This window comes from Schistocerca serialis, chromosome 3 (genome assembly GCF_023864345.2).
Source record: "Schistocerca serialis cubense isolate TAMUIC-IGC-003099 chromosome 3, iqSchSeri2.2, whole genome shotgun sequence".
NCBI classification, from domain to species: Eukaryota; Metazoa; Arthropoda; class Insecta; order Orthoptera; family Acrididae; genus Schistocerca; species Schistocerca serialis.
The window spans coordinates 1,067,793,000-1,068,081,357 of NC_064640.1; positions in this window are offsets into that span (position 1 = coordinate 1,067,793,000).

Below are 288,358 nucleotides of genomic sequence, written 5' to 3' on the forward strand. Positions count from 1 at the left end.
CGCGTAAGTACAAGAATAGAGAGTCTACTTACAGTCGGTGCTTTCAGCATTCCCTGTGAGACCAGTATTAGTTTCCGACACTCCTCACCAGGTTCAATGTATTCCTAGGACCTTCATATTGACGATGAAACACAGAAATCGCATCGGAATTAAATACAAAAGGCACAATGTCGCCTTAAGTACAAGAATAGACACTCATCTTACAGTCGGTGCTTTGAGCATTCCCTGTGAGACCAGAATTAGTTTCCGATACACCACTCCAGGTTCAATGTATTCCTTGGACCTTCACATTGACGATGATACACAGAAATCGCATCGGAATGAAATACAAAAGGCCAACTGCCGCGTAAGTACAAGAATAGAGACTCTTCTTACAGTCGGTGATTTCAGCATTCCCTGTGAGACCAGTATTAGTTTCTGATACACCACTGCAGGTTCAATGTATTCCTTGGACCATCACATTGACGATGAAACACAGAAATCGCATCGGAATTAATGACAAAAGGCACAATGATGTCATAAGTACAAGAAAAGAGACTCTTCTTACAGTCGGTGCTTTCGGCATTCCCTGTGAGACCAGTATTAGTTTCCGATACACCTCAGCAGGTTCAATGTATTCCTAGGACCTTCACATTGACGATGAAACACAGAAATCGCATCGGAATTAAATACAAATGGCGCAATGCCGCCTTAAGTACAAGAATAGAGACTCTTCTTACAGTCGGTGCTTTGGGCATTCCCTGTGAGACCAGATTGAGTTTCTGATATACCACTCCAGGTTCAATGTATTCCTAGGACCTTCACATTGACGATGAAACACAGCTATCGCATAGGAATTAAATACGAAATGGACAATGTCGCCTTAAGTACAAGAATAGAGACTCTTCTCGCAGTCGGTGCTTTGAGCATTCCCTGTGAGACCAGAATTAGTTTCCGATACACCACTCCAGGTTCAATGTATTCCTTGGACCTTCACATTGACGATGAAACACAGATATCACATCGGAATGAAATACAAAAGGCAAACTGCCGCGTAAGTACAAGAACAGAGACTCATCTTACAGTGGGTGCTTTGAGCATTCCCTGTGAGACCTGTATTAGTTTCCGATCCACCTCAGCAGGTTCAATGTATTCCTAGGACGTTCACATTGAAGATGAAACACAGAAATCAAATCGGAATTAAATACAAAAGGCGCAATGCCGTCTTAAGTACAAGAAAAGAGACTCATCTTACAGTCGGTGCTTTCAGCATTCCCTGTGAGACCAGTATTAGTTTCCGATACACCTCAGCAGGTTCAATGTATTCCTAGGACCTTCACATTGACGATGAAACACAGAAATCGCATCGGAATTAAATACAAAGGGCCCAATGTCGTCGTAAGTACAAGAATAGAGACTCTTTTTACAGTCGGTGATTTGAGCATTCCCTGTCAGACCGGTATTAGTTCCCCATACACCACTGCAGGTTCAATGTATTCCTTGGACCTTCACATTGACGATGAAACACAGAAATCGCATCGGAATTAAATACAAAAGGCACAATGCCGCATTAAGTACAAGAATAGTGACTCTTCTTACAGTCGGTGCTTTGAGCATTCCCTGTGAAACCAGAATTAGTTTCCGATACACCACTCCAGGTTCAATGTATTCCTTGGACCTTCACATTGACGATGAAACACAGAAATCGCATTGGAATGAAATACAAAAGGCAAACTGCCGCGCAAGTACAAGAATAGAGACTCTTCTTACAGTCGGTGCTTTCAGCATTCCCTCTGAGACCAGTATTAGTTTCCGATACACCTCAGCAGGTTCAATGTATTCCTAGGACCTTCACATTGACGATGAAACACAGAAATCGCATCGGAATTAAATACAAAAGGCACAATGTCGCCTTAAGTACAAGAATAGAGACTCCTCTTACACTCGGTGCTTTGGGCATTCCCTGTGAGACCAGTATTAGTTTCCGATACACCACTGCAGGTTCAATGTATTCCTTGGACATTCACATTGACGATGAAACACAGAAATCGCATCGGAATGAAATACAAAAGGCAAACTGCCGCGTAAGTACAAGAATAGAGAGTCTTCTTACAGTCGGTGCTTTCAGCATTCCCTGTGAGACCAGTATTAGTTTCCGACACTCCTCACCAGGTTCAATGTATTCCTAGGACCTTCATATTGACGATGAAACACAGAAATCGCATCGGAATTAAATACAAAAGGCACAATGTCGCCTTAAGTACAAGAATAGACACTCATCTTACAGTCGGTGCTTTGAGCATTCCCTGTGAGACCAGAATTAGTTTCCGATACACCACTCCAGGTTCAATGTATTCCTTGGACCTTCACATTGACGATGAAACACAGAAATCGCATCGGAATGAAATACAAAAGGCCAACTGCCGCGTAAGTACAAGAATAGAGACTCTTCTTACAGTCGGTGCTTTCAGCATTCCCTGTGAGACCAGTATTAGTTTCTGATACACCACTGCAGGTTCAGTGTATTCCATGGACCTTCACATTGACGAGGAAACACAGAAATCGCATCGGAATTAAATACAAAAGGTACAATGTCGCCTTAAGTACAAGAATAGACACTCATCTTACAGTCGGTGCTTTGAGCATTCCCTGTGAGACCAGAATTAGTTTCCGATACACCACTGCAGGTTCAATGTATTCCATGGACCTTCACATTGACGATGAAACACAGAAATCGCATCGGAATTAAAGACAAAAGGTGCAATGCCGCCTTAAGTACAAGAATAGAGACATTTCTTACAGTCGGTGCTTTGAGCATTCCCTGTGAGACCAGTATTAGTTTCCGATACACCACTGCAGGTTCAATGTATTCCTTGCACCTTCACATTGACGATGAAACACAGAAATCGCATCGGAATTAAATACAAAAGGCGCAATGCCGCCTTAAGAACAAGAATACAGACTCGTCATACAGTCGGTGCTTTGAGCATTCCCTTTGAGACCAGTATTAGTTTCTGATACAACACTGCAGGTTCAATGTATTCCTTGGACCTTCACATGGACGATGAAACACAGAAATCGCATCGGAATAATTACAAAAGGCACAATGCCGTCATCAGTACAAGAATAAAGACTCTTCTTACAGTCGGAGCTTTGAGCATTCCCTGTGAGACCAGTATTAGTTTCCGATACACCACTGCAGGTTCAATTTATTCCTTGGACCTTCACATTGACGATGAAACACAGAACTCGCATCGGAATTAAATACAAAAGGCACATGTCGCCTTAAGTACAAGAATAGAGACTCTTATTACAGTCGGTCCTTTGAGCATTCCCTGTGAGACCAGTATTAGTTTCCGATACACCACTGATGGTTTAACGTATTCCTTGGACCTTCACATTCACGATGAAACACGGAAATCGCATCGGAATGAAATACAAAAGGCAAACTGCCGCGTAAGTACACGAATAGGGACTCTTCTTACAGTCGGTGGTTTCAGCATTCCCTGTGAGACCAGTATTAGTTTCCGAAACACCTCAACAGGTTAAATGTATTCCTAGGACCTTCATATTGACGATGAAACACAGAAATCGCATCGGAATTAAATACAAAAGGCACAATGTTGCCTTAAGTACAAGAATAGAGACTCTTCTTACAGTCGGTGCTTTGGGCATTCCCTGTGAGACCAGTATTAGTTTCTGATACACCACTGCAGGTTCAATGTATTCCTTGGACCATCACATTGACGATAAAACACAGAAATCGCATCGGAATAAATTACAAAAGGCACAATGCCGTCATAAGTACAAGAATAGAGACTCTTCTTACAGTCGGTGCTTTGAGCATTCCCTGTGAGAGCAGTATTAGTTTCCGATACAACACTGCAGGTTCAATGTATTCCATGGACCTTCACATTGACGATGAAACACAGAAATCGCATCGGAATTAAAGACAAAAGGTGCAATGCCGCCTTAAGTACAAGAATAGAGACATTTCTTACAGTCGGTGCTTTGAGCATTCCCTGTGAGACCAGTATTAGTGTCCGATACACCACTGCAGGTTCAATGTATTCCTTGCACCTTCACATTGACGATGAAACACAGAAATCGCATCGGAATTAAATACAAAAGGCGCAATGCCGCCTTAAGAACAAGAATACAGACTCGTCATACAGTCGGTGCTTTGAGCATTCCCTTTGAGACCAGTATTAGTTTCTGATACAACACTGCAGGTTCAATGTATTCCTTGGACCTTCACATGGACGATGAAACACAGAAATCGCATCGGAATTAATTACAAAAGGCACAATGCCGTCATCAGTACAAGAATAAAGACTCTTCTTACAGTCGGAGCTTTGAGCATTCCCTGTGAGACCAGTATTAGTTTCCGATACACCACTGCTGGTTCAATTTATTCCTTGGACCTTCACATTGACGATGAAACACAGAACTCGCATCGGAATTAAATACAAAAGGCACATGTCGCCTTAAGTACAAGAATAGAGACTCTTATTACAGTCGGGGCTTTGAGCATTCCCTGTGAGACCAGTATTAGTTTCCTATACACCACTGCAGGTTTAACGTATTCCTTGGACCTTCACATTGACGATGAAACACGGAAATCGCATCGGAATGAAATACAAAAGGCAAACTGCCGCGTAAGTACACGAATAGGGACTCTTCTTACAGTCGGTGGTTTCAGCATTCCCTGTCAGACCAGTATTAGTTTCCGAAACACCTCAACAGGTTAAATGTATTCCTAGGACCTTCATATTGACGATGAAACACAGAAATCGCATCGGAATTAAATACAAAAGGCACAATGTTGCCTTAAGTACAAGAATAGAGACTCTTCTTACAGTCGGTGCTTTGGGCATTCCCTGTGAGACCAGTATTAGTTTCTGATACACCACTGCAGGTTCAATGTATTCCTTGGACCATCACATTGACGATAAAACACAGAAATCGCATCGGAATAAATTACAAAAGGCACAATGCGTCATAAGTACAAGAATAGAGACTCTTCTTACAGTCGGTGCTTTGAGCATTCCCTGTGAGACCAGTATTAGTTTCCGATACACCACTGAAGGTTCAATGCATTCCTTGGACCTTCACATTGACGATGAAACACAGAAATCGCATCGGAATTAAATACAAAACGTGCAATGCCGTATTAAGTACAAGAATAGAGTCTCGTCATACAGTCGGTGCTTTGAGCATTCCCTGTGAGACCAATATTAGTTTCCGATACACCACTGCTGGTTCAATGTATTCCTTGCACCTTCATATTGAAGATGAAACACAGAAATCGCATCGGAATTAAATACAAAAGTCGCAATGCCGCATTAAGTACAAGAAAAGAGACTCTTCTTACAGTCGGTGCTTTGAGCATTCCCTTTGAGACCAGTGTTAGTTTCTGATACACCACTGCAGGTTCAATGTATTTCTTGGACCTTCACATTGACGATGAAACACAGAAATCGCATCGGAATTAATTACAAAAGGCACAATGCCGTCATAAGTACAAGAATAAAGACTCTTCTTACAGTCGGTGCTTTGAGCATTCCCTGTGAGACCAGTATTAGTTTCCGATACACCACTGCAGGTTCAATGTATTCCTTGGACCTTCACATTGACGATGAAACACAGAATTCACATCGGAATTAAATACAAAACGCACAATGTCGCCTTAAGTACAAGAATAGAGACTCTTCTTACAGACGGTGCTTTGAGCATTCCGTGTAAGACCAGTATTAGTTTCCGATACACCACTGCAGGTTCAATGAATTCCTTGGACCTTCACATTGACGATGAAACACAGAAATCGCATTGGAATTAAATACAAAAGGCAAACTGCCGCGTAAGTACAAGAATAGAGACTCTTCTTACAGTCGGTGTTTTCAGCATTCCCTGTGAGACCAGTATTAGTTTCCGATACTCCTCAGCAGGTTCAATGTATTCCTATTACCTTCATATTGACGATGAAACACAGAAATCGCATCGGAATTTAAACCAAAAGGCACAATGTTGCCTTAAGTACAAGAATAATGACTCTTCTTACTGTCGGTGCTTTGAGCATTCCCTGTGAGACCAGTATTTGATTCCGATACGCCACTGCAGGTTCAATGTTTTCCTAGGACCTCACATTGACGATGAAACACAGAAATCGCATCGGAATTAAATACAAAGGGCACAATGTCGCCTTAAGTACAAGAATAGAGACTCTTCTTATAGTCGGTGTTTTGAGCATTCCCTGTGAGACCAGAATTAGATTCCGATACACCACTCCAGGTTCAATGTATTCCTTGGACCTTCACATTGACGATGAAACACAGAAATCGCATCAGAATGAAATACAAAAGGCAAACTGCCGCGTAAGTACAAGAATAGAGCCTCTTCTTACAGTCGGTGCTTTCAGCATTCCCTCTGAGACCAGTATTAGTTTCCGATACACCTCAGCAGGTTCAATGTATTCCTAGGACCTTCACATTGACGATGAGACACAGAAATCGCATCGGAATTAAATACAAAAGGCACAATGTCGCCTTAAGTACAAGAATAGAGACTCCTCTTACACTCGGTGCTTTGAGCTTTCCCTGTGAGACCAGTATTAGTTTCCGATACACCACTGCAGGTTCAATGATTTCCTTGGACATTCACATTGACGATGAAACACAGAAATCGCATCCGAATGAAATACAAAAGGCCAACTGCCGCGTAAGTACAAGAATAGAGACTCTTCTTACAGTCGGTGCTTTCAGCATTCCCTGTGAGACCAGTATTAGTTTCTGATACACCACTGCAGGTTCAGTGTATTCCATGGACCTTCACATTGACGAGGAAACACAGAAATCGCATCGGAATTAATTACAAAAGGCACAATGCCGTCATAAGTACAAGAATAGAGACTCTTCTTACAGTCGGTGCTTTGAGCATTCCCTGTGAGAGCAGTATTAGTTTCCGATACACCACTGCAGGTTCAATGTATTCCATGGACCTTCACATTGACGATGAAACACAGAAATCGCATCGGAATTAAAGACAAAAGGCACATGTCGCCTTAAGTACAAGAATAGAGACTCTTATTACAGTCGGTGCTTTGAGCATTCCCTGTGAGACCAGTATTAATTTCCGATACACCACTGCAGGTTTAACGTATTCCTTGGACCTTCACATTGACGATGAAACACGGAAATCGCATCGGAATAAAATACAAAAGGCACAATGATGTCATAAGTACAAGAATAGAGACTCTTCTTACAGTCGTGCTTTGAGCATTCCCTTTGAGACCAGTATTAGTTTCAGATACAACACTGCAGGTTCAATGTATTCCTTGGACCTTCACATGGACGATGAAACACAGAAATCGCATCGGAATTAATTACAAAAGGCACAATGCCGTCATCAGTACAAGAATAAAGACTCTTCTTACAGTCGGAGCTTTGAGCATTCCCTGTGAGTCCAGTATTAGTTTCCGATACTCCACTGCAGGTTCAATTTATTCCTTGGACCTTCACATTGACGATGAAACACAGAAATCGCATCGGAATTAAATACAAAAGGCACATGTCGCCTTAAGTACAAGAATAGAGACTCTTATTACAGTCGGTGCTTTGAGCATTCCCTGTGAGACCAGTATTAGTTTCCGATACACCACTGCAGGTTTAACGTATTCCTTGGACCTTCACATTGACGATGAAACACGGAAATCGCATCGGAATGAAATACAAAAGGCAAACTGCCGCGTAAGTACAAGAATAGGGACTCTTCTTACAGTCGGTGGTTTCAGCATTCCCTGTGAGACCAGTATTAGTTTCCGAAACACCTCAATAGGTTCAATGTATTCCTAGGACCTTCATATTGACGATGAAACACAGAAATCGCATCGGAATTAAATACAAAAGGCACAATGTTGCCTTAAGTACAAGAATAGAGACTCTTCTTACAGTCGGTGCTTTGGGCATTCCCTGTGAGACCAGTATTAGTTTCTGATACACCACTGCAGGTTCAATGTATTCCTTGGACCATCACATTGACGATAAAACACAGAAATCGCATCGGAATTAATTACAAAAGGCACAATGCCGTCATAAGTACAAGAATAGAGACTCTTCTTACAGTCGGTGATTTGAGCATTCCATGTGAGACCAGTATTAGTTTCCGATACACCACTGAAGGTTCAATGCATTCCTTGGACCTTCACATTGACGATGAAACACAGAAATCGCATCGGAATTAAATACAAAACGTGCAATGCCGCCTTAAGTACAAGAATAGAGTCTCGTCATACAGTCGGTGCTTTGAGCATTCCCTGTGAGACCAGTATTAGTTTCCGATACACCACTGGTGGTTCAATGTATTCCTTGCACCTTCATATTGAAGATGAAACACAGAAATCGCATCGGAATTAAATACAAAAGGCGCAATGCCGCCTTAAGTACAAGAAAAGAGACTCTTCTTACAGTCGGTGCTTTGAGCATTCCCTTTGAGACCAGTATTAGTTTCTGATACACCACTGCAGGTTCAATGTATTTCTTGGACCTTCACATTGACGATGAAACACAGAAATCGCATCGGAATTAATTACAAAAGGCACAATGCCGTCATAAGTACAAGAATAGAGACTCTTCTTACAGTCGGTGCTTTGAGCATTCCCTGTGAGACCAGTATTAGTTTCCGATACACCACTGCAGGTTCAATGTATTCCTTGGACCTTCACATTGACGATGAAACACAGAAATCACATCGGAATTAAATACAAAACGCACAATGTCGCCTTAAGTACAAGAATAGAGACTCTTCTTACAGACGGTGCTTTGAGCAGTCCGTGTAAGACCAGTATTAGTTTCCGATACACCACTGCAGGTTCAATGAATTCCTTGGACCTTCACATTGACGATGAAACACAGAAATCGCATTGGAATTAAATACAAAAGGCAAACTGCCGCGTAAGTACAAGAATAGAGACTCTTCTTACAGTCGGTGTTTTCAGCATTCCCTGTGAGACCAGTATTAGTTTCCGATACTCCTCAGCAGGTTCAATGTATTCCTATTACCTTCATATTGACGATGAAACACAGAAATCGCATCGGAATTAAAAACAAAAGGCACAATGTTGCCTTAAGTACAAGAATAATGACTCTTCTTACTGTCGGTGCTTTGAGCATTCCCTGTGAGACCAGTATTTGTTTCCGATACGCCACTGCAGGTTCAATGTTTTCCTAGGACCTCACATTGACGATGAAACACAGAAATCGCATCGGAATTAAATACAAAGGGCACAATGTCGCCTTAAGTACAAGAATAGAGACTCTTCTTATAGTCGGTGTTTTGAGCATTCCCTGTGAGACCAGAATTAGTTTCCGATACACCACTCCAGGTTCAATGTATTCCTTGGACCTTCACATTGACGATGAAACGCAGAAATCGCATCAGAATGAAATACAAAAGGCAAACTGCCGCGTAAGTACAAGAATAGAGCCTCTTCTTACAGTCGGTGCTTTCAGCATTCCCTCTGAGACCAGTATTAGTTTCCGATACACCTCAGCAGGTTCAATGTATTCCTAGGACCTTCACATTGACGATGAGACACAGAAATCGCATCGGAATTAAATACAAAAGGCACAATGTCGCCTTAAGTACAAGAATAGAGACTCCTCTTACACTCGGTGCTTTGAGCTTTCCCTGTGAGACCAGTATTAGTTTCCGATACACCACTGCAGGTTCAATGATTTCCTTGGACATTCACATTGACGATGAAACACAGAAATCGCATCCGAATGAAATACAAAAGGCCAACTGCCGCGTAAGTACAAGAATAGAGACTCTTCTTACAGTCGGTGCTTTCAGCATTCCCTGTGAGACCAGTATTAGTTTCTGATACACCACTGCAGGTTCAGTGTATTCCATGGATCTTCACATTGACGAGGAAACACAGAAATCGCATCGGAATTAATTACAAAAGGCACAATGCCGTCATAAGTACAAGAATAGAGACTCTTCTTACAGTCGGTGCTTTGAGCATTCCCTGTGAGAGCAGTATTAGTTTCCGATACACCACTGCAGGTTCAATGTATTCCATGGACCTTCACATTCATGATGAAACACAGAAATCGCATCGGAATTAAAGACAAAAGGCACATGTCGCCTTAAGTACAAGAATAGAGACTCTTATTACAGTCGGTGCTTTGAGCATTCCCTGTGAGACCAGTATTAATTTCCGATACACCACTGCAGGTTTAACGTATTCCTAGGACCTTCACATTGACGATGAAACACGGAAATCGCATCGGAATGAAATACAAAAGGCACAATGATGTCATAAGTACAAGAATAGAGACTCTTCTTACAGTCGTGCTTTGAGCATTCCCTTTGAGACCAGTATTAGTTTCTGATACAACACTGCAGGTTCAATGTATTCCTTGGACCTTCACATGGACGATGAAACACAGAAATCGCATCGGAATTAATTACAAAAGGCACAATGCCGTCATCAGTACAAGAATAAAGACTCTTCTTACAGTCGGAGCTTTGAGCATTCCCTGTGAGACCAGTATTAGTTTCCGATACTCCACTGCAGGTTCAATTTATTCCTTGGACCTTCACATTGACGATGAAACACAGAAATCGCATCGGAATTAAATACAAAAGGCACATGTCGCCTTAAGTACAAGAATAGAGACTCTTATTACAGTCGGTGCTTTGAGCATTCCCTGTGAGACCAGTATTAGTTTCCGATACACCACTGCAGGTTTAACGTATTCCTTGGACCTCACATTGACGATGAAACACGGAAATCGCATCGGAATGAAATACAAAAGGCAAACTGCCGCGTAAGTACAAGAATAGGGACTCTTCTTACAGTCGGTGGTTTCAGCATTCCCTGTGAGACCAGTATTAGTTTCCGAAACACCTCAACAGGTTCAATGTATTCCTAGGACCTTCATATTGACGATGAAACACAGAAATCGCATCCGAATTAAATACAAAAGGCACAATGTTGCCTTAAGTACAAGAATAGAGACTCTTCTTACAGTCGGTGCTTTGGGCATTCCCTGTGAGACCAGTATTAGTTTCTGATACACCACTGCAGGTTCAATGTATTCCTTGGACCATCACATTGACGATAAAACACAGAAATCGCATCGGAATTAATTACAAAAGGCACAATGCCGTCATAAGTACAAGAATAGAGACTCTTCTTACAGTCGGTGATTTGAGCATTCCCTGTGAGACCAGTATTAGTTTCCGATACACCACTGAAGGTTCAATGCATTCCTTGGACCTTCACATTGACGATGAAACACAGAAATCGCATCGGAATTAAATACAAAACGTGCAATGCCGCCTTAAGTACAAGAATAGAGTCTCGTCATACAGTCGGTGCTTTGAGCATTCCCTGTGAGACCAGTATTAGTTTCCGATACACCACTGGTGGTTCAATGTATTCCTTGCACCTTCATATTGAAGATGAAACACAGAAATCGCATCGGAATTAAATACAAAAGGCGCAATGCCGCCTTAAGTACAAGAAAAGAGACTCTTCTTACAGTCGGTGCTTTGAGCATTCCCTTTGAGACCAGTATTAGTTTCTGATACACCACTGCAGGTTCAGTGTATTTCTTGGACCTTCACATTGACGATGAAACACAGAAATCGCATCGGAATTAATTACAAAAGGCACAATGCCGTCATAAGTACAAGAATAGAGACTCTTCTTACAGTCGGTGCTTTGAGCATTCCCTGTGTGACCAGTATTAGTTTCCGATACACCACTGCAGGTTCAATGTATTTCTTGGACCTTCACATTGACGATGAAACACAGAAATCACATCGGAATTAAGTACAAAACGCACAATGTCGCCTTAAGTACAAGAATAGAGACTCTTCTTACAGTCGGTGCTTTGAGCATTTCGTGTAAGACCAGTATTAGTTTCCGATACACCACTGCAGGTTCAATGAATTCCTTGGACCTTCACATTGACGATGAAACACAGAAATCGCATTGGAATTAAATACAAAAGGCAAACTGCAGCATAAGAACAAGAATAGAGACTCTTCTTACAGTCGGTGTTTTCAGCATTCCCTGTGAGACCAGTATTAGTTTCCGATACTCCTCAGCAGGTTCAATGTATTCCTATTACCTTCATATTGACGATGAAACACAGAAATCGCATCGGAATTAAAAACAAAAGGCACAATGTTGCCTTAAGTACAAGAATAATGACTCTTCTTACTGTCGGTGCTTTGAGCATTCCCTGTGAGACCAGTATTAGTTTCCGATACACCACTGCAGGTTCAATGTTTTCCTAGGACCTCACATTGACGATGAAACACAGAAATCGCATCGGAATTAAATACAAAGGGCACAATGTCGCCTTAAGTACAAGAATAGAGACTCTTCCTATAGTCGGTGTTTTGAGCATTCCCTGTGAGACCAGTATTAGTTTCTGATACACCACTGCAGGTTCAATGTATTCCTTGGACCTTCACATTGACGATGAAACACAGAAATCGCATCGGAATTAATTACAAAAGGCACAATGCCGTCATAAGTACAAGAATAGAGACTCTTCTTACAGTCGGTGCTTTGAGCATTCCCTGTGAGACCAGTATTAGTTTCCGATACACCACTGCAGGTTCAATGTATTGCTTGGACCTTCACATTGACGATGAAACACAGAAATCGCATCGGAATTAAGTACAAAAGGCACAATGTCGCCATAAGTACAAGAATAGGGACTCTTCTTACAGTCGGTGCTTTGAGCATTCCCTGTGAGACCAGTATTAGTTTCCGATACTCCTCAGCAGGTTCAATGAATTCCTAGGACCTTCATATTGACGATGAAACACAGAAATCGCATCGGAATTAAATACGAAAGGCACAATGTTGCCTTAAGTACAAGAATAGAGACTCTTCTTACAGTCGGTGCTTTGGGCATTCCCCGTGAGACCAGTATTAGTTTCTGATACACCACTGCAGGTTCAATGTATTCCTTGGACCTTCACATTGACGATAAAACACAGAAATCGCATCGGATTTAATTACAAAAGGCACAATGCCGTCATAAGTACAAGAATAGAGACCCTTCTTACAGTCGGTGCTTTGAGCATTCCCTGTGAGACCAGTATTAGTTTCCGATACATCACTGCAGGTTCAATGTATTCCTTGGACCTTCACATTGACAATGAAACACAGAAATCGAATCGGAATTAATTACAAAAGGCACAATGCCGTCATAAGTCGAAGCCTAGAGACTCATCTTACAGTTGGTGCTTTGAGCATTCCCTGTGAGACCAGTATTAGTTTCCGATACACCACTGCAGGTCCAATGTATTCCTTGGACATTCACATTGACGATGAAACACAGAAATCGCATCGGAATTAAATACAAAAGGCACAATGTCGCCTTAAGTACAAGAATAGAGACTCTTCTTACAGTCGGTGCTTTGAGCATTCCCTGTGAGACCAGTATTAGTTTCCGATACACCACTGCAGGTTCAATGTATTCCTTGGACCTTCACATTGACGATGACACACAGAAATCGCATCGGAATGAAATACAAAAGGCAAACTGCCGCGTAAGTACAAGAATAGAGACTCTTCTTACAGTCGGTGTTTTCAGCATTCCCTGTGAGACCAGTATTAGTTTCCGATACTCCTCAGCAGGTTCAATGTATTCCTAGGACCTTCATATTGACGATGAATCACAGAAATCGCATCGGAATGAAATACAAAAGGCACAATGCTGCGTTACGTACAAGAATAGAGACTCTTCTTACAGTCGGTGCTTTGGGCATTCCCTGTGAGACCAGTATTAGCTTCTGATACACCACTGCAGGTTCAATGTATTCCTTGGACCTTCACATTGACGATAAAACACAGAAATCGCATCGGAATTAATTACAAAAGGCACAATGCCGTCATAATTACAAGAATAGAGACTCTTCTTACAGTCGGTGCTTTGAGCATTCCCTGTGAGACCAGTATTAGTTTCCGATACACCACTGCAGGTTCAATGTATTCCTTGGACCTTCACATTGACGATGAAACATGGAAATCGCATCGGAATTAAATACAAAAAGTGCAATGCCGCCTTAAGTACAAGAATAGAGACTCTTCTTATGCATTGAGCATTCCCTGTGAGCCCAGTATTAGTTTCCGATACACCACTGCAGGTTCAATGTATTCCTTGCACCTTCACATTGACGATGAAACACAGAAATCGCATCGGAATTAAATACAAAAGGCGCAATGCCGCCTTAAGTACAAGAATAGAGACTCTTCTTACAGTCGGTGCTTTGAGCATTCCCTTTGAGACCAGTATTAGTTTCTGACACACCACTGCAAGTTCAATGTATTCCTTGGACCTTCACATTGACGATGAAACACAGAAATCGCATCGGAATTAATTACAAAATGCACAATGCCGTCATAAGTACAAGAATAGAGACTCTTCTTACAGTCGGTGCTTTGAGCATTCCCTTTGAGACCTGCATTAGTTTCTGATACACCACTGCAGGTTCAATGTATTCCTTGGACCTTCACATTGACGATGAAACACAGAAATCGCATCGGAATTAATTACAAAAGGCACAATGCCGTCATAAGTACAAGAATAGAGACTCTTCATACAGTCGGTGCTTTGAGCATTCCCTGTGAGACCAGTATTAGTTTCCGATACACCACTGCAGGTTTAATGTATTCCTTGCACCTTCACATTGACGATGAAACACAGAATTCGCATCGGAATTAAATACAAAAGGCGCAATGCCGCCTTAAGTACAAGAATAGAGACTCTTCTTACAGTAGGTGCTTTGACCATTCCCTTTGAGACCAGTATTAGTTTCTGATACACCACTGCAGGTTCAATGTATTCCATGGACCTTCACATTGACGATGAAACACAGAAATCGCTTCGGAATTAAATACAAAAGGTGCAATGCCGCCTTAAGTAGAAGAATAGAGACTCTTCTTACAGTCGGTGCTCTGAGCATTCCCTGTGAGACCAGTATTAGTTTCCGATACACCACTGCAAGTTCAATGAATTTCTTGCACCTTCACATTGTCGATGAAACACAGAAATCGCATCGGAATTAAATACAAAATGCGCAATGCCGCCTTAAGTACAAGAATAGAGACTCTTCATACAGTCGGTGCTTTAAGCATTCCCTTTGAGACCAGTATTAGTTTCTGATAAACCACTGCAGGTTCAATGTATTCCTTTGACCTTCACATGGTGATGAAACACAGAAATCGCATCGGAATTAATTACAAAAGGCACAATGCCGTCATCAGTACAAGAATAGAGACTCTTCTTACAGTCAGAGCTTTGAGCATTCCCTGTGAGACCAGTATTAGTTTCCGATACACCACTGCAGGTCAATTTATCCCTTGGACATTCACATTGACGATGAAACACAGAAATCGCATCGGAATTAAATACAAAAGGCACATGTTGCCTTAAGTACAAGAGTAGACACTCTTCTTACAGTCGGTGCTTTGAGCATTCACTGTGAGACCAGTATTAGTTTCCGATACACCACTGCAGGTTCAATGTATTCCTTGGACCTTCACATTGACGATGAAACAAATCGCATCGGAATGAAATACAAAACGCAAACTGCCGCGTAAGTACAAGAATAGGGACTCTTCTTACAGTCGGTGCTTTCAGTATTCCCTGTGAGACCAGTATTAGTTTCCGATACACCTCAGCAGGTTCAATGTATTGCTAGGACCTTCATATTGACGATGAAGCACAGAAATCGCATCGGAATTAAATACAAAAGGCACAATGTTGCCTTAAGTACCAGAATAGAGACTCTTCTTACAGTCGGTGATTTGGGCATTCCCTGTGAGACCAGTATTAGTTTCTGATACACCACTGCAGGTTCAATGTATTCCTTGGACCTTCACATTGACGATGAAACACAGAAATCGCATCGGAATGAAATACAAAACGCAAACTGCCGCGTAAGTACAAGAATAGGGACTCTTCTTACAGTCGGTGCTTTCAGTATTCCCTGTGAGACCAGTATTAGTTTCCGATACACCTCAGCAGGTTCAATGTATTCCTAGGACCTTCATATTGACGATGAAACACAGAAATCGCATCGGAATTAAATACGAAAGGCACAATGTTGCCTTAAGTACAAGAATAGAGACTCTTCTTACAGTCGGTGCTTTGGGCATTCCCTGTGAGACCAGTATTAGTTTCTGATACACCACTGCAAGTTCAATGTATTCCTTGGACCTTCACATTGAAGATAAAACACAGAAATCGCATCGGAATTAATTACAAAAGGCACAATGCCGTCATAAGTACAAGAATAGAGACTCTTCTTACAGTCGGTGCTTTGAGCATTCCCTGTGAAACCAGTATTAGTTTCCGATACACCACTGCAGGTTCAATGTATTCCTTGGACCTTCACATTGACGATGAAACACAGAAATCAAATCGGAATTAATTACAAAAGGCACAATGCCGTCATAAGTCGAAGAATAGAGACTCTTCTTACAGTCGGTGCTTTGAGCATTCCCTGTGAGACCAGTATTAGTTTCCGATACACCACTGCAGGTTCAATGTATTCCTTGGACCTTCACATTGACGATGAAACACAGAAATCGCATCGGAATTAAATACAAAAGGCACAATGTCGCCTTAAGTACAAGAATAGAGACTCTTCTTACAGTCGGTGCTTTGAGCATTCCCTGTGAGACCAGTATTAGTTTGCGATACACCACTGCAGTTTCAATGTATTCCTTGGACCTTCACATTGACGATGAAACACAGAAACTGCATCGGAATGAAATACAAAAGGCAAACTGCCGCGTAAGTACAAGAATAGAGACTCTTCTTACAGTCGGTGTTTTCAGCATTCCCTGTGAGACCAGTATTTGTTTCCGATACTCCTCAGCAGGTTCAATGTATTCCTAGGACCTTCATATTGACGATGAAACACAGAAATCGCGTCGGAATGAAATACAAAAGGCACAATGTTGCGTTAAGTACAAGAATAGAGACTCTTCTTACAGTCGGTGCATTGGGCATTCCCTGTGAGACCAGTAATAGTTTCTGATACACCACTGCAGGTTCAATGTATTCCTTGGACCTTCACATTGACGATGAAACACAGAAATCGCATCGGAATTAAATACAAAAAGTGCAATGCCGCCTTAAGTACAAGAATAGAGACTCTTCTTATGCTTTGAGCATTCCCTGTAAGACCAGTATTAGTTTCCGATACACCACTGCAGGTTCAATGTATTCCTTGCACCTTCACATTGACGATGAAACACAGAAATCGCATCGGAATTAATTACAAAAAGCACTATGCCGTCATAAGTACAGGAATATAGACTCTTCTTACAGTCGGTGCTTTGGGCATTCCCTGTGAGACCAGTATTAGTTTCTGATACACCACTGCAGGTCAATTTATTCCTTGGACATTCACATTGACGATGAAACACAGAAATCGCATCGGAAATAAATACAAAAGGCACATGTTGCCTTAAGTACAAGAATTGACACTCTTCTTACAGTCGGTGCTTTGAGCATTCACTGTGAGACCAGTATTAGTTTCCGATACACCACTGCAGGTTCAATGTATTCCTTGGACCTTCACATTGACGATGAAACACAGAAATCGCATCGGAATGAAATACAAAACGCAAACTGCCGCGTAAGTACAAGAATAGGGACTCTTCTTACAGTCGGTGCTTTCAGTATTCCCTGTGAGACCAGTATTAGTTTCCGATACACCTCTGCAGGTTCAATGTATTGCTAGGACCTTCATATTGACGATGAAACACAGAAATCGCATCGGAATTAAATACAAAAGGCACAATGTTGCCTTAAGTTTCAGAATAGAGACTCTTCTTACAGTCGGTGATTTGGGCATTCCCTGTGAGACCAGTTCTGGTTTCTGATACACCACTGGAGGTTCAATGTATTCCTTGGACCTTCACATTGACGATGAAACACAGAAATCGCATCGGAATGAAATACAAAACGCAAACTGCCGCGTAAGTACAAGAATAGGGACTCTTCTTACAGTCGGTGCTTTCAGTATTCCCTGTGAGACCAGTATTAGTTTCCGATACACCTCAGCAGGTTCAATGTATTCCTAGGACCTTCATATTGACGATGAAACACAGAAATCGCATCGGAATTAAATACGAAAGGCACAATGTTGCCTTAAGTACAAGAATAGAGACTCTTCTTACAGTCGGTGCTTTGGGCATTCCCTGTGAGACCAGTATTAGTTTCTGATACACTACTGCAAGTTCAATGTATTCCTTGGACCTTCACATTGAAGATAAAACACAGAAATCGCATCGGAATTAATTACAAAAGGCACAATGCCGTCATAAGTACAAGAATAGAGACTCTTCTTACAGTCGGTGCTTTGAGCATTCCCTGTGAAACCAGTATTAGTTTCCGATACACCACTGCAGGTTCAATGTATTCCTTGGACCTTCACATTGACGATGAAACACAGAAATCAAATCGGAATTAATTACAAAAGGCACAATGCCATCATAAGTCGAAGAATAGAGACTCTTCTTACAGTCGGTGCATTGAGCATTCCCTGTGAGACCAGTATTAGTTTCCGATACACCACTGCAGGTTCAATGTATTCCTTGGACCTTCACATTGACGATGAAACACAGAAATCGCATCGGAATTAAATACAAAAGGCACAATGTCGCCTTAAGTACAAGAATAGAGACTCTTCTTACAGTCGGTGCTTTGAGCATTCCCTGTGAGACCAGTATTAGTTTCCGATACACCACTGCAGTTTCAATGTATTCCTTGGACCTTCACATTGACGATGAAACACAGAAACTGCATCGGAATGAAATACAAAAGGCAAACTGCCGCGTAAGTACAAGAATAGAGACTCTTCTTACAGTCGGTGTTTTCAGCATTCCCTGTGAGACCAGTATTAGTTTCCGATACTCCTCAGCAGGTTCAATGTATTCCTAGGACCTTCATATTGACGATGAAACACAGAAATCGCGTCGGAATGAAATACAAAAGGCACAATGTTGCGTTAAGTACAAGAATAGAGACTCTTCTTACAGTCGGTGCTTTGGGCATTCCCTGTGAGACCAGTAATAGTTTCTGATACACCACTGCAGGTTCAATGTATTCCTTGGACCTTCACATTGACGATGAAACACAGAAATCGCATCGGAATTAAATACAAAAAGTGCAATGCCGCCTTAAGTACAAGAATAGAGACTCTTCTTATGCTTTGAGCATTCCCTGTAAGACCAGTATTAGTTTCCGATACACCACTGCAGGTTCAATGTATTCCTTGCACCTTCACATTGACGATGAAACACAGAAATCGCATCGGAATTAATTACAAAAAGCACTATGCCGTCATAAGTACAGGAATATAGACTCTTCTTACAGTCGGTGCTTTGGGCATTCCCTGTGAGACCAGTATTAGTTTCTGATACACCACTGCAGGTTCAATGTATTCCTTGCACCTTCACATTGTCGATGAAACACAGAAATCGCATCGGAATTAAATACAAAAGGCGCAATGCCGCCTTAAGTACAAGAATAGAGACTCTTCATACAGTCGGTGCTTTAAGCATTCCCTTTGAGACCAGTATTTGTTTCTGATACACCACTGCAGGTTCAATGTATTCCTTTGACCTTCACATGGTCGATGAAACACAGAAATCGCATCGGAATTAATTACAAAAAGCACAATGCCGTCATCAGTACAAGAATAGAGACTCTTCTTACAGTCAGAGCTTTGAGCATTCCCTGTGAGACCAGTATTAGTTTCCGATACACCACTGCAGGTTCAATTTATTCCTTGGACATTCACATTGACGATGAAACACAGAAATCGCATCGGAATTAGATACAAAAGGCACATGTTGCCTTAAGTACAAGAATAGACACTCTTCTTACAGTCGGTGCTTTGAGCATTCACTGTGAGACCAGTATTAGTTTCCGATACACCACTGCAGGTTCAATGTATTCCTTGGACCTTCACATTGACGATGAAACACAGAAATCGCATCGGAATGAAATACAAAACGCAAACTGCCGCGTAAGTACAAGAATAGGGACTCTTCTTACAGTCGGTGCTTTCAGTATTCCCTGTGAGACCAGTATTAGTTTCCGATACACCTCAGCAGGTTCAATGCATTCCTTTGACCTTCACATGGTCGATGAAACACAGAAATCGCATCGGAATTAATTACAAAAGGCACAATGCCGTCATCAGTACAAGAATAGAGACTCTTCTTACAGTCAGAGCTTTGAGCATTCCCTGTGAGACCAGTATTAGTTTCTGATACACCACTGCAGGTTCAATGTATTCCTTGGACCTTCACATTGACGATAAAACACAGAAATCGCACCGGAATTAATTACAAAAGGCACAATGCCGTCATAAGTACAAGAATAGAGACTCTTCCTACAGTCGGTGCTTTGGGCATTCCCTGTGAGACCAGTATTAGTTTCTGATACACCACTGCAGGTTCAATGTATTCCTTGGACCTTCTCATTGAAGATAAAACACAGAAATCGCATCGGAATTAATTACAAAAGGCACAATGCCGTCATAAGTACAAGAATAGAGACTCTTCTTACAGTCGGTGCTTTGAGCATTCCCTGTGAAACCAGTATTAGTTTCCGATACACCACTGCAGGTTCAATGTATTCCTTGGACCTTCACATTGACGATGAAACACAGAAATCGCATCGGAATTAATTACAAAAGGCACAATGCCGTCATAAGTCGAAGAATAGAGACTCTTCTTACAGTCGGTGCTTTGAGCATTCCCTGTGAGACCAGTATTAGTTTCCGATACACCACTGCAGGTTCAATTTATTCCTTGGACCTTCACATTGACGATGAAACACAGAAATCGCATGGGAATTAAATACAAAAGGCACAATGTCGCCTTAAGTACAAGAATAGAGACTCTTCTTACAGTCGGTGCTTTGAGCATTCCCTGTGAGACCAGTATTAGTTTCCGATACACCACTGCAGTTTCAATGTATTCCTTGGACCTTCACATTGACGATGAAACACAGAAACTGCATCGGAATGAAATACAAAAGGCAAACTGCCGCATAAGTACAAGAATAGAGACTCTTCTTAGAGTCGGTGTTTTCAGCATTCCCTGTGAGACCAGTATTAGTTTTTCGATACTCCTCAGCAGGTTCAATGTATTCCTAGGACCTTCATATTGACGATGAAACACAGAAATCGCGTCGGAATGAAATACAAAAGGCACAATGTTGCGTTAAGTACAAGAATAGAGACTCTTCTTACAGTCGGTGCTTTGGGCATTCCCTGTGAGACCAGTAATAGTTTCTGATACACCACTGCAGGTTCAATGTATTCCTTGGACCTTCACATTGACGATAAAACACAGAAATCGCATCGGAATTAATTACAAAAGGCACAATGCCATCATAAGTACAATAATAGAGACTCTTCTTACAGTCGGTGCTTTGAGCATTCCCTGTGAGACCAGTATTAGTTTCCGATACACCACTGCAGGTTCAATGTATTCCTTGGACCTTCACATTGACGATGAAATACAGAAATCGCATCGGAATTAAATACAAAAAGTGCAATGCCGCCTTAAGTAGAAGAATAGAGACTCTTCTTATGCTTTGAGCATTCCCTGTGAGACCAGTATTAGTTTCTGATACACCACTGCAGGTTCAATGTATTCCTTGGACTTTCACATTGACGATAAAACACAGAAATCGCATCGGAATTAATTACAAAAGGCACAATGCCGTCATAAGTACAAGAATAGAGACTCTTCTTACAGTCGGTGCTTTGAGCATTCCCTGTGAGACCAGTATTAGTTTCCGATACACCACTGCAGGTTCAATGAATTCCTTGGACCTTCACATTGACGATGAAACACAGAAATCGCATTGGAATGAAATACAAAAGGCAAACTGCCGCGTAAGTACAAGAATAGAGACTCTTCTTACAATCGGTGATTTCAGCATTCCCTGTGAGACCAGTATTAGTTTCCGATACTCCTCAGCAGGTTCAATGTATTCCTAGGACCTTCATATTGACGATGAAACACAGAAATCGCATCGGAATTAAATACAAAAGGCACAATGATGAATTAAGTAGAAGAATAGAGACTCTTCATACAGTCGGTGCTTTGAGCATTCCCTGTGAGACCAGTATTAGTTTCCGATACACCACTGCAGGTTCAATGTATTCCTTGCACCTTCACATTGACGATGAAACACAGAAATCGCATCGGAATTAAATACAAAAGGCGCAATGCCGCCTTAAGTACAACATTAGAGACTCTTCTTACAGTAGGTGCTTTGAGCATTCCCTTTGAGACCAGTATTAGTTTCTGATACACCACTGCAGCTTCAATGTATCCCTTGGACCTTCACATTGACGATGAAACACAGAAATCGCATGGGAATTAAATACAAAAAGCACAATGTCGCCTTAAGTACAAGGATAGAGACTCTTCTTACTGTCGGTGCTTTGAGCATTCCCTGTGAGACCAGAATTAGTTTCCGATACACCACTCCAGGTTCAATGTATTCCTTGGACCTTCACATTGACGCTGAAACACAGAAATCGCATCGTAATGAAATACAAAAGGTAAACTGCCGCGTAAGTACAAGAATAGAGACTCTTCTTGCAGTCGGTGCTTTCAGCATACCCTGTGAGACCAGTATTAGATTCCGATACACCTCAGCAGGTTCAATGTATTCCTAGGACCTTCGTATTGACGATGAAACACAGAAATCACATCGGAATTAATTACAAAATGCACAATGCCGTCATAAGTCGAAAAATAGAGACTCCTCTTACAGTCTGTGCTTTGAGCATTCCCTGTGAGACCAGTATTAGTTTCCGATACACCACAGCAGGTTCAATGTATTCCTTGGACCTTCTCATTGACGATGAAACACAGAAATCGCATCGGAATTAAATACAAAAGGCACAATGTCGCCTTAAGTACAAGAATAGAGACTCTTCTTACAGTCGGTGCTTTGAGCATTCCCTGTTAGACCAGTATTAGTTTCCGATACACCACTGCAGGTTCAATGTATTCCTTGGACCTTCACATTGACGATGAAACACAGAAATCGCATCTGAATGAAATACAAAAGGCAAACTGCCGCATAAGTACAAGAATAGAGACTCTTCTTACAGTCGGTGTTTTCAGCATTCCCTGTGAGACCAGTATTAGTTTGCGATACTCCTCAGCAGGTTCAATGTATTCCTAGGACCTTCATATTGACGATGAAACACAGAAATCGCATCGGAATGAAATACAAAAGGCACAATGTTGCGATAAGTACAAGAATAGAGACTCTTCTTCCAGTCGGTGCTTTGGGCATTCCCTGTGAGACCAGTATTAGTTTCTGATACACCACTGCAGGTTCAATGTATTCCTTGGACCTTCACATTGACGATAAAACACAGAAATCGAATCGGAATTAATTACAAAAGGCACAATGCCGTCATAATTACAAGAATAGAGACTCTCCTTACAGTCGGTGCTTTGAGCATTCCCTGTGAGACCAGTATTAGTTTCCGATACACCACTGCAGGTTCAATGTATTCCTTGGACCTTCACATTGACGATGAAACACAGAAATCGCATTGTAATGAAATACAAAAGGCAAACTGACGCGTAAATACAAGAATAGAGACTCTTCTTACAGTCGGTGTTTTCAGCATTCCCTGTGAGACCAGTATTAGTTTCCGATACTCCTCAGCAGGTTCAATGTATTCCTAGGACCTTCATATTGACGATGAAACACAGAAATCGCATCGGAATGAAATACAAAAGGCACAATGTTGCGTTAAGTACAAGAATAGAGACTCTTCTTACAGTCGGTGCTTTGGGCATTCCCTGTGAGACCAGTATTAGTTTCTGATACACCACTGCAGGTTCAAGGTATTCCTTGGACCTTCACATTGACGATAAAACACAGAAATTGCATCGGAATTAATAACAAAAGGCACAATGCCGTCATAAGTACAAGAATAGAGACTCTTCTTACAGTCGGTGCTTTGAGCATTCCCTGTGAGACCAGTATTAGTTTCCGATACACCACTGCAGGTTCAATGTATTCTTTGGACCTTCACATTGACGATGAAACACACAAAAGGCAAACTGCCGCGTAAGTACAAGAATAGAGACTCTTCTTACAGTCGGTGTTTTCAGCATTCCCTGTGAGACCAGTATTAGTTTCCGATACTCCTCAGCAGGTTCAATGTATTCCTAGGACCTTCATATTGACGATGAAACACAGAAATCGCATCGGAATTAAATACAAAAGGCACAATGTCGCCTTAAGTACAAGAATAGAGACTCTTCTTACAGTCGGTGCTTTGAGCATTCCCTGTGAGACCAGTATTAGTTTCCGATACACCACTGCAGGTTCAATGTATTACTTGGACCTTCACATTGACGATGAAACACAGAAATCGCATCGGAATGAAATACAAAAGGCAAACAGACGCGTAAATACAAGAATAGAGACTCTTCTTACAGTCGGTGTTTTCAGCATTCCCTGTGAGACCAGTGTTAGTTTCCGATACTTCTCAGCAGGTTCAATGTATTCGTAGGACCTTCAAATTGACGATGAAACACAGAAATCGCATCGGAATGAAATACAAAAGGCACAATGTTGCGTTAAGTACAAGAATAGAGACTCTTCTTACAGTCGGTGCTTTCAGCATTCCCTGTGAGACCAGTATTAGTTTCTGATACACCACTGCAGGTTCAAGATATTCCTCGGACCTTCACATTGACGATAAAACACAGAAATCGCATCGGAATTAATTACAAAAGGCACAATGCCGTCATAAGTACAAGAATAGAGACTCTTCTTACAGTCGGTGATTTGAGCATTCCCTGTGAGACCAGTATTAGTTTCCGAAACACCACTGCAGGTTTCATGTATTCCTTGGACCTTCACATTGACGATGAAACACAGAAATCGCATCGGAATTAAATACAAAAAGTGCAATGCCGCCTTAAGTACAAGAATAGAGACTCTTCTTATGCTTTGAGCATTCCCTGTGAGACCAGTATTAGTTTCCGATACACCACTGCAGGTTCAATGTATTCCTTGGACCATATCATTGACGATGAAACACAGAAATCGCATCGGAATTCATTACAAAAGGCACAATGCCGTCATAAGTACAAGAATAGAGACTCTTCTTACAGTCGGTGCTTTGAGCATTCCCTTTGAGACCAGTATTAGTTTCTGATACACCACTGCAGGTTCAATGTATTCCTTGGACCTTCACATTGACGATGAAACACAGAAATCGCATCGGAAATAATTACAAAAGGCACAATGCCGTCATAAGTACAAGAATAGAGACTCTTCTTACAGTCGGTGCTTTCAGCATTCCCTGTGAGACCAGTATTAGTTTCCGATACACCACTGCAGGTTCAATGTATTCCTTGCACCTTCACATTGACGATGAAACACAGAAATCGCATCGGAATTAAATACAAAAGGCGCAATGCCGCCTTAAGTACAAGATTAGAGACTCTTCTTACTGTAGGTGCTTTGAGCATTCCCTTTGAGACCAGTATTAGTTTCTGATACACCACTGCAGGTTCAATGTACTCCTTGGACCTTCCCATTGACGATGAAACACAGAAATCGCATGGGAATTAAATACAAAAAGCACAATGTCGCCTTAAGTACAAGAATAGAGACTCTTCTTACTGTCGGTGCTTTGAGCATTCCCTGTGAGACCAGAATTAATTTCCGATACACCACTGCAGGTTCAATGTATTCCTTGGACCATAACATTGACGATGAAACACAGAAATCGCATCGGAATTCATTACAAAAGGCACAATGCCGTCATAAGTACAAGAATAGAGACTCTTCTTACAGTCGGTGCTTTGAGCATTCCCTTTGAGACCAGTATTAGTTTCTGATACACCACTGCAGGTTCAATGTATTCCTTGGACCTTCACATTGACGATGAAACACAGAAATCGCATCGGAAATAATTACAAAAGGCACAATGCCGTCATAAGTACAAGAATAGAGACTCTTCTTACAGTCGGTGCTTTCAGCATTCCCTGTGTGACCAGTATTAGTTTCCGATACACCACTGCAGGTTCAATGTATTCCTTGCACCTTCACATTGACGATGAAACACAGAAATCGCATCGGAATTAAATACAAAAGGCGCAATGCCGCCTTAAGTACAAGATTAGAGACTCTTCTTACAGTAGGTGCTTTGAGCATTCCCTTTGAGACCAGTATTAGTTTCTGATACACCACTGCAGGTTCAATGTATTCCTTGGACCTTCACATTGACGATGAAAGACAGAAATCGCATGGGAATTAAATACAAAAAGCACAATGTCGCCTTAAGTACAAGAATAGAGACTCTTCTTACTGTCGGTGCTTTGAGCATTCCCTGTGAGACCAGAATTAGTTACCGATACACCACTCCAGGTTCAATGTATTCCTTGGACCTTCACATTGACGCTGAAACACAGAAATCGCATCGTAATGAAATACAAAAGGTAAACTGCCGCGTAAGTACAAGAATAGAGACTCTTCTTGCAGTCGGTGCTTTCAGCATACCCTGTGAGACCAGTATTAGATTCCGATACACCTCAGCAGGTTCAATGTATTCCTAGGACCTTCATATTGACGATGAAACACAGAAATCACATCGGAATTAATTACAAAATGCACAATGCCGTCATAAGTCGAAGAATAGAGACTCTTCTTACAGTCGGTGTTTTGAGCATTCCCTTTGAGACCAGTATTAGTTTCCGATACACCACAGCAGGTTCAATGTATTCCTTGGACCTTCTCATTGACGATGAAACACAGAAATCGCATCGGAATTAAATACAAAAGGCACAATGTCGCCTTAAGTACAAGAATAGAGACTCTTCTTACAGTCGGTGCTTTGAGCATTCCCTGTTAGACCAGTATTAGTTTCAGATACACCATTGCAGGTTCAATGTATTCCTTGGACCTTCACATTGACGATGAAACACAGAAATCGCATCGGAATGAAATACAAAAGGCAAACTGCCGCGTAAGTACAAGAATAGAGACTCTTCTTACAGTCGGTGTCTTCAGCATTCCCTGTGAGACCAGTATTAGTTTCCGATACTCCTCAGCAGGTTCAATGTATTCCTAGGACCTTCATATTGACGATGAAACACAGATATCGCATCGGAATGAAATACAAAAGGCACAATGTTGCGATAAGTACAAGAATAGAGACTCTTCTTCCAGTCGGTGTTTTGGGCATTCCCTGTGAGACCAGTATTAGTTTCTGATACACCACTGCAGGTTCAATGTATTCCTTGGACCTTCACATTGACGATAAAACACAGAAATCGAATCGGAATTAATTACAAAAGGCACAATGCCGTCATAATTACAAGAATAGAGACTCTCCTTACAGTCGGTGCTTTGAGCATTCCCTGTGAGACCAGTATTAGTTTCCGATACACCACTGCAGGTTCAATGTATTCCTTGGACCTTCACATTGACGATGAAACACAGAAATCGCATCGTAATGAAATACAAAAGGCAAACTGACGCGTAAATACAAGAATAGAGACTCTCCTTACAGTCGGTGTTTTCAGCATTCCCTGTGGGACCAGTATTAGTTTCCGATACTCCTCAGCAGGTTCAATGTATTCCTAGGACCTTCATATTGACGATGAAACACAGAAATCGCATCGGAATGAAATACAAAAGGCACAATGTTGCGTTAAGTACAAGAATAGAGACTCTTCTTAGAGTCGGTGCTTCGGGCATTCCCTGTGAGCCCAGTATTAGTTTCTGATACACCACTGCAGGTTCAAGGTATTCCTTGGACCTTCACATTGACGATAAAACACAGAAATTGCATCGGAATTAATTACAAAAGGCACTATGCCGTCATAAGTACAAGAATATAGACTCTTCTTACAGTCGGTGCTTTGGGCATTCCCTGTGAGACCAGTATTAGTTTCTGATACACCACTGCAGGTTCAATGTATTCCTTGGACCTTCACATTGACGATGAAACACAGAAATCGCATCGGAATTAATTACAAAAGGCACAATGCCGTCATAAGTACAAGAATAGAGACTCTTCTTACAGTCGGTGTTTTCAGCATTCCCTGTGAGACCAGTATTAGTTTCCGATACTCCTCAGCAGGTTCAATGTATTCCTAGGACCATCATATTGACGATGAAACACAGAAATCGCATCGGAATTAAATACAAAAGGCACAATGTCGCCTTAAGTACAAGAATAGAGACTCTTCTTACAGTCGGTGCTTTGAGCATTCCCTGTGAGACCAGTATTAGTTTCCATACACCACTGCAGGTACAATGTATTCCTTGGACCTTCACATTGACGATGAAACACAGAAATCGCATCGGAATGAAATACAAAAGGCAAACTGACGCGTAAATACGAGAATAGAGACTCTTCTTACAGTCGCTGTTTTCAGCATTCCCTGTGAGACCTGTGTTAGTTTCCGATACTTCTCAGCAGGTTCAATGTATTCCTAGGACCTTCAAATTGACGATGAAACACAGAAATCGCATCGGAATGAAATACAAAAGGCACAATGTTGCGTTAAGTACAAGAATAGAGACTCTTCTTACAGTCGGTGCTTTGGGCATTCCCTGTGAGACCAGTATTAGTTTCTGATACACCACTGCAGGTTCAAGATATTCCTTGGACCTTCACATTGACGATAAAACACAGAAATCGCATCGGAATTAATTACAAAAGGCACAATGCTGTCATAAGTACAAGAATAGAGCCTCTTCTTACAGTCGGTGCTTTGAGCATTCCCTGTGAGACCAGTATTAGTTTCCGAAACACCACTGCAGGTTTCATGTATTCCTTGGACCTTCACATTGACGATGAAACACAGAAATCGCATCGGAATTAAATACAAACAGTGCAATGCCACCTTAAGTACAAGAATAGAGACTCTTCTTATGCTTTGAGCATTCCCTGTGAGACCAGTATTAGGTTCCGATACACCACTGCAGGTTCAATGTATTGCTTGGACCATCACATTGACGATGAAACACAGAAATCGCATCGGAATTCATTACAAAAGGCACAATGCCGTCATAAGTACAAGAATAGAGACTCTTCTTACAGTCGGTGCTTTGGGCATTCCCTTTGAGACCAGTATTAGTTTCTGATACACCACTGCAGGTTCAATGTATTCCTTGGACCTTCACATTGACGATGAAACACAGAAATCGCATCGGAAATAATTACAAAAGGCACAATGCCGTCATAAGTACAAGAATAGAGACTCTTCTTACAGTCGGTGCTTTCAGCATTCCCTGTGAGACCAGTATTAGTTTCCGATACACCACTGCAGGTTCAATGTATTCCTTGCACCTTCACATTGACGATGAAACACAGAGATCGCATCGGAATTAAATACAAAAGGCGCAATGCCGCCTTAAGTACAAGAATAGAGACTCTTCTTACAGTCGATGCTTTGAGCATTCCCTGTGAGACCAGTATTAGTTTCCGATACACCACTGCAGGTTCAATGTATTCCTTGGACCTTCACATTGACGTTGAAAAACAGAAATCGCATCGGAATTAAATACAAAAGGCGCAATGCCGCCTTAAGTACAAGAATAGAGACTCTTCTTACAGTCGGTGCTTTGAGCATTCCCTGTGAGACCAGTATTAGTTTCTGATACACCACTGCAGGTTCAATGTATTCCTTGGACCTTCACATTGACGATGAAACACAGAAATCGCATCGGAATTAATTACAAAATGCACAATGATGTCATAAGTACAAGAATAGAGACTCTTCTTACAGTCGGTGTTTTGAGCATTCCCTGTGAGAACAGTATTAGTTTCTGAAACACCACTGCAGGTTCAATATATTCCTTGGACCATCACATTGACGATGAAACACAGAAATCGCATCACAATTAAATACAAAAGGTGCAATGCCGCCTTAAGTACAAGAATAGAGACTCTTCTTACAGTCGGTCCTTTGAGCATTCCCTGTGAGACCAGAAATAGTTTCCGATACACCACTGCATGTTCAATGTATTCCTTGGACCTTCACATTGACGATGAAACACAGAAATCGCATCGGAATTAAATACAAAAGGCGCAATGCCGCCTTAAGTACAAGAATAGAGACTCTTCTTACAGTCGGTGCTTTGAGCATTCCCTGTGAGACCAGTAATAGTTTCCGATACACCACTGCATGTTCAATGTATTCCTTGGACCTTCACATTGACGATGAAACACAGAAATCGCATCGGAATTAATTACAAAAGGCACAATGCCGTCATAAGTCGAAGAATTGAGACTCTTCTTACAGTCGGTGCTTTGAGCATACCCTCTGAGACCAGTATTAGTTTCCGATACACCACTGCAGCTTCAATGTATTCCTTGGACCTTCTCATTGACGATGAAACACAGATATCGCATCGGTATTAAATACAAAAGGCACAATGTCGCCTTAAGTACAAAAATAGAGACTCTTCTTACAGTCGGTGCTTTGAGCATTCTCTGTGAGACCAGTATTAGTTTCCGATACACCACTGCAGGTTCAATGTATTCCTTGGACCTTCACATTGACGATGAAACACAGAAATCGCATGGGAATTAAATACAAAAGGCAAACTGACGCGTAAGTACAAGAATAGAGACTCTTCTTACAGTCGGTGTTTTCAGCATTCCCTGTGAGACCAGTATTAGTTTCCGATACTCCTCAGCAGGTTCAATGTATTCCTAGGACCTTCATATTGACGATGAAACACAGTAATCGCATCGGAATGAAATACAAAATGCACAATGTTGCGTTAAGTACAAGAATAGAGACTCTTCTTACAGTCGGTGCTTTGGGCATTCCCTGTGAGACCAGTATTAGTTTCTGATTCACTACTGCAGGTTCAATGTATTCCTTGGACCTTCACATTGACGATAAAACACAGAAATCGCATCGGAATTAATTACAAAAGGCACAATGCCGTCATAAGTACAAGAATAGAGACTCTTCTTACAGTCGGAGCTTTGAGCATTCCCTGTGAGACCAGTATTAGTTTCCGATACACCACTGCAGGTTCACGGTATTCCTTGGACCTTCACATTGACGATGAAACACAGACATCGCATCGGAATTAAATACAAAAGGCACAATGTCGCCTTAAGTACAAGAATAGAGACTCTTCTTACAGTCGGTGCTTTGAGCATTCCTTGTGAGACCAGTATTAGTTTCCGATACACCACTGCAGGTTCAATGTATTCCTTGGACCTTCACATTGACGATGAAACACAGAAATCGCATCGGAATGAAATACAAAAGGCAAACTGACGCATAAATACAAGAATAGAGACTCTTCTTACAGTCGGTGTTTTCAGCAATCCCTGTGAGACCAGTATTAGTGTCCGATACTCCTCAGCAGGTTCAATGTATTCCTAGGACCTTCATATTGACGATGAAACACAGAAATCGCATCGGAATGAAGTACAAAAGGCACAATGTTGCGTTAAGTACAAGAATAGAGACTCTTCTTACAGTCGGTGCTTTGGGCATTCCCTGTGAGAACAGTATTAGTTTCTGATACACCACTGCAGGTTCAAGATATTCCTTGGACCTTCACATTGACGATAAAACACAGAAATCGCATCGGAATTAGTTACAAAAGGCACAATGCCGTCATAAGTACAAGAATAGAGACTCTTCTTACAGTCGGTGCTTTGAGCATTCCCTGTGAGACCAGTATTAGTTTCCGATACACCACTGCAGGTTCAATGTACTCCTTGGACCTTCACATTGACGATGAAACACAGAAATCGCATCGGAATTAAATACAAAAAGTGCAATGCCGCCTTATGTACAAGAATAGAGACTCTTCTTATGCTTTGAGCATTCCCTGTGAGACCAGTATTGGTTTCAGATACACCACTGCATGTTCAATGTATTCCTTGCACCTTCACATTGACGATGAAACACAGAAATCACTCGGAATTAAATACAAAAGGCGCAATGCCGACTTAAGTACAAGAATAGAGACTCTTCTTACAGTCGGTGCATTGAGCATTCCCTTTGAGACCAGTATTAGTTTCTGATACAGCACTGCAGGTTCAATGTATTCCTTGGACCTTCACATTGACGATGAAACACAGAAATCGCATCGGAATTCATTACAAAAGGCACAATGCCGTCATAAGTACAAGAATAGAGACTCTTCTCACAGTCGATGCTTTGAGCATTCCCTGTGAGACCAGTATTAGTTTCCGATACACCACTGCAGGTTCAATGTATTCCTTGGACCTTCACATTGACGTTGAAAAACATAAATCGCATCGGAATTAAATACAAAAGGCGCAATGCCGCCTTAAGTATAAGAATAGAGACTCTTCTTACAGTCGGTGCTTTGAGCATTCCCTGTGAGACCAGTATTAGTTTCTGATACACCACTGCAGGTTCAATGTATTCCTTGGACCTTCACATTGACGATGAAACACAGAAATCGCATCGGAATTAATTACAAAAAGCTCAATGATGTCATAAGTACAAGAATAGAGACTCTTCTTACGGTCGGTGCTTTGAGCATTCCCTGTGAGAACAGTATTAGTTTCTGAAACACCACTGCAGGTTCAATGTATTCCTTGGACCATCACATTGACGATGAAACACAGAAATCGCATCGGAATTAAATACAAAAGGTGCAATGCCGCCTTAAGTACAAGAATAGAGACTCTTCTTACAGTCGGTCTTTTGAGCATTCCCTGTGAGACCAGTAATAGTTTCCGATACACCACTGCATGTTCAATGTATTCCTTGGACCTTCACATTGACGATGAAACACAGAAATCGCATCGGAATTAAATACAAAAGGCGCAATGCCGCCTTAAGTACAAGAATAGAGACTCTTCTTACAGTCGGTGCTTTGAGCATTCCCTGTGAGATCAGTATTAGATTCCGATACACCTCAGCAGGTTCAATGTATTCCTAGGACCTTCACATTGACGATGAAACACAGAAATCGCATCGGAATGAAATACAAAAGGCAAACTGCCGCGTAAGTACAAGAATAGAGATTCTTCTTACAGTCGGTGCTTCCAGCTTTCCCTGTGAGATCTGTATTAGTTTCCGATACACCACTCCAGGATCAATGTATTCCTTGGACATTCACATTGACGATGAAACACAGAAATCGCATCGGAATGAAATACAAAAGGCAAACTGCCGCGTAAGTACAAGAATAGAGATTCTTCTTACAGTCGGTGCATCCAGCTTTCCCTGTGAGACCTGTATTAGTTTCCGATACACCTCAGCAGGTTCAAAGTATTCCTAGGACCTTCACATTGACGATGAAACACAGAAATCGCATGGGAATTAAATACAAAAAGCACAATGTCGCCTGAAGTACAAGAATAGAGACTCTCCTTACTGTCGGTGCTTTGAGCATTCCCTGTGAGACCAGAATTACTTTCCGATACACCACTCCAGGTTCAATGTATTCCTTGGACCTTCACATTGACGATGAAACACAGAAATCGCATCGTAATGAAATACAAAAGGTAAACTGCCGTGTAAGTACAAGAATAGAGACTCTTCTTACAGTCGGTGCTTTCAGCATTCCCTGTGAGACCAGTATTAGATTCCGATACACCTCAGCAGGTTCAATGTATTCCTAGGACCTTCATATTGACGATGAAACACAGAAATCACATCGGAATTAATTACAAAAGGCACAATGCCGTCATAAATCGAAGAATAGAGACTCTTCTTACAGTCGGTGCTTTGAGCATTCCCTGTGAGACCAGTATTAGTATCATATACACCACAGCAGGTTCAATGTATTCCTTGGACCTTCTCATTTACGATGAAACACAGAAATCGCATCGGAATTAAATACAAAAGGCACAATGTCGCCTTAAGTACAAGAATAGAGACACTTCTTACAGTCGGTGCTTTGAGCATTCCCTGTGAGACCAGTATTAGTTTCCGATACACCACTGCCGGTTCAATGTATTCATTGGACCTTCACATTGACGATGTAACACAGAAATCGCATCGAAATGAAATACAAAAGGCAAACTGACGCATAAATACAAGAATAGAGACTCTTCTTACAATCGGTGCTTTGAGCATTCCCTGTGAGACCAGTATTAGTTTCCGATACACCACTGCAGGTTCAATGTATTCCTTGGACCTTCACATTGACGATGAAACACAGAAATCGCATCGGAATGAAATACAAAAGGCAAACTGACGCGTAAATACAAGAATAGAGACTCTTCTTACAGTCGGTGTTTTCAGCATTCCCTGTGAGACCAGTATTAGTTTCCGATACTCCTCAGCAGGTTCAATGTATTCCTAGGACCTTCATATTGACGATGAAACACAGAAATCGCATCGGAATGAAATACAAAAGGCACAATGTTGCGTTAAGTACTAGAATAGAGACTCTTCTTACAGTCGGTGCTTTTGGGCATTCCCTGTGAGACCAGTATTAGTTTCTGATACACCACTGCAGGTTCAAGATATTCCTTGGACCTTCACATTGACGATAAAACACAGAAATCGCATCGAAATTAATTCTAAAAGGCACAATGCCGTCATAAGTACAAGAATAGAGACTCTTCTTACAGTCGGTGCTTTGAGCATTCCCTGTGAGACCAGTATTAGTTTCCGATACACCACTGCAGATTCAATGTATTCCTTGGACCTTCACATTGACGATGAAACACAGAAATCGCTCGGAATTAAATACAAAAGGCGCAATGCCGCCTTAAGTACAAGAATAGAGACTCTTCTTACAGTCGGTGCTTTGAGCATTCCCTTTGAGACCAGTATTAGTTTCTGATACAGCACTGCAGGTTCAATGTATTCATTGGACCTTCACATTGACGATGAAACACAGAAATCGCATCGGAATTCATTACAAAAGGCACAATGCCGCCTTAAGTACAAGAATAGAGACTCTTCTTATGCTTTGAGCATTCCCTGTGAGACCAGTATTAGTTTCCGATACACCACTGCAGGTTCAATGTATTCCTTGCACCTTCACATTGACGATGAAACACAGAAATCGCTCGGAATTAAATACAAAAGGCGCAATGCCGCCTTAAGTACAAGAATAGAGACTCTTCTTACAGTCGGTGCTTTGAGCATTCCCTTTGAGACCAGTATTAGTTTCTGATACAGCACTGCAGGTTCAATGTATTCATTGGACCTTCACATTGACGATGAAACACAGAAATCGCATCGGAATTCATTACAAAAGGCACAATGCCGTCATAAGTACAAGAATAGAGACTCTTCTTACAGTCGGTGCTTTGAGCATTCCCTTTGAGACCAGTATTAGTTTCTGATACACCACTGCAGGTTCAATGTATTCCTTGGACCTTCACATTGACGATGAAACACAGAAATCGCATCGGAATTAATTACAAAAGGCACAATGCCGTCATATGTACAAGAATAGAGACTCTTCTTACAGTCGGTGCTTTCAGCATTCCCTGTGAGACCAGTATTAGTTTCGGATACACCACTGCAGGTTCAATGTATTCCTTGCACCTTCACATTGACGATGAAACACAGAAATCGCATCGGAATTAAATACAAAAGGCGCAATGCCGCCTTAAGTACAAGAATGGAGACTCTTCTTACAGTCGATGATTTGAGCATTCCCTGTGAGACCAGTATTAGTTTCCGATACACCACTGCAGGTTCAATGTATTCCTTGGACCTTCACATTGACGTTGAAAAACAGAAATCGCATCGGAATTAAATACAAAAGGCGCAATGCCGCCTTAAGTACAAGAATAGAGACTCTTCTTACAGTCGGTGCTTTGAGCATTCCCTGTGAGACCAGTATTAGATTCCGATACACCTCAGCAGGTTCAATGTATTCCTAGGACCTTCACATTGACGATGAAACACAGAAATCGCATCGGAATGAAATACAAAAGGCAAACTGCCGCGTAAGTACAAGAATAGAGATTCTTCTTACAGTCGGTGCTTCCAGCTTTCCCTGTGAGACCTGTATTAGTTTCCGATACACCACTCCTGGATCAATGTATTCCATGGACGTTCACATTGACGATGAAACATAGAAATCGCATCGGAATGAAATACAGAAGGCAAACTGCCGCGTAAGTACAAGAATAGAGATTCATCTTACAGTCGGTGCTTCCAGCTTTCCCTTAGAGACCTGTATTAGTTTCCGATACACCTCAGCAGGTTCAATGTATTCCTAGGACCTTCACATTGACGATGAAACACAGAAATCGCATGGGAATTAAATACAAAAAGCACAATGTCGCCTTAAGTACAAGAATAGAGACTCTTCTTACTGTCGGTGCTTTGAGCATTCCCTGTGAGACCAGAATTAGTTTCCGATACACCACTCCAGGTTCAATGTATTCCTTGGACCTTCACATTGACGATGAAACACAGAAATCGCATCGTAATGAAATACAAAAGGTAAACTGCCGCGTAAGTACAAGAATAGAGACTCATCTTACAGTCGGTGCTTTCAGCATTCCCTGTGAGACCAGTATTAGATTCCGATACACCTCAGCAGGGTCAATGTATTCCTAGGACCTTCATATTGACTATGAAACACAGAAATCACATCGGAATTAATTACAAAAGGCACAATGCCGTCATAAGTCGAAGAATAGAGACTCTTCTTACAGTCGGTGCTTTGAGCATTCCCTGTGAGACCAGTATTAGTTTCCGATACACCACTGCAGGTTCAATGTATTCCTTGGACCTTCTCATTGACGATGAAACACAGAAATCGCATCGGAATTAAATACAAAAGGCACAATGTCGCCTTAAGTACAAGAATAGAGACTCTTCTTACAGTCGGTGCTTTGAGCATTCCCTGTGAGACCAGTATTAGTTTCCGATACACCACTGCAGGTTCAATGTATTCCTTGGACCCTCACATTGACGATGAAACACAGAAATCGCATCGGAATGAAATACAAAAGGCAAACTGCCGCGTAAGTACAAGAATAGGGACTCTCCTTACAGACGGTGTTTTCAGCATTCCCTGTGAGACCAGTATTAGTTTCCGATACTCCTCAGCAGGTTCAATGTATTCCTAGGACATTCATATTGACGATGAAACACAGAAATCGCATCGGAATGAAATACAAAAGGCACAATGTTGCGTTAAGTACAAGAATAGAGACTCTTCTTACAGTCGGTGCTTTGGGCATTCCCTGTGAGACCAGTATTAGTTTCTGATACACCACTGCAGGTTCAATGTGTTCCTTGGACCTTCACATTGACGATAAAACACAGAAATCGCATCGGAATTAATTACAAAAGGCACAATGCCGTCATAAGTACAAGAATAGAGATTCCTCTTACAGTCGGTGCTTTGAGCATTCCCTGTGAGACCAGTATTAGTTTCCGATACACCACTGCAGGTTCAATGTATTCCTTGGACCTTCACATTGACGATGAAACACAGAAATCGCATCGGAATTAAATACAAAAGGCACAATGTCGCCTTAAGTACAAGAATAGAGACACTTCTTACAGACGGTCCTTTGAGCAATCCCTGTGAGACCAGTATTAGTTTCCGATACACCACTGCAGGTTCAATGTATTCCATGGACCTCCACATTGACGATGAAACACAGAAATCGCATCGGAATGAAATACAAAAGGCAAACTGACGCGTAAATACAAGAATAGAGACTCTTCTTACAGTCGGAGTTTTCAGCATTCCCTGTGAGACCAGTATTAGTTTCCGATACACCTCAGCAGGTTCAATGTAATCCTAGGACCTTCATATTGACGATGAAACACAGAAATCGCATCGGTATGAAATACAAAAGGCACAATGTTGCGTTAAGTACAAGAATAGAGACTCTTCTTACAGTCGGTGCTTTGGGCATTCCCTGTGTGACCAGTATTAGTTTCTGATACACCACTGCAGGTTCAAGGTATTCCTTGGACCTTCACATTGACGATAAAACACAGAAATCGCATCGTAATTAATTACAAAAGGCACTATGCCGTCATAAGTACAAGAATATAGACTCTTCTTACAGTCGGTGCTTTGGGCATTCCCTGTGAGACCAGTATTAGTTTCTGATACACCACTGCAGGTTCAATGTATTCCTTGGGCCTTCACATTGACGATGAAACGCAGAAATCGCATCGGAATTAAATACAAAAGGCGCAATGCCGCCTTAAGTGCAAGAATAGAGACTCTTCTTACAGTAGGTGCTTTGAGCATTCCCTTTGAGACCAGTATTAGTGTCTGATACACCACTGCAGGTTCAATGTATTCCTTGGACCTTCACATTGACGATGAATCACAGAAATCGCATCGGAATTAATTACGAAAGGCACTATGCCGTCATAAGTACAAGAATATAGACTCTTCTTACAGTTGGTGCTTTGGGCATTCCCTGTGAGACCAGTATTAGTTTCTGATACACCACTGCAGGTTCAATGAATTCCTTGGACCTTCACATTGACGATAAAACACATAAATCACATCGGAAATAATTACAAAAGGCACAATGCCGTCATAAGTACAAGAATAGAGACTCTTCTTACTGTCGGTGCTTTGAGCATTCCCTGTGAGACCAGTATTAGTTTCCGATACACCACTGCAGGTTCAATGTATTCCTAGGACCTTCACATTGACGATGAAACACAGAAATCGCATCGGAATTAAATACAAAAGGCACAATGTCGCCTTAAGTACAAGAATAGAGACTCTTCATACAGTCGGTGCTTTGAGCATTCCTTGTGAGACCAGTATTAGTTTCCGATACACCACTCCAGGTTCAATGTTTTCCTTGGACATTCACATTGACGATGAAACACAGAAATCGCATCGGAATGAAATACAAAAGGCAAACTGTCGCGTAAGTACAAGAATAGAGATTCTTCTTACAGTCGGTGCTTCCAGCTTTCCCTGTGAGACCTGTATTAGTTTCCGATACACCTCAGCAGGTTCAATGTATTCCTTGGACATTCACATTGACGATGAAACACAGAAATCGCGTCGGAATTAAATAAAAAAGGCACAATGTCGACTTAAGTACAAGAATAGAGACTCTTCTTACAGTCGGTGCTTTGAGCATTCCCTGTGAGACCAGTATTAGTTCCCGATACACCACTGCAGGTTCAATGTATTCCTTGGACCTTCACATTGACGATGAAACACAGAAATCGCATCGGAATGAAATACAAAAAGCAAACTGCCGCATAAGTACAAGAATAGAGACTCTTCTTACAGTCGGTGTTTTCAGCATTTCCTGTGAGACCAGTATTAGTTTCCGATACTCCTCAGCAGGTTCAATGTATTCCTAATACCTTCATATTGACGATGAAACACAGAAATCGCATCGGAATGAAATACAAAAGGCACAATGTTGCGTTAAGTTCAAGAATAGAGACTCTTCTTACAGTCGGTGCTTTGGGCATTCCCTGTGAGACCAGTAATAGTTTCTGATACACCACTGCAGGTTCAATGTATTCCTTGGACCTTCACATTGACGATAAAACACAGAAATCGCATCGGAATTAATTACAAAAGGCACAATGCCGTCATAAGTACAAGAATAGAGACTCTTCTTACAGTCGGTGCTTTGAGCATTCCCTGTGAGACCAGTATTAGTTTCCGATACACCACTGCAGGTTCAATGTATTCCTTGGACCTTCACATTGACGATGAAACACAGAAATCGCATCGGAATTAAATACAAAAGGCACAATGTCGCCTTAAGTACAAGAATAGAGACTCTTCTTACAGTCGGTGCTTTAAGCATTCCCTGTGAGACCAGTATTAGTTTCCGATACACCACTGCAGGTTCAATGTATTCCTAGGACCTTCATATTGACGATGAAACACAGAAATCGCATCGGAATGAAATACAAAAGGCACAATGTTGCGTTAATTACAAGAATAGAGACTCTTCTTACAGTCGGTGCTTTTAACATTCCCTGTGAGACCAGTATTAGTTTCTGATACACCACTGCAGGTTCAAGGTATTCCTTGGACCTTCACATTGACGATGAAACACAGAAATCGCATCGGAATTAGTTACAAAAGGCACTATGCCGTCATAAGTACAAGAATATAGACTCTTCTTACAGTCGGTGCTTTGGGCATTCCCTGTGAGACCAGTATTAGTTTCTGATACACCACTGCAGGTTCAATGTATTTCTTGGACCTTCACATTGACGATGAAACACTGAAATCGCATCGGAAATAATTACAAAAGGCACAATGCCGTCATAAGTACAAGAATAGAGACTCTTCTTACAGTCGGTGATTTGAGCATTCCCTTTCAGACCAGTATTAGTTTCTGATACACCACTGCAGGTTCAATGTATTCCTTGGACCTTCACATTGACGATGAAACACAGAAATCGCATCGGAATTTATTACAAAAGGCGCAATGCCGCCTTAAGTACAAGAATAGAGACTCTTCTTACAGTAGGTGCTTTGAGCACTCCCTTTGAGACCAGTATTAGTTTCTGATACACCACTGCAGGTTCAATGTACTCCTTCTACCTTCACATTGACGATGAATCACAGAAATCGCATCGGAATTAATTACAAAGGGCACTATGCCGTCATAAGTACAAGAATATAGACTCTTCTTACAGTCGGTGATTTGGGCATTCCCTGTGAGACCAGTATTAGTTTCTTATACACCACTGCAGGGTCAATGAATTCCTTGGACCTTCACATTGACGATAAAACACAGAAATCGCATCGGAATTAAATACAAAAGGCACAATGCCGTCATAAGTACAAGAATAGAGACTCTTCTTACAGTCGGTGCTTTGAGCATTCCCTGTGAGACCAGTATTAGTTTCCGATACACCACTGCAGGTTCAATGTATACCTAGGACCTTCACATTGACGATGAAACACAGATATCGCATCGGTATGAAATACAAAAGGCACAATGTCGCCTTAAGTACAAGAATAGAGACTCTTCATACAGTCGGTGCTTTTAACATTCCCTGTGAGACCAGTATTAGTTCTGATACACCACTGCAGGTTCAATGTATTCCTTTGACCTTCATATTGACGATGAAACACAGAAATCGCATTGGAATGAAATACAAAAGGCACAATGTTGCGTTAAGTACAAGAATAGAGACTCTTCTTATGCTTTGAGCATTCCCTGTGAGACCAGTACTAGTTTCCGATACACCACTGCAGGTTCAATGTATTCCTTGCACCTTCACATTGACGATGAAACACAGAAATCGTTCGGAATTAAATACAAAAGGCGCAATGCCGCCTTAAGTACAAGAATAGAGACTCTTCTTACAGTCGGTGCTTTGAGCATTCCCTTTGAGACCAGTATTAGTTTCTGATACACCACTGCAGGTTCAATGTATTCCTTGGACCTTCACATTGACGATGAAACACAGAAATCGCATCGGAATTCATTACAAAAGGCACAGTGCCGTCATAAGTACAAGAATAGAGACTCTTCTTACAGTCGGTGCTTTGAGCATTCCCTTTGAGACCAGTATTAGTTTCTGATACACCACTGCAGGTTCAATGTATTCCTTGGACCTCCACATTGACGATGAAACACAGAATTCGCATCGGAATTAATTGCAAAAGGCACAATGCCGTCATAAGTACAAGAATAGAGACTCTTCTTACAGTCGGTGTTTTCAGCATTCCCTGTGAGACCAGTATTAGTTTCCGATACACCACTGCAGGTTCAATGTATTCCTTGCACCTTCACATTGACGATGAAACACAGAAATCGCATCGGATTTAAATACAAAAGGCGCAATGCCGCCTTAAGTACAAGAATAGAGACTCTTCTTACAGTCGATGCTTTGAGCATTCCCTTTGAGACCAGTATTAGTTTCCGATACACCACTGCAGGTTCAATGTATTCCTTGGACCTTCACATTGACGTTGAAAAACAGAAATCGCATCGGAATTAAATACAAAAGGCGCAATGCCGCCTTAAGTACAAGAATAGAGACTCTTCTTACAGTCGGTGCTTTGAGCATTCCCTGTGAGACCAGTATTAGTTTCTGATACACCACTGCAGGTTCAATGTATTCCTTGGACCTTCACATTGACGATGAAACACAGAAATCGCATCGGAATTAATTACAAAAGGCACAATGATGTCATAAGTACAATAACAGAGACTCCTCTTACAGTCGGTGCTTTGAGCATTCCTTGTGAGACCAGTATTAGTTTCCGATACACCACTGCTGGTTCAATGTATTCCTTGGACCTTCATATTGAAGATGAAACACAGAAATCACATCGGAATTAAATACAAAAGGCGCAATGCAGCCTTAAGTACAAGAATAGAGACTCTTCTTACAGTCGGTGCTTTGGGCATTCCCTGTGAGACCAGTATTAGTTTCTCATACACCACTGCAGGTTCAAGATATTTCTTGGACCTTCACATTGACGATAAAACACAGAAATCGCCTCGAAATTAATTACAAAAGGCACAATGCCGTCATAAGTACAAGAATAGAGACTCTTCTTACAGTCGGTGCTTTGAGCATTCCCTGTGAGACCAGTATTAGTTTCCGATACACCACTGCAGATTCAATGTATTCCTTGGACCTTCACATTGACGATGAAACACAGAAATCGCTCGGAATTAAATACAAAAGGCGCAATGCCGCCTTAAGTACAAGAATAGAGACTCTTCTTACAGTCGGTGCTTTGAGCATTCCCTTTGAGACCAGTATTAGTTTCTGATACAGCACTGCAGGTTCAATGTATTCATTGGACCTTCACATTGACGATGAAACACAGAAATCGCATCGGAATTCATTACAAAAGGCACAATGCCGCCTTAAGTACAAGAATAGAGACTCTTCTTATGCTTTGAGCATTCCCTGTGAGACCAGTATTAGTTTCCGATACACCACTGCAGGTTCAATGTATTCCTTGCACCTTCACATTGACGATGAAACACTGAAATCGCTCGGAATTAAATACAAAAGGCGCAATGCCGCCTTAAGTAGAAGAATAGAGACTCTTCTTACAGTCGGTGCTTTGAGCATTCCCTTTGAGACCAGTATTAGTTTCTGATACAGCACTGCAGGTTCAATGTATTCATTGGACCTTCACATTGACGATGAAACACAGAAATCGCATCGGAATTCATTACAAAAGGCACAATGCCGTCATAAGTACAAGAATAGAGACTCTTCTTACAGTCGGTGCCTTGAGCATTCCCTTTGAGACCAGTATTAGTTTCTGATACACCACTGCAGGTTCAATGTATTCCTTGGACCTTCACATTGACGATGAAACACAGAAATCGCATCGGAATTAATTACAAAAGGCACAATGCCGTCATAAGTACAAGAATAGAGACTCTTCTTACAGTCGGTGCTTTCAGCATTCCCTGTGAGACCAGTATTAGTTTCGGATACACCACTGCAGGTTCAATGTATTCCTTGCACCTTCACATTGACGATGAAACACAGAAATCGCATCGGAATTAAATACAAAAGGCGCAATGCCGCCTTAAGTACAAGAATGGAGACTCTTCTTACAGTCGATGATTTGAGCATTCCCTGTGAGACCAGTATTAGTTTCCGATACACCACTGCAGGTTCAATGTATTCCTTGGACCTTCACATTGACGTTGAAAAACAGAAATCGCATCGGAATTAAATACAAAAGGCGCAATGCCGCCTTAAGTACAAGAATAGAGACTCTTCTTACAGTCGGTGCTTTGAGCATTCCCTGTGAGACCAGTATTAGATTCCGATACACCTCAGCAGGTTCAATGTATTCCTAGGACCTTCACATTGACGATGAAACACAGAAATCGCATCGGAATGAAATACAAAAGGCAAACTGCCGCGTAAGTACAAGAATAGAGATTCTTCTTACAGTCGGTGCTTCCAGCTTTCCCTGTGAGACCTGTATTAGTTTCCGATACACCACTCCTGGATCAATGTATTCCATGGACGTTCACATTGACGATGAAACATAGAAATCGCATCGGAATGAAATACAGAAGGCAAACTGCCGCGTAAGTACAAGAATAGAGATTCTTCTTACAGTCGGTGCTTCCAGCTTTCCCTTAGAGACCTGTATTAGTTTCCGATACACCTCAGCAGGTTCAATGTATTCCTAGGACCTTCACATTGACGATGAAACACAGAAATCGCATGGGAATTAAATACAAAAAGCACAATGTCGCCTTAAGTACAAGAATAGAGACTCTTCGTACAGTCGGTGCTTTGAGCATTCCCTTTGAGACCAGTATTAGTTTCTGATACACCACTGCAGGTTCAATGTATTCCTTGGACCTTCACATTGACGATGAAACACCGAAATCGCATCGGAATTAATTTCAAAAGGCACAATGATGTCATAAGTACAAGAATAAAGACTCTTCTTACAGTCGGTGCTTTGAGCATTCCCTGTGAGAACAGTATTAGTTTCTGAAACACCATTGCAGGTTCAATGTATTCCTTGGACCATCTCATTGACGATGAAACACAGAAATCGCATCGGAATTAAATACAAAAGGTGCAATGCCGCCTTAAGTACAAGAATAGAGACTCTTCTTACAGTCGGTGCTTTGAGCATTCCCTGTGAGACCAGTATTAGATTCCGATACACCTCAGCAGGTTCAATGTATTCCTAGGACCTTCACATTGACGATGAAACACAGAAATCGCATCGGAATGAAATACAAAAGGCAAACTGCCGCGTAAGTACAAGAATAGAGATTCTTCTTACAGTCGGTGCTTCCAGCTTTCCCTGTGAGACCTGTATTAGTTTCCGATACACCACTCCTGGATCAATGTATTCCATGGACATTCACATTGACGATGAAACACAGATATCGCATCGGAATGAAATACAGAAGGCAAACTGCCGCGTAAGTACAAGAATAGAGATTCATCTTACAGTCGGTGCTTCCAGCTTTCTCTTAGAGACCTGTATTAGTTTCCGATACACCTCAGCAGGTTCAATGTATTCCTAGGACCTTCACATTGACGATGAAACACAGAAATCGCATGGGAATTAAATACAAAAAGCACAATGTCGCCTTAAGTACAAGAATAGAGACTCTTCTTACTGTCGGTGCTTTGAGCATTCCCTGTGAGACCAGAATTAGTTTCCGATACACCACTCCAGGTTCAATGTATTCCTTGGACCTTCACATTGACGATGAAACACAGAAATCGCATCGGAATGAAATACAAAAGGTAAACTGCCGCGTAAGTACAAGAATAGAGACGCTTCTTACAGTCGGTGCTTTCAGCATTCCCTGTGAGACCAGTATTAGATTCCGATACACCTCAGCAGGGTCAATGTATTCCTAGGACCTTCATATTGACTATGAAACACAGAAATCACATCGGAATTAATTACAAAAGGCACAATGCCGTCATAAGTCGAAGAATAGAGACTCTTCTTACAGTCGGTGCTTTGAGCATTCCCTGTGAGACCAGTATTAGTTTCCGATACACCACTGCAGGTTCAATGTATTCCTTGGACCTTCTCATTGACGATGAAACACAGAAATCGCATCGGAATTAAATACAAAAGGCACAATGTCGCCTTAAGTACAAGAATAGAGACTCATCTTACAGTCGGTGCTTTGAGCATTCCCTGTGAGACCAGTATTAGTTTCCGATACACCACTGCAGGTTCAATGTATTCCTTGGACCCTCACATTGACGATGAAACACAGAAATCGCATCGGAATGAAATACAAAAGGCAAACTGCCGCGTAAGTACAAGAATAGGGACTCTCCTTACAGACGGTGTTTTCAGCATTCCCTGTGAGACCAGTATTAGTTTCCGATACTCCTCAGCAGGTTCAATGTATTCCTAGGACCTTCATATTGACGATGAAACACAGAAATCGCATCGGAATGAAATACAAAAGGCACAATGTTGCGTTAAGTACAAGAATAGAGACTCTTCTTACAGTCGGTGCTTTGGGCATTCCCTGTGAGACCAGTATTAGTTTCTGATACACCACTGCAGGTTCAATGTGTTCCTTGGACCTTCACATTGACGATATAACACAGAAATCGCATCGGAATTAATTACAAAAGGCACAATGCCGTCATAAGTACAAGAATAGAGATTCTTCTTACAGTCGGTGCTTTGAGCATTCCCTGTGAGACCAGTATTAGTTTCCGATACACCACTGCAGGTTCAATGTATTCCTTGGACCTTCACATTGACGATGAAACACAGAAATCGCATCGGAATTAAATACAAAAGGCACAACGTCGCCTTAAGTACAAGAATAGAGACACTTCTTACAGACGGTCCTTTGAGCAATCCCTGTGAGACCAGTATTAGTTTCCGATACACCACTGCAGGTTCAATGTATTCCATGGACCTCCACATTGACGATGAAACACAGAAATCGCATCGGAATGAAATACAAAAGGCAAACTGACGCGTAAATACAAGAATAGAGACTCTTCTTACAGTCGGAGTTTTCAGCATTCCCTGTGAGACCAGTATTAGTTTCCGATACACCTCAGCAGGTTCAATGTAATCCTAGGACCTTCATATTGACGATGAAACACAGAAATCGCATCGGTATGAAATACAAAAGGCACAATGTTGCGTTAAGTACAAGAATAGAGACTCTTCTTACAGTCGGTGCTTTGGGCATTCCCTGTGTGACCAGTATTAGTTTCTGATACACCACTGCAGGTTCAAGGTATTCCTTGGACCTTCACATTGACGATAAAACACAGAAATCGCATCGGAATTAATTACAAAAGGCACTATGCCGTCATAAGTACAAGAATATAGACTCTTCTTACAGTCGGTGCTTTGGGCATTCCCTGTGAGACCAGTATTAGTTTCTGATACACCACTGCAGGTTCAATGTATTCCTTGGACCATCTCATTGACGATGAAACACAGAAATCGCATCGGAATTAAATACAAAAGGTGCAATGCCGCCTTAAGTACAAGAATAGAGACTCTTCTTACAGTCGGTGCTTTGAGCATTCCCTGTGAGACCAGTATTAGATTCCGATACACCTCAGCAGGTTCAATGTATTCCTAGGACCTTCACATTGACGATGAAACACAGAAATCGCATCGGAATGAAATACAAAAGGCAAACTGCCGCGTAAGTACAAGAATAGAGATTCTTCTTACAGTCGGTGCTTCCAGCTTTCCCTGTGAGACCTGTATTAGTTTCCGATACACCACTCCTGGATCAATGTATTCCATGGACATTCACATTGACGATGAAACACAGATATCGCATCGGAATGAAATACAGAAGGCAAACTGCCGCGTAAGTACAAGAATAGAGATTCATCTTACAGTCGGTGCTTCCAGCTTTCCCTTAGAGACCTGTATTAGTTTCCGATACACCTCAGCAGGTTCAATGTATTCCTAGGACCTTCACATTGACGATGAAACACAGAAATCGCATGGGAATTAAATACAAAAAGCACAATGTCGCCTTAAGTACAAGAATAGAGACTCTTCTTACTGTCGGTGCTTTGAGCATTCCCTGTGAGACCAGAATTAGTTTCCGATACACCACTCCAGGTTCAATGTATTCCTTGGACCTTCACATTGACGATGAAACACAGAAATCGCATCGGAATGAAATACAAAAGGTAAACTGCCGCGTAAGTACAAGAATAGAGACGCTTCTTACAGTCGGTGCTTTCAGCATTCCCTGTGAGACCAGTATTAGATTCCGATACACCTCAGCAGGGTCAATGTATTCCTAGGACCTTCATATTGACTATGAAACACAGAAATCACATCGGAATTAATTACAAAAGGCACAATGCCGTCATAAGTCGAAGAATAGAGACTCTTCTTACAGTCGGTGCTTTGAGCATTCCCTGTGAGACCAGTATTAGTTTCCGATACACCACTGCAGGTTCAATGTATTCCTTGGACCTTCTCATTGACGATGAAACACAGAAATCGCATCGGAATTAAATACAAAAGGCACAATGTCGCCTTAAGTACAAGAATAGAGACTCATCTTACAGTCGGTGCTTTGAGCATTCCCTGTGAGACCAGTATTAGTTTCCGATACACCACTGCAGGTTCAATGTATTCCTTGGACCCTCACATTGACGATGAAACACAGAAATCGCATCGGAATGAAATACAAAAGGCAAACTGCCGCGTAAGTACAAGAATAGGGACTCTCCTTACAGACGGTGTTTTCAGCATTCCCTGTGAGACCAGTATTAGTTTCCGATACTCCTCAGCAGGTTCAATGTATTCCTAGGACCTTCATATTGACGATGAAACACAGAAATCGCATCGGAATGAAATACAAAAGGCACAATGTTGCGTTAAGTACAAGAATAGAGACTCTTCTTACAGTCGGTGCTTTGGGCATTCCCTGTGAGACCAGTATTAGTTTCTGATACACCACTGCAGGTTCAATGTGTTCCTTGGACCTTCACATTGACGATATAACACAGAAATCGCATCGGAATTAATTACAAAAGGCACAATGCCGTCATAAGTACAAGAATAGAGATTCTTCTTACAGTCGGTGCTTTGAGCATTCCCTGTGAGACCAGTATTAGTTTCCGATACACCACTGCAGGTTCAATGTATTCCTTGGACCTTCACATTGACGATGAAACACAGAAATCGCATCGGAATTAAATACAAAAGACACAACGTCGCCTTAAGTACAAGAATAGAGACACTTCTTACAGACGGTCCTTTGAGCAATCCCTGTGAGACCAGTATTAGTTTCCGATACACCACTGCAGGTTCAATGTATTCCATGGACCTCCACATTGACGATGAAACACAGAAATCGCATCGGAATGAAATACAAAAGGCAAACTGACGCGTAAATACAAGAATAGAGACTCTTCTTACAGTCGGAGTTTTCAGCATTCCCTGTGAGACCAGTATTAGTTTCCGATACACCTCAGCAGGTTCAATGTAATCCTAGGACCTTCATATTGACGATGAAACACAGAAATCGCATCGGTATGAAATACAAAAGGCACAATGTTGCGTTAAGTACAAGAATAGAGACTCTTCTTACAGTCGGTGCTTTGGGCATTCCCTGTGTGACCAGTATTAGTTTCTGATACACCACTGCAGGTTCAAGGTATTCCTTGGACCTTCACATTGACGATAAAACACAGAAATCGCATCGGAATTAATTACAAAAGGCACTATGCCGTCATAAGTACAAGAATATAGACTCTTCTTACAGTCGGTGCTTTGGGCATTCCCTGTGAGACCAGTATTAGTTTCTGATACACCACTGCAGGTTCAATGTATTCCTTGGGCCTTCACATTGACGATGAAACACAGATATCGCATCGGAATTAATTACAAAAGGCACAATGCCGTCATAAGTACAAGAATAGAGACTCTTCTTACAGTCGGTGCTTTGAGCATTCCCTTTGAGACCAGTATTAGTTTCTGATACACCACTGCAGGTTCAATGTATTCCTTGGACCTTCACATTGACGATGAAACACAGAAATCGCACCGGAATTTATTACAAAAGGCACAATGCCGTCATAAGTACAAGATTAGAGACTCTTCTTACAGTCGGTGCTTTGAGCATTCCCGGTGAGACCAGTATTAGTTTCCGATACACCACTGCAGGTTCAATGTATTCCTTGCACCTTCACATTGACGATGAAACGCAGAAATCGCATCGGAATTAAATACAAAAGGCGCAATGCCGCCTTAAGTACAAGAATAGAGACTCTTCTTACAGTAGGTGCTTTGAGCATTCCCTTTGAGACCAGTATTAGTGTCTGATACACCACTGCAGGATCAATGTATTCCTTGGACCTTCACATTGACGATGAATCACAGAAATCGCATCGGAATTAATTACGAAAGGCACTATGCCGTCATAAGTACAAGAATATAGACTCTTCTTACAGTCGGTGCTCTGGGCATTCCCTGTGAGACCAGTATTAGTTTCTGATACACCACTGCAGGTTCAATGAATTCCTTGGACCTTCACATTGACGATAAAACACAGAAATCGGATCGGAATTAATTACAAAAGGCACAATGCCGTCATAAGTACAAGAATAGAGACTCTTCTTACAGTCGGTGCTTTGAGCATTCCCTGTGAGACCAGTATTAGTTTCCGATACACCACTGCAGGTTCAATGTATTCCTAGGACCTTCACATTGACGATGAAACACAGAAATCGCATCGGAATTAAATACAAAAGGCACAATGTCGCCTTAAGTACAAGAATAGAGACTCTTCATACAGTCGGTGCTTTGAGCATTCCTTGTGAGACCAGTATTAGTTTCCGATACACCACTCCAGGTTCAATGTTTTCCTTGGACATTCACATTGACGATGAAACACAGAAATCGCATCGGAATGAAATACAAAAGGCAAACTGTCGCGTAAGTACAAGAATAGAGATTCTTCTTACAGTCGGTGCTTCCAGCTTTCCCTGTGAGACCTGTATTAGTTTCCGATACACCTCAGCAGGTTCAATGTATTCCTTGGACATTCACATTGACGATGAAACACAGAAATCGCGTCGGAATTAAATAAAAAAGGCACAATGTCGACTTAAGTACAAGAATAGAGACTCTTCTTACAGTCGGTGCTTTGAGCATTCCCTGTGAGACCAGTATTAGTTCCCGATACACCACTGCAGGTTCAATGTATTCCTTGGACCCTCACATTGACGATGAAACACAGAAATCGCATCGGAATGAAATACAAAAAGCAAACTGCCGCATAAGTACAAGAATAGAGACTCTTCTTACAGTCGGTGTTTACAGCATTTCCTGTGAGACCAGTATTAGTTTCCGATACTCCTCAGCAGGTTCAATGTATTCCTAATACCTTCATATTGACGATGAAACACAGAAATCGCATCGGAATGAAATACAAAAGGCACAATGTTGCGTTAAGTTCAAGAATAGAGACTCTTCTTACAGTCGGTGCTTTGGGCATTCCCTGTGAGACCAATAATAGTTTCTGATACACCACTGCAGGTTCAATGTATTCCTTGGACCTTCACATTGACGATAAAACACAGAAATCGCATCGGAATTAATTACAAAATGCACAATGCCGTCATAAGTACAAGAATAGAGACTCTTCTTACAGTCGGTGCTTTGAGCATTCCCTGTGACACCAGTATTAGTTTCCGATACATCACTGCAGGTTCAATGTATTCCTTGTACCTTCACATTGACGATGAAACACAGAAATCGCATCGGAATTAAATACAAAAGGCACAATGTCGCCTTAAGTACAAGAATAGAGACTCTTCTTACAGTCGGTGCTTTAAGCATTCCCTGTGAGACCAGTATTGGTTTCCGATACACCACTGCAGGTTCAATGTATTCCTAGGACCTTCATATTGACGATGAAACACAGAAATCGCATCGGAATGAAATACAAAAGGCACAATGTTGCGTTAATTACAAGAATAGAGACTCTTCTTACAGTCGGTGCTTTTAACATTCCCTGTGAGACCAGTATTAGTTTCTGATACACCACTGCAGGTTCAAGGTATTCCTTGGACCTTCACATTGACTATAAAACACAGAAATCGCATCGGAATTAGTTACAAAAGGCACTATGCCGTCTTAAGTACAAGAATATAGACTCTTCTTACAGTCGGTGCTTTGGGCATTCCCTGTGAGACCAGTATTAGTTTCTGATACACCACTGCAGGTTCAATGTATTTCTTGGACCTTCACATTGACGATGAAACACTGAAATCGCATCGGAAATAATTACAAAAGGCACAATGCCGTCATAAGTACAAGAATAGAGACTCTTCTTACAGTCGGTGATTTGAGCATTCCCTTTCAGACCAGTATTAGTTTCTGATACACCACTGCAGGTTCAATGTATTCCTTGGACCTTCACATTGACGATGAAACACAGAAATCGCATCGGAATTTATTACAAAAGGCGCAATGCCGCCTTAAGTACAAGAATAGAGACTCTTCTTACAGTAGGTGCTTTGAGCACTCCCTTTGAGACCAGTATTAGTTTCTGATACACCACTGCAGGTTCAATGTACTCCTTCTACCTTCACATTGACGATGAATCACAGAAATCGCATCGGAATTAATTACAAAGGGCACTATGCCGTCATAAGTACAGGAATATAGACTCTTCTTACAGTCGGTGCTTTGGGCATTCCCTGTGAGACCAGTATTAGTTTCTGATACACCACTGCAGGGTCAATGTATTCCTTGGACCTTCACATTGACGATAAAACACAGAAATCGCATCGGAATTAATTACAAAAGGCACAATGCCGTCATAAGTACAAGAATAGAGACTCTTCTTACAGTCGGTGCTTTGAGCATTCCCTGTGAGACCAGTATTAGTTTCCGATACACCACTGCAGGTTCAATGTATACCTAGGACCTTCACATTGACGATGAAACACAGATATCGCATCGGAATTAAATACAAAAGGCACAATGTCGCCTTAAGTACAAGAATGGAGACTCTTCTTACAGTCGGTGCTTTTAACATTCCCTGTGAGACCAGTATTAGTTCTGATACACCACTGCAGGTTCAAGGTATTCCTTGGACCTTCATATTGACGATGAAACACAGAAATCGCATTGGAATGAATTACAAAAGGCACAATGTTGCGTTAAGTACAAGAATAGAGACTCTTCTTATGCTTTGAGCATTCCCTGTGAGACCAGTACTAGTTTCCGATACACCACTGCAGGTTCAATGTATTCCTTGCACCTTCACATTGACGATGAAACACAGAAATCGCTCGGAATTAAATACAAAAGGCGCAATGCCGCCTTAAGTACAAGAATAGAGACTCTTCTTACAGTCGGTGCTTTGAGCATTCCCTTTGTGACCAGTATTAGTTTCTGATACACCACTGCAGGTTCAATGTATTCCTTGGACCTTCACATTGACGATGAAACACAGAAATCGCATCGGAATTCATTACAAAAGGCACAGTGCCGTCATAAGTACAAGAATAGAGACTCTTCTTACAGTCGGTGCTTTGAGCATTCCCTTTGAGACCAGTATTAGTTTCTGATACACCACTGCAGGTTCAATGTATTCCTTGGACCTTCACATTGACGATGAAACACAGAATTCGCATCGGAATTAATTGCAAAAGGCACAATGCCGTCATAAGTACAAGAATAGAGACTCTTCTTACAGTCGGTGTTTTCAGCATTCCCTGTGAGACCAGTATTAGTTTCCGATACACCACTGCAGGTTCAATGTATTCCTTGCACCTTCACATTGACGATGAAACACAGAAATCGCATCGGAATTAAATACAAAAGGCGCAATGCCGCCTTAAGTACAAGAATAGAGACTCTTCTTACAGTCGATGCTTTGAGCATTCCCTTTGAGACCAGTATTAGTTTCCGATACACCACTGCAGGTTCAATGTATTCCTTGGACCTTCACATTGACGTTGAAAAACAGAAATCGCATCGGAATTAAATACAAAAGGCACAATGATGTCATAAGTACAATAACAGAGACTCCTCTTACAGTCGGTGCTTTGAGCATTCCTTGTGAGACCAGTATTAGTTTCCGATACACCACTGCTGGTTCAATGTATTCCTTGGACCTTGACATTGAAGATGAAACACAGAAATCACATCGGAATTAAATACAAAAGGCGCAATGCCGCCTTAAGTACAAGATTAGAGACTCTTCTTACAGTCGGTGCTTTGAGCATTTCCTTTGAGACCAGTATTAGTTTCTGATACACCACTGCAGGTTCAATGTATTCCTTGGACCTTCACATTGACGATGAAACACAGAAATCGCATCGGAATTAATTACAAAAGGCACAATGCCGTCATAAGTACAAGAATAGAGACTCTTCTTACAGTCGGTGCTTCCAGCTTTACCTGTGAGACCTGTATTAGTTTCCTATACACCTCAGCAGGATCAATGTATTTCTGGGACCTTCACATTGACGATGAAACTCAGAAATCGCATCGGAATTAAATACAAAAAGCACAATGTCGCCTTAAGTACAAGAATAGAGACTCTTCTTACTGTCGGTGCTTTGAGCATTCCCTGAGAGACCAGAATTAGTTTCCGATACACCACTCCAGGTTCAATGTATTCCTTGGACCTTCACATTGACGATGAAACACAGAAATCGCATCGGAATGAAATACAAAAGGTAAACTGCCGCGTAAGTACAAAAATAGAGACTCTTCTTACAGTCGGTGCTTTGAGCATTCCCTTTGAGACCAGTATTAGTTTCTGATACACCACTGCAGGTTCAATGTATTCCTTGGACCGTCACATTGACGACGAAACACAGAAATCGCATCGGAATTAATTTCAAAAGGCACAATGATGTCATAAGCACAAGAATAGAGACTCTTCTTACAGTCGGTGCTTTGAGCATTCCCTGTGAGAACAGTATTATTTTCCGAAACACCACTGCAGGTTCTATGTATTCCTTGGACCATCACATTGACGATGAAACACAGAAATCGCATCGGAATTATATACAAAAGGTGCAATGCCGCCTTAAGTACAAGAATAGAGACTCTTCTTACAGTCGGTGCTTTGAGCATTCCCTGTGAGACCAGTAATAGTTTCCAATACACCACTGCATGTTCAATGAATTCCTTGGACCATCACATTGACGATGAAACACAGAAATCGCATCGGAATGAAATACAAAAGGCAAACTGCCGAGTAAGTACAAGAATAGAGATTCTTCTTACAGTCGGTGCTTTGGGCATTCCCTGTGAGACCTGTATTAGTTTCCGATACACCACTCCAGGATCAATGTATTCCATGGACATTCACATTGACGATGAAACACAGAAATCGCATCGGAATGAAATACAGAAGGCAAACTGCCGCGTAAGTACAAGAATAGAGATTCTTCTTACAGTCGGTGATTCCAGCTTTCCCTGTGAGACCTGTATTAGTTTCCGATACACCTCAGCAGGTTCAATGTATTCCTAGGATCTTCACATTGACGATGAAATACAGAAATCGCATGGGAATTAAATACAAAAAGCACAATGTCGCCTTAAGTACAAGAATAGAGACTCTTCTTACTGTCGGTGCTTTGAGCATTCCCTGTGAGACCAGAATTAGTTTCCGATACACCACTCTAGGTTCAATGTATTCCTTGGACCTTCACATTGACGATGAAACACAGAAATCGCATCGTAATGAAATACAAAAGTTATACTGCGGCGTAAGTACATGAATAGAGACTCTTCTTACAGTCGGTGCTTTCAGCATTCCCTGTGAGACCAGTATTAGATTCCGATACACCTCAGCAGGTTCAATGTATTCCTAGGACCTTCATATTGACTATGAAACACAGAAATCACATCGGAATTAATTACAAAAGGCACAATGCCGTCATAAGTCGAAGAATAGAGACTCTTCTTACAGTCGGTGCTTTGAGCATTCCCTGTGAGACCAGTATTAGTTTCCGATACACCACTGCAGGTTCAATGTATTCCTTGGACCTTCTCATTGACGATGAAACACCGAAATCGCATCGGAATTAAATACAAAAGGCACAATGTCGCCTTAAGTACAAGAATAGAGACTCTTCTTACAGTCGGTGCTTTGAGCATTCCCTGTGAGACCATTATTAGTTTCCGATACACCACTGCAAGTTCAATGTATTCCTTGGACCTTCACATTGACGATGAAACACAGAAATCGCATCGGAATGAAATACAAAAGGCAAACTGCCGCGTAAGTACAAGAATAGAGACTCTTCTTACAGACGGTGTTTTCAGCATTCCCTGTGAGACCAGTATTAGTTTCCGATATTCCTCAGCAGGTTCAATGTATTCCTAGGACCTTCATATTGACGATGAAACACAGAAATCGCATCGGAATGAAATACAAAAGGCACAATGTTGCGTTAAGTACAAGAATAGAGACTCTTCTTAAAGTCGGTGCTTTGGGCATTCCCTGTGAGACCAGTATTAGTTTCTGATACACCACTGCAGGTTCAATGTATTCCTTGGACCTTCACATTGACGATAAAACACAGAAATCGCATCGAAATTAATTACAAAAGGCACAATGCCGTCATAAGTACAAGAATAGAGATTCTTCTTACAGTCGGTGCTTTGAGCATTCCCTGTGAGACCAGTATTAGTTTCCGATACACCACTGCAGGTTCAATGTATTCCTTGGACCTTCACATTGACGATGACACACAGAAATCGCATCGGAATTAAATACAAAAGGCACAATGTCGCCTTAAGTACAAGAATAGAGACTGTACTTACAGTCGGTGCTTTGAGCATTCCCTGTGAGACCAGTATTAGTTTCCGATACACCACTGCAGGTTCAATGTATTCCTTGGACCTCCACATTGACGATGAAACACAGAAATCGCATCGCAATGAAATACAAAAGGCAAACTGACGCGTAAATACAAGAATAGAGACTCTTCTTACAGTCGGTGTTTTCAGCATTCCCTGTGAGACTAGTATTAGTTTCCGATACTCCTCAGCAGGTTCAATGTAATCCTAGGACCTTCATATTGACGATGAAACACAGAAATCGCATCGGAATGAAATACAAAAGGCACAATGTTGCGTTAAGTACAAGAATAGAGACTCTTCTTACAGTTGGTGCTTTGGGCACTCCCTGTGAGACCAGTATTAGTTTCTGATACACCACTGCAGGTTCAAGGTATTCCTTGGACCTTCACATTGTCGATAAAACACAGAAATCGCATCGGAATTAATTACAAAAGGCACTATGCCGTCATAAGTACAAGAATATAGACTCTTCTTACAGTCGGTGCTTTGGGCATTCCCTGTGAGACCAGTATTAGTTTCTGATACACCACTGCAGGTTCAATGTATTCCTTGGACCTTCACATTGACGATGAAACACAGAAATCGCATCGGAATTTATTACAAAAGGCACAATGCCGTCATAAGTACAAGAATAGAGACTCTTCTTACAGTCGGTGCTTTGAGCATTCCCGGTGAGACCAGTATTAGTTTCCGATACACCACTGCAGGTTCAATGTATTCCTTGCACCTTCACATTGACGAAGAAACGCAGATATCGCATCGGAATTAAATACAAAAGGCGCAATGCCGCCTTAAGTACAAGAATAGAGACTCTTCTTACAGTCGGTGCTTTGAGCATTCCCTGTGAGACCAGTAATAGTTTCCCATACACCACTGCATGTTCAATGTATTCCTTGGACCTTCACATTGACGATGAAACACAGAAATCGCATCGGAATTAAATACAAAAGGCGCAATGCCGCCTTAAGTACAAGAATAGAGACTCTACTTACAGTCGGTGCTTTGAGCATTCCCTGTGAGACCAGTATTAGATTCCGATACACCTCAGCAGGTTCAATGTATTCCTAGGACCTTCACATTGACGATGAAACACAGAAATCGCATCGGAATGAAATACAAAAGGCAAACTGCCGCGTAAGTACAAGAATAGAGATTCTTCTTCGGGTCGGTGGTTCCAGCTTTCCCTGTGAGACCTGTATTAGTTTCCGATACACCACTCCAGGATCAATGTATTCCATGGACATTCACATTGACGATGAAACACAGAAATCGCATCGGAATGAAATACAGAAGGCAAACTGCCGCGTAAGTATAAGAATAGAGATTCTTCTCACAGTCGGTGCTTCCAGCTTTCCCTGTGAGACCTGTATTAGTTTCCGATACACCTCAGCATGTTCAATGTATTCCTAGGACCTTCACATTGACGATGAAACACAGAAATCGCATGGGAATTAAATACAAAAATCACAATGTCGCCTTAAGTACAAGAATAGAGACTCTTCTTACTGTCGGTGCTTTGAGCATTCCCTGTGAGACCAGAATTAGTTTCCGATACACCACTCCAGGTTCAATGTATTCCTTGGACCTTCACATTGACGATGAAACACAGAAATCGCATCGTAATGAAATACAAAAGGTAAACTGCTGCGTAAGTACAAGAATAGAGACTCTTCTTACAGTCGGTGCTTTCAGCATTCCCTGTGAGACCAGTATTAGATTCCGATACACCTCAGCAGGTTCAATGTATTCCTAGGACCTTCATATTGACTATGAAACACAGAAATCACATCGGAATTAATTACAAAAGGCACAATGCCGTCATATGTCGAAGAATAGAGACTCTTCTTACAGTCGGTGCTTTGAGCATTCCCTGTGAGACCAGTATTAGTTTCCGATACACCACTGCAGGTTCAATGTATTCCTTGGACCTTCTCATTGACGATGAAACACAGAAATCGCATCGGAATTAAATACAAAAGGCACAATGTCGCCTTAAGTACAAGAATAGAGACTCTTCTTACAGTCGGTGCTTTGAGCATTCCCTGTGAGACCATTATTAGTTTCCGATACACCACTGCAGGTTCAATGTATTCCTTGGACGTTCACATTGACGATGAAACACAGAAATCGCATCGGAATGAAATACAAAAGGCAAACTGCCGCGTAAGTACAAGAATAGAGACTCTTCTTACAGACGGTGTTTTCAGCATTCCCTGTGAGACCAGTATTAGTTTCCGATACTCCTCAGCAGGTTCAATGTATTCCTAGGACCTTCATATTGACGATGAAACACAGAAATCGCATCGGAATGAAATACAAAAGGCACAATGTTGCGTTAAGTACAAGAATAGAGACTCTTCTTACAGTCGGTGATTTGGGCATTCCCTGTGAGACCAGTATTAGTTTCTGATACACCACTGCAGGTTCAATGTATTCCTTGGACCTTCACATTGACGATAAAACACAGAAATCGCATCTGAATTAATTACAAAAGGCACAATGCCGTCATAAGTAGAAGAATAGAGATTCTTCTTACAGTCGGTGCATTGAGCACTCCCTGTGAGACCAGTATTAGTTTCCGATACACCACTGCAGGTTCAATGTATTCCTTGGACCTTCACATTGACGAAGAAACACAGAAATCGCATCGGAATTAAATACAAAAGGCACAATTTCGCCTTAAGTACAAGAATAGAGACTCTTCTTACAGTCGGTGCTTTGAGCATTCCCTGTGAGACCAGTATTAGTTTCCGATACACCACTGCAGGTTCAATGTATTCCTTGGACCTTCACATTGACGATAAAACACAGAAATCGTATCGGAATTAATTACAAAAGGCACAATGCCGTCATAAGTACAAGAATAGAGACTCTTCTTACAGTCGGTGCTTTGAGCATTCCCTTTGAGACCAGTATTAGTTTCTGATACACCACTGCAGTTTCAATGTATTCCTTGGACCTACACATTGACGATGAAACACAGAAATCGCATCGGAATTTGTTACAAAAGGCACAATGCCGTCATAAGTACAAGAATAGAGACTCTTCTTACAGTGGGTGCTTTGAGCATTCCCGGTGAGACCAGTATTAGTTTCCGATACACCACTGCAGGTTCAATGTATTCCTTGCAGCTTCACATTGACGATGAAACGCAGAAATCGCATCGGAATTAAATACAAAAGGCGCAATGCCGCCTTAAGTACAAGAATAGAGACTCTTCTTACAGTAGGTGCTTTGAGCATTCCCTTTGAGACCAGTATTAGTGTCTGATACACCACTGCAGGTTCAATGTATTCCTTGGACCTTCACATTGCCGATGAATCACAGAAATCGCATCGGAATTAATTACAAAAGGCACTATGCCGTCATAAGTACAAGAATATAGACTCTTCTTACAGTCGGTGCTTTGGGCATTCCCTGTGAGACCAGTATTAGTTTCTGATACACCACTTTAGGTTCAATGAATTCCTTGGACCTTCACATTGACGATAAAACACAGAAATCGCATCGAAATTAATTACAAAAGGCACAATGCCGTCATAAGTACAAGAATAGAGACTCTTCATACAGTCGGTGCTTTAAGCATTCCTTGTGAGACCAGTATTAGTTTCCGATACACCACTCCAGGTTCAATGTATTCCTTGGACATTCACATTGACGATGAAACACAGAAATCGCATCGGAATGAAATACAAAAGGCAAACTGTCGCGTAAGTACAAGAATAGAGATTCTTCTTACAGTCGGTGCTTCCAGCTTTCCCTGTGAGACCTGTATTAGTTTCCGATACACCTCAGCAGGTTCAATGTATTCCTTGGACATTCACATTGATGATGAAACACAGAAATGGCGTCGGAATTAAATAAAAAAGGCACAATGTCGCCTTAAGTACAAGAATAGAGACTCTTCTTACAGTCGGTGCTTTGAGCATACCCTGTGAGACCAGTATTAGCTTCCGATACACCACTGCAGGTTCAATGTATTCCTTGGACCTTCACATTGACGATGAAACACAGATATCACATCGGAATGAAATACAAAAGGCAAACTGCCGCGTAAGTACAAGAATAGAGACTCTTCTTACAGTCGGTGCTTTGGGCATTCCCTGTGAGACCAGTATTAGTTTCTGATACACCACTGCAGGTTCATGGTATTCCTTGGACCTTCACATTGACGATAAAACACAGAAATCGCATCGGAATTAATTACAAAAGGCACTATGCCGTCATAAGTACAAGAATATAGACTCTTCTTACAGTCGGTGCTTTGGGCATTCCCTGTGAGACCAGTATTAGTTTCTGATACACCACTGCAGGTTCAATGTATTCCTTGGACCTTCACATTGACGATGAAACACAGAAATCGCATCGGAATTAATTACAAAAGGCACAATGCCGTCATAAGTACAAGAATAGAGACTCTTCTTACAGTCGGTGCTTTGAGCATTCCCTTTCAGACCAGTATTAGTTTCTGATACACCACTGCAGGTTCAATGTATTCCTTGGACCTTCACATTGACGATGAAACACAGAAATCGCATCGGAATTTATTACAAGAGGCACAATGCCGTCATAAGTACAAGAATAGAGACTCTTCTTACAGTCGGTGCTTTGAGCATTCCCTGTGAGACCAGTATTCGTTTCCGATACACCACTGCAGTTTCAATGTATTCCTTGCACCTTCACATTGACGATGAAACACAGAAATCGCATCGGAATTAAATACAAAAGGCGCAATGCCGCCATAAGTACAAGAATAGAGACTCTTCTTACAGTAGGTGCTTTGGGCACTCCCTTTGAGACCAGTATTAGTTTCTGATACACCACTGCAGGTTCAATGTATTCTTTGGACCTTCACATTGACGATGAATCACAGAAATCGCATCGGAATTAATTACAAAAGGCACTATGCCGTCATAAGTACAAGAATATAGACTCTTCTTACAGTCGGTGCTTTGGGCATTCCCTGTGAGACCAGTATTAGTTTCTGATACACCACTGCAGGTTCAATGTATTCCTTGGACCTTCACATTTACGATAAAACACAGAAATCGCATCGGAATTAATTACAAAAGGCACAATGCCGTCATAAGTACAAGAATAGAGACTCTTCTTACAGTCGGTGCTTTGAGCATTCCCTATGAGACCAGTATTAGTTTCCGATACACCACTGCAGGTTCAATGTATTCCTAGGACCTTCACATTGACGATGAAACACAGATATCGCATCGGAATTAAATACTAAAGGCACAATGTCGCCTTAAGTACAAGAATAGAGACTCTTCTTACTGTCGGTGCTTTGAGCATTCCCTGTGAGACCAGAATTAGGTTCCGATACACCACTCCAGGTTCAACGTATTCCTTTGACCTTCACATTGACGATGAAACACAGAAATCGCATCGGAATTAAATACAAAAGGTAAACTGCCGCGTAAGTACAAGAATAGAGACTCTTCTTACAGTCGGTGCTTTCAGCATTCCCTGTGAGACCAGTATTAGATTCCGATACACCTCAGCAGGTTCAATGTATTCCTAGGACCTTCATATTGACGATGAAAACCAGAAATCGCATCGGAATTAATTAAAAAAGGCACAATGCCGTCATAAGTCGAAGAATAGAGACTCTTCTTACAGTCGGTGCTTTGAGCATTCCCTGTGAGACCAGTATTAGTTTCCGATACACCTCAGCAGGTTCAATGTATTCCTACGACCTTCATATTGACGATGAAACACAGAAATCGCATCGGAATGAAATACAAAAGGCACAATGTTGCGTTAAGTACAAGAATAGAGATTCTTCTTACAGTCGGTGCTTTGGGCATTCCCTGTGAGACCAGTATTAGTTTCTGATACACCACTGCAGGTTCAATGTATTCCTTGGACCTTCACATTGACGATAAAACACCGAAATCGCATCGGAATTAATTACAAAAGGCACAATGCCGTCATAAGTACAAGAATAGAGACTCTTCTTACGGTCGGTGCTTTGAGCATTCCCTGTGAGACCAGTATTAGTTTCCAATACACCACTGCAGGGATCAATGTATTCCTTGGACCTTCACATTGACGATGAAACACAGGAATCGCATCGGAATTAAATACAAAAGGCACAATGTCGCCTTAAGTACAAGAATAGAGACTCTTCTTACAGTCGGTGCTTTGAGCATTCCCTGTGAGACCAGTATTAGTTTCCGATACACCACTGCAGGTTCAATGTATTCCTTGGACCTTCACATTGACGATGAAACACAGAAATCGCATCGGAATGATATACAAAAGGCAAACTGGTACGTAAATACAAGAATAGAGACTATTCTTACAGTCGGTGTTTTCAGCATTCCCTGTGAGACCAGTATTAGTTTCCGATACTCCTCAGCAGGTTCAGTGTATTCCTAGGACCTTCATATTGACGATGAAACACAGAAATCACATCGGAATGAAATACAAAAGGCACAATGTTGCGTTAAGTACAAGAATAGAGACTCTTCTGACAGTCGATGCTTTGGGCATTCCCTGTGAGACCAGTATTAGTTTCTGATACACCACTGCAGGTTCAAGGTATTCCTTGGACCTTCACATTGACGATGAAACACAGAAATCGCATCGGAATTAATTACAAAAGGCACAATGCCGTCATAGGTACAAGAATAGAGACTCTTCTTACAGTCGGTGCTTTGAGCATTCCCTGTGAGACCAGTATTAGTTTCCGATACAACACTGCAGGTTGAATGTATTACTTGGACCTTCACATTGACGATGAAACACAGAAATCGCATCGGAATTAAATACAAAAAGGGCAATGCCGCCTTAAGTACAAGAATAGAGACTCTTCTTATGCTTTGAGCATTCCCTGTGAGACCAGTACTAGTTTCCGATACACCACTGCAGGTTCAATGTATTCCTTGCACCTTCACATTGACGATGAAACACAGAAATCGCTCGGAATTAAATACAAAAGGCGCAATGCCGCCTTAAGTACAAGAATAGAGACGCTTCTTACAGTCGGTGCTTTGAGCATTCCCTTTGAGACCAGTATTAGTTTCTGATACACCACTGCAGGTTCAATGTATTCCTTGGACCTTCACATTGACGATGAAACACAGAAATCGCATCGGAATTAATTACAAAAGGCACAATGCCGTCATAAGTACAAGAATAGAGACTCTTCTTACAGTCGGTGCTTTGAGCATTCCCTTTCAGACCAGTATTAGTTTCTGATACACCACTGCAGGTTCAATGTATTCCTTGGACCTTCACATTGACGATGAAACACAGAAATCGCATCGGAATTTATTACAAAAGGCACAATGCCGTCATAAGTACAAGAATAGAGACTCTTCTTACAGTCGGTGATTTGAGCATTCCCTGTGAGACCAGTATTAGTTTCCGATACACCACTGCAGGTTCAATGTATTCCTTGCAACTTCACATTGACGATGAAACACAGAAATCGCATCGGAATTAAATGCAAAAGGCGCAATGCCGCCTTAAGTACAAGAATAGAGACTCTTCTTACAGTAGGTGCTTTGAGCACTCCCTTTGAGACCAGTATTAGTTTCTGATACACCACTGCAGGTTCTATGTATTCCTTGGACCTTCACATTGACGATGAATCACAGAAATCGCATCGGAATTAATTACAAAAGGCACTATGCCGTCATAAGTACAAGAATATAGACTCTTCTTACAGTCGGTGCTTTGGGCATTCCCTGTGAGACCAGTATTAGTTTCTGAAACACCACTGCAGGTTCAATGTATTCCTTGGACCTTCACATTTACGATAAAACACAGAAATCGCATCGGAATTAATTACAAAAGGCACAATGCCGTCATAAGTACAAGAATAGAGACTCTTCTTACAGTCGGTGCTTTGAGCAATCCCTGTGAGACCAGTATTAGTTTCCGATACACCACTGCAGGTTCAATGTATTCCTAGGACCTTCACATTGACGATGAAACACAGATATCGCATCGGAATTAAATACAAAAGGCACACTGTCGCCTTAAGTACAAGAATAGAGACTCTTCTTACTGTCGGTGCTTTGATCATTCCCTGTGAGACCAGAATTAGGTTCCAATACACCACTCCAGGTTCAATGTATTCCTTTGACCTTCACATTGACGATGAAACACAGAAATCGCATCGTAATGAAATACAAAAGGTAAACTGCCGCGTAAGTATTAGAATAAAGACTCTTCTTACAGTCGGTGCTTTAAGCATTCCCTGTGAGACCAGTATTAGATTCCGATACACCTCAGCAGGTTCAATGTATTCCTAGGACCTTCATATTGACGATGAAACACAGAAATCGCATCGGAATTAATTACAAAAGGCACAATGCCGTCATAAGTCGAAGAATAGAGACTCTTCTTACAGTCGGTGCTTTGAGCATTCCCTGTGAGACCAGTATTAGTTTCCGATACTCCTCAGCAGGTTCAATGTATTCCTACGACCTTCATATTGACGATGAAACACAGAAATCGCATCGGAATGAAATACAAAAGGCACAATGTGTCGTTAAGTACAAGAATAGAGACTCTTCTTACAGTCGGTGCTTTGGACATTCCCTGTGAGACCAGTATTAGTTTCTGATACACCACTGCAGGTTCAATAAATTCCTTGGACCTTCACATTGACGATAAAACACAGAATTCGCATCGGAATTAATTACAAAAGGCACAATGCCGTCATAAGTACAAGAATAGAGACTCTTCTTAGAGTCGGTGCTTTGAGCATTCCCTGTGAGACCAGTATTAGTTTCCGATACACCACTGCAGGTTCAATGTATTCCTTGGACCTTCACATTGACGATGAAACACAGGAATCGCATCGGAACTAAATACAAAAGGCAAAATGTCGCCTTAAGTACAAGAATAGAGACTCTTCTTACAGTCGGTGCTTTGAGCATTCCCTGTGAGACCAGTATTAGTTTCCGATACACCACTGCAGGTTCAATGTATTCCTTGGACCTTCACGTTGACGATGAAACACAGAAATCGCATCGGAATGAAATACAAAAGGCAAACTGACGCGTAAATACAAGAATAGAGACTCTTCTTACAGTCGGTGTTTTCAGCATTCCCTGTGAGACCAGTATTAGTTTCCGATACTCCTCAGCAGGTTCAATGTATTCCTAGGACCTTCATATTGACGATGAAACACAGAAATCGCATCGGAATGAAATACAAAAGGCACAATGTTGCGTTAAGTACAAGAATAGAGACTCTTCTTACAGTCGATGCTTTGGGCATTCCCTGTGAGACCAGTATTTGTTTCTGATACACCACTGCAGGTTCAAGGTATTCCTTGGACCTTCACATTGACGATAAAACACAGAAATCGCATCGGAATTAATTACAAAAGGCACAATGCCGTCATAAGTACAAGAATAGAGACTCTTCTTACAGTCGGTGTTTTGAGCATTCCCTGTGAGACCAGTATTAGTTTCCGATACAACACTGCAGGTTCAATGTATTCCTTGGACCTTCACATTGACGATGAAACACAGAAATCGCATCGGAATTAAATACAAAAAGTGCAATGCCGCCTTAAGTACAAGGATAGAGACTCTTCTTATGTTTGAGCATTCCCTGTGAGACCAGTACTAGTTTCCGATACACCACTGCAAGTTCAATGTATTCCTTGCACCTTCACATTGACGATGAAACACAGAAATCGCTCGGAATTAAATACAGAAGGCGCAATGCCGCCTTAAGTACAAGATTAGAGACGCTTCTTACAGTCGGTGCTTTGAGCATTCCCTTTGAGACCAGTATTAGTTTCTGATACACCACTGCAGGTTCAATGTATTCCTTGGACCTTCACATTGACGATGAAACACAGAAATCGCATCGGAATTAATTACAAAAGGCACTATGCCGTCATAAGTACAAGAATATAGACTCTTCTTACAGTCGGTGCGTTGGGCATTCCCTGTGAGACCAGTATTAGTTTCTGAAACACCACTGCAGGTTCAATGTATTCCTTGGACCTTCACATTTACGATAAAACACAGAAATCGCATCGGAATTAATTACAAAAGGCACAATGCCGTCATAAGTACAAGAATAGAGACTCTTCTTACAGTCGGTGCTTTGAGCATTCCCTGTGAGACCAGTATTAGTTTCCGATACACCACTGCAGGTTCAATGTATTCCTAGGACCTTCACATTGACGATGAAACACAGATATCGCATCGGAATTAAATACAAAAGGCACAATGTCGCCTTAAGTACAAGAATAGAGACTCTTCTTACTGTCGGTGTTTTGATCATTCCCTGTGAGACCAGAATTAGGTTCCGATACACCACTCCAGGTTCAATGTATTCCTTTGACCTTCACATTGACGATGAAACACAGAAATCGCATCGTAATGAAATACAAAAGGTAAACTGCCGCGTAAGTACAAGAATAGAGACTCTTCTCACAGTCGGTGCTTTAAGCATTCCCTGTGAGACCAGTATTAGATTCCGATACACCTCAGCAGGTTCAATGTATTCCTAGGACCTTCATATTGACGATGAAACACAGAAATCGCATCGGAATTAATTACAAAAGGCACAATGCCGTCATAAGTCGAAGAATAGAGACTCTTCTCACAGTCGGTGCTTTGAGCATTCCCTGTGAGACCAGTATTAGTTTCCGATACTCCTCAGCAGGTTCAATGTATTCCTACGACCTTCATATTGACGATGAAACACAGAAATCGCATCGGAATGAAATACAAAAGGCACAATGTTGCGTTAAGTACAAGAATAGAGACTCTTCTTACAGTCGGTGCTTTGGACATTCCCTGTGAGACCAGTATTAGTTTCTGATACACCACTGCAGGTTCAATGTATTCCTTGGACCTTCACATTGACGATAAAACACAGAAATCGCATCGGAATTAATTACAAAAGGCACAATGCCGTCATAAGTACAAGAATAGAGACTCTTCTTACAGTCGGTGCTTTGAGCATTCCCTGTGAGACCAGTATTAGTTTCCGATACACCACTGCAGGTTCAATGTATTCCTTGGACCTTCACATTGACGATGAAACACAGGAATCGCATCGGAATTAAATACAAAAGGCACAATGTCGCCTTAAGTACAAGAATAGAGACTCTTCTTACAGTCGGTGCTTTGAGCATTCCCTGTGAGACCAGTATTAGTTTCCGATACACCACTGCAGGTTCAATGTATTCGTTGGACGTTCACATTGACGATGAAACACAGAAATCGCATCGGAATGAAATACAAAAGGCAAACTGACGCGTAAATACAAGAATAGAGACTCTTCTTACAGTCGGTGTTTTCAGCATTCCCTGTGAGACCAGTATTAGTTTCCGATACTCCTCAGCAGGTTCAATGTATTCCTAGGACCTTCATATTGACGATGAAACACAGAAATCGCATCGGAATGAAATACAAAAGGCACAATGTTGCGTTAAGTACAAGAATAGAGACTCTTCTTACAGTCGATGCTTTGGGCATTCCCTGTGAGACCAGTATTAGTTTCTGATACACCACTGCAGGTTCAAGGTATTCCTTGGACCTTCACATTGACGATAAAACACAGAAATCGCATCGGAATTAATTACAAAAGGCACAATGCCGTCATAAGTACAAGAATAGAGACTCTTCTTACAGTCGGTGCTTTGAGCATTCCCTGTGAGACCAGTATTAGTTTCCGATACAACACTGCAGGTTCAATGTATTCCTTGGACCTTCACATTGACGATGAAACACAGAAATCGCATCGGAATTAAATACAAAAAGTGCAATGCCGCCTTTAGTACAAGAATAGAGACTCTTCTTATGTTTGAGCATTCCCTGTGAGACCAGTACTAGTTTCCGATACACCACTGCAGGTTCAATGTATTCCTTGCACCTTCACATTGACGATGAAACACAGAAATCGCTCGGAATTAAATACAGAAGGCGCAATGCCGCCTTAAGTACAAGATTAGAGACGCTTCTTACAGTCGGTGCTTTGAGCATTCCCTTTGAGACCAGTATTAGTTTCTGATACACCACTGCAGGTTCAATGTATTCCTTGGACCTTCACATTGACGATGAAACACAGAAATCGCATCGGAATTTATTACAAAAGGCACAATGCCGTCATAAGTACAAGAATAGAGACTCTTCTTACAGTCGGTGCTTTGAGCATTCCCTGTGAGACCAGTATTAGTTTCCGATACACCACTGCAGGTTCAATGTATTCCTTGCACCTTCACATTGACGATGAAACACAGAAATCGCATCGGATTTAAATGCAAAAGGCGCAATGCCGCCTTAAGTACAAGAATAGAGACTCTTCTTACAGTAGGTGCTTTGAGCACTACCTTTGAGACCAGTATTAGTTTCTGATACACCACTGCAGGTTCAATGTATTCCTTGGACCTACACATTGACGATGAATCACAGAAATCGCATCGGAATTAATTACAAAAGGCACTATGCCGTCATAAGTACAAGAATAGAGACTCTTCTTACAGTCGGTGCTTTGGACATTCCCTGTGAGACCAGTATTAGTTTCTGATACACCACTGCAGGTTCAATGTATTCCTTGGACCTTCACATTGACGATAAAACACAGAAATCGCATCGGAATTAATTAAAAAAGGCACAATGCCGTCATAAGCACAAGAATAGAGACTCTTCTTACAGTCGGTGCTTTGAGCATTCCCTGTGAGACCAGTATTAGTTTCCGATACACCACTGCAGGTTCAATGTATTCCTTGGACCTTCACATTGACGATGAAACACAGGAATCGCATCGGAATTAAATACAAAAGGCACAATGTCGCCTTAAGTACAAGAATAGAGACTCTTCTTACAGTCGGTGCTTTGAGCATTCCCTGTGAGACCAGTATTAGTTTCCGATACACCACTGCAGGTTCAATGTATTCCTTGGACCTTCACATTGACGACGAAACACAGAAATCGCATCGGAATGAAATACAAAAGGCAAACTGACGCGTAAATACAAGAATAGAGACTCTTCTTACAGTCGGTGTTTTCAGCATTCCCTGTGAGACCAGTTCTAGTTTCCGATACTCCTCAGCAGGTTCAATGTATTCCTAGGACCTTCATATTGACGATGAAACACAGAAATCGCATCGGAATGAAATACAAAAGGCACAATGTTGCGTTAAGTACAAGAATAGAGACTCTTCTTACAGTCGATGCTTTGGGCAATCCCTGTGAGACCAGTATTAGTTTCTGATACACCACTGCAGGTTCAAGGTATTCCTTGGACCTTCACATTGACGATAAAACACAGAAATCGCATCGGAATTAATTACAAAAGGCTCAATGCCGTCATAAGTACAAGAATAGAGACTCTTCTTACAGTCGGTGCTTTGAGCATTCCCTGTGAGACCAGTATTAGTTTCCGATACAACACTGCAGGTTCAATGTATTCCTTGGACCTTCACATTGACGATGAAACACAGAAATCGCATCGGAATTAAATACAAAAAGTGCAATGCCGTCTTAAGTACAAGAATAGAGACTCTTCTTATGTTTGAGCATTCCCTGTGAGACCAGTACTAGTTTCCGATACACCACTGCAGGTTCAATGTATTCCTTGCCCCTTCACATTGACGATGAAACACAGAAATCGCTCGGAATTAAATACAGAAGGCGCAATGCCGCCTTAAGTACTAGATTAGAGACGCTTCTTACAGTCGGTGCTTTGAGCATTCCCTTTGAGACCAGTATTAGTTTCTGATACACCACTGCAGGTTCAATGTATTCCTTGGACCTTCACATTGACGATGAAACACAGAAATCGCATCGGAAATTATTACAAAAGGCACAATGCCGTCATAAGTACAAGAATAGAGACTCTTCTTACAGTAGGTGCTTTGAGCACTCCCTTTGAGACCAGTATTAGTTTCTGATACACCACTGCAGGTTCAATGTATTCCTTGGACCTTCACATTGACGATGAATCACAGAAATCGCATCGGAATTAATTACAAAAGGCACTATGCCGTCATAAGTACAAGAATATAGACTCTTCTTACAGTCGGTGCTTTGGGCATTCCCTGTGAGACCAGTATTAGTATCTGAAACACCACTGCAGGTTCAATGTATTCCTTGGACCTTCACATTTACGATAAAACACAGAAATCGCATCGGAATTAATTACAAAAGGCACAATGCCGTCATAAGTACAAGAATAGAGACTCTTCTTACAGTCGGTGCTTTGAGCATTCCCTGTGAGACCAGTATTAGTTTCCGATACACCACTGCAGGTTCAATGTATTCCTAGGACCTTCACATTGACGATGAAACACAGATATCGCATCGGAATTAAATACAAAAGGCACAATGTCGCCTTAAGTACAAGAATAGAGACTCTTCTTACAGTCGGTGCTTTGAGCATTCCCTGTGAGACCAGAATTAGGTTCCGATACACCACTCCAGGTTCAATGTATTCCTTTGACCTTCACATTGACGATGAAACACAGAAATCGCATCGTAATGAAATACAAAAGGTAAACTGCCGCGTAAGTACAAGAGTAGAGACTCTTCTTACAGTCGGTGCTTTAAGCATTCCCTGTGAGACCAGTATTAGATTCCGATACACCTCAGCAGGTTCAATGTATTCCTAGGACCTTCATAATGACGATGAAACACAGAAATCGCATCGGAATTAATTACAAAAGGCACAATGCCGTCATAAGTCGAAGAATAGAGACTCTTCTTACAGTCGGTGCTTTGAGCATTCCCTGTGAGACCAGTATTAGTTTCCGATACTCCTCAGCAGGTTCAATGTATTCCTACGACCTTCATATTGACGATGAAACACAGAAATCGCATCGGAATGAAATACAAAAGGCACAATGTTGCGTTAAGTACAAGAATAGAGACTCTTCTTACAGTCGGTGCTTTGGGCATTCCCTGTGAGACCAGTATTAGTTTCTGATACACCACTGCAGGTTCAATGTATTCCTTGGACCTTCACATTGACGATAAAACACAGAAATCGCATCGGAATTAATTACAAAAGGAACAATGCCGTCATAAGTACAAGAATAGAGACTCTTCTTACAGTCGGTGCTTTGAGCATTCCCTGTGAGACCAGTATTAGTTTCCGATACACCACTGCAGGTTCAATGTATTCCTTGGACCTTCACATTGACGATGAAACACAGGAATCGCATCGGAATTAAATACAAAAGGCACAATGTCGCCTTAAGTACAAGAATAGAGACTCTTCTTACAGTCGGTGCTTTGAGCATTCCCTGTGAGACCAGTATTAGTTTCCGATACACCACTGCAGGTTCAATGTATTCCTTGGACGTTCACATTGACGATGAAACACAGAAATCGCATCGGAATGAAATACAAAAGGCAAACTGACGCGTAAATACAAGAATAGAGACTCTTCTTACAGTCGGTGTTTTCAGCATTCCCTGTGAGACCAGTATTAGTTTCCGATACTCCTCAGCAGGTTCAATGTATTCCTAGGACCTTCATATTGACGATGAAACACAGATATCGCATCGGAATGAAATACAAAAGGCACAATGTTGCGTTAAGTACAAGAATAGAGACTCTTCTTACAGTCGATGCTTTGGGCATTCCCTGTGAGACCAGTATTAGTTTCTGATACACCACTGCCGGTTCAAGGTATTCCTTGGACCTTCACATTGACGATAAAACACAGAAATCGCATCGGAATTAATTACAAAAGGCACAATGCCGTCATAAGTACAAGAATAGAGACTCTTCTTACAGTCGGTGCTTCCGGCATTCCCTGTGAGACCAGTATTAGTTTCCGATTCTCCTCAGCAGGTTCTATGTATTCCTACGACCTTCATATTGACGATGAAACACAGAAATCGCATCGGAATGAAATACAAAAGGCACAATGTTGCGTTAAGTACAAGAATAGAGACTCTTCTTACAGTCGGTGTTTTCAGCATTCCCTGTGAGACCAGTATTAGTTTCCGATACACCTCTGCAGGTTCAATGTATTCCTTGCACCTTCACATTGACGATGAAACACAGAAATCGCATCGGAATTAAATACAAAAGGCGCAATGCCGCCTTAAGTACAAGAATAGAGACTCTTCTTACAGTCGATGCTTTGAGCATTCCCTTTGAGACCAGTATTAGTTTCCGATACACCACTGCAGGTTCAATGTATTCCTTGGACCTTCACATTGACGTTGAAAAACAGAAATCGCATCGGAATTAAATACAAAAGGCGCAATGCCGCCTTAAGTACAAGAATAGAGACTCTTCTTACAGTCGGTGCTTTGAGCATTCCCTGTGAGACCATTATTAGTTTCTGATACACCACTGCAGGTTCATTGTATTCCTTGGACCTACACATTGACGATGAAACACAGAAATCGCATCGGAATTAATTACAAAAGGCACAATGATGTCAAAAGTACAAGAATAGAGACTCCTCTTACAGTCGGTGCTTTGAGCATTCCCTGTGAGAACAGTATTGGTTTCCGATACACCACTGCTGGTTCAATGTATTCCTTGCACCTTCACATTGAAGATGAAACACAGAAATCGCATCGGAATTAAATACAAAAGGCCCAATGCCGCCTGAAGTACAAGAATAGAGACTCTTCTTACAGTCGGTGCTTTGAGCATTTCCTTTGAGACCAGTATTAGTTTCTGATACACCACTGCAGGTTCAATGTATTCCTTGGACCTTCACATTGACGATGAAACACAGAAATCGCATCGGAATTAATTACAAAAGGCACAATGCCGTCATAAGTACAAGCATAGAGACTCTTCTTACAGTCGGTGCCTCCAGCTTTACCTGTGAGACCTGTATTAGTTTCCGATACACCTCAGCAGGTTCAATGTATTCCTGGGACCTTCACATTGACGATGAAACTCAGAAATCGCATCGGAATTAAATACAAAGAGCACAATGTCGCCTTAAGTACAAGAATAGAGACTATTCTTACTGTCGGTGCTTTGAGCATTCCCTGAGAGACCAGAATTAGTTTCCGATTCACCACTCCAGGTTCAATGTATTCCTTGGACCTTCACATTGACGATGAAACACAGAAATCGCATCGGAATGAAATACAAAAGGTAAACTGCCGCGTAAGTACAAGAATAGAGACTTTTCTTACAGTCGGTGCTTCCGGCATTCCCTGTGGGACCAGTATTAGATTCCGATACACCTCAGCAGGTTCAATGTATTCCTAGGACCTTCATATTGACGATGAAACACAGAAATCGCATCGGAATTAAATACGAAAGGCACAATGTTGCCTTAAGTACAAGAATAGAGACTCTTCTTACAGTCGATGCTTTGGGCATTCCCTGTGAGACCAGTATTAGTTTTTGATACACCACTGCAGGTTCAATGTATTCCTTGGACCTTCACATTAACGATAAAACACAGAAATCACATCGGAATTAATTACAAAAGGCACAATGCCGTCATAAGTACAAGAATAGAGACTCTTCTTACAGTCGGTGCTTTGAACATTCCCTGTGAGACCAGTATTAGTTTCTGATACACCACTGCAGGTTCAATTTATTCCTTGGACCTTCACATTGACGATGAAACACAGAAACCGCATCGGAATGAAATACAAAAGATAAACTGCCGCGTAAGTACAAGAATAGAGACTCTTCTTACAGTCGGTGTTTTCAGCATTCCCTGTGAGACCATTATTAGTTTCCGATACTCCTCAGCAGGTTCAATGTATTCCTAGGACCTTCATATTGACGATGAAACACAGAAATCGCGTCGGAATGAAATACAAAAGGCACAATGTTGCGTTAAGTACAAGAATAGAGACTCTTCTTACAGTCGCTGCTATGGGCATTCCCTGTGAGACCAGTATTAGTTTCTGATACACCACTGCATGTTCAAGGTATTCCTTGGACCTTCACATTGACGATAAAACACAGAAATCGCATCGGAATTAATTACAAAAGGCACAATGCCGTCATAAGTACAAGAATAGAGACTCTTCTTACAGTCGGTGCTTTGAGCATTTCCTGTGAGACCAGTATTAATTTCCGATACACCACTGCAGGTTCAATGTAGTCCTTGGACCTTCACATTGACGATGAAACACAGAAATCGCATCGGAATTAAATACAAAAAGTGCAATGCCGCCTTAAGTACAAGAGTAGAGACTCTTCTTATGCTTTGAGCATTCCCTGTAAGACCAGCATTAGTTTCCGATACACCACCGCAGGTTCAATGTATTCCTTGCCCCTACACATTGACGATGAAACACAGAAATCGCATTGGAATTAAATACAAAATGCGCAATGCCGCCTTAAGTACAAGAATAGAGACTCTTCTTAGAGTCGGTGCTTTGAGCATTCCCTTTGAGACCAGTATTAGTTTCTGATACACCACTGCAGGTTCAATTTATTCCTTGGACCTTCACATTGACGATGAAACACAGAAATCGCATCGGAATTAATTACAAAAGGCACAATGACGTCATAAGTACAAGAATAGAGACTATTCTCACAGTCGGTGCTTTGAGGATTCCCTTTGAGACCAGTATTAGTTTCTGATACACCACTGCAGGTACAATGTATTCCTTGGACCTTCACATTGACGATGAAACACAGAAATCGCATCGGAATTTATTACAAAAAGCACAATGCCGTCATAAGTACAAGAATAGAGACTCTTCTTACAGTCGGTGCTTTGAGCATTCCCTGTGAGACCAGTATTAGTTTCCGATACACCACTGCAGGTTCAATGTATTCCTTGGACCTTCACATTGACGATGAAACAAAGAAATCGTATCGGAATTAATTACAAAAGGCACTATGCCGTAATAAGTACAAGAATATACACTCTTCTTACAGTCGGTGCTTTGGGCAATCCCTGTGAGACCAGTATTAGTTTCTGATACACCACTGCAGGTTCAATGTATTCCTTGGACCTTCACATTGACGATAAAACACAGCAATCGCATCGGAATTAATTACAAAAGGCACAATGCCGTCATAAGTACAAGAATAGAGACTCTTCTTACAGTCGGTGCTTTGAGCATTCCCTGTGAGACCAGTATTAGTTTCCGACACACCACTGCAATTTCAATGAATTCCTTGGACCTTCACATTGACGATGAAACACAGAAATCGCATTGGAATGAAATACAAAAGGCAAACTGCCGCGTAAGTACAAGAATAGAGACTCTTCTTACAATCAGTGTTTTCAGCATTCCCTGTGAGACCAGTTTTAGTTTCCGATACTCCTCAGCAGGTTCAATGTATTCCTAGGACCTTCACATTGACGATGAAACACAGAAATCGCATCGGAATTAAATACAAAAGGCACAATGTCGCCTTAAGTACAAGAATAGAGATTCTTCATACAGTCGGTGCTTTGAGCATGCCCTGTGAGACCAGTATTAGTTTCCGATACACCACTCCAGGTTTAATGTATTCCTTGGACATTCACATTGACAATGAAACACAGAAATCGCATCGGAATGAAATACAAAAGGCAAACTGCTGCGTAAGTACAAGAATAGAGATTCTTCTTACAGTCGGTGCTTCGAGCTTTCCCTGTGAGACCTGTATTAGTTTCCGATACACCACTGCAGGTTCAGTGTATTCCTTGGACCTTCTCATTGACGATGAAACACAGAAATCGCATCGGAATTAAATACAAAAGACACAATGTCGCCTTAAGTACAAGAATAGAGACTCTTCTTACAGTCGGTGCTTTGAGCTTCCCTGTGAGACCAGTATTAGTTTCCGATACACCACTGCAGGTTCAATGTATTCCTTGGACCTTCTCATTGACGATGAAACACAGAAATCGCATCGGAATTAAATACAAAAGGCACAATGTCGCCTTAAGTACAAGAATAGAGACTCTTCTTACAGTCGGTGCTTTGAGCATTCCCTGTGAGACCAGTATTAGTTTCCGATACACCACTGCAGGTTCAATGTATTCCTTGAACCTTCACATTGACGATGAAACACAGTAATCGCATCGGAATGAAATACAAAAGCCAAACTGTCGCGTAAGTACAAGAATAGAGACTCTTCTTACAGTCGGTGTATTCAGCATTCCCTGTGAGACCAGTATTAGTTTCCGATACTCCTCAGCAGGTTCAATGTATTCCTTGGACCTTCATATTGACGATGAAACACAGAAATCGCATCGGAATTAATTACAAAAGGCACAATGCCGTCATAAGTCGAAGAATAGAGACTCTTCTTACAGTCGGTGTTTTCAGCATTCCCTGTGAGACCAGTATTAGTTTCCGATACTCCTCTGCAGGTTCAATGAATTCCTAGGACCTTCATATTGACGATGAAACACAGAAATCGCATCGGAATGAAATACAAAAGGCACAATGTTGCGTTAAGTACAAGAATAGAGACTCTTCTCACAGTCGGTGCTTTGGGCATTCCCTGTGAGACCAGTATTAGTTTCTGATACACCACTGCAGGTTCAAGGTATTCCTTGGACCTTCACATTGACGATAAAACACAGAAATCGCATCGGAATTAATTACAAAAGGCACAATGCCGTCATAAGTACAAGAATAGAGACCCTTCTTACAGTCGGTGCTTTGAGCGTTCCGTGTGAGACCAGTATTAGTTTCCGATACACCACTGCAGGTTCAATGTATTCCTTGGACCTTCACATTGACGATGAAACACAGAAATCGCATCGGAATTAAATACAAAAAGTGCAATTCCGCCTTAAGTACAAGAATAGAGACTCTTCTTATGCTTTGAACATTCCCTGTGAGACCAGTACTAGTTTCCGATACACCACTGCAGGTTCAATGTATTCCTTGCACCTTCACATTGACGATGAAACACAGAAATCGCTCGGAATTAAATACAAAAGGCGCAATGCCGCCTTAAAAACAAGAATAGAGACTCTTCTTACAGTCGGTGCTTTGAGCATTCCCTTTGAGACCAGTATTAGTTTCTGATACACCACTGCAGGTTCAATGTATTCCTTGGACCTTGACATTGACGATGAAACACAGAAATCGCATCGGAATTCATTACAAAAGGCACAATGCCGTCATAAGTACAAGAATAGAGACTCTTCTTACAGTCGGTGCTTTGAGCATTCCCTTTGAGACCAGTATTAGTTTCTGATACACCACTGCAGGTTCAATGTATTCCTTGGACCTTCACATTGACGATGAAACACAGAATTCGCATCGGAATTAATTACAAAAGGCACAATGCCGTCATAAGTACAAGAATAGAGACTCTTCTTACAGTCGGTGCTTTCAGCATTCCCTGTGAGACCAGTATTAGTTTCCGATACACCACTGCAGGTTCAATGTATTCCTTGCACCTTCACATTGAGGATGAAACACAGAAATCGCATCGGAATTAAATACAAAAGGCCCAATGCCGCCTTAAGTACAAGAATAGAGACTCTTCTTACAGTCGATGCTTTGAGCATTCCCTTTGAGACCAGTATTAGTTTCCGATACACCACTGCAGGTTCAATGTATTCCTTGGACCTTCACATTGACGTTGAAAAACAGAAATCGCATCGGAATTTAATACAAAAGGCGCAATGCCGCCTTAAGTACAAGAATAGAGACTCTTCTTACAGTCGCTGCTTCCAGCTATACCTGTGAGACCTGTATTAGTTTCCGATACACCTCAGCAGGTTCATTGTATTCCTGGGACCTTCACATTGACGATGAAACTCAGAAATCGCATCGGAATTAAATACGAAAAGCACAATGTCGCCTTAAGTACAAGAATAGAGACTCTTCTTACTGTCGGTGCTTTGAGCTTTCCCTGAGAGACCAGAATTAGTTTCCGATACACCACTCCAGGTTCAATGTATTCCTTGGACCTTCACATTGACGATGAAACACAGAAATCGCATCGGAATGAAATACAAAAGGTAAACTGCCGCGTAAGTACAAGAATAGAGACTCTTCTTACAGTCGGTGCTTTCAGCATTCCCTGTGAGACCAGTATTAGATTCCGATACACCTCAGCAGGTTCAATGTATTCCTAGGACCTTCATATTGACGATGAAACAGAGAAATCGCATCGGAATTAAATACGAAAGGCACAATGTAGCCTTAAGTACAAGAATAGAGACTCTTCTTACAGTCGGTGCTTTGGGCATTCCCTGTGAGACCAGTATTAGTTTCTGATACACCACTGCAGGTTCAATGTATTCCTTGGACCTTCACATTAACGATAAAACACAGAAATCGCATCGGAATTAATTACAAAAGGCACAATGCCGTCATAAGTACAAGAATAGAGACTCTTCTTACAGTCGGTGCTTTAAGCATTCCCTGTGAGACCAGTATTAGTTTCCGATACACCACTGCAGGTTCAATGTATTCCTTGGACCTTCACATTGACGAAGAAACACAGATACCGCATCGGAATGAGATACAAAAGATAAACTGCCGCGTAAGTACATGAATAGAGACTCTTCTTACAGTCGGTGTTTTCAGCATTCCCTGTGAGACCAGTATTAGTTTCCGATACTCCTCAGCAGGTTCAATGTATTCCTAGGACCTTCATATTGACGATGAAACACAGAAATCGCATCGGACTGAAATACAAAGGGCACAATGTTGCGTTAAGTACAAGAATAGAGACTCTTCTTACAGTCGCTGCTTTGGGCATTCCCTGTGAGACCAGTATCAGTTTCTGATACACCACTGCAGGTTCAATGTATTCCTTGGACCTTCACATTGACGATAAAACACAGAAATCGCATCGGAATTAATTACAAAAGGCACAATGCCGTCATAAGTACAAGAATAGAGACTCTTCTTACAGTCGGTGCTTTGAGCATTCCCTGTGAGACCAGTATTAGTTTCCGATACACCACTGCAGGTTCAATGTAGTCCTTGGACCTTCACATTGACGATGAAACACAGAAATCGCATCGGAATTAAATACAAAAAGTGCAATGCCGCCTTAAGTACAAGAATAGAGACTCTTCTTATGCTTTGAGCATTCCCTGTAAGACCAGTATTAGTTTCCGATACACCACTGCAGGTTCAATGTATTCCTTGCACCTTCACATTGACGATGAAACACAGAAATCGCATTGGAATTAAATACAAAATGCGCAATGCCGCCTTAAGTACAAGAATAGAGACTCTTCTTACAGTCGGTGCTTTGAGCATTCCCTTTGAGACCAGTATTAGTTTCTGATACACCACTGCAGGTTCAATTTATTGCTTGGACCTTCACATTGACGATGAAACACAGAAATCGCATCGGAATTAATTACAAAAAGCACAATGACGTCATAAGTACAAGAATAGAGACTCTTCTTACAGTCGGTGCATTGAGGATTCCCTTTGAGACCAGTATTAGTTTCTGATACACCACTGCAGGTTCAATGTAATCCTTGGACCTTCACATTGACGATGAAACACAGAAATCGCATCGGAATTTATTACAAAAAGCACAATGCCGTCATAAGTACAAGGATAGAGACTCTTCTTACAGTCGGTGGTTTGAGCATTCCCTGTGAGACCAGAATTAGTTTCCGATACACCACTGCAGGTTCAATGAATTCCTTGCACCTTCACACTGACGATGAAACACAGATATCGCATCGGAATTAAATACAAAAGGCGCAATGCCGCCTTAAGTACAAGAATAGAGACTCTTCTTACAGTAGGTGCTTTGAGCATTCCCTTTGAGACCAGTATTAGTTTCTGATACACCACTGCAGGTTCAATGTATTCCTTGGACCTTCACGTTGACGATGAAGCAAAGAAATCGTATCGGAATTAAATACAAAACGTGCAATGCCGCCCTAATTACAAGAATAGAGACTCTTTTTACAGTCGGTGCTTTGAGCATTCCCTGTGAGACAAGTATTAGTTTCCGATACACCACTGCAGGTTCAATGTATTCCTTGGACCTTCACATTGACGATGAAACACAGAAATCGCATCGGAATTAATTACAAAACGCACAATGCCGTCATAAGTACAAGAATAGAGACTCTTCTTAATGTCAGTGCTTCCAGCTCTCTCTGTGAGACCAGTATTAGTTTCCGATACACCACTGCAGGTTCAATATATTCCTTGGACCTTCACATTGACGATGAAACACAGAAATCGCATCGGAATTAATTACAAAAGGCACAATGCCGTCATAAGTCGAAGAATAGAGACTCTTCTTACAGTCTGTGCTTTGAGCATTCCCTGTGAGACCAGTATTAGTTTCCGATACACCACTGCAGGTTCAATGTATTCCTTGGACCTTCACATTGACGATGAAACACAGAAATCGCATCGGAATTAAATACAAATTGCACAATGTCGCCTTAAGTATAAGAATAGAGACTCTTCTTACAGTCGGTGCCTTGAGCATTCCCTGTGAGACCAGTATTAGTTTCCGATACACCACTGCAGGTTCAATGTATTCCTTGGAACTTCACATTGACGATGAAACACAGAAATCGCATCGGAATTAAATACAAAAAGTGCATTGCCGCCTTAAGTACAAGAATAGAGACTCTTCTTATGCTTTGAGCATTCCCTGTAAGACCAGTATTAGTTTCCGATACACCACTGCAGGTTCAATGTATTCCTTGCACCTTCACATTGACGATGAAACACAGAAATTGCATCGGAATTAAATACAAAATGCGCAATGCCGCCTTAAGTACAAGAATAGAGACTCTTCTTACAGTCGGTGCTTTGAGCATTCCCTGTGAGACCAGTATTAGTTTCCGATACACCACTGCAGGTTCAATGTATTCCTTGCACCTTCACATTGACGATGAAACACAGATATCGCATCGGAATTAAATACAAAAGGCGCAATGCCGCCTTAAGTACAAGAATAGAGACTCTTCTTACAGTAGGTGCTTTTAGCATTCCCTTTCAGACCAGTATTAGTTTCTGATACACCGCTGCAGGTTCAATGTATTCCTTGGACCTTCACATTGACGATGAAACACGGAAATCGCATCGGATCTAATTACAAAAGGCACTATGCCGTCATAAGTACAAGAATATAGACTCTTCTTACAGTCGGTGCTTTGGGCATTCCCTGTGAGACCAGTATTGGTTTCTGGAACACCACTGCAGGTTCAATGTATTCCTTGGACCTTCACATTGACGATAAAACACAGAAATCGCATCGGAATTAATTGCAAAAGGCACAATGCCGTCATAAGTACAAGAATAGAGACTCTTCTTACAGTCGGTGCTTTGAGCATTCCCTGTGAGACCAGTATTAGTTTCCGATACTCCTCAGCAGGTTCAATGTATTCCTAGGACCTTCATAGTGACGATGAAACACAGAAATCGCATCGGAATTAAAAACAAAATGCAAATTGCTGCCTTAAGTACAAGAATAAAGACTCTTCTTACTGTCGGTGCTTTGAACATTCCCTGTGAGACCAGTATTAGTTTCCGATACACCACTGCAGGTTCAATGTATTCCTAGGACCTTCACATTGACGATGAAACACAGAAATCGCATCGGAATTAAATACAAAAGGCACAATGTCGCCTTAAGTACAAGAATAGAGACTCTTCATACACTCGGGGCTTGAAAATTCCCTGTGAGACCAGTATTAGTTTCCGATACACCACTCCAGGTTCAATGTATTCCTTGGAAATTCACATTGATGATGAAACACAGAAATCGCATCGGAATGAAATACAAAAGGCAAACTGCTGCGTAAGTACAAGAATAGAGATTCTTCTTACAGTCGGTGCTTCCAGCTTTCCCTGTGAGACCTGTATTAGTTTCCGATACACCACTGCAGGTTCAATGTATTCCTTGGACCTTCTCATTGACGATGAAACACAGAAATCGCATCGGAATTAAATACAAAAGGCACAATGTCGCCTTAAGTACAAGAATAGAGACTCTTCTTACAGTCGGTGCTTTGAGCATTCCCTGTGAGACCAATATTAGTTTCCGATACACCACTGCAGGTTCAATGTATTCCTTGGACCTTCACATTGACGATGAAACACAGAAATCGCATCGGAATGAAATACAAAAGGCAAACTGACGCGTAAATACAGGAATAGAGACTCTTCTTACAGTCGGTGTTTTCAGCATTCCCTGTGAGACCAGTATTTGTTTCCGATACTCCACAGCAGGTTCAATGTATTCCTAGGACCTTCATATTGACGATGAAACACAGAAATCGCATCGGAATGAAATACAAAAGGCACAATGTTGCGTTAAGTACAAGAATAGAGACTCTTCTTACAGTCGGTGCTTCCAGCTATACCTGTGAGACCTGTATTAGTTTCCGATACACCTCAGCAGGTTCATTGTATTCCTGGGACCTTCACATTGACGATGAAACTCAGAAATCGCATCGGAATTAAATACGAAAAGCACAATGTCGCCTTAAGTACAAGAATAGAGACTCTTCTTACTGTCGGTGCTTTGAGCTTTCCCTGAGAGACCAGAATTAGTTTCCGATACACCACTCCAGGTTCAATGTATTCCTTGGACCTTCACATTGACGATGAAACACAGAAATCGCATCGGAATGAAATACAAAAGGTAAACTGCCGCGTAAGTACAAGAATAGAGACTCTTCTTACAGTCGGTGCTTTCAGCATTCCCTGTGAGACCAGTATTAGATTCCGATACACCTCAGCAGGTTCAATGTATTCCTAGGACCTTCATATTGACGATGAAACAGAGAAATCGCATCGGAATTAAATACGAAAGGCACAATGTAGCCTTAAGTACAAGAATAGAGACTCTTCTTACAGTCGGTGCTTTGGGCATTCCCTGTGAGACCAGTATTAGTTTCTGATACACCACTGCAGGTTCAATGTATTCCTTGGACCTTCACATTAACGATAAAACACAGAAATCGCATCGGAATTAATTACAAAAGGCACAATGCCGTCATAAGTACAAGAATAGAGACTCTTCTTACAGTCGGTGCTTTAAGCATTCCCTGTGAGACCAGTATTAGTTTCCGATACACCACTGCAGGTTCAATGTATTCCTTGGACCTTCACATTGACGAAGAAACACAGATACCGCATCGGAATGAGATACAAAAGATAAACTGCCGCGTAAGTACATGAATAGAGACTCTTCTTACAGTCGGTGTTTTCAGCATTCCCTGTGAGACCAGTATTAGTTTCCGATACTCCTCAGCAGGTTCAATGTATTCCTAGGACCTTCATATTGACGATGAAACACAGAAATCGCATCGGACTGAAATACAAAGGGCACAATGTTGCGTTAAGTACAAGAATAGAGACTCTTCTTACAGTCGCTGCTTTGGGCATTCCCTGTGAGACCAGTATCAGTTTCTGATACACCACTGCAGGTTCAATGTATTCCTTGGACCTTCACATTGACGATAAAACACAGAAATCGCATCGGAATTAATTACAAAAGGCACAATGCCGTCATAAGTACAAGAATAGAGACTCTTCTTACAGTCGGTGCTTTGAGCATTCCCTGTGAGACCAGTATTAGTTTCCGATACACCACTGCAGGTTCAATGTAGTCCTTGGACCTTCACATTGACGATGAAACACAGAAATCGCATCGGAATTAAATACAAAAAGTGCAATGCCGCCTTAAGTACAAGAATAGAGACTCTTCTTATGCTTTGAGCATTCCCTGTAAGACCAGTATTAGTTTCCGATACACCACTGCAGGTTCAATGTATTCCTTGCACCTTCACATTGACGATGAAACACAGAAATCGCATTGGAATTAAATACAAAATGCGCAATGCCGCCTTAAGTACAAGAATAGAGACTCTTCTTACAGTCGGTGCTTTGAGCATTCCCTTTGAGACCAGTATTAGTTTCTGATACACCACTGCAGGTTCAATTTATTGCTTGGACCTTCACATTGACGATGAAACACAGAAATCGCATCGGAATTAATTACAAAAAGCACAATGACGTCATAAGTACAAGAATAGAGACTCTTCTTACAGTCGGTGCATTGAGGATTCCCTTTGAGACCAGTATTAGTTTCTGATACACCACTGCAGGTTCAATGTAATCCTTGGACCTTCACATTGACGATGAAACACAGAAATCGCATCGGAATTTATTACAAAAAGCACAATGCCGTCATAAGTACAAGGATAGAGACTCTTCTTACAGTCGGTGGTTTGAGCATTCCCTGTGAGACCAGAATTAGTTTCCGATACACCACTGCAGGTTCAATGTATTCCTTGCACCTTCACACTGACGATGAAACACAGATATCGCATCGGAATTAAATACAAAAGGCGCAATGCCGCCTTAAGTACAAGAATAGAGACTCTTCTTACAGTAGGTGCTTTGAGCATTCCCTTTGAGACCAGTATTAGTTTCTGATACACCACTGCAGGTTCAATGTATTCCTTGGACCTTCACGTTGACGATGAAGCAAAGAAATCGTATCGGAATTAAATACAAAACGTGCAATGCCGCCCTAATTACAAGAATAGAGACTCTTTTTACAGTCGGTGCTTTGAGCATTCCCTGTGAGACAAGTATTAGTTTCCGATACACCACTGCAGGTTCAATGTATTCCTTGGACCTTCACATTGACGATGAAACACAGAAATCGCATCGGAATTAATTACAAAACGCACAATGCCGTCATAAGTACAAGAATAGAGACTCTTCTTAATGTCAGTGCTTCCAGCTTTCTCTGTGAGACCAGTATTAGTTTCCGATACACCACTGCAGGTTCAATATATTCCTTGGACCTTCACATTGACGATGAAACACAGAAATCGCATCGGAATTAATTACAAAAGGCACAATGCCGTCATAAGTCGAAGAATAGAGACTCTTCTTACAGTCTGTGCTTTGAGCATTCCCTGTGAGACCAGTATTAGTTTCCGATACACCACTGCAGGTTCAATGTATTCCTTGGACCTTCACATTGACGATGAAACACAGAAATCGCATCGGAATTAAATACAAATTGCACAATGTCGCCTTAAGTACAAGAATAGAGACTCTTCTTACAGTCGGTGCCTTGAGCATTCCCTGTGAGACCAGTATTAGTTTCCGATACACCACTGCAGGTTCAATGTATTCCTTGGAACTTCACATTGACGATGAAACACAGAAATCGCATCGGAATTAAATACAAAAAGTGCATTGCCGCCTTAAGTACAAGAATAGAGACTCTTCTTATGCTTTGAGCATTCCCTGTAAGACCAGTATTAGTTTCCGATACACCACTGCAGGTTCAATGTATTCCTTGCACCTTCACATTGACGATGAAACACAGAAATTGCATCGGAATTAAATACAAAATGCGCAATGCCGCCTTAAGTACAAGAATAGAGACTCTTCTTACAGTCGGTGCTTTGAGCATTCCCTGTGAGACCAGTATTAGTTTCCGATACACCACTGCAGGTTCAATGTATTCCTTGCACCTTCACATTGACGATGAAACACAGATATCGCATCGGAATTAAATACAAAAGGCGCAATGCCGCCTTAAGTACAAGAATAGAGACTCTTCTTACAGTAGGTGCTTTTAGCATTCCCTTTCAGACCAGTATTAGTTTCTGATCCACCACTGCAGGTTCAATGTATTCCTTGGACCTTCACATTGACGATGAAACACGGAAATCGCATCGGATCTAATTACAAAAGGCACTATGCCGTCATAAGTACAAGAATATAAACTCTTCTTACAGTCGGTGCTTTGGGCATTCCCTGTGAGACCAGTATTGGTTTCTGGAACACCACTGCAGGTTCAATGTATTCCTTGGACCTTCACATTGACGATAAAACACAGAAATCGCATCGGAATTAATTGCAAAAGGCACAATGCCGTCATAAGTACAAGAATAGAGACTCTTCTTACAGTCGGTGCTTTGAGCATTCCCTGTGAGACCAGTATTAGTTTCCGATACTCCTCAGCAGGTTCAATGTATTCCTAGGACCTTCATAGTGACGATGAAACACAGAAATCGCATCGGAATTAAAAACAAAATGCAAATTGCTGCCTTAAGTACAAGAATAAAGACTCTTCTTACTGTCGGTGCTTTGAACATTCCCTGTGAGACCAGTATTAGTTTCCGATACACCACTGCAGGTTCAATGTATTCCTAGGACCTTCACATTGACGATGAAACACAGAAATCGCATCGGAATTAAATACAAAAGGCACAATGACGCCTTAAGTACAAGAATAGAGACTCTTCATACACTCGGGGCTTGAAAATTCCCTGTGAGACCAGTATTAGTTTCCGATACACCACTCCAGGTTCAATGTATTCCTTGGAAATTCACATTGATGATGAAACACAGAAATCGCATCGGAATGAAATACAAAAGGCAAACTGCTGCGTAAGTACAAGAATAGAGATTCTTCTTACAGTCGGTGCTTCCAGCTTTCCCTGTGAGACCTGTATTAGTTTCCGATACACCACTGCAGGTTCAATGTATTCCTTGGACCTTCTCATTGACGATGAAACACAGAAATCGCATCGGAATTAAATACAAAAGGCACAATGTCGCCTTAAGTACAAGAATAGAGACTCTTCTTACAGTCGGTGCTTTGAGCATTCCCTGTGAGACCATTATTAGTTTCCGATACACCACTGCAGGTTCAATGTATTCCTTGGACCTTCACATTGACGATGAAACACAGAAATCGCATCGGAATGAAATACAAAAGGCAAACTGACGCGTAAATACAGGAATAGAGACTCTTCTTACAGTCGGTGTTTTCAGCATTCCCTGTGAGACCAGTATTTGTTTCCGATACTCCACAGCAGGTTCAATGTATTCCTAGGACCTTCATATTGACGATGAAACACAGAAATCGCATCGGAATGAAATACAAAAGGCACAATGTTGCGTTAAGTACAAGAATAGAGACTCTTCTTACATTCGGTGCTTTGGGCATTCCCTGTGAGACCAGTATTAGTTTCTGATACACCACTGCAGGTTCAATGTATTCCTTGGAACTTCACATTGACGATGAAACACAGAAATCGCATCGGAATTAATTACAAAAGGCACAATGCCGTCATAAGTACAAGAATAGAGACTCTTCTTACAGTCGGTGCTTTGAGCATTCCCTTTGAGACCAGTATTAGTTTCTGATACACCACTGCAGGTTCAATGTATTCCTTGGACCTTCACATTGACGATGAAACACAGAAATCGCATCGGAATTTATTACAAAAGGCACAATGCCGTCATAAGTACAAGAATAGAGACTCTTCTTACAGTCGGTGCTTTGAGCATTCCCTGTGAGACCAGTATTAGTTTCCGATACACCACTGCAGGTTCAATGTATTCCTTGCACCTTCACATTGACGATGAAACACAGAAATCGCATCGGAATTAAATACAAAAGGCGCAATGCCGCCTTAAGTACAAGAGTAGAGACTCTTCTTACAGTAGGTGCTTTGAGCATTCCCTTTGAGACCAGTATTAGTTTCTGATACACCACTGCAGGTTCAATGTATTCCTTGGACCTTCACATTGACGATGAAACACAGAAATCGCATCGGAATTAATTACAAAAGGCACTATGATGTCATAAGTACAAGAATATAGACTCTTCTTACAGTCGGTGCTTTGGGCATTCCCTGTGAGACCAGTATTGGTTTCTGATACACCACTGCAGGTTCAATGTATTCCTTGGACCTTCACATTGACGATAAAACACAGAAATCGCATCGGAATTAATTACAAAAGGCACAATGCCGTCATAAGTACAATAATAGAGACTCTTCTTACAGTCGGTGCTTTGAGCATTCCCTGTGAGACCAGTATTAGTTTCCGATACACCTCAGCAGGTTCAATGTATTCCTTGGACATTCACATTGACGATGAGACACAGAAATCGCGTCGGAATGAAATACAAAAGGCAAACTGCCGCGTAAGTACAAGAATAGAGACTCCTCTTACAGTAGGTGCTTTCAGCATTTCCTGTGAGACCAGTATTAGTTTCCGATACACCTCAGCAGGTTCAATGTATTCCTAGGACCTTCACATTGACGATGAAACACAGAAATCGCATCGGAATTAAATACAAATGGCACAATGTCGCCTTAAGTACATGAATAGAGACTCTTCTTACAGTCGGTGCTTTGAGCATTCCCTGTGAGACCAGTATTAGTTTCCGATACACCACTGCAGGTTCAATGTATTCCTTGGACCTTCACATTGACGATAAAACACAGAAATCGCATCGGAATTAAATACAAAATGCACAATGCCGTATTAAGTACAAGAATAGAGACTCTTCTTACAGTCGGTGCTTTGAGCATTCCCTGTGAGACCAGAATTAGTTTCCGATACACCACTCCAGGATCAATGTATTCCTTGGACCTTCACATTGACGATGAAACACAGAAATCGCAACGGAATTAAATACAAGAGGCAAACTGCCGCGTAAGTACAAGAATAGAGACTCTTCTTACGGTCGGTGCTTTCAGCATTCCCCGTGAGACCAGTATTAGTTTCCGATACACCTCAGCAGGTTCAATGTATTCCTAGGACCTTCACATTGACGATGAAACACAGAAATCGCATCTGAATTAAATACAAAAGGCAAACTGTCGCCTTAAGTACAAGAATAGAGACTCTTCTTACTGTCGGTGCTTTGAGCATTCCCTGTTAGACCAGAATTAGTTTCTGATACACCACTCCAGGTTATGTGTATTCCTGGGACCTTCACATTGACGATGAAACAAAGAAATCGCATCGGCATGAAATACAAAATGCAAACTGCCGCATAAGTACAAGAATAGAGACACTTCTTACAGTCGGTGCTTTCAGCATTTTCTGTGAAACCAGTATAAGTTTCCGATACACCTCAGCAGGTTCAATGTATTCCTAGGACCTTCACATTGACGATGTAACACAGAAATCGCATCGGAATTAAATACAAAAGGCACAATGTTGCCTTAAGTACAAGAATAGAGACTCTTCTTACACTCGGTGCTTTCAGCATTCCCTGTGAGACCAGTATTAGTTTCCGATACACCTCAGCAGGTTCAATGTATTCCTAGGACCTTCACATTGACGATGAAACACAGAAATCGCATCGGAATTAAATACAAAAGGCACAATGTCGCCTTACGTACAAGAATAGAGACTCTTCTTACAGTCGGTGCTTTGAGCATTCCCTGTGGCACCAGTATTAGTTTACGTTACACCACTGCAGGTTCAATGTATTCCTAGGACCTTCACATTGACGATGAAACAAACAGAAATCGCATCGGTATTAAATACAAAAGGCACAATGTCGCCTTAAGTTCAAGAAAAGAGGCTCTTCTTGCAGTCGGTGCTTTGAGCATTCCCTGTGAGACCAGAATTAGTTTCCGATACACCACTCCAGGTTCAATGTATTCCTTGGACCTTCACATTAACGATGAAACACAGAAATCGCATCGGAATTAAATACAAAAGGCAAACTGCCGCATAAGTACAAGAATAGAGACTCTTCTTACAGTCGGTGGTTTCAGCATTCCCTGTGAGACCAGTATTAGTTTCCGATACACCTCAGCAGGTTCAATGTATTCCTAGGACCTTCATATTGACGATGAAACACAGAAATCGCATCGGAATTATATACAAAAGGCACAATGCCGTCTTAAGTACAAGAATAGAGACTCTTTTTACAGTCGGTGCTTTCAGCATTCCCTGTGAGAGCAGTATTAGTTTCCGATACACCACTGCAGGTTCAATGTATTCCTTGGACCTTCACATTGACGATGAAAGACAGAAATCGCATCGGAATTAAATACAAAAGGCACAATGCCGCATTAAGTGCAAGATTAGAGACTCTTCTTACAGTCGGTGCTTTCAGCATTCCCTGTGAGACCAGTATTTGTTTCCGATACACCTCAGCAGGTTCAATGTATTCCTAGGACCTTTACATTGACGATGAAACACAGAAATCGCATGGGAATTAAATACAAAAGGCACAATGTCGCCTTAAGTACATGAATAGAGACTCTTCTTACAGTCGGCGCTTTGAGCATTCCCTGGGAGACCAGTATTAGTTTCCGATACACCACTGCAGGCTCAAAGTATTCCTTGGACCTTAACATTGACGATGAAACACAGAAATCGCATCGGGATGAAATAAAAAAGGCAAACTGCCGCGTAAGTACAAGAATAGAGACTCTTCTTACAGTAGGTGCTTTCAGCATTTCCTGTGAGACCAGTATTAGTTTCCGATACACCTCAGCAGGTTCAATGTATTCCTAGGACCTTCACATTGACGATGAAACACAGAAATCGCATCGGAATTAAATACAAAAGGCACAATGCCGTCTTAAGTACAAGAATAGAGACTCTTCTTACAGTCGGTGCCTTCAGCATTCCCTGTGAGACCAGTATTAGTTTCCGATACACCTCAGCAGGTTCAATGTATTCCTAGGACCTTCACATTGACGATGAAACACAGAAATCGCATCGGAATTAAATACAAATGGCACAATGTCGCCTTAAGTACAAGAATAGAGACTCTTCTTACAGTCGGTGCTTTGAGCATTCCCTGTGAGACCAGTATTAGTTTCCGATACCCCACTGCAGGTTCAATGTATTCCTTGGACCTGCACATTGACGATGAAACACAGAAATCGCAACGGAATTAAATACAAGAGGCAAACTGCCGCGTAAGTACAAGAATAGAGACTCTTCTTACGGTCGGTGCTTTCAGCATTCCCTGTGAGACCAGTATTAGTTTCCGATACACCTCAGCAGGTTCAATGTATTCCTAGGACCTTCACATTGACGATGAAACACAGAAATCGCAACGGAATTAAATACAAGTGGCAAACTGCCGCGTAAGTACAAGAATAGAGACTCTTCTTACAGTCGGTGCTTTCAGCATTCCCTGTGAGACCAGTATTAGTTTCCGATACACCTCAGCAGGTTCAATGTATTTCTAGGACCTTCACATTGACGATGTAACACAGAAATCGCATCGGAATTAAATACAAAAGGCACAATGTTGCCTTAAGTACAAGAATAGAGACTCTTCTTACACTCGGTGGTTTGAGCATTCCCTGTGAGACCAGTATTAGTTTCCGATACACCACTGCAGGTTCAATGTAGTCCTTGGACCTTCACATTGACGATGAAACACAGAAATCGCATCGGAATGAAATACAAAAGGCAAACTGCCGCGTAAGTTCAAGAATAGAGACTCTTCTTACAGTCGGTGCTCTCAGCATTCCCTGTGAGACCAGTATTAGTTTCTGATACACCTCAGCAGGTTCAATGTATTCCTAGGACCTTCACATTGACGATGAAACACAGAAATCGCATCGGAATTAAATACAAAAGGCACAATGTCGTGTTACGTACAAGAATAGAGACTCTTCTTACAGTCGGTGCTTTGAGCATTCCCTGTGGCACCAGTATTAGTTTACGTTACACCACTGCAGGTTCAATGTATTCCTAGGACCTTCACATTGACGATGAAACAAACAGAAATCGCATCGGTATTAAATACAAAAGGCACAATGTCGCCTTAAGTTCAAGAATAGAGGCTCTTCTTGCAGTCGGTGCTTTGAGCATTCCCTGTGAGACCAGAATTAGTTTCCGATACACCACTCCAGGTTCAATGTATTCCTTGGACCTTCACATTAACGATGAAACACAGAAATCGCATCAGAATTAAATACAAAAGGCAAACTGCCGCATAAGTACAAGAATAGGGACTCTTCTTACAGTCGGTGGTTTCAGCATTCCCTGTGAGACCAGTATTAGTTTCCGATACACCTCAGCAGGTTCAATGTATTCCTAGGACCTTCATATTGACGATGAAACACAGAAATCGCATCGGAATTATATACAAAAGGCACAATGCCGTCTTAAGTACAAGAATAGAGACTCTTTTTACAGTCGGTGCTTTCAGCATTCCCTGTGAGACCAGTATTAGTTTCCGATACACCACTGCAGGTTCAATGTATTCCTTGGACCTTCACATTGACGATGAAAGACAGAAATCGCATCGGAATTAAATACAAAAGGCACAATGCCGCATTAAGTGCAAGATTAGAGACTCTTCTTACAGTCGGTGCTTTCAGCATTCCCTGTGAGACCAGTATTTGTTTCCGATACACCTCAGCAGGTTCAATGTATTCCTAGGACCTTTACATTGACGATGAAACACAGAAATCGCATGGGAATTAAATACAAAAGGCACAATGTCGCCTTAAGTACATGAATAGAGACTCTTCTTACAGTCGGCGCTTTGAGCATTCCCTGGGAGACCAGTATTAGTTTCCGATACACCACTGCAGGCTCAAAGTATTCCTTGGACCTTAACATTGACGATGAAACACAGAAATCGCATCGGGATGAAATAAAAAAGGCAAACTGCCGCGTAAGTACAAGAATAGAGACTCTTCTTACAGTAGGTGCTTTCAGCATTTCCTGTGAGACCAGTATTAGTTTCCGATACACCTCAGCAGGTTCAATGTATTCCTAGGACCTTCACATTGACGATGAAACACAGAAATCGCATCGGAATTAAATACAAAAGGCACAATGCCGTCTTAAGTACAAGAATAGAGACTCTTCTTACAGTCGGTGCCTTCAGCATTCCCTGTGAGACCAGTATTAGTTTCCGATACACCTCAGCAGGTTCAATGTATTCCTAGGACCTTCACATTGACGATGAAACACAGAAATCGCATCGGAATTAAATACAAAATGCACAATGTCGCCTTAAGTACAAGAATAGAGACTCTTCTTACAGTCGGTGCTGTGAGCATTCCCTGTGAGACCAGTATTAGTTTCCGATACACCACTGCAGGTTCAATGTATTCCTTGGACCTTCACATTGACGATGAAAGACAGAAATCGCATCGGAATTAAATACAAAAGGCACAATGCCGCATTAAGTGCAAGATTAGAGACTCTTCTTACAGTCGGTGCTTTCAGCATTCCCTGTGAGACCAGTATTTGTTTCCGATACACCTCAGCAGGTTCAATGTATTCCTAGGACCTTTACATTGACGATGAAACACAGAAATCGCATGGGAATTAAATACAAAAGGCACAATGTCGCCTTAAGTACATGAATAGAGACTCTTCTTACAGTCGGCGCTTTGAGCATTCCCTGGGAGACCAGTATTAGTTTCCGATACACCACTGCAGGCTCAAAGTATTCCTTGGACCTTAACATTGACGATGAAACACAGAAATCGCATCGGGATGAAATAAAAAAGGCAAACTGCCGCGTAAGTACAAGAATAGAGACTCTTCTTACAGTAGGTGCTTTCAGCATTTCCTGTGAGACCAGTATTAGTTTCCGATACACCTCAGCAGGTTCAATGTATTCCTAGGACCTTCACATTGACGATGAAACACAGAAATCGCATCGGAATTAAATACAAAAGGCACAATGCCGTCTTAAGTACAAGAATAGAGACTCTTCTTACAGTCGGTGCCTTCAGCATTCCCTGTGAGACCAGTATTAGTTTCCGATACACCTCAGCAGGTTCAATGTATTCCTAGGACCTTCACATTGACGATGAAACACAGAAATCGCATCGGAATTAAATACAAAATGCACAATGTCGCCTTAAGTACAAGAATAGAGACTCTTCTTACAGTCGGTGCTGTGAGCATTCCCTGTGAGACCAGTATTAGTTTCCGATACCCCACTGCAGGTTCAATGTATTCCTTGGACCTTCACATTGACGATAAAACACAGAAATCGCATCGGAATTAAATACAAAAGGCACAATGCCGAATTAAGTACAAGAATAGAGACTCTTCTTACAGTCGGTGCTTTGAGCATTCCCTGTGAGACCAGAATTAGTTTCCGATACACCACTCCAGGTTCAATGTAGTCCTTGGACCTGCACATTGACGATGAAACACAGAAATCGCAACGGAATTAAATACAAGAGGCAAACTGCCGCGTAAGTACAAGAATAGAGACTCTTCTTACGGTCGGTGCTTTCAGCATTCCCTGTGAGACCAGTATTGGTTTCCGATACACCTCAGCAGGTTCAATGTATTCCTAGGACCTTCACATTGACGATGAAACACAGAAATCGCAACGGAATTAAATACAAGAGGCAAACTGCCGCGTAAGTACAAGAATAGAGACTCTTCTTACGGTCGGTGCTTTCAGCATTCCCTGTGAGACCAGTATTAGTTTCCGATACACCTCAGCAGGTTCAATGTATTTCTAGGACCTTCACATTGACGATGTAACACAGAAATCGCATCGGAATTAAATACAAAAGGCACAATGTTGCCTTAAGTACAAGAATAGAGACTCTTCTTACACTCGGTGGTTTGAGCATTCCCTGTGAGACCAGTATTAGTTTCCGATACACCACTGCAGGTTCAATGTAGTCCTTGGACCTTCACATTGACGATGAAACACAGAAATCGCATCGGAATGAAATACAAAAGGCAAACTGCCGCGTAAGTTCAAGAATAGAGACTCTTCTTACAGTCGGTGCTCTCAGCATTCCCTGTGAGACCAGTATTAGTTTCTGATACACCTCAGCAGGTTCAATGTATTCCTAGGACCTTCACATTGACGATGAAACACAGAAATCGAATCGGAATTAAATACAAAGAGCGCAATGCCGCCTTAAGTACAAGAATAGAGACGCTTCTTACAGTCGGTACTTTGAGCATTCCCAGTGAGACCAGAATTAATTTCCGATACACCACTACAGGTTCAATGTATTCCTTGGACATTCACATTGACGATGAAACACAGAAATCGCATCGGAATGAAATACAAAAGGCAAACTGCCGCGTAAGTACAAGAAGAAAGACTCTTCTTACAGTAGGTGCTTTCAGCATTCCCTGTGAGACCAGTATTAGTTTCTGATACACCTCAGCAGGTTCAATGTATTCCTAGGACCTTCACATTGACGATGAAACACAGAAATCGCATCGGAATCAAATACAAAAGGCACAATGCCGTTTTAAGTACAAGAATAGAGTCTCTTCTTACAGTCGGTGCTTTAAGCATTCCCTGTGAGACCAGTAATAGTTTCCGATACACCTCAGCAGGTTCAATGTATTCCTAGGACCTTCACATTGACGATGAAACACAGAAATCGCATCGGAATTAAATACAAAAGGCACAATGCCGTCTTAAGCACAAGAATAGAGACTCTTCTTACAGTCGGTGCTTTCAGCATTCCCTGTGAGACCAGTATTAGTTTCCGATACACCCCTGCAGGTTCAATGTATTCCTTGGGCTTTCACATTGACGATGAAACACAGAAATCGCATCGGAATTAAATACAAAAGGCACAATGCCGCATTAAGTACAAGAATAGAGACTCTTCTTACAGTCGGTGCTTTCAGCATTCCCTGTGAGACCAGTATTAGTTTCCGATACACCTCAGCAGGTTCAATGTATTCCTACGACCTTCACGTTGACGATGAAACACAGAAATCGCATCGGAATTAAATACAAAAGGCGCAATGCCGCCTTAAGAACAAGAATAGAGAATCTTCTTACAGTCGGTCCTTTGAGCAATCCCTGTGAGACCAGAATTAGTTTCCGATACACCACTCCATGTTCAATGTATTCCTTGGACATTGACATTGACGATGAAACGCAGAATTCGCATCGGAATGAAATACAAAAGGCAAACTGCCGCGGCTGTACAAGAATAGAGACTCTTCTTACAGCCAGTGCTTTCAGCATTCCCTGTGAGACCAGTATTAGTTTCCGATTCACCACAGCAAGTTCAATGTATTCCTAGGACCTTAACATTGACGTTGAAACACAGAAATCGCATCGGAATTAAATAAAAAAGGCACAATGTCGCCTTAAGTACAAGAATAGAGACTCTTTTTACAGTCGGTGCTTTGAGCATTCCCTGTGAGACCAGTATTAGTTTCCGATACACCACTGCAGGTTCAATGTAATCCTAGGACCTTCACTTTGACGATGAAACACAGAAATCGCATCGGAATGAAATACAAAAGGCAAACTGCCGCGTAAGTACAAGAATAGAGACTCTTCTTACAGTCGGTGCTCTCAGCATTCCCTGTGAGACCAGTATTAGTTTCCGATACACCTCAGCAGGTTCAATGTATTCCTAGGACCTTCACATTGACGATGAAACACAGAAATCGCATCGGAATTAAATACAAAAGGCGCAATGCCGCCTTAAGTACAAGAATAGAGACACTTCTTACAGTCGGTGCTTTGGGCATTCCCTGTGAGAGCAGAATTAGTTTCCGATACACCACTCCAGGTTCAATGTATTCCTTGGACATTCACATTGACGATGAAACACAGAAATCGCATCGGAATGAAATACAAAAGGCAAACTGCCGCGTAAGTACAAGAATAGACTCTCTTCTTATAGTCGGTGCTTTCAGCATTCGCTGTGAGTCCAGTATTAGTTTCCGATACACCTCAGCAGTTTCAATGTATTCCTAGGACCTTCACATTGACGATGAAACAAATAAATCGCATCGGAATTAAATACAAAAGGCACAATGTCGCCTTAAGTACAAGAATAGAGACTCTTCTTACAGTCGGTGCTTTGAGCATTCCCTGTGGGACCAGTATTAGTTTCCGTTACACCACTGCAGGTTCAATGTATTCCTAGGAACTTCACATTGACGATGAAACACAGAAATCGCATCGGAGTTAAATACAAAAGGCACAATGCCGCGTAAGTACAAGAATAGAGACTCTTCTTACAGTCGGTGATTTCAGCATTCCCTGTGAGACCAGTATTAGTTTCCGATACACCTCAGCAGGTTCAATGTATTCCTAGTTTCTTCACATTGACGATGAAACACAGAAATCGCATCGGAATTAAATACAAAAAGCGCAATGCCGCCTTAAGTACAAGAATAGAGACGCTTCTTACAGTCGGTACTTTGAGCATTCCCAGTGAGACCAGAATTAATTTCCGATACACCACTACAGGTTCAATGTATTCCTTGGACATTCACATTGACGATGAAACACAGAAATCGCATCGGAATGAAATACAAAAGGCAAACTGCCGCGTAAGTACAAGAAGAGAGACTCTTCTTACAGTAGGTGCTTTCAGCATTCCCTGTGAGACCAGTATTAGTTTTTGATACACCTCAGCAGGTTCAATGTATTCCTAGGACCTTCACATTGACGATGAAACACAGAAATCGCATCGGAATTAAATACAAAAGGCACAATGCCGTCTTAAGTACAAGAATAGAGTCTCTTCTTACAGTCGGTGCTTTCAGCATTCCCTGTGAGACCAGTAATAGTTTCCGATACACCTCAGCAGGTTCAATGTATTCCTAGGACCTTCACATTGACGATGAAACACAGAAATCGCATCGGAATTAAATACAAAAGGCACAATGCCGTCTTAAGTACAAGAATAGAGACTCTTCTTACAGTCGGTGCTTTCAGCATTCCCTGTGAGACCAGTATTAGTTTCCGATACACCCCTGCAGGTTCAATGTATTCCTTGGGCTTTCACATTGACGATGAAACACAGAAATCGCATCGGAATTAAATACAAATGGCACAATGCCGCATTAAGTACAAGAATAGAGACTCTTCTTACAGTCGGTGCTTTCAGCATTCCCTGTGAGACCAGTATTAGTTTCCGATACACCTCAGCAGGTTCAGTGTATTCCTAGGACATTCACGTTGACGATGAAACACAGAAATCGCATCGGAATTAAATACAAAAGGCGCAATGCCGCCTTAAGAACAAGAATAGAGACTCTTCTTACAGTCGGTGATTTGAGCAATCCCTGTGAGACCAGAATTAGTTTCCGATACACCACTCCAGGTTCAATGTATTCCCTGGACATTCACATTGACGATGAAACGCAGAATTCGCATCGGAATGAAATACAAAAGGCAAACTGCCGCGGCTGTACAAGAATAGAGACTCTTCTTACAGTCAGTGCTTTCAGCATTCCCTGTGAGACCAGTATTAGTTTCCGATTCACCACAGCAAGTTCAATGTATTCCTAGGACGTTAACATTGACGTTGAAACACAGAAATCGCATCGGAATTAAATACAAAAGGCACAATGTCGCCTTAAGTACAAGAATAGAGACTCTTCTTACAGTCGGTGCTTTGAGCATTCCCTGTGAGACCAGTATTAGTTTCCGATACACCACTGCAGGTTCAATGTAATCCTAGGACCTTCACTTTGACGATGAAACACAGATATCGCATCGGAATTAAAAACAAAAGGCACAATGTCGCCTTAAGTACAAGAATAGAGACTCTTCTTACTGTCGGTGCTTTGAGCATTCCCTGTGAGACCAGAACTAGTTTCTGATACACCACTCCAGGTTAAATGTATTCCTGGGACCTTCACATTGACGATGAAACAAAGAAATCGCATCGGCATCAAATACAAAAGGCAAACTGCCGCATAAGTACAAGAATAGAGACACTTCTTACACTCGGTGCTTTGAGCATTCCCTGTGAGACCAGTATTAGTTTCCGATACACCACTGCAGGTTCAATGTATTCCTTGGACCTTCACATTGACGACGAAACACAGAAATCGCATCGGAATGAAATATAAAAGGCAAACTGCCGCGTAAGTACAAGAATAGAGACTCTTCTTACAGTCGGTGCTCTCAGCATTCCCTGTGAGACCAGTATTAGATTCCGATACACCTCAGCAGGTTCAATGTATTCCTAGGACCTTCACATTGACGATGAAACACAGAAATCGCATCGGAATTAAATACAAAAGGCGCAATGCCGCCTTAAGTACAAGAATAGAGACTCTTCTTACAGTCGGTGCTTTGGGCATTCCCTGTGAGACCAGAATTAGTTTCCGATACACCACTCCAGGTTCAATGTATTCCTTGGACATTACATTGACGATGAAACACAGAAATCGCATCGGAATGAAATACAAAATACAAACTGCCGCGTAAGTACAAGAATAGACTCTCTTCTTACAGTCGGTGTTTCAGCATTCCCTGTGAGTCCAGTATTAGTTTCCGATACACCTCAGCAGTTTCAATGTATTCCTAGGACCTTCACATTGACGATGAAACGCAGAAATCGCATCGGAATTATATACAAAAGGCACAATGTCGCCTTAAGTACAAGAATAGAGACTCTTCTTACAGTCGGTGCTTTGAGCATTCCCTGTGGGACCAGTATTAGTTTCCGTTACACCACTGCAGGTTCAATGTATTCCTAGGAACTTCACATTGACGATGAAACACAGAAATCGCATCGGAGTTAAATACAAAAGGCACAATGCCACGTAAGTACAAGAATAGAGACTCCTCTTACAGTCGGTGCTTTCAGCATTCCCTGTGAGACCAGTATTAGTTTCCGATACACCTCAGCAGGTCCTAGGAGGACCTTCACATTGACGATGAAACACAGAAATCGCATCGGAATTAAATACAAAAAGCGCAATGCCGCCTTAAGTACAAGTTTAGAGACGCTTCTTACAGTCGGTACTTTGAGCATTCCCAGTGAGACCAGAATTAATTTCCGATACACCACTACAGGTCCAATGTATTCCTTGGACATTCACATTGACGATGAAACACAGAAATCGCATCGGAATGAAATACAAAAGGCAAACTGCCGCGTAAGTACAAGAAGAGAGACTCTTCTTACAGTAGGTGCTTTCAGCATTCCCTGTGAGACCAGTATTAGTTTTTGATACACCTCAGCAGGTTCAATGTATTCCGAGGACCTTCACATTGACGATGAAACACAGAAATCGCATCGGAATTAAATACAAAAGGCACAATGCCGTCTTAAGTACAAGAATAGAGTCTCTTCTTACAGTCGGTGCTTTCAGCATTCCCTGTGAGACCAGTAATAGTTTCCGATACACCTCAGCAGGTTCAATGTATTCCTAGGACCTTCACATTGACGATGAAAAACAGAAATCGCATCGGAATTAAATACAAAAGGCACAATGCCGTCTTAAGTACAAGAATAGAGACTCTTCTTACAGTCGGTGCTTTCAGCATTCCCTGTGAGACCAGTATTAGTTTCCGATACACCCCTGCAAGTTCAATGTATTCCTTGGGCTTTCACATTGACGATGAAACACAGAAATCGCATCGGAATTAAATACAAAAGGCACAATGCCGCATTAAGTACAAGAATAGAGACTCTTCTTACAGTCGGTGCTTTCAGCATTCCCTGTGAGACCAGTATTAGTTTCCGATACACCTCAGCAGGTTCAATGTATTCCTAGGACCTTCACGTTGACGATGAAACACAGAAATCGCATCGGAATTAAATACAAAAGGCGCAATGCCGCCTTAAGAACAAGAATAGAGACTCTTCTTACAGTCGGTGCTTTGAGCAATCCCTGTGAGACCAGAATTAGTTTCCGATACACCACTCCAGGTTCAATGTATTCCTTGGACATTCACATTGACGATGAAACGCAGAATTCGCATCGGAATGAAATACAAAAGGCAAACTGCCGCGGCTGTACAAGAATAGAGACTCTTCTTACAGTCAGTGCTTTCAGCATTCCCTGTGAGACCAGTATTAGTTTCCGATTCACCACAGCGAGTTCAATGTATTCCTAGGACCTTAACATTGACGTTGAAACACAGAAATCGCATCGAAATTAAATACAAAAGGCACAATGTCGCCTTAAGTACAAGAATAGAGACTCTTCTTACAGTCGGTGCTTTGGGCATTCCCTGTGAGACCAGTATTAGTTTCCGATACACCACTGCAGGTTCAATGTAATCCTAGGACCTTCACTTTGACGATGAAACACAGAAATCGCATCGGAATTAAAAACAAAAGGCACAATGTCGCCTTAAGTACAAGAATAGAGACTCTTCTTACAGTCGGTGCTTTGAGCATTCCCTGTGAGACCAGAATTAGTTTCCGATACACCACTCCAGGTTCAATGTATTCCTTGGACATTCACATTGACGATGAAACACAGATATCGCATCGGAATGAAATACAAAAGGCAAACTGCCGTGTAAGTACAAGAATAGAGACTCTTATTACAGTCGGTGCTTTCAGCATTCCCTGTGAGACCAGTATTAGTTTCCGACACACCTCAGCAGGTTCAATGTATTCCTAGGACCTTCACATTGACGATGAAACACAGAAATCGCAGCGGAATTAAATACAAAAGGCACAATGTCGCCTTAAGTACAAGAATAGACACTCTTCTTACAGTCGGTGCTTTGAGCATTCCCTGTGAGACCAGATTTAGTTTCCGATACACCACTCCAGGTTCAATGTATTCCTTGGACCTTCACATTGACGATGAAACACAGAAATCGCATCGGAATGAAATACAAAAGGCAAACTGCCGCGTAAGTACAAGAATAGGGACTATTCTTAAAGTCGGTGCTTTCAGCATTCCCTGTGAGACCAGTATTAGTTTCCGATACACCTCAGCAGGTTCAATGTATTCCTAGGACCTTCACATTGACGATGAAACACAGAAATCGCATCGGAATTAAAAACAAAAGGCACAATGTCGCCTTAAGTACAAGAAGAGAGACTCTTCTTACAGTAGGTGCTTTCAGCATTCCCTGTGAGACCAGTATTAGTTTCTGATACACCTCAGCAGGTTCAGTGTATTCCTAGGACCTTCACATTGACGATGAAACACAGAAATCGCATCGGAATTAAATACAAAAGGCACAATGTCGCCATAAGTACAAGAATAGACACTCTTCTTACAGTCGGTGCTTTGTGCATTCCCTGTGAGACCAGAATTAGTTTCCGATACACCACTCCAGGTTCAATGTATTCCTTGGACCTTCACATCGACGATGAAACACAGAAATCGCATCGGAATGAAATACAAAAGGCAAACTGCCGCGTAAGTACAAGAATAGAGACTATTCTTACAGTCGGTGCTTTCAGCATTCCCTGTGAGACTATTATTAGTTTCCGATACACCTCAGCAGGTTCAATGTATTCCTAGGACCTTCACATTGACGATGAAACACAGGAATCGCATCGGAATTAAATACAAAAGGCACAATGTCGCCTTAATTACAAGAATGGACACTCTTCTTACAGTCGGTGCTTTGAGCATTCCCTGTGAGACCAGAATTAGTTTCCGATACACCACTCCAGGTTCAATGTATTCCTTGGACCTTCACATTGACGATGAAACACAGAAATCGCATCGGAATGAAATACAAAAGGCAAACTGCCGCGTAAGTACAAGAAGAGAGACTCTTCTTACAGTAGGTGCTTTCAGCATTCCCTGTGAGACCAGTATTAGTTTTTGATACACCTCAGCAGGTTCAATGTATTCCGAGGACCTTCACATTGACGATGAAACACAGAAATCGCATCGGAATTAAATACAAAAGGCACAATGTCGCCTTAAGTACAAGAATAGAGACTCTTCTTACAGTCGGTGCTTTGAGCATTCCCTGTGGGACCAGTATTAGTTTCCGTTACACCACTGCAGGTTCAATGTATTCCTAGGAACTTCACATTGACGATGAAACACAGAAATCGCATCGGAGTTAAATACAAAAGGCACAATGCCACGTAAGTACAAGAATAGAGACTCCTCTTACAGTCGGTGCTTTCAGCATTCCCTGTGAGACCAGTATTAGTTTCCGATACACCTCAGCAGGTCCTAGGAGGACCTTCACATTGACGATGAAACACAGAAATCGCATCGGAATTAAATACAAAAAGCGCAATGCCGCCTTAAGTACAAGTTTAGAGACGCTTCTTACAGTCGGTACTTTGAGCATTCCCAGTGAGACCAGAATTAATTTCCGATACACCACTACAGGTCCAATGTATTCCTTGGACATTCACATTGACGATGAAACACAGAAATCGCATCGGAATGAAATACAAAAGGCAAACTGCCGCGTAAGTACAAGAAGAGAGACTCTTCTTACAGTAGGTGCTTTCAGCATTCCCTGTGAGACCAGTATTAGTTTTTGATACACCTCAGCAGGTTCAATGTATTCCGAGGACCTTCACATTGACGATGAAACACAGAAATCGCATCGGAATTAAATACAAAAGGCACAATGCCGTCTTAAGTACAAGAATAGAGTCTCTTCTTACAGTCGGTGCTTTCAGCATTCCCTGTGAGACCAGTAATAGTTTCCGATACACCTCAGCAGGTTCAATGTATTCCTAGGACCTTCACATTGACGATGAAGAACAGAAATCGCATCGGAATTAAATACAAAAGGCACAATGCCGTCTTAAGTACAAGAATAGAGACTCTTCTTACAGTCGGTGCTTTCAGCATTCCCTGTGAGACCAGTATTAGTTTCCGATACACCCCTGCAAGTTCAATGTATTCCTTGGGCTTTCACATTGACGATGAAACACAGAAATCGCATCGGAATTAAATACAAAAGGCACAATGCCGCATTAAGTACAAGAATAGAGACTCTTCTTACAGTCGGTGCTTTCAGCATTCCCTGTGAGACCAGTATTAGTTTCCGATACACCTCAGCAGGTTCAATGTATTCCTAGGACCTTCACGTTGACGATGAAACACAGAAATCGCATCGGAATTAAATACAAAAGGCGCAATGCCGCCTTAAGAACAAGAATAGAGACTCTTCTTACAGTCGGTGCTTTGAGCAATCCCTGTGAGACCAGAATTAGTTTCCGATACACCACTCCAGGTTCAATGTATTCCTTGGACATTCACATTGACGATGAAACGCAGAATTCGCATCGGAATGAAATACAAAAGGCAAACTGCCGCGGCTGTACAAGAATAGAGACTCTTCTTACAGTCAGTGCTTTCAGCATTCCCTGTGAGACCAGTATTAGTTTCCGATTCACCACAGCGAGTTCAATGTATTCCTAGGACCTTAACATTGACGTTGAAACACAGAAATCGCATCGAAATTAAATACAAAAGGCACAATGTCGCCTTAAGTACAAGAATAGAGACTCTTCTTACAGTCGGTGCTTTGGGCATTCCCTGTGAGACCAGTATTAGTTTCCGATACACCACTGCAGGTTCAATGTAATCCTAGGACCTTCACTTTGACGATGAAACACAGAAATCGCATCGGAATTAAAAACAAAAGGCACAATGTCGCCTTAAGTACAAGAATAGAGACTCTTCTTACAGTCGGTGCTTTGAGCATTCCCTGTGAGACCAGAATTAGTTTCCGATACACCACTCCAGGTTCAATGTATTCCTTGGACATTCACATTGACGATGAAACACAGATATCGCATCGGAATGAAATACAAAAGGCAAACTGCCGTGTAAGTACAAGAATAGAGACTCTTATTACAGTCGGTGCTTTCAGCATTCCCTGTGAGACCAGTATTAGTTTCCGACACACCTCAGCAGGTTCAATGTATTCCTAGGACCTTCACATTGACGATGAAACACAGAAATCGCAGCGGAATTAAATACAAAAGGCACAATGTCGCCTTAAGTACAAGAATAGACACTCTTCTTACAGTCGGTGCTTTGAGCATTCCCTGTGAGACCAGATTTAGTTTCCGATACACCACTCCAGGTTCAATGTATTCCTTGGACCTTCACATTGACGATGAAACACAGAAATCGCATCGGAATGAAATACAAAAGGCAAACTGCCGCGTAAGTACAAGAATAGGGACTATTCTTAAAGTCGGTGCTTTCAGCATTCCCTGTGAGACCAGTATTAGTTTCCGATACACCTCAGCAGGTTCAATGTATTCCTAGGACCTTCACATTGACGATGAAACACAGAAATCGCATCGGAATTAAAAACAAAAGGCACAATGTCGCCTTAAGTACAAGAAGAGAGACTCTTCTTACAGTAGGTGCTTTCAGCATTCCCTGTGAGACCAGTATTAGTTTCTGATACACCTCAGCAGGTTCAGTGTATTCCTAGGACCTTCACATTGACGATGAAACACAGAAATCGCATCGGAATTAAATACAAAAGGCACAATGTCGCCATAAGTACAAGAATAGACACTCTTCTTACAGTCGGTGCTTTGTGCATTCCCTGTGAGACCAGAATTAGTTTCCGATACACCACTCCAGGTTCAATGTATTCCTTGGACCTTCACATCGACGATGAAACACAGAAATCGCATCGGAATGAAATACAAAAGGCAAACTGCCGCGTAAGTACAAGAATAGAGACTATTCTTACAGTCGGTGCTTTCAGCATTCCCTGTGAGACTATTATTAGTTTCCGATACACCTCAGCAGGTTCAATGTATTCCTAGGACCTTCACATTGACGATGAAACACAGGAATCGCATCGGAATTAAATACAAAAGGCACAATGTCGCCTTAATTACAAGAATGGACACTCTTCTTACAGTCGGTGCTTTGAGCATTCCCTGTGAGACCAGAATTAGTTTCCGATACACCACTCCAGGTTCAATGTATTCCTTGGACCTTCACATTGACGATGAAACACAGAAATCGCATCGGAATGAAATACAAAAGGCAAACTGCCGCGTAAGTACAAGAATAGAGACTCTTCTTACAGTCGGTGCTTTCAGCATTCCCTGTGAGACCAGTATTAGTTTCCAATACACCTCAACAGGTTCAATGTATTCCTAGGACCTTCACATTGACGATGAAACACAGAAATCGCATCGGAATTAAATACAAACGTCACAATGTCGCCTTAAGTACAAGTATAGAGACTCTTCTTACAGTCGGTGCTTTGAGCATTCCCTGTGGGACCAGTATTAGTTTCCGTTACACCACTGCAGGTTCAATGTATTCCTAGCACCTTCACATTGACGATGAAACACAGAAATCGCATCGGAATTAAATACAAAAGGCACAATGTCGCCTTAAGTACAAGATTAGAGACTCTTCTTACAGTCGGTGCTTTGAGCATTCCCTGTGGGACCAGTATTAGTTTCCGTTACACCACTGCAGGTTCAATGTATTCCTAGGACCTTCACATTGACGATGAAACACAGAAATCGCATCGGAGTTAAATACAAAAGGCACAATGCCGCGTAAGTACAAGAATAGAGACTCTTCTTACAGTCGGTGCTTTCAGCATTCCCTGTGAGACCAGTATTAGTTTCCGATACACCTCAGCAGGTTCAATGTATTCCTAATTTCTTCACATTGACGATGAAACACAGAAATCGCATCGGAATTAAATACAAAAAGCGCAATGCCGCCTTAAGTACAAGAATAGAGACGCTTCTTACAGTCGGTACTTTGAGCATTCCCTGTGAGACCAGAATTAATTTTAGATACACCACTACAGGTTCAATGTATTCCTTGGACATTCACATTGACGATGAAACACAGAAATCGCATCGGAATGAAATACAAAAGGCAAACTGCCGCGTAAGTACAAGAAGAGAGACTCTTCTTACAGTAGGTGGTTTCAGCATTCCCTGTGAGACCAGTATTAGTTTCTGATACACCTCAGCAGGTTCAGTGTATTCCTTGGACCTTCACATTGACGATGAAACACAGAAATCGCATCGGAATTAAATACAAAAGGCACAATGCCGTCTTAAGTACAAGAATAGAGTCTCTTCTTACAGTCGGTGCTTTCAGCATTCCCTGTGAGACCAGTATTAGTTTCCGATACACCCCTGCAGGTTCAATGTATTCCTTGGGCTTTCACATTGACGATGAAACACAGAAATCGATTCGGAATTAAATACAAGAGGCACAATGCCTCATTAAGTACAAGAATAGAGACTCTTTTTACAGTCGGTGCTTTCAGCATTCCCTGTGAGACCTGTATTAGTTTCCGATACACCACTGCAGGTTCAATGTAATCCTAGGACCTTCACTTTGACGATGAAACACAGAAATCGCATCGGAATTAAAAACAAAAGGCACAATGTCGCCTTAAGTACAAGAATAGAGACTCTTCTTACAGTCGGTGCTTTGAGCATTCCCTGTGAGACCAGAATTAGTTTCCGATACACCATTCCAGGTTCAATGTATTCCTTGGACATTCACATTGACGATGAAACACAGAAATAGCATCGGAATGAAATATAAAAGGCAAACTGCCGTGTAAGTACAAGAATAGAGACTCTTCTTACAGTCGGTGCTTCCAGCATTCCCTGTGAGACCAGTATTAGTTTCCAATACACCTCAACAGGTTCAATGTATTCCTAGGACCTTCACATTGACGATGAAACACAGAAATCGCATCGGAATTAAATACAAACGGCACAATGTCGCCTTAAGTACAAGAATAGAGACTCTTCTTACAGTCGGTGCTTTGAGCATTCCCTGTGAGACCAGTATTAGTTTCCGATACACCACTCCAGGTTCGATGTATTCCTTGGACACTCTCATTGACGATGAAACACAGAAATCGCATCGGAATGAAATACAAAAGGCAAACTGCCGTGTAAGTACAAGAATAGAGACTCTTCTTACAGTCGGTGCTTTCAGCATTCCCTGTGAGACCAGTATTAGTTTCCGACACACCTCAGCAGGTTCAATGTATTCCTAGGACCTTCACATTGACAATGAAACACAGAAATCGCATCGGAATTAAATACAAAAGGCACAATGTCGCCTTAAGTACAAGAATAGACACTCTTCTTACAGTCGGTGCTTTGAGCATTCCCTGTGAGACCAGAATTAGTTTCCGATACACCACTCCAGGTTCAATGTATTCCTTGGACCTTCACATTGACGATGAAACACAGAAATCGCATCGGAATGAAATACAAAAGGCAAACTGCCGCGTAAGTACAAGAATAGAGACTATTCTTACAGTCGGTGCTTTCAGCATTCCCTGTGAGACCAGTATTAGTTTCCGATACACCTCAGCAGGTTCAATGTATTCCTAGGACCTTCACATTGACGATGAAACACAGAAATCGCATCGGAATTAAATACAAAAGGCGCAATGCCGCGTAAGTACAAGAATAGAGACTCTTCTTACAGTCGGTGCTTTCAGGATTCCCTGTGAGACCAGTATTAGTTTCCGATACACCTCAGTAGGTTCAATGTAATCGTAGGACCTTCACATTGACGATGAAACACAGAAATCGCATCGGAATTAAATACAAAAAGCACAATGTCGCATTAAGTACAAGAATAGAGACTCTTCGTGCAGTCGGTGCTTTGAGCATTCCCTGTGAGACCAGAATTAGTTTCCGATACACCACTCCAGGTTCAATGTATTCCTTGGACCTTCACATTGACGATGAAACACAGAAATCGCATCGGAATTAAATACAAAAGGCAAACTGCCGCGTAAGTACAAGAATACAGACTCTTCTTACTGTCGGTGCTTTCAGCATTCCCTGTGAGACCAGTATTATTTTCCAATACACCTCAACAGGTTCAATGTATTCCTAGGACCTTCACATTGACGATGAAACACAGAAATGGCATCTGAATTAAATACAAACTGCACAATGTCGCCTTAAGTACAAGAATAGAGACTCTTCTTACAGTCGGTGCTTTGAGCACTCCCTGTGAGACCAGTATTAGTTTCCGATACACCACTCCAGGTTCGATGTATTCCTTGGACATTCACATTGACGATGAAACACAGAAATCGCATCGGAATGAAATACAAAAGGCAAACTGTCGTGTAAGTACAAGAATAGAGACTCTTCTTACAGTCGGCGCTTTGAGCATTCCCTGTGAGACCAGTATTAGTTTCCAATACACCTCAACAGGTTCAATGTATTCCTAGGACCTTCACTTTGACGATGAAACACAGAAATCGCATCTGAATTAAATACAAACGGCACTATGTCGCCTTAAGTACAAGAATAGAGACTCTTCGTACAGTCGGTGCTTTGAGCATTCCCTGTGAGACCAGTATTAGTTTCCGATACACCACTCCAGGTTCGATGTATTCCTTGGACATTCACATTGACGATGAATCACAGAAATCGCATCGGAATGAAATACAAAAGGCAAACTGCCGTGTAAGTACAAGAATAGAGACTCTTCTTACAGTCGGTGCTTTCAGCATTCCCTGTGAGACCAGTATTAGTTTCCGATCCACCTCAGCAGGTTCAATGTATTCCTAGGACCTTCACATTGACGATGAAGCACAGAAATCGCATCGGAATTAAATACAAAAGGCACAATGTCGCCTTAAGTACAAGAATAGACACTCTTCTTACAGTCGGTGCTTTGAGCATTCCCTGTGAGACCAGAATTAGTTTCCGATACACCACTCCAGGTTCAATGTATTCCTTGGACCTTCACATTGACGATGAAACACAGAAATCGCATCGGAATGAAATACAAAATGCAAACTGCCGCGTAAGTACAAGAATAGAGACTATTCTTACAGTCGGTGCTTTCAGCATTCCCTGTGAGACCAGTATTAGTTTCCGATACACCTCAGCAGGTTCATTGTATTCCTAGGACTTTCACATTGACGATGAAACACAGAAATCGCATCGGAATTAAATACAAAAGGCGCAATGCCATGTAAGTACAAGAATAGAGACTCTTCTTACAGTCGGTGCTTTCAGCATTCCCTGTGAGACCAGTATTAGTTTCCGATACACCTCAGCAGGTTCAATGTATTCGTAGGACCTTCACATTGACGATGAAACACAGAAATCGCATCGGAATTAAATAGAAAAGCACAATGTCGCATTAAGTACAAGAATAGAGACTCTTCTTGCAGTCGGTGCTTTGAGCATTCCCTGTGAGACCAGTATTAGTTTCCGATACACCACTCCAGGTTCAATGTATTCCTTGGACCTTCACATTGACGATGAAACACAGTAATCGCATGGGAATGAAATACAAAAGGCAAACTGCCGCGTAAGTACAAGAATAGAGGCTCTTCTTACAGTCGGTACTTTCAGCATTCCTTGTGAGCCAAGTATTAGCTTCCGATACACCTCAGCAGGTTCAATGTATTCCTAGGACCTTCACATTGACGATGAAACACAGAAATCGCATTGGAATTAAATACAAAAGGCACAATGCCGTCTTAAGTAGAAGAATAGAGACTCTTCTTACAGTCGGTGTTTTGAGCATTCCCTGTGAGACCAGTATTCGTTTCCGATACACCACTGCAGGTTCAATGTATTCCGTGGACCTTCACGTTGACGATGAAAGACAGATATCGCATCGGAATTAAATACAAAAGGCACAATGCCGCATTAAGTACAAAAATAGAGACTCTTCTTACAGTCGGTGCTTTCAGCATTCCCTGTGAGACCAGTATTAGTTTCCTATACACCTCAGCAGGTTCAATGTATTCCTAGGACCTTCACATTGACGATGAAACACAGAAATCGCATCGGAATTAAATTCAAAAGGCTCAATGTCGCCTTAAGTACATGAATAGGCACTCTTCTTACAGTCGGTGCTTTGAGCATTCCCTGTGACATTAGAATTAGTTTCCGATACACCACTCCAGGTTCAATGTATTCCTTGGACCTTCACATTGACGATGAAACACAGAAATCGCATCGGAATTAAATACAAAAGGCAAACTGCCGCGTAAGTACAAGAATAGAGACTCTTCTTACAGTCGCTGCTTTCAGCATTCCTGTGAGACCAGTATTAGTTTCCGATACACCACAGCAGGTTCAATGTATTTCTTGGAACTTCACATTGACGATGAAACACAGAAATCGCATCGGAATTAAATTCAAAAGGCTCAATGTCGCCTTAAGTACAAGAATAGAGACTCATCTTACAGTCGGTGCTTTGAGCATTCCCTGTGAGACCAGTATTAGTTTCCGATACACCACTGCAGGTTCAATGTATTCCTTGGACCTTCACATTGACTATGAAACACAGATATCGCATCGGAATTAAATACAAAAGGCACAATGCCGCATTAAGTACAAGAATAGAGACTCTTCTTACAGTCGGTGCTTTGAGCATTCTCTTGAGACCAGTATTAGTTTCCGATACACCTCTGCAGGTTCAATGTATTCCTTGGACTTTCACATTGACGTTGAAACACAGAAATCGCATCGGAATTAAATACAAAAGGCGCAAAGCCGCCATAAGTACAAGAATGGAGACCCTTCTTACAGTCGGTGTTTTGGGCATTCACTGTGAGACCAGTATTAGTTTCTGATACACCACTGCAGGTTCAATGTATTCTTTGGACCTTCACATTGACGATGAAACACAGAAATCGCATCGGAATTAATTACAAAAGGCACAATGCCGTCATAAGTACAAGAATAGAGACTCTTCCTACAGTCGGTGCTTTGAGCATTCCCTGTGAGACCAGTATTAGTTTCCGATACACCACTGCAGGTTCAATGTATTCGTTGCACCTTCACATTGACGATGAAACATAGAAATCGCATCGGAATGAAATACAAAAGGCGCAATGCCGCTATAGGTACAACAATAGAGACTCTTCTTACAGTCGGTGCTTTGAGGATTCCCTTTGAGACCAGTATTAGTTTCTGATACACTACTGCAGGTTCAATGTATTCCTTGGACCTTCACGTTGACGATGAAACACATAGATCGCATCGGAATTAATTACAAAAGGCACAATGCCGTCATAAGTACAAGAATAGAGACTCTTCTTACAGTCGGTGCTTTGAGCATTCCCTGTGAGACCAGTATTAGTTTCCGATATACCACTGCAGGTTCAATGTATTCCTTGGACCTTCACATTGACGATGAAACACAGAAATCGCATCGGAATTAAATACAAAAGGCACAATGTCGCCTTAAGTACAAGAATAGAGAATCATCTTACATTCGGTGCTTTGAGCATTCCCTGTGAGACCAGTATTAGTTTCCGATACACCACTGCAGGTTCAATGTATTCCTTGGACCTCCACATTGACGATGAAACACAGAAATCGCATCGGAATGAAATACAAAAGGCAAACTGCCGCGTAAGTACAAGAATAGAGACTCTTCTTACAGTCGGTGCTTTCAGCATTCCCTGTGAGACCAGTATTAGTTTCCGATACTCCTCAGCAGGTTCAATGTATTCCGAGGACCTTCACATTGACGATGAAACACAGAAATCGCATCGGAATTAAATAAAAAGGGCACAATGTCGCCTTAAGTACTAGAATAGAGACTCTTCTTACAGTCGGTGCTTTGAGCATTCCCTGTGAGACCAGTATTAGTTTCCGATGCACCACTCCAGGTTCAATGTATTCCTTGGACATTCAGATTGACGATGAAACACAGAAATCGCATCGGAATGAAATACAAAAGGCAAACTGCCGCGTAAGTACAAGAATAGAGACTCTTCTTACAGTCGGTGCTTCCAGCTTTCCCTGTGAGACCTGTATTAGTTTCCGATACACCTCAGCAGGTTCAATGTATTCCTAGGACCTTCACATTGACGATGAAACACAGAAATCGCATGGGAATTAAATACAAAAGGTGCAATGCCGCCTTAAGTACAAGAATAGAGACTCTTCTTACAGTCGGTGCTTTGAGCATTCCCTGTGAGACCAGTATTACTTTCCGATACACCACTGCAGGTTCAATGTATTCCTTGCACCTTCACATTGACGATGAAACACAGAAATCGCATCGGAATTAAATACAAAAGGCGCAATGCCGCCTTAAGTACAAGAATAGAGACTCTTATTACAGTCGGTGCTTTGAGCATTCCCTTTGAGACCAGTATTAGTTTCAGATACACCACTGCAGGTTCAATGTATTCCGTGGACCTTCACATTGACGATGAAACACAGAAATCGCATCGGAATTAATTACAAAAGGCACAATGCCGTCATAAGTACAAGAAAAGAGATTCTTCCTACAGTCGGTGCTTTGAGCATTCCCTGTGAGACCAGTATTAGTTTCCGATACACCACTGCAGGTTCAATGTATTCCTTGGACCTTCACATTGACGATGAAAGACAGAAATCGCATCGGAATTAAATACAAAAGGCACAATGCCGCATTAAGTACAAGAATAGAGACTCTTCTTACAGTCGGTGCTTTCAGCATTCCCTGTGAGACCAGTATTAGTTTCCGATACACCTCAGCAGGTTCAATGTATTCCTAGGACCTTTACATTAACGATGAAATACAGAAATCGCATGGGAATTAAATACAAAAGGCTTAATGTCGCCTTAAGTACAAGAATAGAGACTCTTCTTACAGTCGGCGCTTTGAGCATTCCCTGTGAGACCAGTATTAGTTTCCGATACACCACTGCAGGCTCAAAGTATTCCTTGGACCTTAACATTGACGATGAAACACAGAAATCGCATCGGGATGAAATAAAAAGGGCAAACTGCCGCGTAAGTACAAGAATAGAGACTGTTCTTACAGTCGGTGCTTTCAGCATTCCCTGTGAGACCAGTATTAGTTTCCGATACACCTCTGCAGGTTCAATGTATTCCTAGGACCTTGACATTGACGATGAATCACAGAAATCGCATCGGAATTAAATACAAAAAGCGAAAGCCGCCTTAAGTACAAGAATAGAGACTCTTCTTACAGTCGGTGCTTTGAGCATTCCCTGTGAGACCAGAATTAGTTTCCGATACTCCACTACAGGTTCAATGTATTCCTAGGACATTCACATTGACGATGAAACACAGAAATCTCGTCGGAATGAAATACAAAAGGCAAACTGCCGCGTAAGTACAAGAATAGAGACTCTTCTTACAGTAGGTGCTTTCAGCATTTCCTGTGAGACCAGTACTAGTTTCCGATACACCTCAGCAGGTTCAATGTATTCCTAGGACCTTCACATTGACGATGAAACGCAGAAATCGCATCGGAATGAAATACAAAAGGCACAATGCCGTCTTAAGTACAAGAATAGAGACTCTTCTTACAGTCGGTGCTTTCAGCATTCCCTGTGAGACCAGTATTAGTTTCCGATACACCTCAGCAGGTTCAATGTATTCCTAGGACCTTCACATTGACGGTGAAACACAGAAATCGCATCGGAATTAAATACGAATGGCACAATGTCGCCTTAAGTACAAGAATAGAGACTCTTCCTACAGTTGGTGCTTTGAGCATTCCCTGTGAGACCAGTATTAGTTTCCGATACACCACTGCAGGTTCAATGTATTCCTTGGACCTTCACATTGACGATGAAACACAGAAATCGCATCGGAATTAATTACAAAAGGCACAATGCCGTCATAAGTACAAGAATAGAGACTCTTCTTACAGTCGGTGCTTTGAGCACTCCCTGTGAGACCAGTATTAGTTTCCGATACACCACTGCAGGTTCAATGTATTCTTTGGACCTTCACATTGACGATGAAACACAAAAATCTCATCGGAATTAAATACAAAAGGCACAATGCCGTCATAAGTACAAGAATAGAGACTCTTCCTACAGTTGGTGCTTTGAGCATTCCCTGTGAGACCAGTATTAGTTTCCGATACACCACTGCAGGTTCAATGTATTCGTTGCACCTTCACATTGACGATGAAACACAGAAATCACATCGGAATTAAATACAAAAGGCGCAATGCCGCTATAAGTACAAGAATAGAGACTCTTCTTACAGTCGGTGCTTTGAACATTCCCTTTGAGACCAGTATTACTTTCTGATACACCACTGCAGGTTCAATGTATTCCTTGGACCTTCAAATTGACGATGAAACACAGAAATAGCATCGGAATTAATTACAAAGGGCACAATGCCGTCATAAGTACAAGAATAGAGACTCTTCTTACAGTCGGTGTTTTGAGCATTCCCTGTGAGACCAGTATTAGTTTCCGATATACCACTGCAGGTTCAATGTATTCCTTGGACCTTCACATTGACGATTAAATACATAAATCGCATCGGAATTAAATACAAAAGGCTCAATGTCGCCTTAAGTACAAGAATAGAGAATCATCTTACAGTCGGTGCTTTGAGCATTCCCTGTGAGACCAGTATTAGTTTCCGATACAGCACTGCAGGTTCAATGTATTCCTTGGACCTTCACATTGACGATAAAACACAGAAATCGCATCGGAATTAATTACAAAAGGCACAATGCCGTCATAAGTACAAGAATAGAGACTCTTCTTACAGTCGGTGCTTTCAGCATTCTCTGTGAGACCTGTATTAGTTTCCGATACTCCTCAGCAGGTTCAATGTATTCCTAGGACCTTCATATTGACGATGAAACACAGAAATCGCATCGGAATTAAATACAAAAGGCACAACGTATCCTTAAGTATATGAATAGAGACTCTTCTTACACTCGGTGCTTTGGGCATTCCCTGTGAGACCAGTATTAGTTTCTGATACACCACTGCAGGTTCAATGTATTCCTTGGACCTTCACATTGACGATAAAACACAGAAATCGCATCGGAATTAATTACAAAAGGCACAATGCCGTCATAAGTGCAAGAATAGAGACTCTTCTTACAGTCGGTGCATTGAGCATTCCCTGTGAGACCAGTATTAGTTTCCGATACACCACTGCAGGTTCAATGTATTCCTTGGACCTTCACATTGACGATGAAATACAGAAATCACATCGGAATTAAATACAAAAGGCACAATGTCGCCTTAAGTAGAAGAATAGAGGCTCTTCTTGCAGTCGGTGCTTTGAGCATTCCCTGTGAGACCAGTATTAGTTTCCGATACACCACTCCAGGTTTAATGTATTCCTTGGACATTCACATTGACGATGAAACACAGAAATCGCGTCGGAATGAAATACAAGAGGCAAACTGCCGCGAAAGTACAAGAATAGAAACTCTTCTTACAGTCGGTGATTTCAGCATTGCCTGTGAGACCAGTATTAGATTCCGATACACCTCAGCAGGTTCAATGTATTCCTACGACCTTCACATTGACGATGAAACACAGAAATCGCATCGGAATTAAATACAAAGGGCACAATGTCGCCTTAAGTACTAGAATAGACACTCTTCTTACAGTCGGTGTTTTGAGCATTCCCTGTGAGACCAGTATTAGTTTCCGATACACCACTCCAGCGTCAATGTATTCCTTGGACATTCACTTTGAAGATGAAACACAGAAATCGCTTCGGAATGAAATACAAAAGGCAAACTGCCGCGTAAGTGCAAGAATAGAGACTCTTCTTACAGTCGGTGCTTCCAGCTTTCCCTGTGAGACCTGTATTAGTTTCCGATACACCTCAGCAGGTTCAATGTATTCGTAGGACCTTCACATTGGCGATGAAACACAGAAATCGCATCGGAATTAAATACAAAAGGTGCAATGCCGCCTTAAGTACAGGAATATAGACTCTTCTTACGGTCGGTGCTTTGAGCATTCCCTGTGAGACCAGTATCAGTTTCCGATACACCACTGCAGGTTCAATGTATTCCTTGCACCTTCACATTGACGATGAAACACAGGAATCGCATCGGAATTAAATAAAAAAGGCGCAATGCCGCCTTAAGTACAAGAATAGAGACTCTTCTTACAGTCGGTGCTTTGAGCATTCCCTTTGAGACCAGTATTAGTTTCAGATACACCACTGCAGGTTCAATGTATTCCTTGGACCTTCACATTGACGATGAAACACAGAAATCGCATCGGAATTAATTACAAAAGGCACAATGCCGTCATAAGTACAAGAATAGAGACTCTTCCTACAGTCGGTGCTTTGAGCATTCCCTGTGAGACCAGTATTAGTTTCCGATACACCACTGCAGGTTCAATGTATTCCTTGGACCTTCACATTGACGATGAAACACAGAAATCACATCGGAATTAAATACAAAAGGCACAATGTCGCCTTAAGTACAAGAATAGAGGCTCTTCTTACAGTCGGTGCTTTGAGCATTCCCTGTGAGACCAGTATTAGTTTCCGATACACCACTCCAGGTTTAATGTATTCCTTGGACATTCACATTGACGATGAAACACAGAAATCGCGTCGGAATGAAATACAAGAGGCAAATTGCCGCGTAAGTACAAGAATACAGACTCTTCTTACAGTCGGTGCTTTCAGCATTCCCTGTGAGACCAGTATTAGTTTCCGATACACCTCAGGAGGTTCAATGTATTCCTAGGACCTTCACATTGACGATGAAACACAGAAATCGCATCGGAATTAAATACAAAAGGCACAATGCCGTCTTAAGTACAAGAATATAGACTCTTTTTACAGTCGGTGCTTTCAGCATTCCCTGTGGGACCAGTATTAGTTTCCGATACACCACTGCAGGTTCAATGTATTCCTTGGACCTTCACATTGACGATGAAACACAGAAATCGCATCGGAATAAATTACAAAAGGCACAATGCCGCATTAAGTACAAGAATAGAGACTCTTCTTACAGTCGGTGCTTTCAGCATTCCCTGTGAGACCAGTATTAGTTTCCGATACACCTCAGCAGGTTCAATGTATTCCTAGGAGCTTTACATTGACGATGAAACACAGAAATCGTATGGGAATTAAATACAAAAGGCACAATGTCGCCTTAAGTACTAGAATAGAGACTCTTCTTAGAGTCGGCGCTTTGAGCATTCCCTGGGAGACCAGTATTAGTTTCCGATACACCACTGAAGGCTCAAAGTATTCCTTGGACCTTAACATTGACGATGAAACACAGAAATCGCATCGGGATGAAATACAAAAGGCAAACTGCCGCGTAAGTACAAGAATAGAGACTCTTCTTACAGTAGGTGCTTTCAGCATTTCCTGTGAGACCAGAATTAGTTTCCGATACACCTCAGCAGGTTCAATGTATTCCTAGGACCTTCACATTGACGATGAAACACAGAAATCGCATCGGAATTAAATACAAAAGGCACAATGCCGTCTTAAGTACAAGAATAGAGACTCTTCTTACAGTCGGTGTTTTCAGCATTCCCTTTGAGACCAGTATTAGTTTCCGATAAACCTCAGCGGGTTCAATGTATTCCTAGGACCTTCACATTGACGATGAAACACAGAAATCGCATCGGAATTAAATACAAATGGCACAATGTCGCCTTATGTACAAGAATAGAGACTCTTCTTACAGTCGGTGCTTTGAGCATTCCCTGTGAGACCAGAATTAGTTTCCGATACTCCACTACAGGTTCAATGTATTCCTTGGACATTCACATTGACGATGAAACACAGAAATAGCGTCGGAATGAGATACAAAAGGCAAACTGCCGCGTAAGTACAAGAATAGAGACTCTTCTTACAGTAGGTGCTTTCAACATTCCCTGTGAGACCAGTATTAGTTTCCGATACACCTCAGCAGGTTCAATGTATTCCTAGGACCTTCACATTGACGATGAAACACAGAAATCGCATCGGAATTAAATACAAAAGGCACAATGCCGTTTTAAGTACAAGAATAGAGTCTCTTCTTACAGTCGGTGCTTTCAGCATTCCCTGTGAGACCAGTATTAGTTTCCGATACACCTCAGCAGGTTCAATGTATTCCTAGTTTCTTCACATTGACGATGAAACACAGAAATCGCATCGGAATTATATACAAAAAGCGCAATGCCGCCTTAAGTACAAGAATAGAGACGCTTCTTACAGTCGGTGCTTTGAGCAATCCCTGTGAGACCAGAATTAGTTTCCGATACTCCACTACAGGTTCAATGTATAACCCTTGGACATTCACATTGACGATGAAAAACGGAAATCGCGTCGGAATGAAATACAAAAGGCAAACGGCCGCGTAAGTACAAGAATAGAGACTCTTCTTACAGTAGGTGCTTTCAGCATTTCCTGTGAGACCAGTATTAGTTTCCGTTACACCTCAGCAGGTTCAATGTATTCCTAGGAACTTCACATTGACGATGAAACAATGAATTCGCATCGGAGTTAAATACAAAAGGCCCAATGTCGCCTTAAGTACAAGAATAGAGACTCTTCTTACAGTCGGTGCTTTCAGCATTCCCTGTGAGACCAGTATTAGTTTCCGATACACCACTTCAGGTTCAGAGTATTCCTTGGACCTTAACATTGACAATGAAAGACAGACATCGCATCGGAATGAAATAAAAATGGCAAACTGCAGCGTAAGTACAAGAATAGAGACTCTTCTTACAGTCGGTGCTTTCAGCATTCCCTGTGAGACCAGTATTAGTTTCCGATACACCTCAGCAGGTTCAATGTATTCCTAGTTTCTTCACATTGACGATGAAACACAGAAATCGCATCGGAATTAAATACAAAAGGCACAATTCCGTCTTAAGTACATGAATAGAGACTCTTCTTACAGTCGGTGCTTTCAGCATTCCCTGTGAGACCAGTATTAGTTTCCGATACACCCCTGCAGGTTCAATGTATAATTTGGGCTTTCACATTGACGATGAAACACAGAAATCGCATCGGAATTAAATACAAAAGGCACAATGCCGCATTAAGTACAAGGATAGATACTCTTCTTACAGTCGGTGCTTTCAGCATTCCCTGTGAGACCAGTATTAGTTTCCGATACACCTCAGCAGGTTCAATGTATTCCTAGGACCTTCACATTGACGATGAAACACAGAAATCGCATCGGAATTAAATACAAAAGGCGCAATGCCGCCTTAAGTACAAGAATAGAGACTCTTCTTACAGTCGGTGCTTTGAGCATTCCCTGTGAGTCCAGAATTAGTTTCCGATACACCACTCCAAGTTCAATGTATTCCTTGGATATTCACATTGACGATGAAACGCAGAATTCGCATCGGAATGAAATACAAAAGGCAAACTGCCGCGGCTGTACAAGAATAGAGACTCTTCTTACAGTTGGTGCTTTCAGCATTCCCTGTGAGACCAGTATTAGTTTCCGATACACCACAGCAAGTTCAATGTATTCCTAGGACCTTCACATTGACGTTGAAACACAGAAATCGCGTCGGAATTAAATACAAAAGGCACAATGTCGCCTTAAGTTCAAGAATAGAGACTCTTCTTACAGTCGGTGCTTTGAGCATTCCCTGTGTGACCAGTATTAGTTTCCGATACACCACTGCAAGTTCAATGTAATCCTAGGACCTTCACTTTGACGATGAAACACAGAAATCGCATCGGAATTAAAAACAAAAGGCACAATGTCGCCTTAAGTACAAGAATAGAGACTCTTCTTACAGTCGGTGCTTTGAGCATTCCCTGTGAGACCAGTATTAGTTTCCGATACACCACTGCAGGTTCAATGTAATTCTAGGACCTTCACTTTGACGATGAAACACAGAAATCGCATCGGAATTAATTACAAAAGGCACAATGCCGTCATAAGTACACGAATAGAGACTCTTCTTCCAGTCGGTGCTTTGAGCATTCCCTGTGAGACCAGTATTAGTTTCCGATACACCACTGCATGTTCAATGTATTCCATGGACCTTCTCATTGACGATGAAACACAGAAATCGCATCGGAATTAAATGCAAAAGGTGCAATGCCGCCTTAAGGACAAGAATAGAGACTCTTCTTACAGTCGGTGCTTTGAGCATTCCCTTTGAGACCAGTATTAGTTTCTGATACACCACTGCAGGTTCAACGTATTCCTTGGACCTTCACATTGATGATGAAACACAGAAATCGCATCGCAATTAATTACAAAAGGCACAATGCCGTCATAAGTACAAGAATAGAGACTCTTCTTACAGTCGGTGCTTTGAGCACTCCCTGTGACACCAGTATAAGTTTCCGATACACCACTGCAGGTTCAATGTATTCCTTGGACCTTCACATTGACGATGAAACACAGAAATCGCATTGGAATTAATTACAAAAGGCACAATGCCGTCATAAGTACACGAATAGAGACTCTTCTTCCAGTCGGTGCTTTGAGCATTCCCTGTGAAACCAGAATTAGTTTCCAATACACCACTCCAGGTTTAATGTATTCCTTGGACCTTCACATTGACGATGAAACACAGAAATCGCATCGGAATGAAATACAAAAAGCAAACTGCCGCGTAAGTACAAGAATAGAGACTATTCTTACAGTCGGTGTTTTCAGCATTCCCTGTGAGACCAGTATTAGTTTCCGATACACCTCAGCAGGTTCAATGTATTCCTAGGACCTTCACATTGACGATGAAACACAGAAATCGCATCGGAATAAAATACAAAAGGCGCAATGCCGCGTAAGTACAAGAATAGAGACTCTTCTTACTGTCGGTGCTTTCAGCATTCCCTGTGAGACCAGTATTAGTTTCCGATACGCCTCAGCAGGTTCAATGTATTCGTAGGACCTTCACATTGACGATGAAACACAGAAATCGCATCGGAATTAAATACAAAAGGCACAATGTCGCATTAAGTACAAGAATAGAGACTCTTCTTGCAGTCGGTGCTTTGAGCATTCCCTGTGAGACCAGAATTAGTTTCCGATACACCACTCCAGGTTCAATGTATTCCTTGGACCTTCACATTGACGATGAAACACAGAAATCGCATCGGAATGAAATACAAAAGGCAAACTGCCGCGTAAGTACAAGAATAGAGACTCTTCTTACAGTCGATGCTTTCAGCATTCCCTGTGAAACCAGTATTAGTTTCCGATACACCTCTGCAGGTTCAATGTATTCCTAGGACCTTGACATTGATGATGAATCTCAGAAATCGCATCGGAATTAAATACAAAAGGCACAATGTCGCCTTAAGTACAAGAATAGGCACTCTTCTTACAGTCGGTGCTTTGAGCATTCCCTGTGAGATTAGAATTAGTTTCCGATACACCACTCCAGGTTCAATGTATTCCTTGGACCTTCACATTGACGATGAAACACAGAAATCACGTCGGAATTAAATACAAAAGGCAAACTGCCGCGTAAGTACAAGAATAGAGACTCTTCTTACCGTCGGTGCTTTCAGCACTCCCTGTGAGACCAGTATTAGTTTCCGATACACCTCAGCAGGTTCAATGTATTCCTAGGATCTTCACATTGACGATGAAACACAGAAATCCCATCGGAATTAAATACAAAAGGCAAAATGTCGCCTTAAGTACAAGAATAGTGACTCTTCTTACACTCGGTGCTTTGTGCATTCCCTGTGAGACCAGTATTAGTTTCCGATACACCTCAGCAGGTTCAATGTATTCCTTGGACCTTCACATTGACGATGGAACAAAGAAATCGCATCGGAATGAAATACAAAAGGCAAACTGCCGAGTAAGTACAATAATAGAGACTCTTCTTACAGTCGGTGTTTTCAGCATTCCCTGTGAGACCAGTATTAGTTTCCGATACACCTCAGGAAGTTCAATGTATTCCTAGGACCTTCACATTGACGATGAAACACAGAAATCGCATCGGAATTAAATACAAAAGGCGCAATGCCGCGTAAGTACAAGAATAGAGACTCTTCTTACTGTCGGTGCTTTCAGCATTCCCTGTGAGACCAGTATTAGCTTCCGATACACCTCAGCAGGTTCAATGTATTCGTAGGACCTTCACATTGACGATGAAACACAGAAATCGCATCGGAATTAAATACAAAAGGCACAATGCCGTCTTAAGTACAAGAATAGAGTCTCTTCTTACAGTCGGTGCTTTCAGCATTCCCTGTGAGACCAGTAATAGTTTCCGATACACCTCAGCAGGTTCAATGTATTCCTAGGACCTTCACATTGACGATGAAACACAGAAATCGCATCGGAATTAAATACAAAAGGCACAATGCCGTCTTAAGTACAAGAATAGAGTCTCTTCTTACAGTCGGTGCTTTCAGCATTCCCTGTGAGACCAGTAATAGTTTCCGATACACCTCAGCAGGTTCAATGTATTCCTAGGACCTTCACATTGACGATGAAACACAGAAATCGCATCGGAATTAAATACAAAAGGCACAATGCCGTCTTAAGTACAAGAATAGAGACTCTTCTTACAGTCGGTGCTTTCAGCATTCCCTGTGAGACCAGTATTTGTTTCCGATACACCCCTGCAAGTTCAATGTATTCCTTGGGCTTTCACATTGACGATGAAACACAGATATCGCATCGGAATTAAATACAAAAGGCACAATGCCGCATTAAGAACAAGAATAGAGACTCTTCTTACAGTCGGTGCTTTGAGCAATCCCTGTGAGACCAGAATTAGTTTCCGATACACCACTCCAGGTTCAATGTATTCCTTGGACATTCACATTGACGATGAAACGCAGAATTCGCATCGGAATGAAATACAAAAGGCAAACTGCCGCGGCTGTACAAGAATAGAGACTCTTCTTACAGTCAGTGCTTTCAGCATTCCCTGTGAGACCAGTATTACTTTCCGATTCACCACAGCGAGTTCAATGTATTCCTAGGACCTTAACATTGACGTTGAAACACAGAAATCGCATCGAAATTAAATACAAAATGGCAAAATGTCGCCTTAAGTACAAGAATAGAGACTCTTCTTACAGTCGGTGCTTTGGGCATTCCCTGTGAGACCAGTATTAGTTTCCGATACACCACTGCAGGTTCAATGTAATCCTAGGACCTTCACTTTGACGATGAAACACAGAAATCGCATCGGAATTAAAAACAAAAGGCACAATGTCGCCTTAAGTACAAGAATAGAGACTCTTCTTACAGTCGGTGCTTTGAGCATTCCCTGTGAGACCAGAATTAGTTTCCGATACACCACTCCAGGTTCAATGTATTCCTTGGACATTCACATTGACGATGAAACACAGATATCGCATCGGAATGAAATACAAAAGGCAAACTGCCGTGTAAGTACAAGAATAGAGACTCTTATTACAGTCGGTGCTTTCAGCATTCCCTGTGAGACCAGTATTAGTTTCCGACACACCTCAGCAGGTTCAATGTATTCCTAGGACCTTCACATTGACGATGAAACACAGAAATCGCAGCGGAATGAAATACAAAAGGCACAATGTCGCCTTAAGTACAAGAATAGACACTCTTCTTACAGTTGGTGCTTTGAGCATTCCCTGTGAGACCAGATTTAGTTTCCGATACACCACTCCAGGTTCAATGTATTCCTTGGACCTTCACATTGACGATGAAACACACAAATCGCATCGGAATGAAATACAAAAGGCAAACTGCCGCGTAAGTACAAGAATAGGGACTATTCTTAAAGTCGGTGCTTTCAGCATTCCCTGTGAGACCAGTATTAGTTTCCGATACACCTCAGCAGGTTCAATGTATTCCTAGGACCTTCACATTGACGATGAAACACAGAAATCGCATCGGAATTAAAAACAAAAGGCACAATGTCGCCTTAAGTACAAGAAGAGAGACTCTTCTTACAGTAGGTGCTTTCAGCATTCCCTGTGAGACCAGTATTAGTTTCTGGTACACCTCAGCAGGTTCAGTGTATTCCTAGGACCTTCACATTGACGATGAAACACAGAAATCGCATCGGAATTAAATACAAAAGGCACAATGTCGCCTTAAGTACAAGAATAGACACTCTTCTTACAGTCGGTGCTTTGTGCATTCCCTGTGAGACCAGAATTAGTTTCCGATACACCACTCCAGGTTCAATGTATTCCTTGGACCTTCACATCGACGATGAAACACAGAAATCGCATCGGAATGAAATACAAAAGGCAAACTGCCGCGTAAGTACAAGAATAGAGACTATTCTTACAGTCGGTGCTTTCAGCATTCCCTGTGAGACTAGTATTAGTTTCCGATACACCTCAGCAGGTTCAATGTATTCCTAGGACCTTCACATTGACGATGAAACACAGGAATCGCATCGGAATTAAATACAAAAGGCACAATGTCGCCTTAATTACAAGAATAGACACTCTTCTTACAGTCGGTGCTTTGAGCATTCCCTGTGAGACCAGAATTAGTTTCCGATACACCACTCCAGGTTCAATGTATTCCTTGGACCTTCACATTGACGATGAAACACAGAAATCGCATCGGAATGAAATACAAAAGGCAAACTGCCGCGTAAGTACAAGAGTAGAGACTCTTCTTACAGTCGGTGCTTTCAGCATTCCCTGTGAGACCAGTATTAGTTTCCAATACACCTCAACAGGTTCAATGTATTCCTAGGACCTTCACATTGACGATGAAACACAGAAATCGCATCGGAATTAAATACAAACGTCACAATGTCGCCTTAAGTACAAGTATAGAGACTCTTCTTACAGTCGGTGCTTTGAGCATTCCCTGTGGGACCAGTATTAGTTTCCGTTACACCACTGCAGGTTCAATGTATTCCTAGGACCTTCACATTGACGATGAAACACAGAAATCGCATCGGAATTAAATACAAAAGGCACAATGTCGCCTTAAGTACAAGATTAGAGACTCTTCTTACAGTCGGTGCTTTGAGCATTCCCTGTGGGACCAGTATTAGTTTCCGTTACACCACTGCAGGTTCAATGTATTCCTAGGACCTTCACATTGACGATGAAACACAGAAATCGCATCGGAGTAAAATACAAAAGGCACAATGCCGCGTAAGTACAAGAATAGAGACTCTTCTTACAGTCGGTGCTTTCAGCATTCCCTGTGAGACCAGTATTAGTTTCCGATACACCTCAGCAGGTTCAATGTATTCCTAATTTCTTCACATTGACGATGAAACACAGAAATCGCATCGGAATTAAATACAAAAAGCGCAATGCCGCCTTCAGTACAAGAATAGAGACGCTTCTTACAGTCGGTACTTTGAGCATTCCCTGTGAGACTAGAATTAATTTCCGATACACCACTACAGGTTCAATGTATTCCTTGGACATTCACATTGACGATGAAACACAGAAATCGCATCGGAATGAAATACAAAAGGCAAACTGCCGCGTAAGTACAAGAAGAGAGACTCTTCTTACAGTAGGTGCTTTCAGCATTCCCTGTGAGACCAGTATTAGTTTCTGATACACCTCAGCAGGTTCAGTGTATTCCTTGGACCTTCACATTGACGATGAAACACAGATATCGCATCGGAATTAAATACAAAAGGCACAATGCCGTCTTAAGTACAAGAATAGAGTCTCTTCTTACAGTCGGTGCTTTCAGCATTCCCTGTGAGACCAGTATTAGTTTCCGATACACCCCTGCAGGTTCAATGTATTCCTTGGGCTTTCACATTGACGATGAAACACAGAAATCGATTCGGAATTAAATACAAGAGGCACAATGCCGTCTTAAGTACAAGAATAGAGTCTCTTCTTACAGTCGGTGCTTCCAGCATTCCCTGTGAGACCAGTATTAGTTTCCAATACACCTCAACAGGTTCAATGTATTCCTAGGACCTTCACATTGACGATGAAACACAGAAATCGCATCGGAATTAAATACAAACGGCACAATGTCGCCTTAAGTACAAGAATAGAGACTCTTCTTACAGTCGGTGCTTTGAGCATTCCCTGTGAGACCAGTATTAGTTTCCGATACACCACTCCAGGTTCGATGTATTCCTTGGACACTCACATTGACGATGAAACACAGAAATCGCATCGGAATGAAATACAAAAGGCAAACTGCCGTGTAAGTACAAGAATAGAGACTCTTCTTACAGTCGGTGCTTTCAGCATTCCCTGTGAGACCAGTATTAGTTTCCGACACACCTCAGCAGGTTCAATGTATTCCTAGGACCTTCACATTGACAATGAAACACAGAAATCGCATCGGAATTAAATACAAAAGGCACAATGTCGCCTTAAGTACAAGAATAGACACTCTTCTTACAGTCGGTGCTTTGAGCATTCCCTGTGAGACCAGAATTAGTTTCCGATACACCACTCCAGGTTCAATGTATTCCTTGGACCTTCACATTGACGATGAAACACAGAAATCGCATCGGAATGAAATACAAAAGGCAAACTGCCGCGTAAGTACAAGAATAGAGACTATTCTTACAGTCGGTGCTTTCAGCATTCCCTGTGAGACCAGTATTAGTTTCCGATACACCTCAGCAGGTTCAATGTATTCCTAGGACCTTCACTTTGACGATGAAACACAGAAATCGCATCGGAATTAAATACAAAAGGCGCAATGCCGCGTAAGTACAAGAATAGAGACTCTTCTTACAGTCGGTGCTTTCAGGATTCCCTGTGAGACCAGTATTAGTTTCCGATACACCTCAGCAGGTTCAATGTAATCGTAGGACCTTCACATTGACGATGAAACACAGAAATCGCATCGGAATTAAATACAAAAAGCACAATGTCGCATTAAGTACAAGAATAGAGACTCTTCGTGCAGTCGGTGCTTTGAGCATTCCCTGTGAGACCAGAATTAGTTTCCGATACACCACTCCAGGTTCAATGTATTCCTTGGACCTTCACATTGACGATGAAACACAGAAATCGCATCGGAATTAAATACAAAAGGCAAACTGCCGCGTAAGTACAAGAATAGAGACTCTTCTTACTGTCGGTGCTTTCAGCATTCCCTGTGAGACCAGTATTATTTTCCAATACACCTCAACAGGTTCAATGTATTCCTAGGACCTTCACATTGACGATGAAACACAGAAATGGCATCTGAATTAAATACAAACTGCACAATGTCGCCTTAAGTAAAAGAATAGAGACTCTTCTTACAGTCGGTGCTTTGAGCACTCCCTGTGAGACCAGTATTAGTTTCCGATACACCACTCCAGGTTCGATGTATTCCTTGGACATTCACATTGACGATGAAACACAGAAATCGCATCGGAATGAAATACAAAAGGCAAACTGTCGTGTAAGTACAAGAATAGAGACTCTTCTTACAGTCGGTGCTTTGAGCATTCCCTGTGAGACCAGTATTAGTTTCCAATACACCTCAACAGTTTCAATGTATTCCTAGGACCTTCACATTGACGATGAAACACAGAAATCGCATCTGAATTAAATACAAACGGCACAATGTCGCCTTAAGTACAAGAATAGAGACTCTTCGTACAGTCGGTGCTTTGAGCATTCCCTGTGAGACCAGTATTAGTTTCCGATACACCACTCCAGGTTCGATGTATTCCTTGGACATTCACATTGACGATGAATCACAGAAATCGCATCGGAATGAAATACAAAAGGCAAACTGCCGTGTAAGCACAAGAATAGAGACTCTTCTTACAGTCGGTGCTTTCAGCATTCCCTGTGAGACCAGTATTAGATTCCGATCCACCTCAGCAGGTTCAATGTATTCCTAGGACCTTCACATTGACGATGAAGCACAGAAATCGCATCGGAATTAAATACAAAAGGCACAATGTCGCCTTAAGTACAAGAATAGACACTCTTCTTACAGTCGGTGCTTTGAGCATTCCCTGTGAGACCAGAATTAGTTTCCGATACACCACTCCAGGTTCAATGTATTCCTTGGACCTTCACATTGACGATGAAACACAGAAATCGCATCGGAATGAAATACAAAATGCAAACTGCCGCGTTAGTACAAGAATAGAGACTATTCTTACAGTCGGTGCTTTCAGCATTCCCTGTGAGACCAGTATTAGTTTCCGATACACCTCAGCAGGTTCATTGTATTCCTAGGACTTTCACATTGACGATGAAACACAGAAATCGCATCGGAATTAAATACAAAAGGCGCAATGCCGCGTAAGTACAAGAATAGAGACTCTTCTTACAGTCGGTGCTTTCAGCATTCCCTGTGAGACCAGTATTAGTTTCCGATACACCTCAGCAGGTTCAATGTATTCGTAGGACCTTCACATTGACGATGAAACACAGAAATCGCATCGGAATTAAATAGAAAAGCACAATGTCGCATTAAGTACAAGAATAGAGACTCTTCTTGCAGTCGGTGCTTTGAGCATTCCCTGTGAGACCAGTATTAGTTTCCGATACACCACTCCAGGTTCAATGTATTCCTTGGACCTTCACATTGACGATGAAACACAGAAATCGCATGGGAATGAAATACAAAAGGCAAACTGCCGCGTAAGTACAAGAATAGAGGCTCTTCTTACAGTCGGTACTTTCAGCATTCCTTGTGAGCCAAGTATTAGCTTCCGATACACCTCAGCAGGTTCAATGTATTCCTAGGACCTTCACATTGACGATGAAACACAGAAATCGCATTGGAATTAAATACAAAAGGCACAATGCCGTCTTAAGTAGAAGAATAGAGACTCTTCTTACAGTCGGTGTTTTGAGCATTCCCTGTGAGACCAGTATTCGTTTCCGATACACCACTGCAGGTTCAATGTATTCCTTGGACCTTCACATTGACGATGAAACACAGAAATCGCATTGGAATTAAATACAAAAGGCACAATGCCGTCTTAAGTAGAAGAATAGAGACTCTTCTTACAGTCGGTGTTTTGAGCATTCCCTGTGAGACCAGTATTCGTTTCCGATACACCACTGCAGGTTCAATGTATTCCTTGGACCTTCACATTGACGATGAAACACAGAAATCGCTTCGGAATTAAATACAAAAGGCACAATGTCGCCTTAAGTACATGAATAGGCACTCTTCTTACAGTCGGTGCTTTGAGCATTCCCTGTGACATTAGAATTAGTTTCCGATACACCACTCCAGGTTCAATGTATTCCTTGGACCTTCACATTGACGATGAAACACAGAAATCGCATCGGAATTAAATACAAAAGGCAAACTGCCGCGTAAGTACAAGAGTAGAGACTCTTCTTATAGTCGCTGCTTTCAGCATTCCTGTGAGACCAGTATTAGTTTCCGATACACCTCAGCAGGTTCAATGTATTCCTAGGACTTTCACATTGGCGATGAGACATAGAAATCGCATCGGAATTAAATACAAAAGGCACAATGCCGTCTTAAGTACAAGAATAGAGACTCTTCTTACAGTCGGTGCTTTCAGCATTCCCTGTGAGACCAGTATTAGTTTCCGATACACCACAGCAGGTTCAATGTATTTCTTGGAACTTCACATTGACGATGAAACACAGAAATCGCATCGGAATTAAATACAAAAGGCTCAATGTCGCCTTAAGTACAAGAATAGAGACTCATCTTACAGTCGGTGCTTTGAGCATTCCCTGTGAGACCAGTATTAGTTTCCGATACACCACTGCAGGTTCAATGTATTCCTTGGACCTTCACATTGACTATGGAACACAGATATCGCATCGGAATTAAATACAAAAGGCACAATGCCGCATTAAGTACAAGAATAGGGACTCTTCTTACAGTCGGTGCTTTGAGCATTCTCTGTGAGACCAGTATTAGTTTCCGATACACCTCTGCAGGTTCAATGTATTCCTTGGACTTTCACATTGACGTTGAAACACAGAAATCGCATCGGAATTAAATACAAAAGGCGCAAAGCCGCCATAAGTACAAGAATGGAGACTCTTCTTACAGTCGGTGTTTTGGGCATTCACTGTGAGACCAGTATTAGTTTCTGATACACCACTGCAGGTTCAATGTATTCTTTGGACCTTCACATTGACGATGAAACACAGAATTCGCATCGGAATTAATTACAAAAGGCACAATGCCGTCATAAGTACAAGAATAGAGACTCTTCCTACAGTCGGTGCTTTGAGCATTCCCTGTGAGACCAGTATTAGTTTCCGATACACCACTGCAGGTTCAATGTATTCGTTGCACCTTCACATTGACGATGAAACACAGAAATCGCATCGGAATGAAATACAAAAGGCGCAATGCCGCTATAGGTACAACAATAGAGACTCTTCTTACAGTCGGTGCTTTGAGGATTCCCTTTGAGACCAGTATTAGTTTCTGATACACTACTGCAGGTTCAATGTATTCCTTGGACCTTCACGTTGACGATGAAACACATAGATCGCATCGGAATTAATTACAAAAGGCACAATGCCGTCATAAGTACAAGAATAGAGACTCTTCTTACAGTCGGTGCTTTGAGCATTCCCTGTGAGACCAGTATTAGTTTCCGATATACCACTGCAGGTTCAATGTATTCCTTGGACCTTCACATTGACGATGAAACACAGAAATCGCATCGGAATTAAATACAAAAGGCACAATGTCGCCTTAAGTACAAGAATAGAGAATCATCTTACAGTCGGTGCTTTGAGCATTCCCTGTGAGACCAGTATTAGTTTCCGATACACCACTGCAGGTTCAATGTATTCCTTGGACCTCCACATTGACGATGAAACACAGAAATCGCATCGGAATGAAATACAAAAGGCAAACTGCCGCGTAAGTACAAGAATAGAGACTCTTCTTACAGTCGGTGCTTTCAGCATTCCCTGTGAGACCAGTATTAGTTTCCGATACTCCTCAGCAGGTTCAATGTATTCCGAGGACCTTCACATTGACGATGAAACACAGAAATCGCATCGGAATTAAATAAAAAGGGCACAATGTCGCCTTAAGTACTAGAATAGAGACTCTTCTTACAGTCGGTGCTTTGAGCATTCCCTGTGAGACCAGTATTAGTTTCCGATGCACCACTCCAGGTTCAATGTATTCCTTGGACATTCAGATTGACGATGAAACACAGAAATCGCATCGGAATGAAACACAAAAGGCAAACTGCCGCGTAAGTACAAGAATAGAGACTCTTCTTACTGTCGGTGCTTCCAGCTTTCCCTGTGAGACCTGTATTAGTTTCCGATACACCTCAGCAGGTTCAATGTATTCCTAGGACCTTCACATTGACGATGAAACACAGAAATCGCATGGGAATTAAATACAAAAGGTGCAATGCCGCCTTAAGTACAAGAATAGAGACTCTGCTTACAGTCGGTGCTTTGAGCATTCCCTGTGAGACCAGTATTACTTTCCGATACACCACTGCAGGTTCAATGTATTCCTTGCACCTTCACATTGACGATGAAACACAGAAATCGCATCGGAATTAAATACAAAAGGCGCAATGCCGCCTTAAGTACAAGAATAGAGACTCTTCTTACAGTCGGTGCTTTGAGCATTCCCTTTGAGACCAGTATTAGTTTCAGATACACCACTGCAGGTTCAATGTATTCCTTGGACCTTCACATTGACGATGAAACACAGAAATCGCATCGGAATTAATTACAAAAGGCACAATGCCGTCATAAGTACAAGAAAAGAGATTCTTCCTACAGTCGGTGCTTTGAGCATTCCCTGTGAGACCAGTATTAGTTTCCGATACACCACTGCAGGTTCAATGTATTCCTTGGACCTTCACATTGACGATGAAAGACAGAAATCGCATCGGAATTAAATACAAAAGGCACAATGCCGCATTAAGTACAAGAATAGAGACTCTTCTTACAGTCGGTGCTTTCAGCATTCCCTGTGAGACCAGTATTAGTTTCCGATACACCTCAGCAGGTTCAATGTATTCCTAGGACCTTTACATTAACGATGAATTACAGAAATCGCATGGGAATTAAATACAAAAGGCTTAATGTCGCCTTAAGTACAAGAATAGAGACTCTTCTTACAGTCGGCGCTTTGAGCATTCCCTGTGAGACCAGTATTAGTTTCCGATACACCACTGCAGGCTCAAAGTATTCCTTGGACCTTAACATTGACGATGAAACACAGAAATCGCATCGGGATGAAATAAAAAGGGCAAACTGCCGCGTAAGTACAAGAATAGAGACTCTTCTTACAGTCGGTGCTTTCAGCATTCCCTGTGAGACCAGTATTAGTTTCCGATACACCTCTGCAGGTTCAATGTATTCCTAGGACCTTGACATTGACGATGAAACACAGAAATCGCATCGGAATTAAATACAAAAAGCGAAAGCCGCCTTAAGTACAAGAATAGAGACTCTTCTTACAGTCGGTGCTTTGAGCATTCCCTGTGAGACCAGAATTAGTTTCCGATACTCCACTACAGGTTCAATGTATTCCTAGGACATTCACATTGACGATGAAACACAGAAATCTCGTCGGAATGAAATACAAAAGGCAAACTGCCGCGTAAGTACAAGAATAGAGACTCTTCTTACAGTAGGTGCTTTCAGCATTTCCTGTGAGACCAGTACTAGTTTCCGATACACCTCAGCAGGTTCAATGTATTCCTAGGACCTTCACATTGACGATGAAACACAGAAATCGCATCGGAATGAAATACAAAAGGCACAATGCCGTCTTAAGTACAAGAATAGAGACTCTTCTTACAGTCGGTGCTTTCAGCATTCCCTGTGAGACCAGTATTAGTTTCCGATACACCTCAGCAGGTTCAATGTATTCCTAGGACCTTCACATTGACGGTGAAACACAGAAATCGCATCGGAATTAAATACGAATGGCACAATGTCGCCTTAAGTACAAGAATAGAGACTCTTCTTCCAGTCGGTGCTTTGAGCATTCCCTGTGAGACCAGTATTAGTTTCCGATACACCTTTCCAGGTTCAATGTATTCCTTGGACCTTCACATTGACGATGAAACACAGAAATCGCATCGGAATTAAATACAAAAGGCACAATGCCGCATTAAGTACAAGAATAGAGATTCTTCTTACAGTCGGTGCTTTGAGCATTCCCTGTGAGACCGGAATTAGTTTCCGATACACCACTCCAGGTTCAATGTATTCCTTGGACCTTCACATTGACGATGAAACACAGAAATCGCAACGGAATTAAATACAAGAGGCAAACTGCCGCGTAAGTACAAGAATAGGGACTCTTCTTAGGGTCGGTGCTTTCAGCATTCCCTGTGAGACCAGTATTAGTTTCTGATACACCTCAGCAGGTTCAATGTATTCCTAGGACCTTCACATTGACGATGAAACACAGAAATCGCATCTGAATTAAATACAAAAGCCAAAATGTCGCCTTAAGTACAAGAATAGAGACTCTTCTTACAGTCGGTGCTTTGAGCATTCCCTGTGAGACCAGAATTAGTTTCAGATACACCACTCCAGGTAAAATGTATTCCTTGGACCTTCACATTGACGATGAAACAGAGAAATCGCATCGGCATGAAATACAAAAGGCAAACTGCCGCGTAAGTACAAGAATAGAGACTCTTCTTACAGTCGGTGCTTTCAGCATTCCCTGTGAGACCAGTATTAGTTTCTGATACACCACTGCAGGTTCAATGTATTCCTTGGACCTTCACATTGACGATGAAACACAGATACCGCATCGGAATTAAATACAAAAGGCACAATGCCGCATTAAGTACAAGAATAGAGACTCTTCTTACAGTCGGTGCTTTGAGCATTCTCTGTGAGACCAGTATTAGTTTCCGATACACCTCTGCAGTCTCAATGTATTCCTTGGACTTTCACATTGACGTTGAAACACAGAAATCGCATCGGAATTAAATACAAAAGGCGCAATGCCGCCTTAAGTACAAGAATAGAGACTCTTCTTACAGTCGGTGTTTTGGGCATTCACTGTGAGACCAGTATTAGTTTCTGATACACCACTGCAGGTTCAATGTATTCCTTGGACCTTCACATTGACGATGAAACACAGAAATCGCATCGGAATTAATTACAAAAGGCACAATGCCGTCATAAGTACAAGAATAGGGACTCTTCTTACAGTCGGTGCTTTGAGCTTTCCCTGTGAGACCAGTATTAGTTTCCGATACACCACTGCTTGTTCAATGTATTCCATGGACCTTCACATTGACGATGAAACACCGAATTCGCATCGGAATTAAATACAAAAGGTGCAATGCCGCCTTAAGTACAAGAATAGAGACTCTTCTTACAGTCGGTGCTTTGAGCATTCCCTTTGAGACCAGTAATAGTTTCTGATACACCACTGCAGGTTCAATGTATTCCTTGGACCTTCACATTGACGATGAAACACAGAAATCGCATCGGAATTAATTACAAAAGGCACAATGCCGTCATAAGTACAAGAATAGAGACTCTTCTTACAGTCGGTGCTTTGAGCACTCCCTGTGAGACCAGTATTAGTTTCCGATACACCACTGCAGGTTCAATGTATTTCTTGGACCTTCACATTGACGATGAAACACAAAAATCTCATCGGAATTAAATACAAAAGGCACAATGCCGTCATAAGTACAAGAATAGAGACTCTTCCTACAGTTGGTGCTTTGAGCATTCCCTGTGAGACCAGTATTAGTTTCCGATACACCACTGCAGGTTCAATGTATTCGTTGCACCTTCACATTGACGATGAAACACAGAAATCACATCGGAATTAAATACAAAAGGCGCAATGCCGCTATAAGTACAAGAATAGAGACTCTTCTTACAGTCGGTGCTTTGAACATTCCCTTTGAGACCAGTATTACTTTCTGATACACCACTGCAGGTTCAATGTATTCCTTGGACCTTCAAATTGACGATGAAACACAGAAATAGCATCGGAATTAATTACAAAGGGCACAATGCCGTCATAAGTACAAGAATAGAGACTCTTCTTACAGTCTGTGTTTTGAGCATTCCCTGTGAGACCAGTATTAGTTTCCGATATACCACTGCAGGTTCAATGTATTCCTTGGACCTTCACATTGACGATTAAATACATAAATCGCATCGGAATTAAATACAAAAGGCTCAATGTCGCCTTAAGTACAAGAATAGAGAATCATCTTACAGTCGGTGCTTTGAGCATTCCCTGTGAGACCTGTATTAGTTTCCGATACAGCACTGCAGGTTCAATGTATTCCTTGGACCTTCACATTGACGATAAAACACAGAAATCGCATCGGAATTAATTACAAAAGGCACAATGCCGTCATAAGTACAAGAATAGAGACTCTTCTTACAGTCGGTGCTTTCAGCATTCTCTGTGAGACCTGTATTAGTTTCCGATACTCCTCAGCAGGTTCAATGTATTCCTAGGACCTTCATATTGACGATGAAACACAGAAATCGCATCGGAATTAAATACAAAAGGCACAACGTATCCTTAAGTATATGAATAGAGACTCTTCTTACACTCGGTGCTTTGGGCATTCCCTTGAGACCAGTATTAGTTTCTGATACACCACTGCAGGTTCAATGTATTCCTTGGACCTTCACATTGACGATAAAACACAGAAATCGCATCGGAATTAATTACAAAAGGCACAATGCCGTCATAAGTGCAAGAATAGAGACTCTTCTTACAGTCGGTGCATTGAGCATTCCCTGTGAGACCAGTATTAGTTTCCGATACACCACTGCAGGTTCAATGTATTCCTTGGACCTTCACATTGACGATGAAATACAGAAATCACATCGGAATTAAATACAAAAGGCACAATGTCGCCTTAAGTAGAAGAATAGAGGCTCTTCTTGCAGTCGGTGCTTTGAGCATTCCCTGTGAGACCAGTATTAGTTTCCGATACACCACTCCAGGTTTAATGTATTCCTTGGACATTCACATTGACGATGAAACACAGAAATCGCGTCGGAATGAAATACAAGAGGCAAACTGCCGCGAAAGTACAAGAATAGAGACTCTTCTTACAGTCGGTGATTTCAGCATTGCCTGTGAGACCGGTATTAGATTCCGATACACCTCAGCAGGTTCAATGTATTCCTACGACCTTCACATTGACGATGAAACACAGAAATCGCATCGGAATTAAATACAAAGGGCACAATGTCGCCTTAAGTACTAGAATAGACACTCTTCTTACAGTCGGTGCTTTGAGCATTCCCTGTGAGACCAGTATTAGTTTCCGATACACCACTCCAGCGTCAGTGTATTCCTTGGACATTCACTTTGAAGATGAAACACAGAAATCGCTTCGGAATGAAATACAAAAGGCAAACTGCCGCGTAAGTGCAAGAATAGAGACTCTTCTTACAGTCGGTGCTTCCAGCTTTCCCTGTGAGACCTGTATTAGTTTCCGATACACCTCAGCAGGTTCAATGTATTCGTAGGACCTTCACATTGGCGATGAAACACAGAAATCGCATCGGAATTAAATACAAAAGGTGCAATGCCGCCTTAAGTACAAGAATAGAGACTCTTCTTACGGTCGGTGCTTTGAGCATTCCCTGTGAGACCAGTATCAGTTTCCGATACACCACTGCAGGTTCAATGTATTCCTTGCACCTTCACATTGACGATGAAACACAGGAATCGCATCGGAATTAAATAAAAAAGGCGCAATGCCGCCTTAAGTACAAGAATAGAGACTCTTCTTACAGTCGGTGCTTTGAGCATTCCCTTTGAGACCAGTATTAGTTTCAGATACACCACTGCAGGTTCAATGTATTCCTTGGACCTTCACATTGACGATGAAACACAGAAATCGCATCGGAATTAATTACAAAAGGCACAATGCCGTCATAAGTACAAGAATAGAGACTCTTCCTACAGTCGGTGCTTTGAGCATTCCCTTTGAGACCAGTATTAGTTTCCGATACACCACTGCAGGTTCAATGTATTCCTTGGACCTTCACATTGACGATGAAACACAGAAATCACATCGGAATTAAATACAAAAGGCACAATGTCGCCTTAAGTACAAGAATAGAGGCTCTTCTTACAGTCGGTGCTTTGAGCATTCCCTGTGAGACCAGTATTAGTTTCCGATACACCACTCCAGGTTTAATGTATTCCTTGGACATTCACATTGACGATGAAACACAGAAATCGCGTCGGAATGAAATACAAGAGGCAAATTGCCGCGTAAGTACAAGAATACAGACTCTTCTTACAGTCGGTGCTTTCAGCATTCCCTGTGAGACCAGTATTAGTTTCCGATACACCTCAGCAGGTTCAATGTATTCCTAGGACCTTCACATTGACGATGATACACAGAAATCGCATCGGAATTAAATACAAAAGGCACAATGCCGTCTTAAGTACAAGAATATAGACTCTTTTTACAGTCGGTGCTTTCAGCATTCCCTGTGGGACCAGTATTAGTTTCCGATACACCACTGCAGGTTCAATGTATTCCTTGGACCTTCACATTGACGATGAAACACAGAAATCGCATCGGAATAAAATACAAAAGGCACAATGCCGCATTAAGTACAAGAATAGAGACTCTTCTTACAGTCGGTGCTCTCAGCATTCCCTGTGAGACCAGTATTAGTTTCCGATACACCTCAGCAGGTTCAATGTATTCCTAGGACCTTTACATTGACGATGAAACACAGAAATCGTATGGGAATTAAATACAAAAGGCACAATGTCGCCTTAAGTACAAGAATAGAGACTCTTCTTAGAGTCGGCGCTTTGAGCATTCCCTGGGAGACCAGTATTAGTTTCCGATACACCACTGCAGGCTCAAAGTATTCCTTGGACCTTAACATTGACGATGAAACACAGAAATCGCATCGGGATGAAATACAAAAGGCAAACTGCCGCGTAAGTACAAGAACATAGACTCTTCTTACAGTAGGTGCTTTCAGCATTTCCTGTGAGACCAGAATTAGTTTCCGATACACCTCAGCAGGTTCAATGTATTCCTAGGACCTTCACATTGACGATGAAACACAGAAATCGCATCGGAATTAAATACAAAAGGCACAATGCCGTCTTAAGTACAAGAATAGAGACTCTTCTTACAGTCGGTGTTTTCAGCATTCCCTTTGAGACCAGTATTAGTTTCCGATAAACCTCAGCGGGTTCAATGTATTCCTAGGACCTTCACATTGACGATGAAACACAGAAATCGCATCGGAATTAAATACAAATGGCACAATGTCGCCTTATGTACAAGAATAGAGACTCTTCTTACAGTCGGTGCTTTGAGCATTCCCTGTGAGACCAGAATTAGTTTCCGATACTCCACTACAGGTTCAATGTATTCCTTGGACATTCACATTGACGATGAAACACAGAAATTGCGTCGGAATGAGATACAAAAGGCAAACTGCCGCGTAAGTACAAGAATAGAGACTCTTCTTACAGTAGGTGCTTTCAACATTCCCTGTGAGACCAGTATTAGTTTCCGATACACCTCAGCAGGTTCAATGTATTCCTAGGACCTTCACATTGACGATGAAACACAGAAATCGCATCGGAATTAAATATAAAAGGCACAATGCCGTTTTAAGTACAAGAATAGAGTCTCTTCTTACAGTCGGTGCTTTCAGCATTCCCTGTGAGACCAGTATTAGTTTCCGATACACCTCAGCAGGTTCAATGTATTCCTAGATTCTTCACATTGAAGATGAAACACAGAAATCGCATCGGAATTAGATACAAAAAGCGCAATGCCGCCTTAAGTACAAGAATAGAGACGCTTCTTACAGTCGGTGCTTTGAGCAATCCCTGTGAGACCAGAATTAGTTTCCGATACTCCACTACAGGTTCAATGTATAACCCTTGGACATTCACATTGACGATGAAAAACGGAAATCGCGTCGGAATGAAATACAAAAGGCAAACTGCCGCGTAAGTACAAGAATAGAGACTCTTCTTACAGTAGGTGCTTTCAGCATTTCCTGTGAGACCAGTATTAGTTTCCGTTACACCTCAGCAGGTTCAATGTATTCCTAGGAACTTCACATTGACGATGAAACAATGAAATCGCATCGGAGTTAAATACAAAAGGCCCAATGTCGCCTTAAGTACAAGAATAGAGACTCTTCTTACAGTCGGTGCTTTCAGCATTCCCTGTGAGACCAGTATTAGTTTCCGATACACCACTTCAGGTTCAAAGTATTCCTTGGACCTTAACATTGACAATGAAACACAGACATCGCATCGGAATGAAATAAAAATGGCAAACTGCAGCGTATGTACAAGAATAGAGACTCTTCTTACAGTCGGTGCTTTCAGCATTCCCTGTGAGACCAGTATTAGTTTCCGATACACCTCAGCAGGTTCAATGTATTCCTAGTTTCTTCACATTGACGATGAAACACAGAAATCGCATCGGAATTAAATACAAAAGGCACAATGCCGTCTTAAGTACATGAATAGAGACTCTTCTTACAGTCGGTGCTTTCAGCATTCCCTGTGAGACCAGTATTAGTTTCCGATACACCCCTGCAGGTTCAATGTATAATTTGGGCTTTCACATTGACGATGAAACACAGAAATCGCATCGGAATTAAATACAAAAGGCACAATGCCGCATTAAGTACAAGGATAGATACTCTTCTTACAGTCGGTGCTTTCAGCATTCCCTGTGAGACCAGTATTAGTTTCCGATACACCTCAGCAGGTTCAATGTATTCCTAGGACCTTCACATTGACGATGAAACACAGAAATCGCATCGGAATTAAATACAAAAGGCGCAATGCCGCCTTAAGTACAAGAATAGAGACTCTTCTTACAGTCGGTGCTTTGAGCATTCCCTGTGAGTCCAGAATTAGTTTCCGATACACCACTCCAAGTTCAATGTATTCCTTGGATATTCACATTGACGATGAAACGCAGAATTCGCATCGGAATGAAATACAAAAGGCAAACTGCCGCGGCTGTACAAGAATAGAGACTCTTCTTACAGTTGGTGCTTTCAGCATTCCCTGTGAGACCAGTATTAGTTTCCGATACACCACAGCAAGTTCAATGTATTCCTAGGACCTTCACATTGACGTTGAAACACAGAAATCGCGTCGGAATTAAATACAAAAGGCACAATGTCGCCTTAAGTTCAAGAATAGAGACTCTTCTTACAGTCGGTGCTTTGAGCATTCCCTGTGTGACCAGTATTAGTTTCCGATACACCACTGCAAGTTCAATGTAATCCTAGGACCTTCACTTTGACGATGAAACACAGAAATCGCATCGGAATTAAAAACAAAAGGCACAATGTCGCCTTAAGTACAAGAATAGAGACTCTTCTTACAGTCGGTGCTTTGAGCATTCCCTGTGAGACCAGTATTAGTTTCCGATACACCACTGCAGGTTCAATGTAATTCTAGGACCTTCACTTTGACGATGAAACACAGAAATCGCATCGGAATTAATTACAAAAGGCACAATGCCGTCATAAGTACACGAATAGAGACTCTTCTTCCAGTCGGTGCTTTGAGCATTCCCTGTGAGACCAGTATTAGTTTCCGATACACCACTGCATGTTCAATGTATTCCATGGACCTTCTCATTGACGATGAAACACAGAAATCGCATCGGAATTAAATGCAAAAGGTGCAATGCCGCCTTAAGTACAAGAATAGAGACTCTTCTTACAGTCGGTGCTTTGAGCATTCCCTTTGAGACCAGTATTAGTTTCTGATACACCACTGCAGGTTCAACGTATTCCTTGGACATTCACATTGATGATGAAACACAGAAATCGCATCGCAATTAATTACAAAAGGCACAATGCCGTCATAAGTACAAGAATAGAGACTCTTCTTACAGTCGGTGCTTTGAGCACTCCCTGTGACACCAGTATAAGTTTCCGATACACCACTGCAGGTTCAATGTATTCCTTGGACCTTCACATTGACGATGAAACACAGAAATCGCATCGGAATTAAATACAAAAGGCGCAATGCCACCTTAAGTACAAGAATAGAGACTCTTCTAACAGTCGGTGCTTTGAGCATTCCCTGTGAGACCAGTATTAGTTTCCGATACACCACTCCAGGTTCGATGTACTCCTTGGACATTCACATTGACGATGAAACACAGAAATCGCATCGGAATGAAATACAAAAGGCAAACTGCCGTGTAAGTACAAGAATAGAGACTCTTCTTACAGTCGGTGCTTTCAGCATTCCCTGTGAGACCAGTATTAGTTTCCGATACACCTCAGCAAGTTCAATGTATTCCTAGGACCTTCACATTGACGATGAAACACAGAAATCGCATCGGAATTAAATACAAACGGCACAATGTCGCCTTAAGTACAAGAATAGACACTCTTCTTACAGTCGGTGCTTTGAGCATTCCCTGTGAAACCAGAATTAGTTTCCAATACACCACTCCAGGTTCAATGTATTCCTTGGACCTTCACATTGACGATGAAACACAGAAATCGCATCGGAATGAAATACAAAAAGCAAACTGCCGCGTAAGTACAAGAATAGAGACTATTCTTACAGTCGGTGTTTTCAGCATTCCCTGTGAGACCAGTATTAGTTTCCGATACACCTCAGCAGGTTCAATGTATTCCTAGGACCTTCACATTGACGATGAAACACAGAAATCGCATCGGAATAAAATACAAAAGGCGCAATGCCGCGTAAGTACAAGAATAGAGACTCTTCTTACTGTCGGTGCTTTCAGCATTCCCTGTGAGACCAGTATTAGTTTCCGATACGCCTCAGCAGGTTCAATGTATTCGTAGGACCTTCACATTGACGATGAAACACAGAAATCGCATCGGAATTAAATACAAAAGGCACAATGTCGCATTAAGTACAAGAATAGAGACTCTTCTTGCAGTCGGTGCCTTGAGCATTCCCTGTGAGACCAGAATTAGTTTCCGATACACCACTCCAGGTTCAATGTATTCCTTGGACCTTCACATTGACGATGAAACACAGAAATCGCATCGGAATGAAATACAAAAGGCAAACTGCCGCGTAAGTACAAGAATAGAGACTCTTCTTACAGTCGGTGCTTTCAGCATTCCCTGTGAAACCAGTATTAGTTTCCGATACACCTCTGCAGGTTCAATGTATTCCTAGGACCTTGACATTGATGATGAATCTCAGAAATCGCATCGGAATTAAATACAAAAGGCACAATGTCGCCTTAAGTACAAGAATAGGCACTCTTCTTACAGTCGGTGCTTTGAGCATTCCCTGTGAGATTAGAATTAGTTTCCGATACACCACTCCAGGTTCAATGTATTCCTTGGACCTTCACATTGACGATGAAACACAGAAATCACATCGGAATTAAATACAAAAGGCACAATGCCGTCATAAGTACAAGAATAGAGACTCTTCTTACAGTCGGTGCTTTGAGCACTCCCTGTGAGACCAGGATTAGTTTCCGATACACCACTGCAGGTTCAATGTATTCCTTGGACCTTCACATTGACGATGAAACACAGAAATCGCATCGGAATTAAATACAAAAGGCACAATGCCGTCATAAGTACAAGAATAGAGACTCTTCCTACAGTCGGTGCTTTGAGCTTTCCCTGTGAGACCAGTATTAGTTTCCGATACACCACTGCAGGTTCAATGTATTCCTTGCACCTTCACATTGACGATGAAACACAGAAATCGCATCGGAATTAAATACAAAAGGCGCAATGCCGCCTTAAGTACAAGAATAGAGACTCTTCTTACAGTCGGTGCTTTGAGCATTCCCTTTGAGACCAGTATTAGCTTCTGATACACCACTGCAGGTTCAATGTATTCCTTGGACCTTCACATTGACGATGAAACAAGGAAATCGCATCGGAATTATTTACAAAAGGCACAATGCCGTCATAAGTACAAGAATAGAGACTCTTCTTACAGTCGGTGCTTTGAGCATTCCCTGTGAGACCAGTATCAGTTTCCGATACACCACTGCAGGTTCAATGTATTCCTAGGACCTTCACATTGACGATGAAACACAGAAATCGCATCGGAATTAAATACAAAAGGCACAATGCCGTCATAAGTACAAGAATAGAGACTCTTCTTACAGTCGGTGCTTTCAGCATTCCCTGTGAGACCAGTATTAGTTTCCGATACACCCCTGCAGGTTCAATGTATAAATTGGGCTTTCACATTGACGATGAAACACAGAAATCGCATCGGAATTAAATACAAAAGGCACAATGCCGCATTAAGTACAAGAATAGAGATTCTTCTTACAGTCGGTGCTTTCAGCATTCCCTGTGAGACCAGTATTAGTTTCCGATACACCTCAGCAGGTTCAATGTATTCCTAGGATCTTCACATTGACGATGAAACACAGAAATCCCATCGGAATTAAATACAAAAGGCAAAATGTCGCCTTAAGTACAAGAATAGTAACTCTCCTTACACTCGGTGCTTTGTGCATTCCCTGTGAGACCAGTATTAGTTTCCGATACACCTCAGCAGGTTCAATGTATTCCTTGGACCTTCACATTGACGATGGAACAAAGAAATCGCATCGGAATGAAATACAAAAGGCAAACTGCCGAGTAAGTACAATAATAGAGACTCTTCTTACAATCGGTGCTTTCAGCATTCCCTGTGAGACCAATATTAGTTTCCGATACACCTCAGGAGGTTCAATGTATACCTAGGACCTTCACATTGACGATGAAACACAGAAATCGCATCGTAATTAAATACAAAAGGCGCAATGCCGCCCTAAGTACAAGAATAGAGCCTCTTCTTACAGTCGGTGCTTTGAGCATTCCCTGTGAGACCAGAATTAGTTTCCGATACACCACTCTAGGTTCAATGTATTCCTTGGACATTCACATTCACGATGAAACACAGAAATCGCATCGGAATGAAATACAAAAGGCAAACTGCCGCGTAAGTACAAGAATAGAGACTCTTCTTACTGTCGGTGCTCTCAGCATTCCTGTGAGACCACTATTAGTTTCCGATACACCTCAGCAGGTTCAATGTATTCCTAGGTCTTTCACATTGGCGATGAGACACAGAAATCGCATCGGAATTAAATACAAAAGGCACAATGCCGTCTTAAGTACAAGAATAGAGACTCTTCTTACAGTCGGTGCTTTCAGCATTCCCTGTGAGACCAGTATTAGTTTCCGTTACACCACAGCAGGTTCAATGTATTTCTAGGACCTTCACATTGACGTTGAAACACAGAAATCGCATCGGAATTAAATACAAAAGGCTCAATGTCGCCTTAAGTACAAGAATAGAGACTCATCTTACAGTCGGTGCTTTGAGCATTCCCTGTGAGACCAGTATTAGTTTCCGATACACCACTGCAGGTTCAATGTATTCCTTGGACCTTCACATTGACGATGAAACACAGAAATCGCATCGGAATTAAATACAAATGGCACAATGCCGCATTAAGTACAAGAATAGAGACTCTTCTTACAGTCGGTGCTTTGAGCATTCTCAGTGAGACCAGTATTAGTTTCCGATACACCACTGCAGGTTCAATGTATTCCTTGGACCTTCACATTGACGATGAAACACAGAAATCCCATCGGATTTAATTACAAAAGTCACAATGCCGTCATAAGTACAAGAATAGAGACTCTTCTTACAGTCGGTGCTTTGAGCATTCCCTGTGAGACCAGTATTAGTTTCCGATTCACCACTGCATGTTCAATGTATTCCATGGACCTTCACATTGACGATGAAACACAGAAATCGCATCGCAATTAATTACAAAAGGTGCAATGCCGCCTTAAGTACAAGAATAGAGACTCTTCTTACAGTCGGTGCTTTGAGCATTCCCTTTGAGACCAGTATTAGTTTCTGATACACCACTGCAGGCTCAATGTATTTCTTGGACCTTCACATTGACGATGAAACACAGAAATCGCATCGGAATTAATTACAAAAGGCACAATGCCGTCATAAGTACAAGAATAGAGACTCTTCTTACAGTCGGTGCTTTGAGCACTCCCTGTGAGACCAGTATTAGTTTCCGATACACCACTGCAGGTTCAATGTATTCCTTGGACCTTCGTATTGACGATGAAACACAGAAATCGCATCGGAATTAAATACAAAAGGCACAATGCCGTCATAAGTACAAGAATAGAGACTCTTCCTACAGTCGGTGCTTTGAGCTTTCCCTGTGAGACCAGTATTAGTTTCCGATACACCACTGCAGGTTCAATGTATTCCTTGCACCTTCACATTGACGATGAAACACAGAAATCGCATCGGAATTAAATACAAAAGGCGCAATGCCGCCTTAAGTACAAGAATAGAGACTCTTCTTACAGTCGGTGCTCTGAGCATTCCCTTTGAGACCAGTATTAGCTTCTGATACACCACTGCAGGTTCAATGTATTCCTTGGACCTTCACATTGACGATGAAACAAGGAAATCGCATCGGAATTAATTACAAAAGGCACAATGCCGTCATAAGTACAAGAATAGAGACTCTTCTTACAGTCGGTGCTTTGAGCATTCCCTGTGAGACCAGTATCAGTTTCCGATACACCACTGCAGGTTCAATGTATTCCTAGGACCTTCACATTGACGATGAAACACAGAAATCGCATCGGAATTAAATACAAAAGGCACAATGCCGTCTTAAGTACAAGAATAGAGACTCTTCTTACAGTCGGTGCTTTCAGCATTCCCTGTGAGACCAGTATTAGTTTCCGATACACCCCTGCAGGTTCAATGTATAAATTGGGCTTTCACATTGACGATGAAACACAGAAATCGCATCGGAATTAAATACAAAAGGCACAATGCCGCATTAAGTACAAGAATAGAGATTCTTCTTACAGTCGGTGCTTTCAGCATTCCCTGTGAGACCAGTATTAGTTTCCGATACACCTCAGCAGGTTCAATGTATTCCTAGGACCTTCACATTGACGATGAAACACAGAAATCGCATCGGAATTAAATGCAAAAGGTGCAATGCCGCCTTAAGTACAAGAATAGAGACTCTTCATACAGTCGGTGCTTTGAGCATTCCCTTTGAGACCAGTATTAGTTTCTGATACACCACTGCAGGTTCAACGTATTGCTTGGACCTTCACATTGATGATGAAACACAGAAATCGCATCGCAATTAATTACAAAAGGCACAATGCCGTCATAAGTACAAGAATAGAGACTCTTCTTACAGTCGGTGCATTGAGCACTCCCTGTGAGACCAGTATTAGTTTCCGATACACCACTGCAGGTTCAATGTATTCCTTGGACCTTCACATTGACGATGAAACACAGAAATCGCATCGGAATTAAATACAAATGGCACAATGCCGCATTAAGTACAAGAATAGAGACTCTTCTTACAGTCGGTGCTTTGAGCATTCTCAGTGAGACCAGTATTAGTTTCCGATACACCACTGCAGGTTCAATGTATTCCTTGGACTTTCACATTGACGTTGAAACACAGAAATCGCATCGGAATTAAATACAAAAGGCGCAATGCCGCCTTAAGTACAAGAATAGAGACTCTTCTTACAGTCGGTGCTTTGGGCATTCACTGTGAGACCATTATTAGTTTCTGATACACCACTGCAGGTTCAATGTATTCCTTGGACCTTCACATTGACGATGAAACACAGAAATCCCATCGGATTTAATTACAAAAGTCACAATGCCGTCATAAGTACAAGAATAGAGACTCTTCTTACAGTCGGTGCTTTGAGCATTCCCTGTGAGACCAGTATTAGTTTCCGATTCACCACTGCATGTTCAATGTATTCCATGGACCTTCACATTGACGATGAAACACAGAAATCGCATCGCAATTAATTACAAAAGGTGCAATGCCGCCTTAAGTACAAGAATAGAGACTCTTCTTACAGTCGGTGCTTTGAGCATTCCCTTTGAGACCAGTATTAGTTTCTGATACACCACTGCAGGCTCAATGTATTTCTTGGACCTTCACATTGACGATGAAACACAGAAATCGCATCGGAATTAATTACAAAAGGCACAATGCCGTCATAAGTACAAGAATAGAGACTCTTCTTACAGTCGGTGCTTTGAGCACTCCCTGTGAGACCAGTATTAGTTTCCGATACACCACTGCAGGTTCAATGTATTCCTTGGACCTTCACATTGACGATGAAACACAGAAATCGCATCGGAATTAAATACAAAAGGCACAATGCCGTCATAAGTACAAGAATAGAGACTCTTCCTACAGTCGGTGCTTTGAGCTTTCCCTGTGAGACCAGTATTAGTTTCCGATACACCACTGCAGGTTCAATGTATTCCTTGCACCTTCACATTGACGATGAAACACAGAAATCGCATCGGAATTAAATACAAAAGGCGCAATGCCGCCTTAAGTACAAGAATAGAGACTCTTCTTACAGTCGGTGCTTTGAGCATTCCCTTTGAGACCAGTATTAGCTTCTGATACACCACTGCAGGTTCAATGTATTCCTTGGACCTTCACATTGACGATGAAACAAGGAAATCGCATCGGAATTAATTACAAAAGGCACAATGCCGTCATAAGTACAAGAATAGAGACTCTTCTTACAGTCGGTGCTTTGAGCATTCCCTGTGAGACCAGTATCAGTTTCCGATACACCACTGCAGGTTCAATGTATTCCTAGGACCTTCACATTGACGATGAAACACAGAAATCGCATCGGAATTAAATACAAAAGGCACAATGTCGTCTTAAGTACAAGAATAGAGACTCTTCTTACAGTCGGTGCTTTCAGCATTCCCTGTGAGACCAGTATTAGTTTCCGATACACCCCTGCAGGTTCAATGTATAAATTGGGCTTTCACATTGACGATGAAACACAGAAATCGCATCGGAATTAAATACAAAAGGCACAATGCCGCATTAAGTACAAGAATAGAGATTCTTCTTACAGTCGGTGCTTTCAGCATTCCCTGTGAGACCAGTATTAGTTTCCGATACACCACTGCAGGTTCAATGTATTCCTTGCACCTTCACATTGACGATGAAACACAGAAATCGCATCGGAATTAAATACAAAAGGCGCAATGCCGCCTTAAGTACAAGAATAGAGACTCTTCTTACAGTCGGTGCTCTGAGCATTCCCTTTGAGACCAGTATTAGCTTCTGATACACCACTGCAGGTTCAATGTATTCCTTGGACCTTCACATTGACGATGAAACAAGGAAATCGCATCGGAATTAATTACAAAAGGCACAATGCCGTCATAAGTACAAGAATAGAGACTCTTCTTACAGTCGGTGCTTTGAGCATTCCCTGTGAGACCAGTATCAGTTTCCGATACACCACTGCAGGTTCAATGTATTCCTAGGACCTTCACATTGACGATGAAACACAGAAATCGCATCGGAATTAAATACAAAAGGCACAATGCCGTCTTAAGTACAAGAATAGAGACTCTTCTTACAGTCGGTGCTTTCAGCATTCCCTGTGAGACCAGTATTAGTTTCCGATACACCCCTGCAGGTTCAATGTATAAATTGGGCTTTCACATTGACGATGAAACACAGAAATCGCATCGGAATTAAATACAAAAGGCACAATGCCGCATTAAGTACAAGAATAGAGATTCTTCTTACAGTCGGTGCTTTCAGCATTCCCTGTGAGACCAGTATTAGTTTCTGATACACCACTGCAGGTTCAACGTATTGCTTGGACCTTCACATTGATGATGAAACACAGAAATCGCATCGCAATTAATTACAAAAGGCACAATGCCGTCATAAGTACAAGAATAGAGACTCTTCTTACAGTCGGTGCATTGAGCACTCCCTGTGACACCAGTATTAGTTTCCGATACACCACTGCAGGTTCAATGTATTCCTTGGACCTTCACATTGACGATGAAACACAGAAATCGCATAGGAATTAAATACAAAAGGCACAATGCCGTCATGAGTACTAGAATAGAGACTCTTCCTACAGTCGGTGCTTTGAGCATTCCCTCTGAGACCAGTATTAGTTTCCCATACACCACTGCAGGTTCAATGTATTCCTTGCACCTTCACATTGACGATGAAACACAGAAATCGCATCGGAATTAAATACAAAAGGCGCAATGCCACCTGAAGTACAAGAATAGAGACTCTTCTTACAGTCGGTGCTTTGAGCATTCCCTGTGAGACCAGTATTAGTTTCCGATACACCACTCCAGGTTCGATGTATTCCTTGGACATTCACATTGACGATGAAACACAGAAATCGCATCGGAATGAAATACAAAAGGCAAATTGCCGTGTAAGTACAAGAATAGAGACTCTTCTTACAGTCGGTGCTTTCAGCATTCCCTGTGAGACCAGTTTTAGTTTCCGATACACCTCAGCAGGTTCAATGTATTCCTAGGACCTTCACATTGACGATGAAACACAGAAATCGCATCGGAATTAAATACAAACGGCACAATGTCGCCTTAAGTACAAGAATAGACACTCTTCTTACAGTCGGTGCTTTGAGCATTCCCTGTGAAACCAGAATTAGTTTCCGATACACCACTCCAGGTTCAATGTATTCCTTGGACCTTGACATTGACGATGAAACACAGAAATCGCATCGGAATGAAATACAAAAAGCAAACTGCCGCGTAAGTACAAGAATAGAGAGTATTCTTACAGTCGGTGTTTTCAGCATTCCCTGTGAGACCAGTAATAGTTTCCGATACACCTCAGGAAGTTCAATGTATTCCTAGGACCTTCACATTGACGATGAAACACAGAAATCGCATCGGAATTAAATACAAAAGGCGCAATGCCGCGTAAGTACAAGAATAGAGACTCTTCTTACTGTCGGTGCTTTCAGCATTCCCTGTGGGACCAGTATTAGCTTCCGATACACCTCAGCAGGTTCAATGTATTCGTAGGACCTTCACATTGACGATGAAACACAGAAATCGCATCGGAATTAAATACAAAAGGCACAATGTCGCATTAAGTACAAGAATAGAGACTCTTATTGCAGTCGGTGCTTTGAGCATTCCCTGTGAGACCAGAATTAGTTTCCGATACACCACTCCAGGTTCAATGTATTCCTTGGACCTTGACATTGACGATGAAACACAGAAATCGCATCGGAATGAAATACAAAAGGCAAACTAACGCGTAAGTACAAGAATAGAGACTCTTCTTACAGTCGGTGCTTTCAGCATTCCCTGTGAGACCAGTATTAGCTTCCGATACACCTCAGCAGGTTCAATGTATTCCTAGGTCCTTCACATTGACGATGAAACACAGATATCGCATCGGAATTAAATACAAAATGCACAATGTCGCCTTAAGTACAAGAATAGAGACTCTTCTAACAGTCGGTGCTTTGAGCATTCCCTGTGAGACCAGTATTAGTGTCCGATACACCACTGCAGGTTCAAAGTATTCCTTGGACCTTAACATTGACGATGAAACACAGAAATCGCATCGGAATGAAATAAAAAAGGCAAACTGCCGCGTAAGTACAAGAATAGAGACTCATCTTACAGTCGGTGCTTTCAGCATTCCCTTTGAGACCAGTATTAGTTTCCGATACACCTCTGCAGGTTCAATGTATTCCTAGGACCTTGACATTAACGATGAATCTCAGAAATCGCATATGAATTAAATACAAAAGGCACAATGTCGCCTTAAGTACTAGAGTAGGCACTCTTCTTACAGGCGGTGCTTTGAGCATTCCCTGTGAGATTAGAATTAGTTTCCGATACACCACTCCAGGTTCAATGTATTCCTTGGACCTTCACATTGACGATGAAACACAGAAATCACATCGGAATTAAATACAAAAGGCAAACTGCCGCGTAAGTACAAGAATAGAGACTCTTCTTACCGTCGGTGCTTTCAGCACTCCCTGTGAGACCAGTATTAGTTTCCGATACACCACTGCAGGTTCAATGTATTCCTTACACCTTCACATTGACGATGAAACACAGAAATCGCATCGGAATTAAATACAAAAGGCGCAATGCCACCTTAAGTACAAGAATAGAGACTCTTCTTACAGTCGGTGCTTTGAGCATTCCCTTTGAGACCAGTATTAGCTTCTGATACACCACTGCCGGTTCAATGTATTCCTTGGACCTTCACATTGACGATGAAACACAGAAATCGCATCGGAATTAGTTACAAAAGGCACAATGCCGTCATAAGTACAAGAATAGAGACTCTTCTTACAGTCGGTGCTTTGAGCATTCCCTGTGAGACCAGTATCAGTTTTCGATACACCACTGCAGGTTCAATTTATTCGTTGGACCATCACATTGACGATGAAACACAGAAATCGCATCGGAATTAAATACAAAAGGCACAATGTCGCCTTAAGTACAAGAATAGAGAATCATCTTACAGTCGGTGCTTTGAGCATTCCCTGTGAGACCAGTATTAGTTTCCGATACACCACTGCAGGTTCAATGTATTCCTTGGACCTTCACATTGACGATGAAACACAGAAATCGCATCGGAATGAAATACAAAAGGCAAACTGCCGCGTAAGTACAAGAATAGAGTCTCTTCTTACAGTCGGTGCTTTCAGCATTCCCTGTGAGACCAGTATTAGTTTCCGATACACCTCAGCAGGTTCAATGTATTCCTAGGTCTTTCACATTGGCGATGAGACACAGAAATCGCATCGGAATTAAATACAAAAGGCACAATGCCGTCTTAAGTACAAGAATAGAGACTCTTCTTACAGTCGGTGCTTTCAGCATTCCCTGTGAGACCAGTATTAGTTTCCGATACACCACAGCAGGTTCAATGTATTCCTTGGACCTTCACATTGACGATGAAACACAGAAATCGCATCGGAATTAAATGCAAAAGGTGCAATGCCGCCTTAAGTACAAGAATAGAGACTCTTCATACAGTCGGTGCTTTGAGCATTCCCTTTGAGACCAGTATTAGTTTCTGATTCACCACTGCAGGTTCAACGTATTGCTTGGACCTTCACATTGATGATGAAACACAGAAATCGCATCGCAATTAATTACAAAAGGCACAATGCCGTCATAAGTACAAGAATAGAGACTCTTCTTACAGTCGGTGCATTGAGCACTCCCTGTGAGACCAGTATTAGTTTCCGATACACCACTGCAGGTTCAATGTATTCCTTGGACCTTCACATTGACGATGAAACACAGAAATCGCATCGGAATTAAATACAAATGGCACAATGCCGCATTAAGTACAAGAATAGAGACTCTTCTTACAGTCGGTGCTTTGAGCATTCTCAGTGAGACCAGTATTAGTTTCCGATACACCACTGCAGGTTCAATGTATTCCTTGGACTTTCACATTGACGTTGAAACACAGAAATCGCATCGGAATTAAATACAAAAGGCGCAATGCCGCCTTAAGTACAAGAATAGAGACTCTTCTTACAGTCGGTGCTTTGGGCATTCACTGTGAGACCATTATTAGTTTCTGATACACCACTGCAGGTTCAATGTATTCCTTGGACCTTCACATTGACGATGAAACACAGAAATCCCATCGGATTTAATTACAAAAGTCACAATGCCGTCATAAGTACAAGAATAGAGACTCTTCTTACAGTCGGTGCTTTGAGCATTCCCTGTGAGACCAGTATTAGTTTCCGATTCACCACTGCATGTTCAATGTATTCCATGGACCTTCACATTGACGATGAAACACAGAAATCGCATCGCAATTAATTACAAAAGGTGCAATGCCGCCTTAAGTACAAGAATAGAGACTCTTCTTACAGTCGGTGCTTTGAGCATTCCCTTTGAGACCAGTATTAGTTTCTGATACACCACTGCAGGCTCAATGTATTTCTTGGACCTTCACATTGACGATGAAACACAGAAATCGCATCGGAATTAATTACAAAAGGCACAATGCCGTCATAAGTACAAGAATAGAGACTCTTCTTACAGTCGGTGCTTTGAGCACTCCCTGTGAGACCAGTATTAGTTTCCGATACACCACTGCAGGTTCAATGTATTCCTTGGACCTTCACATTGACGATGAAACACAGAAATCGCATCGGAATTAAATACAAAAGGCACAATGCCGTCATAAGTACAAGAATAGAGACTCTTCCTACAGTCGGTGCTTTGAGCTTTCCCTGTGAGACCAGTATTAGTTTCCGATACACCACTGCAGGTTCAATGTATTCCTTGCACCTTCACATTGACGATGAAACACAGAAATCGCATCGGAATTAAATACAAAAGGCGCAATGCCGCCTTAAGTACAAGAATAGAGACTCTTCTTACAGTCGGTGCTTTGAGCATTCCCTTTGAGACCAGTATTAGCTTCTGATACACCACTGCAGGTTCAATGTATTCCTTGGACCTTCACATTGACGATGAAACAAGGAAATCGCATCGGAATTAATTACAAAAGGCACAATGCCGTCATAAGTACAAGAATAGAGACTCTTCTTACAGTCGGTGCTTTGAGCATTCCCTGTGAGACCAGTATCAGTTTCCGATACACCACTGCAGGTTCAATGTATTCCTAGGACCTTCACATTGACGATGAAACACAGAAATCGCATCGGAATTAAATACAAAAGGCACAATGCCGTCTTAAGTACAAGAATAGAGACTCTTCTTACAGTCGGTGCTTTCAGCATTCCCTGTGAGACCAGTATTAGTTTCCGATACACCCCTGCAGGTTCAATGTATAAATTGGGCTTTCACATTGACGATGAAACACAGAAATCGCATCGGAATTAAATACAAAAGGCACAATGCCGCATTAAGTACAAGAATAGAGATTCTTCTTACAGTCGGTGCTTTCAGCATTCCCTGTGAGACCAGTATTAGTTTCCGATACACCTCAGCAGGTTCAATGTATTCCTAGGACCTTCACATTGACGATGAAACACAGAAATCGCATCGGAATTAAATGCAAAAGGTGCAATGCCGCCTTAAGTACAAGAATAGAGACTCTTCATACAGTCGGTGCTTTGAGCATTCCCTTTGAGACCAGTATTAGTTTCTGATACACCACTGCAGGTTCAACGTATTGCTTGGACCTTCACATTGATGATGAAACACAGAAATCGCATCGCAATTAATTACAAAAGGCACAATGCCGTCATAAGTACAAGAATAGAGACTCTTCTTACAGTCGGTGCATTGAGCACTCCCTGTGACACCAGTATTAGTTTCCGATACACCACTGCAGGTTCAATGTATTCCTTGGACCTTCACATTGACGATGAAACACAGAAATCGCATAGGAATTAAATACAAAAGGCACAATGTCGCCTTAAGTACAAGAATAGACACTCTTCTTACAGTCGGTGCTTTGAGCATTCCCTGTGAAACCAGAATTAGTTTCCGATACACCACTCCAGGTTCAATGTATTCCTTGGACCTTGACATTGACGATGAAACACAGAAATCGCATCGGAATGAAATACAAAAAGCAAACTGCCGCGTAAGTACAAGAATAGAGAGTATTCTTACAGTCGGTGTTTTCAGCATTCCCTGTGAGACCAGTAATAGTTTCCGATACACCTCAGGAAGTTCAATGTATTCCTAGGACCTTCACATTGACGATGAAACACAGAAATCGCATCGGAATTAAATACAAAAGGCGCAATGCCGCGTAAGTACAAGAATAGAGACTCTTCTTACTGTCGGTGCTTTCAGCATTCCCTGTGGGACCAGTATTAGCTTCCGATACACCTCAGCAGGTTCAATGTATTCGTAGGACCTTCACATTGACGATGAAACACAGAAATCGCATCGGAATTAAATACAAAAGGCACAATGTCGCATTAAGTACAAGAATAGAGACTCTTATTGCAGTCGGTGCTTTGAGCATTCCCTGTGAGACCAGAATTAGTTTCCGATACACCACTCCAGGTTCAATGTATTCCTTGGACCTTGACATTGACGATGAAACACAGAAATCGCATCGGAATGAAATACAAAAGGCAAACTACCGCGTAAGTACAAGAATAGAGACTCTTCTTACAGTCGGTGCTTTCAGCATTCCCTGTGAGACCAGTATTAGCTTCCGATACACCTCAGCAGGTTCAATGTATTCCTAGGTCCTTCACATTGACGATGAAACACAGATATCGCATCGGAATTAAATACAAAATGCACAATGTCGCCTTAAGTACAAGAATAGAGACTCTTCTAACAGTCGGTGCTTTGAGCATTCCCTGTGAGACCAGTATTAGTGTCCGATACACCACTGCAGGTTCAAAGTATTCCTTGGACCTTAACATTGACGATGAAACACAGAAATCGCATCGGAATGAAATAAAAAAGGCAAACTGCCGCGTAAGTACAAGAATAGAGACTCATCTTACAGTCGGTGCTTTCAGCATTCCCTTTGAGACCAGTATTAGTTTCCGATACACCTCTGCAGGTTCAATGTATTCCTAGGACCTTGACATTAACGATGAATCTCAGAAATCGCATATGAATTAAATACAAAAGGCACAATGTCGCCTTAAGTACTAGAGTAGGCACTCTTCTTACAGGCGGTGCTTTGAGCATTCCCTGTGAGATTAGAATTAGTTTCCGATACACCACTCCAGGTTCAATGTATTCCTTGGACCTTCACATTGACGATGAAACACAGAAATCACATCGGAATTAAATACAAAAGGCAAACTGCCGCGTAAGTACAAGAATAGAGACTCTTCTTACCGTCGGTGCTTTCAGCACTCCCTGTGAGACCAGTATTAGTTTCCGATACACCACTGCAGGTTCAATGTATTCCTTACACCTTCACATTGACGATGAAACACAGAAATCGCATCGGAATTAAATACAAAAGGCGCAATGCCACCTTAAGTACAAGAATAGAGACTCTTCTTACAGTCGGTGCTTTGAGCATTCCCTTTGAGACCAGTATTAGCTTCTGATACACCACTGCCGGTTCAATGTATTCCTTGGACCTTCACATTGACGATGAAACACAGAAATCGCATCGGAATTAGTTACAAAAGGCACAATGCCGTCATAAGTACAAGAATAGAGACTCTTCTTACAGTCGGTGCTTTGAGCATTCCCTGTGAGACCAGTATCAGTTTTCGATACACCACTGCAGGTTCAATGTATTCGTTGGACCATCACATTGACGATGAAACACAGAAATCGCATCGGAATTAAATACAAAAGGCACAATGTCGCCTTAAGTACAAGAATAGAGAATCATCTTACAGTCGGTGCTTTGAGCATTCCTGTGAGACCAGTATTAGTTTCCGATACACCACTGCAGGTTCAATGTATTCCTTGGACCTTCACATTGACGATGAAACACAGAAATCGCATCGGAATGAAATACAAAAGGCAAACTGCCGCGTAAGTACAAGAATAGAGTCTCTTCTTACAGTCGGTGCTTTCAGCATTCCCTGTGAGACCAGTATTAGTTTCCGATACACCTCAGCAGGTTCAATGTATTCCTAGGTCTTTCACACTGGCGATGAGACACAGAAATCGCATCGGAATTAAATACAAAAGGCACAATGCCGTCTTAAGTACAAGAATAGAGACTCTTCTTACAGTCGGTGCTTTCAGCATTCCCTGTGAGACCAGTATTAGTTTCCGATACACCACAGCAGGTTCAATGTATTCCTTGGACCTTCACATTGACGATGAAACACAGAAATCGCATCGGAATTAAATACAAATGGCACAATGCCGTCATAAGTACAAGAATAGAGACTCTTCTTACAGTCGGTGCTTTGAGCATTCCCTGTGAGACCAGTATTAGTTTCCGATACACCTCAGCAGGTTCAATGTATTCCTAGGTCTTTCACATTGGCGATGAGACACAGAAATCGCATCGGAATTAAATACAAAAGGCACAATGCCGTCTTAAGTACAAGAATAGAGACTCTTCTTACAGTCGGTGCTTTCAGCATTCCCTGTGAGACCAGTATTAGTTTCCGATACACCACAGCAGGTTCAATGTATTTCTAGGACCTTCACATTGACGTTGAAACACAGAAATCGCATCGGAATTAAATACAAAAGGCTCAATGTCGCCTTAAGTACAAGAATAGAGACTCATCTTACAGTCGGTGCTTTGAGCATTCCCTGTGAGACCAGTATTAGTTTCCGATACACCACTGCAGGTTCAATGTATTCCTTGGACCTTCACATTGACGATGAAACACAGAAATCGCATCGGAATTAAATACAAATGGCACAATGCCGCATTAAGTACAAGAATAGAGACTCTTCTTACAGTCGGTGCTTTGAGCATTCTCTGTGAGACCAGTATTAGTTTCCGATACACCACTGCAGGTTCAATGTATTCCTTGGACTTTCACATTGACGTTGAAACACAGAAATCGCATCGGAATTAAATACAAAAGGCGCAATGCCGCCTTAAGTACAAGAATAGAGACTCTTCTTACAGTCGGTGCTTTGGGCATTCACTGTGAGACCAGTATTAGTTTCTGATTCACCACTGCAGGTTCAATGTATTCCTTGGACCTTCACATTGACGATGAAACACAGAAATCCCATCGGATTTAATTACAAAAGGCACAATGCCGTCATAAGTACAAGAATAGAGACTCTTCTTACAGTCGGTGCTTTGAGCATTCCCTGTGAGACCAGTATTAGTTTCCGATTCACCACTGCATGTTCAATGTATTCCATGGACCTTCACATTGACTATGAAACACAGAAATCGCATCGCAATTAAATACAAAAGGTGCAATGCCACCTTAAGTACAAGAATAGAGACTCTTCTTACAGTCGGTGCTTTGAGCATTCCCTTTGAGACCAGTATTAGTTTCTGATACACCACTGCAGGTTCAATGTATTTCTTGGACCTTCACATTGACGATGAAACACAGAAATCGCATCGGAATTAATTACAAAAGGCACAATGCCGTCATAAGTACAAGAATAGAGACTCTTCTTACAGTCGGTGCTTTGAGCACTCCCTGTGAGACCAGTATTAGTTTCCGATACACCACTGCAGGTTCAATGTATTCCTTGGACCTTCACATTGACGATGAAACACAGAAATCGCATCGGAATTACATACAAAAGGAACAATGCCGTCATAAGTACAAGAATAGAGACTCTTCCTACAGTCGGTGCTTTGAGCTTTCCCTGTGAGACCAGTATTAGTTTCCGATACACCACTGCAGGTTCAATGTATTCCTTGCACCTACACATTGACGATGAAACACAGAAATCGCATCGGAATTACATACAAAAGGCGCAATGCCGCCTTAAGTACTAGAATAGAGACTCTTCTTACAGTCGGTGCTTTGAGCATTCCCTTTGAGACCAGTATTAGCTTCTGATACACCACTGCAGGTTCAATGTATTCCTTGGACCTTCACATTGACGATGAAACAAGGAAATCGCATCGGAATTAATTACAAAAGGCACAATGCCGTCATAAGTACAAGAATAGAGACTCTTCTTACAGTCGGTGCTTTGAGCATTCCCTGTGTGACCAGTATCAGTTTCCGATACACCACTGCAGGTTCAATGTATTCCTAGGACCTACACATTGACGATGAAACACAGAAATCGCATCGGAATTAAATACAAAAGGCACAATGCCGTCTTAAGTACAAGAATAGAGACTCTTCTTACAGTCGGTGCTTTCAGCATTCCCTGTGAGACCAGTATTAGTTTCCGATACACCCCTGCAGGTTCAATGTATAAATTGGGCTTTCACATTGACGATGAAACACAGAAATCGCATCGGAATTAAATACAAAAGGCACAATGCCGCATTAAGTACAAGAATTGAGATTCTTCTTACAGTCGGTGCTTTCAGCATTCCCTGTGAGACCAGTATTAGTTTCCGATACACCTCAGCAGGTTCAATGTATTCCTAGGACCTTCACATTGACGATGAAACACAGAAATCGCATCGGAATTAAATACAAAAGGCGCAATGCCGCCTTAAGTACAAGAATAGAGACTCTTCTTACAGTCGGTGCTTTGAGCATTCCCTGTGAGTCCAGAATTAGTTTCCGATACACCACTCCAGGTTCATTGTATTCCTTGGACATTCACATTGACGATGAAACGCAGAATTCGCATCGGAATGAAATACAAAAGGCAAACTGCCGCGGCTCTATAAGAATAGAGACTCTTCTTACAGTTGGTGCTTTCAGCATTCCCTGTGAGACCAGTATTAGTTTCCGATTCACCACAGCAAGTTCAATGTATTCCTAGGACCTTCACTTTGACGTTGAAACACAGAAATCGCGTCGGAATTAAATACAAAAGGCACAATGTCGCCTTAAGTTCAAGAATAGAGACTTTTCTTACAGTCGGTGCTTTGAGCATTCCCTGTGTGACCAGTATTAGTTTCCGATACAACACTGCAGGTTCAATGTAATCCTAGGACCTTCACTTTGACGATGAAACACAGAAATCGCATCGGAATTAATTACAAAAGGCACAATGCCGTCATAAGTACAAGAATAGAGACTCTTCTTCCAGTCGGTGCTTTGGGCATTCCCTGTGAGACCAGTATTAGTTTCCGATACACCACTGCATGTTCAATGTATTCCATGGACCTTCACATTGACGAAGAAACACAGAAATCGCATCGGAATTAAATGCAAAAGTTGCAATGCCGCCTTAAGTACAAGAATAGAGACTCTTCTTACAGTCGGTGCTTTGAGCATTCCCTTTGAGACCAGTATTAGTTTCTGATACACCACTGCAGGTTCAACGTATTGCTTGGACCTTCACATTGATGATGAAACACAGAAATCGCATCGCAATTAATTACAAAAGGCACAATGCCGTCATAAGTACAAGAATAGAGACTCTTCTTACAGTCGGTGCTTTCAGCATTCCCTGTGAGACCAGTATTAGTTTCCGATACACCTCAGCAGGTTCAATGTATTCCTAGGACCTTCACATTGACGATGAAACACAGAAATCGCATCGGAATTAAATACAAACGGCACAATGTCGCCTTAAGTACAAGAATAGACACTCTTCTTACAGTCGGTGCTTTGAGCATTCCCTGTGAAACCAGAATTAGTTTCCGATACACCACTCCAGGTTCAATGTATTCCTTGGACCTTCACATTGACGATGAAACACAGAAATCGCATCGGAATGCAATACAAAAAGCAAACTGCCGCGTAAGTACAAGAATAGAGAGTATTCTTACAGTCGGTGTTTTCAGCATTCCCTGTGAGACCAGTATTAGTTTCCGATACACCTCAGGAAGTTCAATGTATTCCTAGGACCTTCACATTGACGATGAAACACAGAAATCGCATCGGAATTAAATACAAAAGGCGCAATGCCGCGTAAGTACAAGAATAGAGACTCTTCTTACTGTCGGTGCTTTCAGCATTCCCTGTGAGACCAGTATTAGTTTCCGATACACCTCAGTAGGTTCAATGTATTCGTAGGACCTTCACATTGACGATGAAACACAGAAATCGCATCGGAATTAAATACAAAAGGCACAATGTCGCATTAAGTACAAGAATAGAGACTCTTCTTGCAGTCGGTGCTTTGAGCATTCCCTGTGAGACCAGAACTAGTTTCCGATACACCACTCCAGGTTCAATGTATTCCTTGGACCTTCACATTGACGATGAGACACAGAAATCGCATCGGAATGAAATACAAAAGGCAAACTACCGCGTGCGTACAAGAATAGAGACTCTTCTTACAGTCGGTGCTTTCAGCATTCCCTGTGAGACCAGTATTAGCTTCCGATACACCTCAGCAGGTTCAATGTATTCCTAGGACCTTCACATTGACGATGAAACACAGAAATCGCATCGGAATTAAATACAAAAGGCACAATGTCGCCTTAAGTACAAGAATAGAGACTCTTCTAACAGTCGGTGCTTTGAGCATTCCCTCTGAGACCAGTATTAGTTTCCGATACACCACTGCAGGTTCAAAGTATTCCTTGGACCTTAACATTGACGATGAAACACAGAAATCGCATCGGAATGAAATAAAAAAGGCAAACTGCCGCGTAAGTACAAGAATAGAGACTCATCTTACAGTCGGTGCCTTCAGCATTCCCTTTGAGACCAGTATTAGTTTCCGATACACCTCTGCAGGTTCAATGTATTCCTAGGACCTTGACATTAACGATGAATCTCAGAAATCGCATCGGAATTAAATACAAAAGGCACAATGTCGCCTTAAGTACAAGAATAGGCACTCTTCTTACAGGCGGTGCTTTGAGCATTCCCTGTGAGATTAGAATTAGTTTCCGATACACCACTCCAGGTTCAATGTATTCCTTGGACCTTCACATTGACGATGAAACACAGAAATCACATCGGAATTAAATACAAAAGGCAAACTGCCGCGTAAGTACAAGAATAGAGACTCTTCTTACCGTCGGTGCTTTCAGCACTCCCTGTGAGACCAGTATTAGTTTCCGATACACCTCAGCAGGTTCAATGTATTCCTGGGATCTTCACATTGACGATGAAACACAGAAATCCCATCGGAATTAAATACAAAAGGCACAATGTCGCCTTAAGTACAAGAATAGGCACTCTTCTTACAGGCGGTGCTTTGAGCATTCCCTGTGAGATTAGAATTAGTTTCCGATACACCACTCCAGGTTCAATGTATTCCTTGGACCTTCACATTGACGATGGAACACAGAAATCGCATCGGAATGAAATAGAAAAGGCAAACTGCCGAGTAAGTACAATAATAGAGACTCTTCTTACAATCGGTGCTTTCAGCATTCCCTGTGAGACCAATATTAGTTTCCGATACACCTCAGGAGGTTCAATGTATTCCTAGGACCTTCACATTGACGATGAAACACAGAAATCGCATCGTAATTAAATACAAAAGGCGCAATGCCGCCCTAAGTACAAGAATAGAGCCTCTTCTTACAGTCGGTGCTTTGAGCATTCCCTGTGAGACCAGAATTAGTTTCCGATACACCACTCTAGGTTCAATGTATTCCTTGGACATTCACATTCACGATGAAACACAGAAATCGCATCGGAATGAAATACAAAAGGCAAACTGCCGCGTAAGTACAAGAATAGAGACTCTTCTTACTGTCGGTGGTTTCAGCATTCCTGTGAGACCACTATTAGTTTCCGATACACCACAGCAGGTTCAATGTATTCCTAGGACTTTCACATTGGCGATGAGACACAGAAATCGCATCGGAATTAATTACAAAAGGCACAATGCCGCTTTAAGTACAAGAATAGAGACTCTTCATACAGTCGGTGTTTTGGGCATTCACTGTGAGACCAGTATTAGTTTCTGATACACCACTGCAGGTTCAATGTATTCCTTGGACTTTCACATTGACGATGAAACACAGAAATCGCATCGGATTTAATTACAAAAGGCACAATGCCGTCATAAGTACAAGAATAGAGACTCTTCTTACAGTCGGTGCTTTGAGCATTCCCTGTGAGACCAGTATTAGTTTCCGATACACCACTGCATGTTCAAAGTATTCCATGGACCTTCACATTGACGATTAAACACAGAAATCGCATCGGAATTAAATACAAAAGGTGCAATGCCGCCTTAAGTACAAGAATAGAGACTCTTCTTACAGTCGGTGCTTTGAGCATTCCCTTTGAGACCAGTATTAGTTTCTGATACACCACTGCAGGTTCAATGTATTCCTTGGACCTACACATTGACGATGAAACACAGAAATCGCATCGGAATTAATTACAAAAGGCACAATGCCGTCATAAGTACAAGAATAGAGACTCTTCTTACAGTCGGTGCTTTGAGCATTCCCTGTGAGACCAGTATTAGTTTCCGACACACCACTGCAGGTTCAATGTATTCCTTGGACCTTCACATTGACGATGAAACACAGAAATCGCATCGGAATTAAATACAAAAGGCACAATGCCGTCATAAGTACAAGAATAGAGACTCTTCCTATAGTCGGTGCTTTGAGCATTCCCTGTGAGACCAGTATTAGTTTCCGATACACCACTGCAGGTTCAATGTATTCCTTGCACCTTCACATTGACGATGAAACACAGAAATCGCATCGGAATTAAATACAAAAGGCGCAATGCCACCTTAAGGACAAGAATAGAGACTCTTCTTACAGTCGGTGCTTTGAGCATTCCCTTTGAGACCAGTATTAGCTTCTGATACACCACTGCAGGTTCAATGTATTCCTTGGACCTTCACATTGACGATGAAACACAGAAATCGCATCGGAATTAATTACAAAAGGCACAATGCCGTCATAAGTACAAGAATAGAGACTCTTCTTACAGTCGGTGCTTTGAGCATTCCCTGTGAGACCAGTATCAGTTTCCGATACACCACTGCAGGTTCAATGTATTCGTTGGACCATCACATTGACGATGAAACACAGAAATCGCATCGGATTTAAATACAAAAGGCACAATGTCGCCTTAAGTACAAGAATAGAGAATCATCTTACAGTCGGTGCTTTGAGCATTCCCTGTGAGACCAGTATTAGTTTCCGATACACCACTGCAGGTTCAATGTATTCCTTGGACCTTCACATTGACGATGAAACACAGAAATCGCATCGGAATTAAATACAAAAGGCACAATGTTGCCGTAAGTACATGAATAGAGAATCTTCTTACAGTCGGTGCTTTGGGCATTCCCTGTGAGACCAGTATTAGTTTCTGATACACCACTGCAGGTTCAATGTATTCCTTGGACCTTCACATTGACGATAAAGCACAGAAATCGCATCGGAATTAATTACAAAAGGCACAATGCCGTCATAAGTACAAGAATAGAGACTCTTCTTACAGTCGGTGCTTTGAGCATTCCCTGTGAGACCAGTATTATTTTCCGATACACCACTGCAGGTTCAATGTATTCCTTGGACCTTCACATTGACGATGAAACACAGAAATCGAATCGGAATGAAATACAAAAGGCAAACTGCCGCGTAAGTACAAGAATAGAGACTCTTCTTTTAGTCGGTGCTTTCAGCATTCCCTGTGAGACCAGTATTAGTTTCCGATACTCCTCAGCCGGTTAAATGTATTCCTAGGACTTTCATATTTACGATGAAACACAGAAATCGCATCGGAATTAAATACAAAAGGCACAATGTATCCTTAAGTATATGAATAGAGACTCTTCTTACACTCGGTGCTTTGGGCATTACCTGTGAGACCAGTATTAGTTTCTGATACACCACTGCACGTTCAATGAATTCCTTGGACCTTCACATTGACGATAAAACACAGAAATCGCATCGGAATTAATTACAAAAGGCACAATGCCGTCATAAGTGCAAGAATAGAGACTCTTCTTACAGTCGGTGCTTTGAGCATTCCCTGTGAGACCAGTATTAGTTTCCGATACACCACTGCAGGTTCAATGTATTCCTTGGACCTTCACATTGACGATGAAACACAGTAATCGCATCGGAATTAAATACACATGGTGCAATGCCGCCTTAAGTACAAGAATAGAGATTCTTCTTACAGTCGGTGCTTTGAGCATTCCCTGTGAGACCAGTATTAGTTTCCGATACACCACTGCAGGTTCAATGTATTCCTTGCACCTTCACATTGACGATGAAACACAGATATCGCTTCGGAATTAAATACAAAAGGCGCAATGCCGCCTTAAGTACAAGAATAGAGACTCTTCTTACAGTCGGTGCTTTGAGCATTCCCTTTGAGACCAGTATTAGTTTCAGATACACCACTGCAGGTTCAGTGTATTCCTTGGACCTTCACATTGACGATGAAACACAGAAATCGCATCGGAATTAATTACAAAAGGCACCATGCCGTCATAAGTACAAGAATAGAGACTCTTCCTACAGTCGGTGCTTTGAGCATTCCCTGTGAGACCAGTATTAGTTTCCGATACACCACTGCATGTTCAATGTATTCCTTGGACCTTCACATTGACGATGAAACACAGAAATCACATCGGAATTAAATACAAAAGGCACAATGTCGCCTTAAGTACAAGAATAGAGGCTCTTCTTACAGTCGGTGCTTTGAGCATTCCCTGTGAGACCAGTATTAGTTTCCGATACACCACTCCAGGTTTAATGTATTCCTTGGACATTCACATTGACGATGAAACACAGAAATCGCGTCGGAATGAAATACAAGAGGCAAACTGCCGCGTAAGTACAAGAATAGAGATTCTTCTTACAGTCGGTGTTTTCAGCATTCCCTGTGAGACCAGTATTAGTTTCCGATACACCTCAGCAGGTTCAATGTATTCCTAGGACCTTCACATTGACGATGAAACACAGATATCGCATCGGAATTAAATACAAAGGGCACAATGTCGCCTTAAGTACAAGAATAGAGACTCTTCTTACAGTCGGTGCTTTGAGCATTCCCTGTGAGACCAGTATTAATTTCCGATACACCACTCCAGGTTCAATGTATTCCTTGGACATTCACATTGACGATGAAACACAGAAATCGCATCGGAATGAAATACAAAAGGCAAACTGCCGCGTAAGTACAAGAATAGAGACTCTTCTTACAGTCGGTGCTTTGAGCATTCCCTGTGAGACCTGTATTAGTTTCCGATACACCTCAGCAGGTTTCAATGTATTCCTAGGACCTTCACATTGACGATGAAACACAGAAATCGCATCGGAATTAATTACAAAAGGCCCAATGCCGTCATAAGTAAAAGAATAGAGACTCTTCTTACAGTCGGTGCTTTGAGCATTCCCTGTGAGACCAGTATTAGTTTCCGAAACACCACTCCAGGTTCCTTGGACCTTCACAGTGACGATAAAACACAGAAATCGCATCGGAATTAATTACAAAAGGCACAATGCCGTCATAAGTACAAGAATAGAGACTCTTCTTACAGTCGGTGCTTTGAGCATTCCCTGTGAGACCAGTATTAGTTTCCGATACACCACTTCAGGTTCAATGTATTCCTTGGACCTTCACATTGACGATGAAACACAGAAATCGCATCGGAATTAAATACAAAAGGTGCAATGCCGCCTTAAGTACAAGAATAGAGACTCTTCTTACTGTCGGTGCTTTGAGCTTTCCCTGTGAGACCAGTATTAGTTTCCGATACACCACTGCAGGTTCAATGTATTCCTTGCACCTTCACATTGACGATGAAACACAGAAATCGCATCGGAATTAAATATAAAAGGCGCAATGCCGCCTTAAGTACAAGAATAGAGACTCTTCTTACAGTCGGTGCTTTGAGCATTCCCTTTGAGGCCAGTATTAGTTTCTGATACACCACTGCAGGTTCAATGTATTCCTTGGACCTTCACATTGACGATGAAACACAGAAATCGCATCGGAATTAATTACAAAAGGCACAATGCCGTCATAAGTACAAGAATAGAGACTCTTCTTACAGTCGGTGCTTTGAGTATTCCCTGTGAGACCAGTATTAGTTTCCGATACACCACTGCAGGTTCAATGTATTCCTTGGACCTTCACATTGACAATGAAACACAGAAATAACATCGGAATTAAATACAAAACGCACAATGTCGCCTTAAGTACAAGAATAGAGACTCTTCTTACAGTCGGTGCTTTGAGCATTCCCTGTGAGACCAGTATTAGTTTCCGATACACCACTGCAGGTGCAATGAATTCCTTGGACCTTCACATTGACGATGAAACACAGAAATCGCATCGGAATGAAATACAAAAGGCAAACTGCCGCGTAAGTACAAGAATAGAGACTCATCTTACAGTCGGTGCTTTCAGCATCACCTGTGAGACCAGTATTAGTTTCCGATACTCCTCAGCAGGTTCAATGTATTCCTAGGACCTTCACATTGACGATGAAACACAGAAATCGCATCGGAATTAAATACAAAAGGCACAATGTCGCCTTAAGTACAAAAATAGAGACTCTTCTTACAGGCGGTGCTTTGAGCATTCCCTGTGAGACCAGTATTAGTTTCCGATACACCACTGCAGGTTCAATGTATTCCTAGGACCTTCACATTGACGATGAAACACAGAATTCGCATCGGAATTAAACACAAAACGCACAATGTCGCCATAAGTACAAGAATAGAGACTCTTCTTACTGTCGGTGTTTTGAGCATTCCCTGTGAGACCAGAATTAGTTTCCGATACACCACTCCAGGTTCAGTGTATTCCTTGGACCTTACATTGACGATGATTCTCAGAAATCGCATCGGAATGAAATACAAAAGGCAAACTGCCGCGTAAGTACAAGAATAGAGACTCTTCTTACAGTCGGTGCTTTCAGCATTCCCTGTGAGACCAGTATTAGTTTCCGATACACCACTGCAGGTTCAATGTATTCCTTGGAACTTTACATTGTCGATGAAACACAGAAATCGCATCGGAATTAAATACAAAAGGCACAATGCCGCCTTAAGTACAAGAATACAGACTCTACTTACAGTCAGTGCTTTGAACATTCCCTGTGAGACCAGTATTACTTTCCGATACACCACTGCAGGTTCAATGTATTTCTTGGAACTTCACATTGACGATGAAACACAGAAATCGCATCGGAATTAAATACAAAAGGCACAATGTCGCCTTAAGTACAAGAATAGAGACTCTTCTTACAGTCGGTGCTTTGAGCATTCCCTGTGAGACCAGTATTAGTTTCCGATACACCATTGCAGGTTCATGTATTCCTTGGACCTTCACATTGACGATGAAACACAGAAATAGCATCGGAATGAAAATCTAAAGGCAAACTGTCGCGTAAGTACAAGAATAGAGACTCTTCTTACAGTCGGTGCTTTCAGCATTCCCTGTGAGACCAGTATTAGTTTCCGATACTCCTCAGCAGGTTCAATGTATTCCTAGGACCTTCACGTTAACGATGAAACACAGAAATCGCATCGGAATTAATTACAAAAGGCACAATGCCGCCATAAGTACAAGTATAGAGACTCTTCCTACAGTCGGTGCTTTGAGCATTCCCTGTGAGATAAGTATTAGTTTCCGATACACCACTGCAGGTTCAATGTATTCCTTGGACCTTCACATTGACGAAGAAACACAGAAATCACATCGGAATTAAATACAAAAGGCACAATGTCGCCTTAAGTACAAGAATAGAGACTCTTCTTACAGTCGGTGCTTTGAGCATTCCCTGTGAGACCAGTATTAGTTTCCGATACACCACTCCAGGTTTAATGAATTCCTTGGACATTCACATTGACGATGAAACACAGAAATCGCGTCGGAATGAAATACAAGAGGCAAACTGCCGCGTAAGTACAAGAATATAGATTCTTCTTATAGTCGGTGCTTTCAGCATTCCCTGTGAGACCAGTATTAGTTTCCGATACACCTCAGCAGGTTCAATGAATTCCTAGGACCTTGACATTGACGATGAAACACAGAAATCGCATCGGAATTAAATACAAAGGGCACAATGTCTCCTTAAGTACAAGAATAGAGACTCTTCTTACTGTCGGTGCTTTGAGCATTCCCTGTGAGACCAGTATTAGTTTCCGATACACCACTCCAGGCTCAATGTATTCCTTGGACATTCACATTGACGATGAAACACAGAAATCGCATCGGAATGAAATACAAAAAGCAAACTGCCGCGTAAGTACAAGAATAGAGACTCTTCTTCCAGTCGGTGCTTTCAGCATTCCCTGTGAGACCAGTATTAGTTTCTGATACTCCTCAGCAGGTTCAATGTATTCCTAGGACCTTCATATTGACGATGAAACACAGAAATCGCATCGGAATTAAATACAAAAGGCACAATGTTGCCTTAAGTACAAGAATAGAGACTCTTCTTCCAGTCGGTGCTTTGGGCATTCCCTGTGAGACCAGTATTAGTTTCTGATACACCACTGCAGGTTCAATGTATTCCTTGGACCTTCACAGTGACGATAAAACACAGAAATCGCATCGGAATTAATTACAAAAGGCACAATGCCGTCATAAGTACAAGAATAGAGACTCTTCTTACAGTCGGTGCTTTGAGCATTCCCTGTGAGACCAGTATTAGTTTCCGATACACCACTGCAGGTTCAATGTATTCCTTGGACCTTCACATTGACGATGAAACACAGAAATCGCATCGGAATTAAATACAAAAGGTGCAATGCCGCCTTAAGTACACGAATAGAGACTCTTCTTACAGTCGGTGCTTTGAGCATTCCCTGTGAGACCAGTATTAGTTTCCGATACACCACTGCAGGTTCAATGTATTCCTTGCACCTTCACAATGACGATGAAACACAGACATCGCATCGGAATTAAATACAAAAGGCGCAATGCCGCCCTAAGTACAAGAATAGAGACTCTTCTTACAGTCGGTGCTTTGAGCATTCCCTTTGAGACCAGTATTAGTTTCTGATACACCACTGCAGGTTCAATGTATTCCTTGGACCTTCACATTGACGATGAAACACAGAAATCGCATCGGAATTAATTACAAAAGACACTATGCCGTCATAAGTACAAGAATAGAGACTCTTCATACAGTCGGTGCTTTGAGTATTCCCTGTGAGACCAGTATTAGTTTCCGATACACCACTGCAGGTTCAATGTATTCCATGGACCTTCCCATTGACAATGAAACACAGAAATAACATCGGAATTAAATACAAAAGGCACAATGTCGCCTTAAGTACAAGAAAAGAGACTCTTCTTACAGTCGGTGCTTTGAGCATTCCCTGTGAGACCAGTATTAGTTTCCGATACACCACTGCAGGTTCAATGTATTCCTTGGACCTTCACACTGACGATGAAACACAGATATCGCATCGGAATGAAATACAAAAGGCAAACTGCCGCGTAAGTACAAGAATAGAGACTCTTCTTACAGTCGGTGCTTTCAGCATTCCCTGTGAGACCAGTATTAGTTTCTGATACTCCTCAGCAGGTTCAATGTATTCCTTGGAACTTTACATTGTCGATGAAACACAGAAATCGCATCGGAATTAAATACAAAAGGCACAATGCCGCCTTAAGTACAAGAATACAGATTCTACTTACAGTCAGTGCTTTGAACATTCCCTGTGAGACCAGTATTACTTTCCGATACACCACTGCAGGTTCAATGTATTTCTTGGAACTTCACATTGACGATGAAACACAGAAATCGCATCGGAATTAAATACAAAAGGCACAATGTCGCCTTAAGTACAAGAATAGAGACTCTTCTTACAGTCGGTGCTTTGAGCATTCCCTGTGAGACCAGTATTAGTTTCCGATACACCATTGCAGGTTCATGTATTCCTTGGACCTTCACATTGACGATGAAACACAGAAATAGCATCGGAATGAAAATCTAAAGGCAAACTGTCGCGTAAGTACAAGAATAGAGACTCTTCTTACAGTCGGTGCTTTCAGCATTCCCTGTGAGACCAGTATTAGTTTCCGATACTCCTCAGCAGGTTCAATGTATTCCTAGGACCTTCACGTTAACGATGAAACACAGAAATCGCATCGGAATTAATTACAAAAGGCACAATGCCGTCATAAGTACAAGTATAGAGACTCTTCCTACAGTCGGTGCTTTGAGCATTCCCTGTGAGATAAGTATTAGTTTCCGATACACCACTGCAGGTTCAATGTATTCCTTGGACCTTCACATTGACGAAGAAACACAGAAATCACATCGGAATTAAATACAAAAGGCACAATGTCGCCTTAAGTACAAGAATAGAGACTCTTCTTACAGTCGGTGCTTTGAGCATTCCCTGTGAGACCAGTATTAGTTTCCGATACACCACTCCAGGTTTAATGAATTCCTTGGACATTCACATTGACGATGAAACACAGAAATCGCGTCGGAATGAAATACAAGAGGCAAACTGCCGCGTAAGTACAAGAATATAGATTCTTCTTATAGTCGGTGCTTTCAGCATTCCCTGTGAGACCAGTATTAGTTTCCGATACACCTCAGCAGGTTCAATGAATTCCTAGGACCTTGACATTGACGATGAAACACAGAAATCGCATCGGAATTAAATACAAAGGGCACAATGTCTCCTTAAGTACAAGAATAGAGACTCTTCTTACTGTCGGTGCTTTGAGCATTCCCTGTGAGACCAGTATTAGTTTCCGATACACCACTCCAGGCTCAATGTATTCCTTGGACATTCACATTGACGATGAAACACAGAAATCGCATCGGAATGAAATTCCAAAGGCAAACTGCCGCGTAAGTACAAGAATAGAGACTCTTCTTACAGTCGGTGCTTCCGCTTTCCCTGTGAGACCTGTATTAGTTTCCGATACACCTCAGCAGGTTCAATGTATTCCTTGGACCTTCACATTGACGATGAAACACAGAAATCGCATCGGAATTAATTACAAAAGGCACAATGCCGTCATAAGTAAAAGAATAGAGACTCTTTTTACAGTCGGTGCATTGAGCATTCCCAGTGAGACCAGTATTAGTTTCGGATACACCACTGCAGCTTCAATGTATTCCTTGGACCTTCACATTGACGATGAAACACAGAAATCGCATCGGAATGAAATACAAAAAGCAAACTGCCGCGTAAGTACAAGAATAGAGACTCTTCTTCCAGTCGGTGCTTTCAGCATTCCCTGTGAGGCCAGTATTAGTTTCTGATACTCCTCAGCAGGTTCAATGTATTCCTAGGACCTTCATATTGACGATGAAACACAGAAATCGCATCGGAATTAAATACAAAAGGCACAATGTTGCCTTAAGGACAAGTATAGAGACTCTTCTTCCAGTCGGTGCTTTGGGCATTCCCTGTGAGACCAGTATTAGTTTCTGATACACCACTGCAGGTTCAATGTATTCCTTGGACCTTCACAGTGACGATAAAACACAGAAATCGCATCGGAATTAATTACAAAAGGCACAATGCCGTCATAAGTACAAGAATAGAGACTCTTCTTACAGTCGGTGCTTTGAGCATTCCCTGTGAGACCAGTATTAGTTTCCGATACACCACTGCAGGTTCAATGTATTCCTTGGACCTTCACATTGACGATGAAACACAGAAATCGCATCGGAATTAAATACAAAAGGTGCAATGCCGCCTTAAGTACACGAATAGAGACTCTTCTTACAGTCGGTGCTTTGAGCATTCCCTGTGAGACCAGTATTAGTTTCCGATACACCACTGCAGGTTCAATGTATTCCTTGCACCTTCACAATGACGATGAAACACAGACATCGCATCGGAATTAAATACAAAAGGCGCAATGCCGCCCTAAGTACAAGAATAGAGACTCTTCTTACAGTCGGTGCTTTGAGCATTCCCTTTGAGACCAGTATTAGTTTCTGATACACCACTGCAGGTTCAATGTATTCCTTGGACCTTCACATTGACGATGAAACACAGAAATCGCATCGGAATTAATTACAAAAGACACTATGCCGTCATAAGTACAAGAATAGAGACTCTTCATACAGTCGGTGCTTTGAGTATTCCCTGTGAGACCAGTATTAGTTTCCGATACACCACTGCAGGTTCAATGTATTCCATGGACCTTCCCATTGACAATGAAACACAGAAATAACATCGGAATTAAATACAAAAGGCACAATGTCGCCTTAAGTACAAGAATAGAGACTCTTCTTACAGTCGGTGCTTTGGGCATTCCCTGTGAGACCAGTATTAGTTTCCGATACACCACTCCAGGTTTAATGAATTCCTTGGACATTCACATTGACGATGAAACACAGAAATCGCGTCGGAATGAAATACAAGAGGCAAACTGCCGCGTAAGTACAAGAATATAGATTCTTCTTATAGTCGGTGCTTTCAGCATTCCCTGTGAGACCAGTATTAGTTTCCGATACACCTCAGCAGGTTCAATGAATTCCTAGGACCTTGACATTGACGATGAAACACAGAAATCGCATCGGAATTAAATACAAAGGGCACAATGTCTCCTTAAGTACAAGAATAGAGACTCTTCTTACTGTCGGTGCTTTGAGCATTCCCTGTGAGACCAGTATTAGTTTCCGATACACCACTCCAGGCTCAATGTATTCCTTGGACATTCACATTGACGATGAAACACAGAAATCGCATCGGAATGAAATTCCAAAGGCAAACTGCCGCGTAAGTACAAGAATAGAGACTCTTCTTACAGTCGGTGCTTCCGCTTTCCCTGTGAGACCTGTATTAGTTTCCGATACACCTCAGCAGGTTCAATGTATTCCTTGGACCTTCACATTGACGATGAAACACAGAAATCGCATCGGAATTAATTACAAAAGGCACAATGCCGTCATAAGTAAAAGAATAGAGACTCTTTTTACAGTCGGTGCATTGAGCATTCCCAGTGAGACCAGTATTAGTTTCGGATACACCACTGCAGCTTCAATGTATTCCTTGGACCTTCACATTGACGATGAAACACAGAAATCGCATCGGAATGAAATACAAAAAGCAAACTGCCGCGTAAGTACAAGAATAGAGACTCTTCTTCCAGTCGGTGCTTTCAGCATTCCCTGTGAGACCAGTATTAGTTTCTGATACTCCTCAGCAGTTTCAATGTATTCCTAGGACCTTCATATTGACGATGAAACACAGAAATCGCATCGGAATTAAATACAAAAGGCACAATGTTGCCTTAAGTACAAGAATAGAGACTCTTCTTCCAGTCGGTGCTTTGGGCATTCCCTGTGAGACCAGTATTAGTTTCTGATACACCACTGCAGGTTCAATGTATTCCTTGGACCTTCACAGTGACGATAAAACACAGAAATCGCATCGGAATTAATTACAAAAGGCACAATGCCGTCATAAGTACAAGAATAGAGACTCTTCTTACAGTCGGTGCTTTGAGCATTCCCTGTGAGACCAGTATTAGTTTCCGAAACACCACTGCAGGTTCAATGTATTCCTTGGACCTTCACATTGACGATGAAACACAGAAATCGCATCGGAATTAAATACAAAAGGTGCAATGCCGCCTTAAGTACACGAATAGAGACTCTTCTTACAGTCGGTGCTTTGAGCATTCCCTGTGAGACCAGTATTAGTTTCCGATACACCACTGCAGGTTCAATGTATTCCTTGCACCTTCACAATGACGATGAAACACAGACATCGCATCGGAATTAAATACAAAAGGCGCAATGCCGCCCTAAGTACAAGAATAGAGACTCTTCTTACAGTCGGTGCTTTGAGCATTCCCTTTGAGACCAGTATTAGTTTCTGATACACCACTGCAGGTTCAATGTATTCCTTGGACCTTCACATTGACGATGAAACACAGAAATCGCATCGGAATTAATTACAAAAGACACTATGCCGTCATAAGTACAAGAATAGAGACTCTTCATACAGTCGGTGCTTTGAGTATTCCCTGTGAGACCAGTATTAGTTTCCGATACACCACTGCAGGTTCAATGTATTCCATGGACCTTCCCATTGACAATGAAACACAGAAATAACATCGGAATTAAATACAAAAGGCACAATGTCGCCTTAAGTACAAGAATAGAGACTCTTCTTACAGTCGGTGCTTTGAGCATTCCCTGTGAGACCAGTATTAGTTTCCGATACACCACTGCAGGTTCAATGTATTCCTTGGACCTTCACATTGACGATGAAACACAGAAATCGCATCGGAATGAAATACAAAAGGCAAACTGCCGCGTAAGTACAAGAATAGAGACTCTTCTTACAGTCGGTGCTTTCAGCATTCCCTGTGAGACCAGTATTAGTTTCTGATACTCCTCAGCAGGTTCAAGGTATTCCTTGGACCTTCACATTGACGATGAAACACAGAAATCGCATCGGAATTAAATACAAAAGGCACAATGTCGCCTTAAGTACAAGAATAGAGACTCTTCTTACAGTCGGTGCTTTGGGCATTCCCTGTGAGACCAGTATTAGTTTCTGATACACCACTGCAGGTTCAATGTATTCCTTGGACCTTCACAGTGACGATGAAACACAGAAATCGCATCGGAAATAAACACAAAAAGCACAATGTCGCCTTAAGTACAAGAATAGAGACTCTTCTTACTGTCGGTGTTTTGAGCATTACCTGTTAGGTCAGAATTAGTTTCCGATACACCACTCCAGGTTCAGTGTATTCCTTGGACCTTACATTGACGATGATACACAGAAATCGCATCGGAATGAAATACAAAAGGCAAACTGCCGCGTAAGTACAAGAATAGAGACTCTTCTTTCAGTCGGTGATTTCAGCAATCCCTGTGAGACCAGTATTAGTTTCCGATACACCACTGCAGGTTCAATGTATTCCTTGGACCTTCACATTGACGATGAAACACAGAAATCGCATCGGAATTAAATACAAAAGGCACAATGTCGCCTTAAGTACAAGAATAGAGACTCTTCTTACAGTCGGTGCTTTGAGCATTCCCTGTGAGAGCAGTATTAGTTTCCGATACACCACTGCAGGTTCAATGTATTCCTTGGACCTTCACATTGACGATGAAACACAGAAATCGCATCGGAATGAAATACAAAAGGCAAACTGTCGCGTAAGTTCATGAATAGAGACTCTTCTTACAGTCAGTGCTATGTGCATTCCCTGTGAGACCAGTATTAGTTTCCGATACACGACTGCTGGTTCAATGTATTCCTTGGACCTTCACATTGACGAGAAAACACAGATATCGCATCGGAATTAAATACAAAAAGCGCAATGCCGCCTTAAGTACAAGAATAGAGACTCTTCCTACAGTCGGTCCTTTGAGCATTCCCTGTGAGACCAGTATTAGTTTCCGATACACCACTGCAGATTCAATGTATTCCTTGGAATTTCACATTGACGATGAAACACAGAAATCGCATTGGAATTAAATACAAAAGGCACAATGCCATCTTAAGTACAAGAATAGAGACTCTTCCTACAGTCGGTGCTTTCAGCATTCCCTGTGAGGCCAGTATTAGTTTCCGATACACCTCAGCAGGTTCAATGTATTTCTAGGACCTTCACATTGACGATGAAACACAGAAATCGCATCGGAATTAAATACAAAAGGCACAATGTCGCCTTAAGTACAAGAATAGAGACTCTTCTTACCGTCGGTGCTTTGAGCATTCCCTGTGAGACCAGTATTAGTTTCCGATACACCACTGCAGGTTCAATGTATTCTTTGGACCTTCACATTGACGATGAAACACAGAAATCTCATCGGAATTAAATACAAAACGCACAATGTCGCCTTAAGTACAAATATAGAGACTCTTCTTACAGTCGGTGCTTTGAGCATTCCCTGTGAGACCAGTATTAGTATCCGATACACCACTGCAGGTTCAATGTATTCCTTGGACCTTCACATTGACGATGAAACACAGAAATCGCATCGGAATGAAATACAAAAGGCAAACTGCCTCGTAAGTACAAGAATAGAGACTCTTATTACAGTCATTGCTCTCAGCATTCCCTGTGAGACCAGTATTAGTTTCCGATACTCCTCAGCAGGTTCAATGTATTCCTAGGACCTTCTTAATGACGATGAAACACAGAAATCGCATCGGAATTAAATACAAAAGGCACAATGTTGCATTAAGTACAAGAATAAAGACTCTTCTTACTGTCGGTGCTATGAGCATTCCCTGTGAGACCAGTATTAGTTTCCGATACACCACTGCAGGTTCAATGTTTTCCTAGGACCTTCACATTGACGATGAAACACAGAAATAGCATCGGGATTAAATACAAAAGGCGCAATGTCGCCTTAAGTACAAGAATAGAGACTCTTCTTACAGTCGGTGCTTTGAGCATTCCCTGTGAGACCAGTATTAGTTTCCGATACACCACTCCAGGTTTAATGTATTCCTTGGACATTCACATTGACGATGAAACACAGAAATCGCATCGGAATGAAATACAAAAGGCAAACTGCCGCGTAAGTGCAAGAATAGAGACTCATCTTACAGTCGGTGCTTTCAGCATTCCCTGTGAGACCAGTACTAGTTTCCGATAGACCTCAGCAGGTTCAATGTATTCCTAGGACCTTCACATTGACGATGAAACACAGAAAACGCATCGGAATTAAACACAAAGAGCACAATGTCGCCTTAAGTACAAGAATTGAGACTCTTCTAACAGTCGGTGCTTTGAGCATTCCCTGTGAGACCAGTATTAGTTTCCGATACACCACTCCAGGTTTAATGAATTCCTTGGACATTCACATTGACGATGAAACACAGAAATCGCGTCGGAATGAAATACAAGAGGCAAACTGCCGCGTAAGTACAAGAATATAGATTCTTCTTATAGTCGGTGCTTTCAGCATTCCCTGTGAGACCAGTATTAGTTTCCGATACACCTCAGCAGGTTCAATGTATTCCTAGGACCTTCACATTGACGATGAAACACAGAAATCGCATCGGAATTAATTACAAAAGGTACAATGCCGTCATAAGTAAAAGAATAGAGACTCTTTTTACAGTCGGTGCTTTGAGCATTCCCAGTGAGACCAGTATTAGTTTCCGATACACCACTGCAGCTTCAATGTATTCCTTGGACCTTCACATTGACGATGAAACACAGAAATCACATCGGAATTAAATACAAAAGGCACAATGTCGCCTTAAGTACAAGAATAGAGACTCTTCTTACAGTCGGTGCTTTGAGCATTCCCTGTGAGACCAGTATTAGTTTCCGATACACCACCGCAGGCTCAATGTATTCCTTGGACCTTCACATTGACGATGAAACACAGAAATTGCATCGGAATGAAATACAAAAGGCAAACTGCCACGTAAGTACAAGAATAGAGACTCTTCTTACAGTCGGTGCTTTGAGCATTCCCTGTGAGACCAGTATTAGTTTCCGATACCCACTGCAGGTTCAATGTATTCCTTGCACCTTCACAATGACGATGAAACACAGCAATCGCATCGGAATTAAATACAAAAGGCGCAATGCCGCCCTAAGTACAAGAATAGAGACTCTTCTTACAGTCGGTGCTTTGAGCATTCTCTTTGAGACCAGTATTAGTTTCTGATACACCACTGCAGGTACAATGTATTCCTTGGACCTTCACATTGACGATGAAACACAGAAATCGCATCGGAATTAATTACAAAAGACACTATGCCGTCATAAGTACATGAATTGAGACTCTTCTTACAGTCGGTGCTTTGAGTATTCCCTGTGAGACCAGTATTAGTTTCCGATACACCACTGCAGGTTCAATGTATTCCGTGGACCTTCACATTGACAATGAAACACAGAAATAACATCGGAATTAAATACAAAACGCACAATGTCGCCTTAAGTACAAGAATAGAGACTCTTATAACAGTCGGTGCTTTGAGCATTTCCTGTGAGACCAGTATTAGTTGCCGATACACCACTGCAGGTGCAATGAATTCCTTGGACCTTCACTTTGACGATGAAACACAGAAATCGCATCGGAATTAATTACAAAAGGCACAATGCCGTCATAAGTACAAGAATAGAGACTCTTCCTACAGTCGGTGCTTTGAGCATTCCCTGTGAGATAAGTATTAGTTTCCGATACACCACTGCAGGTTCAATGTATTCCTTGGACCTTCACATTGACGATGAAACACAGAAATCACATCGGAATTAAATACAAAAGGCACAATGTCGCCTTAAGTACAAGAATAGAGACTCTTCTTACAGTCGGTGTTTGAGCATTCCCTGTGAGACCAGTATTAGTTTCCGATACACCACTCCAGGTTTAATGAATTCCTTGGACATTCACATTGACGATGAAACACAGAAATCGCGTCGGAATGAAATACAAGAGGCAAACTGCCGCGTAAGTACAAGAATATGGATTCTTCTTATAGTCGGTGCTTTCAGCATTCCCTGTGAGACCAGTATTAGTTTCCGATACACCTCGGCAGGTTCAATGTATTCCTAGGACCCTAACATTGACGATGAAACACAGAAATCGCATCGGAATTAAATACAAAGGGCACAATGTCTCCTTAAGTACAAGAATAGAGACTCTTCTTACGGTCGGGGCATTGAGCATTCCCTGTGAGACCAGTATTAGTTCCGATACACCACTCCAGGTTCATTGTATTCCTTGGACATTCACATTGACGATGAAACACAGAAATCGCATCGGAATGAAATACAAAAGGCAAAATGCCGCGTATGTACAAGAATAGAGACTCTTCTTACAGTCGGTGCTTCCAGCTTTCCCTGTGAGACCTGTATTAGTTTCCGATACACCTCAGCAGGTTCAATGTATTCCTAGGACCTTCACATTGACGATGAAACACAGAAATCGCATCGGAATTAATTACAAAAGGCACAATGCCGTCATAAGTAAAAGAATAGAGACTCTTTTTACAGTCGGTGCTTTGAGCATTCCCAGTGAGACCAGTATTAGTTTCCGATACACCACTGCAGCTTCAATGTATTCCTTGGACCTTCACATTGACGATGAAACACAGAAATCGCATCGGAATTAAATACAAAAGGCACAATGTCGCCTTAAGTACAAGAATAGAGACTCTTTTTACAGTCGGTGCTTTGAGCATTCCCTGTGAGACCAGTATTAGTTTCCGATACAGCACTGCAGGTTCAATGTATTCCTTGGACCTTCACATTGACGATGACACACAGAAATCGCATCGGAATGAAATACAAAAGGCAAACTGCCGCGTAAGTACATGAATAGAGACTCTTCTTACAGTCGGTGCTTTCAGCATTCCCTGTGAGACCAGTATTAGTTTCTGATACTCCTCAGCAGGTTCAATGTATTCCAAGGACCTTCATATTGACGATGAAACACAGAAATCGCATCGGAAGTAAATACAAAAGGCACAATGTTGCCTTAAGTACAAGAATAGAGACTCTTCTTACAGTCGGTGCTTTGGGCATTCCCTGTGAGACCAGTAATAGTTTCTGATACACCACTTCAGGTTCAATGTATTCCTTGGACCTTCACATTGACGATAAAACACAGAAATCGCATCGGAATTAATTACAAAAGGCACAATGCCGTCATAAGTACAAGAATAGAGACTCTTCTTACAGTCGGTGCTTTGAGCATTCCCTGTGAGACCAGTATTAGTTTCCGATACACCACTGCAGGTGCAATGAATTCCTTGGACCTTCACTTTGACTATGAAACACAGAAATCGCATCGGAATGAAATACAAAAGGCAAACTGCCGCGTAAGTACAAGAATAGAGACTCTTCTTACAGTCGGTGCTTTCAGCATCACCTGTGAGACCAGTATTAGTTTCCGATACTCCTCAGCAAGTTCAATGTATTACTAGGACATTCATATTGACGATGAAACACAGAAATCGCATCGGAATTATATGCAAAAGGCACAATGTTGCCTTAAGTACAAGAATAAAGACTCTTCTTACTGTCGGTGCTTTGAGCATTCCCTGTGAGACCAGTATTAGTTTCCGATACACCACTGCAGGTTCAATGTATTCCTAGGACCCTAACATTGACGATGAAACACAGAAATCGCATCGGAATTAAACACAAAAAGCACAATGTCGCGTTAAGTACAAGAATAGAGACTCTTCTTACTGTCGGTGTTTTGAGCATTCCCTGTGAGGTCAGAATTAGTTTCCGATACACCACTCCAGGTTCAGCGTATTCCTTGGACCTTACATTGACGATGATACACAGAAATCGCATCGGAATGAGATACAAAAGGCAAACTGCCGCGTAAGTACAAGAATAGAGACTCTTCTTACAGTCGGTGCTTTCAGCATTCCCTGTGAGACCAGTATTAGTTTCCGATACACCACTGCAGGTTCAATGTATTCTTTGGACCTTCACATTGACGATGAAACACAGAAATCGCATCGGAATTAAATACAAAGGGCACAATGTCGCCTTATGTACAAGAATAGAGACTCTTCTTACAGTCGGTGCTTTGAGCATTCCCTGTGAGACCAGTATTAGTTTCCGATACACCACTGCAGGTTCAATGTATTCCTTGGACCTTCACATTGACGATGAAACACAGAAATCGCATCGGAATGAAATACAAAAGGCAAACTGTCGCGTAAGTTCATGAATAGAGACTCTTCTTACAGTCGGTGCTATGAGCATTCCCTGTGAGACCAGTATTAGTTTCCGATACACGACTGCTGGTTCAATGTATTCCTTGGACCTTCACATTGACGAGAAAACACAGATATCGCATCGGAATTAAATACAAAAGGCGCAATGCCGCCTTAAGTACAAGAATAGAGGCTCTTTTTACAGTCGGTCCTTTGAGCATTCCCTGTGAGACCAGCATTAGTTTCCGATACACCACTGCAGGTTCAATGTATTCCTTGGAATTTCACATTGACGATGAAACACCGAAATCGCATTGGAATTAAATACAAAAGGCACAATGCCCTCTTAAGTACAAGAATAGAGACTCTTCCTACAGTCGGTGCTTTCAGCATTCCCTGTGAGGCCAGTATTAGTTTCCGATACACCTCAGCAGGTTCAATGTATTACTAGGACCTTCACATTGACGATGAAACACAGAAATCGCATCGGAATTAAATACAAAAGGCACAATGTCGCCTTAAGTACAAGAATAGAGACTCTTCTTACCGTCGGTGCTTTGAGCATTCCCTGTGAGACCAGTATTAGTTTCCGATACACCACTGCAGGTTCAATGTATTCCTTGGACCTTCACATTGACGATGAAACACAGATATCGCATCGGAATGAAATACAAAAGGCAAACTGCCGCGTAAGTACAAGAATAGAGACTCTTCTTACAGTCGGTGCTTTCAGCATTCCCTGTGAGACCAGTATTAGTTTCCGATACACCTCAGCAGGTTCAATGTATTCCTAGGACCTTCACATTGACGATGAAACACAGAAATCGCATCGGAATTAAATACAAAAGGCGCAATGCCCCCTTAAGTACAAGAATAGAGACTCTTCTTACAGTCGGTGCTTTGAGCATTCCTTGTGAGACCAGAATTAGTTTCCGATACACCACTCCAGGTTCAATGTATTCCTAGGACTTTCACAAAGACGATGAAACAGAGAAATCGCATCGGAATTAAATACAAAAGGCGCAATGCCGCCTTAAGTACAAGATTAGAGACTCTTCTTACAGTCGGTGCTTTGAGCATTCCTTGTGAGACCACAATTAGTTTCCGATACACCACTCCAGGTTCAATGTATTCCTTGGACATTCACATTGACGATGAAACACAGATATCGCATCGGAATGAAATACAAAAGGAAAACTGCAGCGTAAGTACAAGAATAGAGACTCTTCTTACAGTCGGTGCATTCAGCATTCCCTGTGAGACCAGTATTAGTTTCCGATACACCTCAGCAGGTTCAATGTATTCCTAGGACCTTCACATTGACGATGAAACACAGATATCGCATCGGAATTAAATACAAAAGGCGCAATGCCGCCTTAAGTACAGGAATAGATACTCTTCTTACAGTCGGTGCTTTGAGCATTCCCTATGAGACCAGTATTAGTTTCCGATACACCACTGCAGGTTCAATGTATTGCTTGGAATTTCACATTGACGATGAAACACAGATATCGCATTGGAATTAAATACAAAAGGCACAATGCCATCTTAAGTACAAGAATAGAGACTTTTCCTACGGTCGGTACTTTCAGCATTCCCTGTGAGGCCAGTATTAGTTTCCGATACACCTCAGCAGGTTCAATGTATTCCTAGGACCTTCACATTGACGATGAAACACAGAAATCGCATCGGAAATAAATACAAAAGGCACAATGTCGCCTTAAGTACAAGAATAGAGACTCTTCTTACAGTCGGTGCTTTAAGCATTCCCTGTGAGACCAGTTTTAGTTTCCGATACACCACTGCAGGTTTAATGTATTCCTAGGACCTTCACATTGACGATGAAACACAGAAATCGCATCGGAATTAAATACAAAAGGCACAATATCACCTTATGTACAAGATTAGAGACTCTTCTTACAGTCGGTGCTTTGAGCATTCCATGTGAGACCATGATTATGTTCCGATACACCACTCCAGGTCCAATGTATTCCTTGGACATTCACATTGACGATGAAACACAGATATCGCATCGGAATGAAATACAAAAGGCAAACTGCCGCGTAAGTACAAGAATAGAGACTCTTCTTACAGTCGGTGCATTCAGCATTCCCTGTGAGACCAGTATTAGTTTCCGATACACCTCAGCAGGTTCAATGTATTCCTAGGACCTTCACATTGACGATGAAACACAGAAATCGCATCGGAAATAAATACAAAAGGCACAATAACGCCTTAAGTATAAGAATAGGGACTCTTCTTACAGTCGGTGCTTTCAGCATTCCCTGTGAGACCAGTAATAGTTTCCGATACACCTCAGCACGTTCAATGTATTCCTAGGACTTTCACATTGACGATGAAACACAGAAATCGCATCGGAATTAAATACAAATGGCGCAATGCCGCCTTAAGTACAAGAATAGAGACTCTTCTTACAGTCGGTGCTTTGAGCATTCCTTGTGAGACCAGAATTAGTTTCCGATACACCACTCCAGGTTCAATGTATTCCTTGGACATTCACATTGACGATGAAACACAGATATCGCATCGGAATGAAATACAAAAGGCAAACTGCCGCGTAAGTACAAGAATAGAGACTCTTCGTACAGTCGGTGCTTTCAGCATTCCCTGTGAGACCAGTATTAGTTTCCGATACACCTCAGCAGGTTCAATGTATTCCTAGGACCTTCACATTGACGATGAAACACAGATATCGCATTGGAATTAAATTCAAAGGGCACAATGCCGCCTTAAGTACAAGAATAGAGACCATTCTTACACTCGGTGCTTTGAGCATTCCCTGTGAGACCAGTATTAGTTTCCGATACACCACTGCAGGTTCAATGTATTCCTTGGACGTTCACATTGACGATGAAGCACAGAAATCGCATCGGAATTACATACAAAAGGCGCAATGCCGCCTCAAGTACAAGAATAGAGACTCTTCTTACAGTCGGTGCTTTGAGCATTCCCATTGAGAGCAGTATTAGTTTCTGATACACCACTGCAGGTTAAATGTATTCCTTGGACTTTAACATTGACGATGAAACACAGAAATCGCATCGGAATTAAATTTAAAAGGCTCAATGCCGTCTTAAGTACAAGAGTAGAGACTCTTCTTACAGTCCGTGCTATGAGCATTCCCTGTGAGACCAGTATTAGTTTCCGATACACGACTGCTGGTTCAATGTATTCCTTGGACCTTCACATTGACGATAAAACACAGAAATCGCATCGGAATTAAATACAAAAGGCGCAATGCCGCCTTAAGTACAGGAATAGATACTCTTCTTACAGTCGGTGCTTTGAGCATTCCCTATGAGACCAGTATTAGTTTCCGATACACCACTGCAGGTTCAATGTATTCCTTGGAATTTCACATTGACGATGAAACACAGATATCGCATTGGAATTAAATATAAAAGGCACAATGCCATCTTAAGTACAAGAATAGAGACTTTTCCTACAGTCGGTGCTTTCAGCATTCCCTGTGAGGCCAGTATTAGTTTCCGATACACCTCAGCAGGTTCAATGTATTCCTAGGACCTTCACATTGACGATGAAACACAGAAATCGCATCGGAATTAAATACAAAAGGCACAATGTCGCCTTAAGTACAAGAATAGAGACTCTTCTTACAGTCGGTGCTTTAAGCATTCCCTGTGAGACCAGTATTAGTTTCCGATACACCACTGCAGGTTCACTGTATTCCTAGGACCTTCACATTGACGATGAAACACAGAAATCGCATCGGAATTAAATACAAAAGGCACAATGTCACCTTATGTACAAGATTAGAGACTCTTCTTACAGTCGGTGCTTTGAGCATTCCATGTGAGACCATGATTAGTTTCCGATACACCACTCCAGGTTCAATGTATTCCTTGGACATTCACATTGACGATGAAACACAGAAATCGCATCGTACTGAAATACAAAAGCCAAACTGCCGCGTAAGTACAAGAATAGAGACTCTTCTTACAGTCGGTGCTTTCGGCATTCCCTGTGAGACCAGTATTAGTTTCCGATACACCTCAGCAGGTTCAATGTATTCCTAAGACCTTCACATAACGATGAAACACAGAAATCGCATCGGAAATAAATACACAAGGCACAATGCCGCCTTAAGTACAAGAATAGAGACTCTTCTTACAGTCGGTGCTTTGAGCATTCCCTGTGAGACCAGTATTAGTGTCCGATACGCCACTGCAGGCACAATGTATTCCTTGGACCTTCACATTGACGATGAAACACAGATATCGCATTGGAATTAAATTCAAAGGGCACAATGCCGCCTTAAGTACAAGAATAGAGACCATTCTTACAGTCGGTGCTTTGAGCATTCCCTGTGAGACCAGTATTAGTTTCCGATACACCACTGCAGGTTCAATGTATTCCTTTGACGTTCACATTGACGATGAAACACAGATATCGCATCGGAATTAAATACAAAAGGCGCAATGCCGCCTTAAGTACAAGAATAGAGACTCTCCTTACAGTCGGTGCTTTGAGCATTCCCATTGAGACCAGTATTAGTTTCTGATACACCACTGCAGGTTCAATGTATTCCTTGGACCTTCACATTGACGATGAAACACAGATATCGCATTGGAATTAAATTCAAAGGGCACAATGCTGCCTTAAGTACAAGAATAGAGACCATTCTTACACTCGGTGCTGTGAGCATTCCCTGTGAGACCAGTATTAGTTTCCGATACACCACTGCAGGTTCAATGTATTCCTTGGACGTTCACATTGACGATGAAGCACAGAAATCGCATCGGAATTACATACAAAAGGCGCAATGCCGCCTTAAGTACAAGAATAGCGACTCTTCTTACAGTCGGTGCTTTGAGCATTCCCTTTGAGACCAGTATTAGTTTCTGATACACCACTGCAGGTTCAATGTATTCCTTGGACTTTAACATTGATGATGAAACACCGAATTCGCATCGGAATTAAATTAAACAGGCCCAATGCCGTCTTAAGTACAAGAGTAGAGACTCTTCTTACAGTCCGTGCTATGAGCATTCCCTGTGAGACCAGTATTAGTTTCCGATACACGACTGCTGGTTCAATGTATTCCTTGGACCTTCACATTGACGATAAAACACAGAAATCGCATCGGAAATAAATACAAAAGGCGCAATGCCGCCATAAGTACAAGAATAGAGACTCTTCTTACAGTCGGAGCTTTGAGCATTCCCTATGAGACCAGTATTAGTTTCCAATACACCACTGCAGGTTCAATGTATTCCTTGGAATTTCACATTGACGATGAAACACAGAAATCGCATTGGAATTAAATACAAAAGGCACAATGCCATCTTAAGTACAAGAATAGAGACTCTTCCTACAGTCGGTGCTTTCAGCATTCCCTGTGAGGCCAGTTTTAGTTTCCGATACACCTCAGCAGGATCATTGTATTCCTAGGACCTGCACATTGACGATGAAACACAGAAATCGCATCGGAATTAAATACAAAAGGCGCAATGCCGCCTTAAGTACAAGAATAGAGACTCTTCTTACAGTCGGTGCTTTGAGCATTCCCTGTGAGACCAGATCTAGTTTCCGATACACCACTCCAGGTTCAATGTATTCCTTGGACATTCGCATTGATGATGAAACACAGAAATCACATCGGAATGCAATACAAATGGCAAACTGCCTCGTAAGTACAAGAATAGAGACTTTTCTTACAGTCGGTGCTTTCGGAATTCCCTGTGAGACCAGTATTACTTTCCGATACTCTTCAGCAGGTTCAATGTATTCCTAGGACCTTCATGTTGACGATAAAACACAGAAATCGCATCGGAAATAAATACAAAAGGCACAATGTCGCCTTAAGTCCAAGAATAGAGACTCTTGTTACTGTCGGTGATTTGAGCATTCCCTGTGAGACCAGTATTAGTTTCCGATACACCACTGCAGGTTCAATGTATTCCTAGGACCTTCACATTGACGATGAAACACAGAAATCGCATCGGAATTAAATACAAAAGGCACAATGTCACCTTATGTACAAGAATAGAGACTCTTCTTACAGTCGGTGCTTTGAGCATTCCATGTGAGACCTGTATTAGTTTCCGATACACCTCTCCAGGTTCAATGTATTCCTTGGACATTCACACTGACGATGAAACACAGAAATCGCATCGGACTGAAATACAAAAGCCAAACTGCCGCGTAAGTACAAGAATAGAGACTCTTCTTACAGTCGGTGCTTTCGGCATTCCCTGTGAGACCAGTATTAGTTTCCTATACACCTCAGCAGGTTCATTGTATTCCTAGGACCTTCACATGACGATGAAACACAGAAATCGCATCGGAAATAAATACAAAAGGCACAATGCCGCCTTAAGTACAAGAATAGAGACTCTTCTTACAGTCGGTGCTTTGAGCATTCCCTGTGAGAACAGTATTAATTTCCGATACGCCACTGCAGGCACAATGTATTCCTTGGACCTTCACATTGACGATGAAACACAGATATCGCATTGGAATTAAATTCAAAGGGCACAATGCCGCCTTAAGTACAAGAATAGAGACCATTCTTACAGTCGGTGCTTTGAGCATTCCCTGTGAGACCAGTATTAGTTTCCGATACACCACTGCAGGTTCAATGTATTCCTTGGACGTTCACATTGACGATGAAACACAGAAATCGCATCGGAATTAAATACAAAAGGCGCAATGCCGCCTTAAGTACAAGAATAGAGACTCTCCTTACAGTCGGTGCTTTGAGCATTCCCTTTGAGACCAGTAATAGTTTCTGATACACCACTGCAGGTTCAATGTATTCCTTGGACTTTAACATTGACGATGAAACACCGAAGTCGCATCGGAATTAAATTAAAAAGGCTCAATGCCGTCTTAAGTACAAGAATAGAGACTCTTCTTACAGTCGGTGCTATGAGCATTCCCTGTGAGACCAGTATTAGTTTCCGATACACGACTGCTGGTTCAATGTATTCCTTGGAACTTCACATTGACGATAAAACACAGAAATCGCATCGGAATTAAATACAAAAGGCGCAATGCCGCCTAAAGTACAAGAATGGAGACTCTTCTTACAGTCGGTGCTTTGAGCATTCCCTGTGAGACCAGTATTAGTTTCCGATACACCACTGCAGGTTCAATGTAATCCTTGGAATTTCACATTGACGATGAATCACAGAAATCGCATTGGAATTAAATACAAAAGGCACAATGCCATCTCAAGCACAAGAGTAGAGACTCTTCCTACAGTCGGTGCTTTCAGCATTCCCTGTGAGGACAGTATTAGTTTGCGATACACCTCAGCAGGTTCAATGTATTCCTAGGACCTTCACATTGACGATGAAACACAGAAATCGCATCGGAATTAGATACAAAAGGCACAATGTCGCCTTAAGTACAAGAATAGAGACTCTTCTTACCTTCGGTGCTTTGAGCATTCCCTGTGAGAGCAGTATTAGTTTCCGATACACCACTGCAGGTTCAATGTATTCCTTGGACCTTCACATTGACGATGAAACACAGAAATCGCATCGGAATTAAATACAAAAGGCAAACTGCCGCGTAAGTAAAAGAATAGAGACTCTTCTTACAGTCGGTGCTTTGAGCATTCCCTAAGAGACCAGTATTAGTTTCCGATACACCTCAGCAGGTTCAATGTATTCCTAGGACCTTCACATTGACGATGAAACACAGAAATCGCATCGGAATTAAATACAAAAGGCGCAATGCCGCCTTAAGTACAAGAATAGAGACTCTTCTTACAGTCGGTGCTTTGAGCATTCCCTGTGAGACCAGAATTAGTTTCCGATACACCACTCCAGGTTCAATATATTCCTTGGACATTCACATTGACGATGAAACACAGAGATCGCATCGGAATGCAATACAAAAGGCAAACTGCCGCGTAAGTACAAGAATAGAGACTTTTCTTACAGTCGGTGCTTTCAGAATTCCCTGTGAGACCAGTATTAGTTTCCGATACTCTTCAGCAGGTTCAATGTATTCCTAGGACCTTCATATTGACGATGAAACACAGAAATCGCATCGGAATTAAATACAAAAGGCACAATGTCGCCTTAAGTACAAGAATAGAGACTCTTCTTACTGTCGGTGCTTTCAGCATTCCCTGTGAGACCAGTATTAGTTTCCGATACACCACTGCAGGTTCAATGTATTCCTAGGACCTTCACATTGACGATGAAACTCAGAAATCGCATCGGAATTAAATACAAAAGGCACAATGTCACCTTAAGTACAAGAATAGAGACTCTTCTTACACTCGGTGCTTTGAGCATTCCATGTGAGACCAGTATTAGTATCCGATACACCACTCCAGGTTCAATGTATTCCTTGGACATTCACATTGACAATGAAACACAGAAATCGCATCGGAATGAAATACAAAAGCCAAACTGCCGCGTAAGTACAAGAATAGAGACTCTTCTTACAGTCGGTGCTTTCGGCATTCCCTGTGAGACCAGTATTAGTTTCCGATACACCTCAGCAGGTTCAATGAATTCCTAGGACCTTCACGTTGACGATGAAACACAGAAATCGCAGCGGAATTAAATACAAAAGTCGCATTGCCGCCTTAAGTACAAGATTAGAGACTCTTCTTACAGTCGATGCTTTGAGCATTCCCTGTGAGACCAGAATTAGTATCCGATACACCACTCCAGGTTCAAAGTATTCCTTGGACATTCACATTGACGATGAAACACAGATATCGCATCTGAATGAAATACAAAAGGCAAACTGCCGCGTAAGTACAAGAATCGAGACTCTTCTTACAGTCGGTGCTTTCAGCTTTCCCTGTGAGACCAGTATTAGTTTCCGATACACCTCAGCAGGTTCAATGTACCCCTAGGACCTTCACATTGACGATGAAACATAGAAATCGTATCGGAATTAAATACAAATAGCACAATGTCGCCTTAAGTACAAGAATAGAGACTCTTCTTACAGTCGATGCTTTGAGCATTCCCTGTGAGACCAGAATTAGTTTCCGATACACCACTCCAGGTTCAATGAATTCCTTGGACCTTCACATTGACGATGAAACACAGAAATCGCATCGGAATGAAATACAAAAGGCAAACTGCCGCGTAAATACAAGAATAGAGACTCTTCTTGCAGTCGGTGCTTTCAGCTTTCCCTGTGAGACCAGTATTAGTTTCCGATACACCTCAGCAGGTTCAATGTACTCCTAGGACCTTCACATTGACGATGAAACATAGAAATCGTATCGGAATTAAATACAAATAGCACAATGTCGCCTTAAGTACAAGAATAGAGACTCTTCTTACAGTCGGTGCTTTGAGCATTCCCTGAGACACCAGTATTAGTTTCCGATACACCTCAGCAGGTTCAATGTATTCCTAGGACCTTCACATTGACGATGAAACACAGAAATCGCATCGGAATTAAATACAAAATGCGCAATGCCGCCTTAAGTACAAGAATAGAGACTCTTCTTACAGTCGGTGCTTTGAACATTCCCTGTGAGACCAGAATTAGTTTCCGATACACCACTCCAGGTTCAATATATTCCTTGGACATTCACATTGACGATGAAACACAGAGATCGCATCGGAATGCAATACAAAAGGCAAACTGCCGCGTAAGTACAAGAATAGAGACTTTTCTTACAGTCGGTGCTTTCAGAATTCCCTGTGAGACCAGTATTAGTTTCCGATTCTCTTCAGCAGGTTCAATGTATTCCTAGGACCTTCATATTGACGATGAAAAACAAAAATCGCATCGGAATTAAATACAAAAGGCACAATGCCGCCTTAAATTCAAGAATAGAGACTCTTCTTACAGTCGGTTTTTTAGTATTCCCTGTGAGACGAGTATTAGTTTCCGATACACCACTGCAGGTTCAATGTATTCCTTGAACCTTCACATTGACGATGAAACAACGAAATCGCATCGGAATTAAATACAAAAGGCACAACGCCGCCTTAAGTACAAGAATAGAGACACTTCTTACGGTCGGTGCTTTGAGCATTCCCTGTGAGACCAGTATTAGTTTCCGATACACCACTGCAGGTACAATATATTCCTTGGACCTTCACATTGACGATGAAGCACAGAAATCGGATCGGAATTAAATACAAAAGGCACAAAGCCATCTCAAGTACAAGATTAGAAACTTTTCTTACAGTCGGTACTTTGAGCATTCCCTGTGTGACCAGTATTAGTTTCCGATACACCACTGCAGGTTCAGTGTATTTCTTGGTCCTTCACATTGACGATGAAACACAGAAATCGCATCGGAATTAAATACAAAAGGCACAATACCGCCTTAAGTACAAGAATAGAGACTCTTATTACAGTCGGTGCTTTGAGCATTCCCTGTGAGACCAGTATTAGTTTCCGATACACCACTGCAGGTTCAATGTACTCCTTGGACCTTCACATTGACGATGAACCACAGAAATCGCATCGGATTTAATTACAAAAGGCACAATGCCGCCTTATGTACAAGAATAGAGACTCTTCTTACGGTCGGTGCTTTGAGCATTCCCTGTGAGACTAGAATTAGTTTCCGATACACCAATCCAGGTTCAATGTATTCCTTGGACATTCACATTGACGATGAAACACAGAAATCGCATCGGAATTAAATACAAAAGGCACAATGCCGCCTTAAATATAAGAATAGAGACTCTTCTTACAGTCTGTATTTTGAGTATTCCCTGTGAGACCAGTATTAGTTTCCGATACACCACTGCAGGTTCAATGTATTCCTTGGACATACACATTGACGATGAAACACTGAAATCACATCGGAATTAAATACAAAAGACTCAATGCCGCCTTAACTACAAGAAGAGTGACACTTCTTAGAGTCTGTGTTTTTATCCTTTCCTGTGAGATCAGTATTAGTTTCCGATACACCACTGCAAGTTCAATGTATTCCTTGGTCGTTCACATTGACGATGAAATACAGAAATCAAATCGGAATTAAATACAAACGGCACATTGCCGCCTTTGGTACAAGAATATAGACTCTTCTTACAGTCGGTGCTTTGAGCATTCCCTGTGAGACCAGTATTAGTTTGCAATACACCAATGCAGGTTCAATGTATTCCTTGGACATTGACATTGCCGATGAAAAACAGAAATTATATCGGAATTAAATACAAGAGGCACAATGCCACCTTAAATGCTAGAATAGAGACTCTTCTTACAGTCGGTGCTTTGAGCATTCCTTGTGAGACCATTATTAGTTTCCGATAGACCACTGCAGGTTCAATGTATTCCTAGGACCTTCACATTGACGGAGAACCACAGAAATCGCATCGGAATTAAATACAAAAGGCAAAATGCCGCCTTAAGTACAAGAATACAGACTCTTCTTCCAGTTGGTGCCTTGCGCATTCCCAGTGAGACCAGTATTAGTTTCCGATACACCACTGCAGGCGCAATGTATTCCTTGGACATACACATTGACGATGAAACACTGAAATTACAACGGAATTTAATACAAAACGAACAATTCCGCCATAAGTGCAAGAAGAGTGAGACTTCTTAGAGTCTGTGCTTTAATCCTTTCCTGTGAGACCAGTATTAGTTTCCGATACACCACTGCAGGTGCAATGTATTCCTTGGACCTTCACATTGACGATGAAACACAGAAATCGCATCGGAATTAAATACAAAATGCTCAATGCCGCCTTCAGTACAAGAATAGAGACTCTTCTTACAGTCGGTGCTTTCAGCATTCCGTGTGAGACCAGAATTAGTTTCCAATACACCACTGCAGGTGCAATGTATTCCTTATACCTTCACATTGACGATGAAACATAGAAATCGCATCGGAATTAAATACATAATGCTTAATGCCGCCTTCAGTACAAGAATAGAGACTCTTCTTACAATCGGTGCTTTGAGCATTCCCTGTGAGACCAGTATCAGTTTCCGATACACCACTGCAGGTTCAATGTATTCCTGCGCCCTTCACATTGACGATGAAACACAGAAATCGCATCTGAATTAAATACAAAAGGCAAACTGCCGCGTTACTACAAGAATAGAGACTCTTCTTACAGTCGGTGCTTTCAGCATTCCGTGTGAGACCAGTATTAGTTTCCGATACACCACTGCAGGTTCAATGTATTCCTTGGACCTTCACATTGACGATGAAACACAGAAATCGAATCGGAATTAAATACAAAAGGCACAATGCCGCCTTAAGTACAAGAATAGAGACTCTTCTTACGGTAGGTGCTTTGAGCATTCCCTGTGAGACCAGTATTAGTTTCCGGTACACCACTGCAGGTTCAATGTATTCCTCGGAGCTTCACATTTACGATGAAAAACAAAAATCGCATCGGAATTAAATACAAAAGGCACAATGCCGCCTTAAATTCAAGAATAGACACTCTTCTTACAGTCGGTTTTTGAGTAATCCCTGTGAGACGAGTATTAGTTTCCGATACACCACTGCAGGTTTAATGTATTCCTTGAACTTTCACATTGACGATGAAACAACGAAATCGCATCGGAATTAAATACAAAAGGCACAACGCCGTCTTAAGTACAAGAATAGAGACTCTTCTTACGGTCGGTGCTTTGAGCATTCCCTGTGAGACCAGTATTAGTTTCCGATACACCACTGCAGGTACAATATATTCCTTGGACCTTCACATTGACGATGAAGCACAGAAATCGGATCGGAATGAAATACAAAAGGCACAAAGCCGTCTCAAGTACTAGATTAGAAACTTTTCTTACAGTCGGTACTTTGAGCATTCCCTGTGTGACCTGTATTAGTTTCCGATACACCACTGCAGGTTCAGTGTATTCCTTGGACCTTCACATTGACGATGAAACACAGATATCGCATCGGAATTAAATACAAAAGGCACAAAGCCATCTCAAGTACAAGATTAGAAACTTTTCTTACAGTCGGTACTTTGAGCATTCCCTGTGTGACCAGTATTAGTTTCCGATACACCACTGCAGGTTCAGTGTATTCCTTGGTCCTTCACATTGACGATGAAACACAGAAATCGCATCGGAATTAAATACAAAAGGCACAATACCGCCTTAAGTACAAGAATAGAGACTCTTATTACAGTCGGTGCTTTGAGCATTCCCTGTGAGACCAGTATTAGTTTCCGATACACCACTGCAGGTTCAATGTACTCCTTGGACCTTCACATTGACGATGAACCACAGAAATCGCATCGGATTTAAGTACAAAAGGCACAATGCCGCCTTATGTACAAGAATAGAGACTCTTCTTACGGTCGGTGCTTTGAGCATTCCCTGTGAGACTAGAATTAGTTTCCGATACACCAATCCAGGTTCAATGTATTCCTTGGACATTCACATTGACGATGAAACACAGAAATCGCATCGGAATTAAATACAAAAGGCACAATGCCGCCTTAAATATAAGAATAGAGACTCTTCTTACAGTCTGTATTTTGAGTAATCCCTGTGAGACCAGTATTAGTTTCCGATACACCACTGCAGGTTCAATGTATTCCTTGGACATACACATTGACGATGAAACACTGAAATCACATCGGAATTAAATACAAAAGACTCAATGCCGCCTTAACTACAAGAAGAGTGACACTTCTTAGAGTCTGTGTTTTTATCCTTTCCTGTGAGATCAGTATTAGTTTCCGATACACCACTGCAAGTTCAATGTATTCCTTGGTCCTTCACATTGACGATGAAATACAGAAATCAAATCGGAATTAAATACAAACGGCACATTGCCGCCTTTGGTACAAGAATATAGTCTCTTCTTACAGTCGGTGCTTTGAGCATTCCCTGTGAGACCAGTATTAGTTTCCGATACACCACTACAGGTTCAATGTATTCCTTGGATCTTCACAATGACGATGAAACACAGAAATTGCATCGGAATTAAATACAAAAGGCACAATGTAGCCTCAAGTACAAGAATAGTGACTCTTCGTACAGTCGGTGCCTTGAGCATTCCCTGTGAGCCAAGTATTAGCTTCCGATACACCACTGCAGGTTCAATGTATTGACTGGACATACACATTGACGATGAAACACTGAATTTACATCGGAATTATATACAAAAGGCACAATGCTGCCTTAAGTACAAGAATAGAGCCTCTTCTTACAGTCGGTGCTTTGAGCATTCCCTGTGAGACCAGTATTAGTTTGCAATACACCACTGCAGGTTCAATGTATTCCTTGGACATTGACATTGCCGATGAAAAACAGAAATTATATCGGAATTAAATACAAGAGGCACAATGCCACCTTAAATGCTAGAATAGAGACTCTTCTTACAGTCGGTGCTTTGAGCATTCCTTGTGAGACCATTATTAGTTTCCGATAGACCACTGCAGGTTCAATGTATTCCTAGGACCTTCACATTGACGAAGAATCACAGAAATCGCATCGGAATTAAATACAAAAGGCAAAATGCCGCCTTAAGTACAAGAATACAGACTCTTCTTCCAGTTGGTGCCTTGCGCATTCCCTGTGAGACCAGTATTAGTTTCCGAAACACCACTGCAGGCGCAATGTATTCCTTGGACGTACACATTGACGATGAAACACTGAAATTACAACGGAATTTAATACAAAACGAACAATTCCGCCATAAGTGCAAGAAAAGTGAGACTTCTTAGAGTCTGTGCTTTAATCCTTTCCTGTGAGACCAGTATTAGTTTCCGATACACCACTGCAGGTGCAATGTATTCCTTGGACCTTCACATTGACGATGAAACACAGAAATCGCATCGGAATTAAATACAAAATGCTCAATGCCGCCTTCAGTACAAGAATAGAGACTCTTCTTACAGACGGTACTTTCAGCATTCCGTGTGAGACCAGAATTAGTTTCCAATACACCACTGCAGGTGCAATGTATTCCTTATACCTTCACATTGACGATGAAACATAGAAATCGCATCGGAATTAAATACATAATGCTTAATGCCGCCTTCAGTACAAGAATAGAGACTCTTCTTACAATCGGTGCTTTGAGCATTCCCTGTGAGACCAGTATCAGTTTCCGATACACCACTGCAGGTTCAATGTATTCCTGCGCCCTTCACATTGACGATGAAACACAGAAATCGCATCTGAATTAAATACAAAAGGCAAACTGCCGCGTTACTACAAGAATAGAGACTCTTCTTACAGTCGGTGCTTTCAGCATTCCGTGTGAGACCAGTATTAGTTTCCGATACACCACTGCAGGTTCAATGTATTCCTTGGACCTTCACATTGACGATGAAACACAGAAATCGAATCGGAATTAAATACAAAAGGCACAATGCCGCCTTAAGTACAAGAATAGAGACTCTTCTTACGGTAGGTGCTTTGAGCATTCCCTGTGAGACCAGTATTAGTTTCCGGTACACCACTGCAGGTTCAATGTATTCCTCGGAGCTTCACATTTACGATGAAAAACAAAAATCGCATCGGAATTAAATACAAAAGGCACAATGCCGCCTTAAATTCAAGAATAGACACTCTTCTTACAGTCGGTTTTTGAGTAATCCCTGTGAGACGAGTATTAGTTTCCGATACACCACTGCAGGTTCAATGTATTCCTTGAACCTTCACGTTGACGATGAAACAACGAAATCGCATCGGAATTAAATACAAAAGGCACAACGCCGTCTTAAGTACAAGAATAGAGACTCTTCTTACGGTCGGTGCTTTGAGCATTCCCTGTGAGACCAGTATTAGTTTCCGATACACCACTGCAGGTACAATATATTCCTTGGACCTTCACATTGACGATGAAGCACAGAAATCGGATCGGAATGAAATACAAAAGGCACAAAGCCGTCTCAAGTACTAGATTAGAAACTTTTCTTACAGTCGGTACTTTGAGCATTCCCTGTGTGACCAGTATTAGTTTCCGATACACCACTGCAGGTTCAGTGTATTCCTTGGACCTTCACATTGACGATGAAACACAGATATCGCATCGGAATTAAATACAAAAGGCACAAAGCCATCTCAAGTACAAGATTAGAAACTTTTCTTACAGTCGGTACTTTGAGCATTCCCTGTGTGACCAGTATTAGTTTCCGATACACCACTGCAGGTTCAGTGTATTCCTTGGTCCTTCACATTGACGATGAAACACAGAAATCGCATCGGAATTAAATACAAAAGGCACAATACCGCCTTAAGTACAAGAATAGAGACTCTTATTACAGTCGGTGCTTTGAGCATTCCCTGTGAGACCAGTATTAGTTTCCGATACACCACTGCAGGTTCAATGTACTCCTTGGACCTTCACATTGACGATGAACCACAGAAATCGCATCGGATTTAAGTACAAAAGGCACAATGCCGCCTTATGTACAAGAATAGAGACTCTTCTTACGGTCGGTGCTTTGAGCATTCCCTGTGAGACTAGAATTAGTTTCCGATACACCAATCCAGGTTCAATGTATTCCTTGGACATTCACATTGACGATGAAACACAGAAATCGCATCGGAATTAAATACAAAAGGCACAATGCCGCCTTAAATATAAGAATAGAGACTCTTCTTACAGTCTGTATTTTGAGTAATCCCTGTGAGACCAGTATTAGTTTCCGATACACCACTGCAGGTTCAATGTATTCCGTGGACATACACATTGACGATGAAACACTGAAATCACATCGGAATTAAATACAAAAGACTCAATGCCGCCTTAACTACAAGAAGAGTGACACTTCTTAGAGTCTGTGTTTTTATCCTTTCCTGTGAGATCAGTATTAGTTTCCGATACACCACTGCAAGTTCAATGTATTCCTTGGTCCTTCACATTGACGATGAAATACAGAAATCAAATCGGAATTAAATACAAACGGCACATTGCCGCCTTTGGTACAAGAATATAGACTCTTCTTACAGTCGGTGCTTTGAGCATTCCCTGTGAGACCAGTATTAGTTTCCGATACACCACTACAGGTTCAATGTATTCCTTGGATCTTCACAATGACGATGAAACACAGAAATTGCATCGGAATTAAATACAAAAGGCACAATGTAGCCTCAAGTACAAGAATAGTGACCCTTCGTACAGTCGGTGCCTTGAGCATTCCCTGTGAGCCAAGTATTAGCTTCCGATACACCACTGCAGGTTCAATGTATTGACTGGACATACACATTGACGATGAAACACTGAATTTACATCGGAATTATATACAAAAGGCACAATGCTGCCTTAAGTACAAGAATAGAGCCTCTTCTTACAGTCGGTGCTTTGAGCATTCCCTGTGAGACCAGTATTAGTTTGCAATACACCACTGCAGGTTCAATGTATTCCTTGGACATTGACATTGCCGATGAAAAACAGAAATTATATCGGAATTAAATACAAGAGGCACAATGCCACCTTAAATGCTAGAATAGAGACTCTTCTTACAGTCGGTGCTTTGAGCATTCCTTGTGAGACCATTATTAGTTTCCGATAGACCACTGCAGGTTCAATGTATTCCTAGGACCTTCACATTGACGAAGAATCACAGAAATCGCATCGGAATTAAATACAAAAGGCAAAATGCCGCCTTAAGTACAAGAATACAGACTCTTCTTCCAGTTGGTGCCTTGCGCATTCCCTGTGAGACCAGTATTAGTTTCCGAAACACCACTGCAGGCGCAATGTATTCCTTGGACGTACACATTGACGATGAAACACTGAAATTACAACGGAATTTAATACAAAACGAACAATTCCGCCATAAGTGCAAGAAGAGTGAGACTTCTTAGAGTCTGTGCTTTAATCCTTTCCTGTGAGACCAGTATTAGTTTCCGATACACCACTGCAGGTGCAATGTATTCCTTGGACCTTCACATTGACGATGAAACACAGAAATCGCATCGGAATTAAATACAAAATGCTCAATGCCGCCTTCAGTACAAGAATAGAGACTCTTCTTACAGTCGGTGCTTTCAGCATTCCGTGTGAGACCAGAATTAGTTTCCAATACACCACTGCAGGTGCAATGTATTCCTTATACCTTCACATTGACGATGAAACATAGAAATCGCATCGGAATTAAATACATAATGCTTAATGCCGCCTTCAGTACAAGAATAGAGACTCTTCTTACAATCGGTGCTTTGAGCATTCCCTGTGAGACCAGTATCAGTTTCCGATACATCACTGCAGGTTCAATGTATTCCTGCTCCCGTCACATTGACGTGAAACACAGAAATCGCATCTGAATTATATACAAAAGGCAAACTGCCGCGTTACTACAAGAATAGAGACTCTTCTTACAGTCGGTGCTTTCAGCATTCCGTGTGAGACCAGTATTAGTTTCCGATACACCACTGCAGGTTCAATGTATTCCTTGGACCCTCACATTGACGATGAAACACAGAAATCGAATCGGAATTAAATACAAAAGGCGCAATGCCGCCTTAAGTACAAGAATAGAGACTCTTCTTACGGTAGGTGCTCTGAGCATTCCCTGTGAGACCAGTATTAGTTTCCGGTACACCACTGCAGGTTCAATGTATTCCTCGGAGCTTCACATTTACGATGAAAAACAAAAATCGCATCGGAATTAAATACAAAAGGCACAATGCCGCTTTAAATTCAAGAATAGAGACTCTTCTTACAGTCGGTTTTTGAGTATTCCCTGTGAGACGAGTATTAGTTTCCGATACACCACTGCAGGTTCAATGTATTCCTTGAACCTTCACATTGACGATGAAACAACGAAATCGCATCGGAATTAAATACAAAAGGCACAACGCCGCCTTAAGTACAAGAATAGAGACTCTTCTTACGGTCGGTGCTTTGAGCATTTCCTGTGAGACCAGTATTAGTTTCCGATACACCACTGCAGGTACAATATATTCCTTGGACCTTCACAATGACGATGAAGCACAGAAATCGGATCGGAATGAAATACAAAAGGCACAAAGCCGTCTCAAGTACAAGATTAGAAACTTTTCTTCCAGTCGGTACTTTGAGCATTCCCTGTGTGACCAGTATTAGTTTCCGATACACCACTGCAGGTTCAGTGTATTCCTTGGACCTTCACATTGACGATGAAACACAGATATCGCATCGGAATTAAATACAAAAGGCACAAAGCCATCTCAAGTACAAGATTAGAAACTTTTCTTACAGTCGGTACTTTGAGCATTCCCTGTGTGACCAGTATTAGTTTCCGATACACCACTGCAGGTTCAGTGTATTCCTTGGTCCTTCACTTTGACGATGAAACACAGAAATCGCATCGGAATTAAATACAAAAGGCACAATACCGCCTTAAGTACAAGAATAGAGACTCTTCTTACAGTCGGTGCTTTGAGCATTCCCTGTGAGACCAGTATTAGTTTCCGATACACCACTGCAGGTTCAATGTACTCCTTGGACCTTCACATTGACGATGAACCACAGAAATCGCATCGGATTTAAGTACAAAGGGCACAATGCCGCCTTATGTACAAGAATAGAGACTCTTCTTACGGTCGGTGCTTTGAGCATTCCCTGTGAGACTAGAATTAGTTTCCGATACACCAATCCAGGTTCAATGTATTCCTTGGACATTCACATTGACGATGAAACACAGAAATCGCATCGGAATTAAATACAAAAGGCACAATGCCGCCTTAAATATAAGAATAGAGACTCTTCTTACAGTCTGTATTTTGAGTATTCCCTGTGAGACCAGTATTAGTTTCCGATACACCACTGCAGGTTCAATGTATTCCTTGGACATACACATTGACGATGAAACACTGAAATCACATCGGAATTAAATACAAAAGACTCAATGCCGCCTTAACTACAAGAAGAGTGACACTTCTTAGAGTCTGTGTTTTTATCCTTTCCTGTGAGATCAGTATTAGTTTCCGATACACCACTGCAAGTTCAATGTATTCCTTGGTCCTTCACATTGACGATGAAATACAGAAATCAAATCGGAATTAAATACAAAAGGCACATTGCCGCCTTTGGTACAAGAATATAGACTCTTCTTACAGTCGGTGCTTTGAGCATTCCCTGTGAGACCAGTATTAGTTTCCGATACACCACTACAGGTTCAATGTATTCCTTGGATCTTCACAATGACGATGAAACACAGAAATTGCATCGGAATTAAATACAAAAGGCACAATGTAGCCTCAAGTACAAGAATAGTGACTCTTCGTACAGTCGGTGCCTTGAGCATTCCCTGTGAGCCAAGTATTAGCTTCCGATACACCACTGCAGGTTCAATGTATTGACTGGACATACACATTGACGATGAAACACTGAATTTACATCGGAATTATATACAAAAGGCACAATGCTGCCTTAAGTACAAGAATAGAGACTCTTCTTACAGTCGGTGCTTTGAGCATTCCCTGTGAGACCATTATTAGTTAGCAATACACCACTGCAGGTTCAATGTATTCCTTGGACATTGACATTGCCGATGAAAAACAGAAATTATATCGGAATTAAATACAAGAGGCACAATGCCACCTTAAATGCTAGAATAGAGACTCTTCTTACAGTCGGTGCTTTGAGCATTCCTTGTGAGACCATTATTAGTTTCCGATAGACCACTGCAGGTTCAATGTATTCCTAGGACCTTCACATTGACGAAGAACCACAGAAATCGCATCGGAATTAAATACAAAAGGCAAAATGCCGCCTTAAGTACAAGAATACAGACTCTTCTTACAGTTGGTGCCTTGCGCATTCCCTGTGAGACCAGTATTAGTTTCCGATACACCACTGCAGGCGCAATGTATTCCTTGGACATACACATTGACGATGAAACACTGAAATTACAACGGAATTTAATACAAAACGAACAATTCCGCCATAAGTGCAAGAAGAGTGAGACTTCTTAGAGTCTGTGCTTTAATCCTTTCCTGTGAGACCAGTATTAGTTTCCGATACACCACTGCAGGTGCAATGTATTCCTTGGACCTTCACATTGACGATGAAACACAGAAATCGCATCGGAATTAAATACAAAATGCTCAATGCCGCCTTCAGTACAAGAATAGAGACTCTTCTTACAGTCGGTGCTTTCAGCAATCCGTGTGAGACCAGAATTAGTTTCCAATACACCACTGCAGGTGCAATGTATTCCTTATACCTTCACATTGACGATGAAACATAGAAATCGCATCGGAATTAAATACATAATGCTTAATGCGGCCTTCAGTACAAGAATAGAGACTCTTCTTACAATCGGTGCTTTGAGCATTCCCTGTGAGACCAGTATCAGTTTCCGATACACCACTGCAGGTTCAATGTATTCCTGCGCCCTTCACATTGACGATGAAACACAGAAATCGCATCTGAATTAAATACAAAAGGCAAACTGCCGCGTTACTACAAGAATAGAGACTCTTCTTACAGTCGGTGCTTTCAGCATTCCGTGTGAGACCAGTATTAGTTTCCGATACACCACTGCAGGTTCAATGTATTCCTTGGACCTTCACATTGACGATGAAACACAGAAATCGAATCGGAATTAAATACAAAAGGCACAATGCCGCCTTAAGTACAAGAATAGAGACTCTTCTTACGGTAGGTGCTTTGAGCATTCCCTGTGAGACCAGTATTAGTTTCCGGTACACCACTGCAGGTTCAATGTATTCCTCGGAGCTTCACATTTACGATGAAAAACAAAAATCGCATCGGAATTAAATACAAAAGGCACAATGCCGCCTTAAATTCAAGAATAGAGACTCTTCTTACAGTCGGTTTTTGAGTATTCCCTGTGAGACGAGTATTAGTTTCCGATACACCACTGCAGGTTCAATGTATTCCTTGAACCTTCACATTGACGATGAAACAACGAAATCGCATCGGAATTAAATACAAAAGGCACAACGCCGCCTTAAGTACAAGAATAGAGATCTTCTTACGGTCGGTGCTTTGAGCATTCCCTGTGAGACCAGTATTAGTTTCCGATGCACCACTGCAGGTACAATATATTCCTTGGACCTTCACATTGAAGATGAAGCACAGAAATCGGATCGGAATGAAATACAAAAGGCACAAAGCCGTCTCAAGTACAAGATTAGAAACTTTTCTTACAGTCGGTACTTTGAGCATTCCCTGTGTGACCAGTATTAGTTTCCGATACACCACTGCAGGTTCAGTGTATTCCTTGGTCCTTCACATTGACGATGAAACACAGAAATCGCATCGGAATTAAATACAAAAGGCACAATACCGCCTTAAGTACAAGAATAGAGACTCTTCTTACAGTCGGTGCTTTGAGCATTCCCTGTGAGACCAGTATTAGTTTCCGATACACCACTGCAGGTTCAATGTACTCCTTGGACCTTCACATTGACGATGAACCACAGAAATCGCATCGGATTTAAGTACAAAAGGCACAATGCCGCCTTATGTACAAGAATAGAGACTCTTCTTACGGTCGGTGCTTTGAGCATTCCCTGTGAGACTAGAATTAGTTTCCGATACACCAATCCAGGTTCAATGTATTCCTTGGACATTCACATTGACGATGAAACACAGAAATCGCATCGGAATTAAATACAAAAGGCACAATGCCGCCTTAAATATATGAATAGAGACTCTTCTTACAGTCTGTATTTTGAGTATTCCCTGTGAGACCAGTATTAGTTTCCGATACACCACTGCAGGTTCAATGTATTCCTTGGACATACACATTGACGATGAAACACTGAAATCACATCGGAATTAAATACAAAAGACTCAATGCCGCCTTAACTACAAGAAGAGTGACACTTCTTAGAGTCTGTGTTTTTATCCTTTCCTGTGAGATCAGTATTAGTTTCCGATACACCACTGCAAGTTCAATGTATTCCTTGGTCCTTCACATTGACGATGAAATACAGAAATCAAATCGGAATTAAATACAAAAGGCACATTGCCGCCTTTGGTACAAGAATATAGACTCTTCTTACAGTCGGTGCTTTGAGCATTCCCTGTGAGACCAGTATTAGTTTCCGATACACCACTACAGGTTCAATGTATTCCTTGGATCTTCACAATGACGATGAAACACAGAAATTGCATCGGAATTAAATACAAAAGGCACAATGTAGCCTCAAGTACAAGAATAGTGACTCTTCGTACAGTCGGTGCCTTGAGCATTCCCTGTGAGCCAAGTATTAGCTTCCGATACACCACTGCAGGGTCAATGTATTGACTGGACATACACATTGACGATGAAACACAGAAATCGCATCGGAATTAAATACAAAAGGCACAATACCGCCTTAAGTACAAGATTAGAGACTCTTCTTACAGTCGGTGCTTTGAGCATTCCCTGTGAGACCAGTATTAGTTTGCAATACACCACTGCAGGTTCAATGTATTCCTTGGACATTGACATTGCCGATGAAAAACAGAAATTATATCGGAATTAAATAAAAGAGGCACAATGCCACCTTAAATGCTAGAATAGAGACTCTTCTTACAGTCGGTGCTTTGAGCATTCCTTGTGAGACCATTATTAGTTTCCGATAGACCACTGCAGGTTCAATGTATTCCTAGGACCTTCACATTGACGAAGAACCACAGAAATCGCATCGGAATTAAATACAAAAGGCAAAATGCCGCCTTAAGTACAAGAATACAGACTCTTCTTCCAGTTGGTGCCTTGCGCATTCCCTGTGAGACCAGTATTAGTTTCCGATACACCACTGCAGGCGCAATGTATTCCTTGGACATACACATTGACGATGAAACACTGAAATTACAACGGAATTTAATACAAAACGAACAATTCCGCCATAAGCGCAAGAAGAGTGAGACTTCTTAGAGTCTGTGCTTTAATCCTTTCCTGTGAGACCAGTATTAGTTTCCGATACACCACTGCAGGTGCAATGTATTCCTTGGACCTTCACATTGACGATGAAACACAGAAATCGCATCGGAATTAAATACAAAATGCTCAATGCCGCCTTCAGTACAAGAATAGAGACTCTTCTTACAGTCGGTGCTTTCAGCATTCCGTGTGAGACCAGAATTAGTTTCCAATACACCACTGCAGGTGCAATGTATTCCTTATACCTTCACATTGACGATGAAACATAGAAATCGCATCGGAATTAAATACATAATGCTTAATGCCGCCTTCAGTACAAGAATAGAGACTCTTCTTACAATCGGTGCTTTGAGCATTCCCTGTGAGACCAGTATCAGTTTCCGATACACCACTGCAGGTTCAATGTATTCCTGCAACCTTCACATTGACGATGAAACACAGAAATCGCATCTGAATTAAATACGAAAGGCAAACTGCCGCGTTACTACAAGAATAGAGACTCTTCTTACAGTCGGTGCATTCAGCATTCCGTGTGAGACCAGTATTAGTTTCCGATACACCACTGCAGGTTCAATGTATTCCTTGGACCTTCACATTGACGATGAAACACAGAAATCGAATCGGAATTAAATACAAAAGGCACAATGCCGCCTTAAGTACAAGAATAGAGACTCTTCTTACGGTAGGTGCTTTGAGCATTCCCTGTGAGACCAGTATTAGTTTCCGGTACACCACTGCAGGTTCAATGTATTCCTCGGAGCTTCACATTTACGATGAAAAACAAAAATCGCATCGGAATTAAATACAAAAGGCACAATGCCGCCTTAAATTCCAGAATAGAGACTCTTCTTACAGTCGGTTTTTGAGTATTCCCTGTGAGACGAGTATTAGTTTCCGATACACCACTGCAGGTTCAATGTATTCCTTGAACCTTCGCATTGACGATGAAACAACGAAATCGCATCGGAATTAAATACAAAAGGCACAACGCCGCCTTAAGTACAAGAATAGAAACAATTCTTACAGTCGGTGCTTTCAGCATTCCGTGTGAGACCAGTATTAGTTTCCGATACACCACTGCAGGTTCAATGTATTCCTTGGACCTTCACATTGACGATGAAACACAGAAATCGCATCGGAATTAAATACAAAAGGCACAAAGCCGCCTCAAGTACAAGATTAGAAAGTTTTCTTACAGTCGGTGCTTTGGGCATTCCCTGTGTGACCAGTATTAGTTTCCGATACACCACTGCAGGTTCAGTGTATTCCTTGGACCTTCACATTGACGATGAAACACAGGAATCGCATCGGAATTAAATACAAAAGGCACAATGCCACCATAAGTACAAGAATAGAAACAATTCTTACAGTCGACGCTTTGAGCATTCCCTGTGAGACCAGTATTAGTTTCCGATACACCACTGCAGGTTCAATGTATTCCTATGACATACACATTGACGATGAAACACTGAAATTACATCGGAATTAAATACAAAACGAACAATTCCGTCATAAGTGCAAGAAGAGTGAGACTTCTTAGAGTCTGTGCTTTAATCCTTTCCTGTGAGACCAGTATTAGTTTCCGATACACCACTGCAGGTGCAATGTATTCCTTGGACCTTCACATTGACGATGAAACATAGAAATCGCATTGGAATTAAATACATAATGCTCAATGCCACCTTCAGTACAAGAATTGAGACTCTTCTTACAATCGGTGCTTTGAGCATTCCCTGTGAGACCAATATTAGTTTCCGATACACCACTGAAGGTTCAATGTATTCCTTCGACCTTCACATTGACGATGAATCACAGAAATCGCATCTGAATTAAAAACAAAAGGCATAATGCCGCCTTAAGTACAAGTATAGAAACTCTTCTTACAGTCGGTGCTTTGAGCATTCCCTGTGAGACTAGTATTAGTTTCCGATACACCACTGCAGTTCAATGTATTCCTAGGACCTTCACATTGACGAAGAGACATAGAAATCGCATCGGAATTAAATAGAAAAGGCAAAATGCCGCCTTAAGTACAACAATACAGACTCTTTTTACAGTCGGTGCTTTGCGCATTCCCTGTGAGACCAGTATTAGTTTCCGATACTCCACTGCAGCTTCAATGTATTCCTTGGACCTTCACATGGACGATGAAACACAGAAATCGCATCAGAATTAAATACAAAAGGCACAAAGCTGCCTTAAGTACAAGATTAGAAACTTTTCTTGCAGTGGGTGCTTTCAGCATTCCCTGTGAGACCAGTATTAGTTTCCGATACACCACTGCAGATTCAATGTATTCCTTGGACATACACATTGACGATGAAACACTGAAGTTACATCGGAATTAAATACAAAAGACTCAATGCCGCCTTAAGTACAAGAAGAATGAGACTTCTTTGAGTCTGTGATTTTATCCTTTCCTGGGAGACCAGTATTAGTTTCCGATACACCACTGCAGGTTCAATGTATTCCTTGGCTCTTCATATTGACGATGAAATACAGAAATCGCATCGGAGTTAAATACATAATGCACAATGCCGACTTAAGTACAAGAATAGAAACTCTTCTTACAGTCGATGCTTTGAGCATTCCCTGTGAGACCAGTATTAGTTTCCGATACACCACTGCCGGTTCAGTGTATTCTTTGGACATACATATTTTCGATGAAACACTGAAATTACATCGGAATTAAATACAAAACGAACAATTCCGCCATAAGTGCAAGAACAGTGAGACTTCATAGAGTCTGTGCTTTGATCCTTTCCTGTGAGACCGGTTTTAGTTTCCGATACACCACTGCAGGGTCAATGTATTCTTGGTCCTTCACATTGATGATGAAACACTGAAATCGCATCGGAATTAAATACAAAAGGCACAATGCCGCTTTAAGTACAAGAATAGAGACTCTTCTTACAGTCGGTGCTTTGAGCATTCCCTGTGGGACCAGTATTAGTTTCCGATACACCACTGCAGGTTCAATTTATTCCCATTACATACACATTGACGATGAAACACTGCAATTACATCGGAATTAAATACATAAGCACAATGCCAACATAAGTGCAAAAGGAGTGAGACTTCTTAGAGTCTGTGCTTTGATCCTTTCCTGTGAGACCAGTATTAGTTTCCGATACACCACTGCAGGTTCAATGTATTCCTTGGACATACACATTGACGATGTAACACTGAAATTATATCGGAATTAAATACAAAAGGCACAATGCAGCCTTGAATGCAAGAATAGACACTCTTCTTACAGCCGGTGATTTGAGCATTCCCTGCGAGACCAGTATTTGTTTCCGATTCATCACTGCAGGTTCAATGTATTCCTTGGACCTTCACATTGACGATGAAACACAGAAATCGCATCGGGATTAAATACAAAAGGCACAATGCCGCCTTAAGTACAAGAATAGAGACTCTTCTTACAGTCGGTTCTTTGAGCATTCCCTGTGAGACCAGTAATAGTTTCCCATACACCACTGCAGGTTAAATGTATTCCTTGGACCTTCACATTGACGATGAAACACAGAAATCGCATCTGAATTAAGTACAAAAGGCACAATGCCGCCATAAGTACAAGAATAGAAACTCTTCTTACAGTCGGTGATTTGAGCATTCCCTGTGAGTCCAGTATTAGTTTCCGCGACACCACTGCAATTTCAATGTGTTCCTAGGACCTTCACATTGACGAAGAAACATAGAAATCGCATCGGAATTAAATAGAAAAGGTAAAATGCCGCCTTTAGTACAACAATACAGACTCTTCCTACAGTCGGTGCTTTGCGCATTCCATGTGAGACCAGGTTATGTTTCCGATACACCACTGCATGTTCAATGTATTCCTTGGACCTTCACATTGACGATGAGACAGAGAAATCGCATCGGAATTAAATACAAAAGGCCCAAAGCCGCCTTAAGTACATGATTAGAAACTTTTCTTACAGTGGGTGCTTTGAGCATTCCCTGTGAGACCAGTATTAGTTTCCGATACACCATTGCAGGTTCAGTGTATTCCTCGGACCTTCAGATTGACGATGAAACACAGAAATCGCATCGGAATTATATACAAACGGCACAATGCCACCATAAGTACAAGAATAGAAACTGTTCATACAGTCGGTGTTTTGAGCATTCCCTGTGAGACCAGTATTAGTTTCCGACACAACACTGCAGGTTGAATGGATTCCTTGTACAGACACATTGACGATGAAACACTGATATTTCATCGGAATTAAATACAAAAGGCAAAATGCCGCCTTAAGTGGAAGAAGAGTGACACTTCTTGGAGTCTGTGCCTTGATCCTTTCCTGTGAGACCATAATTAGTTTCCGATACACCACTGCAGGTTCAATGTATTCCTAGGACCTTCACATTGACGTTGAAACACAGAAATCGCATCGGAATTAAATACAAAAGGCACAATGACGCCTAAGGTACAAGAATATTGATTCTGCTTACAGTCGGTGCTTTGAGCTTTCCCTGTGAGACCAGTATTAGTTTCCGATACACCACTGCAGGTTCAATGTATTCCTTGGACCTTCACATTGACGATGAAACACAGAAGTCGCATCGGAATTAAATACAAAAAGCACAAAGCCGTCTCAAGTACAAGATTAGAAACTTTTCTTACAGTCGGTACTTTGAGCATTCCCTGTGTGACCAGTATTAGTTTCCGATACACCACTGCAGGTTCAGTGTATTCCTTGGACCCTCACATTGACGATGAAACACAGAAATCGCATCGGAATTAAATACAAAAGGCACAATGCCACCAAAAGTACAAGAATAGAGCCACTTCTTACAGTCGGTGCTTTGAGCATTCCCTGTGAGACCAGTATTAGTTTCCGATACACCACTGCAGGTTCAATGTATTCCTTGAACCTTCACATTGACGATGAAACAACGAAATCGCATCGGAATTAAATACAAAAGGCACAACGCCGCCTTAAGTACAAGAATAGAGACTCTTCTTACGGTCGGTGCTTTGAGCATTCCCTGTGAGACCAGTATTAGTTTCCGATACACCACTGCAGGTACAATATATTCCTTGGACCTTCACATTGACGATGAAGCACAGATATCGGATCGGAATGAAATACAAAAGGCACAAAGCCGTCTCAAGTACAAGATTAGAAACTTTTCTTACAGTCGGTACTTTGAGCATTCCCTGTGCGACCAGTATTACTTTCCGATACACCACTGCAGGTTCAGTGTATTCCTTGGACCTTCACATTGACGATGAAACACAGAAATCGCATCGGAATTAAATACAAAAGGCACAATACCGCCTTAAGTACAAGAATAGAGACCCTTCTTACAGTCGGTGCTTTGAGCATTCCCTGTGAGACCAGTATTAGTTTCCGATACACCACTGCAGGTTCAATGTACTCCTTGAACCTTCACATTGACGATGAACCACAGAAATCGCATCGGATTTAAGTACAAAAGGCACAATGCCGCCTTATGTACAAGAATAGAGACTCTTCTTACGGTCGGTGCTTTGAGCATTCCCTGTGAGACTAGAATTAGTTTCCGATACACCAATCCAGGTTCAATGTATTCCTTGGACATTCACATTGACGATGAAACACAGAAATCGCACCGGAATTAAATACAAAAGGCACAATGCTGCCTTAAATATAAGAATAGAGACTCTTCTTACAGTCTGTATTTTGAGTATTCCCTGTGAGACCAGTATTAGTTTCCGATACACCACTGCAGGTTCAATGTATTCCTTGGACATACACATTGACGATGAAACACTGAAATCACATCGGAATTAAATACAAAAGACTCAATGCCGCCTTAACTACAAGAAGAGTGACACTTCTTAGAGTCTGTGTTTTTATCCTTTCCTGTGAGATCAGTATTAGTTTCCGATACACCACTGCAAGTTCAATGTATTCCTTGGTCCTTCACATTGACGATGAAATACAGAAATCAAATCGGAATTAAATACAAAAGGCACATTGCCGCCTTTGGTACAAGAATATAGACTCTTCTTACAGTCGGTGCTTTGAGCATTCCCTGTGAGACCAGTATTGGTTTCCGATACACCACTACAGGTTCAATGTATTCCTTGGATCTTCACAATGACGATGAAACACTGAAATTACATCGGAATTAAATACAAAAGACTCAATGCCGCCTTAAGTACAAGAAGAATGAGACTTCTTTCAGTCTGTGATTCTATCCTTTCCTGGGAGACCAGTATTAGTTTCCGATACACCACTGCAGGTTCAATGTATTCCTTGGCTCTTCATATTGACGATGAAATACAGAAATCGCATCGGAGTTAAATACATAATGCACAATGCCGACTTAAGTACAGGAATAGAGACATTTCTTACAGTCGGTGCTTTGAGCATTCCCTGTGAGACCAGTATTAGTTTCCGATACACCACTGCCGGTTCAGTGTATTCTTTGGACATACACATTTTCGATGAAACACTGAAATTACATCGGAATTAAATACAAAACGAACAATTCCGCCATAAGTGCAAGAACAGTGAGACTTCATAGAGTCTGTGCTTTGATCCTTTCCTGTGAGACCGGTTTTAGTTTCCGATACACCACTGCAGGGTCAATGTATTCTTGGTCCTTCACATTGATGATGAAACACTGAAATCGCATCGGAATAGAATACAAAAGGCACAATGCCGCTTTAAGTACAAGAATAGAGACTCTTCTTACAGTCGGTGCTTTGAGCATTCCCTGTGAGACCAGTATTAGTTTCCGATACACCACTGCAGGTTCAATTTATTCCCATTACATACACATTGACGATGAAACACTGCAATTACATCCTAATTAAATACATAAGCACAATGCCAACATAAGTGCAAAAGGAGTGAGACTTCTTAGAGTCTGTGCTTTGATCCTTTCCTGTGAGACCAGTATTAGTTTCCGATACACCACTGCAGGTTCAATGTATTCCTTGGAAATACACATTGACGATGTAACACTGAAATTATATCGGAATTAAATACAAAAGGCACAATGCAGCCTTGAATGCAAGAATAGACACTCTTCTTACAGCCGGTGATTTGAGCATTCCCTGCGAGACCAGTATTTGTTTCCGATTCATCACTGCAGGTTCAATGTATTCCTTGGACCTTCACATTGACGATGAAACACAGAAATCGCATCGGAATTAAATACAAAAGGCACAATGCCGCCTTAAGTACAAGAATAGAGACTCTTCTTACAGTCGGTTCTTTGAGCATTCCCTGTGAGACCAGTAATAGTTTCCCATACACCACTGCAGGTTAAATGTATTCCTTGGACCTTCACATTGACGATGAAACACAGAAATCGCATCTGAATTAAATACAAAAGGCACAATGCCGCCATAAGTACAAGAATTGAAACTCTTCTTACAGTCGGTGAATTGAGCATTCCCTGTGAGTCCAGTATTAGTTTCCGCGACACCACTGCAATTTCAATGTGTTCCTAGGACCTTCACATTGACGAAGAAACATAGAAATCGCATCGGAATTAAATAGAAAAGGTAAAATGCCGCCTTTAGTACAACAATACAGACTCTTCTTACAGTCGGTGCTTTGCGCATTCCATGTGAGACCAGGTTATGTTTCCGATACACCACTGCATGTTCAATGTATTCCTTGGACCTTCACATTGACGATGAGACAGAGAAATCGCATCGGAATTAAATACAAAAGGCCCAAAGCCGCCTTAAGTACATGATTAGAAACTTTTCTTACAGTGGGTGCTTTGAGCATTCCCTGTGAGACCAGTATTAGTTTCCGATACACCATTGCAGGTTCAGTGTATTCCTCGGACCTTCAGATTGACGATGAAACACAGAAATCGCATCGGAATTATATACAAACGGCACAATGCCACCATAAGTACAAGAATAGAAACTGTTCATACAGTCGGTGTTTTGAGCATTCCCTGTGAGACCAGTATTAGTTTCCGACACAACACTGCAGGTTGAATGGATTCCTTGTACATACACATTGACGATGAAACACTGATATTTCATCGGAATTAAATACATAAGCACAATGCCAACATAAGTGCAAAAGGAGTGAGACTTCTTAGAGTCTGTGCTTTGATCCTTTCCTGTGAGACCGGTTTTAGTTTCCGATACACCACTGCAGGGTCAATGTATTCTTGGTCCTTCACATTGATGATGAAACACTGAAATCGCATCGGAATTAAATACAAAAGGCACAATGCCGCTTTAAGTACAAGAATAGAGACTCTTCTTACAGTCGGTGCTTTGAGCATTCCCTGTGAGACCAGTATTAGTTTCCAATACACCACTGCAGGTTCAATTTATTCCCATTACATACACATTGACGATGAAACACTGCAATTACATCGGAATTAAATACATAAGCACAATGCCAACATAAGTGCAAAAGGAGTGAGACTTCTTAGAGTCTGTGCTTTGATCCTTTCCTGTGAGACCAGTATTAGTTTCCGATACACCACTGCAGGTTCAATGTATTCCTTGGACATACACATTGACGATGTAACACTGAAATTATATCGGAATTAAATACAAAAGGCACAATGCAGCCTTGAATGCAAGAATAGACACTCTTCTTACAGTCGGTTCTTTGAGCATTCCCTGTGAGACCAGTAATAGTTTCCCATACACCACTGCAGGTTAAATGTATTCCTTGGACCTTCACATTGACGATGAAACACAGAAATCGCATCTGAATTAAATACAAAAGGCACAATGCCGCCATAAGTACAAGAATAGAAACTCTTCTTACAGTCGGTGATTTGAGCATTCCCTGTGAGTCCAGTATTAGTTTCCGCGACACCACTGCAATTTCAATGTGTTCCTAGGACCTTCACATTGACGAAGAAACATAGAAATCGCATCGGAATTAAATAGAAAAGGTAAAATGCCGCCTTTAGTACAACAATACAGACTCTTCTTACAGTCGGTGCTTTGCACATTCCATGTGAGACCAGGTTATGTTTCCGATACACCACTGCATGTTCAATGTATTCCTTGGACCTTCACATTGACGATGAGACAGAGAAATCGCATCGGAATTAAATACAAAAGGCCCAAAGCCGCCTTAAGTACATGATTAGAAACTTTTCTTACAGTGGGTGCTTTGAGCATTCCCTGTGAGACCAGTATTAGTTTCCGATACACCATTGCAGGTTCAGTGTATTCCTCGGACCTTCAGATTGACGATGAAACACAGAAATCGCATCGGAATTATATACAAACGGCACAATGCCACCATAAGTACAAGTATAGAAACTGTTCATACAGTCGGTGTTTTGAGCATTCCCTGTGAGACCAGTATTAGTTTCCGACACAACACTGCAGGTTGAATGGATTCCTTGTACATACACATTGACGATGAAACACTGATATTTCATCGGAATTAAATACAAAAGGCAAAATGCCGCCTTATGTGGAAGAAGAGTGACACTTCTTGGAGTCTGTGCCTTGATCCTTTCCTGTGAGACCATAATTAGTTTCCGATACACCACTGCAGGTTCAATGTATTCCTAGGACCTTCACATTGACGTTGAAACACAGAAATCGCATCGGAATTAAATACAAAAGGCACAATGCCGCCTTAAGTACAAGAATAGAGACTCTTCTTACAGTCGATGCTTTGAGCATTCCCTGTGAGACCAGTATTAGTTTCCGATACATCACTCCTGGTTCAATGTATTCCTTGGACCTTGATATTGACGATGAAACACAGAAATAGCATCCGAATTAAATACAAAAGGCACAATGACGCCTAAGGTACAAGAATATTGATTCTGCTTACAGTCGGTGCTTTGAGCTTTCCCTGTGAGACCAGTATTAGTTTCCGATACACCACTGCAGGTTCAATGTATTCCTTGGACCTTCACATTGACGATGAAACACAGAAGTCGCATCGGAATTAAATACAAAAAGCACAAAGCCGTCTCAAGTACAAGATTAGAAACTTTTCTTACAGTCGGTACTTTGAGCATTCCCTGTGTGACCACTATTAGTTTCCGATACACCACTACAGGTTCAGTGTATTCCTTGGACCCTCACATTGACGATGAAACACAGAAATCGCATCGGAATTAAATACAAAAGGCACAATGCCACCAAAAGTACAAGAATAGAGACACTTCTTACAGTCGGTGCTTTGAGCATTCCCTGTGAGACCAGTATTAGTTTCCGATACACCACTGCAGGTTCAATGTATTCCTTGAACCTTCACATTGACGATGAAACAACGAAATCGCATCGGAATTAAATACAAAAGGCACAACGCCGCCTTAAGTATAAGAATAGAGACTCTTCTTACGGTCGGTGCTTTGAGCATTCCCTGTGAGACCAGTATTAGTTTCCGATACACCACTGCAGGTACAATATATTCCTTGGACCTTCACATTGACGATGAAGCACAGAAATCGGATCGGAATGAAATACAAAAGGCACAAAGCCGTCTCAAGTACAAGATTAGAAACTTTTCTTACAGTCGGTACTTTGAGCAATCCCTGTGCGACCAGTATTACTTTCCGATACACCACTGCAGGTTCAGTGTATTCCTTGGACCTTCACATTGACGATGAAACACAGAAATCGCATCGGAATTAAATACAAAAGGCACAATACCGCCTTAAGTACAAGAATAGAGACTCTTCTTACAGTCGGTGCTTTGAGCATTCCCTGTGAGACCAGTATTAGTTTCCGATACACCACTGCAGGTTCAATGTACTCCTTGGACCTTCACATTGACGATGAACCACAGAAATCGCATCGGATTTAAGTACAAAAGGCACAATGCCGCCTTATGTACAAGAATAGAGACTCTTCTTACGGTCGGTGCTTTGAGCATTCCCTGTGAGACTAGAATTAGTTTCCGATACACCAATCCAGGTTCAATGTATTCCTTGGACATTCACATTGACGATGAAAGACAGAAATCGCACCGGAATTAAATACAAAAGGCACAATGCTGCCTTAAATATAAGAATAGAGACTCTTCTTACAGTCTGTATTTTGAGTATTCCCTGTGAGACCAGTATTAGTTTCCGATACACCACTGCAGGTTCAATGTATTCCTTGGACATACACATTGACGATGAAACACTGAAATCACATCGGAATTAAATACAAAAGACTCAATGCCGCCTTAACTACAAGAAGAGTGACACTTCTTAGAGTCTGTGATTTTATCCTTTCCTGTGAGATCAGTATTAGTTTCCGATACACCACTGCAAATTCAATGTATTCCTTGGTCCTTCACATTGACGATGAAATACAGAAATCAAATCGGAATTAAATACAAAAGGCACATTGCCGCCTTTGGTACAAGAATATAGACTCTTCTTACAGTCGGTGCTTTGAGCATTCCCTGTGAGACCAGTATTAGTTTCCGATACACCACTACCGGTTCAATGTATTCCTTGGATCTTCACAATGACGATGAAACACAGAAATTGCATCGGAATTAAATACAAAAGGCACAATGTAGCCTTAAGTACAAGAATAGTGACTCTTCGTACAGTCGGTGCCTTGAGCATTCCCTGTGAGCCAAGTATTAGCTTCCGATACACCACTGCAGGTTCTATGTATTGACTGGACATACACATTGACGATGAAACACTGAATTTACATCGGAATTATATACAAAAGGCACAATGCTGCCTTAAGTACAAGAATAGAGACTCTTCTTACAGTCGGTGCTTTGAGCATTCCCTGTGAGACCAGTATTAATTTGCAATACACCACTGCAGGTTCAATGTATTCCTTGGACATTGACATTGCCGATGAAAAACAGAAATTATATCGGAATTAAATACAAGAGGCACAATGCCACCTTAAATGCTAGAATAGAGACTCTTCTTACAGTCGGTGCTTTGAGCATTCCTTGTGAGACCATTATAAGTTTCCGATAGACCACTGCAGGTTCAATGTATTCCTAGGACCTTCACATTGACGAAGAACCACAGAAATCGCATCGGAATTAAATACAAAAGGCAAAATGCCGCATTAAGTACAAGAATACAGACTCTTTTTACAGTTGGTGCCTTGCGCATTCCCTGTGAGACCAGTATTAGTTTCCGATACACCACTGCAGGCGCAATGTATTCCTTGGACATACACATTGACGATGAAACACTGAAATTACAACGGAATTTAATACAAAACGAACAATTCCGCCATAAGTGCAAGAAGAGTGAGACTTATTAGAGTCTGTGCTTTAATCCTTTCCTGTGAGACCAGTATTAGTTTCCGATACACCACTGCAGGTGCAATGTATTCCTTGGACCTTCACATTGACGATGAAACACAGAAATCGCATCGGAATTAAATACAAAATGCTCAATGCCGCCTTCAGTACAAGAATAGAGACTCTTCTTACAGTCGGTGCTTTCAGCATTCCGTGTGAGACCAGAATTAGTTTCCAATACACCACTGCAGGTGCAATGTATTCCTTATACCTTCACATTGACGATGAAACATAGAAATCGCATCGGAATTAAATACTTAATGCTTAATGCCGCCTTCAGTACAAGAATAGAGACTATTCTTACAATCGGTGCTTTGAGCATTCCCTGTGAGACCAGTATCAGTTTCCGATACACCACTGCAGGTTCAATGTATTCCTGCGCCCTTCACATTGACGATGAAACACAGAAATCGCATCTGAATTAAATACAAAAGGCAAACTGCCGCGTTACTACAAGAATAGAGACTCTTCTTACAGTCGGTGCTTTCAGCATTCCGTGTGAGACCAGTATTAGTTTCCGATACACCACTGCAGGTTCAATGTATTCCTTGGACCTTCACATTGACGATGAAACACAGAAATCGAATCGGAATTAAATACTAAAGGCACAATGCCGCCTTAAGTACAAGAATAGAGACTCTTCTTATGGTAGGTGCTTTGAGCATTCCCTGTGAGACCAGTATTAGTTTCCGGTACACCACTGCAGGTTCAATGTATTCCTCGGAGCTTCACATTTACGATGAAAAACAAAAATCGCATCGGAATTAAATACAAAAGGCACAATGCCGCCTTAAATTCAATAATAGAGACTCTTCTTACAGTCGGTTTTTGAGTATTCCCTGAGAGACGAGTATTAGTTTCCGATACACCACTGCAGGTTCAATGTATTCCTTGAACCTTCACATTGACGATGAAACAACGAAATCGCATCGGAATTAAATACAAAAGGCACAACGCCGCCTTAAGTACAAGAATAGAGACTCTTCTTACGGTCGGTGCTTTGAGCATTCCCTGTGAGACCAGTATTAGTTTCCGATACACCACTGCAGGTACAATATATTCCTTGGACCTTCACATTGACGATGAAGCACAGAAATCGGATCGGAATGAAATACAAAAGGCACAAAGCCGTCTCAAGTACAAGATTAGAAACTTTTCTTACAGTCGGTACTTTGAGCATTCCCTGTGTGACCAGTATTAGTTTCCGATACACCACTGCAGGTTCAGTGTATTCCTTGGACCTTCACATTTACGATGAAACACAGATATCGCATCGGAATTAAATACAAAAGGCACAAAGCCATCTCAAGTACAAGATTAGAAACTTTTCTTACAGTCGGTACTTTGAGCATTCCCTGTGTGACCAGTATTAGTTTCCGATACACCACTGCAGGTTCAGTGTATTCCTTGGTCCTCCACATTGACGATGAAACACAGAAATCGCATCGGAATTAAACACAAAAGGCACAATACCGCCTTAAGTACAAGAATAGAGACTCTTCTTACAGTCGGTGCTTTGAGCATTCCCTGTGAGACCAGTATTAGTTTCCGATACACCACTGCAGGTTCAATGTACTCCTTGGACCTTCACATTGACGATGAACCACAGAAATCGCATCGGATTTAAGTACAAAGGGCACAATGCCGCCTTATGTACAAGAATAGAAACTCTTCTTACGGTCGGTGCTTTGAGCATTCCCTGTGAGGCTAGAATTAGTTTCCGATACACCAATCTAGGTTCAATGTATTCCTTGGACATTCACATTGACGATGAAACACAGAAATCGCATCGGAATTAAATACAAAAGGCACAATGCCGCCTTAAATATAAGAATAGAGACTCTTCTTACAGTCTGTATTTTGAGTATTCCCTGTGAGACCAGTATTAGTTTCCGATACACCACAGCAGGTTTAATGTATTCCTTGGACATACACATTGACGATGAAACACTGAAATCACATCGGAATTAAATACAAAAGACTCAAAGCCGCCTTAACTGCAAGAAGAGTGACACTTCTTAGAGTCTGTGTTTTTATCCTTTCCTGTGAGATCAGTATTAGTTTCCGATACACCACTGCAAGTTCAATGTATTCCTTGGTCCTTCACATTGACGATGAAATACAGAAATCAAATCGGAATTAAATACAAAAGGCACATTGCCGCCTTTGGTACAAGAATATAGACTCTTCTTACAGTCGGTGCTTTGAGCATTCCCTGTGAGACCAGTATTAGTTTCCGATACACCACTACAGGTTCAATGGATTCCTTGGATCTTCACAATGACGATGAAACACAGAAATTGCATCGGAATTAAATACAAAAGGCACAATGTAGCCTCAAGTACAAGAATAGTGACTCTTCGTACAGTCGGTGCCTTGAGCATTCCCTGTGAGCCAAGTATTAGCTTCCGATACACCACTGCAGGTTCAATGTATTGACTGGACATACACATTGACGATGAAACACTGAATTTACATCGGAATTATATACAAAAGGCACAATGCTGACTTAAGTACAAGAATAGAGACTCTTCTTACAGTCGGTGCTTTGAGCATTCCCTGTGAGACCAGTATTAGTTTGCAATACACCACTGCAGCTTCAACGTATTCCTTGGACATTGACATTGCCGATGAAAAACAGAAATTATATCGGAATTAAATACAAGAGGCACAATGCCACCTTAAATGCTAGAATAGAGACTCTTCTTACAGTCGGTGCTTTGAGCATTCCTTGTGAGACCATTATTAGTTTCCGATACACCACTGCAGGTACAATATATTCCTTGGACCTTCGCATTGACGATGAAGCACAGAAATCGGATCCGAATGAAATACAAAAGGCACAAAGCCGTCTCAAGTACAAGATTAGAAACTTTTCTTACAGTCGGTAATTTGAGCATTCCCTGTGTGACCAGTATTAGTTTCCGATACACCACTGCAGGTTCAGTGTATTCCTTGGACCTTCACATTGACGATGAAACACAGATATCGCATCGGAATTAAATACAAAAGGCACAAAGCCATCTCAAGTACAAGATTAGAAACTTTTCTTACAGTCGGTACTTTGAGCATTCCCTGTGTGACCAGTATTAGTTTCCGATACACCACTGCAGGTTCAATGTACTCCTTGGACCTTCACATTGACGATGAACCACAGAAATCGCATCGGATTTAAGTACAAAAGGCACAATGCCGCCTTATGTACAAGAATAGAGACTCTTCTTACAGTCGTGCGTTGAGCATTCCCTGTGAGACTAGAATTAGTTTCCGATACACCAATCCAGGTTCAATGTATTCCTTGGACATTCACATTGACGATGAAACACAGATATCGCATCGGAATTAAATACAAAAGGCACAATGCCGCCTTAAATATATGAATAGAGACTCTTCTTACAGTCTGTAATTTGAGTGTTCCCTGTGAGACCAGTATTAGTTTCCGATACACCACTGCAGGTTCAATGTATTCCTTGGACATACACATTGACGATGAAACACTGAAATCACATCGGAATTAAATACAAAAGACTCAATGCCGCCTTAACTACAAGAAGAGTGACACTTCTTAGAGTCTGTGTTTTTATCCTTTCCTGTGAGATCAGTATTAGTTTCCGATACACCACTGCAAGTTCAATGTATTCCTTGGTCCTTCACATTGACGATGAAATACAGAAATCAAATCGGAATTAAATACAAAAGGCACATTGCCGCCTTTGGTACAAGAATATAGACTCTTCTTACAGTCGGTGCTTTGAGCATTCCCTGTGAGACCAGTATTAGTTTCCGATACACCACTACAGGTTCAATGTATTCCTTGGATCTTCACAATGACGATGAAACACAGAAATTGCATCGGAATTAAATACAAAAGGCACAATGTAGCCTCAAGTACAAGAATAGTGACTCTTCGTACAGTCGGTGCCTTGAGCATTCCCTGTGAGCCAAGTATTAGCTTCCGATACACCACTGCAGGTTCAATGTATTGACTGGACATACACATTGACGATGAAACACTGAATTTACATCGGAATTATATACAAAAGGCACAATGCTGCCTTAAGTACAAGAATAGAGACTCTTCTTACAGTCGGTGCTTTGAGCATTCCCTGTGAGACCAGTATTAGTTTGCAATACACCACTGCAGGTTCAATGTATTCCTTGGACATTGACAATGCCGATGAAAAACAGAAATTATATCGGAATCAATACAAGAGGCACAATGCCACCTTATATGCTAGAATAGAGACTCTTCTTACAGTCGGTGCTTTGAGCATTCCTTGTGAGACCATTATTAGTTTCCGATAGACAACTGCAGGTTCAATGTATTCCTAGGACCTTCACATTGACCAAGAACCACAGAAATGGCATCGGAATTAAATACAAAAGGCAAAATGCCGCCTTAAGTACAAGAATACAGACTCTTCTTACAGTTGGTGCCTTGCGCATTCCCTGTGAGACCAGTATTAGATTCCGATACACCACTGCAGGCGCAATGTATTCCTTGGACATACACATTGACGATGAAACACTGAAATTACAACGGAATTTAATACAAAACGAACAATTCCGCCATAAGTGCAAGAAGAGTGAGACTTCTTAGAGTCTGTGCTTTAATCCTTTCCTGTGAGACCAGTATTAGTTTCCGATACACCACTGCAGGTGCAATGTAATCCTTGGACCTTCACATTGACGATGAAACACAGAAATCGCATCGGAATTAAATACAAAATGCTCAATGCCGCCTTCAGTACAAGAATAGAGACTCTTCTTACAGTCGGTGCTTTCAGCATTCCGTGTGAGACCAGAATTAGTTTCCAATACACCACTGCAGGTGCAATGTATTCCTTATACCTTCACATTGACGATGAAACATAGATATCGCATCGGAATTAAATACATAATGCTTAATGCCGCCTTCAGTACAAGAATAGAGACTCTTCTTACAATCGGTGCTTTGAGCATTCCCTGTGAGACCAGTGTCAGTTTCCGATACACCACTGCAGGTTCAATGTATTCCTGCGCCCTTCACATTGACGATGAAACACAGAAATCGCATCTGAATTAAATACAAAAGGCAAACTGCCGCGTTACTACAAGAATAGAGACTCTTCTTACAGTCGGTGCTTTCAGCATTCCGTGTGAGACCAGTATTAGTTTCCGATACACCACTGCAGGCTCAATGTATTCCTTGGACCTTCACATTGACGATGAAACACAGAAATCGAATCGGAATTAAATACAAAAGGCACAATGCCGCCTTAAGTACAAGAATAGAGACTCTTCTTACGGTAGGTGCTTTGAGCATTCCCTGTGAGACCAGTATTAGTTTCCGGTACACCACTGCAGGTTCAATGTATTCCTCGGAGTTTCACATTTACGATGAAAAACAAAAATCGCATCGGAATTAAATACAAAAGGCACAATGCCGCCTTAAATTCAAGAATAGAGACTCTTCTTACAGTCGGTTTTTGAGTATTCCCTGTGAGACGAGTATTAGTTTCCGATACACCACTGCAGGTTCAATGTATTCCTTGGATCTTCACATTGACGATGGAACACAGAAATTGCATCGGAATTAAATACAAAATGCACAATGTCGCCTCAAGTACAAGAATAGTGACTCTTCGTACAGTCGGTGCCTTGAGCATTCCCTGTGAGACCAGTATTAGTTTCCGATACACCACTGCAGGTTTAATGTATTCCTTGGACCTTCACATTGACGATGAAACACAGAAATCGCATCGGAATTAAATACAAAAGGCACAAAGCCGCCTCAAGTACAAGATTAGAAAGTTTTCTTACAGTCGGTGCTTTGGGCATTCCCTGTGTGACCAGTATTAGTTTCCGATACACCACTGCAGGTTCAGTGTATTCCTTGGACCTTCACATTGACGATGAAACACAGGAATAGCATCGGAATTAAATACAAAAGGCACAATGCCACCATAAGTACAAGAATAGAAACAATTCTTACAGTCGACGCTTTGAGCATTCCCTGTGAGACCAGTATTAGTTTCCGATACACCACTGCAGGTTCAATGTATTCCTTGGACATACACATTGACGATGAAACACTGAAATTACATCGGAATTAAATACAAAACGAACAATTCCGTCATAAGTGCAAGAAGAGTGAGACTTCTTAGAGTCTGTGCTTTAATCCTTTCCTGTGAGACCAGTATTAGTTTCCGATACACCACTGCAGGTTCAATGTATTCCTTGGACCCTCACATTGACGATGAAACACAGAAATCGAATCGGAATTAAATACAAAAGGCACAATGCCGCCTTAAGTACAAGAATAGAGACTCTTCTTACGGTAGGTGCTTTGTGCATTCCCTGTGAGACCAGTATTAGTTTCCGGTACACCACTGCAGGTTCAATGTATTCCTCGGAGCTTCACATTTACGATGAAAAACAAAAATCGCATCGGAATTAAATACAAAAGGCACAATGCCGCCTTAATTTCAAGAATAGAGACTCTTCTTACAGTCGGTGCTTTGAGCATTCCCTGTGAGACCAGTATTAGTTTCCGATACACCACTGCAGGTTCAATGTACTCCTTGGACCTTCACATTGACGATGAACCACAGAAATCGCATCGGATTTAAGTACAAAAGGCACAATGCCGCCTTATGTACAAGAATAGAGACTCTTCTTACGGTCGGTGCTTTGAGCATTCCCTGTGAGACTAGAATTAGTTTCCGATACACCAATCCAGGTTCAATGTATTCCTTGGACATTCACATTGACGATGAAACACAGAAATCGCACCGGAATTAAATACAAAAGGCACAATGCTGCCTTAAATATAAGAATAGAGACTCTTCTTACAGTCTGTATTTTGAGTATTCCCTGTGAGACCAGTATTAGTTTCCGATACACCACTGCAGGTTCAATGTATTCCTTGGACATACACATTGACGATGAAACACTGAAATCACATCGGAATTAAATACAAAAGACTCAATGCCGCCTTAACTACAAGAAGAGTGACACTTCTTAGAGTCTGTGTTTTTATCCTTTCCTGTGAGATCAGTATTAGTTTCCGATACACCACTGCAAGTTCAATGTATTCCTTGGTCCTTCACATTGACGATGAAATACAGAAATCAAATCGGAATTAAATACAAAAGGCACATTGCCGCCTTTGGTACAAGAATATAGACTCTTCTTACAGTCGGTGCTTTGAGCATTCCCTGTGAGACCAGTATTAGTTTCCGATACACCACTGCAGGTTCAATGTATTCCTTGAACCTTCACATTGACGATGAAACACTGAAATTACATCGGAATTAAATACAAAAGACTCAATGCTGCCTTAAGTACAAGAAGAATGAGACTTCTTTGAGTCTGTGATTTTATCCTTTACTGGGAGACCAGTATTAGTTTCCGATACACCACTGCAGGTTCAATGTATTCCTTGGCTCTTCATATTGACGATGAAATACAGAAATCGCATCGGAGTTAAATACATAATGCACAATGCCGACTTAAGTACAGGAATAGAGACATTTCTTACAGTCGGTGCTTTGAGCATTCCCTGTGAGACCAGTATTAGTTTCCGATACACCACTGCCGGTTCAGTGTATTCTTTGGACATACACATTTTCGATGAAACACTGAAATTACATCGGAATTAAATACAAAACGAACAATTCCGCCATAAGTGCAAGAACAGTGAGACTTCATAGAGTCTGTGCTTCGATCCTTTCCTGTGAGACCGGTTTTAGTTTCCGATACACCACTGCAGGGTCAATGTATTCTTGGTCCTTCACATTGATGATGAAACACTGAAATCGCATCGGAATTAAATACAAAAGGCACAATGCCGCTTTAAGTACAAGAATAGAGACTCTTCTTACAGTCGGTGCTTTGAGCATTCCCTGTGAGACCAGTATTAGTTTCCAATACACCACTGCAGGTTCAATTTATTCCCATTACATACACATTGACGATGAAACACTGCAATTACATCGGAATTAAATACATAAGCACAATGCCAACATAAGTGCAAAAGGAGTGAGACTTCTTAGAGTCTGTGCTTTGATCCTTTCCTGTGAGACCAGTATTAGTTTCCGATACACCACTGCAGGTTCAATGTATTCCTTGGACATACACATTGACGATGTAACACTGAAATTATATCGGAATTAAATACAAAAGGCACAATGCAGCCTTGAATGCAAGAATAGACACTCTTCTTACAGTCGGTTCTTTGAGCATTCCCTGTGAGACCAGTAATAGTTTCCCATACACCACTGCAGGTTAAATGTATTCCTTGGACCTTCACATTGACGATGAAACACAGAAATCGCATCTGAATTAAATACAAAAGGCACAATGCCGCCATAAGTACAAGAATAGAAACTCTTCTTACAGTCGGTGATTTGAGCATTCCCTGTGAGTCCAGTATTAGTTTCCGCGACACCACTGCAATTTCAATGTGTTCCTAGGACCTTCACATTGACGAAGAAACATAGAAATCGCATCGGAATTAAATAGAAAAGGTAAAATGCCGCCTTTAGTACAACAATACAGACTCTTCTTACAGTCGGTGCTTTGCGCATTCCATGTGAGACCAGGTTATGTTTCCGATACACCACTGCATGTTCAATGTATTCCTTGGACCTTCACATTGACGATGAGACAGAGAAATCGCATCGGAATTAAATACAAAAGGCCCAAAGCCGCCTTAAGTACATGATTAGAAACTTTTCTTACAGTGGGTGCTTTGAGCATTCCCTGTGAGACCAGTATTAGTTTCCGATACACCATTGCAGGTTCAGTGTATTCCTCGGACCTTCAGATTGACGATGAAACACAGAAATCGCATCGGAATTATATACAAACGGCACAATGCCACCATAAGTACAAGTATAGAAACTGTTCATACAGTCGGTGTTTTGAGCATTCCCTGTGAGACCAGTATTAGTTTCCGACACAACACTGCAGGTTGAATGGATTCCTTGTACATACACATTGACGATGAAACACTGATATTTCATCGGAATTAAATACAAAAGGCAAAATGCCGCCTTAAGTGGAAGAAGAGTGACACTTCTTGGAGTCTGTGCCTTGATCCTTTCCTGTGAGACCATAATTAGTTTCCGATACACCACTGCAGGTTCAATGTATTCCTAGGACCTTCACATTGACGTTGAAACACAGAAATCGCATCGGAATTAAATACAAAAGGCACAATGCCGCCTTAAGTACAAGAATAGAGACTCTTCTTACAGTCGATGCTTTGAGCATTCCCTGTGAGACCAGTATTAGTTTCCGATACATCACTCCTGGTTCAATGTATTCCTTGGACCTTGATATTGACGATGAAACACAGAAATAGCATCCGAATTAAATACAAAAGGCACAATGACGCCTAAGGTACAAGAATATTGATTCTGCTTACAGTCGGTGCTTTGAGCTTTCCCTGTGAGACCAGTATTAGTTTCCGATACACCACTGCAGGTTCAATGTATTCCTTGGACCTTCACATTGACGATGAAACACAGAAGTCGCATCGGAATTAAATACAAAAAGCACAAAGCCGTCTCAAGTACAAGATTAGAAACTTTTCTTACAGTCGGTACTTTGAGCATTCCCTGTGTGACCAGTATTAGTTTCCGATACACCACTACAGGTTCAGTGTATTCCTTGGACCCTCACATTGACGATGAAACACAGAAATCGCATCGGAATTAAATACAAAAGGCACAATGCCACCAAAAGTACAAGAATAGAGACACTTCTTACAGTCGGTGCTTTGAGCATTCCCTGTGAGACCAGTATTAGTTTCCGATACACCACTGCAGGTTCAATGTATTCCTTGAACCTTCACATTGACGATGAAACAACGAAATCGCATCGGAATTAAATACAAAAGGCACAACGCCGCCTTAAGTATAAGAATAGAGACTCTTCTTACGGTCGGTGCTTTGAGCATTCCCTGTGAGACCAGTATTAGTTTCCGATACACCACTGCAGGTACAATATATTCCTTGGACCTTCACATTGACGATGAAGCACAGAAATCGGATCGGAATGAAATACAAAAGGCACAAAGCCGTCTCAAGTACAAGATTAGAAACTTTTCTTACAGTCGGTACTTTGAGCAATCCCTGTGCGACCAGTATTACTTTCCGATACACCACTGCAGGTTCAGTGTATTCCTTGGACCTTCACATTGACGATGAAACACAGAAATCGCATCGGAATTAAATACAAAAGGCACAATACCGCCTTAAGTACAAGAATAGAGACTCTTCTTACAGTCGGTGCTTTAAGCATTCCCTGTGAGACCAGTATTAGTTTCCGATACACCACTGCAGGTTCAATGTACTCCTTGGACCTTCACATTGACGATGAACCACAGAAATCGCATCGGCTTTAAGTACAAAAGGCACAATGCCGCCTTATGTACAAGAATAGAGACTCTTCTTACGGTCGGTGCTTTGAGCATTCCCTGTGAGACTAGAATTAGTTTCCGATACACCAATCCAGGTTCAATGTATTCCTTGGACATTCACATTGACGATGAAAGACAGAAATCGCACCGGAATTAAATACAAAAGGCACAATGCTGCCTTAAATATAAGAATAGAGACTCTTCTTACAGTCTGTATTTTGAGTATTCCCTGTGAGACCAGTATTAGTTTCCGATACACCACTGCAGGTTCAATGTATTCCTTGGACATACACATTGACGATGAAACACTGAAATCACATCGGAATTAAATACAAAAGACTCAATGCCGCCTTAACTACAAGAAGAGTGACACTTCTTAGAGTCTGTGTTTTTATCCTTTCCTGTGAGATCAGTATTAGTTTCCGATACACCACTGCAAGTTCAATGTATTCCTTGGTCCTTCACATTGACGATGAAATACAGAAATCAAATCGGAATTAAATACAAAAGGCACATTGCCGCCTTTGGTACAAGAATATAGACTCTTCTTACAGTCGGTGCTTTGAGCATTCCCTGTGAGACCAGTATTAATTTGCAATACACCACTGCAGGTTCAATGTATTCCTTGGACATTGACATTGCCGATGAAAAACAGAAATTATATCGGAATTAAATACAAGAGGCACAATGCCACCTTAAATGCTAGAATAGAGACTCTTCTTACAGTCGGTGCTTTGAGCATTCCTTGTGAGACCATTATAAGTTTCCGATAGACCACTGCAGGTTCAATGTATTCCTAGGACCTTCACATTGACGAAGAACCACAGAAATCGCATCGGAATTAAATACAAAAGGCAAAATGCCGCATTAAGTACAAGAATACAGACTCATTTTACAGTTGGTGCCTTGCGCATTCCCTGTGAGACCAGTATTAGTTTCCGATACACCACTGCAGGCGCAATGTATTCCTTGGACATACACATTGACGATGAAACACTGAAATTACAACGGAATTTAATACAAAACGAACAATTCCGCCATAAGTGCAAGAAGAGTGAGACTTATTAGAGTCTGTGCTTTAATCCTTTCCTGTGAGACCAGTATTAGTTTCCGATACACCACTGCAGGTGCAATGTATTCCTTGGACCTTCACATTGACGATGAAACACAGAAATCGCATCGGAATTAAATACAAAATGCTCAATGCCGCCTTCAGTACAAGAATAGAGACTCTTCTTACAGTCGGTGCTTTCAGCATTCCGTGTGAGACCAGAATTAGTTTCCAATACACCACTGCAGGTGCAATGTATTCCTTATACCTTCACATTGACGATGAAACATAGAAATCGCATCGGAATTAAATACTTAATGCTTAATGCCGCCTTCAGTACAAGAATAGAGACTATTCTTACAATCGGTGCTTTGAGCATTCCCTGTGAGACCAGTATCAGTTTCCGATACACCACTGCAGGTTCAATGTATTCCTGCGCCCTTCACATTGACGATGAAACACAGAAATCGCATCTGAATTAAATACAAAAGGCAAACTGCCGCGTTACTACAAGAATAGAGACTCTTCTTACAGTCGGTGCTTTCAGCATTCCGTGTGAGACCAGTATTAGTTTCCGATACACCACTGCAGGTTCAATGTATTCCTTGGACCTTCACATTGACGATGAAACACAGAAATCGAATCGGAATTAAATACTAAAGGCACAATGCCGCCTTAAGTACAAGAATAGAGACTCTTCTTATGGTAGGTGCTTTGAGCATTCCCTGTGAGACCAGTATTAGTTTCCGGTACACCACTGCAGGTTCAATGTATTCCTCGGAGCTTCACATTTACGATGAAAAACAAAAATCGCATCGGAATTAAATACAAAAGGCACAATGCCGCCTTAAATTCAATAATAGAGACTCTTCTTACAGTCGGTTTTTGAGTATTCCCTGAGAGACGAGTATTAGTTTCCGATACACCACTGCAGGTTCAATGTATTCCTTGAACCTTCACATTGACGATGAAACAACGAAATCGCATCGGAATTAAATACAAAAGGCACAACGCCGCCTTAAGTACAAGAACAGAGACTCTTCTTACGGTCGGTGCTTTGAGCATTCCCTGTGAGACCAGTATTAGTTTCCGATACACCACTGCAGGTACAATATATTCCTTGGACTTTCACATTGACGATGAAGCACAGAAATCGGATCGGAATGAAATACAAAAGGCACAAAGCCGTCTCAAGTACAAGATTAGAAACTTTTCTTACAGTCGGTACTTTGAGCATTCCCTGTGTGACCAGTATTAGTTTCCGATACACCACTACAGGTTCAATGTATTCCTTGGATCTTCACAATGACGATGAAACACAGAAATTGCATCGGAATTAAATACAAAAGGCACAATGTAGCCTCAAGTACAAGAATAGTGACTCTTCGTACAGTCGGTGCCTTGAGCATTCCCTGTGAGCCAAGTATTAGCTTCCGATACACCACTGCAGGTTCAATGTATTGACTGGACATACACATTGACGATGAAACACTGAATTTACATCGGAATTATATACAAAAGGCACAATGCTGCCTTAAGTACAAGAATAGAGACTCTTCTTACAGTCGGTGCTTTGAGCATTCCCTGTGAGACCAGTATTAGTTTGCAATACACCACTGCAGGTTCAATGTATTCCTTGGACATTGACAATGCCGATGAAAAACAGAAATTATATCGGAATCAATACAAGAGGCACAATGCCACCTTAAATGCTAGAATAGAGACTCTTCTTACAGTCGGTGCTTTGAGCATTCCTTGTGAGACCATTATTAGTTTCCGATAGACAACTGCAGGTTCAATGTATTCCTAGGACCTTCACATTGACCAAGAACCACAGAAATCGCATCGGAATTAAATACAAAAGGCAAAGTGCCGCCTTAAGTACAAGAATACAGACTCTTCTTACAGTTGGTGCCTTGCGCATTCCCTGTGAGACCAGTATTAGATTCCGATACACCACTGCAGGCGCAATGTATTCCTTGGACATACACATTGACGATGAAACACTGAAATTACAACGGAATTTAATACAAAACGAACAATTCCGCCATAAGTGCAAGAAGAGTGAGACTTCTTAGAGTCTGTGCTTTAATCCTTTCCTGTGAGACCAGTATTAGTTTCCGATACACCACTGCAGGTGCAATGTAATCCTTGGACCTTCACATTGACGATGAAACACAGAAATCGCATCGGAATTAAATACAAAATGCTCAATGCCGCCTTCAGTACAAGAATAGAGACTCTTCTTACAGTCGGTGCTTTCAGCATTCCGTGTGAGACCAGAATTAGTTTCCAATACACCACTGCAGGTGCAATGTATTCCTTATACCTTCACATTGACGATGAAACATAGATATCGCATCGGAATTAAATACATAATGCTTAATGCCGCCTTCAGTACAAGAATAGAGACTCTTCTTACAATCGGTGCTTTGAGCATTCCCTGTGAGACCAGTGTCAGTTTCCGATACACCACTGCAGGTTCAATGTATTCCTGCGCCCTTCACATTGACGATGAAACACAGAAATCGCATCTGAATTAAATACAAAAGGCAAACTGCCGCGTTACTACAAGAATAGAGACTCTTCTTACAGTCGGTGCTTTCAGCATTCCGTGTGAGACCAGTATTAGTTTCCGATACACCACTGCAGGCTCAATGTATTCCTTGGACCTTCACATTGACGATGAAACACAGAAATCGAATCGGAATTAAATACAAAAGGCACAATGCCGCCTTAAGTACAAGAATAGAGACTCTTCTTACGGTAGGTGCTTTGAGCATTCCCTGTGAGACCAGTATTAGTTCCCGGTACACCACTGCAGGTTCAATGTATTCCTCGGAGTTTCACATTTACGATGAAAAACAAAAATCGCATCGGAATTAAATACAAAAGGCACAATGCCGCCTTAAATTCAAGAATAGAGACTCTTCTTACAGTCGGTTTTTGAGTATTCCCTGTGAGACGAGTATTAGTTTCCGATACACCACTGCAGGTTCAATGTATTCCTTGGATCTTCACATTGACGATGGAACACAGAAATTGCATCGGAATTAAATACAAAATGCACAATGTCGCCTCAAGTACAAGAATAGTGACTCTTCGTACAGTCGGTGCCTTGAGCATTCCCTGTGAGACCAGTATTAGTTTCCGATACACCACTGCAGGTTTAATGTATTCCTTGGACCTTCACATTGACGATGAAACACAGAAATCGCATCGGAATTAAATACAAAAGGCACAAAGCCGCCTCAAGTACAAGATTAGAAAGTTTTCTTACAGTCGGTGCTTTGGGCATTCCCTGTGTGACCAGTATTAGTTTCCGATACACCACTGCAGGTTCAGTGTATTCCTTGGACCTTCACATTGACGATGGAACACAGGAATAGCATCGGAATTAAATACAAAAGGCACAATGCCACCATAAGTACAAGAATAGAAACAATTCTTACAGTCGACGCTTTGAGCATTCCCTGTGAGACCAGTATTAGTTTCCGATACACCACTGCAGGTTCAATGTATTCCTTGGACATACACATTGACGATGAAACACTGAAATTACATCGGAATTAAATACAAAACGAACAATTCCGTCATAAGTGCAAGAAGAGTGAGACTTCTTAGAGTCTGTGCTTTAATCCTTTCCTGTGAGACCAGTATTAGTTTCCGATACACCACTGCAGGTTCAATGTATTCCTTGGACCCTCACATTGATGATGAAACACAGAAATCGAATCGGAATTAAATACAAAAGGCACAATGCCGCCTTAAGTACAAGAATAGAGACTCTTCTTACGGTAGGTGCTTTGTGCATTCCCTGTGAGACCAGTATTAGTTTCCGGTACACCACTGCAGGTTCAATGTATTCCTCGGAGCTTCACATTTACGATGAAAAACAAAAATCGCATCGGAATTAAATACAAAAGGCACAATGCCGCCTTAAATTCAAGAATAGAGACTCTTCTTACAGTCGGTTTTTGAGTATTCCCTGTGAGACGAGTATTAGTTTCCGATACACCACTGCAGGTTCAGTGTATTCCTTGGACCTTCACATTGACGATGAAACACAGGAATCGCATCGGAATTAAATACAAAAGGCACAATGCCACCATAAGTACAAGAATAGAAACAATTCTTACAGTCGACGCTTTGAGCATTCCCTGTAAGACCAGTATTAGTTTCCGATTCACCACTGCAGGTTCAATGTATTCCTAGGACCTTCACATTGACGAAGAAACATAGAAATCGCATCGGAATTAAATAGAAGAGGCCAAATCCCGCCATAAGTTCAACAATACAGACTTTTCTTACAGTCGCTGCTTTGCGCATTCCCTGTGAGACCAGTATTAGTTTCCGATACACCACTGCAGGTTCAATGTATTCCTTGGACATTCACATTGACGATGAAACACAGAAATCGCATCGGAATTAAATACAAAAGGCACAAAGCCGCCTCAAGTACATGATTAGAAAGTTTTCTTACAGTCGGTGCTTTGGGCATTCCCTGTGTGACCAGTATTAGTTTCCAATACACCACTGCAGGTTCAGTGTATTCCTTGGACCTTCACATTGACGATGAAACACAGGAATCGCATCGGAATTAAATACAAAAGGCACAATGCCACCATAAGTACGAGAATAGAAACAATTCTTACAGTCGACGCTTTGAGCATTCCCTGTGAGACCAGTATTAGTTTCCGATACACCACTGCAGGTTCAATGTATTCCTTGGACATACACATTGACGATGAAACACTGAAATTACATCGGAATTAAATACAAAACGAACAATTCCGTCATAAGTGCAAGAAGAGTGAGACTTCTTAGAGTCTGTGCTTTAATCCTTTCCTGTGAGACCAGTATTAGTTTCCGATACACCACTGCAGGTTCAACGTATTCCTTGGACCTTCACATTGACGATGAAACACAGAAATCGAATCGGAATTAAATACAAAAGGCACAATGCCGCCTTAAGTACAAGAATAGAGACTCTTCTTACGGTAGGTGCTTTGAGCATTCCCTGTGAGACCAGTATTAGTTTCCGGTACACCACTGCAGGTTCAATGTATTCCTCGGAGCTTCACATTTACGATGAAAAACAAAAATCGCATCGGAATTAAATACAAAAGGCACAATGCCGCCTTAAATTCAAGAATAGAGACTCTTCTTACCGTCGGTTTTTGAGTATTCCCTGTGAGACGAGTATTAGTTTCCGATACACCACTGCAGGTTCAGTGTATTCCTTGGACCTTCACATTGACGATGAAACACAGGAATCGCATTGGAATTAAATACAAAAGGCACAATGCCACCATAAGTACAAGAATAGAAACAATTCTTACAGTCGACGCTTTGAGCATTCCCTGTGAGACCAGTATTAGTTTCCGATTCACCACTGCAGGTTCAATGTATTCCTAGGACCTTCACATTGACGAAGAAACATAGAAATCGCATCGGAATTAAATAGAAGAGGCCAAATGCCGCCATAAGTACAACAATACAGACTTTTCTTACAGTCGGTGCTTTGCGCATTCCCTGTGAGACCAGTATTAGTTTCCGATACACCACTGCAGGTTCAATGTATTCCTTGGACATTCACATTGACGATGAAACACAGAAATCGCATCTGAATTAAATACAAAAGGCACAAAGCCGCCTTAAGTACAAGATTAGAAACTTTTCTTACAGTGGGTGCTTTGAGCATACCCTGTGAGACCAGTATTTGTTTCCGATACACCACTGCAGGTTCAGTGTATTCCTCGGACCTTCACATTGACGATGAAACACAGAAATCGCATCGAAATGAAATACAAAATGCACAATGCCACCATAAGTACAAGAATAGGGACTGTTCTGAGAGTCGGTGCTTTGAGCATTCCCTGAGAGGCCAGTATTAGTTTCCGATACACCGCTGCAGGTTCAATGTATTCCTTGGACATACACATTGACGATGAAACACTGAAATTACATCGGAATTAAATACAAAAGACTCAATGCCGCCTTAAGTACAAGAAGAATGAGACTTCTTAGAGTCTGTGCTTTTATCCTTTCCTGGGAGACCAGTATTAGTTTCCGATACAGCACTGCAGGTTCAATGTATTCCTTGGCCCTTCATATTGACGATGAAATACAGAAATCGCATCGGAATTAAATACATAAGGCACAATGCCGACTTAAGTACAAGAAAGAGACTCTTCTTACAGTCGGTGCTTTGAGCATACCCTGTGAGACCAGTATTAGTTTCCGATACAATACAGCAGGTTCACTGTATTCCTTGGACCATCACGTTGACGATGAAACACAGATATCGTATCGGAATAAAGTACTAAATGCTCAATGCCGCCTTGAGTACAAGAATAGAGACTCTTCTTACAGTCAGTGCTTTCAGCATTCCGTGTGAGACCAGAATTAGTTTCCGATACACCACTGCAGGTGCAATGTATTCCTTGGACCTTCACATTGACGATGAAACATAGAAATCGCATTGGAATTAAATACATAATGCTCAATGCCACCTTCAGTACAAGAATTGAGACTCTTCTTACAATCGGTGCTTTGAGCATTCCCTGTGAGACCAATATTAGTTTCCGATACACCACTGTAGGTTCAATGTATTCCTTCGACCTTCACATTGACGATGAATCACAGAAATCGCATCTGAATTAAAAACAAAAGGCATAATGCCGCCTTAAGTACAAGTATAGAAACTCTTCTTACAGTCGGTGCTTTGAGCATTCCCTGTGAGACTAGTATTAGTTTCCGAAACACCACTGCAGTTCAATGTATTCCTAGGACTTTCACATTGACGAAGAGACATAGAAATCGCATCGGAATTAAATAGAAAAGGCAAAATGCCGCCTTAAGTACAACAATACAGACTCTTTTTACAGTCGGTGCTTTGCGCATTCCCTGTGAGACCAGTGTTAGTTTCCGATACTCCACTGCAGCTTCAATGTATTCCTTGGACCTTCACATGGACGATGAAACACAGAAATCGCATCAGAATTAAATACAAAAGGCACAAAGCTGCCTTAAGTACAAGATTAGAAACTTTTCTTACAATGGGTGCTTTCAGCATTCCCTGTGAGACCAGTATTAGTTTCCGATACACCACTGCAGATTCAATGTATTCCTTGGACATACACATTGACGATGAAACACTGAAATTACATCGGAATTAAATACAAAAGACTCAATGCCGCCTTAAGTACAAGAAGAATGAGACTTCTTTGAGTCTGTGATTTTATCCATTCCTGGGAGACCAGTATTAGTTTCCGATACACCACTGCAGGTTCAATGTATTCCTTGGCTCTTCATATTGACGATGAAATACAGAAATCGCATCGGAGTTAAATACATAATGCACAATGCCGACTTAAGTACAGGAATAGAGACATTTCTTACAGTCGGTGCTTTGAGCATTCCCTGTGAGACCAGTATTAGTTTCCGATACACCACTGCCGGTTCAGTGTATTCTTTGGACATACATATTTTCGATGAAACACTGAAATTACATCGGAATTAAATACAAAACGAACAATTCCGCCATAAGTGCAAGAAGAGTGAGACTTCTTAGAGTCTGTGCTTTGATCCTTTCCTGTGAGACCGGTTTTAGTTTCCGATACACCACTGCAGGGTCAATGTATTCTTGGTCCTTCACATTGATGATGAAACACTGAAATCGCATCGGAATTAAATACAAAAGGCACAATGCCGCTTTAAGTACAAGAATAGAGACTCTTCTTACAGTCGGTGCTTTGAGCATTCCCTGTGAGACCAGTATTAGTTTCCGATACACCACTGCAGGTTCAATTTATTCCCATTACATACACATTGACGATGAAACACTGCAATTACATCGGAATTAAATACATAAGCACAATGCCAACATAAGTGCAAAAGGAGTGAGACTTCTTAGAGTCTGTGCTTTGATCCATTCCTGTGAGACCAGTATTAGTTTCCGATACACCACTGCAGGTTCAATGTATTCCTTGGACATACACATTGACGATGTAACACTGAAATTATATCGGAATTAAATACAAAAGGCACAATGCAGCCTTGAATGCAAGAATAGACACTCTTCTTACAGCCGGTGATTTGAGCATTCCCTGCGAGACCAGTATTTGTTTCCGATACATCACTGCAGGTTCAATGTATTCCTTGGACCATCACATTGACGATGAAACACAGAAATCGCATCGGAATTAAATACAAAAGGCACAATGCCGCCTTAAGTACAAGAATAGAGACTCTACTTACAGTCGGTTCTTTGAGCATTCCCTGTGAGACCAGTAATAGTATCCCATACACCACTGCAGGCTAAATGTATTCCTTGGACCTTCACATTGACGATGAAACACAGAAATCGCATCTGAATTAAATACAAAAGGCACAATGCCGCCATAAGTACAAGAATAGAAACTCTTCTTACAGTCGGTGATTTGAGCATTCCCTGTGAGTCCAGTATTAGTTTCCGCGACACCACTGCAAGTTCAATGTATTCCTAGGACCTTCACATTGACGAAGAAACATAGAAATCGCATCGGAATTAAATAGAAAAGGTATAATGCCGCCTTTAGTACAACAATACAGACTCTTCTTACAGTCGGTGCTATGCGCATTCCATGTGAGACCAGGTTATGTTTCCGATACACCACTGCATGTTCAATGTATTCCTTGGACCTTCACATTGACGATGAGACAGAGAAATCGCATCGGAATTAAATACAAAAGGCCCAAAGCCGCCTTAAGTACATGATTAGAAACTTTTATTACAGTGGGTGCTTTGAGCATTCCCTGTGAGACCAGTATTAGTTTCCGATACACCATTGCAGGTTCAGTGTATTCCTCGGACCTTCAGATTGACGATGAAACACAGAAATCGCATCGGAATTATATACAAACGGCACAATGCCACCATAAGTACAAGAATAGAAACTGTTCATACAGTCGGTGCTTTGAGCATTCCCTGTGAGACCAGTATTAGTTTCCGACACAACACTGCAGGTTGAATGTATTCCTTGTACATACACATTGACGATGAAACACTGATATTACATCGGAATTAAATACAAAAGGCAAAATGCCGCCTTAAGTGGAAGAAGAGTGACACTTCTTGGAGTCTGTGCCTTGATCCTTTCCTGTGAGACCATAATTAGTTTCCGATACACCACTGCAGGTTCAATGTATTCCTAGGACCTTCACATTGACGATGAAACACAGAAATCGCATCGGAATTAAATACAAAAGGCACAATGCCGCCTTAAGTACAAGAATAGAGACTCTTCTTACAGTCGATGCTTTGAGCATTCCCTGTGAGACCAGTATTAGTTTCCGATACATCACTCCTGGTTCAATGTATTCCTAGGACCTTGATATTGACGATGAAACACAGAAATCGCATCCGAATTAAATACAAAAGGCACAATGACGCCTAAGGTACAAGAATATTGATTCTGCTTACAGTCGGTGCTTTGAGCTTTCCCTGTGAGACCAGTATTAGTTTCCGATACACCACTGCAGGTTCAATGTATTCCTTGGACCTTCACATTGACGATGAAACACAGAAATCGCATCAGAATTAAATACAAAAGGCACAAAGCCGCCTTAAGTGCAAGATTAGAAACTTTTCTTACAGTGGGTGCTTTGAGCATTCCCTGTGAGACCAGTATTAGTTTCCGATACACCACTGCAGGTTCAATGTATTCCTTGGACATACACATTGACGATGTAACACTGAAATTATATCGGAATTAAATACAAAAGGCACAATGCAGCCTTGAATGCAAGAATAGACACTCTTCTTACAGCCGGTGATTTGAGCATTCCCTGTGAGACCAGTATTTGTTTCCGATACATCACTGCAGGTTCAATGTATTCCTTGGACCATCACATTGACGATGAAACACAGAAATCGCATCGGAATTAAATACAAAAGGCACAATGACGCCTAAGGTACAAGAATATTGATTCTGCTTACAGTCGGTGCTTTGAGCTTTCCCTGTGAGACCAGTATTAGTTTCCGATACACCGCTGCAGGTTCAATGTATTCCTTGGACATACACATTGACGATGAAACACTGAAATTACATCGGAATTAAATATAAAAGACTCAATGCCGCCTTAAGTACAAGAAGAATGAGACTTCTTAGAGTCTGTGCTTTTATCCTTTCCTGGGAGACCAGTATTAGTTTCCGATACACCACTGCAGGTTCAATGTATTCCTTGGCCCTTCATATTGACGATGAAATACAGAAATCGCATCGGAATTAAATACATAAGGCACAATGCCGCCACAAGTGCAAGAAGAGTGAGACTTCTTAGAGTCTGTGCTTTGATCCTTTACTGTGAGACCAGTATTAGTTTCCCATACAGCACTGCAGGTTCAATGTATTCCTCGGACTTACACATTGAAGATGAAACACTGAAATCGCATCGGATTTAAATACAAAAGGCACAATACCGCCATAAGTGCAAGAAGAGTGACACTTCTTGGAGTCTGTGCTTTGATCCTTTCCTGTGAGACCAGTATTAGTTTCCGATACACCACTGAAGGTGTAATGTAATCCTTGGACCTTCACATTGACGATAAAACACAGAAATAGCATCGGAATTAAATACAAAATGCTCAATGCCGCCTTGAGTACAAGAATAGAGACTCTTCTTACAGTCGGTGCTTTCAGCATTCCGTGTGAGACCAGAATTAGTTTCCGATACACCACAGCAAGTGCAATGTATTCCTTGGACCTTCACATGGACGATGAAACATAGAAATCGCATCGGAATTAAGTACATAATGCTCAATGCCACCTTCAGTACAAGAATTGAGACTCTTCATACAATCGGTGCTTTGAGCATTCCCTGTGAGACCAGTATTAGTTTCCGATACACCACTGCAGTTTCAATGTATTCCTTCGACCTTCTCATTGACGATGAAACACAGAAATCGCATCTGAATTAAAAACAAAAGGTATAATGCCGCCTTAAGTACAAGTATAGAAACTCTTCTTACAGTCGGTGCTTTGAGCATTCCCTGTGAGACTAGTATTAGTTTCCGATACACCACTGCAGTTCAATGTATTCCTAGGACCTTCACATTGACGAAGATACATAGAAATTGCATCGGAATTAAATAGAAAAGGCAAAATGCCACCTTAAGTACAACAATACAGACTCTTCTTACAGTCGGTGCTTTGCGCATTCCCTGTGAGACCAGTATTAGTTTCCGATACACCACTGCAGCTTCAATGTATTCCTTGGACCTTCACTTGGACGATGAAACACAGAAATCGCATCAGAATTAAATACAAAAGGCACAAAGCCGCCTTAAGTACAAGATTAGAAACTTTTCTTACAGTGGGTGCTTTGAGCATTCCCTGTGAGACCAGTATTAGTTTCCGATACACCACTGCAGGTTCAGTGTATTCTTTGGACATACATATTTTCGATGAAACACTGAAATTACATCGGAATTAAATACAAAACGAACCATTCCGCCATAAGTGCAAGAAGAGTGAGACTTCTTAGAGTCTGTGCTTTGATCCTTTCCTGTGAGACCGGTATTAGTTTCCGATACACCACTGCAGGGTCAATGTATTCCTTGGTCCTTCACATTGACGATGAAACACTGAAATCGCATCGGAATTAAATACAAAAGGCACAATGCCGCCGTAAGTACAAGAATAGAGACTCTTCTTACAGTCGGTGCTTTGAGCATTCCCTGTGAGACCAGTATTAGTTTCCGATACACCACTGCAGGTTCAATTTATTCCCATTACATACACATTGACGATGAAACACTGCAATTACATCGGAATTAAATACATAAGCACAATGCCAACATAAGTGCAAAATGAGTGAGACTTCTTGGAGTCTGTGCTTTGATCCTTTAGTGTGAGACCAGTATTAGTTTCCGATACACCACTGCAGGTTCAATGTATTCCTTGGTCCTTCACATTGGAGATGAAACACAGAAATCGCATCGGAATTAAATACAAAAGGCACAATGCCGCCTTAAGTACAAGAATAGGGACTCTTCTTACAGTCGGTGCTTTGAGCATTCACTGTGAGACCAGTATTAGTTTCCGACATACCACTGCAGGTTCAATGTATTCCCTGGACATACACGTTGACGATGTAACACTGAAATTATATCGGAATTAAATACAAAAGGCACAATGCAGCCTTGAATGCAAGAATAGACACTCTTCTTACAGCCAGTGATTTGAGCTTTCCCTGCGATACCAGTATTTGTTTCCGATACACCACTGCAGGTTCAATGTATTCCTTGGACCTTCACATTGACGATGAAACACAGAAATCGCATCTGAATTAAATACAAAAGGCACAATGTCGCCATAAGTACAAGAATTGAAACTCTTCTTACAGTCCGTTATTTGAGCATTCCCTGTGAGACCAGTATTAGTTTCCGCGACACTACTGCAGGTTCAATGTATTCCTAGGACCTTCACATTGACGAAGAAACATAGAAATCGCATCGGAATTAAATAGAAAAGGCAAAATGCCGCCTTTAGTACAACAATACAGACTCTTCTTACAGTCGGTGCTTTGCGCATTCCATGTGAGACCAGTTTATGTTTCCGATACACCACTGCAGGTTCAATGTATTCCTGGGACCTTCACATTGACGATGAGACAGAGAAATCGCATCGGAATTAAATACAAAAGGTGAGGTGCCACCGCCAGACACCACACTTGCTAGGTGGTAGCTTAAATCGGCCGCGGTCCATTTAGTACATGTCGGACCCGCGTGTCGCCACTGTGTAATCGCAGACCTAGCGCAACCACCAAGGCAGGTCTCGTGATACGAGAGAGCACTCGCCCCAGTTGTACGAGAACCTAGCTACCGACCAGATGTACGAAGCCTTTCTCTCTCATTAGCCGAGAGACAGAATAGCCATCAGCTAAGTTAATGGCTACGAACTAGCAAGGTGCCATTAGCCATACAGTGATTGTACTTAAAGTCTCCTGTGTATCGTCAAGATCCATGTACCACAAGGATCGAGTAAAGTTAAGTATTAAACCTGCTCCGTACTTTTCTTCCTAACATTAATTACGTATCCTGTTCCAGTACTTCACGCCCGTCTGCGTTAGTCTAGCTTGCCTTTTCAGCCATCTCAACTTCACGGTGTCGGCCCAGCTACCGACACAACATTGGCGACGAGGGAAAAGAGTTCTTTCTGATTGCTTACATTTAATTGTGTCATGGCTTCGCCACATTCTCCAGATGTACTGTCCGAATTATATCGCTTGCAGAATCAGCAGACGCAGGCGTTATTGGATGCCCTTGGACAGCTCGTCCAGGGTCAACGTGCGCTGCACACCGATGCGGCCGCCGCCGCTTCTTCGCTACCGCTGCCACTAAACGCTGTTGCACCTCCCTTTCGACCATACGTGGCAGCCGATGAGACCTGGCACGAGTGGTCTCGCCAGTTCAACTTTCATCTAGCAGCCTACAGAATTCAAGGTAAAGAGCGGCAGCCGTTTTTGCTTTCTTGTGTCGGCGTGTCCACATACCGTGTGATAGTGAAATTGTTTCCCCGACGCGACGTAGCAACTCTGTCCTATGAGGAAATTTTGTCTGCATTAGATGCCTATTTCAAAGAAACAGTTAATGTGGTTGCGAAACGGTATACGTTCTTTCGTACAAAACGTACGGCCGGTCAAACTAATAGGGAGTGGGTAGCAACATTGCAAGGACTTACTAGGGACTGTGCCTTTGAATGTGACTGTGGTCTTTCTTATTCAGATACAATGGTGCGTGATGCAATTGCACAGAACGTTTCTGATGTTCGCATACGGGAGCAAATTTTGAAACTAGTTAATCCCTCCCTTCAACAAGTGATAGACATATTGGATAGACAGGACACACTTGACTGTGCTCAGGAATCTTTTGAAACTTCGCCAGCCGTGTGTAACATTAACCGGCCCGCTGGACGCGCTGCGCGGCCCGGTAACCGGGCCTCGCGCACGTCCGCACAGCTGCCGCCGCGCGCTAAGCCACGTGTGCCGCGCCAGCCCACAACTGTAGTGAAATCGTGCCCGCGGTGTGCTACTAGACATTCGCGTGAACATTGCCCGTCACGCCAAGCTATTTGCTTTTTCTGCAATAGGAAAGGACATGTTCAAAGTGTTTGCCAGAAAAAGCTCAGATCAGACAATCACAATCATTCCAGGCCCATTGCTTCGCGCCGGAATCGAACCAAGGACACTCAGGCTCGTGGACCTTCGCCTATGGACATTCATGTCGTTAATTCCGCTTCGTCCAGTGACACATTCTCTAACAGTGACTGTGATCGTCCCACAAAATCTGTGCGCCGACGTCGCCGGAAATCACGTCAATTAGCAAGTGATTCTGTACCAGTGTCTGTTCCAATTGCACAAAACAGTCGCTCTTGTCGTCAGCAGGACAATAAACTTTTTGTGGACTTAGACTTTGAGGGCAAAGTGATACCATTCCAGCTCGATACCGGAGCTGCAGTTTCATTGCTCAATCATGACACGTACAAACAACTGGGCCAACCTCCGTTGCGTTCCGCAAATGTTAAGCTAACTAAATATTCCGGACAGACAATTCCTGTGTTAGGACAGTGCAGCCTTCTTGCAACATACAAGGGACAAACAAAACTTGTGTCATTTTACGTTCTTCGTTCTTCTTCTGCAGTGAACTTGTTTGGTCTAGATTTATTTCAGTTGTTTAACATGTCTATTGTAAATCAGGTCCTATCAGTGAATCAGACTGTGCCTACAGACAGTGTTTCTCGGCTGTGTGACGAATTTGCAGACATTTTTGCACCGGGCTTAGGTTGCGCTAAAAACTATGACGCACATTTAGAACTGAAGGTAAACGCGCAACCGAAATTTTTCAGGGCGCGCAATGTTCCCCACGCATTGCGTCAGGAGGTCGCAAGAACATTGAACAATGTAGAATCACATGGTGTGAGTGAATGTGCGCAATGCCTCTTTCATTTCAGCTCCGCTTCATCGCTTACGCCGTACAGGTGTTCCGTTTCTCTGGACGACCGAATGCGAACGCGCCTTTCGCCAGTTGAAATCGGCGTTGCTTTCTAATACTTGCCTTACGCCATTCGATCCCCAGAAACCCCTTTTGTTGAGGGTAGATGCATCGGATTTCGGGATCGGTGCTGTGCTTGCGCACAAAGTTGGCTCCCATGATCGCCCTATTGCCTTTGCGTCCAAATTGCTCTCGTCTGCGCAAAGAAATTATTCACAGATGGAGAAAGAAGCTTTGGCTCTCGTGTTTGGTGTTACTAAGTTCCATGATTTCTTGTATGGTCGTCACTTTACCATCATCACAGACCACAAACCTTTGACATCGCTTTTTCATCCGACCAAGCCTGTACCTCCACGTACAGCGCAGAAATTCATTCGCTGGTCTATTTTCCTCTCGCAGTACCGCTACGATATCTTGTATCGGTCCACTGCTAAGCACGGAAACGCCGATACGTTGTCCCGTTTGCCTGTTGCTGAGGATAAAGCATTCGATTCTTCCGAACTTGCTTGCATGTTCATTGATTCGGAAACCGATGAAGTGGTCGAATCGTTTCCGATTGATTTTCGTCGTGTCGCTACAGCCACAGCTGCTGACCCTGTCCTTGCTACTGTTTTACGTTTTGTTGCTACGCAATGGCCTTTGTCAAAGTCTCGGATCGAGGATCCGTTGGTTCGCCGACTTTTTGCTCACAAGGAGAGACTTTTTGTTCGACGTGGTGTTTTGTTGTTGCGTTCTGATAATGATCAGTCCAGAGTCGTGGTCCCACGTTAGTTACCGTCCTCTGTTTTACGGCTTCTTCACCAAGGACATTGGGGTATAGTGCGAACGAAACAACTTGCTCGTCAGCACTGTACTTGGTTCGGAATCGATGCTGCGATTACGAATTTGTGTTCTTCGAGCCCGGCGTGTGCCGAACAACAGTCCGCACCGCCGCGGAAAGTCTTTGCGTGGCCAAAAGCCACTTCCCCTTGGCAACGCTTGCACATTGATTTTGCTGGTCCATTCTGGAATGCTCGATGGTTGGTTCTGGTCGACGCCTTCAGTAATTTTCCTTTTGTTGTCCGGATGTCTTCCACGACGTCCTCCGCCACCATCCAAGCGTTGTCTGCTATCTTTTGCATTGAAGGTCTTCCGCAGACTATTGTTTCCGACAATGGCCCACAATTCATGTCCGCAGAATTTCAGTCATTCTGCCAGGCCAATGGTATTCAACATCTGACATCCGCGCCGTTTTCGCCTCAGTCCAACGGTGCCGCTGAACGATTGGTCCGGACTTTCCAGTCACAGATGTTGAAATTGAAAGAGTCGCATTCTCGGGAGGACGCATTGTTGCTCTTTTTGTCTTCGTATCGCTCTCAGCCCCGAGATGGTCGCTCGCCGGCTGAGTTGCTCCTCGGTCGTCCTCATCGCACCTTGATGTCTTTGCTGCATCCGCCGCATCAGGTTCCTGTGCTGCGGCAGACTCCTGCTTTTGCTCCAGGCGACGTTGTATTTTATCGCAACTATCGAGGTTCACGGCGTTGGCTCGCAGGGCGCATTCTTCGCTGCCTCGGCCGCGCGATGTATTTGGTTTTGGGGGCCTCTGGTGAGGTGCGTCGGCATCTCAATCAGCTGCGCCTCTGTCGTCGCTCGGGTTCTGCCGCTCCCCGTCTGCTTTCAGCGACGGTGCCGTCCGGTCAGCGCCCTGGGGACCCATCTACTGGCTCGCCTCATCCCCAGGTGTTACCGACGATGCCTTCCATTTTGCCCCATGGCGACGCGCCGCCGCCGCCGCAGCTGCAGCAGCCGCCGCCGCCGCCGCTTGTTCTCCCGCCGGCGCCGCCCGCATTCGACGCTTCGTTGCAGCCGCCAAGCGCCTCCCAGGGTCACGCGCCGCCGATCGCTTCCCGTGCCCAGCTGTCCTCCGCCATGGAACTCCCGCCCGCTCCGGACCACATGACGTCATCGCGCGTCGGCTACCCCGACGCAATGGAGGTTGATACTTCGGTCCCTCCTGTCTCTTTACGGGCGCATACACCGCATGTTGACGTGCACCCTGGACTAGTTTTTCAGGCGTTTCCTAGCTCCCCTCGGACCGAATGGCCGGGTGCGGGTGGCACAGCCTCGCCTGTTGTTAGGCTCCCCACCTCATCGCATACGTCAACATGTGGTCCTCCCCACGGCGGGCGGAAGCCTTATCACACGACCGTTCGCCGATTTGCGGGGGAGGAATGTGGTGTCACCGCCAGACACCACACTTGCTAGGTGGTAGCTTAAATCGGCCGCGGTCCATTTAGTACATGTCGGACCCGCGTGTCGCCACTGTGTAATCGCAGACCTAGCGCAACCACCAAGGCAGGTCTCGTGATACGAGAGAGCACTCGCCCCAGTTGTACGAGAACCTAGCTACCGACCAGATGTACGAAGCCTTTCTCTCTCATTAGCCGAGAGACAGAATAGCCATCAGCTAAGTTAATGGCTACGAACTAGCAAGGCGCCATTAGCCATACAGTGATTGTACTTAAAGTCTCCTGTGTATCGTCAAGATCCATGTACCACTAGGATCGAGTAAAGTTAAGTATTAAACCTGCTCCGTACTTTTCTTCCTAACATTAATTACGTATCCTGTTCCAGTACTTCACGCCCGTCTGCGTTAGTCTAGCTTGCCTTTTCAGCCATCTCAACTTCACGGTGTCGGCCCAGCTACCGACACAACAAAAGGCCCAAAGCCGCCTTAAGTACATGATTAGAAACTTTTCTTACAGTGGGTGCTTTGAGCATTCCCTGTGAGACCAGTATTAGTGTCCGATACACCATTGCAGGTTCAGTGTATTCCTCGGACCTTCACATTGACGATGAAACACAGAAATCGCATCGGAAATATATACAAACGCCACAATGCCACCATAAGTACAAGAATAGAAACTGTTCTTACAGTCGGTGCTTTGAGCATTCCCTGTGAGACCAGTATTAGTTTCCGACACAACACTGCAGGTTCAATGTATTCCTTGGACATACACATTGACGATGAAACACTGATATTACATCGGAATTAAATACAAAAGGCAAAATGCCGCCTTAAGTGGAAGAAGAGTGACACTTCTTGGAGTCTGTGCCTTGATCCTTTCCTGTGAGACCATAATTAGTTTCCGATACACCACTGCAGGTTCAATGTATTCCTAGGACCTTCACATTGACGATGAAACACAGAAATCGCATCGGAATTAAATACAAAAGGCACAATGCCGCCTTAAGTACAAGAATAGAGACTCTTCTTATAGTCGGTGCTTTGAGCATTCCCTGTGAGACCAGTATTAGTTTCCGATACATCACTCCTGGTTCAATGTATTCCTTGGACCTTGATTTTGACGATGAAACACAGATATCGCATCCGAATTAAATACAAAAGGCACAATGATGCCTTATGTACAAGAGTATTGATTCTGCTTACAGTCGGTGCTTTGAGCTTTCCCTGTGAGACCAGTATTAGTTTCCGATACACCACTGCAGGTTCAATGTATTCCTTGGACCTTCACATTGACGATGAAACACAGAAATCGCATCGGAATTAAATACAAAATGCACAAAGCCGCCTTAAGTACAATATTAGAAACCTTTCTTACATTGGGTGCTTTGAGCATTCCCTGTGAGACCAGTATTAGTTTCCGAGAAACCACTGCAGGTTCAGTGTATTCCTCGGACCTTCACATTGACGATGAAACACAGAAATCGCATCGGAATTACATACAAAAGGCACAATGCCACCATAACTACAAGAATAGAGACTGTTCTTACAGTCGGTGCTTTGAGCATTCCCTGAGAGACCAGATACACCACTGCAGGTTGAATGTATTCCTTGGACATACACATTGACGATGAAACACTGAAATTACATCGGAATTAAATACAAAAGATTCAATGCCGCCTTAAGTACAAGAAGAATGAGACTTCTTAGAGTCTGTGTTTTTATCCTTTCCTGTGAGACTAGTATTAGTTTCCGATACACCACTGCAGGTTCAATATATTCCTTGGCCCTTCATATTGACGATGAAATACAGAAATCGAATCGGAATTAAATACATAAGTCACAATGCCGCCTTAAGTACAAGAATATAGACTCTTCTTACTGTCGGTGATTTGAGCATTCCCTGTGAGACCAGTATTAGTTTCTGATACACCACTGCAGGTTCAATGTATTCCTTGGATCTTCTCATTGACGATGAAACACAGAAATCGCATCGGAAATAAATACAAAAGGCACAATGCCGACTTAAGTACAAGAATAGAGACTCTTCTGACAGTCGGTGCTTTGAGCATTCCCTGTGAGACCAGTATTAGTTTCCGATACACCACTGCAGGTTCAATGTATTCCTTGGACATACACATTGATGATGGAACACTGAAATTACGTCGGAATTAAATACAAAAGGCACAATGCCGCCTTAAGTGCAAGAAGAGTGAGACCTCTTAGAGTCTGTGCTTTGATCCTTTCCTGTGAGACCAGTATTAGTTTCCGATACAGCATTGCAGGTTCAATGTATTCCTCGGACTTACACATTGACGATGAATAACTGAAATCGCATCGAAATTAAAAACAAAAAGCACAATGACGCCTTAAGTGCAAGAATAGAGATTCTGCTTACAGTCGGTGATTTGAGCATTCCCTGTGAGACCTGTTTTAGTTTCCGATACACCACAGCAGGTTCAATGTATTCCTTGAACATAGACATTGACGATGAAACACCGAAATTACATCGGAATGAAATATAAAAGGCACAATGCCGCCTTAAGTGCAAGAAGAGTGAGACTTCTTAGAGTCTGTGCTTTGATCCTTTCGTGTGAGACCAGTATTAGTTTCCGATACACCACTGCAGGGTCAAAGTATTCCTTGGACCTTCACATTGACGATAAAACACAGAAATAGCATCGGAATTAAATACAAAAGGCACAATGCCGCCTTAAGTACAGGTATAGAGACCATTCTTACAGTCGGTGCTTTGAGCATTCTCTGTGAGACCAGTATTAGTTACCGATACACCACTGCAGGTTCAGTGTATTCTTTGGACATACACATTGACAATGAAACACTGAAATTACATTGGAATTAAATACAAAACGAACAATTCCGCCGTAAGAGCAAGAGGAGTGAGGCTTCTTAGAGTCTGTGCTTTGATCCTTTCCTGTGACACCAGTATTAGTTTCCGATACACCACTGCAGGTTCAATGTATTCCTAGGACCTTCACATTGACGAAGAAATATGGAAATCGCATCGGAATTAAATAGAAAAGGCAAAATGCCGCCTTAAGTACAACATTACAGACTCTTCTTACAGTCGGTGCTTTGCGCATTCCCTGTGAGACCAGTATTAGTTTCCGATACACCACTGAAGGTTCAATGTATTCCTTGGACCTTCACATTGACGACGAAACACAGAAATCGCATCGGAATTAAATACAAAAGGCATAAAGCCGCCTTAAGTACAAGATTAGAAACTTTTCTAACAGTGGGTGCTTTGAGCATTCCCTGTGAGATCAGTATTAGTTTTCGATACACCATTGCAGGTTCAGTGTATTTCTCGGACCTTCACATTGACGATGAAATAGGGAAATCTCATCGGAATTAAATACAAAAGGCACAATGCCGCCACAAGTACAAGAATAGTGACTCTACGTACATTCGGTGCTTTGAGCATTCCCTGTGAGACCAGTATTTGTTTCCGATACACCACTGCAGGTTCAATGTATTAACTGGACATACACATTGACGATGAAACACTGAAATTACATCGGAATTAAGTACAAAAGACTCAATGCCGCCTTAAGTACAAGAAGAATGAGACTTATTAGAGTCTGTGCTTTTATCCGTTCCTCTGAGACCAGTATTACTTTCCGATACACCGCCGCAGGTTCAATGTACTCCTTGGCCCTTCATATTGACGATGAAATACAGAAATCGAATCGGAATTAAATACAAAAGGCACAATGCCGCCTTAAGTACAAGAATATAGACTGTTCTTACAGTCGGTGATTTGAGCATTCCCTGTGGGACCAGTATTAGTTTCTGATACACCACTGCAGGTTCAATGTATTCCTCGGATCTTCACATTGACGATGAAACAGGGAAATCGCATCGGAATTAAATACAAAAGGCACAATGCCGCCACAAGTACAAGAATAGTGACTCTTCGTACATTCGGTGCTTTGAGCATTCCCTGTGAGACCAGTATTTGTTTCCGATACACCACTGCAGGTTCAATGTATTAACTGGACATAAACATTGACGATGAAACACTGAAATCGCATCGGAATTAAATAAAAAAAGCACAATGAAGCCTTAAGTTCAGGAATAGAGACTCCTCTTACAGTCGGTGCTTTGAGCATACCCTGTGAGACCAGTATTGGTTTCCGATACACCACTGCAGGTTCAATGTATTCCTTGGACCATCACATTGACGATGAAACACAGAAATCGCAACGGAATTAAATACATAAGGCACAATGGCGACTTAAGTACAAGAATAGAGACTCTTCTTAGAGTTGGTGCTTTGAGCATTCCCTGTGAGACCAGTATTAGTTTCCGATACATCACTGCAGGTTCAATGTATTCCTTGGACATACAAATTGTCGATGGAACACTGAAATTACATCGGAATTAAATACAAAAGGCACAATGCCGCCCTAAGTGCAAGAAGAGTGAGACTTCTTAGAGTCTGTGCTTTGATCCTTTCCTGTGAGACCAGTATTAGTTTCCGATACAGCGCTGCAGGTTCAATGTATTCCTCGGACTTACACATTGACGATGAAACACTGTAATCGCATCGGAATTAAATAGAAAAGGCACAATGCCGCCTTAAGTGCAAGATGAGTGACACTTCTCAGAGTTTGTGCTTTGTTCCCTTCCTGTGAGACCAGTATTAGTTTCTGATACAGCGCTGCAGGTTCAATGTATTCCTCGGACTTACACATTGACGATGAAACACAGAAATCGCATCGGAATAAAATACAAAAGGCACCATGCCGCCTTAAGTACAAGAATAGAGGCTCTTCTTACAGTCGGTGCTTTGAGCATTCCATGTGAGACCAGTATTAGTTTCCGATACACCACTCCAGGTTCAATGTATTCCTTGGACCTTGACATTGACGATTAAACACAGAGATCGCATCGGAATGAAATACAAAAGGCACAATGCCGACTTAAGTACAAGAATAGAGACTCTTCTTAGAGTTGGTGCTTTGAGCATTCCCTGTGAGACGAGTATTAGTTTCCGATACACCACTGCAGGTTCAATGTATTCCTTGGACATACACATTAACGATGAATCACAGAAATCTCATCGGAATTAAATACAAAAGGCACAATGCCGCCTTAAGTACAAGAATAGAGATTCTGCTTACAGCCGGTGCTTTGAGAATTCCCTGTGAGACCATTATTAGTTTCCGATACATCACAGCAGGTTCAAAGTATTCCTTGGACATACACATTGACGATGAAACACCTAAATCACATCGGAATTAAATATAAAAGGCATAATGAAGCCTTAAGTGCAAGTTGAGTGAGACTTCTTAGAGTCTGTGCTTTGATCCTTTCCTGTGAGACCAGTATTAGTTTCCGATACACCACAGCTGGTTCAATGTATTCCTTCGACCTTCACACTGACGATAAAAGACAGAAATAGCATAGGAATTAAATACAAAAGGCACAGTGCCGCCTTAAGTACAAGAATAGAGACTCTTCTTACAGTCGGTGCTTTGAGCATTCCGTGTGAGACATGTATTAATTTCCAATACACCACTGCAGGTTCAATGTATTCCTTGGACCTTCACATTGACCATGTAACACAGAAATCGCATCGGAATTAAATCCAAAAGGCACAATGCCGCCTTAAGAACAAGAATAGAGATTCTGCTTACAGTCGGTGCTTTGAGCATTCCCTGTGAGACCAGTATTAGTTTCCGATACACCACAGCAGGTTCAATGTATTCCTTGGACATACACATTGACGATGAAACACCGAAATTACATCGGAATTAAATATAAACGGCACAATGCCGCCTTAAGTGCAAGAAGAGTGAGTCTTCTTAGAGTCTGTGCTTTGATCCTTTCCTGTGAGACCGGTATTAGATTCCGATACACCACTTCAGGTTCAATGTATTCCTTGGACCTTCACATTGACGAAGAAGCACAGAAATCGTATAGGAAATAAATACAAAAGGCACAATGCCGCCTTAAGTAAAAGAATAGAGACTCTTCTTACAGTCGGTGCTTTGAGCATACCCTGTGAGACCAGTATTAGTTTCCGATACACCACAGCAGGTTCAATGTATTCGTTGGACATACACATTGACGATGAAACACTGAAATTACATCGTAATTAAAGACAAAAGGTACAATGCCGCCTTAAGTACAAGAATAGAGACTCTTCTTACAGTCGGTGCTTTGAGCATTCCGTGTGAGACCAGTATTAATTTCCGATACACCACTGTAGGTTCCATGTATTGCTTGGACCTTCACATTGACGATGAAACACAGATATCGCATCGGAATTAAATACAAAAGGCACAAAGCCGCCTTAAGTACAAGAATAGGGGCTCTTCTTACAGTCGGTGCTTTGAGCATTCCGAGTGAGACCAGTATTAATTTCCGATACACCACTGCAGGTTCAATGTATTCCTTGGACATACACATTGACGATGAAACACAGAAATCGCATCGGAATTAAATACAATAGGCACAATGCCGCCTTAAGTACAAGAATAGAGACGCTTCTTACAGTCGGTGCTTTGAGTATTCCCTGTGAGTTCAGTATTAGTTTCCGATACCACTGCAGGTTCAATGTATTCCTTGGACATACACATTGACAATGAAACACTGATATTAAATCCGCCTTAAGTGCAAGAAGAGTGAGACTTCTTAAAGTCTGTGCTTTGATCCTTTGCAGTGAGACCAGTATTAGTTTTCGATACACCACTGCAGGTTCAATGTATTCTTTGGACCATCACATTGACAATGAAACACAGAAATCGCTTCGGAATTAAAAATAAAAGTCACAATGCCGCCTTAAGTGCAAGAATAGAGACTCTTCTTACAGTCGGTGCTTTGGACATACCCTGTGAGAACAGTATTAGTTTCCGATACACCACAGCAAGTTCAATGTATTCCTTGGACCATCACATTGATGATGAAACACAGAAATCGCATCGGAATTAAATACAAAAATCACAATGCCAACTTAAGTACAAGAATAGAGACTCTTCTTACAGTCGGTGCTATGAGCATTTCCTGTGAGACCAGTATTAGTTTCCGATACACCACTGCAGGTTCAATGTATTCCACGGACTTTCAAATTGACGATGAAACACTGAAATCGCATCGGAATTAAATACAAAAAGCACAATGTCGCCTTAAGTGCAAGAAGAGTGACACTTCTTGGAGTCAGTGCTTTGATCCTTTCCTGTGAGACCAGTATTAGTTTCCGATACACCACTGCAGGTTAAATGTATTCCTTGGACCTTCACATTGACGATGAAACACAGAAATCGCATCGGAATAAAAAACAAAAGGCACTATGCCGCCTTAAGTACAAGAATAGAGACTCTTCTTGAAGTCGGGGCTTTGAGCATTCCGTGTGAGACCAGTATTAGTTTCCATACACCACTGCAGGTTCAATGTATTCCTTGAACATACCCATTGACGATGAAACACAGAAATCGCATCGGAATTAAATACAAAAGGCACAATACCGTCTTAAGTACAAGAATAGAGACTCTTCTTAAGGTCGGTGCTTTGAGCATTCCGTGTGAGACCAGTATTAGTTTCCGATACACCACTGCTGGTTCAATGTATTCCTTGGACATACACAATGACAATGAAACACTGAAATTACATCAGAATTATATACAAATGGAACAATTCCGCCTTAAGTGCAAGAAGAGTGAAACTTCATAAAATCTGTGCTTTAATCCTTTCCTGTGAGACCAGTATTAGTTTCCGATACACCACTCCAGGTTCAATGTATTCCTTGGACATAAACATTGACGACGAAACACTGAAATTACATCGGAATTAAATACAAAAGGAACAATGCCGCCTTAAGTGCAAGATATGTGAGACTTCTTAGAGTCTGTGCTTTGATCCTTTCCTGTGAGACCTGTATTAGATTCCGATACATCACTGCATGTTCAATGTGTTCCTTGGACCTTCACATTGACGATGAAAAACAGAAATCGCATTGGAATTAAATACAAAAGGCACAATGCCGCCCTAAGTACAAGAATAGAGATTCTTCTTACAGTCGGTGTTTTGAGCTTTCTTTGTGAGACCAGTATTAGTTTCCGATACACCACTGCAGGTTCAATGTATTCCTTGGACATACATGTTGACGATGAAACACTGAAATTTCATCGGAATTAAATATAAAAGGCACAATGCAGCCTTAAGTGCAAGAGTAGTGACTCTTCTTACAGTCGGTGTTTGAGCATTCCTGCGGGACCAGTATTAGTTTCCGATTCACCACTGCACGTTCAATGTATTCCTTGGACATACACATTGACGATGAAACACAGAAATCGCATCGGAATTAAATACAAAAGGCACAATGCCGCCTTAAGTACAAGAATAGAGACTCTGCTTACAGTCGGTGCTTTGAGCATTCCCTGTGAGACCAGTATTAGTTTCCGATACACCACAGCAGGTTCATTGTATTCCTTGGACATACACATTGACGATGAAACACCGAAATTACATCGGAATTAAATACAAAAGGCACAATGCCTCATTAAATGCAAGAAGAGTGAGACTTCTTAGAGTATGTGCTTTGATCCTATCCTGTAAGACCAGTATTACTCTCCGATACACCACTGCAGGTTCAATGTATTCTTTGGACATACACATTGACGATGAACCACAGAAATAGCAGCGGAATTAAATACAAAAGGTACAATGGCGCCCTAAGTGCAAGAGGAGTGAGTCTTCTTAGAGTCTGTTCCCTGATCCTTTCCTTTGAGACCAGTTTTAGATTCCGATACACCACTTTAGGTTCAATGTATTCCTTGGAACTTCACATTGACGATGAAGCACAGAAATCTCATCGGAATTAAATACAAAAGGCACAAAGCCGCATCAAGTGCAAGAAGAGTGAGACTTCTTAGAGTCTGTGCTGTGATCGTTTCCTGTGAGAACAGTATTAGTTTCAGATACTCCACAGCAGGTTCAATGTATTCATTGGACATTCACATTGACGATGAAACACAGAAATCGCATCGGAATTAAATACAAAAGGCACAATGCAGCCTTAAGTACAAGAATAGAGTCTCTTCTTGAAGTCGGTGCTTTGAGCATTCCGTGTGAGACCAGTATTAGTTTCCCATACACCACTGCAGGTTCAATGTATTCCTTGGACATACACATTGACGATGAAACACTGAAATTACATCGGAATTAAATACAAAAGGCACAATGCCGACTTAAGAGCAAGACGAGTGAGTCTTCTTAGAGTCTGTGCTTTGATTCTTTCCTGTGAGACCAGTATTAGTTTCCGATACACCACTGCAGATTCAATGTATTCCTTGGACCTTCACACTGACGATGAAACACAGAAATCGCATCGGAATTAAATACAAAAGTCACAATTAAGCCTTAAGTACAAGAATAGAGACTCTTCTTACAGTCGGGGCTTTGAGCATTCCGTGTGAGACCAGTATTAGTTTCCGATATACCACTGCCAGTTCAATGTATTCCTTGAACATACACATTGACGATGAAACACTGAAATTACATGGGAATTAAATACTATAGGCACAATGCTGCCTTAAGTGCAAGAATAGAGACTCCCTTTACAGTCCGTGCTATGAGCATTCTCTGTGAGACCAGTATTTGTTTCCGATACACCACTGCACGTTCAATGTATTCCTTGGACCTTCACATTGACGATGAAACACAGAAATCGCATCGGAATAAAATACAAAAGGCACAATGCAGCCTTATGTACAAGAATACAGAGTCTTCTTACAGTCGGTGATTTGAGCATTCCCTGTGAGACCAGAATTACAGTCCGATACACCACTGCAGGTTCAATGTATTCCTTGGACATTCACATTGACGATGAAATACTGAAATTACATCGGAATTAAATACAAAAGGCACAATGCCGCCTTAAGTGCAAGAGTAGAGACTCTTCTTACAGCCGGTGCTTTGAGAATTCCCTGTGAGACCATTATTAGTTTCCGATACATCACAGCACGTTCAAAGTATTCCTTGGACATACACATTGCCGATGAAACACCTAAATTACATCGGAATTAAATATAAAAGACATAATGAAGCCTTAAGTGCAAGATGAGTGAGACTTCTTATAGTCTGTGCTTTGATCCTTTCCTGTGAGACCAGTATTAGTTTCCGATACACCACAGCTGGTTCAATGTATTCCTTCGACCTTCACATTGACGATAAAACACAGAAATAGCATCGGAATTAAATACAAAAGCACAGTGCCGCCTTAGGTACAAGAATAGAGACTCTTCTTACAGTCGGTGCTTTGAGCATTCCGTGTGAGACAAGTATTAATTTCCGATACACCACTGCAGGTTCAATGTATTCCATGGACCTTCACATTGACCATGAAACACAGAAATCGCATCGGAATTAAATCCAAAAGGCACAATGCCGCCTTAAGTACAAGAATAGAGATTCTGCTTACAGTCGGTGCTTTGAGCATTCCCTGTGAGACCAGTATTAGTTTCCGATACACCACAGCAGGTTCAATGTATTCCTTGGACATACACATTGTCGATGAAACACCGAAATTACATCGGAATTAAATATAAACGGCACAATGCCGCCTTAAGTGCAAGAAGAGTGAGTCTTCTTAGAGTCTGTGCTTTGATCCTTTCCTGTGAGACCGGTATTAGATTCCGATACACCACTTCAGGTTCAATGTATTCCTTGGACCTTCACATTGACGAAGAAGCACAGAAATCGTATCGGAATTAAATACAAAAGGCACAATGCCGCCTTAAGTACAAGAATAGAGACTCTTCTTACAGTCGGTGCTTTGAGCATACCCTGTGAGACCAGTATTAGTTTCCGATACACCATCGCAGGTTCAATGTATTCGTTGGAAATACACATTGACGATGAAACACTGAAATTACATCGTAATTAAAGACAAAAGGTACAATGCCGCCTTAAGTACAAGAATAGAGACTCTTCTTACAGTCGGTGCTTTGAGCATACCCTGTGAGACCAGTATTAATTTCCGATACACCACTGCAGGTTCAATGTATTTCTTGGACATTCACATTGACGATGGAAAACTGAAATTACATCGGAATTAAATACAAAAGGCACAATGCCGCCTTAAGTGCAAGAAGAGTGAGACTTCTTAGAGTCTGTGCTTTGATCCTTTCCTGTGAGACCCGTATTAGTTTCCGATACAGCACTGCAGGTTTAATGTATTCCACGGAGTTTCAAATTGACGATGAAACACTGAAATCGTATCGGAATTAAATACAAAAGGCACAATGTCGCCTTAAGTGGAAGGAGAGTGACTCTTCTTGGAGTCTGTGCTTTGATCCTTTCCTGTGAGACCAGTATTAGTTTCCGATACACCACTGCAGGTTCAATGTATTCCTTGGACCTTCACATTGACGATGAAACACAGAAATCGCATCGGAATAAAATACAAAAGGCACTATGCCGCCTTAAGTACAAGAATAGAGACCCTTCTTGAAGTCGGTGCTTTGAGCATTCCGTGTGAGACCAGTATTAGTTTCCATACATCGCTGCAGGTTCAATGTATTCCTTGAACATACCCATTGACGATGAAACACAGAAAACGCATCGGAAGTAAATACAAAAGGCACAATACCGCCTTAAGTACGAGAATAGAGACTCTTCTTAAGGCCGGTGCTTTGAGCATTCCGTGTGAGACCAGTATTAGTTTCCGATACACCACTGCTGGTTCAATGTATTCCTTGGACATACACAATGACAATGAAACACTGAAATTACATCAGAATTATATACAAATGGAACAATTCCGCCTTAAGTGCAAGAAGAGTGAAACTTCATAAAATCTGTGCCTTGATCCTTTCCTGTGAGACCAGTATTAGTTTCCGATACACCACTACAGGTTCAATGTATTCCTTGGACCTTCACATTGACCATGAAACACCGAAATCGCATCGGAATGAAATACAAAACACACAATGCAGCCTTAGGTACAAGAATACAGACTCTTCTTACAGTCGGTGCTTTGAGCATTCCCTGTGAGACCAGTATTAGTTTCCGATACACCACTGCAGGTTCAATGTATTCCTTGGACACACACATTGACGATGAAACACAGAAATCGCATCGGAATGAAATACAAAAGGCACAATGCCGCCTTAAGTACAAGTATAGAAACTCTCCTTACAGTCGGTGCTTTGAGCATTCCCTGTGAGACCAGTATTGGTTTCCGACACACCACTCCAGGTTCAATGTATTCCTTGGACATAAACATTGACGACGAAACACTGAAATTACATCGGAATTAAATACAAAAGGAACAATGCCGCCTTAAGTGCAAGATATGTGAGACTTCTTAGAGTCTGTGCTTTGATCCTTTCCTGTGAGACCAGTATTAGTTTCCGATACATCACTGCATGTTCATTGTGTTCCTTGGACCTTCACATTGACGATGAAAAACTGAAATCGCATTGGAATTAAATACAAAAGGCACAATGCCGCCCCAACTACAAGAATAGAGACTCTTCTTACAGTCGGTGTTTTGAGCATTCTTTGTGAGACCAGTATTAGTTTCCGATACACCACTGCAGGTTCAATGTATTCCTTGGACATACATGTTGACGATGAAACACTGAAATTACATCGGAATTAAATATAAAAGGCACAATGCAGCTTTAAGTGCAAGAGTAGAGACTCTTCTTACAGTCGGTGTTTGAGCATTCCCTGCGGGACCAGTATTAGTTTCCGATACACCACTGCACGTTCAATGTATTCCTCGGACATACACATTGACGATGAAACACAGAAATCGCATCGGAATTAAATACAAAAGGCACAATGCCGCCTTAAGTACAAGAATAGAGACTCTGCTTACAGTCGGTGCTTTGAGCATTCCCTGTGAGACCAGTATTAGTTTCCGATACACCACAGCAGGTTCATTGTATTCCTTGGACATACACATTGACGATGAAACACCGAAATTACATCGGAATTAAATACAAAAGGCACAATGCCTCATTTAAAGCAAGAAGAGTGAGACTTCTTAGAGAATGTGCATTGATCCTATCCTGTAAGACCAGTATTACTCTTCGATACACCACTGCAGGTTCAATGTATTCTTTGGACATACACATTGACGACGAACCACAGAAATAGCATCGGAATTAAATACAAAAGGCACAATGGCGCCCTAAGTGCAAGAGGAGTGAGTCTTCTTAGAGTCTGTTCCCTGATCCTTTCCTTTGAGACCAGTATTAGATTCCGATACACCACTTCAGGTTCAATGTATTCCTTGGACCTTCACATTGACGATGAAGCACAGAAATCGCATCGGAATTAAATACAAAATGCACAAAGCCGCATCAAGTGCAAGAAGAGTGAGACTTCTTAGAGTCTGTGCTTTGATCCTTTCCTGTGAGAACAGTATTAGTTTCAGATACTCCACAGCAGGTTCAATGTATTCCTTGGACTTACACATTGACGATGAAACACAGAAATCGCATCGGAATTAAACACAAAAGGCACAATGCCGCCTTAAGTACAAGAATAGAGTCTCTTCTTGAAGTCGGTGCTTTGAGCATTCCGTGTGAGACCAGTATTAGTTTCCCATACACCACTGCTGGTTCAATGTATTCCTCGGACATACACATTGACGATGAAACACTGAAATTACATCGGAATTAAATACAAAAGGCACAATGCCGACTTAAGAGCAAGACGAGTGAGTTTTCTTAAAGTCTGTGCTTTGATCCTTTCCTGTGAGACCAGTATTAGTTTCCGATACACCACTGCAGATTCAATGTATTCCTCGGACCTTGACACTGACGATGAAACACAGAAATCGCTCTCGGAATTAAATACAAATGTCACAATTAAGCCTTAAGTACAAGAATAGAGACACTTCTTACAGTCGGGGCTTTGAGCATTCCGTGTGAGACCAGTATTAGTTTCCGATATACCACTGCCAGTTCAATGTATTCCTTGAACATACACATTGACGATGAAACACTGAAATTACATGGGAATTAAATACTATAGGCACAATGCTGCCTTAAGTGCAAGAATAGAGACTCCCCTTACAGTCCGTGCTATGAGAATTCTCTGTGAGACCAGTATTTGTTTCTGATACACCACTGCACGTTCATTGTATTCCTTGGACCTTCACATTGACGATGAATCACAGAAATCGCATCGGAATAAAATTCAAAAGGCACAATGCAGCCTTAAGTACAAGAATACAGACTCTTCTTACAGTCGGTGATTTGAGCATTCCCTGTGAGACCAGAATTAGAGTCCGATACACCACTGCAGGTTCAAAGTATTCCTTGGACATTTAAATTGACGATGAAACACTGAAATTACATCGGAATTAAATACAAAAGGCACAATGCCGCCTTAAGTGCAAGAGTAGAGACTCTTCTTACAGTCGGTGCTTTGAGCATTCCTTGCAGGACCAGTATTAGTTTCCGATACACCACTGCTGGTTCAATGTATTCCTTGGACATACATGTTGACGATGAAACACTGAAATTACATCGGAATTAAATATAAAAGGCACAATGCAGCCTTAAGTGCAAGAGTAGAGACTCTTCTTACAGTCGGTGTCTGAGCATTCCCTGCGGGACCAGTATTAGTTTCCGATACACCACTGCAGGTTCCATGTATTCATTGGACATACACATTGACGATGAAACACAGAAATCGCATCGGAATTAAATACAAAAGGCACAATGCCGCCTTAAGTACAAGAATAGAGACTCTGCTTACAGTCGGTGCTTTGAGCATTCCCTGTGAGACCAGTATTAGTTTCCGATACACCACAGCAGGCTCATTGTATTCCTTGGACATACACATTGACGATGAAACACCGAAATTACATCGGAATTAAATACAAAAGGCACAATGCCTCATTAAAAGCAAGAAGAGTGAGACTTCTTAGAGTATGTGCATTGATCCTATCCTGTAAGACCAGTATTACTCTTCTATACACCACTGCAGGTTCAATGTATTCTTTGGACATACACATTGACGATGAACCACAGAAATAGCATCGGAATTAAATACAAAAGGCACAATGGCGCCCTAAGTGCAAGAGGAGTGAGTCTTCTTAGAGTCTGTTCCCTGATCCTTTCCTTTGAGACCAGTATTAGATTCCGATACACCACTTCAGGTTCAATGTATTCCTTGGACCTTCACATTGACGATGAAGCACAGAAATCGCATCGGAATTAAATACAAAATGCACAAAGCCGCATCAAGTGCAAGAAGAGTGGGACTTCTTAGAGTCTGTGCTTTGATCCTTTCCTGTGAGAACAGTATTAGTTTCAGATACTCCACAGCAGGTTCAATGTATTCCTTTGACATACACATTGACGATGAAACACAGAAATCGCATCGGAATTAAGTACAAAAGGCACAATGCCGCCTTATGTACAAGAATAGAGTCTCTTCTTGAAGTCGGTGCTTTGTGCATTCCGTGTGAGACCAGTATTACTTTCCCATACACCACTGCAGGATCAATGTATTCCTTGGACATACACATTGACGATGAAACACTGAAATTACATCGGAATTAAATACAAAAGGCACAATGCCGACTTAAGTGCGAGACGAGTGAGTCTTCTTAGAGTCTGTACTTTGATCCTTTCCTGTGAGACCAGTATTAGTTTCCGATACACCTTTGCAGATTCAATGTATTCCTTGGACCTTCACACTGACGATGAAACACAGAAATCGCTCTCGGAATTAAATACAAAAGTCACAATTAAGCCTTAAGTACAAGAATAGAGACTCTTCTTACAGTCGGGGCTTTGAGCATTCCGTTTGAGACCAGTATTAGTTTCCGATATACCACTGCCAGTTCAATGTATTCCTTGAACATACACATTGACGATGAAACACTGAAATTACATGGGAATTAAATACTATAGGCACAATGCTGCCTTAAATGCAAGAATAGAGACTCCCCTTACAGACCGTGCTATGAGCATTCTCTGTGAGACCAGTATTTGTTTCTAATACACCACTGCACGTTCAATGTATTCCTTGGACCTTCACATTGACGATGAAACACAGAAATCGCATCGGAATAAAATACAAATGGCACAATGCAGCCTTAAGTACAAGAATACAGACTCTTCTTACAGTCGGTGATTTGAGCATTCTCTGTGAGACCAGTATTAGAGTCCGATACACCACTGCAGGTTCAATTTATTCGCTGGACATGCACATTGACGATGAAACAATGAAATTACATCGGAATTAAATACAAAAGGCACAATGCCGCCTTAAGTGCAAGAGTAGAGACTCTTCTTACAGTTGGTGCTTTGAGCATTCCCTGCGGGAATAGTATTAGTTTCCGATACACCACTGCAGGGCAATGTATTCCTAGGACATACACATTGACGATGAAACACATAAATTACATCGTAAATATATACAAAAGGTACAATGCCGCCTTGAGTGCAAGAAGACTGAGACTTCTTAGAGTCTGTGCTTTTATCCTTTCCTGTGCGACCAGTATTAGTTTCCGATACGCCACTGCAGGTTCAATGTATTCCTTGGACCTTCACAAAGTCGATGAAACACAGAAATCGCATTTGAATTAAATACAAATGCCACAATGCCGCCTTAAGTACAAGAATAGAGACTCTACTTACAGTCGGTGCTTTGAGCATTCCCTGTGACACCATTATTAGTTTCCGATACACCACTGCAGGTTCAATGTATTCCTTGGACCTTCACATTGACGATGACACACAGATATCGCATCCGAATTAAACACAAAATTCACAATGCCGCCTTAAGTACAAGAATAGAGACTCTTCTTACAGTCGGTGCTTAGAGCATTCCCTGTGCGACCATTATTAGTTTCTGATACACCACTGCAGGTTCCGTGTTTCCTTGGACCATCGCATTGACGATGAAACACTGATATGGCATCGGAATTAAATAAAAAATGTACAATGCCGCCTTAACTACAAGAATAGAGACTCATCTTATGGTCGGTGCTTAGAGCATTCCCTGAGAGACCAGTATTAGTTTCCGATACACCACTGCAGGTTCAATTTATTCCTTGGATATACACATTGACGATGAATCACAGAAATTCCATCGGAATTAAATGCAAAAGGCACAATGCCAACTAAAGTACAAGAATAGAGACTCTGCTTACAGTCGGTGATTTGAGCATTCCCTGTGAGACCAGTATTGGTTTCCGATACACCACAGCAGGTTCATTGTATTATTTGGACATACACATTGACGATGAAACACCGAAATTACATCGGGATTAAATACAAAAGGCACAATGCCTCCTTAAATGCAAGAAGAGTGAGACTTCTTAGAGTCTGTGCTTTGATCCTTTCCTGTGAGACCAGTATTAGTTTCCGATACACCACTGCAGGTTCAATGTATTCCTTGGACATACACATTGACGATGAGACACAGAAATAGCATAGGAATTAAATACAAAAGGCACAATGCCGCCTTAAGTGCAAGAAGAGTGAGTCTTCTTAGAGTCTGTGCTCTGATCCCTTCCTGTGAGAACAGTATTAGTTTCCGACACTCCACTGCAGGTTCAATGTAATCCTTGGACATACACATTGACAATGAAACACAGAAATCGCATCGGAATTAAATACAAAAGGCACAATGCCGCCTTAAGTACAAGATTAGAGACTCTTCATGAAGTCGGTGCTTTGAGCATTCCGTGTGAGACCAGTATTAGTTTCCCATACACCACTGCAGGTTCAATGTATTCCTTGGACATACACATTGACGATGAAACACAGAAATCGCATCGGAATTAAATACAAAAGGCACAATGCCGACTTAAATACAAGAATAGAGACTCTTCTTAATGTCGGTGCTTTGAGCATTCCGTGTGAGACCAGTATTAGTTTCCGATACACCACTGCAGGTTCAATGTATTCCTTGGATACACAATGACAATGAAACACTGAAATTACATCGGAATTAAATACAAAAGGAACAATTCCGCCTTAAGTGAAAGAAGAGTGAAACTTCTTAAAATCTGTGCTTTGATCCTTTCCTGTGAGACCAGTATTAGTTTCCGATACACCACTCCAGGTTCAATGTATTCCTAGGACCTTCACATTGACGATGAAACACCGAAATCGCATCGGAATAAAATACAAAAGACAGAATGCAGCCTTTAGTACAAGAATACAGCCTCTTCTTACAGTCGGTGCTTTGAGCATTCCCTGTGAGACCAGTATTAGTTTCCCATACACCACTGCAGGTTCAATGTATTCCTTGGACATACACATTGACGATGAAACAATGAAATTACATCGGAATTAAATACAAAGGGCACAATGCCGCCTTAAGTACAAAAATAGAGACTCTTCTTACAGTCGGTGCTTTGAGCATTCCCTTTGAGACCAGTATTAGTTTCCGATACACCACTGCAGGTTCAATGTATTCCTTGGACATACACATTGACGATGAAACACAGATATCGCATCGGAATTAAACACAAAAGGCACAATGCCGCCATAAGTGCAAGATTAGAGACTCTTCTTACAGTCGGTGCTTTGAGCATTCCACTGCAGGTTCAATGTATTTCTTGGACATACACCTTGACGATGAAGCACAGAAATCGCATCGGAATTAAATACAAAAGGCACAATGCCGACTTAAGTACAAGAATAGAGACTCATCTTACAGTCTTACAGTCGGTGTTTTGAGCATTCCCTGTGAGACCATGAAATAAGTACAAGTATAGCTACTCCACTTACAGTCGGTGCTTTGAGCATTCCCTGTGACACCAGTATTAGTTTCCGACAAACCACTCCAGGTTCAATGTATTCCTTGGACATACACATTGACGATGAAACACTGAAATTACATCGGAATTAAATACAAAAGGCATAATGCCGCCGTAAGTACAAGAATAGAGGCTCTTCATACGGTCGGTGCTTTGAGCATTCCCTGTGAGACCAGTATTAGTTTCCGATACACCACTGCAGGTTAAATGTATTCCTTGGACCTTCACATTGACGATGAATCACAGAAATCGTATCGGAATTAAATACAAAAGGCACAATGCCGCCTTAAGTAAAAGAATTTACACTCTTCTTAAAGTCGGTGCTTAGGCATTCCGTGTGAGACCAGTATTAATTTCCAATACACCACTGCAGGTTCAATGTATTCCTTGGACATACACATTGACGATGAAGCACAGAAATCGCATCGGAATTAAATACAAGAGGCACAATGCTGCCTTAAGTACAAGAATACAGACTCTTCTTACAGTCGGTGCTTTGAGCATTCCATGTGAGATCAGTATTAGTTTCCGATACCACTGCAGGTTCAATGTAATCCTTGGACATACACATTGACAATGAAACACTGAAATTACTTCCGCCCTAAGTGCAAGAAGAGTGAAACTTCTTAAATGATGTGCTTTGATCCTTTCCTGTGAAACCAGTATTAGTTTCCGATACATCACTACAGGTTCAATGTATTCCTTGGACCTTCACATTGACGATGAATCACCGAAATCGCATCGGAATAAAATACAAAACACACAATGCAGCCTTAAGTACAATAATACAGACTCTTCTTACAGTCGATGCTTTGAGCATTCCCTGTGAGACTAGTATTAATTTCCGATACACCACTGCAGGTTCAATGTATTCCTTGAACATACACATTGACGATGAAACACAGTAATCTTATCGGAATTAAATACAAAAGGCACAATGCCGCCTTAAGTACAAGTATAGAGACTCTTCTTACAGTCGGTGCTTTGAGCATTCCCTGTGAGACCAGTATTAGTTTCCGACACACCACTCCAGGTTCAATGTATTCCTTGGACATACACATTGACGATGAAACACTGAAATTACATCGGAATTAAATACAAAAGGAACAATGCCGCCTTATGTGCAAGATATGTGAGACTTCTTAGAGTCTGTGCTTTGATCCTTTCCTGTGAGAACAGTATTAGTTTCCGATACATCACTGCAGGTTCAATGTGTTCCTTGGACCTTCACATTGACGATGAAACACAGAAATCGCATTGGAATTAAATACAGAAGGCACAATGCCGCCCTAAGTATAAGAATAGAGACTCTTCTTACAGTCGGAGTTTTGAGCATTCCCTGTGAGACCAATATTAGTTTCCGATACACCACTGCAGGTTCAATGTATTCCTTGGACATACACGTTGACGATGAGACACTGAAATTACATCGGAATTAAATACAAAAGGCACATTGCCGCCTTAAATGCAAGAGTAGAGACTCTTCTTACAGTCGGTGTTTGAGCATTCCCTGCGGGACCAGTATTAGCTTCCGATACACCACTGCACGTTCAATGTATTCTTTGGACCTTCAAATTGACGATGTAACACAGAAATCTCATCGGAATTAAATACAAAAGGCACAATGCCGCCTTAAGTACAATAATAGAGACTCTTCTTACAGTCGGTTCTTTGAGCATTCCCTTTGAGACCAGTATTAGTTTCCGATACACCATAGCAGGTTCAGTGTATTCCGTGGACCTTCACATTGACGATGAAACACAGGAATCGCATCGGAATTAAATACAAACGGCACAATGCCGCCTTAAGTACAAGAATAGAGACTCTTCTTACAGTCGGTGCTTCGAGCATTCCCCGTGAGACCAGTATTAGCTTGCGATACACCACTGCAGGTTCAATGTATTCCTTGAACATACACATTGACGATGAAACACTGAAATTACATCGGAATTAAATACAAAACGCACAATGCCGCCTTAAGTGCAAGAAGTGTGAGACTTCTTAGAGTCTGTGCTTTGATCCATTCCTGTGAGACCAGTATTAGCTTCCGATACGCCACTGCAGGCTTCAATGTATTCCTTGGACATACACATTGACGATGAAACACTGAAATTACATTGGAATTAAATAGAAAAGGAACAATGCCGCCTTAAGTGTAAGATATGTGAGACTTCTTAGAGTCTGTGCTTTGATCCTTTCCTGTGAGACCAGTATTAGTTTCCGATACATCACTGCAGGTTCAATGTGTTCCTTGGACCCTCACATTGACGATGAAACACAGAAATCACATTGGAATTAAATACAAAAGGCACAATGCCGCCTTAAGTGCAAGAATAAAGTCTCTTCTTACAGTCGGTGCTTTGAGCATTCCCTGTGAGACCAGTATTAGTTTCCGATACACCACTTCAGGTTCAATGTACGCCTTCGATATACACATTGACGATTAAACACCGAAATTACATCGGAATTTTATACAAAAGGCACAATGCCACCTTAAGTGCAAGAAGAGTGAGACTTCTTAGAGTCTGTGCTTTGATCTATTCCTGTGAGACCAGTGTTAGTTTCCGATACATCACTGCAGGTTCAATGTGTTCCTTGGACCTTCACATTGACGATGAAACAGAGAAATCGCATTGGAATTAAATACAAAAGGCACAATGCCGCCCTAAGTAGAAGAATAGAGACTCTTCTTACAGTCGGTGCTTTGAGCATTCCCCGTGAGACCAGTATTAGCTTGCGATACACCACTGCAGGTTCAATGTATTCCTTGGACATACACATTGACGATGAAACACTGATATTACATCGGAATTAAATACAAAACGCACAATGCCGCCTTAAGTGCAAGAAGAGTGAGACTTCTTAGAGTCTGTGCTTTGATCCATTCCTGTGAGACCAGTATTAGCTTCCGATACGCCACTGCAGGTTCATTGTTTTCCTTGGACATGCACATTGACGATGAAACACAGAAATCGCATCGGAATTAAATGCAAAGGGCACAATGCCGCCTTAAGTACTAAAATAGAGACTCTTCTTACAGTCGGTGTTTGAGCATTCCCTGTGAGGCCAGTATTAGTTTCCGATACACCACAGCAGGTTCAATGTATTCCTTGGACCTTCACATTGACGATGAAACACAGAAACGCATCGGTATTAAATACAAAAGGCACAATGCCGCCTTAAGTACAAGAATAGGGACTCTACTTACAGTCGGTGCTTTGAGCATTCCCTTTGAGACCAGTATTAGTTTCCGATACACCACTGCAGGTTCAATGTATTCCTTAGACATACACATTGACGATGAAACACTGAAATTACATCGGAATTAAATACAAAAGGCACAATGCCGCCATAAGTGCAAGAATAGAGGCTCTTCTTACAGTCGGTGCTTTGAGCATTCCACTGCAGGTTCAATGTATTCCTTGGACATACACCTTGACGATGAAGCACAGAAATCGCATCGGAATGAAATACAAAAGGCACAATGCCGACTTAAGTACAAGAATAGAGACTCTTCTTACAGTCTTACAGTCGGTGTTTTGAGCATTCCCTGTGAGACCGTGAAATAAGTACAAGTATAGCTACTCTTCTTACAGTCGGTGCTTTGTGCATTCCCTGTGACACCAGTATTAGTTTCCGACAAACCACTCCAGGTTCAATGTATACCTTGGACATACACATTGACGATGAAACACTGAAATTACATCGGAATTAAATACAAAAGGCATAATGCCGCCGTAAGTACAAGAATAGAGACTCTTCATACGGTCGGTGCTTTGAGCATTCCCTGTGAGACCAGTATTAGTTTCCGATACACGACTGCAGGTTCAATGTATTCCTTGGACCTTCACATTGACGATGAATAGCAGAAATCGCATCGGAATTAAATACAAACGGCACAATGCCGCCTTAAGTACAAGAATTGAGACTCTTCCTAAAGTCGGTGCTTAGGCTTCCATGTGAGACCAGTATTAATTTCCAATACACCACTGCAGGTTCAATGTATTCCTTGGACATACACATTGACGATGAAGCACAGAAATCGCATCGGAATTAAATACAAGAGGCACAATGCTGCCTTAAGTACAAGAATACAGACTCTTCTTACAGTCGGTGCTTTGAGCATTCCCTGTGAGATCAGTATTAGTTTCCGATACCACTGCGGGTTCAATGTAATCCTCGGACATACACATTGACAATGAAACACTGAAATTAATTCCGCCCTAAGCGCAAGAAGAGTGAAACTTCTTAAAATCTGTGCTTTGATCCTTTCCTGTGAGACCAGTATTAGTTTCCGATACACCACTACAGGTTCAATGGATTCCTTGGACCTTCACATTGACGATGAAACTCCGAAATCACTTCGGAATAAAATACAAAACACACAATGCAGCCTTAAGTACAAGAATACAGACTCTTCTTACAGTCGGTGCTTTGCGCATTCCCTGTGAGACCAGTATTAGTTTCCGATACACCACTACAGGTTCAATGTATTCCTTGGACCTTCACATTGACGATGAAACACCGAAATCGCATCGGAATAAAATACAAAACACACAATGCAGCCTTAAGTACAAGAATACAGACTCTTCTTACTGTCGGTGCTATGAGCATTCCCTGTGAGACCAGTATTAGTTTCCGATACATCACTGCAGGTTCAATGTGTTCCTTGGACCTTCACATTTACGATGAAACACAGAAATCGCATTGGAATTAAATACAAAAGGCACACGGCCGCCCTAAGTAGAAGAATAGAGACTCTTCTTACAGTCGGTGTTTTGAGCATTCCCTGTGAGACCAGTATTAGTTTCCGATACACCACTGCAGGTTCAATGTATTCCTTGGACATACACGTTGATGATGAGACACTGAAATTACATCGGAATTAAATACAAAAGGCACAATGCCGCCTTAAGTGCAAGAGTAGAGACTCTTCTTACAGTCGGTGTTTGAGCATTCCCTGCGGGACCAGTATTAGTTTCCGATACACCACTGCACGTTCAATGTAATCTTTGGACCTTCACATTGACGATGAAACACAGAAATCTCATCGGAATTAAATACAAAAGGCACAATGCCGCCTTAAGTACAATAATAGAGACTCTTCTTACAGTCGGTTCTTTGTGCATTCCCTTTGAGACCAGTATTAGTTTCCGATACACCACAGCAGGTTCATTGTATTCCTTGGACATACACATTGACGATGAAACACCGAAATTACATCGGAATTAAATACAAAAGGCACAATGCCTCCTTAAATGCAAGAAGAGTGAGACTTCTTAGAGTCTGTGCTTTGATCCTTTCCTGTAAGACCAGTATTACTTTCCGATACACCACTGCAGGTTCAATGTATTCTTTGGACATAAACATTGACGATGAACCACAGAAATAACATCGGAATTAAATACAAAAGGCACAATGGCGCCCTAAGTGCAAGAGGAGTGAGTCTTCTTAAAGTCTGATCCTTGATCCTTTCCTTTGAGACCAGTATTAGATTCCGATACACCACTTCAGGTTCAATGTATTCCTTGGACCGTCACATTGACGATGAAGCACAGAAATCGCATCGGAATTAAATACAAAAGTTACAATGCTGCCTTAAGTACAAGAATAGAGACTCTTCTTACAGTCGGTGCTTTGAGCATTCCCTGTGAGACCAGAATTAGTTTCCGATACACCACTCGAGGTTCAATGTATTCCTTGGAAATTCACATTGATGATGAGACACAGAAATAGGATCGGAATTAAATACAAAAGGCACAATGCCGCCTTAAGCACAAGAATAGAGACCCTTGTTACAGTCGGTGCTTTGGGCATTCCCTGTGAGACCAGTATTAGTTTCCGATACACCACAGCAGGTTCAATGTATTCCTTGGATATACACATTGACGATCAAACACCGAAATTACATCGGAATGAAATACAAAAGGCACAAAGCCGCATCAAGTGCAAGAGGAGTGAGACTTCTTAGAGTCTGTGCTTTGATCCTTTCCTGTGAGAACAGTATTAGTTTCAGATACTCCACAGCAGGTTCAATGTATTCCTTGGACATACACAATGACGATGAAACACAGAAATCGCATCGGAATTAAATACAAAAGGCACAATGCCGCCTTAAGCACAAGAATAGAGTCTCTTCTTGAAGTCGGTGCTTTGAGCATTCCGTGTGAGACAAGTATTAGTTTCCCATACACCACTGCAGGTTCAATGTATTCCTTGGACATACACATTGACGATGTAACACAGAAATCGAATCGGAATGCAATACAAATGGCACAATGCCGCCTTAAGTACAAGAATTGAGACTCTCCTTAAAGTCGGTGCTTTGAGCATTCCCTGTGAGATCAGTATTAGTTTCCGATACCACTGCAGGATCAATGTATTCCTTGGTCATACACATTGACAATGAAACACTGAAATTTATTCAGCCCTAAATGCAAGAAGTGTGGAACTCCTTAATATCTGTGCTTTGATCCTTTCCTAAGAGACCAGTATTAGTTTCCGATACACCACTACAGGTTCAATGTATTCCTTGGACCTTCACATTGACGATGAAACACCGAAATCGCATCGGAATTAAATACAAAACACACAATGCACCCTTAAGTACAAGAATACAGACTCTTCTTACAGTCGGTGCTTTGAGCATTCCCTGTGAGACCAGTATTAGATTCCGATACACCACTGCAGGTTCAATGTATTCCTTGGACATACACATTGACGATGAAACACAGAAATCGCATCGGAATTAAATACAAAAGGCACAATGCCGCCTTAAGTACAAGTATAGAGACTCTTCTTACAGTCGGTGCTTTGAGCATTCCCTGTGAGACCAGTATTAGTTTCCGACACACCACACCAGGTTCAATGTATTCCTTGGACATACACATTGACGATGGAACACTGAAATTACATCGGAATTAAATACAAAAGGAACAATGCCGCCTTAAGTACAAGATATGTGAGACTTGTTAGAGTCTGCGCTTTGATCCTTTCCTGTGAGACCAGTATCAGTTTCCGATACATCACTGCATGTTCAATGTGTTCCTTGGACCTACACATTGACGATGAAACACAGAAATCGCATTGGAATTAAATACAAAAGGCACAATGCCGCCCTAAGTACAAGAATAGAGACTCTTCTTACAGTCGGTGTTTTGAGCATTCCCAGTGAGACCAGTATTAGTTTCCGATTCACCACTGCAGGTTGAATGTATTCCTTGGACATACATGTTGACGATGAAACACTGAAGTTACATCGGAATTAAATATAACACGCACAATGCCGCCTTAAGTGCAAGAGTAGAGACTCTTATTACAGTCGGTGTTTGAGCATTCCCTGCGGGACCAGTATTAGTTTCCGATACACCACTGCAGGTACAATGTATTCCTTGGACATACACATTGACGATGAAACACTGAAATTACATCGGAATTAAATGCAAATGGCACAATGCCGACTTAAGAGCAAGACGAGTGAGTGTTCTTAAAGTCTGTGCTTTGATCCTTTCCTGTGAGACCAGTATTAGTTTCCGATACACCACTGCAGATTCAATGTATTCCTTGGACCGTCACACTGACGATGAGACACAGAAATCGGATCGGAATTAAATACAAAAGTCACAATGCCGCCTTAAGCACAAGAATAGAGACTCTTCTTACAGTCGGTGCTTTGAGCATCCCCTGTGAGACCAGTATTAGTTTCCGATACACCACAGCAGGTTCAATGTATTCCTTGGACATACACATTGACGATCAAACACCGAAATTACATCGGAATTAAATACAAAAGGCATAATGCCGCCTTAAGTACAAGAATAGAGACTCTTCATACGGTCGGTGCTTTGAGCATTCCCTGTGAGACCAGTATTAGTTTCCGATACACCACTGCAGGTTCAATGTATTCCTTGGACCTTCACATTGACGATGAATAACAGAAATCGCATCGGAATTAAATACAAAAGGCACAATGCCGCCTTAAGTACAAGAATTGAGACTCTTCCTAAAGTCGGTGCCTAGGCATTCCATGTGAGACCAGTATTAATTTCCAATACACCACTGCAGGTTCAATGTATTCCTTGGACATACACATTGACGATGAAGCACAGAAATCGCATCGGAATTAAATACAAGAGGCACAATGCTGCCTTAAGTACAAGAATACAGACTCTTCTTACAGTCGGTGTTTTGAGCATTCCCTGTGAGACCAGTATTAGTTTGCGAAACACCACTGCAGGTTCAATGTATTCCTTGGACATACACGTTGACGATGAGACACTGAAATTACATCGGATTTAAATACAAAAGGCGCAATGCCGCCTTAAGTACAAGAATAGAGACTCTTCTTACAGTCGGTGCTTTGAGCATTCCCTGTGAGACCAGAATTAGTTTCCGATACACCACTCGAGGTTCAATGTATTCCCTGGAAATTCACATTGACGATGAGACACAGAAATCGGATCGGAATTAAATTCAAAAGGCACAATGCCGCCTTAAGCACAAGAATAGAGACCCTTGTTACAGTCGGTGTTTTCGAGCATTCCCTGTGAGACCAGTATTAGTTTCCGATACACCACAGCAGGTTCAATGTATTCCTTGGATATACACATTGACGATCAAACACCGAAATTACATCGGAATTAAATACAAAAGGCACAAAGCCGCATCAAGTGCAAGAAGAGTGAGGATTCTTAAAATCTGTGCTTTGATCCTTTCCTGTGAGACCAGTATTAGTTTCCGATACATCACTGCATGTTCAATGTGTTCCTTGGACCTTCACATTGACGATGAAACACAGAAATCGCATTGGAATTAAATACAAAAGGCACAATGCCGCCCTAAGTACAAGAATAGAGACTCTTCTTACTGTCGGTGTTTTGAGCATTCCCAGTGAGACCATTATTAGTTTCCGATTCACCACTGCAGGTTGAATGTATTCCTTGGACATACATGTTGACGATGAAACACTGTAATTCCATCGGAATTAAATATAAAAGGCACAATGCCGCCTTAAGTGCAAGTGTAGAGACTCTTATTACAGTCGGTGTTTGAGCATTCCCTGCGGGACCAGTATTAGTTTCCGATACACCACTACAGGTACAATGTATTCCTTGGACATACACAATGACGATGAAACACTGAAATTACATCGGAATTAAATGCAAAAGGCACAATGCCGACTTAAGAGCAAGACGAGTGAGTCTTCTTAGAGTCTGTGCTTTGATCCTTTCCTGTGAGACCAGTATTAGTTTCAGATACTCCACAGCAGGTTCAATGTATTCCTTGGACATACACAATGACGATGAAACACAGAAATCGCATCGGAATTAAATACAAAAGGCACAATACCGCCTTAAGCACAAGAATAGAGTCTCTTCTTGAAGTCGGTGCTTTGAGCATTCCGTGTGAGCCAAGTATTAGTTTACCATACACCACTGCAGGTTCAATGTATTCCTTGGACATACACATTGACGATGTAACACAGAAATCGAATCGGAATTCAATACAAATGGCACAATGCCGCCTTAAGTACAAGAATTGAGACTCTCCTTAAAGTCGGTGCTTTGAGCATTCCCTGTGAGATCAGTATTAGTTTCCGATACCACTGCAGGATCAATGTATTCCTTGGTCATACACATTGACAATGAAACACTGAAATTTATTCAGCCCTAAATGCAAGAAGTGTGGAACTCCTTAATATCTGTGCTTTGATCCTTTCCTAAGAGACCAGTATTAGTTTCCGATACACCACTACAGGTTCAATGTATTCCTTGGAACTTCACATTGACGATGAAACACCGAAATCGCATCGGAATTAAATACAAAACACACAATGCACCCTTAAGTACAAGAATACAGACTCTTCTTACAGTCGGTGCTTTGAGCATTCCCTGTGAGACCAGTATTAGATTCCGATACACCACTGCAGGTTCAATGTATTCCTTGGACATACACATTGACGATGAAACACAGAAATCGCATCGGAATTAAATACAAAAGGCACAATGCCGCCTTAAGTACAAGTATAGAGACTCTTCTTACAGTCGGTGCTTTGAGCATTCCCTGTGAGACCAGTATTAGTTTCCGACACACCACACCAGGTTCAATGTATTCCTTGGACATACACATTGACGATGGAACACTGAAATTACATCGGAATTAAATACAAAAGGAACAATGCCGCCTTAAGTACAAGATATGTGAGACTTGTTAGAGTCTGCGCTTTGATCCTTTCCTGTGAGACCAGTATCAGTTTCCGATACATCACTGCATGTTCAATGTGTTCCTTGGACCTTCACATTGACGATGAAACACAGAAATCGCATTGGAATTAAATACAAAAGGCACAATGCCGCCCTAAGTACAAGAATAGAGACTCTTCTTACAGTCGGTGTTTTGAGCATTCCCAGTGAGACCAGTATTAGTTTCCGATTCACCACTGCAGGTTGAATGTATTCCTTGGACATACATGTTGACGATGAAACACTGAAGTTACATCGGAATTAAATATAACACGCACAATGCCGCCTTAAGTGCAAGAGTAGAGACTCTTATTACAGTCGGTGTTTGAGCATTCCCTGCGGGACCAGTATTAGTTTCCGATACACCACTGCAGGTACAATGTATTCCTTGGACATACACATTGACGATGAAACACTGAAATTACATCGGAATTAAATGCAAATGGCACAATGCCGACTTAAGAGCAAGACGAGTGAGTGTTCTTAAAGTCTGTGCTTTGATCCTTTCCTGTGAGACCAGTATTAGTTTCCGATACACCACTGCAGATTCAATGTATTCCTTGGACCGTCACACTGACGATGAGACACAGAAATCGGATCGGAATTAAATACAAAAGTCACAATGCCGCCTTAAGCACAAGAATAGAGACTCTTCTTACAGTCGGTGCTTTGAGCATCCCCTGTGAGACCAGTATTAGTTTCCGATACACCACAGCAGGTTCAATGTATTCCTTGGACATACACATTGACGATCAAACACCGAAATTACATCGGAATTAAATACAAAAGGCATAATGCCGCCTTAAGTACAAGAATAGAGACTCTTCATACGGTCGGTGCTTTGAGCATTCCCTGTGAGACCAGTATTAGTTTCCGATACACCACTGCAGGTTCAATGTATTCCTTGGACCTTCACATTGACGATGAATAACAGAAATCGCATCGGAATTAAATACAAAAGGCACAATGCCGCCTTAAGTACAAGAATTGAGACTCTTCCTAAAGTCGGTGCCTAGGCATTCCATGTGAGACCAGTATTAATTTCCAATACACCACTGCAGGTTCAATGTATTCCTTGGACATACACATTGACGATGAAGCACAGAAATCGCATCGGAATTAAATACAAGAGGCACTATGCTGCCTTAAGTACAAGAATACAGACTCTTCTTACAGTCGGTGTTTTGAGCATTCCCTGTGAGACCAGTATTAGTTTCCGAAACACCACTGCAGGTTCAATGTATTCCTTGGACATACACGTTGACGATGAGACACTGAAATTACATCGGATTTAAATACAAAAGGCGCAATGCCGCCTTAAGTACAAGAATAGAGACTCTTCTTACAGTCGGTGCTTTGAGCATTCCCTGTGAGACCAGAATTAGTTTCCGATACACCACTCGAGGTTCAATGTATTCCTTGGAAATTCACATTGACGATGAGACACAGAAATCGGATCGGAATTAAATTCAAAAGGCACAATGCCGCCTTAAGCACAAGAATAGAGACCCTTGTTACAGTCGGTGTTTTCGAGCATTCCCTGTGAGACCAGTATTAGTTTCCGATACACCACAGCAGGTTCAATGTATTCCTTGGATATACACATTGACGATCAAACACCGAAATTACATCGGAATTAAATACAAAAGGCACAAAGCCGCATCAAGTGCAAGAAGAGTGAGGATTCTTAAAATCTGTGCTTTGATCCTTTCCTGTGAGACCAGTATTAGTTTCCGATACATCACTGCATGTTCAATGTGTTCCTTGGACCTTCACATTGACGATGAAACACAGAAATCGCATTGGAATTAAATACAAAAGGCACAATGCCGCCCTAAGTACAAGAATAGAGACTCTTCTTACTGTCGGTGTTTTGAGCATTCCCAGTGAGACCATTATAAGTTTCCGATTCACCACTGCAGGTTGAATGTATTCCTTGGACATACATGTTGACGATGAAACACTGTAATTCCATCGGAATTAAATATAAAAGGCACAATGCCGCCTTAAGTGCAAGAGTAGAGACTCTTATTACAGTCGGTGTTTGAGCATTCCCTGCGGTACCAGTATTAGTTTCCGATACACCACTACAGGTACAATGTATTCCTTGGACATACACAATGACGATGAAACACTGAAATTACATCGGAATTAAATGCAAAAGGCACAATGCCGACTTAAGAGCAAGACGAGTGAGTCTTCTTAGAGTCTGTGCTTTGATCCTTTCCTGTGAGACCAGTATTACTTCCTGATCCACCACTGCAGATTCAATGTATTCCTTGGACCGTCACACTGACGATGAGACACAGAAATCGGATCGGAATTAAATACAAAAGGCACAATGCCGCCTTAAGCACAAGAATAGAAACTCTTCTTACAGTCGGTGCTTTGAGCATTCCCTGTGAGACCAGTATTAGTTTCCGATACACCACAGCAGGTTCAATGTATTCCTTGGACATACACATTGACGATCAAACACTGAAATTACATCGGAATTAAATACAAAAGGCACAAAGCCGCATCAAGTGCATGAAGAGTGAGACTTCTTAGAGTCTGTGCTTTGATCCTCTCCTGTGAGAACAGTATTAGTTTCAGATACTCCACAGCAGGTTCAATGTATTCCTTGGACATACACATTGACGATGAATCACAGAAATCGCATCGGAATAAAATACAAAATGAACAATGAACCCTTAAGTACAAGAATACAGACTCTTCTTACAGTCGGTGATTTGGGCATTCCCTGCGGGACCAGTATTAGTTTCCGATACACCACTGCAGGGCAATGTATTCCTAGGACATACACATTGACGATGAATCACATAAATTACATCGTAATTAAATACAAAATGTACAATGCCGCCTTAAGTGCAAGAAGAGTGAGACTTCTTAGAGTCTGTGCTTTTATCCATTCCTGTGAGACCAGTATTAGTTTCCGATACGCCACTGCAGGTTCAATGTATTCCTTGGACCTTCACATTGTCGATGAAACACAGAAATCGCATCGGAATTGAATACAAATGGCACAATGCGGCCTTAAGTACAAGAATAGAGACTCTTCTTACAGTCGGTGATTTGAGCATTCCCTGTGACACCAGTATTAGTTACCGATACACCACTGCAGGTTCAATGTATTCCTTGGACCTTCACATTGACGATGACACACAGAAATCGCATCGGAATTAAACACAAAATTCACAATGCCGCCTTAAGTACAAGAATAGAGACTCTTCTTACAGTCGGTGATTTGAGCATTCCCTGTGACACCAGTATTAGTTTCCGATACACCACTGCAGGTTCAATGTATTCCTTGGACCTTCACATTGTCGATGAAACACAGAAATCGCATCGCAATAAAATACAAAAGGCACAATGCAGACTTAAGTACAAGAATAAAGACTCTTCTTACAGTCGGTGATTTGAGCATTCTCTGTGAGACCAGTATTAGAGTGCGATACACCACTGCAGGGTCATAGTATTCCTTGGACCATCACATTGACGATGAAACACTGAAATGCCATCGGAATTAAATAAAAAATGTACAATGCCGCCTTAACTACAAGAATAGAGACTCTCCTTACGGTCGGTGCTTTGAGCATTCCCTGAGAGACCAGTATTAGTTTCCGATACACCACTGCAGGTTCAATGTATTCCTTGGATATACACATTGACGATGAAACACAGAAATTACAACGGAATTAAATGCAAAAGGCACAATGAAGCCTTATGTACAAGAATAGAGACTCTGTTTACAGTCGGTGCTTTGAGCATTCCCTGTGAGACCAGTATTAGTTTCCGATACACCACAGCAGGTTCATTGTATTATTCGGACATACACATTGACGATGAAACACCGAAATTACATCGGAATTAAATACAAAAGGCACAATGCCTCCTTCAATGCAAGAAGATTGAGACTTCTTAGAGTCTGTGCTTTGATCCTTTCCTGTGAGACCAGTATTAGTTTCCGATACACCACTGCAGGTTCAATGTATTCCTTGGACATACACATTGACGATGTAACACAGAAATAGCATCGGAATTAAATACAAAAGGCACATTGCCGCCTTAAGTGGAAGAAGAGTGAGTCTTCTTAGAGTCTGTGCTTTGATCCCTTCCTGTGAGAACAGTATTAGTTTCCGATACTCCACTGCAGGTTCAATGTATTCCTTGGACATACACGTTGACAATGAAACACAGAAATCGCATCGGAATTAAATACAAAAGGCACAATGCCGCCTTAGGTACAAGATTAGAGACTCTTCTTGAAGTCGGTGCTTTGAGCATTCCGTGTGAGACCAGTATTAGTTTCCCATACACCACTGCAGGTTCAATGTATTCCTTGGACATACACATTGACGATGAAACACTGAAATTACATCGCAAATTAAATGCAAAAGGCACAATGCCGACTTAAGAGCAAGACGAGTGAGTCTTCTTAGAGTCTGTGCTTTGATCCTTTCCTGTGAGACCAGTATTAGTTCCTGATACACCACTGCAGATTCAATGTATTCCTTGGACCGACACACTGACGATGAGACACAGAAATCGGATCGGAATTAAATACAAAAGGCACAATGCCGCCTTAAGCACAAGAATAGAGACTCTTCTTACAGTCGGTGCTTTGAGCATTCCCTGTGAGACCAGTATTAGTTTCCGATTCACCACTGCAGGTTGAATGTATTCCTTGGACATACATGTTGACGATGAAACACTGAAGTTACATCGGAATTAAATATAACACGCACAATGCCGCCTTAAGTGCAAGAGTAGAGACTCTTATTACAGTCGGTGTTTGAGCATTCCCTGCGGGACCAGTATTAGTTTCCGATACACCACTGCAGGTACAATGTATTCCTTGGACATACACATTGACGATGAAACACTGAAATTACATCGGAATTAAATGCAAATGGCACAATGCCGACTTAAGAGCAAGACGAGTGAGTGTTCTTCAAGTCTGTGCTTTGATCCTTTCCTGTGAGACCAGTATTAGTTTCCGATACACCACTGCAGATTCAATGTATTCCTTGGACCGTCACACTGACGATGAGACACAGAAATCGGATCGGAATTAAATACAAAAGTCACAATGCCGCCTTAAGCACAAGAATAGAGACTCTTCTTACAGTCGGTGCTTTGAGCATCCCCTGTGAGACCAGTATTAGTTTCCGATACACCACAGCAGGTTCAATGTATTCCTTGGACATACACATTGACGATCAAACACCGAAATTACATCGGAATTAAATACAAAAGGCATAATGCCGCCTTAAGTACAAGAATAGAGACTCTTCATACGGTCGGTGCTTTGAGCATTCCCTGTGAGACCAGTATTAGTTTCCGATACACCACTGCAGGTTCAATGTATTCCTTGGACATACACATTGACGATGAATAACAGAAATCGCATCGGAATTAAATACAAAAGGCACAATGCCGCCTTAAGTACAAGAATTGAGACTCTTCCTAAAGTCGGTGCCTAGGCATTCCATGTGAGACCAGTATTAATTTCCAATACACCACTGCAGGTTCAATGTATTCCTTGGACATACACATTGACGATGAAGCACAGAAATCGCATCGGAATTAAATACAAGAGGCACAATGCTGCCTTAAGTACAAGAATACAGACTCTTCTTACAGTCGGTGTTTTGAGCATTCCCTGTGAGACCAGTATTAGTTTCCGAAACACCACTGCAGGTTCAATGTATTCCTTGGACATACACGTTGACGATGAGACACTGAAATTACATCGGATTTAAATACAAAAGGCGCAATGCCGCCTTAAGTACAAGAATAGAGACTCTTCTTACAGTCGGTGCTTTGAGCATTCCCTGTGAGACCAGAATTAGTTTCCGATACACCACTCGAGGTTCAATGTATTCCTTGGAAATTCACATTGACGATGAGACACAGAAATCGGATCGGAATTAAATTCAAAAGGCACAATGCCGCCTTAAGCACAAGAATAGAGACCCTTGTTACAGACGGTGTTTTCGAGCATTCCCTGTGAGACCAGTATTAGTTTCCGATACACCACAGCAGGTTCAATGTATTCCTTGGATATACACATTGACGATCAAACACCGAAATTACATCGGAATTAAATACAAAAGGCACAAAGCCGCATCAAGTGCAAGAAGAGTGAGGATTCTTAAAATCTGTGCTTTGATCCTTTCCTGTGAGACCAGTATTAGTTTCCGATACATCACTGCATGTTCAATGTGTTCCTTGGACCTTCACATTGACGATGAAACACAGAAATCGCATTGGAATTAAATACAAAAGGCACAATGCCGCCCTAAGTACAAGAATAGAGACTCTTCTTACTGTCGGTGTTTTGAGCATTCCCAGTGAGACCAGTATTAGTTTCCGATTCACCACTGCAGGTTGAATGTATTCCTTGGACATACATGTTGACGATGAAACACTGAAATTCCATCGGAATTAAATATAAATGGCACAATGCCGCCTTAAGTGCAAGAGTAGAGACTCTTATTACAGTCGGTGTTTGAGCATTCCCTGCGGGACCAGTATTAGTTTCCGATACACCACTGCAGGTACAATGTATTCCTTGGACATACACAATGACGATGAAACACTGAAATTACATCGGAATTAAATGCAAAAGGCACAATGCCGACTTAAGAGCAAGACGAGTGAGTCTTCTTAGAGTCTGTGCTTTGATCCTTTCCTGTGAGACCAGTATTAGTTCCTGATACACCACTGCAGATTCAATGTATTCCTTGGACCGTCACACTGACGATGAGACACAGAAATCGGATCGGAATTAAATACAAAAGGCACAATGCCGCCTTAAGCACAAGAATAGAAACTCTTCTTACAGTCGGTGTTTTGAGCATTCCCTGTGAGACCAGTATTAGTTTCCGATACACCACAGCAGGTTCAATGTATTCCTTGGACATACACATTGACGATCAAACACCGAAATTACATCGGAATTAAATACAAAAGGCACAAAGCCGCATCAAGTGCATGAAGAGTGAGACTTCTTAGAGTCTGTGCTTTGATCCTCTCCTGTGAGAACAGTATTAGTTTCAGATACTCCACAGCATGTTCAATGTATTCCTTGGACATACACATTGACGATGAATCACAGAAATCGCATCGGAATAAAATACAAAATGAACAATGAACCCTTAAGTACAAGAATACAGACTCTTCTTACAGTCGGTGATTTGGGCATTCCCTGTGAGACCAGTATTAGAGTCCGATACACATCTGCAGATTCAATGTATTCCTTGGACATACGCATTGACGATGAAACACTGAAATTACATCGGAATTAAATACAAAAGGCACAATGCCGCCTTAAGTGCAAGAGTTGATACTCTTCTCACAGTCGGTGCTTCGAGCATTCCCTGCGGGACCAGTATTAGTTTCCGATACACCACTGCAGGGCAATGTATTCCTAGGACATACACATTGACGATGAATCACATAAATTACATCGTAATTAAATACAAAATGTACAATGCCGCCTTAAGTGCAAGAAGAGTGAGACTTCTTAGAGTCTGTGCTTTTATCCATTCCTGTGAGACCAGTATTAGTTTCTGATACGCCACTGCAGGTTCAATGTATTCCTTGGACCTTCACATTGTCGATGAAACACAGAAATCGCATCGGAATTGAATACAAATGGCACAATGCGGCCTTAAGTACAAGAATAGAGACTCTTCTTACAGTCGGTGATTTGAGCATTCCCTGTGACACCAGTATTAGTTACCGATACACCACTGCAGGTTCAATGTATTCCTTGGACCTTCACATTGACGATGACACACAGAAATCGCATCGGAATTAAACACAAAATTCACAATGCCGCCTTAAGTACAAGAATAGAGACTCTTCTTACAGTCGGTGATTTGAGCATTCCCTGTGACACCAGTATTAGTTTCCGATACACCACTGCAGGTTCAATGTATTCCTTGGACCTTCACATTGTCGATGAAACACAGAAATCGCATCGCAATAAAATACAAAAGGCACAATGCAGACTTAAGTACAAGAATAAAGACTCTTCTTACAGTCGGTGATTTGAGCATTCTCTGTGAGACCAGTATTAGAGTGCGATACACCACTGCAGGGTCATAGTATTCCTTGGACCATCACATTGACGATGAAACACTGAAATGCCATCGGAATTAAATAAAAAATGTACAATGCCGCCATAACTACAAGAATAGAGACTCTTCTTACGGTCGGTGCTTTGAGCATTCCCTGAGAGACCAGTATTAGTTTCCGATACACCACTGCAGGTTCAATGTATTCCTTGGATATACACATTGACGATGAAACACAGAAATTACAACGGAATTAAATGCAAAAGGCACAATGAAGCCTTATGTACAAGAATAGAGACTCTGTTTACAGTCGGTGCTTTGAGCATTCCCTGTGAGACCAGTATTAGTTTCCGATACACCACAGCAGGTTCATTGTATTATTCGGACATACACATTGACGATGAAACACCGAAATTACATCGGAATTAAATACAAAAGGCACAATGCCTCCTTCAATGCAAGAAGATTGAGACTTCTTAGAGTCTGTGCTTTGATCCTTTCCTGTGAGACCAGTATTAGTTTCCGATACACCACTGCAGGTTCAATGTATTCCTTGGACATACACATTGACGATGTAACACAGAAATAGCATCGGAATTAAATACAAAAGGCACATTGCCGCCTTAAGTGGAAGAAGAGTGAGTCTTCTTAGAGTCTGTGCTTTGATCCCTTCCTGTGAGAACAGTATTAGTTTCCGATACTCCACTGCAGGTTCAATGTATTCCTTGGACATACACGTTGACAATGAAACACAGAAATCGCATCGGAATTAAATACAAAAGGCACAATGCCGCCTTAGGTACAAGATTAGAGACTCTTCTTGAAGTCGGTGCTTTGAGCATTCCGTGTGAGACCAGTATTAGTTTCCCATACACCACTGCAGGTTCAATGTATTCCTTGGACATACACATTGACGATGTAACACAGAAATAGCATCGGAATTAAATACAAAAGGCACATTGCCGCCTTAAGTGGAAGAAGAGTGAGTCTTCTTAGAGTCTGTGCTTTGATCCCTTCCTGTGAGACCAGTATTTGTTTCCGAAACACCACTGCACGTTCAATGTATTCCTTGGACCTTTACATTGACGATGAATCACAGAAATCGCATCGGAATAAAATACAAAATGCACAATGAACCCTTAAGTACAAGAATACAGACTCTTCTTACAGTCGGTGATTTGGGCATTCCCTGTGAGACCAGTATTAGAGTCCGATACACATCTGCAGATTCAATGTATTCCTTGGACATACACATTGACGATGAAACACTGAAATTACATCGGAATTAAATACAAAAGGCGCTATGCCGCCATAAGTGCAAGAGTAGAGACACTTCTTACAGTCGGTGCTTTGAGCATTCCCTGCGGGACCAGTATCAGTTTCCGATACACCACTGCAGGTTCAATGTATTCCTTGGACATACACATTGACGATAAAACACAGAAATTACATCGTAAATAAATACAAAACGTACAATGCCGCCTTAAGTGCAAGAAGAGTGAGACTTCTTAGAGTCTGTGCTTTTATCCTTTCCTGTGCGACCAGTATTAGTTTCCGATACGCCACTGCAGGTTCAATGTATTCCTTGGACATACACGTTGACAATGAAACACAGAAATCGCATCGGAATTAAATACAAAAGGCACAATGCCGCCTTAGGTACAAGATTAGAGACTCTTCTTGAAGTCGGTGCTTTGAGCATTCCGTGTGAGACCAGTATTAGTTTCCCATACACCACTGCAGGTTCAATGTATTCCTTGGACATACACATTGACGATGAAACACTGAAATTACATCGCAAATTAAATGCAAAAGGCACAATGCCGACTTAAGAGCAAGACGAGTGAGTCTTCTTAGAGTCTGTGCTTTGATCCTTTCCTGTGAGACCAGTATTAGTTCCTGATACACCACTGCAGATTCAATGTATTCCTTGGACCGACACACTGACGATGAGACACAGAAATCGGATCGGAATTAAATACAAAAGGCACAATGCCGCCTTAAGCACAAGAATAGAGACTCTTCTTACAGTCGGTGCTTTGAGCATTCCCTGTGAGACCAGTATTAGTTTCCGATACACCACAGCAGGTTCAATGTATTCCTTGGACATACACATTGACGATGAAACACAGATATCGCATCGGAATTAAATACAAAAGGCACAATGCCGCCTTAAGTACAAGAATAGAGTCTCTTCTTGAAGTCGGTGCTTTGAGCATTCCGTGGAGACCAGTATTAGTTTCCCATACACCACTGCAGGTTCTATGTTTTCCTTGGACTTACACATTGACGATGTATCACAGAAGTCGAATCGGAATTCAATACAAAAGGCACAATGCCGCCTTAAGTACAAGAATAGAGACTCTTCTTACAGTCGGTTTTTGAGCATTCCCTGTGAGACGAGTATTAGTTTCCGATACACCACAGCAGGTTCAATGTTTTCCTTGGACCTTCACATTGACGATGAAACACAGAAACGCATCAGTATTAAATACAAAAGGCACAATGCGGCCTTAAGTACAAGAATAGAGACTCTCCTTACAGTCGGTGCTCTGAGCATTCCCTGCGGGACCAGTATCAGTTTCCGATACACCACTGCAGGTTCAATGTATTCCTTGGACATACACATTGACGATAAAGCACAGAAATTACATCGTAAATAAATACAAAACGTACAATGCCGCCTTAAGTGCAAGAAGAGTGAGACTTCTTAGAGTCTGTGCTTTTATCCTTTCCTGTGCGACCAGTATTAGTTTCCGATACGCCACTGCAGGTTCAATGTATTCCTTGGACATACACGTTGACAATGAAACACAGAAATCGCATCGGAATTAAATACAAAAGGCACAATGCCGCCTTAGGTACAAGATTAGAGACTCTTCTTGAAGTCGGTGCTTTGAGCATTCCGTGTGAGACCAGTATTAGTTTCCCATACACCACTGCAGGTTCAATGTATTCCTTGGACATACACATTGACGATGAAACACTGAAATTACATCGCAAATTAAATGCAAAAGGCACAATGCCGACTTAAGAGCAAGACGAGTGAGTCTTCTTAGAGTCTGTGCTTTGATCCTTTCCTGTGAGACCAGTATTAGTTCCTGATACACCACTGCAGATTCAATGTATTCCTTGGACCGACACACTGACGATGAGACACAGAAATCGGATCGGAATTAAATACAAAAGGCACAATGCCGCCTTAAGCACAAGAATAGAGACTCTTCTTACAGTCGGTGCTTTGAGCATTCCCTGTGAGACCAGTATTAGTTTCCGATACACCACAGCAGGTTCAATGTATTCCTTGGACATACACATTGACGATGAAACACAGATATCGCATCGGAATTAAATACAAAAGGCACAATGCCGCCTTAAGTACAAGAATAGAGTCTCTTCTTGAAGTCGGTGCTTTGAGCATTCCGTGGAGACCAGTATTAGTTTCCCATACACCACTGCAGGTTCTATGTTTTCCTTGGACTTACACATTGACGATGTATCACAGAAGTCGAATCGGAATTCAATACAAAAGGCACAATGCCGCCTTAAGTACAAGAATAGAGACTCTTCTTACAGTCGGTTATTGAGCATTCCCTGTGAGACCAGTATTAGTTTCCGATACACCACAGCAGGTTCAATGTTTTCCTTGGACCTTCACATTGACGATGAAACACAGAAACGCATCAGTATTAAATACAAAAGGCACAATGCGGCCTTAAGTACAAGAATAGAGACTCTCCTTACAGTCGGTGCTCTGAGCATTCCCTGTGAGACCAGTATTAGTTTCCGATACACCACTGCAGGTACAATGTATTCCTTGGACATACACATTGACGATGAAACACTGAAATTACATCGGAATTAAATGTAAAAGGCACTATGCCGACTTAAGAGCAAGACGAGTGAGTCTTCTTAGAGTCTCTGCTTTGATCCTTTCCTGTGAGACCAGTATTAGTTTCCGATACACCACTGCAGATTCAATGTATTCCTTGGACGTTCACACTGACGATGAAACACAGAAATCGCATAGGAATTAAATACAAAAGTCACAATTAAGCCATAAGTACAAAAATAGAGACTCTTCTTACAGACGGGGCTTTGAGCATTCCGTGTGAGACCAGTATTAGTTTCCGATATACCACTGCCAGTTCAATGTATTCCTTGAACGTACACATTGACGATGAAACACTGAAATTACATGGGAATTAAATACTATAGGCACAATGCTGCCTTAAAAGCTAGAATAGAGACTCCTCTTACAGTCGGTGCTTTGAGCTTTCACTGTGAGACCAGTATTTGTTTCCGAAACACCACTGCACGTTCAATGTATTCCTTGGACCTTTACATTGACGATGAATCACAGAAATCGCATCGGAATAAAATACAAAATGCACAATGACCCCTTAAGTACAAGAATACAGACTCTTCTTACAGTCGGTGATTTGGGCATTCCCTGTGAGACCAGTATTAGAGTCCGATACACATCTGCAGATTCAATGTATTCCTTGGACATACACATTGACGATGAAACACTGAAATTACATCGGAATTAAATACAAAAGGCGCAATGCCGCCATAAGTGCAAGAGTAGAGACACTTCTTACAGTCGGTGCTTTGAGCATTCCCTGCGGGACCAGTATCAGTTTCCGATACACCACTGCAGGTTCAATGTATTCCTTGGACATACACATTGACGATAAAACACAGAAATTACATCGTAAATAAATACAAAACGTACAATGCCGCCTTAAGTGCAAGAAGAGTGAGACTTCTTAGAGTCTGTGCTTTTATCCTTTCCTGTGCGACCAGTATTAGTTTCCGATACGCCACTGTAGGTTCAATGTATTCCTTGGACCTTTACATTGTCGATGAAACACAGAAATCGCATCGGAATAAAATACAAAAGTCACAATGCAGACTTAAGTACAGGAATAATGACTCTTTTTACAGTCGGTGGTTTGAGCATTCTCTGTGAGACCAGTATTAGAGTGCGATACACCACTGCAGGTTCAATGTATTCGTTGGACATACAAATTGACGATGAAACACTGAAATTACATCGGAATTAAATACAAAAGGGACATTGCCGCCTTAAGTGCAAGAGTTGATACTCTTCTCACAGTCGGTGCTTTGAGCATTCCCTGGGGGACCAGTATTAGTTTCCGATACACCACTGCAGGGCAATGTATTCCTAGGACATACACATTGACGATGAATCACATAAATTACATCGTAATTAAATACAAAATGTACAATGCCGCCTTAAGTGCAAGAAGAGTGAGACTTCTTAGAGTCTGTGCTTTTATCCTTTCCTGTGAGACCAGTATTAGTTTCCGATACGCCACTGCAGGTTCAATGTATTCCTTGGACCTTCACATTGTCGATGAAACACAGAAATCGCATCGGAATTGAATACAAATGGCACAATGCGGCCTTAAGTACAAGAATAGAGACTCTTCTTACAGTCGGTGATTTGAGCATTCCCTGTGACACCAGTATTAGTTACCGATACACCACTGCAGGTTCAATGTATTCCTTGGACCTTCACATTGACGATGACACACAGAAATCGCATCGGAATTAAACACAAAATT